This window comes from Pongo pygmaeus, chromosome 2, assembly GCF_028885625.2.
Source record: "Pongo pygmaeus isolate AG05252 chromosome 2, NHGRI_mPonPyg2-v2.0_pri, whole genome shotgun sequence".
NCBI lineage: Eukaryota > Metazoa > Chordata > Mammalia > Primates > Hominidae > Pongo > Pongo pygmaeus.
The window spans coordinates 138590818-138809127 of NC_085930.1; the positions used below are offsets into that span (position 1 = coordinate 138590818).

At 43.1% G+C, this 218310-nt stretch overlaps 2 protein-coding genes and 2 non-coding genes across 6 annotated transcripts; 1 reads left to right on the forward strand and 3 right to left on the reverse strand.

The window, feature by feature from the left end:
* Positions 1 to 35121: 35121 nt before the first annotated feature.
* Positions 35122 to 35228, reverse strand: LOC129034319 (U6 spliceosomal RNA). The gene has a single exon (XR_008501822.1). It is a non-coding gene; the product is annotated as a U6 spliceosomal RNA (small nuclear RNA).
* A 6870-nt stretch (positions 35229 to 42098) lies between these two features.
* Positions 42099 to 120353, forward strand: SH3BP5 (SH3 domain binding protein 5). 2 transcript variants are annotated; one of them, XM_054483236.2, is made up of 9 exons: positions 42099 to 42681; positions 44389 to 44451; positions 71050 to 71178; positions 105328 to 105492; positions 112895 to 113025; positions 115371 to 115413; positions 116123 to 116342; positions 118103 to 118363; positions 118913 to 120353. In XM_054483236.2, the coding sequence occupies exons 1-9, from the start codon at positions 42544 to 42546 to the stop codon at positions 119128 to 119130; spliced, it is 1368 nt and encodes a 455-aa protein (XP_054339211.1). In that variant the 5' UTR covers positions 42099 to 42543; the 3' UTR covers positions 119131 to 120353. The 2 variants fall into 2 exon arrangements, with proteins under 2 accessions (XP_054339211.1, XP_063517366.1); XM_063661296.1 differs by lacking the exon at positions 71050 to 71178 and having other exon boundaries at positions 42281 to 42681.
* On the reverse strand, positions 58242 to 58350 carry LOC129034459 (small nucleolar RNA U13). The gene has a single exon (XR_008501933.1). It is a non-coding gene; the product is annotated as a small nucleolar RNA U13 (small nucleolar RNA).
* Positions 120354 to 122886: 2533 nt separating the features above from the next.
* CAPN7 (calpain 7) lies at positions 122887 to 168656 on the reverse strand. Of its 2 annotated transcripts, XM_054483232.2 has the most exons (21): positions 168209 to 168654; positions 162603 to 162711; positions 157202 to 157359; positions 156247 to 156314; positions 153812 to 154012; positions 151304 to 151390; positions 146892 to 147018; positions 145801 to 145886; positions 144337 to 144430; positions 142204 to 142350; positions 140893 to 140999; positions 139725 to 139845; positions 134270 to 134414; positions 134029 to 134128; positions 133290 to 133425; positions 132622 to 132697; positions 129170 to 129315; positions 128048 to 128110; positions 127356 to 127486; positions 124167 to 124259; positions 122887 to 124074 (listed from the first exon to the last, which is right to left on the reverse strand). In XM_054483232.2, the coding sequence occupies exons 1-21, from the start codon at positions 168308 to 168310 to the stop codon at positions 123930 to 123932; spliced, it is 2442 nt and encodes an 813-aa protein (XP_054339207.1). In that variant the 5' UTR covers positions 168311 to 168654; the 3' UTR covers positions 122887 to 123929. The 2 variants fall into 2 exon arrangements, with proteins under 2 accessions (XP_054339207.1, XP_054339208.1); XM_054483233.2 differs by lacking the exons at positions 129170 to 129315; positions 133290 to 133425 and having other exon boundaries at positions 168209 to 168656.
* Between the last annotated feature and the right edge of the window lie 49654 nt (positions 168657 to 218310).

Below are 218310 nucleotides of genomic sequence, written 5' to 3' on the forward strand. Positions count from 1 at the left end.
TTTGACACACATGGCCACCTTGGCACAAAAGCCTTGTGGTATAGAAAAACAAATTTGTTTTTATTTCTTCTTCTCCCTTTCCATCTTTCAGCATAGACTTAACTCCCTTAAGCCCAGACATCTGTTGGGACCTGACCCCTAGTCATTGGTTACCAGTGTGTGTCAGGCAATCCGGACTTTCCAGTGATGCCACTGAGATGACACCTGTCAAAAGAGCAGTGGTTCCATTTCTAGATTGCGGATCTTCAGATAAATTCTGCCATTTTCATTTCACTTCCTGAAAGTCAGGGTCGGCTTGTGAAAAGTTGTTAAACAACATGCTAAATGTGAAATGTCAACCCTCACTCTAAACTTTCCCTGTTCAGAGCACCAGATGAAGACTTCATTGGGTTTATAGTGGCTTTCTGATTTTTGATAGTCCATTGAAGAAGGGAGTTTGAAAGTTGTTGTATACTGTTAACGATTGTCTGCCCACGTCCTGCCTGAAATACCATGATTGTTTATGGAAAGTATCTTTAATAAAGCTGGATACAGTTTGGCTTGGGAAAAAAAAAAAAAGTCAGATCTCTGGACCAGGCGCAGTGGCTCACGCCTGTAGTCCCAATACTTTGGGGGGCCGAGGCAGGCAGATCATTTGAGGTCAGGAGTTCAAAATCAGACTGGCCAATAGAGATGGTGAAACCCCGTCTCTATTGAAAATATAAAAATTAGCCGGGTGTAGTGGCACATGCCTGTAGTCCCAGCTACTCAGGAGGCTGAGGCACAAGAATCGCTTGAACCCAGGAGGTGGAGGTTGCAGTAAGCCGAGATCACACCACCTCACTCCAGCCTGGGCAACAGAGCAAGACTCTCAAAAAAAAAAAAAAAAAAAAAAAAAAAAAAAAGGCCTCTGTCTACTCTTAGAGTTGGAGATATCAACTGGGCTCCTGTTATGGACTGAATTGTATCCCTTGTTCATAAATTGAAGCCCTAACCTCCCATCCCCCATGTCTCTGTTTGCAGATGAGGCCTTTAAAGAGGTAATTAAAATTAAATGAGTGCATAAGGGTGGAGTCCTAATCCTCCAGGACTGGCATTCTTATAAAAGAGGAAGATGCACTGGGATGCACATGCACAGGGAAAAGGCCAAACGAGGACAAAGCCAGAAGGAGACTGTGGGCAGGTCATCGAGAGGGACCTCAGGAGAAGCCAAACCTGCCTTCCTCTTGGATTTCCAGCCCCAGAAGTGTGAGAAAACAAATTTCTGTTGTTAAAGCCACCTAGACAATGGCATTTTGTTATGGCAGCTCCAGCTGACTAATACAGCTCCTGACCTGAGAGTGGAATGGGAGCCTCTGGTTTCTAGGCTTCTCTGCCTGAACAGAAGAATTTCTTACCTCCCAGAGGGGGTGCTCAGCTTCGTTCAGCTGTTCCTCTGAGGCAGGAGACGAGATTCTCCTCTGGGCTAGTTTTGTTGGGAAGACCAGAGAAAAAGGGCTCTTCCAGATGGAATTTGTGACACCCCCCAGCATTGCTGATTATTCTTGGTGGGACATGTCTGAATTCTAAAACTTGACCTTAAGGTACCACATTCTTGCCTGTTCACTTCCTCCTAGTAACTATACCCAGATATTGTCTATGGCTATTCCTGCCTTTCCACATTCTCTCTTTCCACATTTTTTTTGGAGATGGGGTCTCACTATGTTGGCCCAGCTGGTCTCAAACTCCTAGGCTCAAGGTGATCCTGCCACCTTGGCCTCCCAAAGTGCTAGGATTACAGACGTGAGTCATCACACCTGGCCCACATTCTCCCCTATATCTCAGGGGCTAGAAGCCTGGAAACTGCATTTCCCAAACTTCCTTGTCAGCTGGGTTCCTTGCCAGGTAGGTTCTGCTAGTGGAAGGCACTTACGTGAAGTTGGTTGGAAGGTGGGAGGGAGAGGCCATTTTTTTCTGTTTATGACATTTATCACTAGGTATAGTAGGCAATTGTGGGCCTTGCAATGGTAGGGTACTGGGGCGAGGGCAGCAGGGGTGGCTCTGGGTAAGTAAGGGCCCCAATGGCTGTGGTGGCTATTTCAATATCATGAACAGGTGGGCTCTTGGCTGCCTGCCCAATGGGAAAGGCAGTGATTGTCGTGGTAGTGGCAGCATCAGCAACACTACAGATGTATTTGTTGTGAGTAAGCTCCTGCTCGTGGGCTCTGGGTAAAAACTATTCTCTCCTTTTTGTCCCTCCAGCCCAGTGGGGGTTCCAGAAGCTTCCTACAATCATTGGTTTTTTAATAGCATCACTTTCCCCCAGGGTCACGGAGAAAAGCTGTGAACATCACAAAAATGGTCTGAATATAGAAGACCTTGAGTGCCAGGTAAGCACCACATCTGCACATCGTTCACATCCAGTGACTATGCTTGCATTATTGAAGTGCAGGAGGTGTGGTACTAACAAAGGAATGACATACCTTCTATTCCTGATTGGATGCCCGGACACCCTGGTTCTAATCTTAACCTCTCCACTCTGCATAGGTGAATGATGTGCCTCTCTGGGCCTCAGTTTCTCCATGTGTAAAATACTGTGATTGAATCACATAGTTGTTAAGCATAGTCCAGCTCTGAAACTATTCTGGGATTAGCTCTTCAGTGACATAGTTTAACAGAATCTTCTGGAGTCAGCAACAACTTGAAATAGGTGAAATAATTGGAGTAATTGAAACTCATTGACTGAATGTTTGTCACCCCTCTGCACCTCCCCTCCCCGCCAAATTCACATGGTGAAGCCCTAACCGTGTGGCTGTATCTGGAAATAAGGCTTTGAAAGAGGTGATTAAGGTTAAATGAAGTGAGGTCACAAGGATGGGCCCTGATCTGATAGTAGTAGTGTCCCTATAAAAAGTGGAAGAGGCCAGGCACGGTGGCTCATGCCTGTAACCCCAGCACTTTGGGAGGCCAAGGCGAGCAGATCACTTGAAGTCAGAAGTTTGAAACCAGCCTGGCTGATATGGCAAAACGCTGTCTCTACTAAAAATATAAAAATTAGGCGGTTGTGGTGGTGGGCATGGTGGCGGGCACCTGTAGTCCCAGCTATTTGGGAGGCTGAGGCAGGAGAATCGCTTGACCTGGGAGGCAGAGGTTGCAGTGAGCCGAGATTGCACCACTGCACTCCAGCCTGGGCAACAGAGTGAGACTCCATCCCAAACAAAAACAAAAAGTGGAAGAGACACGAGATCTCTCTCTCCTTGCATGTGCATTCAGAAGAAATACCATGTGAGGAAATAGGGAGAAGGTGGCCATCTGCAAGCCAGGAAGGGAGCCTTCACTAGAAACTGAACACTGCTGGAACCTTGAGCCAGTAGAAAATAAATGTCTATTGTTTAAGCCTACTCAGTCTGTGGTATTTTTTTATGGCAGTCCTAGCAATTAGGGGTCTTTGGCAAGACCGCAAAGTGGAAGCTTGGACAGTCAGCCACAGATGTTTGGTTTGGTTGACTTAATTTCTTTTTCTTTTTTTTTGAAATGGAGTTTTGCTCTTGTTGTCCAGGCTGGCGTCCTGATCTCAGCTCACTGCAACCTCCATCTCCCAGGTTCAAGTGACTCTCCTGCCTCAGCCTCCCGAGAAGCTGGGATGACAGGCATGCACCACCACACCTGGCTAATTTTGTATTTTTAGTAGAGACGGGGTTTCTCCATGTTGGTCAGGCTGGTCTCGAACTCCCGACCTCAGGCGATCCGCCTGCCTTGGCCTCCCAAAGTGCTGGGATTACAGGCATGAGCCACCGTGCCCAGCCGATTTCTTTCTTTTTTTTTTTTAAGACACAGAGTCTCACTGTCACTCAGGGTGGAGTGCAGTGGTGTGATCTTGGCTCACTGCAACTTGACCTTCTGGGCTCAGGCAATCCTCCCATCTCAGCCTCCCAAGTGACTGGGACTACTGGCAAGCAGGTGCCACTGCACCTGGCTAATTTTTTGTATTGTTTTTGTAGAGATGAGGTTTTGCCATGTTGTCCAGGCTGGTCTCCAACTCCTGGGCTCAAGCAATCTGCCTGCCTCAGCCTCCCAAAGTATTGGCATTACAGATATGAGCCACTGCACTTGACAAATATTTTTTAAACTTTGAATTTGAATGCTTAATCATTGCAGATGTGAGATAATTTTAAAAAATAGTAAGAGGTTATTCAGTGTCACTCTGACAGCACATTTGAAAACCAAGAGAAACAGATTTCTCACAAAACATATACTACCAAAATTGACAGAGGAAAAAGTGGAAAATTTAAATGGACTAAGTTCTACAGAAGAGATGGAAAGGTAATAAGATTGGATGTTGAAGAAAGTACCAGGATGAAATGGCTGAATAGCTGAATTTTATGTAACCTTTAAAGCATGGATAATTACAATGTTAATTCAAATCCTTGCTACTTAAATTGTGGTCCACAGACCAGCAGCAGTGGCATCACTGGGAGCTTGTTGGAAATGCAGAATCTCAGGCTTACTCCAGACCTGCTAAATTAGACTTTGCGTATTAACAGGATCCCTAGATGATCTGTATGCACATTAATGTTTGAAAAGCACTGGACAAGGCCACTAGTTCTCAACCTTGGCTGTACATTGGAATCATCTATGGAGTTTTTAAAAAGTGCTAGTATTTGGGTTTCACCCTCAGATTCTGATTATCGATCAGGTGCATGGACTAGCATCCGCATTTTACGATACTCCCTAGGTAATTAAGAATCAGAGATTTAAACTGGACCATACAAAAATATGAAAGGCTTTAAGAAATAAAGCTGACAAAGAATGCAACATACTAATTACAGTAACACATTACTGTAAAATACAGTAATGACAAAAATAATACTACAAGATCAAGCACAGTTTATTCCAGGAATACAAGCAGTAGCATGCTGGATTCACAACTAGCTATCTGAGAAAGAAGAAAACAGCCCCAATTTATGGCATTTGCCAATTCCCATGGTGTAAATACTCCCATCATGGCCAATTTTAAGCTACCAGCATGACCTCAACAACTTTAAACAAATTCCTGAAAATTTAATAATTGGCTGTCACCTGGTAAGAGCCAGCTACAGCACACCGCTAAAGGTTGATTCAAAATTAGGAAATCCACCAATGAATCCACTCTGTCAATACATTAAAGAAGTAAAACCAGGCCGGGCATGGTGGGTCACACCTGTAATCCCAACACTTTGGGAGGCTAAGTGGGAAGATCACTTGAGCCCAGGAATTTGACACCAGCCTAGGCAAGGGAAACCTCGCCTCTACAAAAAATAAAATAAAATAAATTAGCCAGGTGTAATAGTGCATGCCTGTAGTCCCAGCTTCTCAGGAGGCTGTGGCAGAGGGATGCTTGAGCCTGGGAGTTTGAGGCTGCAGTGAGCTGTGATTGTGCCATTGTACTCCAGGCTGGGTGACAGAGCAAGACCTTGTCTCCAAAAAAAAAAAAAAAAAAAAAAAACGAGAAGTAAAACCACATTATCATATCAAAAATGTTTAGGATTTGAGGCCTTCTGTAGATTTGATCTCCACTTTGGCACAGACATCATCATGCTGTATCGTCTCTCACCCAGCTGGCTGCACCTATTCCCTGACTCGCTGGTCCCTATGGCATGTGAGCTTGTGATACCTGCTTTACTGCTGAGTCAAGTCTAACCTAGTCTTATCCCCCAGTATTCCAAGCAAGGCCTAGACTTGATCATGTCCTTTGTAGGTAGATGATGAAGATGTTATTGTCACCTCTTCATCTTTCAGCAGGCAGAGCTGGCAAAGGAAACAGTACTTCCTTAATCCATGGATACACTGCTTCAGACAAGTTTGCCCTTTCTCAACTCTAAAAGGAACGGAAGAGAGAAGGCAGGGGCCCACCTAGTGTGCCTGGGAAACACAGGGATGGGTTTCCTGTTCCTGCAAATGTTCTTGGCGTGCCTTTAGATCCCCCGTGGTTCACCCACTCTGCCCTGCATTTCCTTACTTCCTTGGCTTAATCATGCCAGTTTCTCCTTCTAGAATGCTGAGCCTCTAATATCTTTCCTGTAAGTTCCCTTTTTGTTTAGATATCCAATGTCTATTTGCATTGCTACTGAACTGGACTGTGATGGGGCAACTGTGGAAGCAGGGCTCTGGCTGGGAGGCTGCTGCTGAGGCCAGAGGCAGTGGACCACAGCAAACCATCTGGTGATGCCAGGCTGTGCTTAATCATTGAAGTCATTCCTCAAAGATATCTCCACAGTCAGAACCTATCGCTGCAACCCAGATACATAGCAATTACTTGCCAGAAAAAAACATTTATGCTGAAACAATAGTAATTACAGGGCAACCCCTCTCATGCCTTCCTTGCTAACTTCTGATTGCCGTAACAATTAACTCCTACAAGCAGGTGATCTGCTCAGCCCACCTGCTCTTGCATTACGGGATGCTTGAATTTCTCAAGGCCAATGCTGCTCTTGTGCATGACCCCCTCCACCAGTATTGTAGACTTTCATTACCAACTTGTTATTATACAGTATCAGAGGCGTGGAGATCAGATAGATTCTTGGAGGTAAGTTTCACCTACTACAACCTATTTGATTTCCTTCACATAACTTATCTCAAATCCTTTACTAGTCTAGAGAAATGTTTTCACTCACTCATGGATCCATTTATTTATCCAATAGACAGTTGTTGAATTCCCACTTTGTGCCACATCCCATGATGGGTAGGAGCTGGAGATACTGAGGCAAAAGTCAAGACCATACCCTCCAGTGGGGAGTGGCTATCTGCAGATTTCCTCATGAATGGCTCTTTAGTGAGCACCAATGCCACCCTTAGTTTATAGACCACAGAACTCTACTTCCTTTCTCTTAGAAGGAAGGAAGCAAAAATTTATATTGATTGAGTATTTACTCTGTGTCAGATACTAATTAAGATGCTTCTACATACCTTACCTCCTTCAGTTTTCATGGCAGCCTGGGAAGTGGTGATGATGGTTCTGATTTTCATCGATGAGTATATTAAGACTGGGAGAGATTACACTGTTTGCCTAGTATTATCTGGTCAGTAACAGAGCTAGGACTGAAAGCAGCCTGCTTGACTCAAAAATCCATGCTCTTTGCCCAGCACCGTAGTTTAAATTTACAGAGGCAGATCAAACTCAGTAACAGAAGGCGGGGTGCAGTGGCTCATGCCTGTAATCCCAACACGTAGGGAGGCAGAGGCAGGAGGTTTGCTTGAGCCCAGGAGTTTGAGACCAGCCTGGGCAACATGGCGAAACCCTGCCTCTACAAAAAATAGAAAAATTGGCCGGGAATGTAGGTGCGTGCCTGTAGTCCCAGCTACTTGGGAGGCTAAGGTGGGAGGATCAGTTAAGCCCAGGAGGGTTAACTGAAGGTTGCAGTGAGACCCTGTTCTCCACAAAAAGGAAAAAGACAAAAACAAACAGAAGGGAAGAGCTTGGACACTTGCTCAGTCCCTCTTTGGGCAAAGAAGAGAGAGGTCTGTCCTGTAAGGACAAGAAGAAAAGCACATGTCAGGGAAGATAAAGTCTCAACAACAATGAACAAATTATGAAAATAATAAACACAAAGGGACATGGTGGAAAACCCCCAACAAACTCACTTCACAGAATGAGTCATCCCCAAAAGAATTTGGAGAAAGATTAGAAAATGGATAGGCTTTACGTGATGAGAAAGTGTGTTTGAGGGGGAAAAAAAAATGGATAGGTATTGGAATCCTTGCTCATCTGAACTCTTTACTGGGAGGCAGAGCCCTGCCAGAGGCTTTGTATTTAGCATCCAGCTTCCTAGGGGAGGTAGGAAGGTTCTTTTTTTTTTCTTCAAATTTTACATTTGTTGATTTTTTTTTAAATTTGTTGTTTGTTTGAAACAGGGTCTCACTCTGATGTCCAGGCTGGAGTGCAGTGTTGGGATCACAGCATACTGCAGCCTCAACCTCCTGAACTCAAGCCATCCTCCCCCCTCAGCCTTCTGAGTAGCTGGGACTATAGGCACATGCCATTATGCCTGGCTAATTTTTTAAAAAAATTATTTTATAGGCTGGACATGGTGGCTCATGCCTATAATCCCAGCACATTGAGAGGCCGAGATGGGTGGAACGCTTGAGGCCAGGAGTTTGAGACCAGCCTGGTCAATATAGTGAGATGGCGTCTCTATTTTTTTAAAAAAATTTTATAAAAAATAATTTTTCTTTTGGTAGAGATAAGAGTCTCACTATGTTGCTCAGGCTGATCTCGAACTCCTGGGCTCAAGCAATCAGGAGGGTTCTCCTGGGACCAAATGATGCCCTTAGCGCCAGGGTCAGGAAGAGGAACCCTCTAGTTCCCTGCATCTCAGCCTGGGTACCTGTACCACGGGATTATTGGCAGGCCAGAGGGCATAAGAAGCCACAAAAAAAGAAGATAGGTTTTTAAGGCATATCCATTTTACTTAAAAATTTGGGCAAAGCCAATAACGTTATTTCATTAACATTAATGCATTATGAAAGAGACAGCAGCTATACATGACATTTTAAAATAAACACAAGTCTTCCATTTTGGTGAAGACTGTTACCAGACTCCCAAAGACCTGGGGTAACTATTGAGACACTCCATGCAGCTAATTTCATACTTGTGTCAAATGAACTACTCGCTTCCACACCCCAATCAAGGGCTAGTTTTGTTTTTGTTTTTGTTTTTTTTTTTTAGAGTCTTGCTCTGTTGTCTAGACTGGAGTACAGTGGTGCGATCTCAGCTCACTGCAACCTCTGCCTCCCAGACTCAAGTGATCCTCCCACCTCAGCCTCCTGAGTAGGTGGGACCACAGACATGTGCCACCACACCCGGATAATTTTTGTATTTTTGGTAGAGATGGGGTTTCACCATGTTGCCCAGGCTAGTCTCAAACTCCTGAGCTCAAGTGATTCACCCGCCTTGGCCTCCCAGTATTGGGATTACAGGCGTGAGCCACAGTGCCCCGCCAAGTCCTGGGCTAGGTATTCTGCCCTATCCTATTTAAGATGAATAAAATATTGCTCATGTTGTAGGCCCTAATATATGTTCACAATAACTATACTAGAATGTGTACACTAGAGTAGAGGCATGTGGGAAGAGTTATGGGAGCTCAGAGGAGGAGCGATTAATTCTGTCTGGGATAGGGGCTCTCGGGGAACTTTGAAAATCATTTCAGCTGAAGGAAGGACTTTGCCATGGAGGCCTCACTCACTGCAGGCAGAGGGAGCAGAGAGCCGCTGAAATGCAAAGTGCATGGTACATGCAGGGAAGCAGGACTTTTGCTGTGACTGGAATGTAGGGAACATGGGAGGCACTGCTCAGAGGTTAGTAAGTGCATGGTAAACTCACCTGATGGTAATAACGTCAGCAAACTCTGAGAATGACCCTGTATAGCAGATGCACCTGAATGCAGTTTGGAATTCCGAGCCAAGGAATCCAGTGGTGGCCAACCTGGAGATTCATTCCTTATCTCTAAGGAACATCTGAGCCCTGGCCCATCCCATGGATCTGGAATGTACAGGGGTCAAAGCCCTTTGTTTTGGGAATACGTGAAGGTTGCCAGGTGGAGGTTGTTGAGGGAGGGTGCCAAGTGAAAATGATACATAAGCCATGTGCTTTCCGTAAGTGATTGATGGTTCTCCTGTCCAGCCCACCACCACTGGGCTCTCTTCCCTGTATGTAAGGCCCCAGTAAAGCCCCATGTCTCATTTGCTGGCTCCAGGTCTCCTCTTTGGTCTCTTGAGCCTGGGGCTATCCCCATTGGAGTGGATAGGAGTTCGGCACAACAGTAAAGTAAATTATTGGGTTCAAGTCACATGGGCCTTGAATGTCATCTTGGACACCCTACACTTCCTATCAGGGACAATGGCTGGCAGGCATAGACAGACTTAGAATTGGTGAGAAACACAAAGTTGTTTTAGAAAGTTAATGAAGGTGAGGCTAGGCGCAGTGGCTCACGCCTGTAATCCCAGCACTTTGGGAGGCCGAGGTGGGCAAATCACTTGAGGTCAGGAGTTCGAGATCAGCCTGGCCAACTTGGCAAAACCCCGTCTCTACTAAAAATGCAAAAATTAGCCATGTGTTTTGGCAGGTGCCTGTTATCCCAGCTACTTGGGAGGCTGAGGCAAGAGAATCACTTGAATCCGGGAGGCGGAGGTTGCAGTGAGCCCAGATGGCACCACTGCACTCCAGCCTGGGCAACAGAGCAAGTGTTGGGGTGATCAGACCCAACACCAGTTCGTGGGGGGTGACAAAGTCCGGCGGAGTCAAAGGATTGAGAAAAGACAGTTTGAGAGAGATAAGTGGGACCAGGGGACCATCGCGATTGTGGAGGCTGCAAAGGCCCTGCACTCTGGGAGCCCACGCTATTTATCAGTAGTCCAACAAAGAAACAGGTGGTGAGAATGTGGAAGTCAAAAGGGTGCATTGCATTAAGCACATGATTTACAGCTGTGATGGTTTAGCATTTGCTCTGCTACTTGAGATAATGGAGAGCAGGTTCTTTTAACTCAAGATACAATCGATCCTGGGAGAGCAAGGAGCAAGGAGCCAGCAAGTCTAGACACATTCCAAAGCCACGAGCCCTGGAGTCTATCCAAGCCACGAGGGATTTTATGCCCTGGGCTTAGATTATGTTGTGCCAGGGTAGCCCTCCACCCTTTAGCACAGAACTTGGTGTTCCAAAGGCCACAAGGGGTTTTAGACCATGGACCCTGGCCATGTTCCAAGACTCTTTTACATTATGTCAGACATGCAAGCCCTGCCTCAGCTTCTCCCAACACTCAGCTTTTCCCAACAGCAAGACTCCACCTCAAAAGAAAAAAAAAGGAACAGAAAGTTAATGAAGGTGGAGGTTGCCTCTGACGTCTATCTTGAAAGCATCCAGCCATTTGGTCAACTCAGCCTATTCCTGTCAGTGTCTAATGACAGAGAATTGACACTTTTATGGAGCCCATTCTCACGTGTAATCGCTCCCATAGAATGGATGCATATACAGTTGGGTATTTGGATAACAGCTCTGAATTGCACAGGTCTACTTACCTGTGGAGTTTTTACAACCCATTGTGGATGGAAAATACAGTGTTCATGAGATGCAATCCCCTGTAAATGGAGGCCTGTTTGTATACGCAGGTTCTGCAGATCTGACTGCAGAGCTTGAGTATGCCCAGATTTAGGTATTTTGGTATACTCAGGGGTCCTGGAACCAGTTCCCTGTGTATACCAAAGGAGCACTGTATTGCTGTGTCACAATTTGGGGGAACATTTTGATAAGCGCATTTCAATATAATTGGTTTCCTTTGTAATCCTATGTATTTTCTTTTATGCACTTAAAAATACTATTCTGGCTGGGCATGGTGGTTCATGCCTGTAATCCCAACACTTTAAGGGGCCAAGGCAGGAGGACTGCCTGAGCCCAGGAGTTTGAGACTAGCCTGGGCAACACAGTAAGACCTTGTCTCTACTAAAAATAATAATAATGAAAAAATTAGCTGGTTGTGGTGGTGCATGCCTGTGATCCCAGCTACTCAGGAGTCTGCGGTGGGAGGACTGTTTGAGCCTGGGAGGTCGGGGCTGCACTGAGCTGTGTTCGTACCACTGCACTCCAGCCTGGGTGACAGAGTCAAGAAGTTGTCTCAAAAAAAAAAAAAGTACTATTCTGGGAAAGAATCCACTCATTATAGAATTCTTCACCCAACCACCAAGGAGGTTCATTGCTCAAAGCCTTCAAGCATTTGAAGATATTACACAGACCATCTTCTTTCCTTTCTCTACACATGGTAACCCCCAAATCAAGCAGGCAGCTCTCAGATACCCTCACATGCTCAGGGCTGTGTCCTTGAATCTGGAACCAGGCTGCCTGGGCTGGAATCCCGATTCCAGCGTTCTAGCCCTTGGATTAGAAAGGGCTAGAAAGCATTGGGATGTTCTTAAACACCACCTTTCTAGCCCTGTGCCCTTGGTCAAATTAGTTTAACTGCTCGGTTTCTCCTCTGTAAAATAAGGACAGTAACAGCACTCATCTCACGGGGTTGTTGTGAGAATGAAATCAGTTACCGCATGTAAACCTTCAGCAGTGCCCTGCTCCCTGCCATGGTGTGTTTACGGAATGTTAACAGCATGAGGTGGGAGGCGGACAACCTCGGGCGAACCTACTAGAGGGCACCCCCTTGTGTATGACTCTCATCATTGTGGTTTCTTTTCTCTGGGTCTGAGTCTGACGCAGAGATTTCTGTTAAAAAGTAGCAATAGGAGGCTGGGCACAGTGGCTCACACCTGTAATCCCAGCACTTCAGGAGGCCAAGGCAGGCGGATCACCTGAGGTGAGGAGTTCGAGACCAACCTGGCCAACATGGGGAACCCCTGTCTCTACTAAAAATACAAAAATTAGTCGGGTGTGGTGGTGGGCGCGTGGAATCTCAGCTACTCGGGTGTCTGAGGCAGGAGAATTGCTTGAACCTGGGAGGCGGAGGTTACAGTGAGCTAAGATCATGCCACTGCGCTCCAGCCTGGGTGACAGAGTGAGATGCTGTTTCAAAAAAAAAAAAAAGTCAAAGGATCCCTTTAAAGTCTATTCCTATCTAAAATTTTGTAGATGTCTTAGTTCGGTTAGCCCAAAAGTGGACCCTGAGGCAAAGGATTTTGGGCAAATCATCTATTTAAGAAGTGATTCCAGGAGGCAGAGTAAGGAAGTGAGATAGGGAAGAGAGAAAAGCCACATAGGGCACGTTGCTGAGCAGGATACCTCAGAGGACAATTGGGCCGCAGTCCTGCAAAGGCCCCTCTGAGAGACTGTGCAGTGGTGAGGAGGCTGGCGGGTGGACTCACCAGCTCCTAGCCCTCATCTGTTGAGGCTGTCCTGGGGTGTTACCTCCCAGCAATTCTGGCCAGTCCTGTGTGTGGGCTCAGCACACTGTGGCAGAGGAACCCTCAGGCACTGAGACACAGGCACGTGAGGGAAGAAGCCAGCAGGGACAGCAATTGTCTTCCAAAGCTGCATCTGACAGTGCACTGACACAGTTCGCTTCAGTGGGGGATGGCTGAGCTAAACACAGCTGTCAATAATAAGCAAAAGAGACATGAAACGTTAGTTTTGACTTAATTTGATTAAAAATGTAACTGAAAGAGGTTTGACCCCAGCCTGGGTCTTTCAACTTCTCCTTCCTCCCCATACCTACTAATCACAGTCTGACTTTCACCGGGTGATTCCTTTAGCAATTTATGTGTGGTTTAATCTTTAAGGGTGTGCTTATGAGAAACTCCAGCCACCCACTCTTCAAAGTTCACATATTATTAATGGGTAAACTTTTCAGTGGTTTGAGGAAGGTAGTCAGAAAATACTCATTATTTTAGTATCTGCTTATTAGCAAGGAAAATTGGCTTCCTAAAGTTTCTGTCTTTTTTTTTCCTGTTATTTAAACAAATAGCATGACTTGTAATGCAAAATCTTAGCACCATGGGATGTTAGATTCATCTGGTTAGAGTTCAATATAAAGTAGAGCCATAAGAGCTTGCACTTTGTTAAATAAATGAATGACTGTCTTGTTGTTAAATTCCATAAAAAGCAGTTACCTCTGTTCAGTTTTCCAGGTGAGAGTGTGCATGCTGGTCAGCAAGTTTATGATCGTTATTTTTAAAAACATTTTATGGTAAAGAAAATGAAATACAGAATGCCACATTTGTATCTACACTATGAGTATATAATGTATAAATTATGTAAGTTTATAGACAAGAACAGGAAGGTAAAATGAGGAAATGAGTACTTTTGCCAACACAGTCAATTTTCTTTTAAAAACAAGAAGGAAAGAGAGATGAGCAGTATCCTTAAAATCAATTCCAGTGTGACATGGAATAAAAACAATTCCAGTGTTTTTTATTAACCTTGGCTACTTTTCTAGGCTCAGATCAAGTTACTGAGGAATTTCCCAAAATTTTCTACCACTCATTTTTGCTTTCTCTAAAAGTAGGCTGAAAAATTGAGACTGCCAAGAAAAGCACAGTACCTAAGAATGAACCTCAAAAACAATATGCTAAAGTGAAAGAAGCCACAAAAGACCACATATTGTATGATCTAATTTATATGAAATTTCTAGAAAAGACAAAACTATGGACATAGAAAGCAGATCAGGAGTTACCTAGTGGTTGCTGAGAACAGGGATAGAATACAAATGGCACAAGGAAAGTTTTTAGGGTAATGAAATTGTCTTAAACTGAAATGTGGTGATGGTTGCACGACAGTAAATTTAGTAAAACTCACCAAACTGGATTTTATGATATATACATTATACAATAAATCTGTTTAAAAGAGAAACTGAGGCTGCGTTTGGTGGCTGACACCTGTAATCCCAGCACTTTGGGAGGCTGAGGCAGCGGATCACTTGAGATTAGGAGTTTGAGACCAGCCTGGCCAACATGGTGAAACCCTGTCTCTACAAAAAATACAAAAATTAGCTGGGCATGGTGTTGCGTACCTGTAACCCCAGCTACTCGGGAGGCTGAGGCATGAGAATTGCTTGAATCAAGGAGGCGGAGGTTGCAGTGAGCTGAGATCACGCCATTGCACTCCAACCTGGTGACAGAGTGAGACTCCATCTAAAAAAAAAAAAAAAAAGAAGGGCCGGGCATGGTGGCTCATGCCTGTAATCCCAGCACTTTGGGAGGCTGCGGCAGGCCGATCACCTGAGGTCAAGTGTTCGAGACCAGCCTGGCCAACATGGTGAAACCCCGTCTCTACTAAAAATACAAAAATCACCTGGGCATGGTGGTGGGCACCTGTAATGCCAGCTACTCAGGAGGCTGAGGCAGGAGAATCACTTGAACCAGGGAGATGGAAGTTACAGTGAGCCGAGATCACGCCACTGCACCCCAACTTGGGTGACAGAGTGAGACTCCGTCTCAAAAAAAAAAAATGGCCTCCTGATGTTTCTTCCAACAAATTGTCTCCCTGAGTACTTACTATATAGACAAATATCAGCAGCATTGTCCAACAGAAATACAATGGGAGCCACAGATACACTTTTTTCTTTCCGGAGATGAGGTCTTGCTCTATTGCCCAGGCTGGAGTGCAGTGGTATGATCATAGCTTACCATAACCTCAAACTCCTGGGCTTAAGGGGTCTTCCCACTTTAGCCTCCTAAGTAACTGGGACTCAGGTGCATGCCATCATGCCCCTAAATTTTTTATTTATTTTTATTTTTTAGAGACAGGGTCTTGCTCTGTTGCCCAGGCTGAAGTGCAGTTTGCACCATCACGGCTCATTGCAGTGTTGACCCCCCAGGATCAAGTGATCCTTCTGGCTCAGCCTCCCGAAATGCTCATATTACAGGTGGCCACTGTGCCCAGCCAAAACAAATTTTTTTTAATTAAAAAAATTGTAGACTGGGTGTGTGGCTCAGGCCTGTAATCTCAGCACTTTGGGAGGCTGAGGCAGGTGGATCACTTGAGGTCAGGAGTTTGAGACCAGCCTGGCCATTGTGGTGAAACCCCATCTCTACTAAAAATACAGAAATTAGGCAGGTGTGGTGGCATGTGCCTGTAATCCCAGCACTTTGGGAGGCCGAGGCTTGAGGATCACTTGAGGCCAGGAATTCTGAGACCCACCTGGCCAATGTGGTGAAACCCTGTCTCTACCAAAAAATACAAAAATTAGCTGAGCATGGTGGCATGCGCCTGTAGTCCCAGCTACTCGAGAGGCTGAGGCAGGAGAATCACTTGAACTTGGAGGTTGCAGTGAGCTGAGGTTGTGCCACTGCACTCTAGCCTGGGTGAGAGAGTGAGACTCTCTCAAAAAACAGAAAGAAAGAAAAAGAAAAAAAGAAACAAAGGTATCTGTTGAATTCTGTTCTGTAAATGCACACTCAACGCTGATCCTCACCTTTTTTAAGAATTAATTTTTCACGGCTGGGCGTGGTGGCTCATGCTTGTAATTGCAGCACTTTGGGAGGCAGACGGATCACTTGAGCCCAGGAGTTCAAGACCAGCCTGGGTAACATGGCGAAACTTCGTCTCTGTAAAATTTTTTTTTTAAATTAGCTTGGTGTGGTGGGACATTCCTGTAGTCTCAGCTACTTGGGAGGCTGAGGCGGGAGGATACCTGAGCCTGGGAGGCCGAGGCTGCAGTGAGCCATGATTGTGTCACTGCACTCCAGTCTGGATGATAGAGTGATAGCATGAGACTGTGTCTCAAAAAATAAATAAATAAATAAATAAATTAGTTTTTCACGTGATCCTGAGAATTTTTTTAATGTACTCAGTGAGTTTCATTTTCAGGTCTTGGGAGTTAAATTGCTATGGTCTGCTCATAAAGCAGGTGTTGGAAATTAACATTGCAGAAAAGCATTTTGAGACTCAGAATTATGAAGAAAGGATTTTAACTAAGATGAAAGGTTATGTCCTTTATCAGGAAACTGCATCCCATCCTTGCAGAAAGACAGCTGTGATAGTCTACAGTAATTGACCTGATTATTATTTTTTGAGACGGAGTCTTACTCTGTTGGTCAGGCTGGAGTGCAGTGGCGTGATCTCAGCTCACTACAACCTCTGCCTCCCGGGTTCAAGCAATCCTCCCACCTCAGCCTCCCCATTAGCTGGGATTACAGTCACCCACCATCATGCCCAACTAATTTTTGTATTTTTGTAGATATGGGGTTTCACCATGTTGGCCAGGCTTGAATTCCTGACCTCAGTTGATTTGCCCTCCTTGGCCTCCCAAAGTGTTGGGATTACAGGTGTAAGCCAGCATGCCTAGCCTGATCTGATTATTATAATTATTGAACTAAAGCTACTAGTATTAGATGGTAGAAATTACAATGTCACAGATAAAGACCTACAGTTTGGGAGAATCTTGGGGTCTTTGAAGGGCTTTTTTGATTTGGGGTGCTTGGGAGTGGGATAGAGGTTGTCCACTTTTGGATAATGCGACCATTTGAAGTACAGTCAGGATTCTTTTTTAAAAATTATTTTTATGTTGAGACAGGGTCTTACTCTGTCACCCAGGCTGAAGTATAGGTGTGTGTGATCATAGCTTCCTGAAACCTCCAACACCTGGGCTCACATGATCCTCTTGCCTCGGCCTCCCAAGTAGCTGGGACTGCAGATACGCACCACCACATGTGGCTAATTTTTGTATTTTTTGTAAAGATGGGGTCTCTGTATGTTGCCCAAGCTAGTCTTGGGCTCAAGTGATCCTCCCACCTCAGCCTCCCAAAATGTTGGAATTGCAGACGTGAGCCACCACACCCAGTCCCAGTCAGAATTCTTATTCTGCAGCTATATTGGTGGGTTCCAATCTGCTATCAATTCCAAGAGAGTCTGATATATGCTACAAATTATTTACCATCCAATTTTGACAATTGTACTTGTAGCTGACCACCCAGCTTTCTTGTGGAATTAAAATTACTCTGCAGGAGAGCAGAGGATTTTTAAAGTGGCGAAACTATTCTGTATGACACTATAATGGTGGATATGTAACAGTCATTTGTCAAAACCCATAGAACATACAGCACCGGGAGTGGCCTCTAAGGTACTATGGACTTCAGGTGAGAGTGATGTGTCAGTGTAGGTGCATGGATTGTAACAAAGGCACCAGTGTGCTGCCAGGATGTTGATGGGGTGGAGGCTGTCCATGTTTGGGGACAGGGGTACGTCTCTATACCCTAAGCCTCTATACTTGGAATGCTCTATGCTTTCCACTCGATTTTACCGTGAACCTAAAACTGCTCCATAAAATAAAGTTTATTATAAAAATTGGTCTGTGGCTGTAGCATCTGGAAAAATATTACTTCCCCAGAATCACTATAACTACACCTCCTCTGTAGACCCACAAATCTAAGTAAAACAGTAAAAAACAGCCTTATAAAATCAGCAGGAGGCCGGGTGCGGTGGCTCACGCCTGAGGTTGGGAGTTTGAGACCAGCCTGACTGACATGGAGAAACCTTGTCTCTACTAAAAATACAAAATTAGCTGGGCATGGTGGTGCATGCCTGTAATCCCAGCTACTTGGGAGGCTGAGGCAGGAGAATCACTTGAACCTGGGAGGCAGAGTTTGCAGTGAGCTGAGATCGCACCATTGCACTCCAGCCTGGGCAACAAGAGCAAAACTCTGTCTAAAAAAAAAAAATCAGCAGGAATGAAGGCAAGTGATTGATTTCTCAGTTATTGTTGGTTGTTTTTGTTCTTGGAAATCCCCTTTGGTAACGGTGAGCCATTGTTTTATTCTTCCTTTCCCTGGGTTAAAATTATGCCCTTGGAAAGCAGGTGTTCTTACTGGGCGCAAATGCTTGTTTTCCCTATCTCCCTATCTCCTCCTCTTCATCCCCTTGTTTTCCCCCTCTCATACAATTAGATCCACAGTTGGGGGAAGTGTTGTTATTAGGTCTACTGGGATTATTAGGGGCATTGTTCCACGGCAGGACCCTCGCACAAATGTCAGGCAGGGGGAGAAGGCCTTCCCTTGGCCTTCACCCTTGGTCCCTGAAATGAATCCAGACCACCTCCCACTTCATAAGCCTGTCTTGCCTGCTTTCTTCTCTTACTCTGTAACCTCGTTTCAGGTTTCCCAGGTCTCTATGATCTGTTTTGAACATTTGTCTCAGTCTCAACCCACAGCCTTTTCCCATCACACATTCCACCTCCAGCCTCCAGCGCTGGGACTGGGAAGAAGAAATACCTCCACATCACAATCAGCCAGGCTGCTCCTCTCCAGCCCAGGCCCTGGCCTAGATTAACAGTCAGCCTGAAGGCTTAACTTTGTTACCAATAGTCAGAACTGTATTCCCACTTCTTCTGCATGAAGGACAGCTCTTCTTAATAGTGACAGTTTCCCTTTTCCAGGAGCAACTTTATTTCTGAATGTTAAAAAAAACCCCAAACACTTCCTTTTTAATTCAGAAACAAAGACTCCGGTGAGTCTCCCATGGTTGAAAAAGAAAAAAAAAAAGAGGAAAAAAAGTAAAAAAAGAAAAAAAAATTTTTTTAAACTCACCTCCTAACATGTGCACTGATGCATATCTTAGCTTAGGTTATCACAAAGACAAAATCTCAGAGAAAGACCTGGGTCTTGGGTATAGATAGCTTTTCGAAAGGGGACCCTAGGAAGTAGGAGTGAAGGAGTAGGGAGAGTAAGAGGAGAAATAGGCCAGGCAAGGATGTAGGATTCCACTGGTTCCTGTTGCGGGCAGCCAGGGCTCACTGTTGCTGGAGACCTGCGGAGAATACACCTCAGAATTGTGCCTCTGAAGGGCCAGAGGCTGGGGCCTTCCCCCACTGGTTTCTTATTCCTCCAATGATTGGGAGTGTTGACATGCCCAGGCACTAAGGGCTGCTCTGTGTATGGACTAAGTGAACTACTGAAGCTTCCAATAAAACCTGAGGTGGAAAAGTTGAGGGACTCCACAGCTGCCTGAGGTGGGTGCTGCCAGCGTGCATGGAGAATGTCCACTCTGGCTGCAGCTGAAACCCTAGTCAGGCTGAGGGGAAGTGGTCTACACTCCAAACAGCATCTGCTGCTATTCACGAATAGGAATTTAAAGCTGTCTTCTTTACCCAACTCAAAAAAACCTCAAACATTTCAAAATGGAAACAACCCCTTGACCTGATAGAACTTCTGCTGCTGTTTCTTCACATCAAGAAGATGGGATGCTCAAAGCCAGCTTGTGCATCATCAGGGCCAATGGAAAGACCCTTTCCACTGGAGTTCCTCCTCTTCCAGCTCTTGCATTTCTATGTACAATGAATTTCACCAGCTAAAGTTAGACCAAAATGATGGTCATTCCTAGCCCTGTTGTCACTCTTCGTCAGAGTCTTTAAGGAAGTTGAGGTGGGCAAGGCTTGGAGACAGAATTTTTTCCTCTTGTCTAAGCTGAGGTTTTGAAAACATTCAAAGCCAAGCTGCAAACTGGTCCAAATTGGGACTGCAGTTATTTCCACAGTAGAGCAGTTCCCAATGTCTTCAAAGATAGAGAAGATGAGAGTAGTTCTTCCTAATCAGAAATAGCTCATTGGGAAGGACTTATAGGGCAACCAAAGCAAGTCTGGATGACTGCTGCGAGGTTTGGGACTGGGTAGAGGAGAGGTTGGGGTTGCTTAGCAGGAAGGCCTTGTGATGCCATTTATGGGAGACACTTTACTATGCCAACAGATGACCTTCTGAAGCCTGTGACTCTCAGCTGGGCGTGGTGATTCACACCTGGTCATCCTAGTACTTTGAAAGGCCAAGGCAGAAGGATTGCTTGAAGCCAGGGGTTTGAGATCAGCCTGGGTAACACAGTGAAACCTTGTCTCTACAAAAATTTTTTTAAATGGCTGGACATGGTGGTGTGTGCCTGTAATCCCAACTACTTAAGAGGCTGAGGTGGAAGGATTGCTTGATCCATAAGTTCAAAGCTGCAGTGAGCTATGATCACACCACTGCAGTCCAGCCTGGGCGACAGAGCAAGATCCTTTCTTAACAATAAATAAATAACAAAATAACTAAAGTCTGTGACCCTCAAGGGTACTTGCTTAAAATTATACTGCCTACTATAGGATTCCCCAGACAACAAGATCATTTTTTCTTTTTTTTGAAATAGGATTTTGTTCTGTCACCCAGGCTAGAGTGCAGTGGCGTGATCATAGCTCACGTCAGCCTCGATCTCCTAGGCTCCAGTGATCCTCCCACCTCAGCCTTCCAAGTAGCTGGGACTGCAGGTATGTGCCACCATGCCTGGCTTTTTTTTTTTTTTTTTTTTTGAGACGGAGTCTTGCTCTGTCGCCCAGGCTGGAGTGCAGTGGCATGATCTCGGCTCACTGCAAGCTCTACCTCCTGGGTTCATGCCATTCTCCTGCCTCAGCCTCCTGAGTAGCTAGGAATACAGGCGCCCACCACCATGCCTGGCTAATTTTTTGTATTTTTAGTAGAGATGGGGTTTCACCGTGTTAGTCAGGATGGTCTCGATCTCCTGACCTCGTGATCCACCCACCTCAGCCTCCCAAAGTGCTGGGATTACAGGCGTAAGCCACCACGCCCGGTGCTTTTTTTTTTTTTTTTTGTAATTTTTAGCAAGAAATGAGGTCTTGCTATATTGCCCAGGCTGGTCTTGAACTCCTGAACTCAAGTGATCCTCCCATCTTAGCCTCCTAAACTGCTGGGATTACAGACATAAACGGCTACACCCAGCCAAGATTATTCTTTTGTTTTGTTTTGTTGAGAGGGAGTCTCACTCTGTCACCCAGGCTGGAGTGCAGTGGTGCAGTCTTGGCTCACTGCAACCTCCTTCTCCCGGGTTCAAGAAATTCTCCTGCCTCAGCCTCCCGAGTAGCTGGGACTACAGGCACCCGCCACCACACTTGGCTAATTTTTGTATTTTTAGTAGAGATGGGGTTTCACTATATTGGCCAGGCTGATCTCAAACTCCTGACCTTGTTATCTGCCCGCCTCAGCCTCCCAAAGTGCTGGGATTACAGGTGTGAGCCACTGCACCCAGCCAAGATTATTCTTAAAATGGATAGACAGGCAATCCTGACTATGAGGTAGGATAACTCAGGAGATCTGAGACCGTGCTTGTTTTTCTTTCTTTTTTTTTTGAGACCCTTCTTAATAGTTGATAACATAACTTTATCTTTTTGAGAAAGGCTGGGTGTACTCATAGATATTATTCTTTATGATAACTATCATGTATTGTACTCAGAGCATGAACACAGACCTTTATCTACATTTGCTAATTTAATACACAAATGTAAAGTAGATCTATTATCACTGGTTGACAAATGAGGCAACTGTGGCTCACTCAGATTAAGTGATTTAGAGTCATGTAGCTTCATAAAGAGCAGAGCTGGTGTACTAGGCCATTCTTGCATTCCTATAAGGAAATACCTGGCAGGGTGATGTGGCTCACACCTGTAATCTCAGCACTTTGGAAGGCCAAGGTGGGTGGATCATGAGGTCAGGAGTTCGAGACCAGCCTGGCCAACATGATGAAACTCCGTCCCTACTAAAAATACAAAAATTAGCTGGGCATGGTGGTGCACACCTGTAATCCCAGCTACTTAGAAGGCTGAGGCAGGACAATCGCTTGAACCCAGGAGACAGGGGTTGCAGTGACCTGAGATCACGCCATTGCACTCTAGCTTGGGTGACAGAGCGAGACTCCATCTTAAAAAAAAAAAAAAAAAAAAAAAATACCAGAGACTGGGTAATTTATATTTTTTTAAAAAAGAGGTTTAATTGGCTCATGGTTCTGTAGGCTGTACAGTGAGCATAGAAGCATCTGCTTTGGGGGTGGCCTCAGGAAGCTTTCGATCATGGTGGAAGGCAAAGGGGTAGCAGGTGTCACATGGTGAAAGCAGGAGCAAGAGAGAGAGAGTGTTGGGGAGGCGGGGGTGCCATACACTTTTAAATGACCAGATTTCACAAGCACTCACTATCACAAAGATAGCACCAAGCCATTAGGGATCTGTCCCCATGATCCAAACACTTCCCACCAGCTCTTACCTCCAGCATTGGAGATTACAATTCAACATGAGATTTGGGTGGGGACAAATATCCAAACTATGTCATTCTTCCCTTGGTTCCTCCCAAATCTCATATCCTTCTCACATTGCAAAATATAATCATGCCGTCCCAGCAGTCCCCCAAAGTCTTAACTCATTCTAGCATTAACTCAAAAGTCCAAAGTCTCATCTGAGACAAGGCAAATCCCTTCCACCTATGAGCCTGTAAAATAAAAAACAAGTTAGTTACTTGCAAGATATAGTGGGGGTATTGGGTAAGCCTTCCTGTTCCAAAAGGGAGAAATTGGCCAAAAGAAAGGGGCCACAGGTTTCACACAAGTTGGAAACCCAGCAGGGCAGTCATTAAATCTTAAAGCTCCAAAATAATCTCCTTTGACTCCATGTTCACTATCTAGGGCATACTGGTGTGAGGAGTGGGCTGCCAAGGCTTTGGGCAGCTCTGCCCCCGTGGCTTTGCAGGGTGCAACCTCTGAGACTGCTCTCATGGGCTGGAGTTGAGTACCTGTGGCTTTTCCAGGTACAGGGTGCAAGCTGCCAGTGTATCTACCATTCTGGGGTCTGGAGGATGGTGACCTCTTCTCACAGCTCCACTAGGCAGTGTCCTGGTTGGAACTCTGTTTGGGGCCTCCAACCCCACATTTTCTCTCCAAATTGCCCTAGCAGAGGTTCTCTGTGAGGGCTCTGCCCCTGCAGCAGGCTTTAGCCTGGACATCCAACCTTTTCCCATACATTCTCTGAAATCTAGGCAGAGGCTGCCTAGAAACCACCAATCTTGCACTCTGTGCACCTGCAGGCTTAACACCACATGAAAGCCACCAAGGCTTACAGTTTGCATTCTCTGGAGCAGTGGCCTGAACTGTATGTGGGCCACTTTGAGCCACAGCTGGAGCTGGAGCCCCTGGAGGTGGGAGCAGTGTCCCAAGGCTGTGCAGGGCAGTGGGGCCCAGACCCGTGACACTATTCTTCTCAGGCCTCTGGACTCTGGGCCTGTGATAGGAGGGGCTGCCAAGAAGTTCTCTGAAATACCTTTGAGGCCTTTTCCTCTCTGTCTTGGATATTAGCACTTGGCTCCCTTTTAGTTATGCAGATTTCTCTAGCAAGCAGTTGCTCCAAAGGCTGCTTGAATTCCTTTTCCGAAAAAGCTTTTTCTTTCTCTGCCACCTGGCCAGGATGCAAATTTTCCAAACTTTTACATTCCATTTCCTGTTTAAATATAAATTCCAACTTTAGGTCATTTATTTGCTCCCTCATCTGAGCATAGGTTGTTAGAAGCAGCCAAGCCACTTCTTGAATACTTTGCTGCTTAGAAATTTCTTCTACCAGATGCCCTAGGTCATTATTCTTTTTTTTTTTTTGAGACGGAGTCTTGCTCTGTTGCCCAGGCTGGAGTGCAGTGGAGGGATCTTGGCTCACTGCAACCTCTGCATCCCAGGTTCAAGCTATTATCCTGCCTCAGCCGCCCCAGTAGCTGAGATTACAGGCACCCGCTACTACACCCAGCTAATTTTTTGTATTTTTAGCAGATACAGGGTTTCGCCATGTTGGCCAGGCTGATCTCGAACTCCTGACCTTGTGATTCACCTGCCTCAGCCTCCCAAAGTGCTGGGATTACAGGCGTGAGCCACTGCACCCAGCTTCGGTCATCACTCTTTAGTTCAAACTTGCACAGATCCCTAGGACATGAACAGACTGGAGCCATGCTCATTGCTAAGGCATAACACATGTGACCTTTGCTCCAGTTCCCAATAAGTTCCTCATTTCCATCTGAGACCTTGTCAGCCTAGTCTCCACGGTGCCTATCCCTATCGGCATTTTGGTTACAACTATTTAACCAGTGTCTAAGAAATTGCAAAATTTCTCTCATTTTTCTGTTTTCTTCTGAGCACTCCAAACTCTTCCAACCTCTGCCTGTTAGCCAGTTCCAAAGTCTCTTCCACATTTTCAGGTACCTATATAGCAATCACCCACTCTTCAGTACCAATTTTCTGTATTAGGCCATTCTTTCATTGCTATGAAGAAATACCTGAGACTGGGTAATTTATTTTAAAAAAAGAAGAGGTTGAATTGGCTCGTGGTTCTGCAGGTTCTACAGGAAGCATAGTGGCATCTGCTTCTGGGGAGGCCTCGCGGAGCTTCGAATCATGGTGGAAAGCAAAGAGGGAGCAGGCATGTCACATGGTGAAAGCAGGAGCAAGAGAGAGAAAGCATGTGTCGGGGAGGTGCCATGCACTTTTAAATGACTAGATCTTGTGAGAAGTCACTATCATGAAGACAACACCAGGCCATGAAGCATCTGCCCCTATGATCCAAACACCTCCCATCAGGCCCCATCACCAGCACTGGGTGTTATCATTCAACATAAGATTTGTGCAGGGACAAATATCTAAACTATATCAGCTGGGATTCTAAACAAGTTCATGGGCAAAGACAGAAATATGGCTCCTGTTATGATTCCGTATATGCCTTTTTTTAAAAAAAAGTTGGCTGCTCTATGGAGTAGTCATTCTTCTGTTTCTTTACTTCTCTGAAAAACTTGAAAAAAAAACTTTTATTTTACATTCAGGGGTACGTGTGCAGGTTTGTTACATATGTAAATTTCCTGTCGCAGGGGTTTGGTATACAGATTGTTTAATCAGGTAGTAAACACAGTACCTGATAGGTACTTTTTCGATTCTCACCTTCCTCCCAACTTCCACCCTCAAGTAGGCCCCAGTGTCTGTTGTTGTGTTTTTTGTGTTCATGTGAACTCAATGTTTAGCTCCTACATATACGTGAGAACATGTGATATTTGGTTTTCTGTCCCTGTGTTAGTTCACTTAGGATAACGGCCTCCAGCTCCATCCATGTTGCTGCAAAGGACATGATCTCATTCTTTTTCATGGCTGCATAGAATTCCATGGTGTATATGTACCACATTTTCTTTTCTTTCTTTCTTTTTTTTTTTTGGAGACAGAGTCTGACTCTGTCACCCAGGCTGGAGTGCAATGGTGCGATCTTGGCTCACTGCAACCTCTGCCTCCTGGGTTCAAGTGATTCTTTTGCCTCAGCCTCCTGAGTAGCTGGGATTACAGGCATCCACCACCATGCCTGGCTAATTTTTGTATTTTTAGTAGACACAGGGTTTCACTACACTGGCCCGGCTGCTCTCGAACTCCTCACCTCAGGTGATCCACCCGCCTCATCCTCCCAAACTGTTGGGATTACAGGCGTGAGCCACTGAACCTGGACATTTTCTTTATCCACTCTACTGTTGATGGGCATTTAGGCTGATTCCATGTCTTTGCTGATTACATATTTTATAGACCCAGGAAGACAGGCAACCTAATGAGTCAGCTTGCACCTCTATAAAATAGTATAGCAAATGGTTCAGAGCTCAGACTTTGGGGTCAGGTGATCTCTTTTTTTTTTTTTAATTTTAATTTTTTGAGACAGGGTCTCACTCTGTTGCCCAGGCTGGAGTGCAGTGGCGTGATCTCAGCTCCCTGCAGCCTTGACCTCTCGGGATTAGGTGATCCTCCCACCACAGCCTCCCAAGTAGCTGGGACCACAGGCAGGCACCACCATACCCACCTAATTTTTTCATTTTTTATAGAGACAGAGTTTCGCCATGTTGCCCAGGCTGGTCTCAAACTCCTGGGCTCAATCGATCTGCCTGCCTAGGCCTCCCAAGGTGTGACAATCTCCACCTGAAGATTATCAGGTAGAGATTCAGATTCAGATCACCTGAATCTTCCTGAAGATTACCAGGAAGTGAAATTAGATACAAAATTGTCTCCATGTCTTTCTTACAGTCTGTACTTATTCTGTGTGTATGAGTGTGTGCTTTTGTCCTGGAAGTTTGTCAGGAGAAACTAAATGTTTTCCAGAAACAAATAACAAAATGTTAAAGCAAAAATAATACTTTGTATCCTTCTGCAAGATGCACTTTGTTCTGATTATAAAAATCTGCTTATTCATTGGGTTGCACATTTATATTTGGTAGCAAATTTCAGAAGTTTGCTTGAACAAGCTTCCTTGAGAAAGTGTGGAAGGAAGAGCTTGAGTGCATACCCAGCAGAAACGAAAATGCTGGTTTTATAGGTTTGCAGGTCTCCCTACAATGTGGAGAAACCTGTTTGAAAATCTTCACTTGCCTCTCAAGGGCTGAAATTTTCTTCTCCTTTTTTTTTTTTTTTTTTGAAGCTATAGATATGTATTTCTGTTGTGTTTCATCCAATTTCCCAATAAGCCATTAGAAAGAAATTCCTCCTTGGGATCCTGGACAAGCAATGTGCTGGCACATAGTAGGTGCTCCATGGAGTCAATGCTCTTTAGTAGTGAAAGAGACTTTAAAGCTCATGAGCCTGCAGTGAACATCTGTGATTCTGACCTGTTCATTTTATAGCAAAACTTCTCAAAATAGGTCTCTATATTTGCTGTCTCCATTTGTCCACATTTCATGGTTTTCTTAAACTCTGTCAATCAGGGTGTGGTCCTGTCCTCTGAAATCGCTCTGGTCAAGGTTTCAGAAAGGCCTGTGTCACAGAGTTTTGTGGTCACTTCTCTGTCCACCCATTCTTCCACTACCCAGTAGCATTAGACACAGTGGACCACTCCCTCCAGCTTGAAATGTTTTTTCCAGGACTGTCATGAAACCACAGTCTCCTGGTTCTCTCCTCTCCACTCCTACTGCTTCTCTTTTGCTGACTTTCTGCTGCTGTTGGCTTCTAATTTTCCCAGGCCCTAGGCTATCTCTATTTTTTTCTCTGGAAATATTCCTTCCAGGCATCTGGCTTTAAATACTGTTTACTGATGATTCTCAAACTTATGCCTTGATCTCCAGTCTCAAGTGTTCAGCTGCTTTTGAACATATTAACTTTGAGGTTTTTGTCAGGTCTCTTGGATATCTGACAAAAACCTCAAAGTTAGTATGTTCGAAAAAGAACTCTTGGCTGGGTGTGGTAGCTCACACCTGAAATCACAGCACTTTGGCAGGCAGAGGTGGGCAGATCACTTGAGGCCAGGAGTTTGAGACCAGTCTGGCCAACATGGTGAAACCTGGTCTCTACTAAAAATACAAAAATTAACTGATTGTGGTGGCACATACCTGTAATCCCAGCTACTCGGGAGGCTGTGGCATGAGAATTGCTTGAACCCGGGAGACAGAGGCTGCAATGAGCCGAGATTGCACCACTACATGCCAGCCTGGATGACAAAGTGAGACTCCGTCTTCAAAAAAAAAAAAAAGAACTCTTGGTGCTTTTTCTCCCAATAAGCTCCTCCCCTGATCGTCATCTTCTTAGTTAATAATACCACCCTTTACCCAGTTGCTCAAGCCAAAAATGTAGGTCATCCTTGCTTCCTCTCTTTTTCTCATCCCCATATCCAATGGCTCAGTAAGTCTGCAGGCTGCTTCTCCTGAATACATGTGCAAAATTCACACACTTGTGTTTTTGACTCTATCATCTCTCATCTGGATTATTGTCATAGTCTGCTAACTGGTTTCCTGGCTTTCATGTTTATCCTCCAGTAATCCATTCCCAGAGAGGATCTTTTAAATATGTAGGTGGGATATTGTGCCTCACTGGTTTAAAACCCTCCCATCACACTTAGAATACAATTCAAATTCCTCAACAATTCTTATAAGGCACTCCATGACTTAGCCCAGGCATCAGTAGATTTTTCTGTAAAGGACCAGATAGAACATATTTCAGGCTTTGTGAGCCATATGGTCTCTGTTGCAGCTGCTCAATTCTGCTATTAGACTCTACCATAGACAATATGGTAAACAAATGAATGTGGCTATGTGCCAATAAAACTTTATTTACAAAAACAGGCAGTGGGCTGGGTTTGGCCTGTGGATTATAGTTTCCATACCCCTGATCCAGCCCCTTCCTACCTTTCCAATTCCATTGCATACCACTCTGCCCTTCACTATGGCCTGGCCTCCTACTTCCCAAGGTTGGAGCCAAGACGGTGGCCACCAGTTTCTTCCCTTCCTATACGCTAATGTAACGGCCTTTGAATATGCTGGCTCCATGATTGTGTGTGATTAAATTAATGTTCCAGGACTTCTGAGCTGAAGCTTTAAGATTAGCAGCTTCTGCCGGGTGCGGTAGCTCATGCCTGTAATCCCAGCACTTTGGGAGGCTGAGGTGGGCAGATCACGAGGTCAGGAGATCAAGACCATCCTAGCTAACACGGTGAAACCCTGTCTCTACTAAAAATACAAAAAATTAGCTGGGCTTGGTGGTGGGCGCCCATAGTCCCAGCTACTCAGGAGGCTGAGGCAGGAGAATGGCGTGAACCCAGGAGGCAGAGCTTGCAGTGAGCCGAGATCATGCCACTGCACTCCAGCCTGGGCGACAGAGCAAGACTCTGTCTAAAAAAAGAAAAAAAAAAAAAACAAGATTAGCAGCTTCTGCTGTCTTTCTTGGAATCCAGCTACCATGCTGTAAGAAACCAAAAGCTTCACAGAGAAGACATGGAGGAGAACTGAGGAGCCCTGGGCCATACATAACCCCAGATGAGCCCCCAGCCAGCAGCATTGACTGCTGGCCATGTGACTAAGCCATCTTGGATGTTCCAGCCTAGTCAACCTTCCACGTCACGGCAGCCAGCTAGCATCACACAGAGCAGAACTTTCTAGCTGAGTCTAGTCATTTTACAGAATTGAAGGATAAAACAGTTATTACTTTTAGCCATTAAGTTTTGATGTTTTGTTTTGCAGCAACAGATAATGGAACACTGACCTGGTTTCTGTTCCTCAAACCTACCTAGCTCATTCCCCCATGAGCACCAGCTGCTCTCTCTGCTTAGAACACATTTTCCCCCGGTGATTCACTTGGTTGGTTCACTTCATCTTTCTATTACTTATTTATTTTTCAAATAGACTCAGAACCAACACACCATTTCATTTTCAGGTCAACCTGTAGCACCTCAGTTTTCCATTGGAAAGCCATCCCTTCTTTACTTTCAGCCCATGTGGCTGAACATCCTCTTTTCTCACCCCACTCTCCTCTGGACTCCAGGGCAACTTGTAATTGAGGCCAAGCCAATTAGTAATTTTACTCCCTGCCCCTGAGTCAATAACTGAGGGCTTAGTTATTGATTCAGGGAGGAGTGTATGAGCCAACTCAGTTCAATAAAAGTTAGTCCCAGGAATTATTGGTGAGGAGAGACTCTTAGCTGGGGTTGTTAAGCTGCTTTAACGTAAGCCTGGAGCTGCTAGTGCCCAGCTGCTTAGCACAAGGGGCAGGTGTGTCTGGGAAGGGAGCCAACACAGAGGAGGACAGGGCAGAGACAGAGAGAGACTGCTGGATGTAACCATACTCGAAGCTAAATTTACTTGAGCTTTTCAGTTACACGAGCCAATACACTTTCCACTCCACTAATACCTCTCCTTTCATTTGGTGAAGTCAGTTTGAGATGTGCTTCTGTCACTTGCTCTTAAAATATCAATTGCTTGACTCATCCTCTACCTTTTCTACCAAATATTAGGTTGAACCATATGAAATTGCCATTCTTGTAGATTAAAATGACTGAATAACAGTAATTTTATATGCAAATGTATTCAAACACTTCCAGAGATGGGGCATTCACTGCTTATTGAGGCAGTCCAATTAACAATTGAACAGATTTACCCAATAGAATGTTTTAAAAAATTTGTCCAGGTGCAGTGGCTCACGTCTGTAACCCCAATGCTTTGGCAGGCTGAAACAGGAGGATCATTTGAAGCCAAGAGTTCAAGACCAGTCTAGGCAACATAGTAAGACCCTTGTCACTACAAAAAAAATTGGTGGTGCATTCCCATAGTCCTACCTACTCAGGAGGCTGAGGCAGGAGGATCGCTTGAGTCCAAGAATTAGAGTTTACAGTGAACTGTGATCACACCACTGGACTCCAGCCTGAGCAACAGAGTAAGACCCTGTCTCTATTAAAACACACACACACACACACACACACACACACACACACACACACACACACCAAATCCATCTTCCTGAGGCTTATCAGTTCTGAGCACTCTCCTTTGAGCACATTTCAGGTATTGTGTAGCATTTGACAACAAAATGCCAAGAGGGAGGTCCCCCGCCACAGGCAGAAAAACACGAGATGATCACCTTTTTATTATAGGCACAATGCTTGTAGAAATGCATTATAAAATGCCTAACTTTTAAAAAATGAGCTGCTTTAAGCCATGTCTTCTCTATCTTGTTCTAGTTTATTTCAAACTAAGCTCAGGACCTTACAGTTTACTCCAGTGATTTTTACCATCTTCAATTTAGTGCACCACCTTTCCCTTTTTTTTTTTTTTTTTTTTTTGAGATGGAGTCTTGCTCTGTCACCCAGGCTGCAGTGCAGTGGTGCGATCACCTTTCCCTTTTAAAGCCAAGCTTCTGCCCCCTGCCCATTGGGTCAAAGTTTTTATTCATTATTTTTTCCATAGTCGTTAGGATACAACAACACAATGCAAATAAAACGCCAAGATATTTGTGAATCATGATTGTCCAATCCAGGGTGGATTTTGCAAGCTTGGGAAGTGAGCATTCTTTATATTCATCCAAGTCACTACTACAAATGTTGAAAAGGACAGAACTGATAATAAAGCCCAAAGGAATGTATATGGTTGGACAGTGATTCATTAACCTTTAGGTTTGGTTTTTCAGTCAGTACTACTTCTCTGACCTGGGTCAGCAATCATCCTTGTTTCTCAGCCTTGTCTACACAAAGTAATAGTGTAGTCTACATGAAGCAATAAATATCTTGCTGAAATATATAAGGGGCTCCTCATTATTGAGTATTCATTATCCTGTTCCTGAAGTTAAGTAGAGCAGTGTGTCATTTAGGATAGACCGAACTACCATAACAAATAGACTCAAATGTTTAATGACTCTACATGATGGAATGTTATTTCTAGCACAGGTAACAAGAAATCAGGGTACTCAAGTTGGTGGGGGTGCTATCCTCCATGCAGTCACTCAGGGATCTAGGTTGTCTCCATCTTGTAAATCTGTCATTCTCCAGGGCCCTCACTGTCATATCTGCATCCAGTCAAAGAAGAGGAAAACACACAAAGGAGCACGTGTGCGATTTTTGTCAGACAGGCATGAAAGTGGCATGTCACTGCTGTTCACTTTGTCACAAAGCCACACCTAGCCAAATGGTAGGTAGGGAAATGCTGTTGATTTTATTGCTTAAGGAAGGGGAGAATGGATTTGGTGGACAGCTAGTTATCTCCACTATAGACAGCTAACATAATTATGACACAAAATTAATCACTCATGAACTGACTACATATCCATTCCTTTCAAAACCAAGCTTCCACTGCTGCCCATCGTGTCACAGTCTTTGTCCATTATTTTCTCTATAGTTGTCAGGTTACAACAGCACAATGCAACATAAATTACATAAAAATTGATGGCAAAGTGAAACTGTCAGTCTTGCAAAATAAGGAAGATTTTAAAAAGATTAGGAAAGCAATTTTGGGGAACTGCCCTAATCATTTGCTAAGCCATTGACATATGAGGAAACAGCAGCATTAGATGAGAGAAAAATCTATGAGGATAAGGACCAAAAAGATACTTTAAATGAGAATGATTTGAATATCAAAGAGGTAAGAGAGACACCTGGGAAAATTAACAAGGACCTCAGCTATTTTTGCCAAAATTACACTGTTTATGATTTGCTGTGAAAGTCAAATCTGAATCGACCAATTTTTTATTATATGATCATATAATTTTATCAGAAAAACATATGCAAAAAATTCCTCAACAGTCAATTGATTCATTTTTGTGATTATTGTTATTTTAAGAATCAGCTGGCTGGTGTCCTCTTGCCTGGCTTCCCCTCCAAGACTCAATCTCTAAATGTTGGGATGCCCCAGAGCTGTGTCCTGGTCCTCTTTTCCTCCACATCTCCCCTCTTCTAAGTGATTTCAGTCCCCTGATCTCATTCAGTCCCTTGGCTTTGAGTATCATCTACATGCAGTTGACTCTTAAATTTATATCTGCAGTCTTGGCCTGTCCCCTGAGCTTCAGATGTCTATCCTACTGTGTACTTGACATCTCCACTTGAGTGTTTAATAGCCTGTCAGACTTGGGTGCCTGAAAACAGGCTTCTTGATTGCAAAACTGTTTCTTAAGTCTCCTCTACCTCACTCTGTAAATCGCAGCTTCAGTCAGCTGCTTGCTCAAGCCAAAATTTTGTTATTCTTGATGTCTCTGCCTCTGCCTCTCCTGCCCCCACATCGGATGGAATTGCAAGTTTTGTTGGAGCTAATTTCCAAATATAACCTAAATCAACTCCAGTGCATCTCCCCACTACCATCGGACCCCAAGCCCAAGCAGCCACGTCTCTCACTAGGGCCCCCGGGACAGCCTCCTGACCTGTATCCCTGCTCCTGCTCTTGCCTTCATGGCCATTTCATGTCCACACAGCAGCCCCAGTGATCACTGAAGCAAATATATCGACTGTGTCATTCTTTGAATTCAGTCCCTTCAGTGCTTCCCATCACTTTTATAATAACTGTAAAAACTTATTATAAAACCTGTTATAAAGGCTGGACATGGTGGCTCATGCCTATAATCCCAGCACGTTGGGAGGCCAAGGTGGGTGAATCACTTGAGCCTAGGCGTTCAAGACCAGTCTGGGCAACGTAGTAAGACCCCATCTCTATTTTTTAAAAATAAAAAATAAAAATTAAAAAGCAAAATAGACTAGCTAGCGATAAAGATGATTGCTATGAAGAAAACAAAACAGGGTAATGAGCTAGAGAGGAATAGTAATCCATTCTCACACTGTTATGAAGAAATACCTGAACCTGGGTAATTAAAGGAAAGAAGTTGAATTGACTGACAGTTCTGCATTGCTGGGGAGGCCTCAGGAGACTTACAATCCTGCTGGAAGGCAAAGGAGAAGCAGGCATCTTCTTCACAGGGTGGCAGTACAGAGTGAGTGCAAGCAGGGTAAATGCCAGACACTTATAAACTATCAGATCTTGTGAGAACTCATTCATTATCATGAGAACAGGATGGAGGAAACTGCCCCCATGTTCCAATCACTTCCCACCAGGTCCCTCCCATGACACAATTCAAGATGAGATTTGGGTGGGGATACAGCCGAACTATATAGAGAGGGCTGGAGGACAAACTGTTCCAGATGGGAGTTGGAGAAGGCCTTGCTATGGATGTGACATTTGGGCTGAGATGTGGATGATGAGAAGGAGTCAGGCAGCCGTGCCCTGGAGGAGATAGCGATGCAGAGAGCAGAAGCCCTGAGGACAGAGCCAGCTGACAGCCCATGTGGTGCCAGAGGGTGAGCGAGGAGGAGGGGTGGTGAGACGAGGTGTGAGATGTGGGCACAAGTCAGATGAGGTGGGGCCTGGGAGGCCGCAGGGAAGAGTTTAGGTTTATAAAAGTGCTTTTATAGTAGCTTTTTATAATAGGTTTTATTTTATTGTTTGTTTATTTATTTATTTATTATTATTTTTTGAGGTGGAGTTTCACTCTTGTTGCCCAGACTGGAGCACAGTGGCGTGATCTTGGCTCATCGCAACCTCCACCTCCCGGATTCCAGTGATTCTCCTGCCTCAGCCTCCCGAATAGCTGGGATTACAGACATGTGCCACCATGCCCAGCTGATTTTGTATTTTTAGTAAAGACGAGGTTTCTCCATGTTGGCCAGGCTGGTTTTGAACTCCCAACCTCAGGTGATCTGCCCGCCTCAGCCTCCCAAAGTGCTAGGATTACAGGGGTGAGCCACCGCACCAGGCCTATTTTTTTTATTTTTCGAGACAGGGTTTCTCTCCTGTCACCCAGGCTGCAGTACAGTGGCGTGATCTTGGCTTACTGCAACCTCCGCCTACCGGGTTCAAGTGATTCTCCCACTTCGGCCTCCTGAGTAGCTGGGATTACAGGTGCCTGCCACCACGCCTGGCTAATTTTTGTATTTTTAGTAGAGACGGGGTTTCGCCATGTTGGCCAGGTTGGTCTCAAACTCCTGATCTCAGGTGATCCAAAAGTGTTGGGATTACAGGTGTGAGCCACCATGCCGGCCTGTGTTGCTTTTTTATGTATTTAACCATTTGTCTGTCTTCCCTTGGACTATAAGCTCCACTAGAGCAGATGCTTTGTCTCCTTTGTTCACTGTCATATTTTCACTTGCCGGAGGCTGTCACATAGTAGATGGTCAATAAATACTTGCCAAATAAATAAATATTTCTTGTATTTTTAAAATACAAGAAAAATTTCTTAACATTATTTTAAGTTTTATCTTCCAGAGTAAAGTCCTAATAAATACCTTTCTTCACCATTTAATACGGAATTTTGGCTTCCTTTATAAGTGGATTTATTTAAGTGGCCTTTTCCTGTACCATTTATCTTTGTCTATCTTGCCTATTTCCTTCCTTAGATTTCCTAAGACTAATAAGCCATGGATAAGGAAGTGAGGGCTGTGCTGACATGATCTGTTCTTGGTTAACCCGAGCTGGGTCATGGTGATGACTCATTTTTCTTCTCGGGACACAGAAGTACTCTCTCCTCCTTAAAATCCCATTCTAGAATAGTGTCTGCAAAATGTTATGCTCATTGGTTTGCAGGGTATAGAACTTTCTTTCTTCTTTTCCCCCCCTTTTTTTTAGCAAAGGCCATCACTTCAATAGGATCTTTCTTCTTTTTTTTTTTTTAGTTTTTAATGGAACACTTCACAAATTTGCGTGTCATGGTTGTGCAGGGGCCATGCTAGTCTTCTCTGTATCATTCCAATTTTAGTATATGTGCTGCTGAAGCAAGCACTCTTTCTTCTTTTTATTATTTATTTATTTATTTTTGAGATAGAGTCTTGCTCTGTCACCCAGGCTGGAGTGCAGTGGCACCATCTTGGCTCACTGCAACCTCCACCTCCTGGGTTCAAGCAATTCTCCTGTCTCAGCCTCCCTGGTAGCTGGGACTACAGTCGCACGCCACAATGCCAGGCTAATTTTTGTATTTTTAGTAGAGATGGTTTTACCATATTGGTCAGGCTGGTCTCCAACTCCTGACCTCAGGTGATCCACCTTCCCCAGCCTCCCAAAGTGCTGGGATTACAGGTGTGAGCCACCACACCCGGGCTCTTCTTTTTAGTGGAATACTTTTTCCATCTCCAGGATTCCAGCACCATCCTAAATATCTGTAGGTCCTCTAAGACTACAGATATACACTGAAAATCTCTTTCCTGGATTCTCTAGGTGCTGTGGCCTGTAATTCATCTGGGTCAAGAGACAAGTTTAATTCAATTTAGACACAAATAAAGGTTCTCATTAGAGGGGAGTGGCCACATTGGAAGACAATTTGGCAACACACTGATGTCACTGAATCTCTGAATTAAACAGATGCCTCTTTAATGTGGAGGCTCTGATCCCTTTCAAAGAACTGGCTTCTATAGACCCTTGAATTCTTAGAACCAGTCATTTGGGGTTAAAAAATATTGTTGAAGGGTTTATGGTCTACCTTAAAATTCTCTTCCACTTTACTATGTGCCATGATCCTTAGCGGTCGCTGGGAAGAGAAAAGAGATTCGGCAGGAAGACCTACGGAGCCAGCTTTCGTGCAACACCTTACCATGAGGGCTCTGGGGAGAAGTCAGACATTTACCTGTGTGTGGCCTGCCAGGTGTAAGTGGTCTGCCAATAGGGTTCTGAGGTTAATTTGAGATTACATGCCATCGTAAAGGGGCCAGCCAGCCACTCCTCACATCTTCTCCACGCTCTTGCCAATCAGAGATGTCTGCATTTTCATATTAGGTCACGGTTTTCATGTTTAGGTTTTTGTCTTTTTTTTTCCAGGGGACCTTGCTAGTGCAGGGGATGGGGGTGGGGTGTGGTGGCTGCGCACCCATGCACGAGTCCCTCCTCACCCCACGCTGCTGCAAGGCTCCATGTTAGTTTTAACTGCTGGCTCAAATTTATAAAGGCTGTGTCAGCCAGGCAGCACATACCCCAGGCCTGATCCCACCAGTCGCTTCCAGTTTGCAGCCTCTGACCTAAAGTGCCACGTAAATATCACTGGTGGAGAAAGAGGGGATGCTGGTTGTCAGTTTCTTCTGACATCGGCACCAGAGTGTGATGTGAATGCAGATTCATTCTTAGTCCAGACAGTAGTTTCTGTTCTAGGAGTTAACAGGTAGTTACAAAGCATTTAATTTAATTTATTTTATTTATTTAGAAACAGGGTCCCTATGTGTTGTCCAGGCTGGAATGCAGTAGTGCAGTCTTGGTTCACTTCAGCCTCAACCTCTTGGGTGCAAACAATCCTCCCATCTCAGCCTCTGGAGTAGTTAGGACTATAGGTGCACACCACCACACCTAGCTAGTTTTTGTATTTTTTGGTAGAGATGGGGTCTTGCTATGTTGCCCAGGCTGGTGTTGAACCCCTGGCTTCAAGCAATCCTCCCACTTTGGCCTCCCAAAGTGCTGGGATTACAGATGTGAGCCAGCATGCCTAGCTCACAAAGCATTAAAAAAAAAAAATTGGCGTTGCAAGGAATCTTAATTTAAATGGCATTGAAATTTGACAGAAAGAGTCTTAACTTCACAATGAGGGATTGATGTGGCTGCTGCTTTGGGGCACTTTTTTTTGAGTCAGGGTCTCACTCTGTCACCCAGGCTATTGTGCCATGGCAGTTCCTTAGTTCATTGCAGCCTCGAGCTCCTGGGCTCAGGGGATCCTCCTGCCTCACCCTCCTGGGTAGTTAGGACTATAGGCACGCACCACCACACTCTGCTAATTTAAAAAAATTTTTTGGTAGAGATGTGGGGAGGCTCTTACTATGTTGCCCAGGCTGGTCTTGAACTCCTGGCCTCAAGCAATCCTCCTCCCTTGGCCTCTCAAAGTGCTGGGATTACAGGTGTGAGACCTGGCCTGGGGCCCAGGTTTCATGAGGGCCTGTCTCCCCAAGTAAAGGACTAGGAATTTGTCATCTACATGTTTGGGACTCTCAAATTGGCCCCAGAAATAGTGCATGCATAGTAGGGGCTGAAAAGTATACTGAATTAATGTTGCTTTCTGCAGATCTAGATCAAAAAACAAAAAACAAAACAAAAATACAAATGAATTAATGTTGCTGACCACTTTCACTTGCAAACTTCACTTTAAAAACATTAAATAAAAACTCTTGGCCGGACACGGTGGCTCTTGCCTGTGATCCCAGCACTTTGGGAGGCCGAGGTGGGTGGATTAGAGTTCAAGACCAGCCTGGCCAACATGGTGAAACTTCATCTCGACTAAAAATATAAATATTAGCTGGGTGTGGTGGCAGGCACCTATAATCCCAGCTACACAGGAGGCTGAGGCAGGAGAATAGCTTGAACCCAGGAGGCGGAGGTTGCAGTGAGCTAACACCACTGCACTCCAACCTGGGCGACATAGCGAGACTCTGTCCCCCGCCAAAAAAACTAAAAAAAAAACCCCAACTCTTTGGCTGAGCGTGGTGGCTCACACCTATAATCCCAGCACTTTAGTTTAGCTACTAAGTACAGGTAAAAAGTAGTAAGACTGTGGGATTGAACCAGGGTTGGGATTATGCCAAGTGCTTACGGTGGTCGTGGAGAAGTGTGAGGGAGTTGTGGTTGACTGTAGCATGGTGATTTTAATGATGGACAATGGAATCTAAGCTAGATCAAATGGGAAGTGCGGACATAAGAGGGTGAGAGACTGTAAAAGAGTCTAGGGAGCCATGATGAAGCCCTGAATCAAGGGTTAGAAAGATGGGAATGATTTGGAGACTGTACTATAGGAAAATCCACTTGTCCTTGCTGACTGGGTTCACTGGGACTCTCAAACCATAGGTGGGTCCTCAGCGCAGCCTGGCGATTATAATATATTCTCGTGGTCAACTCAGTCACCAACTCTCCCGGCAAGCTCTTTCACAAAGCCTCTCTCCTCCAACCTCCAATGCCCTCTGCCCCACATCCCCTCATTCTCAGCTGATGACGTGGCTCATTACTTTGCTGAAAAAACAGAAGCAATCAGAAGAGGCTGATCATCAGGCTAATGGATCTCCTTTGTCTCCTCTGACCCTAGCTCCTCAGTGTCCACCGAGTCAATTTCTCATACACTAGCCAGAGTTATTACAGGAGCACTTACTCAGAACAAAATTCAAATTCCTTACCATGACCTAAAGCATCTCCGTGGTCTACCCACATGCTTGCCTCTGATTTCATCTCCCTCCCTCTCTCCCTGGCTGTCTCTGTCCTACTCACATGGATCTCCTTGCTTTTTTGCCAACACCCAAGGCATATTCCCACCTCAGGACCTTTGCACATGCTGCTGCAGTCTCTGGAGTGCTCTTCCCCCAAAAGTATATGTGGTATGCTTTCTCATTTCTTTCTTTCTTTTTTTTGAGATGGAGTTTCACTCTTATCGCCCACGCTGGAGTGCAATGGTGCCATCTCGGCTCACTACAACCTTTGCCTCCTGGGTTCAGGTGATTCTCCTGCCTCAGCCTCCAGAGTAGCTGGGATTACAGGCATAAGCCACCATACCTGACCAGTATGCGTTATTTTAAATTTATCTTTAAATTCCACAAAACAATCAAAAACATATCCTCCTTGTGAAAAAAAAACATTACTGAGAAACTAACTTTCCTTTGATCCCCTGCCCCCATCCCAGACAATCCTAGGCCACTCCCTGCTCCCTTTTTCCCAGAGGTAGTCACTCTTTACTGGGTATAAATCCTTCCAGGCCTTTTGCTATGCATTTATGTGCACTACATATGTGCCAGTAGGGAATATATACAGTTGTCCCTTGATATCCCTGGGGGATTGGTTTCTGAACCTCTGCAATGCTAAAATCTGAGATGCTTACGTCCCCTGTAGAAAATGGCAGTGTTTACATATAACCTACATACAACCTCCTGTATACTTTATTTATTTTTTCATTAAAAGCTTTTTTTTTTTTTTTTTGAGATAGGGTCTCCCTCTGTCACCCGGGCTGGAGTGCAGTGGCATGATCAGGGGTCACTGCAGCTTTAACTTCCTGGGCTCAAGTGATCTACCTCAGCCTCCAGAGTAGCTGGAACTACAGGCATGTGCTACCATGCCTTGCTAATTTAAAACAATTTTTATTAGAGATGAGGTGTTTTTTTTTCTTTCTTTTTTTTTTTTTTTTTGAGAGAAAGTCTCACTCTGTCATCCAGGCTGGAGTGCAGTGGCATCATCTTGGTTCACTGCAACCTCTGCCTCCTGGGTTCCAGCGATTCTTCTGCCTCAGCCTCCTGAGTAGCTGGGATTACAGGCATGTGCCACCACGCCCGGCTAATTTTTGTATTTTTACCATGTTGTCCTGGCTGGTCTCAAACTCCTGACCTCAGGTGATCCACCTGCCTGAGCCTCCCAAAGTGCTAGGATTACAGATGTGAGCCACCATGCCTGGCCTAGAGACCAGGTCTTGCTTTGTTGTCCAGGCTGGTCTCAAACGCCTGGCCTCGAGCGATCGTCCCTCCTGCCTCGGCCTCCCAGAGGACTGAGATTACAGGCATAAGCCACCACGTCTGGCCCCTCCTGTATACTTTATTATTTATATATTTATTTATTTCGAGACAGGGTCTTGCTGTCACCTAAGCTGGGGGGCAGTGGTGCAATCTCGGCTCACTGCAATCTCTGCCTCCTGGGCTTAAGCAATCTTCCCATCTCAGCCTCCCAAATAGCTGTGACTACAGGCATGAGCCACCACACTTGGCAAATTTTTTGTATTTTTTGTAGAGATGGTGTTTCACCATGTTGTCCAGGCTGGTCTTGAACTCCTGAGCTCAAGCAACCCACCCACCTTGGCTTTCCAAAGTGTTGAGATTACAGGCATGCACCACCATGAGCAGCCCCTCCTGTATACTTTAAGTCAGCTCTAGATTTCTTACCTGCAATACCTAATACAATGCAAATATGTACATAGTTGTCATATGCTGTATTTTTTTTTTTTCTAGAGAGCAAGGCAGTCTCGCTTTGTTGCCCAGGCTGGTCTGGAACTCCCAGCCTCCAGTGATCCTCCTTGCCTCAGCCTCCCAAAATGCTAGGATTACAGGTGTTAGCCACCACTCCTGGCCATGTATTTTTAAATATGTATTTTTTTAATTGTTGTGTTTTTTTCCCCCAAATGTTTTCTATCTGTGGTTAGTTGAATTTACACACGTGGAACCTGAGAGGCTATGGAGGGTTGACTGTGTATAGTACTGCCTGTGGTTTATTTTTCTTATTTTAACTTTAGAAAGACTATTAGGATTAATACTATAGCTGGCCCAGATCTCCAAAAAATAAGACAACAAAAGTCTGAACTGATGTTCTTGAGCAGTTGGCCTATGTCTCATAGATATATTTTGCTCTTGACCTAAGCTTAAGCAGGAATGTAACTTGGAGTTTGCCATTTAGAATGGAGAGGATGGGGTTCTGCTAGCTGAGAAGCATTTATCGTAGTCAGGGCTGACCCCAGAGTTCTCTGTTTATTTCAAACTCTGTCTCTCAGTTTATTCAGAGCTAGGATGTACCTGCAAAGTTGGAGGCTCAATTCCAAGCCACCAGAGAAGATTGGTGGCTCCTGTGTTCCAAAGTGACCCCTATGGCTATCTTGTTCCTGGCTTCATCTATCATTGGAAAACCAAAAGCAACTATGTCTTTAGCAAGGAGCTTTGAAACACCTCTCACAGAATTGCTGACTCATCCTTGATTTAAAGAGCAATGAACAGGTCTGACCTTTTTGGAAACAAACCATGGCACTACCTCCAGGAGACAGGACAAATTTCCTTTGACAGTGGACTATAGTGCCAGCGTGTATGGGGTGGTGCCTTGCCCAAGGAGTAACCCTCTAGCCTAGTTTCTGATAAAACCACCAGAAGCAGGACTATTTATTCATTTGAGAAGGGGTCTGGCTGTATTGTCCAGGCTGGTGTTGAATTCCTGGCCTCAAGTGATCCTTGTGTCCTGGCATCTCAAAGAGCTGGGATTACAGATACGAGCCACCACGTCATGCCAGAGCCAGGTTTTATAAGGTGGCTTTGATGATAGGTTCTCAGAAAGAAGCTCCTTTCTCAAGCAAATTTGTCCTCCAAACTCAGAGCCGATGGGCTACAGGCCTCCGTGTAGAACATGTGCACGTTCTGCATTTCTCGAAGGAAGGAGACGTGAGCAGCCATGTGCTCACCTGCTTTGCCAAGGTCATCCTTTGCGTTCCCCTGACATCACAGTGGCCCTGACATTTCATAAAAGCACACACATGCCTCTTCAGTTTGGCCTTTGCGGATGCTGTGTCTGGCAGGCCAACTCTGTCTCCGTACTTGTTGATGTACGGAGTGAAGTCTCACTAATTCATAAATTCTTGGCCGCAGTGTGCCCATCAACAGGGGTTACACTTGCCACCTCCTTAAATCCCAGCTCAATGCATTCTCTATGCTTCCTGGCTATTCAGGTAGGACCGCCGCACCTCTGTGTTTCCGTATGGGGCTCGCCCAGAGAGGCCGCAGCCTTCGGCAATGCATCGGTGCACGGAACCTCCGCCATTCCCAAGGTTCGCTCAAGGGGAGGAATGTGCTTTGGGTACAGGGTTTCGGCAAGTCTTGGTCCTGAGGTCCAGGGTCACTGAGCGTAGGCTTCGGAAGGCGACTTCAGCGTGAAAACACCCACGCCTCCCTACCACACACACAACGCGCCTCGGAGGAGGGCTGGAGAAGGGGACTCCCGAAAGCGGGAGGCTTGCGTTACGTAGTTGAGATATATCCGAGCTGCTAAGTTACAAGGGGGTGGGGGCTGTCCTATTTTGCCACCTTGGAGATGTGGAGGGAGCTGGGGTTTTGTGACGGAGACCTGGATAGCTGGGACTGGCCGCGGAACGCGAGGCCGGGGCGGGACGGGGGCGGAGCGGGCGCTGCGCTGACTGCCGCGGCAGAAAGGGGGCGGCCGCGCCCATTTCCTCTGCTCCGCCGCGGCCGGAGGGATCCGCATCGGCGAGCTGCGACTCCCGGGTGTCGGCCCCGGCGGCTCCCCGACCGTGCCCGGCTGTGGCAAGGCGGCTCCGGCCCAACCTGTGGCAGCCGCGACCCCCGAGGCGCTCCGGAGCTCACTGCGCGGCGCGCGTGCCGGCTGCCTGCATGGACGCGGCACTGAAGCGGAGCCGCTCGGAGGAGCCAGCCGAGCTCCTGCCGCCTGCCCGGGACGAGGAGGAGGAGGAGGAAGAGGGGATGGAGCAGGGGCTGGAGGAGGAAGAAGAGGTGGATCCCCGGATCCAGGTAGGGCGCGCGGGGTCGCCCCGCATCCGGGCTTAGCGAGGGCTGCTACGGAGGTCGGTGTCTACGCGTACAGCCACTTCGCAGCCCCCAGTGACTGTGGTCCGGGGACTGGCGGCCACATAGGGTGGCAGGAGACGGTCTGTATTCTCCGTTTCATCGTCTCCACAATGAGGAGGTTACAGTGCCCGAGGGGATGCGGCCTGACTCTTGCGGGGAGCCCCCCGCCGACCCCTAGCAGGATCGGGGTCGCTGTCAGCGTGCCTGATGGTTCGGGCGGATGTGCAACAAAGGGAAAAAGGGGGCGGGGGCGCCATGGTATCCTCGGGGGTACCGCTGCCCGGCCGCGGCACCGCGGGCATGGCACGGCGTCCAGGCTCTGCGAGGAGGGGTCGCCCGCGTGGGCGCCGGGCACCGTGGGCGGGTGGGCGTTGCCCGTCCCTGCAGCACGGGCTGGCACCGGTGGCCCGGGTGCAGAGTCCTCACTTGCCAAGGTGCCCGGCCTGAGCCGTTTTCCTTCTCTGATTCATTGTTAGCGAACTGAGCGGCTTATTGTCATCACTGGCTCAACATTCTGCCTGGCTTGAAATTGCTTAAAACCCTGCTTTTCCTTGTTGTGAGGCTGGGCGTGAAAAGAAATCGGGGACAACTGATGCGCAAAGCTGACGCGTGGAGGCGGCGAGGGGATTGGGCTGGCTGGCTGTGCCTCCATTTCCAAGAGAGATGATTAAAAAACAATTTCCAAGCCGAGATCTAGGAGTGACAGTTTAACCTCTTCACCCCTAAGCAAAAAGCAGAGCAAATCCCTTTCTAAGGCCCGTTTTTTTCTACCTTTTCAATAAATCATTTTTTTAAAAAAAATTGCTTTTAAGCATGCTCTGTAATTTCTGGATACCTAATTGGTTTTTTAGTGCACAGATCAATTTAAAAGCTCACTTAACTCGGTGGTTGGGGTTTAAATGAATTGTTTTGTCAGGTTAGCAAGATAAAGATCAGGTGGAAAAAAAATCCTTGCATTAGGAATGCTATTAATTAAAATAATTGGTTTGGAATATATCGTGTGTTATTGGTATGGGATTATGTTAGCAAGATCCTTTGTTTGCATAGTAATGATGAGTTAAGTTCATGTTGGATACTTTTTTACAAAATGTCAGTTTGTAAATGTTTATTGAAAGGAATAGGATTAAAGCTAGTTTAAAACGTCCAGCTAAGTAGGTTGAATAATTGGCAGTGTGAAAAGATTTTCACCCTTTACAGAAAAATAATTCTGGTGAGTTAATACCAGAATTCTGCCCTTGATGATTTCACTGGGTTTATATTTTTGGCTTGGCCTTGCTTATTGTCTTTTATTGTTTTCTAAGCAAAGTTCTTGCTCAAGGCAGATGGTACTGTTTTGATTAGGCCATTAAACCATTTGTAACAGGTGGGGTTTACGTGAAGGCACATACCTGGATTAGTTGACCTCTGACAAATTCCAAATGTCTCTGAAGACATTGTCAAAAGGGACACCCTCAAGAAAATGGTTTCAGAAATGCCGACATTCATTTGCTTTTCTAGTCAAGCCTCAACTGTTTGCCTTAAGAATTAATTCTGATTCTTCCCTTTTCCTGCAAATTGGGCTGGGGTAATTTTTCAGGTTATGGACTGAGTTATATTGGAAACAAAAGACGGATCCCTTAAGTGTTTTTTTCTCCCTCTTTTCTTCACCAGGGAGAACTGGAGAAGTTAAATCAGTCCACGGATGATATCAACAGACGGGAGACTGAACTTGAGGTACAGAGAGCTGAGTTCCTGTTCTTGGTGAAGTGATGTCACTCACACTGGCACAAGGCTGGTTAATTTTGTCTTCATAGCTGGAGGGTTATTGCTGGACCCCCTCCTTGGGAGTTGAGCAACAGCTCCCTGACAGAATAAAATACACCACTGAGCTCAACCTGTGGGCGGAACGCATGTGGATCCAATTTCACATGTTGTTTTTCATTATGGAAGCTCCACGGGGCCTAAACCAAGTCTGTGCAGAGCGTTACACAACGCTTAAGCCCCAAGTTTTAATGTGACTGAAAGGACAGAGGGGAAAATTAGCCAGACTCTTTAATGGAGAATAATGAATGAGCTCACAAAATCTCTTACATATTCAGGGAAGTTCCTACCATTTGTCCTGGAAAGTGTTGTGTTGTTTCCTCTGACTTCGACCATTTCTTGACTTTCCTGTCCTAATAACTCACCCCTCCTCCTTCTGCTTCCCTGCTCGTTTCTTTATTGTCTGCTTGTGCATAGAATGTAATTATAATGGTAGCAAAAAGCTGTTTAGACTGGGAAGGCCTTTCCTGCTGGGAAAAATCTTGGGAGACTAAAACTTGATTTGGGTTTCATGTGCATTTTCCAACGGGTGTGTAAACAAGTTAGCATTCATCACAGCCTCCGATTAGTTCCCACCCCTTTCCAGTAGTGGTTGCTTTTACCACCCATCAGCAAATTTGAACAACCACTGTATGTATTCAGGAGACTGTGAATTGACTGTCAGAGCCCCAAAGGGACTCTCAGCGCAGTTTCCCAATGCAGGGAGCTGTTGGCAAAGTCTGTTTCTGTAGCAGGAGAAATAGCAAAAGTCAGTGGAAGGGACAAGAAGCACATGGTCCCTAAGAGTGAGGGTGTGGGAGATAGGAATATAATCTACCAGGATTCCCTGGCAGCCTTGATTTCTGCTGCATGTGTAGGCCCTGGAGTTACCAAATGTGGATGTAGCAATGTGGATTAAAAAGCCTGTTGCTCTGAGCTGTGTGAAGGGTTATCGCTAACCACCTCCATTTCCATCATAGGTATACAAGAGCGTGGGCTGTCCTTCTCCCTAAGTAAAGTAAAATCTGCGTTTGTTTACATTTCTTTCACTTATGAATTGAGTCTGTCTGTGATGTGGGGTAAATGAAACCTCTCAGGATCTCAGATTTCTAATGCATTAAACAACAAAACCCCTACCATTCCTATAGGGCTTTAGCATTTACAGAATGTTTTTTACACATTTTATCTCATTCCATCCTGTCACACCAGCCTAGAGCTATGCTGTCCCATATGGTAGCCATGTGCAACGTATGGCTATTTGAATTTAATTAAAATTTTTTTTTTTTTGAGACAGAGTCTTACTCTGTCGCCCAGGCTGGGGTGCAGTGGTGTGATGTCTACAACCTCCACCTCCTGGGCTCAAGTGATTCCCATTCCTCAGCTTCCTGAGTAGCTGGGACTACAGGCGTGCACCACCATGCCTGACTAATGAGTTTAATTAAAATTAGGTAAGACTAAAAACTCCGTTCCTCAGTCACAATAGCCACGTTTCAAGAGCCCAGTTGCCACTATATTAAACAGTCCAGTTGCCACTGTATTAAACTGCTGTCATCATAGAATGTTCTGGCCTGGAGAGCTAGGAGGGTAGGGACTATTTGCTTTCCAGATCAGGACTCAGAGGCTCAGCATCTTCTGGTACTATGACACCTCAGAGGCTGGGCTCCCATCCTGTAGTCCCAGGCATTTTCCAGATCTCCTCCAGGTCCTGCATTCTATTATCCCGGTGCAGTGGTGCAATCACAGCTTACTGCAACCTCAAACTCCTGGGTTCAGGCAGCCCTCCTGCACCATCCTCCCCAGTAGCTGAGGCTACAGGTGCATGCCACCATACCCGGCTAATTTTTCATATCTTTAGGCTTTTTTGTAAAGATGGGATCTTGCTCTGTTGACCAGGCTGGTCTTGAACTCCAGGCCTCAAAGTGACCCTCCCACCTTGGCCAAAGTGCTGGGATCACAGGCGTGAGTTGCCATACCCATCCTGGAAATAGTCTTTTTTTTTTTTTTTTTTAAAAGCATTGATTGATTCTAATTGCTCGCCTACTATGTGCCGGCCACTGTTCTGGGTAATGAACAAGATGGCCCACATCTCAGCCCCAAGCATGCTTACTTTCTTGGGGTGAAATTGGTTAATCTGTTAAACTCTTTTTAGCCCTGACTTCTGAATCCCATTTCTGAATACACTTAGGTATTTGTGTGTCACAGGAAGCCACCGGACAGGTGTTTCCTGCCTGGCTCTGGAGAGCATTTGGAGCCGTGTGAGGCGAACTGGAGGGTGTGAGGGGGGTGGCCAGGGCTGGGCTGGGTTGCTGGCTGGCCTTTTCACGGTATTATAACCAAGACTGACTCATAGAAATATAATATGGGCTACATAAGCAATTAAAAACTCCCTAGTAGACACATTAAAAATGAAAAAGAAACAGCTGAAATGAATTTAAATATTTTGTTTAACCCGGAATATCCAAGACAGTACAATTTCAACGTGGACTTGCTATTAAAAAATTACTGATATTTTACATATATTTTTGTACTAAGTCTTTAAGATCTTTGGCATATTTTACACTTAGGGCACGTTTCAGTTGAGACTAGACACGTTTCAAGTGTTAGCTACATGTGGCACTGGGAGGCACAGGTTTAATAGGTGTTTTCTGTCACAAAGGAGCCAGGTGGGATTTCACCCTTCATGCTGGGCACCAACTGCTTGTCAGACACTGTTGGCCACTGCATTTATGTGGGTGAACAAGACAAAGACCTTGCCCTCCAGGAGTTGACGTTTTTGGTTGGGGTGAGTAGCTGAGAGGGTAATAATTACTGGTGGTAATAGCTACAGTAAGAAATGTGACAGAGCCACTGGAGGGGCGCTGCTGGAGGACGCCTGAGCAGATGCCTGCAGGGGAGCCTCTGTTTGCAGAAGAACAGGTGGAGTGAGCCATTGGGTGGTCAAGGGGGGTATGCCCAAGGATGGGGGGCAGGAAAATGAGCCATTTTAATATACAGTCAAGTCTTTTGTTTTTTTTCCTGAGATGGAGTCTCACTCTGTTGCCCAGGCTGGAGTGCAATGGCGTGATCTCGGCTCCCTGCAACCTCTGCCTCCCGGGTTCAAGCGATTCTCCTGCCTCAGCCTCCCGAGTAGCTGGGATTACAGGCGTGTACCACCACGCCCAGCTAATTTTTGTATTTTTAGTAGAGATGGGGTTTCACCATGTTGGCCAGGCTGGTCTCGAACTGGCTGGTCTTGAACTCCTGACCTCGTGTCGTTGTTCCCCCCCCGCCCCACCGCTGTCTCAGCCTCCCAAAGTGCTGGGATTACAGGTGTGAGCCACCGTGCCCAGTCTTGTTTTTGTGGTACTCGTATTCCATAAAGTTGTGAACACTGAATTAGTGAATACAGAACCATTGTTGTAGGGAAAATGCAGGGCTTGGAGCAAGCCTGTGGTCACATTTTCATCAACTGATCAATATTAATCTTTTCAATTTCCATTAAAAGACACTTTATTTACTATATAGTATTGATTCATTAGCATTGAACTCAGGGCCACTTACCTAACATGTATTTTCTCTGTAAGCCACATCACAGCCTGCTTGTGCTCAGGAAAGCTCACTAGACAGCACTTCTGCACTTCCCTTATGGGCCAGTTTTAACAGCAAAATCACCAAAGAAAGCACAAAAGTGTGAAAGACATGGCACTAAGTAGACCATGAAAAGGACACTTGTTTACAGGATGGGCACTGAAAGGAGGAGGCAGAACGTCGCTCCTGCGTATGTCGGCGAATGAACCTGAAAGGGCTGCGTGTATTGATTTTGGGGTTACATTTAAATTTTAGCGAGTAGACGAATTCACAAGTATGGAATTGGCAAATAATGAGATAGCCTACTTTCAGGGCCCCCAGGGGAAGGTATTTTGCTGTCCCCATTTCCTTTCCCATTGCCTTTTGATTGCGATCTGGGGCGTTCAGCACCTCTTGTGATTTTTGTCTGATGAAGCTGAATTGGTGACCAGGCTTGTGGTAGCTGCTAATGTGCTCACACGCTGTGGTGCAGTTGTCCGTGGGTAGCTGTAGACTGAGGTGTTGCTCCTGAGGCCCACATTTAACATCCCATTTCTTGTCTTGGCCATTTAAATTCCAGATTGCAAAAGGGCCTCTGGAGGCCAGCCGTCTGCCGTGTCACTTGGATGTCTGTCTCTTCCTGCAGCCTGGGTTTGCCTCTGACCTTATTTGAACAGTGCTGGGTCCCCTTTGCACACTGATTTGTATCAGCGAAAGCCAACCTTTTCAAGCTGTTAAAGGAGGAACCTTTTAACCAGAGAGGCCTTGGATATAAGCCTGATGTTTTAAGTTAGGAAAATAAACATTTTCCCACAGATCCGTTGATCAGTCAGCTTTATTTATTTATTGAGACAGGGTCTTGCTCTGTCACTCAGGCTGGAGTGCAGTGGCACAATCTCGGCTCACTGCAGCCTCCGCCTTCCGGGTTCAAGCGATTCTGCAGTTTCAGCCTCCCAAGTAGCCGGGACCAAAGGCTTACACCACCACGCCTGGCTAATTTTTGTATTTTTAGTAAAGACAGGTTTTGCAATGTTGGCCAGGCTAGTTTCAAACTCCTGAGCTGAAAGCGATCTGCCTCCCTTGGCCTCCCAAAATGCTGGGATTACAGGTGTGAGCCACCGCGCCTGACCAGCTTTTTAATTGACTAAGTATTTATTGAGCACCTACTACGTGATGGGGGCAGTTTTCGGTGATGGGGACAGAGCAGTGAAGAGAATGGACAGAAGTCCCTGCTCTTCTGAGGCTTACATTGCAGAGGGGGTGGAAAACACAGATAATGTAGCACAGATAAGCAGATAACGTAGGTTATCTGATGTATACAAAGGAGGCAAAGAGCTGAAAGGGGACTCAGCTGGTGGGTGTTTGGAGGCAAGGGGAGGGAGAGGAATGCAGTATTGTCTGGAGAGAGTGAGCAAGCCTCAGGCCATGTGGGGGAAGAACATTCCAGCTGGAGGGCGCATCAGTGCTAAGGTGGGAGTGGGCCTGGCTTAGCTGAGGACCAGCAAGGGGGCCTTGTGCCAGGCATGGGTGAGTAATGGATGGAAGAGGAGGCAGTGAGTCAGAGATAAATGGGTCATTCAGGTGTGCGACAGCCCTGCCAGGTGAGGTGATAAAACTCAGTATGCTGATAAAATTTTTAAATGCCTATTATATAGGCCTGTCTCTTTGCAAATGTTTGTTAAAACAGATGCCACACTGAGAATTTCTAAGTCTGATCAGAATAAAGATTTGTAATATTTTATGCCCATATATATGTGGTTTTAAGCACAATATGTAACATTTTCATCATTTCCCGTGCTTGTTCTGGAAGTGGGCTGTTCCAGGGCTGTGAAAGGGTCCTTTCTTTTCCTCATTGCTCACGTCAGGTGGGAATAGTTTCTGCTTATACTTGCAGGGTGGTTTGAAAAATCTTTGTTTCTGAGTATCTGTGTTCCTCAAACACGCTTAAGCCAGCACTCATTATCTCTCCCTTTCCTCCCTCCAAAAACCAGCAAATGTTTTCTCTTAAAACTTTTTTTTTTTTTTTTTTTTTTGGACCCAAGGAGCAATGGTACAACCAAAAACTCTGTTTTGAGCTTAGAAACTTGGAGATGAGAGTGAACTGGAAGCTGCCTGGCCCCTCCCTCATGAATTATTAGCACAAATCAGGAGAAAAATTCCTCTATCAAAGGACAGTGATACGTCCCAGCACTTTCTCCATTAAAACCTGTGTGGGTGGAATGCACTAGGGACTAGGTCCTGTAAGACTCAGTTGTGCTTTGAAGAAACTGCTAGGGAATGTTTGAAGCGATAGACAGACCGGGGGAGGGAGGAGTAACTGTTTCTTGAAGCTGCACCAGATTCCAGGCCTGGTGGCAGGCTGCCCGGTCTGGGCTGGCAGAGCCCCTACACCCCCCGACCTTCTTGTACACAGGTGAGATCTGGTTGAAGTAAACATTGGCCTGGAGGCCTTCCTGCAGCAAATACTGTGTGGGGCAGTGGGGACCAGGGTGGTCAACAAATAATCAGGCACATCCCTGCCTCATGGAGCTTGCCATCTCCTGGATCCAAGCAAGCAATTGTAGCGGGGTGAGGGGGATTCTGGGAGAGTCACTCAGGGCCCTTTGAGAGGCCAAAGCTTTGTTGAAATAGGGGGCATCAGAGTTGAGGCCTGCAGACCCCAAATAGTCTGAAGATAACATCCAGAGCAGCCTTGAAGTGGAGGAGGAAGAGAGCTGACGGTACAGACATCGTCTGCAGGTTGAGGAAGTTTGGGGTGGGGAGAGGTGGAGTGTTAACAGGACCTTTGATGATTGGCTGATTATAAAGAAAAAACACACGTGTGGTCTTTGCGTCTGTTCAGGGTAGCCTGAGTCAGGGCTGCTGCGCTGCCCCCATAGCTCTGACTTGAAGTTTGGCCATCAGAATGGTGGTACTTAAGGCCTTGGGCTTCAGTGGTCCCCCCATACTGCTTATTTCCCTTTGGGGAAGTAGGTGAGTGGAGAAACATTTGAAACTTGTAGAGTGACTTAGCTATAGGACAGCTGGCAAAGCTTGGCCTCTGGAGCCAGACCGCCTGGCACTGAATCCCAGCTCCCTCTTCATAGCTGTGGGACCTCTGGGAGATTATGTAATTTCTGTGCCTCAATTTCTTTTTCTTTAAAATGGGATTGTGTCTCAGTTTTTGCTGTGGAAATAACCAAAACCCAAAGCTGTGGGGAAGGGGGAGGTGGAGGGAAGACAGCTGTCTTGACATCAGGTGATACAGGTTGAAATCAGAGGTCTGCTGACTTCTAGGGATACTTGGCACATGGAAGCCTCAGTCTCCTCATCTTTGAATCTGGGGGCTGCAATTCTTGCCTACATCCCTGGGTAGCCTGGAGGATGGTAAGGGATGCTGTGTGAGAGAGTGCTTTGAGAGCTGCCCAGCCTGAGTGGACAAGAGGGCCCCCTGTGTGCTTGGCTGGCAGGGAGGGCTGAGACCCGCTGGGCGCTGCAAGCAGAGAAGGTTCCAATGAGATGTCCACTGGGGCCAAACTGGCCATGGGGCCTGGCAGTGGCTCTGTTGTTCTCTTCCCCCAGGTCCTGCCATGACCTTTCTTTGTCAGATTGGCACTGGGAAAGGGGTCAGAGGGAGGGCTCGTACAGGCCAGGATTACAGCGGGATGGACTTTGTAGTCACTGGATCAGCAGGGCGTTGCGCTGTGGCCTGTCTCCTGTGATGTGAAAATTAGTTTCCCTGAGTGAGCCCTGCTTTATTTATTTATTTATTTATTTATTTGAGACAGAGTCTCAAAAACTGGAGTGCAATGATGTGATCTCTGTTCACTGCAACCACTGCCTCCCAGGTTCAAGTGATTTTCGTGCCTTAGCCTCCTGAGTAGCTGGGATTACAGGCATGTGCCACCACACCCGGCTAATTTTTGTGTTCTTGGTAGAGACGGGGTTTTGCCATGTTGGCCAGGCTGGTCAACTCCTGACCTCAAATGATTCGCCTACTGCAGCCTCCCAAAGTGCTGGTATTACAGGCGTGAGCTACGGCGCCTGGCCTCCCGCTTTGTTTTTGTTTTTTCCTGAGATAGTGTTGGTCTCTGTTGCCCAGGGTAGGGTGCAGTGGCACAATCATAGCTCACTGGAGCCTTGAACTCCTGGGCTCAAGTGATCCTCCCACCTCAGTCTCCCAAGTGGCTGGGACTACAGGAGTGTGCCACCACGCCTGGCTAATTTTTGTATTTTTAGTAGAGACGGGGTTTCGCCATGTTGGCCAGGTTGGTCTCAAACTCCTGATCTCAGGTGATCCCAAAGTGTTGGGATTACAGGCATGAGCCACCACACCCGGCCTCCCAGTCTGTTCTTGGACAGACTGACTGTGAGGACAGTTGTGACACTGGTAAAACACAACCTTGTATTCTCCTTTCCCTCCCCAGAACCTGTCCACTTAGGCACATGTTGGCTCATGAACATGTAAGATTCTGCCTTGCTTGGGGGCGTTAGCATTTTAAGAGTGGCCTTTCACTTTAAAAAAAAGATGATGTGTGGATATGGACAAATGGCCATGGTCTACTTAGTGGGGGGGAAAAAAACTATACATAAAATATATATAAAACTACATAGAGCATATATAAAACCATATATATAGTAAAAGAATATATGCATATGAGAAGACAGGCCTAACATAGTTATTATTATTATTATTTTTTTTGAGATGGAGTCTCACTGTGTTGCCCAGGCTGGACTGCAGTGGCATGATCTTGGCTCATTGAAACCTCCGCCTCCCAGGTTTAAGTGATTTTTCTGCCTCACCCTCCCAAGTAGCTGGATTACAGGAGTCCACCACCATGCCTGGCTAATTTTTGTATTTTAGTAGAGACGGGGTTTTACTATGTAGGTCAAGCTGATCTCGAACTCCCGACCTCAAATGATCTGCCTGCCTTGGCCTCCCAAAGTGCTGGGATTATAGGCGTGAGCCACCGCGCCCGGCCCTAACATAGTTATTCTTGTGTGGGCCAAAGAATGTGAACTGCTTGTTACCAATTATGGTGTAGTAAATACAGAAATTGAGAGTAAGACTTTAGAATTTTTTTTTTTTTTTTGGCAATTTGATGTTGTGACATCCAGGTGGCATTTTACTTTCCTAGTTTGTTTTTATTCTGCAGAAATATTGATTTACGGTGGATTGGATGGGGGAAGATCCATCACCACATTGTTTGAGAAGCCTGGCTCTAGAAAAATGTACCCTCAGATGTTACCAGTTGTTGTTGCTAGCTGCTGAGGATGCTGGTGATTTTTAGTTTTCATTTCTTGGTGTTTTCTGAAATATTTACAATGACCATATGTTATAATTTCATGGGATGGGGGTGGGGAATGAAGTCTGTTGTTAAAAAAAAAAAAAAAAAGTCTTTGTAAGCCAAATAAATGAATTTCTCTGGAAGGAATTTTAGGAACTGTGAAGGCTGATGGGAAAAACTTTGGATTGGTTGTTCCTGCCTTAATTGTAGATAAAACCTGATTTTGTGGGTTTGCTTGATGAATTAGTGTATTGTTAAGCTACTGTAGTTGTAATTCATGGAAGCATGAAAAGTGCTATAAAGGCACTTGAGGATCTTCTACAGCCAAGAAACTGTCATATATATGCTTATTTAGAAAATACAATAAATCAAGATATAATGGAAAACATTCCAAATATTAAGAATATTTAGATATTCAAACTTAGTTACTCTATGTATTTGACTGTTAGCATCATTTCTAAACGGATAAATGTGGGCACGTATAGGTTCTTGCACAACTTCATTCATGGTAACCACATTAGCAAAATGCTATTAGTGGCCAAAACATGTTCTGGCCATTGGCTAGAACATAGAAATAGCTATCTAATATTGACATGGACTGTATTGCCTCAAAAAGAACTAGGCATGTCTTCCTTTTAAGCTACAAATATCAACAAGATAATACACAAACTTTCCTGGCCCCTCAGCTGAAACCCATGGCAGGATCATAAGCGCTTGCTATTACAGTACACGCTGACTTTCCTACAAATCATGTGACTGTATCCCCAGCTGTATTCAAGGTGCCTACCCTCTGACTCTGAGGTGTCATCTCAAAAGAAGACAGGCTATAGGGGTTGATGGATTCATTGCTATCCCTGTGGTTAATGAGAATCTTCAAATTCCTAAATTGACAGAGATGTGGTCCCTGTGGACTGTAGCCTTTTAATTTTGAGCTGTTATTTTTCTTTGTCAGCATTTGTTGTAGGGACTTTAATGTAGTGGTGTGTGTGTGTGTGTGTGTGTGTGTGTGTGTGTGTGTGTTTTGGCTGGATGAATTAAACATCTATTGAACCTCATCCTTTGGCAGGCAGCCCAGGTAACTTCGCCCAGCCCTTCTCTTTGAGAGTTACTTAGTCTGCCGATTGCCACGTAGATGTTTCCAACATTAAAGACTATACTGCTTTTTTGTAGTGCATTTTAACCAAGAGTATCACAGAATTTGCAAAGCAGCTCTTGGAGAGCTCAGCAAGTCAGCCCCTTTCATTTCCTTAAAGGAAGATGGAAAAAATTTTGTTCTATTCTTGCCTGATTTTTTTTTTCCTTTGCTGTGTTTTGCTGGATTATCTAAGAGATGTTAACGTTTGCTCTGACAGAAAGAAACTGCTTTCAGGGAGACAATGAGAGGAATATCCGCTGTTTATTATAACTGCAGCCCAGCCCTCTTAATATAAATCTTTTATTGTTTGGCATTAAACCCAACCAAAGCATGATGAATGGGATTTGGTTGTCTTCATTCACCACACCCTTTTGTTTCCAGCATGCAAAAGGATTTAGCTTCGTTTTGCTAGATTTGAAGCCCACAGATTTAATGTTCTCTTACTTGATTTTTGGCTTTATTGGAAGAAGAAAGGGGGTGTTTTTCTTCTTCATTGTTCTGGTTACTGTTTCTCCCTAACAAATTATCCCAAGCCTTGATAGCTTAAAACAACTGTTCTGTTTTGCCTATGATTTGTGGGTCAGGAATTTGGAGAGGGTTTTGAGAGGGCTCAGCAGGACGGTCCTTGCTTGAGGAGTTTTATGCAGTCAGATGTCAGCCTGGTTGTAGTCGTTGAGGGCTTGGTTGGACATCAGAGATGGCCTACTCTTGTGTCTGACAGAGGATGCTGGCTCTGAAAGCTTATGCTGGGAGCTCAGCTGGAGTTGCAACCAGAGTGCCTACGTGTGACCTTTCTAGTGTGGTACTTTTGCTTCCTTTTGGTTTCTGGCTCCTTCCAGAGTGAGTGTCCTAAGATGACCAGGTGGAAGCTTCCTGGCTTTTTCTGACTGAGCCTTGAAACCTTCAGAGCAGCTCTTCTATTATAATCTGTTGGTCCAAGCAGTCATGAGCCCACCTGGATTCTAATTCTTCTTGATCCTGGGGCAGTGCCAAAGAATTGTAGGCCATATTTGAAAATTGCCACCCTCATGGTGATGTAGAGACAGTGGCTTATTTTGAGGCCCGTAGGACATATACTTTCTTCCTTTCCTCTCTTCCTTTCTGTGGAGAGACTTCACAAACAACCGTGTTTCAGTGTCTTCTTGAGGTGCTTTAATGGTTAACCAGCCAGCAAAGCAAGGACTTTGGTTAGTATTCCCAGTGACCTTAAATAAACCAGCAACGATAAAGGCAAGATGGACAGTTTTTAGCAATGCTGTGGGCCTTGTCATAGGGAATTCTTTGCCACTTTGCCCATTTCTTCAAAATTTTGTCTGAGAAAAAATTATGGCATGGCTTCAATGCCTATTAGAAAAAATTAGTGGAGCCTAGAGCCAGAGGTACTACAATAATTAGACTGTTGCTTTATAATTCAGGGTGGTAGGGTTCTAAAGCCCCTTGGGCTATTCCAGATAGATGTGCTATTTTCTTTCCCTGCCACTGGTTTTTCTGGGTCTTCTCTGGGGAAAGAGAGTCCCGGTATTGCATTTATTTGATAGAAATTAAATCTGCTTCCCCACTTGGAACTTGTTAAAACCATACTTCAATGTTATGAAACTTAGGGTCAAAAAAAGCATAGGAGGCTGGGCGCAGTGGCTCACACCCGTAATCCCAGTAGTTTGGGAGGCCGAGGCAGCAGATCGCTTGAGGCCAGGAATTTGGGACCAGCTTAGCTAACATGGCGAAACCCTATCTCTACTAAAATACAAAAAAGAAAAAGTAGTAGCCAGGTATTGTAGTGCATGCCTGTAATCCCAGCTACTTGGGAGGCTGAGGCACAAGAATCGTTTGAACCTGGGAGGTGGAGGTTGTAGTGAGCCAAGGTCATGCCGCTGTGCTCCAGCCTGGATGACAAAGCGAGACTCTTGTCTTAAAAAAAAACAAAAACAAAAAAAAAAAAAAAAAGGAAAGCTTTTTTTTTGGAGCTGACAGAAACTAAACTACATAGCTACATAGCATGTGATGGTGGAAAGTGTGGGCTTTGGAGCTCAGAGCTGGATTTGAAATCTCTCTCTGCCTCTTAATGTGCTGTACAGTCTTGGTAAGTTATATCAGCTTATCTGGGTTTAATTTCCTTCTAAATTGTGAAGGGCAATACCTATCTTACCAGGGCTGTTAAGGGTTAAATATGGTGATGTTTGTAAAGTGTCTGGCATGGTACCTGACATATATGTCCAACAAATGTTGATCCTTTCCTCCTCCAGCCCCTTAGCCATTTATTAAATAATGGCACCTAAGTAAAAATAACCACTATTTTGTGAAAGGTTATTATATGCCAAGTTTTGTGCTAAGTGGCTTCTATAGTTTATCCTATTCATTCTCACAACAGTCCTTCAGAATGTTGATGAGAAAGGGAGGCACTGAGTGAATAAGTCAATTCTCTCAGGTCACACAGCGAAGGAGTGGTGGAGCCAGGATGTATAATGAATCCAGGAATCTGAGGCTGGAGCCCATACCCTTAAATAGTTTGTGTTTGGAGGCATAGCAGATGCATATTCTGAGACCCCCACTGAGGCTGCTTAGATGAAAGAATGCTGTCTAGGACTTAGGGGACCAGGTTTTCAATCTTTGCCCTGATGTTAATCAGGTATATAGATCCTTGGGAGAGGATCTTTTATCTCCTGAGATTTCAGTCACTTCATCAGTGAAATGGGAGCATCTAAACTAAAAGATGGGCAAACTTTTTTCCAGCCCTGATATTGTTTGACTGGGGTCTGCATTCTGATCTAGCCACATGTTGAATAAATTTTGAACCACCTTTGGTCTTGACAGTTGGGGAAATACAAAAGCTCTGTAGTCAATCTATGCTGTAATAGACTTAAAATTTTATTTTTGTTGAAACAATACTTGGATATAGTTTTTTTTAAAAGAGCCCCTGATAAGTTATAATGAAAAATGAAAGTCCTCTACCTCACTCCCCCGCACCCCTAGTTCTATTCCGATGAAATGATGTTTTTAGTTGTTCCTTCTGGTCATTTCTCCTGTGTGTCTGAAGTTACAGCCATCGACTATGACTTTGGCTCTTTTGCATCCTGTGCTCTCCTTTCTTAACATTTTGATTAGCTGAAGGCAGGAGGGAGGTTATCCAAAAGCCAGCAGAAGTCAGCCAGCCAGCCTGCCTGGAATGCTGTGGTGGGTGGATGTGTGATTCCTGTGCATGCTACACTAACTGATCTCTAGAGCTTTCTGAGGCTGGGCCATGAACTCACCATATTGCCCTGATTCTAAGACTTGTGCTAATTATAAAGTAGACCTTATATTTCATAACAGCTTGGGTGGTGGTTGAAACATCAGCCCCAATAAACATGCACATCAGTGGTGTAATCTGTCTGAAATCTAATGAGTGTGAATTTTTGAAAAAAATCGTAGGTCTTGCAGTTGAGGAAATATGTGAAGCCTCCTGGTGTAAACATGGAAATAGTGCTTTTGTGGTTGAATTCAGTAAAACACGGCTGTTTCAGCATTTCTATATCCTCTTACACAAAGAATCCTGTGGATTTAAGAACATGTGTTTAGCCATAAATGAAAAAGCACTGGGTCCCACCAGTCTTTCTAGCTGTGTGCATGAGCACGTTCTCGCTTATGTGCATGCAGCGTTGTTAAGTAACTTCAGTCCATCCTCTCGGGCCTTGTAGGACTGACCCCGGTGCTTGCTCGCAGGTTTAAAGGGCTCATGAGGTTTTTCTTTTGTTCGTGGTGCTTTGTATCTTGGGCTTTTTTTTTTTTTTTCCATTTCATAGCAGATGAGTAATGTGCCCACATCATATCATAAAAAAATTCGAGGATGGCATATCTCACACATGCACGTGAATACCCAGTCATCACACTTACGAACTACAAAAGAATCTACCTTGGGATATTTTAAACGTTTTTTTGTAATTGGTTCAGTTCCATTCTGGTGCCTATGTAACAACAAAAAAGATGAACTGAAAGCGAGTCTTGGCCGGGCATGTGGTTCACACCTGTAATCCCAGCACTTTGGGAGGCCGAGGCCAGCGGATCACGAGGTCAGGAGTTCGAGACCAGCCTGACCAACATGGTGAAACCCTGTCTCTACTAAAAATACAAAAATTAGCTGGGTGTGGTGGTGGGTGCCTGTAATCCCAGCTACTCAGGAGGCTGAGGCAGAAGAATCACTTGAACCCGGGAGGCGGAGGTTGCAGTGAGCCAAGATTGTGCCACTGTACTCCAGCCTGGGTGACAAAGCGAGACTCCGTCTCAAAAAAAAAAAAAAAAAGCGAGTCTTTTCCAAATGACATTCTACAAAATAACTGGCTCATATTGTTTAAAAATTGAGGCTATGAAAGACAAAGACAAAGTTCCAGATGAAAGAATGTTAGATAACAAAATGCCAAGTGTGACTCTTAGATTGGATCTTGGACCAGGAAAACAATTTTTGCCCTTTATTATAAAAGAAATGAGTGGGACAATTGATGCAATTTGGAGAAAGTTGTAGGCCAGATTAATAGCATTGTACCAATGTTAATTTTCTGAATTTGATTATTGTACTCTGGTTATATAAGTGGATGGCCTCATCTTTAGGAAATATGCACCCAAAATATTTCAGGGTAAAGGGGCATGGTGTCTGCATCTTACCCTCATTTTTCCCAAGTTTGAAATTATTTTAAACTAAAAAGTTAAAGAGCCTTTTGCCTTAACTCAGCCTCCAAATAGCAGCACTTCCCTTTGCTTATGGAATCTTGACACAGGCCAAGGATTGAAAGGAGGGCTGCGATGTTCTAGGAGGTGGAACTGGGTGCTCACCTGCTTGTTTGGAAACACTTCATAGATCAGAGTTCTAAACCAGAACCTTTCTGTCTAGGAGGGAATTAGTTCTACTTAGGCCTTAAAAGGGTCCAAGACCCTTGTTAACCTCAGAGGAGGGAAACTTGAAGGAGAAAACCATGATGACCCCTATATTTTCTTACTTCGTCTCTGTCCTCTTAGTGAAAGGAACCTCTTGGTGGTTCAGATAAGGACAGGCAGTGTGATGCCTTGCAAAGGGTTGGAGTGAAGAAATAGGATCTGGCCTAAAAGCTGTTGAGTGCACAGGGCTTGCCCAGAGGGTCTGGAGCTGCGCGATGCCCAAGCTGGGATTAGACTATCCTGCATTTTGTCCCACAACCCACTCAAATAGCTTACATTAAAGGGAGGATTTTCTGAAAGGCTGTAGGAGTCTCATGGAACTCAAGGGAGGGGAAGTGTCACTGGCTCTGATGCGTAGGGAAACCACATGTCTCAGTTGGCCCTGGCAGTCTTGGTGGATGCCTGTGGTCCCAGCACAGTTATTAATAGTGCCTCTCCTTATTCTCGAAAGTGTCTTGTTTGATTGATACATCATATGACTGTGTTGTCACAGGATTAGAATCAGGAGCCCAGGCCATCCCTCACTGCCCCTCCCATGCCACCTCATGGTTCTCTCCACATTTGCTTTTTTTCTGTCTCTCACCTCTGTTTTTGTCTGTCTCTCCCTCCTCTGGTTTCCTCTGTCCTGACTCCTGAGAGAGGGAGTCTTGTTTTGGAAACACGGTGGCAAGTCCTCACAGAAGAAAGTAGCAGGTCTGGCCGACACTCTGAGGGGCCCCTACTCCTGAAGTCGGTCAGGGCCTGAGATGAGAAAAGAAAAGGACTCAGGGGAAGGGGAATTAGGTCCCTGGTTTCCAGCAGTGATCTTGAAGTTCTCCCCAACTTGAAGATCCTAGTATGTTCTTCCTATTCCATTCCTTTCCATTTGTATTTGTCACCTTGGGGCTGTTTCACCTGGGTCTTCTAGTTGGATGACACCAACTGCTGTGGAATTGGGCCTATGCCATGAGCAGGAGTGTTGTGGCTGGCTCCAGCTCCCTGGTGGTCTTCATCCATACCCCTGCTCTCTACCTCTGCTTCTTCCTGGCTCCTACACCCTCCTGCCTCGGCCTTTCTGGTTTGGCTCCCTTGGTCCCCCACTCTGCCCTGGTGCAGTCTTTGTGATTCTATCTTTGCTGCAGAATTCTTAAGGTAGAATCAGCTTGCTCTGGCCCTCAGGGCTATGAAAGCCCCTCCCAGCGGGAGCTGGGACTAAGAAGAAAAACCAGACAGAGGCAGGAGGGAAGGTATCCTGAGGCCCCCAAAAAGCATGGCAGGATCTCTCAAAGCAGAGAAGGGTCTAGGGCTAGGCCTGTGCTGTGCAGTAGAGCAGCCACTAGCCACACGCAGCTATTTAAATTATCATTAAGTCTGTTGAACCTGGGAGGCAGAGGTTGCAGTGAGCCGAGATCGCGCCACTACACTCCAGCCCTGGCGACAGAGTGAGACTCCATCCCAAAAAACAATTAAAAAAAAAAAAATCACTAAGTTAATTAAGTTTTAATTTTTTGAGACAGTGTCTCACTCTGTCACCCAGGCTGGAGTGCAGTGGCACGATCCTGGCTCACTGCAGCCTTGACCACCTGGGCTCAAGCAATCCCCCTGCCTCAGCCTCCCGTGTAGTTGGGACTATAGGCATACACTGCCACACCAGGTTAATTCTTGTATTTTTGGTAGAGATGGGGTTTCGTTATGTTGCCCAGCCTGGTCTCAAACTCTTGGACTCAGGATATCCTCCCTCCGTGGCCTCCCAAAGTGCTGGGATTACAGGTGTAAGCCACCGTGCCTGGCCCCTTGAAGTTAAGTAAAATACAAAACTCAGTTGTACCAACCACATTTCAAGTGTTTGCTTGGCCACAGGTGGCTGTGGCTTCTGTGTTGGATGGCACAGATGTAGCACATGTCATCATCACAGAAGTTCCATCAGCCAGCACTGGAGAGCACTTGCTCCTTGTTCACCCAAGCGCTATTTAAAGTGGTTTCTTTGTATGTTCTAGTAGCTGCCACAAGTGCTCTTAGAGAATAGATTGGATGGGTGAAAAGAAAGCATGATTTGTATTAGGTTGGTGCAAAAGTAATTGTGGTTTTTGCCATTAAAAGTGATAGTGAATGGAACATTTCAGGTACCTTTACCACTGGCCAGTAAGTCAGGATGTTTTCATAGTGCCTTTTATCATAGAATTCTAGTATGTTCCTGCTAATGGAGACTTTCCCATCATTCTAGGGCTGGATTTCCCTAACTCCAGTTATTCTGCTGCTGCTGCCATCATTTTTGCCATATCCTAGGGCTGCATGTGCTGTTTATTCCATGTTGTCTTTTAAATTGGTTCATATTTTTACTTCAGTTTTTTTTTTTTTTTTTTTTGAGATGGAGTTTCGCTCTTGTTGCCCAGGCTGGAGTGCAATGACATGATTTCGGCTCACTGCAACCTCTGCCTCCCAGGTTCAAATGATTCTCCTACTTCAGCCTCAAGAGTAGCTGGGATTACAGGTGCCCACCACCATGCCTGGCTATTTTTTTTTGGTTTGTATTTTTTAGTAGAGACTGGGTTTCACCATGTTGACCAGCCTGGTCTTAAACTCCTGACCTCAGGTGATCCACCCACCTTGGCCTCCCAAAGTGCTGGGATTACAGGCGTGAGCCACCGCGCCCAGCCTTACTTCAGTTTGTAAAGGAAATATCCTTACTATAAATGGAAAACCATCAAAGGAAAATACATTTTTTAAGCAGGCGGTTTTTTAAAGAATAATATATACATAGGAGGTGCCCACCTTGTCAGGGTACAGCTTATGACTTTCAGAGTAATGTTATGTTGTTTCTGGTGGATTGTTTTCCTTATCAAATTCTAGCAGATTCCCCTCTTTATGGAAGGCTCTGAGCCTGGATTAGCTTCCCTTTTCTTTAAGAAAGAGATTAGCAAATGTATACAGGTGCTGAAGACATTGTGGTACCAAATGGAGTCTTTCTCCCTGACAAAATCAGAAGCATTTAAAAAAGATCTGAGAAGGAACAACTGCTTCATTCTTATTGAAAGTACACTCTTGTCTTTGGTTCAAGAGGGGTCTATGTAGAGCAGGCCTGAGGGCAGGTGCCATGCAGCACACTGGAAACTTTTTGGCTGCAGGTCCCCCTTCACGTTCTTGGTAATCATTGAGTACCCCAGAGAGCTTCGTTTTTGTGCATGATATTAATATTTGCCATATAAAAATCAAAAGACATTTATTTCAAAGGTCTATATTCATTAAAATGACAGTCTATTACATGTTAACAAAAATAATATATTTTATAAAAAAGGACTATTTTCCAAACAAAAAATTCAACGAAAGAGTAATTGTTTTACATGTTTTCGCAAGTCTCTTTAATGTCTGGCTTAATAGAAGAGCTGGATTCTCTCACCTACTTCTGCATTTCATGTCATTTCTTGCCTTGTCACCTGTCAGGTAGCTTCTGGAAAACTCTACTGAACACTCAGAATGACAGTGAAAATGGCAGGTCTTTATTAATGAAAATGACTTCCATCTTGCAGACTCCTTGAAAAGGTTTCCAGGTGCCCCACCCCCACCCCCACCAGTGGTTTCGCCAGACCACACTCTGAGAACCACTGGTGAAGTGACTGGCACACTGGACTAGAAGACTGAAGATGGCTGGTTGCAGTGGCTCACGCCTGTAATCACAACAGTTTGGGAGGCCGAGGCAGTAGAATCACTTGAGCCCAGGAGTTTGAGACCAGCCTGGACAACACAGACCTCATCTCTACAAAAAAATTTAAAAATTAGCCGGGTGTGGTCGTACATGCCTGTAGTCCCAGCTACTTGGGAGGCTGAGGTAGGGGCATTGCTTGAGCCCAGGAGGTGGAGGCTGCAGTGAGCCATGATTGCGACACTGCATCCAGCTTGGGTAACAGAGAGAGATCCTGTCTCAAAAAACAAAAAACAAAAAATACTGAAGATGTCTGCTTTCATCTAACACTTGACACTTGATAGTCCTGTGACCTTATGCAAAGAGATTAGGTCACCTGGAACTCCAAGGCTCCAGTTTTCTTTTGTTTTTGTTTTTTTGAGACAGAGTGTCTGTCACCCAGGCTAGAGTACAGTAGCGTGATCTCAGCTCACTGCAACCTCCCCCTCCTGGGTTCAAGCTGTTCTCCTGCCTCAGCCTCCTGAGTAGCCGGGATTACAGGCACCTACCATGCCCGACTAATTTTTGTGTTTTTAGTAGAGATGGGGTTTTGCCATGTTGGCCAGGCTGGTCTCGAACTCCTGACCTTAGGTGATCTGCCTGCAGCCTCCCAAAGTGCTAGGATTACAGGAGTGAGCCACCGCACCTGGCCTCCAGTTTTCTTATCTGTAAACTCGGGTTGGAAATTCTGGCTGAGCCTGTTTTACAGGGTTGTTGTGTGTCTCAGATAATGCCTGCGAAACCTTTCTGCCAACTGAAAGTGGTATACTTGTAAATGGCATTAGTAAGGATCTTTTGAAGTATGGTGTCATCTTTAACATGTAGGACAGTTATTTTTAGAACATCACCATCGCATCTTTATCTCACTTAATTCTGCGGACACCTGTGAAGAGGAAAAGCCACGATTCTCAGTTTCCAGGCAAGGTAATTGAGGTGAGCAGGTGAGCGACTGGCCAGAAAACAGGGACTCATCCTCTGTGCTGCATGTTCAACCTGCATGCTGCTTCCATTGTATACTGGTGCTGGCTGGTGTGGTTTAGCTTGAGCTCTTATCTGACACAGGCTGTTTGTCTGACACACTGACACAGTCAAACAGGGAGACTCTACCACCCCCAGCAATTCTTTGCTTGAATAAATTACCTTCAGTCTGAGTCACCTAATGGATGAAACACAATTTTCAGATTTGAAGAGCTGAGGCCTCCTCCAAGCAGAGGGAACTGTTTGAGAACTCTTTCAAGTGCTGATCTAAAAACTACCCTGGTAAACAGCCCTGGGATGGTAAACGGATTCTTTTTCTTGACTGGGGGAAGATCTGCTCACTCTCTCAGATAAGTTTGTACTTTTGAGCCACTCCCCTCCATGGCTCATTTCCTGCAGGGAAAGCCGTCAGCTTACTCTCCTCCCTGGACATTCCCGAAGCCACCCCCACTCTGATCTTGGAAAACACATTTGCTTGTAATTGTAGGAGACAAAGAATCACGGTCAAGTCTTTTCTTTATGAAACAAGACAGAAAGTCCAAGTTCAATTGTGGCAAGGTGGTTTTAAGATGTATTTAAAGAAATGCTTTATAAAAGCTAGGTTGAACTAAATTCCACAAACTCTGCTCCTTATACACATGGCTTTATTGTCAGGGGCAGAAGCCCTCCAGCAGTTACCTGTATTTAATTACAGTGCTTTGCCATGCTACAGAATATGGGTTGGCCCTTGCCGTCCTATGCTGATATGACTTCCATAAAGTGTATCTTTCAGTCGCACGTTAAAGGCTTAATTCAACTACAAGTGACAGCAATACAATTCTAGCTAGCTTGAACAAAATAGAAAGCAATGATGATGATGGAAGGGGGCCTGTCTTGGCTCAGGGAAGAGGGGTATAGGGGTAGACTGTAAGGCGTTGCTGGGTCCAGAGGCTCAAAGTGCCACTGGGACCTCCTGGGGTCTCCTTCCCTTCTTTCTTCTCTGTCAGGCTCTCTCCTCATGATGCCAAGATGGCTGCTGTCTGCTGCAGGCTTTCATTCCATCCTCTTAAACATCTCAAGTGGAAGAAAGTTCCTCTAACTGTTGCAGAAAGGTCCTGAAATGAAGTCTCATTGGTTATGATGGGTCATGTCTATCGCCCCTGCTCATAGAACAATCACTGTGGCTAGGAGTATGACTGTGGCCAGGCCCTGTCACATCACTAGGGACTGAGAGGTGGGGGTGAGGACCAAGGAATATTAGGGCTGTAACACTGGGGAGACAGGAAAGATTTTGGTTTGTGGCCTCTCATACCTCAGTACTTTTGGGAACTGTTACCCAAGTAGCTGTGATCCTCAGTGGAATGGTAACAGCTGGGTGGGCTTTTTCTTATGGGCGGGGTAGGGGGTGCGGGGAAGACTGGCTTTGTGTTTGGTTTCAGTGCATCTTTGATGAATAGGCTTGTTGGTGGTTGGAAGTCAGCCAGTCATGCGTCATTCCTGGCAGCACAGCCTCAATGATAGAAGGAAACGCTGATGTCAGATCAAGTCTTCTGGGTTTAATACCCTTTGATGGTCACACACTTAATACAGATAGTCACAAAAAGGGCATCAAGTCAGACTGGCGGGCCCTGAACCTGCCCATCAGAATCACCTGAGGAGTCTTTTAACATACTCTGCACCCAGGTAACAATTTTGTAAAACCTAAATTTGATCAGGTCATGCCCCTGCTTAGAAAAATCTATGGTATTTTACAGTTGAAAACAAAAAACCAGGCATGGTGTTGTACACCTGTAGTCCCAGCTACTTGGAAGGGGCAGGAGGATCCCTTGAGCCCAGGAGTTTGAGGCCACAGTGTGATATGATCATGTCTGTGAATAGCCACCATACTCCAGCCTGGGCATCATAGCAAGACTCTGTCTCTTAAGAAAACAAAAACCCCATCGATTCTCGGCCTTTTGGCTAAGATCAAGTGAAAACAAAAAGCCAAAAAACCCCCAAAAAACAAAAACACAAAATCAAACAAAAAGCCCTATACTATCCCATTCTCCCACCCTAGCCCTGTTTTTTTCTCCCCTAGACAGTTAACTATATTAGTGTAATATATTTTAGCTGTTGGAGGTATTTACTTCTATGACCAAGTAGTATGTATTGTGTGACTTCTTGATCTTTTTCATTTGAGTGACTATCTGTTGACATCCTGCTATGGAAGATGAGGTTTTGTCTCTTTTCACCCTCTGTCCTGTACTTTGCCCATCTCCCGTCTTCTCAGCAGAATCCATTGTGGTCAGTATTTGATTACTTTTATTGCAGCTAGGTAAGTGCTAGTCACAGTTGAGCCACCTGGTAAACTATGATTATGTTTCCTTTTTGTGGTAGAATGCATTCTTTAATTATTTCTGACAAAGGGTGCATTGGAAATAAATTACTTGAGACTTAAGTAACCCTATGGGAAGAAAACCCACCACATAGAACTAGGTTAAAAGGTTTGATTTTGAGATGTGATTTATGGCCAAAGGAAGAGAAATGGCAAATAGAGAATAGCAGAGGGAGACAGAATTTCAGTGATGAACTAGCACCAGAAAATCTTCTGCAAAGAAAGAAACAAGAAATAATCTCCCCTTCTCCCCACCGTGCCATGGCCTCCCATTGTTCATGGGATTGAGTTCAGATGCCTTTATAATGGCCCAGGAGGCATCCTCACTCCAGCCCCTACCAGGCCAGCCCATCAGTGCTGGAGGGTCGAATGTCCCCCTTCTCTGTCTGGTGGAATCCTCTTTCTTCATGTCTGACTTGGGTTGGGTGGCCTTCTCAGCCGTGTGTCTGTTGCTCAGTGTGTGTAAGTAGTCTTAGCACTGCTTGAGTTTAATTGTTGGCTCTGCCATTTCCCAGCTCTGTGACCATGGGCAAGTTACCTTTCTTTTCCTTGCCTCTATTTCCTCCTTTATAAAATGTGAATAACAACAATAGCACCTACCTGTTAGGATTGTTAGCGGTTGCACAAATTGGTGGGGTTAAAGCACTGACAGTAGTGCCTGCCACATAGCAGTCAGTCAGTCTGTGCCCTGTATCCATCCTTCTTTCTCCACAAAGGCAGCGTTGGTGGGTTGTATTCACCAGTGCCCCAGAGAGCTCTTGGCAAATCAGATATCTTTAGCGGCTGGGCAGGGAACCTGAATGAGTGATTCAGGCACCAGAGTGATAGGGACTGGAGAGGAGGGTAACCCCTGCCTAAGGGAGCACCTTCTGCTCTACTTCTAGCTATTTTTTTTCTTTAAATGAAAAATTTGAGAATTCATTTTTTTTTTTAAATGTGAATTTTCCCTGACATTTACTACACAGCATACCAGCCAAATGCACTAAGCTTATTGGCCCATAGGCCACTGCTTTGGGGCTCAATTCTCATTTAACAGAGTAGGCCTGGGGGATGATGTGACCAGCTGCAGGCCACACGCTAACCGATCTGGCCCTCCGTTTTCTCACTGGTATGAATGTGGACAGCACTGGCACTGCCCACCACCAGGGAGGTGACCATGCGGATGCGGTCATACATGCGAGTGCATCTTGCAGAGTGGCTGCCTGCACAGTGTAACAGGTTATTATGTCCACCGTGTCAGCTGCCCTCGCCTCTGGGAAACTCCCTGGATGGTTTTTAAGAGGGTCTCAGGGTCTCTTTTTATACCAGGAGGAAAAATTGTATGCATTTATTGAGCACTGACTGTGTGCCCAGAAATTGTTAAATGTTTTACATTTGTATTCTCCTTGATTCCTTCTAAGAGCCCTCCCTATGGGATGAAAAGTAATAATTTTATAGGTAATACAAATGGTTCATAGAGAGGGCCCTGATTAGGGCCTTGCAGAAAGAGCTTTAGTCAGCAGTGAATCTGTGTTTCTGATTAAAATCCTGGGCTTTGACAGCATGCTGCTTCCCTCTTACTGGAAGCCAAGTCCTGTAGAAGCTCTGTGGGTCTTCTCTATTCACTGGGCACTTCCCCTGGAGAACAAGTCTAGTCTTGTTTTCTGCCTGTAGAAGCTGCAGCGGATGACCCTAAGCCTGGTCTGATAAGGGAGAAGGCAGAGGAAATCAGGATGATGTTGATGGCACAGAACCAGGGGAAAGGGGGCAAAGCCTGTGTTGGATGTGGGATCCAGGCTTGGGAGCTGAGGTGCTCCCATGGGAGGTAAAGCTTTTATCCTCATATTTTGGAATGCCGGCGGCGTTTTCAAACCCATCTGGCAAGCCCACAGCTTGGGATGACAGAATGAATTAGAACTGATCAGAGCCTCCTTTACCCCCGTGAGACCCCTGCAATTGCATGTTTAGAAATAAAATTTTGGCTGGGTGCCGTGGCTCACACCTGTAATCCCAGCGCTTTGGGAGGCCTAGGCGGGTAGATTACTTGAGGGCAGGAGTTTGAGACCAGGCTGGACAACATGTGAAACGCCATCTCTACTAAAAATACGAAAAAAAAAAATTAGCTTGGCGTGGTGGTGCACACCTGTAGTTCCTGCTACTTGGGAGGCTGAGGCATGAGAATTGCTTGAACCCAGGAGGCAGAGGTTACAGTGAGCCGAGATCATGCCACTGCACTCCAGCCTGGGTGACAGAGTGAGACTCTGTCTCAAAATAACATAAAATTTTTCTGATAGTTACTTGTGAGGCAGGCCCCTCTAGCCAATGAAACATGTGTTTTACCAGCAGGTGGGTGTTGAGTCTCCAGGCCCATAGCTCATGATCATGTGTTGTTCTTTCGGAGTATCCACTTCCCCTTTCTTTTCTTTTGTTTTTGTTTTGAGACAGGGCTGTCTGTCGTCCAGGCTGGAGTGCAGTGGTGTGATCTCGGCTCACTGCGGCCTCAACCTTCTGGGCTTAAGCGATCTTTCCGCCCTGGCCATAGGCACACGCCACCATGCCCAGCTAGTTTTTTTTGTTTGTTTGTTTGAGACGGAGCCTCGCTCTGTCTCCCAGGCTGGAGTGCAGTGGCGCGATCTCAGCTCACTGCAAGCTCCGCCTCCCGGGCTCACGCCATTCTCCTGCCTCAGTCTCCCAAGTAGCTGGGACTACAGGTGCCCACCACCACACCTGGCTAATTTTTTTTGTATTTTTAGTAGAGACGGGGTTTCACCTTGTTAGCCGGGATGGTCTTGATCTCCTGACCTCGTGATCCGCCTGTCTCGGCCTCCCAAAGTGCTGGGATTACAGGCGTGAGCCACCGTGCCTGGCTGCCATTTCCCTTTTTTTTGTTTTTTTAAAAAACTCATGCATGTGTCCCTCCTTCCCCTAGGTGTGGCTTTGTCAGGCAGATGCCTGAGGGAGAGGTAGAGGGGATGTGGGGTTTGAATCACTCACCTGATCCCTTCCAATAGGTCCTCCTAGACCTGGGACTAACTTATTTAAATTTTTTTTTTCTCTCCTTATACCTCTTGGATCTGGTTTCTTGACTTTTACAACATGATTAAGCCTTGCACAGTCCTTCTTTGCCTTCCTAACTCCTATCAAGGTCCAAGTTGCTAGTTGCTGTCGCCAGGATGGATGGCCACCCTTATCTCTTGCCATTCTCCACATTCCAGACCTCCGGCCTCCTTCAGTTTCTTGCAAACACCATGCTGTTCCCATTCCCCTCTTATCGGGACACAGGCTCTGCCGCCTGCTTGGGACTCAGTATTTTCCTCCCCTCCCCCGAATTCCTATTCATGCTTTGGACTTCTGTTTAGATAGTACTCCTCTGGAAGTTTGCTGTGACTCTCCCTCTAATACATGGTCTGGCGCCATTCTTCCCTGCTGAGTTCCATGGCGCCTGGACCATTCCCACCCTGGCACTGACTTTTCTGGAATGGGCTGTAATAACTACCTCACCCGCCAGGCTGTAAGTGCCCTGGAGACAGGGCCACGCCCAAGGCCCAGCACCAGGTCTGGCATGTGGTAAATAAATAAATAAATTTGCACTCAGTGTTTAACATTGACAGCATCATTTGGACTGAAGCTGCCAGAGATGGCTGGACATTCTTCCCCAGAGAGAGATTTAGTCAGCGTTGAATCCATGTCTCTGATTAAAATCCTGAGCTTTGACAACTTGCTGTCCAGAGGTCCTGGACAAAGTTTTTTAACCTACACCATGCTATGCAATGTAGTAGTTGCTAGCCATGTTAATTAAAAAATTTTAAATATAATGAATTTTTTTTTTTGAGACAGTGTCTCACTCTGTCACCCAGGCTGGAGTGCAGTGGCACGATCTCGGCTCACTGCAACCTCTGCCTCCTGATTCAAATGATTGTCCTGCCTCAGCCTCCTGAGTAGCTGGGATTACAGGTGCCCCCCACTATGCCAAGCTAATTTTTGTATTTTTAGTAGAGACGGGCTTAATTTCCAAAGGGTCCATCCTACCGATATCTCCCCCACAGTGCACAACATGCTGTGCACATACACAGTAGGTGCTCAGAAACTTTGCATTGTTGTTGCTCACTAAGCATTTTTTTTTTTTTTTTTTTTGAGACAGAGTCGTGCTCTGTCACCCAGGCTGGAGTGCAGTGGCATGATCTTGGCTCACCACAAGCTCTGTCTCCTGGGTTCAAGAGATTCTTGTGCCCCAGCCTCCTGAGTGGCTGGGACTGCAGGTGCCTGCCACCACGCCTGGCTAATTTTTGTATTTTTAGTAGAGATGGGGTTTCGCCATGTTGGCCAGGCTGGTCTCCAACTCCTGACCTCAAGTGATTGGCCTGCCTCGGCCTCCCAAAGTGCTGGGATTACAGGCGTGAGCTACTACGCCCGGCCTGATTAAAATTAAATAAACTAAAAACTCCTTTCCTCAGTCACACCGGCCAAGTGCTCAGTAGCTACACGTGGCTGGTGGCCGCCGCACTGCACTGTGCAGAGCACAGGACGTTTCCGCCGTGGCAGGAAGCTGTTTTCAGCGGTGCTGCTCTAGACACCGTCTTGTAAAGGTGCTACTTTAGGGGTCTGTATGTTGGGTAAAGTCCTTTGTTGGTGTTTCTGTCTATGTCCAGTAGGTGTTTGCAGATCCCTTCTTAAGCCAGAACTGTGTTTCCTCGGTTTCCCCTGGCTGCAGGATGCTCGTCAGAAGTTCCGCTCTGTTCTGGTTGAAGCAACGGTGAAACTGGACGAACTGGTGAAGAAAATTGGCAAAGCTGTGGAAGACTCCAAGCCCTACTGGGAGGCACGGAGGGTGGCAAGGCAGGTAAGATAGCCCCATAGATGTCTCCCCTACCTCGAGCCTCACTACCCCTCCATTTTGAGGGTGCCTTTGACTCTGTATCGCCTGCTGAAGGTTAGAAGCTCGAGTCCTATATGTCTTATCTGCAGTGACCCACCCCCCCGCAATCGGCCTCATTCCAGTGCTCGACACTATTAATAGGGTGTGAATGCTGGCATTTGGATGACCCTGCAAGTGGGTGCTCCCTGAGTTGGTGCTGAGTGCACTTACGGGGTGCACTCAGAGTGTGTTCCTCCTCCGCTCCTGATGACAACCTGTCAGGCAGCAGTAGGAAGATTCACTTACTCCCTCGCGTTCGCCTGACTCTTGGGAGTGTTTAGCCTTCTGCTTCTCTTGAAACATCGGTTCTTCTTCTTTTTCTTTTTTCTTTTTTTTTTTCCTTTTTAAGATTTGGTAGGTGAGTTGTTGTACATTCCTTAGCGGATTCTGACTTCCGTGGCCATCGTCCTGCTGAAACTTTGTTTCTTTGTCCTGAGAGCCCAAATAAGAAGCAGTGAAACGGAGACCAGAAGGAGAGTGGCGGAGGGGACTGTGATCAGGCGATTGCTGGGGGCTGCGTGGAAATGGGTTCTGGTTTAGGAGTTGGTCTTCCTTTGGCTGCTGTGTGACGCGATGTGCCACTTGTGTCACCTGCAGCCTCTGATAGCCAGGCCCTGTGAATGGGGAAGGTAAAGAGCCCCCAACAGTTACTGGTACCTGCTGTGTGGCAGGCCCTGGGCTGGGGGCTTTATTCACCTTCCTCAGCCTGCTTGGGCTTCCCGATTAGAGAGCTAATGTGAATCACCAACCCTGTGATGCCTCTTGAGATGAGGGTTCAGATTTCCCAAGAAGATCTAAGCAGTTTGTCCAAATTGTAGTTCACTAGCAAATGACCCAGTGCTGTCCCTGTGGTGTGTTTATGACACGATGGAAGATGCAGCCTTCAAAAGTGTCCACTTGTAAGAAGATGTTTAGTGAGGCTGGGCATGGTGGCTCACACCTGTAATCCCAGAACTCTGGGAGACCGATCACTTGGTGGGCAGATCACTTGAGGTCAGGAGTTTGAGACCAGCCTGGCCAACATGTTGAAACCCCTCTCTTCTAAACATACAAAAATTAGCCGGGTGTGGTGGTGGGCGCCTGTAATCCCAGCCACTAGGGAGGCAGAGGCATGAGAATCGTTTGAACCTGGGAGGTGGAGGTTGCAGTGAGCCGAGATCGTGCCACTGCACTCCAGCCTGGGCGACAGAGCACAACTGTGTCTCAGGAAAAAAAAAAAAAAAAGAAAAAAATGAGTGAGCAACAACAACGCAAAGTTTCTGAGCACCTACTCTGTGTGTGCACAGCATGTTGTGTACTGTGGGGGAGATATCAGTAGGATGGCCCCTTTGGAAATTAAGTCCCAGAAATCTAGGAATATATTAAGATAGACCCATAGAGAATGTGGGCCAGGACTTAACCATTCCTCTTCTTTTTCCTATCTCCATGCACCTCTCATTTCTCTTCAAGGGAGCCCCTTGCTGCTTTGGGAGTTCTACCAAGATCCTATCTGTGTGTTTGGGTTTTATGCTCTGAACCCTGAGCTGAAGTTCCTGGTTGGACCTTGCCAGATATGTTGCCTTTATTCCTAGACAGAGTGGCTGCCTGAAACCCTTCTTCCTTCCCTGGCCTGGTGCACTGGGTTGTATACTTCAAAGTTCTGATTGCTCGTTGGTCTGCACACGCCTTGAGCAGCAGCCACTCCCTTTCTCCACCTCCAGATGGGCCCTGCCCAGGCCTCTAGAATTCCCGGGAGACGAAACCCTTCTCCAAAAAGTACTTTTCAATTCCCACAGATTCCAGCACCCTGAGGCATTCCCCCTCCAAAGTGTCCAAGTTGCATCAATCTTTGAGCTGCCCCCCAAGTTGAGGATGTGTCCTACCCACTGTAGGCTGAGGTTGTATCATTCTTGACCTGAACTGGAAGTATGGAGGGTTCAGGTTAGGTTTGAGGAGAAGCTTCTGAGGATTAATTTAAACATTGGATAAATATCGAGGAATTCAGAAAACCTCCTTTCCTGAAAGTCTGTAACACTGGGATTTATGGTTCTGTGATGCCATTTAGCCCACGCGTATCTATTAAAAGCAGCCTGTGTGCCCATGCTGTAGAATGATTGAAGGATGGTCTGTTGAAGCATCCCGTTGGAGTCGCAGCAGTGGCTTCTCTAGCTGAAGTTTTCCTTGCGTGGTCCCTGAGCTCAGTTTGGGGGCAGAGATGGCTCTAGGGGGCTTTGTGCTGGGGTTTCTCAAGGCTCTTCCTCTGATTCAGGTCACTCCCTTGGCTGTGCTGATGTGAAATGTGCTCCTGCCTCAGGTCTTTGGACTTGCCTTTCCCTCTGTTTGGTGGTGTCCTAACCCTGGTATTTTCATAGCCCGATTCCTCATCTTCAGGTTTCTGCTCAAATGTCCCTTTATCCACGAGGCCTTCTCAGGCTAACATTTAAAATGGTAACTCCCAGCCCACCATCCCTGCCAGCCCTAGCCCGCATGCCTTGCTTTCCTTTTTCCCTGTGGGACTTCTCCCCATCTGACCTGTTATAATTTACTTGTTTACAGTAAGTGAAGCTCCACAAGGGCAGAGAGTTTCATTCGTTTGGCTCCTTGCCAGGTCTGCAATGCCAGCATACAGAAGGTGCTCAAATATTGTATAAATCAATAAATGAACAAACTAGCGAATGATGTTGGGGAGCTGCCAGCAGACCAGAGATTCCTCCCTTGCCCTCCCTTGAAGTCATGAGCTTTTCCTTTACTCACAGCCTCTTTCCCACCTGGTAGCTAGGTAAGCAGGTGGAGAATGGCATGACTGGCAAATCCAACCTCGTCTGGGTTGAGTTCATTCAAATCCCATTTAGCAGGTGGGTCCCCAGCTGGCTGTGACACATCCTGGAGTGATTTCACACCACTCGCTGCTCTTCTGCACCCCAAATCTTCTTTGTTGGGAAAAGAGGTAGGAGGGAGCTGGCTGGGAGGCTCCTAGTCTGTTGGGAAGCAGTGGATGGTGGCTCCTCTCCATCTCTTCATCCCTTCTCTTGGCCAGTGAGGACAATAGGGCAATTACTGAGTCCCTTGGGCAAGGCACTGAGTCATCGGGTCGAATCAGATGAGGCCCAGGTCCTGGGGATAAGTGAGTCACTCTTAATGGGCAGATCCCAAGATGAATGTTGAGAGCATCCTGCCTGGCTTTATGCCTGCAAGCTCTCCCCATAATCTCCTTCCTTCTTGCAGGTGGGCAGGAAGAAGCAGGGTAGAAAAGGTTAGATTCCTAATCTAACTCCTACCCGTCAACCCCAGGGGACCTTGTTGGTCAATAGCGAAGGAACTGGAAGGATGTTCAAAGGCTGAGGCAGGGCACAGATGTCACATTTCATCTCTGTGGAGGGCGGGCTGCTCAGGCCAGATGGATGAGCTTGTTTGTGTGTGAATGTTCCTCTCACCTTCCTGATGGTGAAGGGGGCGATGTCCATCTCCAGATGCTGCCAAGTAGAGCTTCCTGTTTTCTTCCTCTTGTCCCCACCACCTTCCTTTTTATATTTACAAACCTCTCTGGTTATGTACAGCAGGGAATGGTGCCTGAGAGACTCCTTCAGATAGCAGTTCCTTCTAGTTTGAGTCAGGAGGCACTGCGTCCTCAGAGTCCCTGCATCCTCATTCATGAAATGCTGGCAGTCAAGGGAACAGCCCTGGCTATCTCATGAGGTTGGCCTTAGGATTTAAGTGAGATAATGTGTTTGACAACGGAATCCCAGCATGAGCTTGGGTTTTGGCTTCATTAAAAAATTAGAATATATTGTAGAAAATTTAGAAAATAGACGAAAAGAAGAAAATAAGTCCTAGTACCTTCTCTTACTATTTGATGTATATCCCAATTTTTTCAAAAAAAGAAATCATAATTACATGATAGTCATGTATCAACGCATTTTCTACTTTTGATGGTTACATTATTATTATGTGAGAGAAAGTCCTTATTTGTAGGAAATAACAACTACAAAAAGTATTTGCGGGGGTGATGGAGCATCAGGTCCTCACTCAAATGGTTGAGAGCAAAAAGTTATTTGTACTGTACTTTTTCTTAACTTTGTGAATATTTTGAAGTAAAAGTACGTATGCCATTTGGAGAAAACGGAGATAGCGTAGTGGTGGTTTTATATGTCTGGAATATCCATGTCTATCTATCCAGTGTCTCAGTTGAGGGTACTACACTTGATTTTCTGTGAAGAGTTTACAAAGATTTGTAATTTCAGCCTGGGCAACATGGTGAGATCTTGTCTCTATATGAAATAAAAAAAATTTAAAATTAGCTGGATGTAGTGACATGTGCCTGTGGTCCCAGCCCTCAGGAGGCTGAAGCAGGAGGATTGCTTGAGCACAGAAGTTCAAGGCTGCAGTGAGCCATGATGTCTCTGTTGTACTCCAGCCTGGGTGACAGAGCAAGACCCTGACTCAAAAAAAAAAAAAAAAAAAAAAAATCTAATTGTTGGGCTGGTGGAAATTATATCGGTTCATTAAAAATTTGCATCGATTTTATTTTTCCTGATATGAGCTCATTTTTCAGCCAATGAGTCAGATCCAGTTCTGTGATCTTGAAAACCAAGTCCAAATTCTGCCAAGCAGAGGTACAACATGATGTGTGTTTTCTGTGCCAGGTTGGGGGCAGGGCACTGGCTTTGATTTGAGAGTTTTTGTCCTTGAGTCCAAGCTTGTTTTTAAGGCTGCTTTGACATATCTGCCAGTCCATCTGGCCTTCAGCATATGATGGGGGAGCAGTCTGATGAGGGCGGAGCCCGTGTGACTCAGTGATGCTGAAAAGCAGGGTGTATTTTGCTTACCTGGCTCCCTGGGTGCTGACTGGTCTAACAGTGGCTTTGGACCTGTCATTTTATCACTGTCAGTCCCAACCCTTATTTTTCTCCTCTTTAAGAAAATTGTGGTAAGGTACATACAACACAAAATGTACCGTTTTTACTATTCTTTTTTTTTCTTTTTTGCCTCTCCCCCATTGTAACCATTCTTAAGGGTGGCATTAAGGCATTCACATTGTTAATGCAAATTCACTTGCTGTGCAACTCTTACCACCATCCACGTCTAGAACCCTTGCATCTTCCCAGACTGAAACTCTACCCATTCAACACTAACTCCCCATTCCTCCCCTCTCCCAAGCTCAGGCAACCACCACTTCTGTTTTCTGTTTCTATGAATTTGACTACCCTAGGTACCTCATATAAGTATTGAGGAATCATACAATATTTGTCATTTCGTTACTGGCTTATTTCACTTAGCATAATGTCCTCAACATTCATCCATGTTATAGCATGTGTCAGAAGTTCCTTTCACTGAATGTATATACCACGTTTTATTTATCCATTCATCCATGGGCATTGGGCAACACTTGTTATTTTTGAATGGTTGGAATGTGTCAGAAGAAAGCAGAGCACCTTGCAAACTTGATGGGCAGTATAAATGCAAAATAATGCGGATTATTTAGTGCTGAAATTTGCCTGTTTTGTGTCTGTGGAGCCATATAAGGCCATGTCTTACATATAACCTCCTTTAGGAAAGGAGATAAGTGGGAAAACATTTGAAACTTGTAGAGTGACTTGTAGGCTCACCTTTTAAAAGCTGTGGGACCTTTGGCAGGTTACCTAATCTCTGTGCCTCAATTTTTTTTCATCCATAAAATGGAGTTGTCTAGTTGAGGGATCTCAGGCCTGTAATCCCAGTACTTTGGGAGGCCAAGGCGGGAGGACTGCTTGAAGCCAAGAGTTCGAGGCCAGCCTAGGCAATGTAGTGAGACCCAGTCTCTACAAAAAGTAGCCAGGCATGATGGTGCATGCCTGTGGTCCCGGCTACTCAGGAGGCAGAGGCAGGAGGATTGCTTGAGCCCAGGAGTTCCAGAGTGCAGTGAGTTATGATTGTGCTACTGCATTCCATCCTGGAGGACAGGGTGAGACCTTAGCTCTTTAAAAAAAAAAAAAAGAAAAGTTGTATATCAGTTAGGTTTTGCTATGAAACAAACCACCCTAAAACTTAATGGCTTAAAACATTTATTTAGCTCATGGTTTTTTGGCCAGTTTTTCTGATCTCAGGCTTAGAGCTGATCTCTCACATATACAATCAGTTGGTGGATTAGCTGGGGGCTGGCTGATCTTGGCCTTATCTGTCAAGCAGTTGGTTGGTGGTCAGCTAGGGTAGCAGGGGTGACTAGGCCACATGTATCTTTCATTCACCAGGCTAGCCTGGTCATTTTCATACAGTGTTGAGATTCCAGCAACAAAAAGGGTGAGCCCTTTTCAAGCCTCTGCTTGTTTCATGTTTATTAACATCTTATGGGCTAAAGTCAGTCATGGGGCCAGTCCAAATTTAAGAATTGGGAAAGATAAAGTCTACCTGCAAAGTATTTTAGCTACTTTTGCAATTTACTACAGCGATTGAATTAGTACATGTAAAGCATTTGGGTCCAATAAATGTAAGATTATCCTAGATGTATTTTTCTATCAAATGTTGAGTATCTGGTGAATCTGCTGCCTTGTAATAAAAAAAAGATCACCACCACAAAGAACCTATGGGTAGAAGAGGAAACAGGCCTCTCCTGGCTGGGAGGGGGCTATGGAAGATAGAGAGATTGTGCCAGGTGAAAGAGTGAGCCCAGGTAGGTTGAGTACATAGTGAGTTATTTGTGAGGGCAGAATGTGCCAGAGGATCGAAAATGATGAGGGAGGGAGTAGCTGACCTACCTTTTGACTGATCAAAAGCACTCTGTGCCCAAAGTGATAGTGTGGCATGGGCCTTGAATGGATAGAGAATCGTGTTTTGAATGAAATGAAATGGGTCAAGCATATCAATTAATCTCCTGAACTATTACGTTAATCCTAGAGGAACAGAGTATTATAGTGGTCCTTTGTTGGGAAATTCTAGGCATTGATTTTGTTTGTAGAAAGCCTTCCATGGCCGGGAGTGGTGGCTCATGCCTGTAATCCTGGCATTTTGGGAGATCGAGGTGGAAGGATTGCTTGAGCCCAGGAGTTCAATACCACCCTGGGCAACGTGGTGAGACACCATTTCTTTTTTTAAAAAAGCCAGACATGGTGGTGCTTGCTTGTGGTCCTAGCTACTTAGGAGGCTGAGGTAGAAGGATTGCATGAGCCTGAGAAGTCAAGGCTGCATGGAGCTGTGATCGCACCACTGCATTCTAGTCTGGGTGAAAGAGTGAGACCCTGTCTCAAAAAAAAAAAAAAAAAGGAAAAACATTTTGTAAGTGGAGAATGAGAAGATGAGAGGCTGATGTTCTGCAAAGGTAGGATATAAACTCAAGGATATGTCAAATGTAGGTTATTACTTTACATGTCTGTGTGGGGATTTAAAAAGATTTATTATTTTCTTTTCTTCAGTAGCTATTGGCTGAGCACCTACTATATGCCAGGTATTGTTCTAGCCACTTGTTGACCCATCAAGCATAGAACAGAGATCCTGTCCTTATGGAGCAGACATTCCCCTCATGGCAGTCTTACACAAGGTTGTGGGATGGGCTGTTTTGAGCAAAAGTAGAATTTTTGTTACTGACCTGGATATAGGGGTGTGTGTGTGTGTGTGTGTGTGTGTGTGTGTGTGTGTGTGTGACTTCTCCATTTGAGGTATGGAGTGAGACTACGGGAGGATTATAGCGGGTCAGGGGATTGGCAAAGAAAAGCATCCTCCCCTTTGTCTGCACTGGCCACTGTGGAGTGCACAGTTGGTCTGTATGCTCCACGAGCCCCATCTTCACGAAAGTGGTGCTATGGCAGAGGTAAATACGATCAGTTCTCATTATCTGTGGTAGTCAAATTCTATAAAGTTGCCACAGACACTGAATTAGCAAGTACCAAGGCTTTGCTCTTAGGGGAAATAGAGGTTAGGTTCCTGAGAGCCTCTGGTCACAACATTTTTGTCAGCTGATCAATACATAACCTTGTTATATGTGTGTTTCTGTTTAAAGATCCCTTATTTAGTATGTTTCTTACAATCAATTATATGCAATATTTCTTGATAATAAAACACTAGCTGCAAAGGGTTGAATGTTCTCCTGACTCTGGGTGATGTGACTGTAAACTTCTTTGGCTCTTAGCCTCATGATGATGCTGTCCACTCTGCTTTTTTAATCTGTCATGACCTCTCAGGCTTAGTGCCAGATGGAATCCACAAATCCAGCCACGTTTTCATCTTTTCCATAGCTTCATCATGCACAACGGATGTTACTTTAGCACTTATTTGAGTGAACTCATGTTCAGTTTGGCAAATTTCCTCTTCCTTTTTCTGCATGTGTCGTTTTGTTGACTCATTAACACTGAACTCACAGCCAACAGTGGTATAACTTCTGCCTGAACGAAGCTCATCTAACGCAAGTATTTTCTCCATAAGGCACCACAGCCTTCTTGTACTTAGGAGCACTAGAAAGCACTTAATTGCTATACTTGGAGGCCAATTTATAGAGAAAAATCATCAACAAAAAGCACAAAAATGTCAAAAACACAGCACTAAAAGGACCGAGGAAAGGACACTTGTGTACAGTATGAGAGCCAAAACAAGAAGGCAGGGTGGCTTCTTGTTGGACATCAGCTAGAAATGTATGTATCAGGTAGCTCATTTTTTCACCACTCTGTGTGTGTCGATGGATGGCCCCGAGAACACTGCGAGTGTTGATTTTGGGGTTACAAATAAAGCTTAGTAAGTAGGTAAATTCACAAATATGGAAGCTGTGAATAATGAGGACTGACTGTATTTGCCAAGAGCCACATGGAGAGGCTTATTTGTTAGTGCGCTGAACCATGTGGCTCTGATGTAGATGGCAAAGGGAAGAAGCCAGGGAGTGTGTCACTGTATGTGTGTTGACGGGAGATGCTGCCCATCAGGAAGGCTTGAGGGGAAAGGCTTGAGGGGAAAGACACACTGTGCACACTCCGAAGCACAAGAGGGAGGCTGGCTAGTAAAGATAGAAGAGCAGAGATCTGAGGGGAGGGGTCAGTGCGGATATGAACTTGGGTAAGGAAGCCAGAGCCTTGGAAAGAGAGGCTTAGGGGAGCTAAAGGACCAGGCAGGAAAGGAAGAGCATGGACAGCTGAGGGTGCCTTACGCCTCAGCCTACCCTTCAGACTTGGTTGAAAGCTGCAAAGTAGCCATGGTAGGCTCTTGAGTTAGGGGGCTTACGTTGTTTGAGAAATTGGTGTCCTTACATTAATAGCTCCATTTTTTGAGCGCTAATGATGTATTAGGTGCCACACACACTGCTCTGTGCGGGGGCTGTCATTGTCTCCCTTTTGGCCTTATAGTACGAATGAAGAAACTAGTCTTGGAGCCCAAAGACTGTTTGTTACCTGGGCGTTTACATAATAACCTTTCCGGTGTTGTGGCCTAATGTAAGAGAATGTGAAGGAAGACTGTAACAGACTTGGTGGTTAATTATCTATCCAGATTATGTTGTACGGAACGCCAAGGTTTTGACCTGAATAGCCAGTAGGAGTTGATAGAGAGTAGGGATCTGGCTTTGGGAGAAGGAAGCGAGTTCACACTTCATAATGTTAAAATCGAAGTGATCGGGTACCTGGGGAGAAATGCCATTGGCTAGAATGCAGGGAAAATGGGAGTCAGTGGTATGGCGGTGACAGTTTACTAGATGGAAGGGAGGAAGAAGAGTAATTTCAACACTCTTTGTATACCAGGCACTTTCTAAGTGTTTTACATGCATGAGGGGGAGTTATGTAAACACACACACACACACACACACACACACACACTTTTGCAGAAGAAGAAACTGGGGCTTAGAGGCTGTGTTCTCTTAAGGGCCTATCTACAGCCCTGATTTATTGAGGCTCTGCTAGGGGCCTGGGTTTGTGGTCATAGGTCTTTTATGTACATTATCTCATTTAATCCTTACAGCAAGTGCTTTTTGCAAGGTGGTACTTTTGGTACTCTTTTCTTTTTCTTTTTCTTTTTTTTTTTTTTTTTTTTGTTGAGATGGAGACTTGCTCTATCGCCCAGGCTGGAGTGCAGTGGCACGATCTCGGCTCACTGCAACCTCTGCCTCCCAGGTTGAAGCGATTCTTCTGTCTCAACCTCCTGAGTAGCTGAGACTACAGGTGCACACCACCACACCAGGCTAATTTTTGTATTTTTAGTAGAGACAGGAATTCGTCATGTTGGCCAGGCTGGTCTCAAACTCCTGACCTCAGATGATCCGCCTGCCTCAGCCTCCCAAAGTGCTGGGATTACAGGTGTGAGCCACTGCGTCTGGCCTGCAAGGCGATATTATTTTCATCATACTGAGGGGGAGTAATCACTGAGGCTTAGGGACTTTAAGATCACAGACCTTGCGAGGACAGGAGTGAAGGTTTAAACCAAGTCTACCTGGTTCTGGCTGGTGCCTGGTACATAGGAGGCATTTATGACTATTTGCAAATCTGAAAGACACTCTGGCACATCTGAGGAGAATGGGCTTTTAGGACTAAAGGCAGTTTTTGAGCTCACTGGTGCAGTTATTTCCCTGCGCGCCCCTGCCTCTTCTTGGCTAGGGTAACTGAGAAGCTCTTGTTCCAAGAATCTGGAGTCCTTGGGAACTTTCCCCTCATGGTGCCCTGTTCCTGCTAGGACTTCAGCGCGGCTTTGTCATGGCTTCCTTCTTCCCCATCACTTTCATTTCTGCAGAGCCACTTGCCTGCTTGGGGGCAGTTCTTGCCACGAGACTTTGGGTGAGGAGGTCTGGCTCAGTGACGTTCTTCCCTGTGGCCCTGGTCACATTCCCCCTGGGTGGCCACAGGCCAGTTCCTGGGAACTGCGTCATTCCTGCTGTCCAAAGTAAGGGCATGTAGTGGAATGACAGGGCATCTGTCTCAAAGCAGAGTTCCTGGAGATTTATGGCAAGAACTGAGCATGGACTCTTAACTCTCCTTCGCCTGAAAGATCGCATCCTGCCTGACAGTCTTGGCTGAAGATTCTGGGAAAGAAGCAGCTGAACTTTGGAAGCTTGGAATCTTGAATTAGGATGGGGTCAGGAAGGAGATGAGTGGCAGCTTTTGACCCAGGTCAAAGGCTCGTGACACAGAGAAGTAGATTTTTGGGCTTCTGCCAGAAGGGTTGCACCTCCTGCTTGGCTGGCTCTGCCTCAGGCGTCTGGGGCTGGAGCAGGGAGAGTGTTGCTGATCTTGAGGTTTTCTTTTCTTTTTTCTTTTTTTTTTTTTTTTTAGACGGAGTTTCACTTTTGTTGCCCAGGCTGGAGTGCAATGGTGCGATCTCGGCTCACCACAACCTCCGCCTCCCGGGTTCAAGCGATTCTCCTGTTTCAGCCTCCCGAGTAGCTGGGGTTATAGGCATGTGCCACCATGCCCAGCTAATTTTGTATTTTTAGTAGAGACGGGGTTTCTCCATGTTGGTCAGGCTGGTCTCAAACTCTTGACCTCAGGTGATCCGCCCGCCTCGGCCTCCCAAAGTGCTGGGATTACAGGCATGAGCCACCGCGCCTGGCCTAGGTTTTCTTTTCTGGTGGTGCCATGAGCCATTTGCATTCAACCCCGTTCTGTCTGGCAGGTGGCAGGAAGTCCGCCTGGCGGACTAGTTGCAGGCAGGTCTTAGCCAGGAAGCACTGGGCTGGAGGAGCTGCCCTCCATCACCTTGTCAGTTGGGAGGTTTGTCGTGGGCAACTCCCTTTTTCTTGTCTCCTTTGCTATTCACAGAGGCATGGCTGAGCCCCAGTTGGTGCTGCTGGGAAGGCAGTGTTCTTTGTGAAGCTAACAGGTGTGGTTTGTCACCGCAGCATAGTGGTTAGAGGGGAAACAGGGTGTGGAGTTTGGTTCCCTGAAACCATGATGCTCTTCAGATGTTTCCTTCCTTCTTCTCAACTGTACTCTGCTTTCAGTAAAATGATTGCATGGACATGGATAGCCCGTTCCCCTCTGTAAACCACAGGCATTCCCTGGCAAGAGTGGCAGAGTGATTAATTTTTCAGTGAAAGGAAATCAGACCACAGGTTGTATTTCTGCTACGAGTTTCATCGACACAGACTGGCCTTTTTATGTTGCCCGGTGACGAGGTTTGGGCCCCGGCTGTGCACTCTTGGTGCACTTTCTGTTCCTTTCCTGACTCAGAGGATGCCCCTGCTTTCCTTCCTTTCTTTTCTACTTCTTCCCCAGCCCTCCCAGTTGTGAATTCTATGAAAATCTATCCTGAAGAATCTGATGAAATTATTCATGCTGAGAAATAAATGACTGATAAGACTTGGAGATTTATGGTCTCTGGGCCTTCAAGTGGTTCTGACTTACAAACATTCCCATGGCTTGGAATACCCTGCTTCCAACCTGGTGGGACTGCATATTCCCAACTCAGGGTTCATCACGCTGCAGGAAACTCTGCACATGTGAGAGACAGAACTACACCCTTTACACTAAGTGGGAAATGCTTGGAAGTGCAGGCTGTAGGTGGAGTTTTCATTTCTACACAGTGGGATGTCCTTGTGGAGTTTAAGCCAGAAGTAAGATTGGCAGATAGAACATGGGAATACAGAACACCCAGTTAAATTTCAGATTTGTTTTTTTTAGGTATAAATTTGTTCTATGCCATATATGGTACATAAGCTAAAAAAATTGTTTACCTGAAATTCAGATTTAACTGGAAGGCCTATATTTTTATTTGCTAAATCTGGCAGCCCTACCAAAAGGGAATCTGTAGTGTTGATCAGCTAGAGGGAGAAAGTAGTTTTGGGGTCAGCTGCCCTATCTTGGGGTTCCTGAATCCACAGCATGTGGAGCTGTGGAGGAACCCTGGCTCCCACTTCATCACTCCTTAGCCTGTAGCCTTGAGTGGGCACAAGTGAACAAAGACAGGAGAGTTGAGTGATACTAAAAAGCATGCTCATGCTCATGCTCATGCTGCTGTTCTAGCTACTCCCAAGCCTGGTGTTTCTGGGACAAAATTGAGTTTCTAAGATAAGGAGCTGGGTCTAGTATTTTTTTCTGTCCGCCCCAACCCTCACTAGCTTGGTTTTGCTGAGAGCTGGTCAGCTCCTGGTAGAATTCCGAAGTGCTTCATGGGAGGCTACATCAACTGGGTCTCTTCTGAAGAATCTTCTGGAATGTGGGTTCCTCAGCTGTGTCTTCCCCTGTCTTCTCCAGCCACTTCCTGTTTTGGCCTCCTACCAGTTCTTTCCCCTTCTCCATTCGTGATGGCCTTTATTAGTTTGATAGTTATTAGTTTCTTCCATTTAAAACTTTCATGGGCATGGGGGAGTTTACCTTCTCATAGAGGATGGAGCACCTGTTTGCTTCAGTTAAAGCAATGATGGGCTCTGGTTAGGAAGCCTCACTTTGTAGGTTTCATTTTGGGTAAGTGGTTTATTTTTATTTTTGAGACAGAGTCTTGCTCTGTCACCCAGGCTGGAGCGCAGTGGCACGATCTCGGTTCACTGCAAGCTCCACCTCCCAGGTTCAAGTGATTCTCCTGCCTCAGCCTCCCAAGTAGCTGGGATTATGGGTATGTGCCACCATACCCGGCTAATTTTTTTTTTTTTTTTTGGGACGGAGTCTCACTCTGTTGCCCAGGCTGGAGTGCGGTGGCGCAATCTCGGCTCACTGCAACCTCCACCTCCCAGGTTTAAGCAATTCTGCCTCAGCCTCCCGAGTAGCTGGGATTACAGACGTGAGCCACCATGCCCAGCTAATTTTTTGTATTTTTAGTAGAGATGGGATTTCACCGTGTTAGCCAGGGTGATCTCCATCTCCTGACCTCATGATCTGCCCGCCTTGGCCTCTCAAAGTGCTGGGATTACAGACGTGAGCCACCACGCCCAGCCTAATTGTTGTATTTTTAGAAGAGACGGGGTTTTGTCATGTTGGCCAGGCTGGCCTCAAACTCCTGACCTCAACTGCCTTGGCCTCCCAAAGTGCCGGGATTACAGGTGTGAGCCACCGTGCCTGGCCTGAGGAAGTGGTTTAAATGGAAGTAAAAAAAGATGCCCTGTGCTCATCAATTCACTGTCAGCCCCAAGTGTATGCCCCAGCCCCTTGTCAAAGCACCACACCCCAGAGAAAGTGCTTGGTGTTATTTCTAAAAGCAGTGGCATATCAAAATCTTCTGAGGTTTTTGCATTCTTTGAGTTTAAGTCTCTTGATCTCAGGGTAAGGCCAGCTTAGTGAAGGTTCTCTTTATGTAGAGAAGGGGGGGTGTCTGTTTTCACACTGAACTGGGCACTCATCCAAGGTGGTAGAAGGTATCTTCAGTGGGCCCTTTATTGAGAGCAGCTGTTGGAAGGAAATCATGAGGTGTAAGATGCCGTATTAGTTTATGTAGGCTCCTCTTCTGCCTAGCCCCATATCAACACCCAAGGCTATAGGAAAATATATGGACGAAGGTATGTGGGCTGAAATTTTGAAATCTACATTGTTTGTGCACAAAATAATAGCTGTATCATCTATCAGTTAGGAATTATGTTTGATTGTAAGCAACAGAACTCAAAAATATGGCCTAAACAAGGATTCCGTCTCTCAACTAACAGAAGACCTAAATTAGGCAGTCCGGAATTAGTGCTGTGATTTCATGGTCATCTGAAACCTAGCGTTCTCTTTGCTGCTCACATCCTAGTATTTGAGTCCAATCTTCCACATCACCTTGTGGTTGAAGATGGCTCCAGGAACTCCAGCCATCACATCTGCATTTCAGGACAGAAGGAGGAAATGAGGAAGGGATATATGTCCCTTCTATTTTAAAGAGTCTGCTTGGGAGTCCCAGACAACACATTTTTCCATTCATTGCTAGAACTTAGTCAGGTAGTCACAGGTAGCTGCAAGGGAGGCTTGACTTGGAGTCTTTTAGCTAGCCAGGCAAGGTTGTTTTAAGGATGAAGGGGGGAATGGATATTGGGAGCAGCTAACAGACTGCCACATGGGTACTATAGTTTATCTTCTAGAAAGGCTGTGAGTTAGAAGGAGTTAAAGGTGGGCATATGTTACCCACAGAGCAGGCATAAGACTCTTTTGAGCATGGAAATATAGTAACTACCTATATCTCTGTATCTACCTGTATCTATGGTAACTATCTGTATCTCTCTGCTACGTCACTTCCCTCCCTTTATGTTGTATGGAAAACCTCCTTTCCCATTCTACATTGTGTCGGAGATTTGCGAGGAAATGCTAGCTTCTCATAAAGTGTGTGTTTTGTAAAGTCACAGAATCCATTCATTCATACTTTAACAAATACTAAATGAGTCATTTCTCATTGTCACTTTTTTTGGTGCAATCCCTCATGTCTTACCCAGAGCATTGAAATAGCCTTTTTTTTTTTGAGACAGGGTCTCTCATTCTGTCACCCAGGCTGGAGTGCAATGGTGCAATCCCGGCTCACTGCAACCTCTGCCTCCCAGACTCAAACAGACCTCCCAACTCACCTTACAGGTGCACACCACCATGTCTGGCTAATTTTGTATTTTTAGTAGAGATGGGTTTTCACCATGTTCCACAGGCTGGTCTTGAACTCCTGAGCTGAAGCAATCCACTCACTTCAGCCTCCCAAAGTGTTGGGATTACAGGCGTTAGCCACCGCCCCCAGCCTGAAATAGCCTTTCAACTGGTCTTCCTGCCTCCTGGAACCTCCATTCCTCCTTACTGCCTCCCAGCTGAATTATCTTACCAAAGTGAGTTCTACTGATAGTCCTGCTCAAAAACTTTAGTACATGTGATGGTTAATTTTATGTGTCAACTTTACTGGGCTATACAGTGTCCAGATATGTGGTCAGATATAATTCTGGTTGTTACTGCGAGGGTGTTTTTGGATGACGTTAACATTTAAATCAGTGGACTTAGAGTAAAGCCGATTGCCCTCCCCAATGTGGGTGGTCCTCATCCAATCAGTTAAAGGTCTGAATAGAGCAAAAGAGGGACCTCCCATGAGCAAGAGGGAATTCTGCAGCAGACGGCCTTTGGTCTTGAACTGCAATATAAGTTCTTTCCTGGGTCTCCAGCCTACTTGGAGATTTTGAGCTCTGCAGATTTTGAACTTGCCAGCCTCCATAATTGCACGAGCCAATTCCTTATAATAAGTGTTTATATAAACATCCTATCAGTTCTGTTTCTTTGGAGAACCCTGGCTAGTACAGAACACTTCTTCTGTCTCCAGTGTCAAGCCCAAATCTGACCACAGCGCACAAAGCTTTTCACGGCCTGGCCTGGCCCCTCTTGTCTTTCGGCATCTGGACTTCTCTGTGCTGTGGTTCAGTGTATGCGCACGTCACTACTCACAATTGCAGGGTACATCGTGGTGTTCTACCCGTGATTTCTGATTACATCAGGGAATGTTTTGCATCATTGCATAATCTAGTCTTTGCCTGTGACTTCTTTCTTCCCAGACTGACTAGCTCTGTGATGTTCAAAATAGTAGCCATTAGCCACACATAGCTGCTTAAATGTAAATTAATTAAAATTAAACCAAAAATTCATTGATTCACCCTGGCTGGCCACATTTCAAGTGCTCAATAGCCACACGTGGAGGCTGGCTACTATTTTGGGACAGTGCAGATAGAGAACATTTCCATTATTGCAGAAAGTTCTGTTGGACAGCACCGCTTAGCTTTTACCCTTTGCTGGATTAAAATGAAGGCACAAGTCAATGTAACTTTTATGAATCCTTCCCGTAGCCCCGCTCCCTCAGCTTTTTGTCAGCTCTGCTTCTTTGAGAACTTGAGCGTTATGGTTGTCATCCTCTGAAAACAGACATGTGCATGGGTGCATAAATTATAACTTCATGGTATATGTTGCGTCCCTTTAAATATCATGCATGTCATGTGGGTTAATACCCACAAGCTAATGCTACATAATGTGTGCTTATATGACAGCTGACACTCTGTACTGCTTACTGCGTGCCTTTTCTCAGCACTTTATATGTATTAACTCACTTATCCTCGCAACAACCCCATGAGCTAGGTTCTGTTATTATCTGTGTTTTCCAGGTGAGGAAACTGAGGCACAGAGAAGAAAGAAAGTACTCAGGGTCACACAGCTAATGAGTCTAGAAGCCTGAGTCTTGATCTGTGTTCCTAACCTCTAAACCATGGGTTAAGAAGCCTGCCCTGGAACCGTGAGCTCCTTGAGAGCAGAAATGGCATCTTATCCTTTCCACGTCTTCATGTTGCGTGGTGCAAAGTAAAGGTGAAAAATGAGTACTTGCTTTAAAGAGGAAAGCTTGCGGCCCGGCACGGTGGCTCATGCCTGTAATCTCAGCACTTTGGGAAACTGAGGTGGGTGGATCGCTTGAGCCTAGGAGTTCAAGACCAGCCTGGGCAACGTGGCAAAACCCCATCTATACAAAAAATTAACTGGGCATGGTGGTGTGCTCCTGTAGTCCCAACTACCTAGGAGGCTAAGGTGGTAGGATCTCTGGAGCCCAGGAGGTTGAGGCTGCACTGAGCCGTGATTGTGCCACTGCCACTGCACTCTAGCCTGGGCGAGAGAGTGAGACCTTGTCTGAAAAACAAAAGAAATAAAAAAGGAGTGTTTGGAATTGACAGAATTACAAAGGCTTAAGGTGTAGTCATTTTAGCCCTGAGACATTTGGATTCCTTTGTGTGGATATCTTATCCTTTTTCATTCTCAGTTCCATTGGCTGCAGTTTGTTCCCAGCCATTTAGAGCTGGGAGAAGGCCCCTGAGTTCCTCAGACCTGCTTTGCTTGGCAATACCAGGTGGAAAGGAGATCTGCCAGGAACCTGAGCTCACATGGAGAGCCCCTGCCACACCAGTTTGTGCCGATTCTGCCTCCTCAGGCAGGGGCGGAGCTGCTGCCTTGGCCCTGTCACTAGGCCATTCCCATCCTTCCACAGATCCCTGGGTGGCCTGAAGTGGTGTGGCCTCCGGCAGCCAGAGGGGCCCCTGGCTGTGTATGCCCATGTGCTCTGATGCTGTTTCTGATAGCCTGCTCTGGCCAGGGCCCGCCGGCTTGCAGCCATGCTGAGCGTCTTTGCACTTACATGATAATAGATCCCTCAGATTTTTCATATGCTGTGCTTACCAGAAAGGTATGTTTTGCTGACTTATGTTTATATTAGGCCCTCATTTTCATCTGTGTCCCTCTGACCTTGAATTCCTTTGCAGATCTTCTTGCAGGTGAGAGTTAAAATTAAGCCAAGTTATGCTGATCCAGAAGCAAAGTTAGATTGGAGGTAGGGGTTTGACGTTTCAGTGAACCAGTTGCTCCTTTGGCTGTGTTTAAGTGTACCAGGCAACAAACAGTGCTGAATGACCCAGGGAAGTCTGAAACATGGAGGAGGTGGAAAGAGAAGAGCCAATGTTCCTGGCTACTGGAGGGCTTGGCGGAGCACCTGTTTCTAAGTGCAGCTTCTCCGCCATACTAGTGGTGAGGACTCACGGTGCCTTCAAAGAGTTTGCAGTCTTGTTGAGAAGACCAAGTGAATGGTAAAATAATTCAGGAGATGTATTCCTGATATGTTCATAGCGTTGGGCAGTTTTCAAAGTATTTTTTTCACATATACTATTTTATAACGTGGCAAACTGACAAAAGAAGTACAGAAACTTGGTCCTATGAAGTCAGAGAGGGTAAATTCTTTTCCCAGGCTTAATTTCCTGAAGCCCCATTGGAATCTGGGTTATGTATTGCCCAGCTTGGAAGGGGTGAGGTTGAGTGGAGGGGGGAATGAGTTAGATCTTAAGAGAATGGCGTTCATATGACATGACTTTCTGTATACAGTTTGATTATTCCGGTGAGCTTTTACATCACCCTAAGTGGCCATTTTCCAGGATAAACATGTCCAGATAGACATTTATCTAATTACAGGAGTCACAGGAGAAAAAAATTGCAAATGCATTAATAACGATTGATCATAAGGGAGTTGTTTGTGGATTATCATTTCTACCATAGCTAGATACCTTAATTATACAAATATTTCTTAAATATTTGCAGTGTACCAGCCACTATGCTAGAATATGGGAATTAAATTCAGTAACACAGTTTTGGCTCTCATAAGACTTTCCAGGACACAAGGGGCGATGCTGCTGTGACGAGATCCTAGAAATTCTATGTACTATGCATAAAGGAGAGGGCTGTGGGTTGCCAGACTTTTTTGCTGTAGCATCTTAACTCCAAAGGTCCTGGGTCTGGGGCACTCACCAGGCATTCGGTCGTCCAGTGTGTGCTGGTGTCCCTGGGTTTGAGTTGTCCTTCTCTCCTCTCCCTTTCACATACCTTTTATGGGTCTCTCCCAGGCTTATAGGCCAAGAGTAGAAAGGTTTGGGCTTCCGAGTTGCAGAGTTAGTTGGTGTTAACTGAAGTCACTTTGTCTAGAGTGGGTGTGTCCTCTGCCTCTTAAATGGCATCCCTTGGGACTGAGGCCAAGCTGTTGTGTGAGGTACTGGCTGGCAAAAGACCAATCCTGGCCAATATGGAGAAGCTCTCCAATTGAGAGGCTCCTTTTGTAGATCCCAGCTGGCAGAGAAGGGGCAATTGACAGATAACTCCCCTCCATCATTTATTTTGAGTATTTTCATCTGAGGCACGAGGAATGTTAATGACTTTGAACCCATTTATTTCAAGTGTGTTGGAAAGCATTCTCCAAATAGAGACTAGTAGCACCCAGGATTAGCTTATGAAAGTTTGACATTGGCGCTTCCAGCCAAGTGGGCAGGTGGTGAGAAAGCTTTACAAATAATCCAGGAAAGAACCCATGCTGGATACATGTGCAGAGGCTTCCAGAACTAGGCGGTAAGGAGGGGTTGAACAGGGATTGTGAGGCCTTTGGATGCCCTGTAGAGAGAAGGCTTGGCAAAATGGGTGTGCAGATGGTGGCATGGAGAGAGTTTATCAAACTGTGGGTTCCCATCAGGATCTACAGTCTAGAGAGTCAGTCTTGTAAGCTTCAGTGAAGTTTACTTAAGCACAGCCAAAGGAGCAGCTGGTTCACCGAAACGTCAAACTTAATAGATAATACACCACTGGAGAGGGGGGATAATATGGGGCCCTGCATTGGTGCTTCTTCTCTCCAGGTGGTCAGAGTCGGAGACCTGGGTATGAGTCCTAGTCTCCTTCCTTTCTAGCCCTGTGACCCTGGACCAGTGCTTTCACCAGTTTCTTTGGGTGTAAAATGGGTCTGACAATACTTCTAGCAGGGCTATGGGCTGGACTCTGTGGCTTCACACCTGGCATATAGTAGAGATTTCATAAACACCCCTGTCCTGGCTCCTTTATCCTCCCTCCACCAGGGCAGTAGAGGTGGAGTGTGGGGAGGGACAGGGCTTATCCAGGTGCCTGCAGTTTGGTTTTGGCTCTCCTTGAAAGTGCTCTATCCTGATTTAGTGCTTTGTAATTATAAGTGGGCATGTTTTGTTGTTTTTCTGTCTCTGCTAGGGACAGAGAAAGAGCTGAGAGCTTTAAATCATCGCAGAAGAGACTGAAATTAGAGATGAGAACTTTTGGACAACTGGAGTGGTGTGGCCACTAACAGGCTATTGGGGCCATTGCTGGGCCCCTTTATTTCCCATACATCTTAAAAGATTGCATGTGGGTAATACGGGCTTTGAGGGACCATGAGCAGCTCAGCCTTGTAAACCTGTCTCTTGTTTGGGTAACATTTTGACTCTTTACCTCCCCTCATTGCCAATCTTAGATATTTCTTTTTCTTTTTTTGAGACAGGGTCTCGCTCTGTTGTTCAGGCTGGAGTGCAGTGGTGCAACCTCGGCTTACTGCAGCCTCCCTTTCCTGGGTTCAAGGGATTGTCGTGCCTCAGTCACCTGAGTAGCTCGGACTACAGGTGCCTGCCACCACACTCAGCTAATTTTTGTACTTTTAGTAGAGACGGGGTTTTGCCATGTTGGCCGGGCTGGTCTTGAACTTCTGGCCTCATGTGATCCACCTGCCTCGGCCTCCCAAAGTGCTGAGATTACAGGCGTGAGCCACCGCACCTGGTCTTGTTTTACTTTTGTTTGCTCATTTATTTGAAATGTTGCCTTTAATGAGGACAACCATTGACAAATATTTTTGGTTTTCCCTATTCTTTTAGTAAGCATTTTCTTGAGTTTTGTGATTATGTGGAAGGTAAAGGGCAAAAGTGATAACTGATGAACCAACGCCTTCAAAAAATATTTCTTTACAACTTTTTATTATGGAATTTCTGCAAAAGTAGAATAATCAGTGGATCACATGTGCCCATCACCAGCGTCAACAGTTGTTAACCTCTTGTCAGTCAGGTTTCATCCACCCTCCCCCTCTAGCTTTTTCCTTGATTATTTTAAAGCTGTTCATAGATTTATCACTGTACACCTAAATATTTAGATATTTATCTCTAACAGATAAGAACCTTTAAAAGGTCACATTTTTACACCTAACAAAATTAGTTTTTAAATATCTTCTAGTATCCAGGCCTTTTTCAAATTTCCCCAGCTGTTTAAAAAAAGTTTTATTGTGATTGGTTTAAAACATTTGACTAGAAACTGTGGTTATTTTTTGTCTTGATAAATAGTATGGACCTCCCTTTTCCCCTCAAATTATGCTATTCCTTAACCCAGTGACATAATTTCGAGTTTAAAGGAAGAGCTGTGTGGTAGATAAATAGCAGAGCAACAGCTGATTAAGAAATGTATTGAGAAGCAATTTTGTAAACTTTTTTATTATGGAAAATTTGCAGACTTGCACAGCAATAAAGAAGATAGCAAAAGCAAAATAGCTCGTAGTTAACTAGTCTGCTGGCTCACAATTTGCATATGTTGTTTAAGCCAGATACTGCATTACAGAACTTTCCTCATGGGTCCCTGCTGTAATTATGTATTTTCAGTACTGTAACTGAGGCTTCCTTGGAGTTAGCAGAGGCCTTGGCATTCCAATCTGAAAAGTTTAGTGACTTGTTCAAGGTTGTAGACCCAAGACAATGGTTATTGTTGGTGCTAAGGATATACTCTGTTCTTCCTGGTTCTCTTGACACAGGATACAGCCTCATAGTGGCCCAATTGTCCTGGTCAAATCAATGCCAGTTTTGTGCAAGGCGTCAAAATGTGTTTTTTTGGGGGAGGGGACAGTGTTTCGCTCTTGTCACCTCAGGCTGGAGTGCAGTGGCGCAATCTCGGCTCATCACCGCCACCTCCGCCTCCCAGGTTCAAGCAATTCTCCTGCCTCAACCTCCCGAGTAGCTGGGATTACAGGCATGTGCCACCACGTCCGGCTAATTTTTTGTATTTTTAGTAGAAAAAGGGTTTCACCGTGTTGGCCAGGCTGATCTCGAACTCCTGATCTCAGGTAATCCACCTGCCTCAGCCTCCCAAGGTGCTGGGATTACAGGAGTGAGCCACTGCACCCGGCCCAAAATGTTTCTTTTGTTGATATTATGGTGTGTTAAGATTGGAGAGCTACAGGGGGCTTGTTTGTCCACATGGCGCAGGTGGAACCATGTACCTGGGGAGCAGTCACTGGAAGAGTGGGTGTTCTGCTTGCAACACCCAGGCAGAGTAGGGTGTACCTGTAGAGAGGCAGGACTGGGGAAGGGAGCAACTGGCCACCTGGTTCTTCTGCTGGAGAGGAAGGAGAGAGAGAGGTAGGAGTCGGGGGATCAGAGCTCTGCCAAGGGAATCTGATGCCTTCAGGTTCTCGTTCAAGGTTGTAGACCCAAGACAATGGTTATTGTTGGTGCCAGGGATATACTCTGCTCTTCCTGGTTCTCTTGACACAGACCATGGCCTCATAGTGGCCCAATTGTCACTGGTCCAATTGTCCTGGTCAAATCAATGCCAGTTTTGTGCACGGCATCAAAATGTGTTTTTTGTTTTGGGGGACCGTGTTTCACTCTTGACCAGCCTGGCCAACATGCTGAAACCCCGTTTCTACTAAAAATACAAAAATTAGCTATGGCTATAGCTTAGGGGAGGGAGATGCTCTTTCCTCTTCTGGCATCCCAGTTCTTTATACATCCACCTCTCCACTCCTATGCTCCACCCTTGTGACTGGAAACCAGCAGCTACTCATTAACTGCAAAGGAATGTCATGAGGCATAATTACAGAGCACATGGACTTTCCCAGCATGCAATATTCCAGTTCTCCGCCGCCGTGTGGCATAAAGCAGGGCTCTCCACTCCCTCACAATGTCAGGCAATGACCAGGTTCGTGGCCTAGGTCTGCATCGTGCGTCCCAGTGGAAGATGAAATAGCTTCCCTGATTGGTGTGTGTGTGTCTTAAGAGATGCTGGTGTTTCGTGGGTGCTGGGAATGACAGTATAGGTGGGGGACAAAGGCAGAGATGGAAGAGAATTGTGAGTGGACGTGTAGGGAGGAAGATATAGCCCTGCTGAGCTCAGGGAAACCCACCGCAGCGGAGGAACTCTCTGAGTTTGCACACATTTGAAGAATTAAGAGGTGGGGCATGTTGCGTGTGTGTTTTGGGGACAGAGAGAGTGCGAGAGTGTGATGTCGGAGACAGCTGTGTGGCTGGCTGGCTGGCAGGGAAGGCAGCTTGGATTGGGGTCGGTAGAATACCCAGGCTTGATGCTTTGAGCAGGCCAATTTATTTGTTAGGCTCTTAAATTTTCTCCTAGAAAATAAAACAATTGGTCTACGTTGTCTCCGTCTGCCTGAGCACAAAGACCCTGTTAATTGGTTCTGTGGGTGAGGAGTCTAGGTTTGGTGGTGGTACCCTGGGGTGCTGTTGTGGAGTTTTTTTCCTTTTGGGTACTGCTGTCTACTCCCGGCTCGGGCCCCTGCCTTGCACCTGGCCAGTCGGTTCTCTAGCCGGTGGCACACCGCTAGAGCATGAAAGTGAGAGCGAGAGTGGGGGATGAGGAGGAATGTGGGCGCACCCTTCTGGCTAGGGTGGGCAGGAAGAGCCTGGCATCTGTGGTGTTGCTGCAGCAACAGGAAGGATTTGATTTGGGGTGCGTGGTTCCCGGAGGCCTGCTGCATGTAGCTGGGCAGGCCCTGTAAGCTGCTTCTAATTTGAAAGGATGGAAGTGTGGGGACGGGTCATAGACATCAGTCGGCTGACTAGCCTAGGCACACTGACTCAGGCTAAGTAGTGCCCTGTGAAAACATAAGGCCTGAGACCATCCTCCTGCCAGCTTTTACATGAATTAGGGAGATTCTGTAGGGTGACAACAAATAGTGCCAGCTTAAGGCAGAGGAACCGGTGCTTCATGAGTGCAATGGGAAGCCCTCTGGGTGGTGTGTGTGAACATGCTGTGTCCGGAGGTGAACTGCAGGCTGGTGTCTAGTACTGAAGATAAGCAGAGGTGGGCTCAGTGCTTGATGAACCTTCCCTGATGCCCCCAACCGAAACCCTTGAGTCACACTCACCCATGGTTAGTCTGGATGACTGTTGGCAATAGGGATTGTCCTCCCAGAAACTGGGGTCAAAACTTTCAAATATATGCAAAGTAGAGAACAGTGTAATGGAACCTTGGATGTTCATCATCCAGCTTCTACAGTTACCAACCTTGGGGCAATCCTGTTTCATCTTTACCCCCAACCCCAGCTCTCCCTTATTCTTACTCCTAGCTTTATTTTGAAGCAAGTAGTAGCTTTTGCATTTTTATTTTTAAAAAGTTCACCTTTAAGCTCAGGCTGGAACAAAACCGTTTGACCTTGATGTTTCTAACCCCGCAAAGCTCCCTTGCTGCTCCGACATATTAAAGGGCTCTGTAGTCTGTCTATGGTACAGCTGCAGGCACTGTCTCTCTTAAGACTGCCCATGGTTTTCTCATTTCTCTAAGGATAGATACATACCATAGATTTCTTGTTTACTTTGTAATATACATTGTTGGGAGAAATAACACTATTAAACTGATAATGGCCCAGACTGTACATGGTAACCTTTGGGACTGAGAAAAAATGATGTCCCCTATGTTTGACAAATTTTTAGATCTTTTTTTTTTTCTTTTCCTGAGACAGAGTTTCGCTCTTGTTGCCTAGGCTGGAGTGCAGTGGTGTGATCTCTGCTCACTGCAGCCTCCACCTCCCAGGTTCAAATGATTCTCCTGCCTCAGCCCCCTGAGTAGCTGGGATTATAGGCGCCTGCCACCAGGCCCAGGTAATTTTTGTATTTTTAATAGAGATGGGGTTTTGCCATGTTGGCCAAGCTGGTCTTGAACTCCTGACCTCAGGTGATCTGCCCGCCTCAGCCTCCCAAAGTGCTAGGATTACAGGTGTGAGCCACCACGCCTGGCCAAATTTTTAGATCTTTAAGAAACTGATTCAGGAAAATTTTGATAGAAATAATGAAAAACTCCATGCCACAAGCTACATTTAGTAAAATTTGATATGGATGAAACTGTTCATTCAGTCAAGTCTATTTGAAATAGAAAGGAACCAATCCTCAGGAGAATAATTTTGACTAAATAAAGGTGAAAAATTAGAAGCACCTGGGTGTGAAAAATAATCAAGGAACTAAATGGGCTTAATGGAATTCTCTCCAGAAGATGTTTTCAAATGAAACTTTGTTCTGGGATAATTTGGATTAAAATATATGCCAGACATCCTCAGGGGTAAAATGGTGCTATCAGAATGGCCAGTTTCTATCTCTGGTCCTCTTCAATGAAGTATCATTCAGGAGTTGAAGGGGTAGTGCAGGATGGGCAGCTTGCAGGCTGGAAGGACTCAGGCAGTCCATGAACTGCCGGTCCCTGGGATTCCTCAGAATATAGGCAGAAAACCACGGCTTTAATAAAGCTGAGAACAGACATCCTTGTCTCTTGTCCATTTTGATGTTTGTCCTGCCCATTCCTCCCTCACTGAGACCCCCCAGGGGTTATTGACCATGTTTTCAAAGGTTTTTGATCTTCCTTGGTTGGGTTGGAAAGGCTTCTGATGCTTTTCTTCATGAGCTTCTAGCCGGGGGAGGGGTTCTTTCCAGCAGTGCCTCTGACATTCACTGTAAAGAGGCAAGGACAAAACAGTATTAAGTTAAAAAGGACAGAGGCTTCCTATCAAGTGGTTGCCCCCATCCAGCAGGGGCCTTGCCCTGGGCCCTGTGGGGGTGAGATTCCTCCAGCGAAGCACGAGAGGTAGAAGCTGGCCCACCTGTCATTTGGCTGGCTCTTCCCTCTCCTCCGGGTTCTGCCACCCCGTCCCTGCAGGGTCACTGCTCACCTCACGCAGAGCCTGTTTCGCCCCGGGCTGGTATCTTTCCAACTTTCTCTAGAAGAAAGTGGGGCATTCCTTCCTCCCAATCCATGCCCAGGCATCCAGGGGGTTCCGGAAGCTTCTTTTGCTCCATCATTGCTTTGGCCAAGTGCTGGGGGGTGTATGCATACTGAGCCCAACCATTCCCAAGTAAATCCCAGAGTCCTTTTGGATTTTAAGTACTAAAGACATTTAGAAAGGGGAGTGGGGAAGGCAGTCGAAGGCCTGTGCCTCTAGGTGGGGAAATTTTGCCTGCCCCATGCCTCTCTGCATCTCATTCATCCTCCTGGCTCCCCTGTGAATGGGGTCCAAGTTGTTCCTCAGAGCAGGTGAGACTGTGTGGTGGGGGATAGGAGGCTAAGCTCAGGCAGGCATGAGGGCTTTCAGGATCAGCCTCTCTAGACCTCATTTTCGGGACTCTGGTTGTGGATGAGCTCAGCTCACAGCAGCAGGCCTTCTCCTTACTTCTCCTCTGCTCCTTGTTGGCGGTCTCTGCAAATCTTATACCCTCCAAACCTCCCTGCCCATCCCGACCTGTGTGACGGTGGCCACTGTGTCCTTGATTCGTGTGGAGAGCTGAGGCTGCGCTGCCTTGACTAGTACTTCTTTGTCAGGAGTTTGCAGCACCAGCAAGTGGTGTTTAATAGAAGTTTAGAATGAGGCCAGGTGTGGTGGCTCACCCCTGTAATCCCAACACTTTGGGAGGCCAAGGTGGGCGGATCACCTAAGGTCAGGAGTTCAGCCTGGCCAACATGGTGAAACCCCGTTATATCTACTAAAAAACCCCGTTTTGTATCTACTAAAAATACAAAAATTAGCTGGGCATGGTGGTGGGCACCTGTAATCCCAGCTACTCGGGGGGCTGAGGCAGGAGAATCATTTGAACCCAGGAGGTGGAGATTGCAGTGAGCCGAGATCGCACCATTGCATTCCAGCCTGGGTGGCAAGAGCAAAACTCCATCTCAAGAAAAAAAAAATTTAGAATGAAAGCTCTGGGTTAGGCCTGTAGGGTTATTTTGAGACTTAAATAATGTGCTATATCTATATACTATATAGTATATGTGTACTATATATGCTATATATTTTGAGACTTAAATGATGTACTATATTCAGAACATCTTATACACGTTATCTGATACAGAATAAACGCTAAAACAGTAACTGCTATGATTATTTTCTCCTTTGTAATCATCTGTATCCAGACCTATAGGTTTGTTAGTAGTCAGATACTAGGTTGGTCTGGTCTTGAGAGCTCTCTTCCTGACTTGGAGCTACCACCTGCTAGAGTATGACTTTGGGCAGCCACCTCCTTTGCAGTTGCTGGAGCTAACCACGGGCCTGTCAGCTGGACCCGCGTAAGGCTTCAGGACGGGGGCCACAGGCAGGAGGTAGCAATCCTGTGCACAGTTGGGTTTCTATCTTATCTTTGGTGCCCTAGCAGCTGTTCTTGCCATGTATTGCTGGCAGGGAGACTGTCCAGTTGTCCAGTGACTGTGTTAATGAGTTACTCCGGGGGTGGGTACACACTGCATGGTTAAGCTGAAATAGCTCCAGACTAGGGGTCAGGGGCTGTGGCTTCCTGGCTCTGGGGGCCACTAAACAGCTGTGTGACATCACTTATTCTGGGCTCTCCTTTGAAAAATGAGGGACTTGAACTGGGAGGTCTGTAAACTGCCCCCTGTCTTGGGCCTTTGTTGTAGCCAATGCAAATGTGCAGATGCTCTTGTTCCTCCCTGAGAGCCATTGTGGGCAACAGTGGAAGTTGAGTCAGAGGGGCATGACTGCAGCCTCAAGAATGCCAGCCTTCTCTACCCGCCACCTCCTTTGCCGATGACCCTTTGTGGAATGCTCAATACATTTCCACATTTCCAAGGGCTTCACAGTCACAGTTGGCCTGGGCCAGTGTCTAACGAAGGTCACTTATCACATTCATTCATGAGCAGCCTTTTTTTTTTCTGAGACAGAGTCTCACTTTGTTGCCCAGGCGGGAGTGCAGTGGCATGATCTCGGCTCACCGCAACCTCCACCTCCTGGGTTCAAGTGATTCTCCTGCCTCAGCCTCCCGAGTAGCTGGGAGTACAGGTGCCCACAACCATGCCCAGCTAATTTTTGTATTTAGGTAGAGGCGGGGTTTCACCATGTTGGCCAGGCTGGTCTGGAACTCCTGGCCTCAAGTGATCCACCTGCTTTGGCCTTCCAAAGTGCTGGGATTACAGGTGTGAGTTACCGCGCCCAGCCCATGAGGGGCCTTTTAAAATTCTCTCCATGGAGCTCTTCCCATGAAAGCTGTTAGTGTCTGTAAGTCATGAAGGTATTTAACATTTTTTCTGTGTTGCATCTTATACCTCAAACCAAGCTCTGCTAACATTTTCCTCTTTAGTGATATTATAAGCAGGGCCTCACTTCTTCCGCTGGCTCATTGGGTTTCTCTGCTGTGAGTGAATCACTGCATGAATCACTACACACACCACAGGACCTGAGAGCATAGAGCCCTATTCAAATAATATATTAAATACCAGGGCCTGGGGCCTTTATTACGATGTGAAGGTAAAATGTTATCGGTTGTACCAAAGATTTCTAGGTGTCATCTTTTGTGTGATGGTGAGAACCAGATAGCCAGCTCTCTCCAGGATTGTGAAATTGATTGGTTTCTGACTTTGGAAGTTCTGTGTTTTGTGATGACACTGAGAAGCAATGTCGCAGTTAAACTTTCCTCAGTTAGATAAGTGTGTAAACTCTTTGGTGCTTCCTGTCTTGGCCTGGCCTGCTGCCTGATACCCTCCTCCTTTGCAGAATCTTCCCTAGGAGACCTTTTGACAGCATGGTGCTTCCTCAGTGCACCAGAGGGAGAGATCTCTCTCTCTCTTCCCCTTCTTACAAGGGTCCCACCCTCAGGACCTCATCTAACCCTAATTACCTCCTGATAAGGTTTGGGTCTGTGCTCCCTCTCAAATCTCATGTCGAATTGTAATCAACGATGTTGGGAGGTGGGTCTTGGTGGGAGATGATTTAATCATGGAGGCTGTTTCTCATGAATGGTTTCGCACCACCTCCCCAGTACTGTTGTTTCGACAATGAGTTCTCATGAGATCTGGTTTAAAAGTGTGTAGTGACTGGGTGCGGTGGCTCACACCTGCAGTCCTGTAATCCCAGCACTTTGGGAGGCCGAGGCAAGTAGATCATCTGAGGTCAGGAGTTTGAGACCAGCTTGGCCAACATGGCGAAACCCTGTCTCTACTAAAAATACAAAAATTATTATTGGTGTCTTAGCAGCTACTCTTGCCATGTATTGCTGGCAGGGAGACTGTCCAATGGTGGTGGCATGGACCTATAGTCCCAGCTACTCAGGAGGCTGAGGCAGGAGAATTACTTGAACCTGGGAGGCAGAGGTAGCATTGAGCTGAGATTGCACCACTATACTCCAGCTTGGGCAATAGAGTGAGATTCAGTCTCAGACAAACAAACAACCAACAAACCAACAAACAAACAAAAAAAGTGTGTAGCACTTTCCCCCCACCCTGGACCCAAGTCCAGGCACTGTATGAGATGCCTTGCTCCCCCTTTGCCTTCTGCCATGATTGTAAGTATCCTGAGGCCTCCCCAGAAGCTGAGCAGATACCAGAATCAGGCTTCCTGTACAGCCTGCTGAACTGTGAGCCAATTAAACCTCTTTTCTTTATAAATTACGCAGTCTCAGGTATTTTTCTTTTTTTCTTTTTTTTTTTTTTTTGAGATGGAGTCTTGCTCTGTGTCACCCAGGCTAGAGTGCAATGGTGCGATCTTAGCTCACTGCAACCTCCGCCTCCTGGGTTCAGGTGATTCTCCTGCCTCAGCCTCCTGAGTAGCTGGGGACTATAGACTTCTGCCACCACACCCAGCTAATTTTTTTGTATTTTTAGTAGAGATGGTGTTTCACCATGTTGGGCAGGCTAGTCTTGAATTCCTGGCCTCAAGTGATCCACCTGCCTTGGCCTCCCAAAGTGCTGGGATTACAGGTGTGAGCCACCATGCCCGGCCCACAGGTATTTATAGCAGTACAAGAATGGACTAATATGGCTCCCAAAGGCCCCACTTCCTAATATAATCACATTAGGGGTTAGTGCTTCAATATGTAAATTTGGGTGGACACAAACATTCAGTCCATAACAGGAGCCTTCCTGGAAATCTCACTCAGTGTTCATTTACCTCTCATTAGCTGTCACTTACCAGGGGAACTAGTTGTAGCGAGGGCTGGGAAGTGAGGGTCTTTAGCTGAGATATTGCCTCCCCTTGAGACCACAATGAATAGAGAGAATAAACAGTGGGGCATGACAGGTGCCCAATGCTTACTTGAGTGAATGAACCTGTAAGTGCATGAATTATGGAGAGATGGCATCTGGTTTCTATGAGTTAAATATGGAATGAGGCCTCACATTAGTTGTACCTGTGATATGGCAAGGCAAACATGTATCTGATGTCACTGTACAGGAGAAGGAATCTTGCAGAAACTTCAGACACTTGTCTGGAATTTGACAGTGCATGTTCTTCTCAAAGGAAGCTTCAAATGGGCTTCCTCTTTTCCTTTGTAGAGATCTGGTTCTCTTATTTGGAACTCATCAGATGCATGGCAGAGGGTGTGAAGAGGTGCTGGGCCCGTGGTACAGCAGCCACCTTTCAGAAGGCCGTCAAGAGAGCATCTTTTCTTGCTTGAAGAAATAAGGGATTCATAACTGAAGCAGAGAGAACTGGGAGAAGAGAATTTACCCTTAAATGTTGCTGAATTGAAATATTAAAAAATTCCTAAAAAAGCAAATACAAATCCCATTTTAGGATCCTGTGGGATTCATCCTGTCTCCTGGAGTTGGTATGAAGCATATAGGTAGGAGAGGCCACCTATAGGTAGGGGGTGGAGTGGCTTTTAAGGTAACAGGTTCCCTCTGCTTCCTCTTGTTCCCAGCAGCTTGGCCAGCGGAGGCCCCGCAGGGCTGTCCTCACATGAAAGAACTAAGAACCACTAATGGGCCTGGAGACACGAGGTGGGGCCGGGGTTGGGGGGTGAGTTGGTCAGCTCTAGGGAGGGTGGGCATCCTTGTTCTCCTTGTGTAGCTGAGGCACACCTGAGTGGAAGTGGGCGACTGGTCCCAGGGCCACATGGTGAGTCCACAGCAGGGGCAGGTCCCTGGGCCACTTTGGTTGAAGGTTTAGCCTGGCATTCAGTCAAGGTCTTCACTGGAGTCCTTTTTAAAAATTTGATCTGAGGTATCATCAAATCTCCTACAGGCACTCTGTTTTGTAATATGTCTTTAGGGCCTCAAATCCTTCCTTCTGCCCCCCCACCTCATCAGCCCGTGTTTTCAAATCATTTGTGTCCTTAGTCCTTAGTTCAGGATCATCCTCCTTTAAGAGGCCTCCTTGGTTCTCTGTACTGGAAATAATTTCTCTTCACATTCCCTACTATACTTCCCTCCCTGATGTGGCACTCGCACATACAGCGTTGTATTACGGACTTCTAGTGTCCACTCCATGCTTGGTTCAGCTCTCCATCTGATTGGCATCGCCTGGAGGGCTGGGTCTGGGTCTGGTATGCAGTACACAATCACAGAGTGCTCGGGAAAGCTGTTCTTTGCCTTGGGGGCTGGCGTGCTCTGAGTCTCTGATTTTTTTGTTCCCCCTCCTTTAACCTTCATCACAAAGCGTCCTCAGCCTGTGGTTACTGAAGACTTCCTCGAAGTCATATAAGAATTGCTTGGGGAAGGGTGGGGTCCTTGTAGTTCCCCTCTTCCTGAGTCCCAGGGGCTGCCCTAGGGACATCCCACCAGGGTTTATGTAACTGACTTGGGGATGTGGTTAACCGAGGGAGGGTGGTGGGACGAGGGAGGGTGGTGGGACGCTGCAGAGGCGGGCTTGTGGCTTGTGCTCTGCTGGGGAATTCAAGGTGAGCCTGTAGAGTGGTGACTGTGATGTTTCAGTGCTGATTTCTCATGCAGTCACACAACTGCCATCACACGGCCCATCTTGGGGTAAAGGTATCTACTGTCCACAAGAAATAGAATTGGAATCACCTGTATAATTGTAAGTTTCCCTGTGGTCACAGTAAAAAAGGAAAGATGAGGAGAGATGAAATGGTGAAATTAATTTTTTTCTTTTTTGAGACAGAGTTTTGCTCTTGTCACCCAGGCTGGAGTACAATGGCGTGATCTTGGCTCACTGCAACCTCTACCTCCCAGGTTCAAACGATTCTTCTGCCTCAGCCTTCTGAGTAGCTGGGACTACAGGCTGTAGTAGTCCCAGCCTTCCGAGTAGCTGGGACTACAGGCCGGGTGTGTGCCACCACACCCGGCTAATTTTTGTATTTTTAGTAGAGATAGGGTTTTGCCATCTTGGCCAGGCTGGTCTCAAACTCCTGACCTTCTGATCCACCTGCCTCAGCCTCCCAAAGTGCTGGTATTACAGGTTTGAGCTACCGTGCCCAGCCTCTGTGAATTTAATTTTTAAATTGTATTTATTTAAGAAGCAGGGTCTCATTGTGTTACCCAGGTTGGAGTGCAGCGGCATAATCATATTTCACTGTAACCTCAAGCGGTCTCCTGCCTCAGGCTCCCGAGGAGCGGGGAATACAGCCATGTGCCACTATGCTCGGATAATTTTTTAATTTTTTCCAGAAGTGGGGTCTTGCTATGTTTCCCAAGCTGGTCTTGAATACCTGGCCTCAAGTGGTCCTCCTGCCTTGGCCCCCCAAAGTGCTGGAATAGAGGTGGGATCCATTGCACCCAACTGAAATTAATTTTAATAATATATTTTATTTAGTATATCCAAAATATTATTTCATCATGTAATAAAAATTATTGAGATATTTAACATTTTTTTTTTGTACTAAGTCTTTAAGATTAGGGATGTCTTACATTCAATTGGGATTAATCACTTTTTTTTTTTTTTAAGATGGAATCTCACTCTGTCGCCCAGGCTGGAGTGCAGTGATGCAATCTCGGCTCACTGCAGCCTCTGCCTCCTGAGTTCAAGTGATTCTTCTGCCTCAGCCTCCCAAGTAGCTGGGATTATAGGTGCCCACCACCACGCCCGGCTAATTTTTGTATTTTTAGTTGAGACGGGGTTTCACCATGTTGACCAGGCTGGTCTTTAATTCCTGACCTCAGGTGATCCGCCTGCCTCCCATAGTGCTGGGATTACAGGTGTGAGCCACTGCACCTGGCTGGGATTAATCACATTTTGAACAATCAGTAGATGCGTGTCGTGCGGGCAGCTCTAGACATGTGGTCAGCTACAGTTGGTATTGGTTCTCCCATACCAACTTTCAAGGAGCATCCTACCTGATGCTCCTTGAAAGCAGGGACTGTGTTGTGTTAATTAATTAGGTCCTTCTCTTTGCCTGCCTGGTGCCATACTTGGCCTGTTGCTGGTGTCAGTGGGTGTGAGTTGAGTGGGGGACTGTCTGGCGGAGTGACAGTGCTGGGCTGGAACTCATACTGGCCGGAGTCTGGCACAGCTCTGCTTCTAGTCAGCTGTGTGATCTCAGGAAAGGCTGTGTCCTCTCAGCTAAGGTCCCCCTTCTATAGAGTGAAGTCTTTGGACCATGATCTCCGGGGGCCTTCCTGGTTCTGACTTGCCATGAATTGAGCCACAGATCTGGGCAGGGAAGGTGACAGGCCTCGAGTGAGGCAGAGCTTCTGAGAAAGGCTGTGGGTTTGGCTGTACCTGTCCCACGATGGGCTGGTTTGCCATGTCAGATTCTGGCTGAGGGCTGACGTGTTTATCTCATCCATTGGGTCCAGAACTGTGGAAACTGTTTGCTCACTGATTTGGCACTCACTCCCCCATCAGGGGTCCATTGCCCTGTCTGGCATCTATGAGGACCTGTGGGTGCCGGGAGTGAAGAGGCAGAGATGAGCTTGTTCTGGTCCTTGGGATGCTTATTTTTTGAAAGGTAAAATGGACCGTGGGGAGCCCCTGCCATTTTCTGAGGCCTCATGAGGATTCTTTCTCACACAGGCTCAGCTGGAAGCTCAGAAAGCCACGCAGGACTTCCAGAGGGCCACGGAGGTGCTCCGCGCCGCCAAGGAGACCATCTCCCTGGCCGAGCAGCGGCTGCTGGAGGATGACAAGCGGCAGTTCGACTCCGCCTGGCAGGAGATGCTGAATCACGCCACTCAGAGGGTATGAGTCATGGCCGGGTGTGCTGTGGGGGTGTGCACGTGCATGTGCGCTGGCTTCCCCCGAGCGGAGGTAACAGACTCGACTCCCAGGCATGTTGCCTGAAAACACTCTGAAAATCACAGGTTGTCATCTCCATGTGGTCTCTTGGCTGTGCTTGGTACGAAGCCAGTGCTCCAGAATGAGTCACAGTGACTCTCTGTGACAGCGAGAGCTGCTCCTTCCCTTATGTCGCTTGAGGTTTGTCTGGTTTGGGTCATCCCCGGGGGATCTTGACTGGACTCAGGCTTCCAGAGGGACCAGATTTTCCAGGGTTTGTTCCCATGGAACCCCAGCATACTGGCTGGGTGTCTAATCTGTGATGGGGAGACCTTGATGAACAGCCCTACATGGGGGCTGCACTTCGGGTATGTGCTGTCAGAGGAAGGCAGGGGTCGTGGCAGATTAGACCAGAATCAGGTGTGTCCTTACGACAGGCCTTCTGGGCTGGGATTCAGGGAGTTGACAGGCACAGAGGAAGCGGACTGTGTGTGATCCTTACTCACAGCTTGGCTTGCTGGGTTTTATGTCATTATATTGGGTTCTTTACCGGCTCTCATGACCACCTCTCAGGCTGCGTTACTCAAGAGCCAGAAATGGTGTGCCTTAGTCTGTTCAGGCCAAGACAAAATACTAAACAAAATACCATAAACAGGGTAGTTTGTAAACAATAGAAATTTATTTTTCACAGCTCTGGAGGATGAAAAGTGCATTGGTAGGTAGGACATTGGTAGATTCAGTGTCTCATGAGGGCCTGTTTCTTGGTTCACAGATGACCATCTTTTCCATGTCCTAACACGGTGGAAGGGGTACATGAGCTTATGAGGTCACTAATCTCATTCATGAGGGTTCCACCCTCATTACCTCATCACTTCCCAAAGGCCCTACCTCCAGATATGCTCACACTGGGGATCAGTTTCAACATAAGAATTTTGGGAGGACACAAACGTTCAGACCATAGCAGCTAGGGACAGTTCTTGGCTCAGCAGTACTTGGTTACCCCTGCCTAACTCTATCGGGTTTCTTAGAAGTCACACAGAATATTCCTGGATACCTCTTTCCCCTTCCAGGCTTGGCTCCTGGGCTGCCCAGGCTCATGTTCCTGGTATCCCCCCGTACCAGCCTGGGTCCATTGTGCCCCTCTGCATTCTCTGTCTAGATCCCCAGTGCCTGGAAAACCAGTGTAGGGCTGGTTTGCTGCAGGGTGGGTGGGTGAGCTGACCTGTGGCTTCAGCAGCTCCAATAAGACCCTGGACAGAGCAGGTAGGGGGTTGCAAGAGGTCTTGGTGACTCCTTGAGAAAGCTGTCTGGGGGACTGGATTAGAAAAGTCAGCAGGTTAAGGCCAATAGGATTTCCCTTTTAAATGTCACCTGCCACAGTGGCTCAAGTCCTGGGGGATCTGATAATTAAAGATGGCCTTGCGCTTCCTTAAATAGAAAGCTTGGCACACAAATGACTTCAAGAGTCAAATCCGCGTTGACTTTATGCACCTCTCCCTGCAGTCAAAGCTGAGCTTGGCTTTGTGAGGCCTTGCGCCTCCTGCCCCCTAGTGGGTGTGATGAGCTTGGCTTTGTGAGGCCTTGCGCCTCCTGCCCCCTAGTGGGTGTGATGCTCACAGAGCTAGACATGGGCTAGAAAAAACTTTTCTGGGTCATCTCGAGAAAAATGGAAGGGGTGGCTGGAAATCTTGGAAGCTCACAAGCCAAAGCCCGATAGATATGAAAAGGACAAAATGTAAGGTAGCTTCTTCCAAGAAATTAGCTGAAGGGCCACTTTTCCTTTTTGCCCTTCTTCCACCCCAGCTGGAGACCCATGTCAGCCTATAAGCAAGCATTTCAGAAGTCATTTAATCTGTTCTTTAAAGGTAAACAAACCATGCTTCTGCTTTGTATATCTCTCATTTTTAAGTCCTAGGGCCCCAGTGGATAGTGGGTGGCCTCCCAAGGAGTGGCATCCCCAGACCTCCGCACTGTATAACTCAGGGCACCGTTCACACCACAGACTTTGGAAATAGTGCTTTTTGGAGTTGTGCAGTGCAAGACCTGTGGGGCTGTACAAGATGGCCCTGTACTCCTGAGGTCATGAGGGCTTCATAGGGCCCTGGGAGGGCCAGCTGGTATGTGCCTTCTCTGTGGCCACTGAAGGGAAGGGCCCATTTGGTTTTCTTGGGCTTGGGGGCAACCTCTGCAGATTGGCAGGTGTTCCGGGTCATACGCCAGGATTTCCACCTTTGAGCTGATGTTCCTCTTCCCAGATCCCTTCACAGTTGCATAGGCTGGAAATGCCTCTCATTGAACAGATGAGTTAAAAACAGACACCAGCAAGAGACAAAAGCCTGTGGCAAAGCTTTCCCCCATCACGTCCCTGTGCCACTCAGAAATTCAGCGTGCAGAGCAGGCTCTCCGAATGTAATGGATGATGCGAACATAATTCTTTCTCCAGGACACAAACTTGCATGGTTGGCTTTGAAACAGTGTCAAGTAACTGGGAACTCTCTGGACTTAGCATTTCCCCCAGTGGTGCTCATGTTGACCCCTCCTAGAGCCTCACGGGCCTGGCATGCTCAGCCAGCTGAAAGCTGCGTGATCAAAGGGCTAGAGAATGTCTCCTCCCATGTCTGCCTTCTGGGTACTCTAGGATGCTTGTTTCTTTAGAACAAGGGAGCTTCATCTCACCCTCTTCTTCCAAAGTATTACTTAAGGGTCTACTAAAAGAAAATTCCATGCTCAGAAAGGCCCAGGGCTGTCTTGAAGAAATGGCAGTGGCTTGGACTACACGATCCCTCCAGGCACAGCGGGACACTGGGGTTCCCACGTAACGTGCCCAAGATTATCTATGCAGCCCCTCACGCTTCCTGTGGTGACATCAGGCAGCCACACTTGGAGCCATGGCTGAAGCCAATATACTAGGAGGTGGCAGGAGCCTTGCTGTGCTCTGTTAGGCCGCATGCAGTGGCACAGACAGGGACAAAGGATCAGTTTTCTGCTCAGTGCTGGGGTTGACGAGGACTCTGGAAAATACAAGTAGCTTGTGGCAGAGCTGCCAACCTTGTAGTTGAACAGCCTTCCTTGGGGCACAGGGCCTGGGGTCCCTGCTGCTCCCCAGCTGGGGAGCTTGGGCAGCATAGGCCCCTTCAGCCTCAGCTGTTTTGGCACCGAAGTAGCCTTTAGGGGAAGGTGATAGCTTTTCATCCTCTGAGAGAGGGGGGCTGGCATCCTGGGAGGGAGAAATTGGCTTTTCTGATGTCTGCTGAAAGAGCTCAGACAGAGGAAGAAGGAAATGTGACTTGGAAATGCGAGGCACGAACTGTTTCTGAACTAGCCCCAGGTGGCTGCTGGAGAGGACACGACGCAGGCCAGCCCTTCTCCTGGTCCACAGTGTATATGAGCCAGGGATGGCAGGTGAGGAGCTGCTCATGACAGCCTCCCTGACGTTGGTGGGTGTGAACCGCCTCCCTTCCACACAGTGGGAAGAAGCGCCTTCTTAGGTCTCATTGCCCAAGGACGCAGTAAGAATCAGAAAAGAGTCTGAAACAGTCACAATGGAGATGCTGAGCAGACAGTGAGATTGCCTCCCTGGGCAAAGAGGCCCCTGACCGCAGCTCTGTGATGTTGGAAGAGATGTTGGGAGTGTAACTGAGGGTGCAAAGGCCTTGGAGACTGGGGAGTCGAGAAAGCTGTAACAGGAGGCTGAGGAGCTGTGCCTGGTGGATGTCTACTAAGCCGGTTGGGCCATTCTGCTGGTGTGGGACCCCGCGAAGAGGCTGGGCCAAACCAGACTGAAACACTCATTCAGTGCCCAGTGGTGCCCATGCAGGAAGGTGCCGGCTGTTTGCTGTCTTCTGTGGGCTGACATGAGCAGGGTCTGGGGCTGAGCAGTATCTCTGTGGTCCCTGGATCTTCAGCATCTGGCTGCTCCAGAGTATGGGGTGCAGTTCGCCACACCTACCCCTGAGCCACCCTCCTCCTTACTTATCCCACCACACCTGACCCACATCACTGCACACAGCTCATGCCTGATGCTAGGCTGTAGATAGAGGCGCTCCTTGATTACCTAGGAGACATAACCAAGGCGACATGCTTAGTGACCTTCTTCCTCAAGGCAGGAAGCTGAGGTATGTGGAGGTCTCTTCCAAGAGTTGGAGGGTTGTGTGTGTGTGTGTTTGTGTGTGTGTGTGTGTGACAGAGTCTCGCCCTGTTGCTCAGGCTGGAGTGCAGTGGCAGGATCTTGGCTCATTGCAACCTCCACCTCCCAGGTTCAAGCTTTTCTCCTGCCTCAGCCTCCTGAGGAACTGGGACTACAGGCACCCACCACCACACCCAGCTAATTTTTGTATTTTTAGTAGAGACATGGTTTCACCATGTTGGCCAGGTTGGTCTTGAACTCCTGACCTCAAGTGATCTGCCCGCCTTGGCCTCCCAAAGTGCTGGGATTACAGGCATGAGCCCCATTGCACCTGGCTGCGCTGGAGGTTTTGTATATAGATGAGAAGTGGGGAGATAGGGACAGGATGTGGTAGACGTGGCCTGGTGGGGCGAAGCAGGGGACAGTGATGTGCCGGCCACTTCTTCAGTTTTCACTGCCAGTATTGCCATGAGCTCGGAGCTTTCCGAGTGTTTTCCTGTAGAAAGCCTGTGCTTGTGCTTGCAGCCTAGAGGCCAAGACAGAATGAGGGCCTGTGTGCAGATGGTGAGAATCCTGCTTCTTACAGGGGACTCTGTACAGGAGCCTCAAATTACAGGTTCTACAAGTCTATTGAAAATGCATTCTGACAGCTCCTTAAAGGTAAACCTTTAATTGGATCCTTTTGTAATAAAACAGTCACCCCCAACATGTTGTCTTTGATGAACCTGAAGGCTTGAGTTTTCATAAAGGTTATACCAGTAAATCCTTAAAGCTTAAGATTTACTGCTGTTTCCCCAAGTATTAAGCATGAGATATTTTCAATGCATTTTGTTTCCTTGTGAAACATCTGGTTTTGGAAGCAAAGGGAAAGGATTCTCTTAGCCCTTTGGTCTTGGTTGAGAAGTCATGTGAGCAAGCATGTCACCTCATGCCAGCTTAGCTCAGTTCTCTCCTATTTTTCTTCTCTGATTTTGTTGTTTTTAAAAATTATCTGAAGCACTGAAGCCTTTGTTAAAAGATATTTTTAAGAAGGTAAAAGCATAATTGGGATACAAATATAAAATGTTCTCGTGTCAAATATTTTATTTCTCATTAAATAAGGAGGGATCTAACAGCGATGTTAGAATTCTTGAATTCAAAAAATACAAACTCATAGAAAACCAAGAATGCCTCAATGAATTACCAACAGATACAAAATAGACTATTACAGGGCAGTCAGTCATCCACTGCATCTGGGACACAGTTCATCTTCATTTCTCTGGAAAAAAAAAAACATTTGTATTAGTGTCAGTTTTCTACAACTTACAGGGTTGTAAAACAGCTTCAAGACAAAGTCAGAGATAGCCTGGAAGGGTGCCCTAGACAGGACACCCTGTAATTTTTAATACCCGTATAAAAGTCTTTCATAATTTTTCATGGTACCTTTAAAAATCCTTATCGTAAGTAATAAGTAAACTATCCTAGGGCTGATTGTGGCTGTTGACTGGAGGAGATGGTAGAACATTGGCAACCTTCCTCTGTGGCCTTCTCTTTTAACTGTGAACTAAAGACATGGTGGTACCTCCCTAAAATTGTTCTATGGGGTCTGAGAGAGCTGACTAGTGACCATGAGCCCTCTGGGCTCCTCTCGGATGCTCCCCAGGGAATACAGAATTAGAGAATAACCCTTTAGCCTAACCTCTACTGTCTCTCCCGTTTATTTTATAACACTGTGAGTGGTAGGCAGAAGACAGGGAAAGAAATCGCAAGCTGCTTATGTGGCCTGAACTGCAGTTTGTTTCCCTCCTCTTTCTTCAAGGCAGGCCTTGTTCTGATGCTTTTCTGTAGGTAAAGCAAGGAGAGAATTAACATTGCCCATGTCTCTGGGACTGGGCCTGTGAGCTGCTTTTGTTTTTTGGCCGTTGAGGGCCCTTGAGTATTGGTTTTGTAACTTATTTTTTTCAACAGACTTAACAAAGTGTTCCCACCAGAACTCTGACTCGTCTTCTGCTCACAAATGTTTGTGTACCTCAAAATCTTGGGTTTTAATTTAATTGCTTAAATGTAAAGTTTGCCCCTTCTGGATCCTGAGTTCTTCTGTGCACAGCCAACTAGTTCAGAATATTTGCGAAAGGACCAAACAACGGAAGTCATGGCTGCTTTTCTGGCTTGACTGCCATCGTGCCTGGCACGATGCCTAGTTCTTGATTTTGGTGGTCTCCCCATTAGGTTCCCCGTCTCTTAGGTTCCCACTGCTGCTGTTTGGCCATTTGCCTGCCCATCAGGCCTCTGCCCCAAGGTGTGAACAGGAGGAGCTCTAGGTGGCTACTTAGATCGAGGAACCTGAGAAGTGGACAGCTGTTGAATCAGAAAATAGTTCAAAATTTTCCGATTTTTGTTTTTCCATTTTCTTTCTCAGTCATTGCCACAGCCAATTAGCTATTTAATCTTTCCTCACAAGACTTTTTCAAAATAGATCAATAGGAAAAGAAAACCACTGTTGGGGAGTTGGTTTATTCTTAGTCTGACCACTAATTTGCTTAAATATATATCTAGATATAGATATCGATATCTATATATACATATATATTTTGAGATGGAGTCTTGCTGTGCCATCCAGGATGGAGTGCAGTGGCGTGATCTCGGCTTACTGCAACCTTCATCTCCTGGGTTCAGGTGATTCTCCTGCCTCAGCCTTTCAAGTAGCTGGGACTACAGGCATGCGCCACCATGCCCGGCAAATTTTTGTATTTTTAGTAGAGACGGGGTTTTGCCATGTTGGCCAGGCTGGTCTCAAACTCCTGACCTTAGGCGATCCACTCACCTCAGCCTCCCAAAGGGCTGTGATTATAGGTGTGAGCCACCACGCCCGGCCCAAAGAGTATTTTTATTTTTGAGAGAGTCTCACTCTGTTGCCCAGGCTGGAGTGCAGTGGCGCGATCTTGGCTCACTGCAACCTCCGCCTCCGGGTTCAAGTGATTCTCCTGCCTTAGCCTCCTGAGTAGCTGGGACTACAGGAGCACACCACCAGGCCCGGCTGATTTTTGTATTTTTTTAGTAGTGACAGGTTTCACCATGTTGGCTAGGATGGTCCCGATCTCCTGACCTCGTGATCCACCCACTTTGGCCTCCCAAAGTGCTGGGATTACACACGTGTCACCACGCCTGGGCAAAGAATATTTTTTGAAAAATAATATAAGTAATACTCCAAGCAGGGGCTGTTCTGGGCTGGACTGGGCTGAACTCTGCTGTCATTTCAAGGTCATGGAGGCGGAACAGACCAAGACCAGGAGCGAGCTGGTGCATAAGGAGACGGCAGCCAGGTACAATGCCGCCATGGGCCGCATGCGACAGCTGGAGAAGAAACTCAAGAGAGCCATCAACAAGTCCAAGTAAGTCTGGGCACGGCCTTCCCTGGGGCCGTGCGGCTGTCCTAGTCTGCATCTTCTCAGCCTTTTGTATGACACGCACTCAAGGACCACCCTGAGTAGTCCTTTGATGTAGACCCTGGGGCCTCACCAGAGCCCCCCTGCTCAGGCTCTCTTGCCCCTTAATATTCTATGACCCCCAGAGGCAGAGGATGCTAAGGGGTGGGCTGCTCTAGATATGACTGAGTTAGGAAACACAGAAAAAGGAATTTCAAAGGCACATTATTAAATGGCCCATTGGCTGGGATTTGGTAAATTCACGCTGTACTCTGGGATCTGTGGCTGACAGTGTGGACAAGGCCCTATCCCTCAATTTATCTGTCAGTGTAATAGGGATGAGTTGTGTTCACAATACATGTTTCCTGTGATCAAGAGCTGATAAAATGCTGTAAGACTGGCTTTAGTAGTTTTTTTTTTTTCTCCAATCTCTTCTTACTACAGCCCTGTATATTTTTATACAATATTGATAATGGTGGGCAGGCACAACTGTGTACCCTCTCTTGGGGACAAGCTCCCTGCTTCATTCCCAATTGCTGGGCCTCCTAGCAAAAGGAGGACTTATGATGACCTAGACTTAACAGCCAAAGATATACCCAGAGCAGGCTGTGCAGGGCTACTGAAGGCCTGTTCTCCAGGTGTGGTCACAGCCCCAGCCAGGAGGGGCTGGGCAGTTGGAAGCTTGGCAGATGCCCAGTCCTCATGGAAGTGAGGGAAAGGTGACAATTCAGTGAGGAAGAGGATCTGCAAGAAGAGTTTGGTCCTCCTAGGCTCTGTACTACCCCCCAGTACCTTCACCCAGGCTTGACTTTTCTTTAGTTTCTGCTCACACTCTTCCAACATACATAGGTACACATACGTGCAGAGGAACAGCATTTAACCATTTACTACTGCACTTAATTGACTAGTGTATTTTTGTTTTGGTTTGGTTTTTGGTGTGTCAGGGGTGATCTCCTGAGAGCTAAGTAATAGACGTGTATATGGCATTTTTCTGCAGGGGAGGCAGGAGGTGGTGAGGGTTGTTGTAGGACCTGTGCCTGCTCTGGGCAAGCCCAGGCATCATCCACATGGCAACACCCAAGGAGGCCGAGCAGCAGCCTTTGATGCTGCTTCCTTTGGTGTGAATATGGTGGGTCTTTTCTCAAAAGACCCAGAACTCCCACTGCACACACATCACATACTCATCCATTAACCTGTTTAAGAAAATAAGTCTTGTGATTGTACTTTGCCAACCTTTTCAGACTCCGAGAAGAGTACAGGGATAGATCGTAGTCTTGGGTGGCTCCTGTCTGCCCAAAGGTTAAAATGTACATCTGTGCATCCCACAGAGTGGCTTCCAGGCCACCTCCATGCCCACCCTGCCTCTCCAGCCACACTCCCTTGCATGGATGCTTATGTTCCTTTTGCTGGGACATCTTCCCTGTGCCCTCTGATGCCCATTCATACACATACGCTTCACCTTGTGCTCCTTTTGGTCACACGAGAGCTTATACACCTCACTCTTTCCCCAAGTTTCAGGATTTTCATATCCACCAATGGCAGTCCTGTGTCCTTGTCATCCATCTGGATCCTCAGGATGCAGGACTTGAGAGCTTCATGGAGGGTGAACAGCTCAAGAATAAAGCAGTGATCTACTCTTAATGTTCAGGCACCAAAGTTCCTAAAAAAGAGCCAAGCTCTTTCGGCTGACCCAGAACCAAGGGAACTGCTAGGATGCCGGCATTTCTTGTGCCCATTATGTGGCTGAGTCGGCCAACTAATAACTCCAGTCTTTGGACAAGGTTTGGGAGGACCAACCTGAGACCCCCTCCTAGTGGTGGCCTTGCTGTGCTGTGAGGGAGGAGTGGTGCTTCTCTCTCTTCCCCAGTTGACTTCAGTAGAGGAAGAGGTTTAAGCAGCCCCTTCTCCAGCCTCATCTGCTCTTCATCCCTGGGGAGCCAACTTCATTAGAAGAGCAGATCCAGACCACCCTTACTGCTGGGTATAACCTGTGAGGCTCTGAACAGCCTTCCCACAAAGGAGGAACATGAGCTAGATTGCAGAGTCCCCAAGATATGTGTGTGTGGGTTCCCTATGTCTTGAGATGGGCCTCCTGTTAATATAGCCCTGGGTGAGCCCAGTCATTCCATCTGGTGTCTGTCAGTCTCCAGAGCTAGGAGCATCACTCACATGTCATGGCCTCGTTAAGAGTTTACTAAATATTGGAAGGACGACCTGGCCAGTGGTAGCTGATGCCTCTTGTTCATCTTGTGGAGTTGATTGTGGTCACTATATTATATTACTCTGATGGCTTTCCTTCCTGTCTTCTGCAGGCCTTATTTTGAACTCAAGGCAAAGTACTACGTGCAGCTCGAGGTATGTGTAGCTTTGGGCTTCGTCACTGATGAGATTTTTCTGCACTCAAAGCTTCACTTTTCTGGGTTAGCAGAATATCACATGGGCCACTTGCTATAGGGGAAAGTGGAGAGAGAGGCTTTACTGAGTTTTCAGACCTCAAAATTGTCTCGGTTGGGTCTTCAGTGGTCTCTGAACCTCTGTAACTGCCGTTCAGTCACTTTCTCTGTTGTACTAGGCCAGTGGTTCTCACAGCGTGCTCTTAGGACCAGCAGCATCAGCATCACCTGGAGACCTGATAGACCAGGTCCCACTCTAGACCGACTGAATTAGAAACTCTGAGGTTGGAGTCTAGTGAGCTGAGTCTTAACACCCAAGGGGATTTTGATGCAAGCTCAAGTTTGAGAACCACTGTACTGGGAACCAGATGTCTAGACTGTGGGACTTTGGTGTGTCTGATGCCCATTTTTGCTTCCCTGATGGGGTTTATTCCACCAGTGAGAGTTTTTGGATATTAGAGGTTGTCACCTGGATGGGATCTGGGGATGGTGGTGGCTGATTTTGTCTGGTGAATGAATAGCAGTTATAATGGTAATCAGGTCTTCGGTCATGTCTTGGAAAATTCCTTGAAGTAGAATGATGGGCAGAAAATGTACTTGAACCTGTCATTCAGAAAGCATCTTAAGGCTAGCAGGGTAGTCTTCACTTAGTCTCCTGTTCTCTTGACCAGCAACTGAAAAAGACTGTGGACGACCTGCAGGCCAAACTGACCCTGGCAAAAGGCGAATATAAGATGGCCCTGAAGAACCTGGAGATGATCTCAGATGAGATCCACGAGCGGCGGCGCTCCAGTGCCATGGGGCCTCGGGGATGCGGTGTTGGTGCTGAGGGCAGCAGCACATCTGTGGAGGATCTGCCAGGGAGCAAACCTGAGCCTGATGCCATTTCTGGTAAGTCAGGGGCTCCACTGGGTACGTGGGGAGATATCAGACTGTGTGATTTGTTTCCCAAGGTCCTCACTTTCTCTGGCCATCAGTGAAAGGTCTCAGAGTTGGGCAGGCCTGAGGGCTGTTTCTGGTGGGTTCCCATGTTTTATGGAACACTGTGTTCATTAAGATGGTACTAAGTGTTCCTCAAAGTCAGGATTCTGTGGTCAAATAAATTGGGAAAATGTTACACCTTCACTCCTCTTTGAGAGTCAAAGTATACATTAGAACATTCAAGGCTGAGAAGTCCTGCAGGAAAGAAGAGCTGTAATCAGATTTGTTTCAAATCTACCTTTACATCATTACTAGTGCATGTTGTGGGCAAGGGCCTAACTTTGTACTTCAGTTTCTTCACCTGTTAAACGGGGAGTATGATGCTATCTACTGTATATTATCCGTTGTGTAGGGTGGTGGTTCAGATTACATGAATCAACCCCTGACACCCAAGAAGCACTCAGCAAATGGTGGCTCTTACTGACATCTGACCATAGAGACCTCTTTTCTCAGGGCCACCCCCTGGAAAACTGATAGAAGTTTGAATTGGTTTCTGTCATGCTCATCAAGAAAACCCACCCAACACTGTCTTTGCATACTTCCTTTCTTTTCCATCAAGAAAACCCACCCAACACTGTCTTTGCATACTTCCTTTCTTTTCCTTACCTGTGCAATAATCCCTGTCAGCTCTTTCCCAAGCTCCTTCCTCAGGAGTTAATTCCTTCAACAAATATTTAAGTACTAGGTTCAAGGTAAAAGAAAACTATCATTTGAACAACTACTATGTATGAGGTACTTTAATATATACATCATCTCAAACCCTGCATGGAGAGGATCATGAAGCTTACAGAGGTAAAGTAACTTGACCAAGGTCACACAGCAAGTAGTGGAGTTAGGGATTCAATTCAGGTCTGAGCCCATTTTCTGTCCCCAACATTACAGTATTTATCATTTATAAGAAACCTTTATGGAATGCTACAAGGCTGTTTTTAAAGAGAAGAGGGGGAAGAGTGGAGTAGGAAAGTTCTAATAAGGAGTGGGATTGTGGGCAGGCTGAGGGAAAACCGCTAAAGGCCAAAGAGGCTTTGAAGCCATGGGAATAACATGTGTCTGGGCCTTGTTATTTTGGTCTACCAAATAATGTGGCTACAGAGCATTGTAAAGGATTTCTGTTCTTTTGCAGCAAATGGTGATGTGGGTAGCCTTTGAGTGTGTTCTTTATGAGATCAGAAGTTACCTGGAAGATAACAAAGGTCCCAACAGATACTCCATGCTGGCCTGTTTCTTCTAGCAGCTCTTGCTTCTATTGCCCTAAGAAAGAAGCCTGAGTCCAGCTGGCTTTGTTTGGGATGTGTTACAGAGGACTAGAACCTCTTCCTGTGCACATGAGGATCTATTTGGGGGACTGAGGTGGAGTAAAGGTCCTAATTTGTGGCTGAATTAATCTTCCATTTTAAGGTGGTGTCTGGTGACACTGATTTCTTGGTAGGGTTATAAGGTTATTGGAAGGGCGCTTAATATCCATGGGATCCAGCTGCCAGCTGCTTCCCTTCCAGCTGCTTTAGAGGCTGGTCATCCAGGCTTGGGAAGTCACATTCCTTCATTAGGCACTCACAGAGGTAGAGATTCTGCAGTCCCCATGCTGTGTCTAGCTGCCTTCCAGCAGCAAGCACTTGTGGTGTTTGAGGAGGTGACAGAACCCATGTGACTGGTGTTCTCTCTCAACTTAGTGGCCTCGGAGGCCTTTGAAGATGACAGCTGTAGCAACTTTGTGTCTGAAGATGACTCGGAAACCCAGTCTGTGTCCAGCTTTAGTTCAGGACCAACAAGCCCGTCTGAGATGCCTGACCAGTTCCCTGCGGTTGTGAGGCCTGGCAGCCTGGATCTGCCCAGCCCTGTGTCCCTGTCAGAGTTTGGGATGATGTTCCCAGTGTTGGGCCCTCGAAGTGAATGCAGCGGGGCCTCCTCCCCTGAATGTGAAGTAGAACGAGGTGAGTAGCGGCCTTCTCACCCCGTCCCAGATGCCACAATGCCTCTGTAGCCTGACTGTTGTGCCGTTCCGTACCTCTGCCAGGTCTCAGGGCCCCCATGCTGCATTACCAGGTCTCTGTGGTTGTGCTGTCAGTATTGATCACTGAGGTTGTTTCCAAGTGCTGTTCTGGGGGTGCTCCTGGCTCCACTCAGCTTCTATAAAGTAGAGCTTAGGTCCTATGTCTCACATCAGAACAGTCTCCTTGGCAAGCACACAGTAGAGAGGTTTGTTTCTCAGCTATAAAGTGAATATGGCAAATTTCATTTCTATAGCTAAGGAATATATAAAACATCACAAGGAATAAAAGCAGTAAATGATTATGTACTAAGAACCTCTCTGATAGGCACGGTAGGCAACAGTGGGAATTCTACAGGGCTGAGTTAGCTGATTGGTTTGAGCTCAAGTGACTTAGAATTGTCAGTACTCACTTTTGATAATCTTTGTATTTCTATAGGAGACAGGGCAGAATTGTCAATACTCACTTTTGATAATCCTTGTATTTCTATAGGAGACAGGGCAGAAGGGGCAGAGAATAAAACAAGTGACAAAGCCAACAACAACCGGGGCCTCAGCAATAGCAGTGGCAGTGGTGGCAGCAGTAAGAGCCAAAGCAGCATCTCCCCTGAGGGCCAGGCCTTGGAGAACCGGATGAAGCAGCTCTCCCTACAGTGCTCAAAGGGAAGAGATGGAATTATTGCTGACATAAAAATGGTGCAGATTGGCTGATTCATCTTGGGCCCTGGCCCATGTGCATATCAACATTTATACATGGAACTGGAGAACATTGTGCCAATAATCATTTAATATATGCCAAATCTTACACGTCTACTCTGAACTGCTCTAATGAAGTTTCAGTGACCTTGAGGGCTAAAGATTGTTCTTCTGGGTAAGAGCTCTTGGGCTGGTTTTTCAGAGCAGAGTTGTTGTTGCGGGTAGACTGTGACCAGGTTCACAGCCTTTGTGGAACATTCCGTATAACGGCATTGTGGAAGCAATAACTAGTTCCTATGAAAGAACAGAGCTGGGAAGATGGCTGGGAAGCCAGGCCAAAGTGGGGGCAACAACTTGCTTCTCTTTCTCTTCTCACCCTCAATGTGTATGGGAAAATGGAGATGTCCTCTCCACTTTATCCCACGATATCTAAATGAAAAAGAAAACCCACACACAAAGCAAAAACTCAAGTATTAAGAGCACATATTTTTGACCCAGTGGAGGCTTAAAAAAAAAAATCCAAGAACACAATTCATTTTCACCACCTCTGGTGTTCAGAGGGGGCTTTTAAAAAAGCGTGTATGCTGGGATACCCATTAAAACCATTTTCTAGAAGGCTACCATGAGCTGCACTTTTTGGGGTGGGAAAGGTGAATGCCAGTGGGGATGCGGGGGGATGAGGGTAGGAGGGACTTACAGAAGGGGATTTGTGGCTGTCGGGGAGAAGGTTCTACAGCATTAGCCTTATCCTGCCAGCCAAGGGGATTTATTCTAAGAGAAGTGCATGTGAAGAATGGTTGCCACTGTTATTAGATTGACAAGATGTTAATTTCTCTGTAGGTTGTAACTTTAAAAATAAATGAAATTATTTAAGGGTTATGCTGCACTAGTATTCCTTAGAGGAAACTGTTCTTTAAAGTTAGGAAAGGGAGTAGGCAGGCATGTGTTGGCAAAGGCTGTTAATAGTAAAGTGTTAAGACTGCTTTTCTTTAATGTTTTCATGGTAATGCATATTTAGAGCACTGTATTTTTGTCTTGTTAAGAAAATTTAGCATTTCTAAAAGAAAAAAGCAGCCCTCTTTCAAACTGTTAATTCTGTCACAGCCTGTATATTTTAGTCATTTGTAAATCTCTTCATACAATAGTGACTTCTTTTTTGACTGATACAGTATCTTAATTACAAGGTTATTTTGTACTTGTCTTAATACACTGAGTGTAATAAAAACGGCTTGAGAAAAGTTTCTCCTTTCTGTGACTTCAAATAAGAACTCCCAGTATTGCCTAAATCTTCTAGGCAACCCTTTTTCCATAAGGAAGAGCATGGAGTGCTGTGGTCACCAGTAATCATTTTCAATTGAGGTCATGAACAGTAATAATTTAATCCTTGATTACCAAGGTTTGAATTCTACTTTTGCTGTTGCTAAGGCTGTGGGCAATGAGGAGACACAGTGGCAGATATAGATAAATAAAATAAAGACGAGGTGGTGACGCTGGAGGAGTGGGCCTCGGCTGCATACTGCAGTCTCCCAGGAAGCTTAAGTGTTGCTGTCAGTTCTCATCCCCAGAGAATTATTTAATTAACTGGGGGGTACACTGGGGCATCAGATTTTTAAAAGCTCCCCGAGGGAATTCAAATGTGCATTCAGAGTTGAGAATCAGATGGATTCTTTCTTTTGTGGAAATGTTATAATGTTGGACTCTTAATCTGCATTTCATTATTAAAGCATGCTGTGAAGAAAAAGTTCTTGGTTGGCCAATCATGAGGTTTAAGTTTCAGAAATAACCCTTTGCAGTATCAAACAGGTGTTTTACCTAGTAGTTAATATTTCATCTAGGAAAGTTCATAGAAGTCCCTTGTGCTATTTAAGAACATTAAACAGCCGGCTGGGCCCAAGGGCTCATGCCTGTAATCCCAGCACTTTGGGAGGCCAAGGCTGGTGGATCACTTGAGCCCAGGAGTTCGAGACCAGCCTGGGCAACATAGTGAAACCCAGTCTCTACCAAAAATACAAAAATTGGCCAGTCTTGTAATTTGGGTCTCAAACAAGAACACTTAACAGCATACCTGAATTTGACTAGTGACCTTCAGGGTTCATTCAGTTCTCATAAAATCTCCTTACACCCTTTTACCTGTAGTAAAGACACTGAGACTTGCTTGACTTACCATTAGCAAAAACTTCCCTGCAATTGAGGCAATTCTTTTTCCTCCTAGAAAAAACACCATCTGGAAAATAGCCCAAGCTAGGATAAAGTTTTTATAGCAGAGTCAAGTTATACAGTCTAATAACTAGAAATTTCTAAGTACTTCTTGTAGAGAATGAAAGTGGGATGGAATTTTCTAACATTGGGGCTTTCTTTCCCTTGTCTTTACAAAAGACAAAGCCTGGGCAGTCAGTAGCACTAGAGTATTCCTTATGGGCATTAGGACTTTCTCTTGTTTCCTGCCTCAATCCCCCTTTCCCATCAGCCTACCACTTGCTTGTCTCCTACACCAGAAAGGGATGCAGACCACCTTTTGACCAGGGCTCCCTTCTCATACTATCACCTAGTCAAATTTCTAGTTTTACGTAGTCTGCCCCCACTGCTGTCACTGTGGCCTCTTTATCTCCACCACATATGACATTTAATTATACTCTTCTGGGAATTCTGTTCACTGGGCTTCTTAATCCTCCCCCAAACCTCGTTTTCTTGTATCTCCTGTTAGTCTATGTATTTTTTTCTAAATTAGAAATACTTTCTAAAAAACTTCCCCCAAATCAGTTCTTAACCATCTTAGTTCATGTGACTCTTGACTTTTTGGGTGATCTCGCTTACTATACCATGTTGATTCCAGACTGGATTTTCTGGGCAATTTAATGTGTCAAAACTTACCTTCACTGAAGCTATGAGCATCTGTCCATGTGAATTAGTAACTTGAGTCATCCTCTCTAACAACTCCTGAGTAGTCTGTTATTTAGAACCTCCAAAAGGCCTGGATTGTTTTTCCTCCCTCTACAACAGGTCTAGATCTTGTCCCTCCCTCGACTAGACGGCCGTGTCTGTGGGTGTCATGAGACACACACAGCAGCTCAATCAGGGCTCAGGGAAGAAGGCTTGTGAACCCTGGGCAAAATCTTTTAATCTCTTAGGCTTATTTCCTCAATTGTAAGAAGTACAAATAATAGTATCTATACTTTATTCAGCTATTGGAAAGATTAAAAAAATATACACATTGGGTACACAGTAAACACTCGAAAATGGTCAATAATCTGTCTTTTGAAGCTTTACCTTCAAGGTCCAAGTTACAGTATCAATTCTTCAAATACAATTTTTTATATTGGTCCAGCCAAAATTAATCTTTCCCTTATTCATACACTGGTGGCATGTTTTTAGAGCTCTATTATAGAAATCAGTGCCTTAAGTTGTTCATATATAGGTCTCTTCTAATAAATTTGATGGCAGGGATTAGGTTTTTAGTTTGTATCCTGTACAAGATCTTTACCACAACAGGTTCAAATCATGTGTTTATAATACAGTTCTTATGTTCTGGATTTTTTCTTTTTAAAGAGTAACAGAAAACTTGTTAAGTTTGTCCACCTAAAATTAATAGGCTAAAACTGAAAGCCTGAAGTATTTACCAAAGTGAAATCTCATTAGTGTAATAATCTACCACTACTCTGTAAAAGAACAGATTTTGTTGAAGTATATATTTTCATGCAAATAATCTGTTCTCATTTACATGAAACACGACAGATGAAATCTTTGAATAACTCTAAGTTAAACTATGCAATATACGTAAGTATAAACATTTTATTTCAATTTAAGGTAGTAGCAATACAAAATAAGATTTGATAATTATAAAGTAGAGACAATGAAAAATCCCACCCTATTTTTAGAATTTTAAAATATTGAGCATCATTCTGTCCTGATGGGTTTTTATGTAAAGTGGGAATTTACATGACACCAGTATCTTGGCAATTCACTTTTTCTGAATGCTACATATCCCAATCACCATATATTAAATTCTCTATCTTCTTCAAAGTGCTATTGCCACAAGAGACTGAACGATACAGCAATTTAAAAAAAGACCATACAAACTAAATTGTAATGTCTTCAATATCTCAATTACTGTTTTTAAAAATAAAAAACTGCAGTAGTGAATTTCTTTAAGTTCTTGCTACATGATTGAATGGGAGATAACCTCAACAATTTTCATTCTTAGGCATGAGCATCTTCATGCTAAGGTAGTCTATACTTAAAAGCTTTATTCTTTCATAACACCTGGGCAACAAACATTTTAAAATCATAAATAATGCAAAATTAAAATCAGTTATGGTGGCACAATTCATTTGGTAACTAGTTGCCCAAGATGTATAGTAGAATCAAGCAGGTTTAACTTCCACATGCTCTGCAAAAAAGGGAAACGATGGAAATATTTCAGTATATTAATCTAGCCCACTATTCCACTCAAGGAATCTATATCCTTTCTTTTTCTCATCTGGTCTCAGTTCCTTTATCCTCTTAGCAAAGGCATCTCACAGTGATGACTGAGTCTAATCTTAATCACATGCACTTTTTATACAAAATGGCCCCTAAAATGCAAGCCAACTCTATATACACAAAACCATGTAAACGGTACCTCTAGGTGATTTAGGTAATTCTGACCATATACAGTTCTTACCAAACACCCTGACAAGCACCAGATTCCCCTGTAACGCGTTTTCAGAGATTTAATTCCATTCTGATTGTTCTGCTTACTATCCTGAAGATTTGTGTCCTTATTTGAAGAACTGATGTTTGGTAAGTATAAAAGCCAGTAACTTGAGATTTCTCCATCACTGAAGTTGTGTGATCTTGATGGGGATAATACTATTAAAGTCCAAGAAAAAAGGTCCTTCTTGTTTAGGCAAAAAGGTACTAGGAATGATATTGAAGATCCCAGAAGGTATATTTTCTAATTCCAGGTAGCAAAACCCACACCTATATTTAGAGAAAATGAGAATACGGTTTATAGAAGATGATGCCACAAAAAGTAAAGTATAAAACAGATACAATAAAAATGCCAACATTACCTATAGTCACCACTAGATTTCCTCAGAAAGCCATGGGGACCAGGATCTCCTAGAGTAGAAACTGTTACAACCTCAAATCCAACGCTATATTGCCTAGCATTTAAAATGAACAGAATTACTGTATTAATATATATTCTCAAACATGTGATTTAAAATAACTATATCTGAAGTGCAGATGTCATACTAAGTTTATGTTTCTGAAGTTTCAGTAGAGAGAAACATACTCTATTTTTGATCATAACACACCATTTATATATTTCAGTTGAAGCCTTAAAGATTAACACCGGATTAAGCTTACTTTAAGAGACACTGTATTTTTACCAAGAGCTCCCCGGGAAATATTTTATTTTTTTTTGAGACAGACTCTCACTCTGCTGCCCAGGTTGGAGTGCAGAGGCACGATCTTGGCTCACTGCAACCTCCGCCTCCTGGGTTCAAGTGATTCTCCTGCCTCAGCCTTCTGAATAACTGGGACTACAGGGGTATGCCACTGTGCCTGGCTAGATTTTTTTGTATTTTTAGTAGTGACAGGGTTTCATCATGTTGGCCAGGCTGGTCTCGAACTCTTGACCTCAGATGATCCTCCAGTCTCAGCCTTCCAAAGTGCTGGGATTACAGGTGTGAGCCACTGCGCCCGACCTCTTTTTTATTTTTGAGACAGGGTCTCACTGTCACCCAGGCTGGAGTACAGTGAGCAATCATGGCTCACTGCAGCCTTGCCCTCCTGGACTCGGGATTCTCCCACTTAGCCTCCTCAGGACCTGGCACTATGGGTATGTACCACCATATCTGGCTAATTTCTTAAATTTTTTTTTGTAGACAAGGGGTCTCACTATGCTGCCCTGGCTGGTCTGGAACTTCTGGACTCAAGCTATCCTCCTGCCTTGGCCTCCCAAAGTGCCAGGATTACAGCCTTGAGCCACCGCACCTGGCCACAGGGAATAATTAAAAATATTGTCATTGGCCAGGCGCGGTGGCTCACGCCTGTAATCCCAGCACTTTGGGAGGCGGAGGTGGGTGGATCACAAGGTCGAGAGATCAAGAGCATCCTGGCCAACATGGTGAAATCCCGTCTCTACCAAAAATACAAAAATTAGCTGGGCATGGTGGTGTGCACCTGTAGCCTCAGCTACTTGGGAGGCTGAGGCAGGAGAATCGCTTGAACCCAGGAGGCAGAGGTTGCAGTGAGCCGAGATCGCACACTGCACTCCAGCCTGGTGACAGAGCAAGACTCTGTCTCAAAAAAAAAAAAGAAAAAAAAATTGTTATTGTAACAAATGGAAAGGCCTATGGGACAGGAAAGAAAGCCCTGCAACAAAATCTGAATTTACAGAAGTACTTAGCATATTATAAACATGGCATTCCAAATCAGTAAGGAAAGATTCATTTAGATGGTGATGAGGTAACAAAAAATTTAGAAAAAAACTGTTAAATTGTATTTCATACCAAATATAAAAATATATTCATATGAATTTTTTAAATGCAAAAAACTGAACCATAATCAGAATATGGTGAAAATTAATTTGATAATGTGGTGAGAGTTCCTGTCCACAGCAAAATGAAACCAGAAGACAGATTTCATTATTTTAAAATGAAATGTTTTTCTATGTGGGAGAAAAATGACAATCTGAGAAAAATATCCACAAATATGTGAAGGAGTTAATACCCTTATCTTATTCATGCTTATAATTAAAAAAAAATGACAACTCTATGGGCAAGAAACATGAATAGGGAATAGACAATATTGTAATGAACATTATTACATGTTCAATCTATCTAGAAATTAAGTACAAAAGAGCAAATAGGTTTATTCACCTATTTCACCTATCAAACTGGTAGAGGTTTTAAAAATGACTTTCTTGTGGAAAAATAGTTTAATCAAATCTTCGTATCTAATGGTTATTAACTGCTGCTGCTGGATTAGTTTGTAAGAAAAGGAAAATTAAGCCCAATCTTATTTAGAAGGTAGTTCTGTTTTCATTTGTATTGTTTTTTTTTTTTTTTTGGTGGTGGTTGTATGAGACAGGGTCTTGCTCTGTCGACCAGGCTGGAGTGCAGTGGCATCATCTGGGATCACTGCAACCTCTGCCTCCCGGGCTCAAGTCATCCTCCCACCTCAGCCTCCCAAGTGGCTGGGACTACACAAAGCACATGCCACCATGCCTGGCTACATTTTTAAAAAAATGTTTGCAGAGATGAGGTTTTGCCATGTTGCTCAGGCTCGTCTTGAACTCCTGAACTTGATCCTCCTGTCTTGGCCTTCCAAAGTGCTGGGATTAGCCACCATGCCCAGGCTGTATTCTCTATATTTTTTAAACCTTTTAAAACTATGAAACATAACACTTTAGTAAAACATATATACAACTTAATCATTTGCAAAGTGAATAAACACCTGGGTAACCACCACCCAGATCAACAAATCCTCTCAGCACCACAGAATTCCCTGTATATTCCTAATTGCAACTCCCATCCCCCAATGGAGCTTTTATAGTAATAACTCTCTTGCTCTGCTTTATAGTGTTACTAGCTTAGTGTGCATCCTTACATGAGTATTCCAGTTTTGTCTGTTCTTGACTTCACAGAAGGAGAATCACATGGTATGTATTCTGTACATGTGGCTTTTTAAGACTTATCCGTTATGTTGTGTGTAGCTGTAATTTATTTCCATTGTTATATCAGGACTCTATTATATGACTATGTTATAATCTTAAATGTTGTCGATGAACATGTTTCCAATTTCTGGTTATTACAATGGTTTACTGGCCATCTGGATTGCCCCCTTTATAAAGTGTTTTTATTTTTTAAAAACTGCAGATTTTTTTCTTATCAATGTAGCATATTTACAAATATTTTAATATGCTCTTTGTCTTAAGAAATCTTTCCTCTCTTGAGGTTAAAACATTTCCTGCATTATTGTCTACAAGCTGTATTGTTTTGCCTTTCACATTTAGGTTTGCAATCCACCTGGAATTTGATGTGAAACAGGGTTCTAATTACCCTTTTTACACATGGATACTCAATTATTCCATACCATTTACTGAAAAGATTGTCCTTTCCTCACTCCACTATAATGCTATTGTTACAAATACAATGTCCATATATGCTTAGGTGTGTTTCTAAACTTTTTTGTTATACTATCTTCACTTGTAATAGAACATCATTAATTTAAGAAAGTTACTCATCACAAACCTTGGTCCTCGTAGCTCAATCAGTAATGGCCCAGTCTTTTCTATATGGAATTGGTAGATGGGGTTATTTTTGTGAGTCTCTTGGAAATTTCCACATCCTCCAGCACTCTGACCACTCCACTTTCCATTAATCTAATAAAAACAAAAGTTTTAGTATTAACAAAATTTCATTCTCCAATTCCACTTAAAGACAAAACTTCTTTCCATCTCAAAAAAAAAAAAAAAAGGCAATTTTCCACTCTGTGGCTCCAACCCCTCTCTCCCATCTTTATTTGCTGCTGACAGCCAGGCTGCTTTGCTACACTAACCCCTATTTCCATCTCTTAGCCTCTAATCAAGTTGTTCTTTCTACCAGGAATTTTCCATAGAATCTTCCTCTATACATGTAGCCCACCCTGCAGTTAGTCTCAAATTCTACTTTTAAGGTTCATCCACATTGCCTTCTCTAACAACCAAAGTTTGCATTCATCTTCTTTCTCTGAATTTTCTTTTCACAGATGTTGCTCACTGAAGATCTTGTATTCCAACCCAAATTGAAGGCCACTTACGTTTCCCTTATATTCCTGTGAAGCCTTAGAATGTCTTTATTTCATAATAAATTGCTAAATATAAACAATAAAATGAGAGAAATGGGAAAGGGAATTTAAAAATTCTAAAAGAATGCTGAGATTACAATCAAATGAATTTTCTCACCCGTTTTGATAAGGTGTATGGTGAAGGAATCTTTGAAAAAGTAAAGCTGCATGCTGAATATACCTAGATTTAAAAAAAGACTGTATTGATAAATTTTACACTTACAAGAACATCAAAGTGATACATTAATATATTGGAAGACTAAAAAAATCAGTTGGCATACACAAGTCATTATTCTATAGGCAGCCTAGTATCAGGTCAGGTTTAATGAGCTGGGAACTGAGAAGCTAGGGGTCTGGTCTTGGCTTTCTCTGCTACTGTGTATGCCTCAGGACAAATCACAATTTTTCCAGGCTGTGGCTTCTGCATCTGAAAAAGGAAGGGGTGGTAGCAGCTCCCAATGTCCCTTTCATCACTAAAAATCTATTCAAATTGAGCTGCTTATCTAGAGCAAACAAATCTATATAGAAGAAAATTACAATGACCTTCCCAGCTAGATGACAGCAGTATATTTCTAGGTGACTGATTCTCTTTCACTAAGTTCAAAGTCTTTTTAAAGTCAATAAAAATATTAAATGGCTAAATAAGTTTTTATTGCTTGCTTTAAAATGAAATGTATTGGCTGGGTGCAGAGGCGTCTGACACCAGTAATCCCAGCACTTTGGGAGGCTGAGGTGGGTGAATCACTTGAGGTTAGGAGTTTGAGACCAGCCTGGCCAACATGGTGATACCCCATCTCCACAAAAAATACAAAAATTAGCTGGGCATGGTGGCAGCACCTGTAGTCCCAGCTACCCAGGAGGCTGAGGCAGGAGAATTACTTGAGCCTGGGAGGTGGAGGCTGCAGTGAGCCAAGATTGCACTAATGCACTCACTCCAGCCTGGGTGACAGAGCAAGACTCTGTCTCAAAAAAAAAAAAAAATGTATTAGTCCAACATACTATATTACCGCGTGGCTAAACTATTACTATGAAAATAAAAATGTTATTTCAAAATAAAAACTTTTCAAATGTATTATTTTCTACAGAAAGTATAATTTACTATTAAAATGATAAGCACAAAAACAGAGAGCAATATATTTTCAGAAATAAACTTTTTCTCCAGATAATACCACTTACAAAGCAGAGCATATTACGTACTTTATATTACTGTGTTTTGTCATTGTGTGTTGGTTTTACTTACCCGAACCGTGTAATGGATTGTGTTCTGTTTTTCATATTGAGAAACCACTAATGTAAAGGTATGGGTGCCAGGTGTGGTCAGCTTTATCTTAGTCAAATAATGAGGGCTGTTAATTCGAATTCCATCAATGTATGGAGGTGGGTCAGCTGCAAACAAACAAGTAGGCTTAGAGAAAAGGAGACTTTTCTTTCTTTAGTTTTAATTTTATGGTTGATGTAGGAAAAATAATTACTTGGATGGACATCTCCTTAACTGATTCTCTCCTTAAAACATAATGATATTAGTGAATTATAATTTCAGTTGAAAACTTTAAAATTAAACAGTTCCTAATAAAAATAATCTTTTTGAATACTTTCAATGAGGTATAATAGTACATGCTATTTGCTCTGTGTTGCATTTCAGTAATTCCTCCTATTTGTTCTGTGTTGCATTTTTCTCCCATAGAGGATTTTAAAGTCAGGGTTAGTTTTTTTTTTTCTTTTGAGATGAAATTAAAAAAAATACAAAAAAGTATATAAAAATATATATTCCTCACCACTCAGGTTTAAATTAACTTTTTTTTTTTTTTGGTCATTCTAGCTTTTTCATAAAACAACGTCTCTTTTAACCACTACCCTTATCTTATTCCCTTCTATTGACGGATTTAGTGAGCATCTTTTTAGACTTGAATACAAATGTACCCACTCCTAAAAATGAATGAACAAATAACTGTTTCTGGTATAAGTGTATATACAAAAAAAAAAAATAGTGTATGTCTTATATCTTTCATTTTTCACTCAACATTTTAAAAAGAGCTATGTTGTTCTATACAGATAGTTTATTTCTTATAACTGCCTGTATAATATTCCATCATACAAATATGACATTTTATCTACATCCCCAATTGGTTATTTAGAAAATCTGGATATTCAGATTATTTCCAATATTTTGTTATTACAAAGAATGCTGCCTAATATATTATTATTTGATACTCCCACCAGTCAAGCCTGATACAATAAAATTTTATGCATGCCAATTACTATATGTTAAGATCGATGGTCTCACTTAGCTTATTTAGGAACGCTGAATATTTATAATGGGACCTGTCAGAAAAACTCAATATTTTGGTATCTCAAACAAGTCATAAGTCTCTAATGATCAGGGGTGGTGTGATCTAGTGAGAAGAGTCAAGAATTGGCATATCTGCGGGTCTTGAACAAGGTTTTTAACCTTTCCATGTTTTAGTTTACTCTTCTGTCAAACAGGGAACAAGGCCTGTCCTATTTACTGCAGAGTGTTGTAATTAAAATAAAATTATAAACATGAAAGTATTCTGAAAAGGCAAAATCACTATAAATAAGATGGAGCATTGTTTTAAAAAAAGGAAAGCTTGGCTAGTTTAACTTGATATTTGTCACTGGACCTACTATGTGCCATGCCCACTCCAGAACCTAGGGATATTGACTGGCAAGACTCAGTGCCTGCCATCAACACACTGTAATAGGGAAGAATGCCATACTTCCCTATGATTAAACAAAGTAAGACTTAAACCACTTCTGATCACATCTTCCCATCACTGCCCATTTCTTTGCACAGCTTTCTTGCAAGAACTGTCAACAATTGCTTCCTTACATCATAGTCTCTTTTAAAACCAACCCAACTGGGCTTCTAGCCCCACCTCTCCACTATGCCTGTTCTTATCAAGGTCAACAATGACTGACTGCCACGATGCTAAGTCCAATAGTTTCTTCTCTTTAATTTTTATTTTAGGTTTGGGGGTACATGTGAATGTTTGTTACAAAGGTAAATACGTGTCATGGGGGTTTGTTGTGCATATTATTTCATCACCTAGGTATTAAGCCAGGACCCAACAGTTATCTTTTCTATTCCTCTCCCTCCTCCCACCCTCCCCCCACTTCAAGTAGACCTCAGTGTCTGTTGTTTCCTTCTTTGTGTTCATAAGTTCTTATCATTTAGTTCCCACAATAGTTTCTTCTCTCACCTCATCTCATTTGACTTCTCAAACATCAATAGATGCAATTGTCCTTTCTCTCTCTCTTGAAAAATGTTCTTTGCTTGGGTTATGTGAAACCTCACTGTTTCATCAGGCCCTCTGTTCAAATTCTTTTGTGGTACCTTTTTCCTCTGCTCAACCTCAAGGTGTCTGAGAGTCCAAGGGTCAGATCCTGGGTGTTAATCTCTGTACCCACAACTCTCTTCACAGGTGATTTATACAGTCCTATCTTCAAACTCCATCTATATGCTCCTGACTCCCCTATCTGTATCTCTACCCTTACCCCAGAACTCTATTCAAAAATCCAACAGCCTAGCTGGCATCTTCATTTGGAGCCAGGACATGTCATTTTCCTGATTATGACAAGCCAAAGACTCTCTGAATCCTTCCTGTGGTGTACAGAACCTCATATGATCTGACCTCTGCAAATCTTTCTGACCTCTTTTGATACCACACCTACCCAGGCAATTGGCCTGTTCTCTGTTCCAAAAATACACCATCTTTTTTCACTGTAAGGTCCTTGTACTTGCTGTTCCCTCTGCCTGTAATGCTTTTCCCTTGATTTCTTTGCATGACCGGTTCCTTTTTGTTATTCATAGCTCTTCTCATCCCTGCTCAAAGAGGTCTTCTATGACCACCCACCAAAAGCAACCAACCAGTCACTCACACATAATCCTTTTTTTTTTTTTTTACACATGTGTATCAGTACTTGATATTTTGCTTATTAACTGTCTCCCCAACTAGAACATAAACTCTATGAAAGCAGAATCCTGTTTTGTTCATCACTATTCTCCACAGCCTTAAGACAGTTTCTCTCACTAAGTGATACACATTTTTTAAACATGTGAAAGCAAAGTGGTTTCAATACAATGTGTTAAATATCTCAGGTGCCCAGTGGAAGGAATGGTATTTAGGCTGGACCTTAACTATGTGCATTAAGCAGAATAGGGAGAAAGGAATGTGGGTAAAAGGCAGGAGGAGAGATTCTTGAGAGAAGAAACCATGTGAAAAAAGGCAACAAGGGCATGGTGTATTCTGGAGTGGCAACTATCTCAACTGTGCGAAGCTGGGGGGTGAAATAAAGGGGGGCAGGTAGATTAAGGTGGGAATAAAAAGCCATATATATCATGCTAAAGAGCTTAGGTTTTATCCAGGAGTTCAAGGAAAATCACAGAATACATTTGATTAGAGTAAAAGACATCATTTAAGTTTCAGAAATAAAATTCTGACAGCCATGTGCGAGAATATGGAAATCCCCCCTTGGAGTCTCTAAATTAAAACAAATCAAAACAAAACACAGAACAGCATGAATACCCATCTGCTTGAGTGGTTTCTATTAGTCTATCAACATAATTATTTCTCTATATTATCTACATAAAATGTGTCATTTTTCAACTTAATCATATAAATAAAATCTCATGTATGTTTATTTTAATGTTTGCTGGGCTACTAAACATACCTGGGTAATAAACTTTTTTCCCATCAGTCTTGTATACAACCATTGTGATAAATTCTCGATTATTCGCAAAATCATCCTAAAATCACAAAGAATCCAATGTGGTTAGAAAATGGGTTCAAAATGCTATTTATTTTCTTTTTAAATCTCTCCACAAAAAATGCTCTTTAAAGTTAAAATACCTCTAATTTTAAGAGCATTGTTTTCAGCTATTTAGTGCTATAAGAAACACTGTTTTTCTGAATTAAATTGTCATTTTAATAGATGACCACAATGTATGAAGTAATATATTAAATAAGATTCAGAGGCTATTAAGATTATGGTTAACCTTTACAGAATCAAGATTAATTATTCAACATTTCCAAACTCCCTTCAGCATATTTCAATGTTAATATTAATATCTAAACTATATACGATCAACCCCCAAACCCTCACTAAAAAGCATAAACTCCCTCATACTTTTCTTCAGAGATGACTTTTGAACAAGATTTTAAGTGTATACTTATAAAATACAAATTTCCTTAGAGGAAAATATTCATTTATCTGAGAAAACACTATTCTCAGGGCACCTATGTAAATTAAACAGGCTGGGGTTTACGTATGTCTTTCACAATGTTCTAACTACATTAAAAAAATTTCTGTATGGGATATCATTAGAAGGGTATCAGTACCTTGTCTGTTATGTGTCTACTAAGCAAAACCCAAACTGCAGCGCCCCCCTGTGGACACTGCACCTCCAGTTTGTACTGGGGGTTGTTGGCCAGGCTATAGGCATCTTTCACAGGTCCTTGCTTAGCATCCCAAGTACTAAAAGATAAAGTCAACAAAGAAGGTTGTAATTAAATTTCTCATAGAGCTAAAATATAACACTATTTCAAAAAGTGAATTAAGCTATCCGAGTTTTTGGTTTTGTTTTACTGTTTTTAAATTTTTTTGGCACAACTAGGAAGCATGGAGAGAAAACAACTATTAACAAGATAGTCACTGTGGGCGTGACAAAAAGAGGGAATGCTAGTCTTCCTAAATTAACCATTCCATTTTTTATTTATTTTTTTGAGACAGAGTCTTGCTCTGTTGTCCGGGCTGGAGAGCAGTGGCGTGATCTTGGCTCACTGCAACCTCCATCTCCCAGGCTTGAGTAACCTGCTGACCTCAGCCTCCTGAGTAGCTGGGACTGACTACAGGTGTGCGCCACAATGCCTGGCTAATTTTTGTATTTTTTGTAGAGACGAGGTTTTGCCATGTTGCCCAACCTGGTCTAGAACTCCTGAGCTCAACTGATCCACCCACATTGGCCTCCCGAAGTGCTGGGATTACAGGCATCAGCCACCGTGCCTGGCACCATTATGTTTTTAAGTGAAGAAAGTGGATGCTATTATAAAGCATACTCTGCAATGTGCAAAAAGTTACCTGTGAATACATGTTGATTCTTTAAAAAGACCTGGATTCCAACTCAAATAAATCACATCATAATACTGGCAGAGATCATCCCAGGAAATCCAAAATATTCCTGAAAATTAATATCTTTGTTAATCTAAAAAAATCTTAATGCTAAATGATTTAAGTCAGTTACACGTTTTGTCTTGTTAAAACATGTTTTTTTTTTTTTTTTGAAGAATAAATGGTATTACAATTAAAAAGATATATTTACCGTTGTCTATTTTCTGAGCTGTTCGGGGATCAAAGTTTAAATACTTTTGCAACTCTGGAGTCCAGTTTTTTACATCATTTTCACTGTATCTTCCTTTCCAACGTAAATGACTCCAAGGATTTTTCAACTGGATAAATCGCAGCCCCTATATAAAAAAGAAGCAGGAGATAACATTAAGTTGCAAAACAGTTTTTACCATATTAGTTCTCTTATTACAGGATGAACCGAATACTTACCAATTCTTTTCCCTTCAAATCAACTTGAAATTAATATTTTTAACACTTTCACCAGGTCATACATCGATCAAAAACTGTAAATGGCTACCTACTCCCTAGAGCTGTCTAATAGTGTAGTCTTTCACCGCATGTAGTTAAGTTAAAATTATATAAAATTCAAAAATCAGTTCCTTAGTCACAGCAGCCACATTTCAAATGTTAAATGACCACAGGTAGCTAGTAGCTAATGCATTGGGCAGCCCAGATAAAGAACATTTCCATCATTGCAGGAGTTCTATTAGACAGTACTGCCTTAGAGCATGAAGTATGTTCTGCCTTTTCAAAGCTCACTCTACTCTGGCCCCACTTTATTTTCCAGTATTTATACTCCATGTACCTTTGGCTCTAATCTAGTTTTTCCTTTCAGAATGCAATAAAATCCTTATTCAATTTTGCCTCTAAAGGCATTTGATTATGCTGTTCCCTTTTTCTGAAAGGCCTTCTTTGATCCCTTTAGCTACCCTTTCTTCTCAGTGCAGACAGACATAGTGAAGAAAAGAGAAAAGAACATGGACTTTGGGGTCAGAATAAAATGGGACCAAATTCCAGTTCTTTGGGTGGGTCATTTACCCTCTCTGAACATTCATTTACTCAGATATAAAATGAAGATTATGATGTGTCCCTAGAAGATGGCTGTGAAGATCAAATGGAATTAACATAAAGTATCTAGCATTTAGTAATTTCTTTCTTTTAATTACTTTGAATTCTCCAAACTTCATAGTGCTAGCAATCTGTATTACATTAGTTTAAAACAAATAGTATCCTATCTTATATTGTTTCCTACAAATGTAGTCATCTTGACTCCCCAGTGTAATCATTAACTCCTTGACACTATCATCCCTTTTCAGATCTTCCACTCATTTATGGAACAGAATGTAAAGGTAAATGCTCAGTAAATACCAGGCATGTCTACAGAATTGATTACATTGATTCGGGAAAATAAAAGAGGTGGTAAATCCAAAATAATATTTATCTTACTGCAAGCAGTCACCTTAGGAAATGGTGTACTTTTTCTAACGATATCATAAATCAAACTGTTTGGGAGACATCTAAACAACCACAACAACACATTCCTTTGCTATTTTAAATGGTGACAAATTGTGGCTGGGGGTAGATGTATGTGATTTCTGGACATAAGACTCATTCCTCTTAGGCTATATTCCCTAGAAGCTTCATTAATACAATTTCTTTCATCAATATCTTCTACACCATATGTGTCTCACCACACATAAGTCAACCGACATTTAACTCTAATTCCTTTCTTTTCAAAAAATTTAATTCTCCATAAGCAGGTAATCTGCCTCATTTCAGGACTCTTAACACTTCCTAAAAGAGCAGCACAAAGGAGAGCAAATTGCTGCTAAGCTTTTCAGAGACAGACCCCCAGCATCAGTGATATTCAAGGACACCAAGATATGGATGTAGATTTTGTTTGGATGGGTAGAGAACCAGCCCTAAAAAGGAGGAATGCTAGAGAATAAAAAAAAAAAAAAAAAAAAAATTTGATTTTGCTGAAACATCCAATTTCTAAAGTTATTTCCAAGTAGCAGCAAAGGAAAAGCCTTGGACAGCTTCAGAAATTCTATGATAACACTTGTGTGAACTGAAGTCAGCACCCTGATCTGGAGATGTAACTCCATAGTAGACTATTTATGAAACATCACCTCAAAGACACAAAAATGACCCAAAGAGAGAATCACTGAGACTAAAATGAAGACCTTGGAATATGCGAGCAGATTACAGGTAGTCAAACAAAAATGATAGCACTTTTATGCAAAATTAATAAATATTGAAAATCTCTTTAAGTGAAGAAAGCCACCAATGATGTAATACTGAGCAGAGCTGTCAGAGTCTAAGATTAGGTCTTTCTGCAAAAAAGAGGTCCTAGAGATAAATGCTTGAATCAAATATGGAAATATTTTAAAACAGAAGTCAGAATTGGCCGGGCGTGGGGGCTCACGCCTGTAATCCCAGCACTTTGGGAGGCCAAGGTGGGTGGATCATGAGGTCAGGAGATTGAGACCATCCTGGCTAACATGGAGAAACCCCGTCTCTACTGAAAATATAAAAAATTGGCTGGGCGTAGTGGCAGGCACCTGTAATCTCAGCTACTCGGGAGGCTGAGGCAGGAGAATGGCATGAACCTGGGAGGCGGAGCTTGCAATGAGCTGAGACCGCGCCACTGCACTCCAGCCTGGGCGACACAGCAAGACTGTCTCAAAAAAAAAGAAGTCAGAATTGAATAAACACTTCAAAATATAAGTAGCAAAAAATAAAAAATAAAAATAATGCACCTAGGAAACTCCTTGAATATACCCAATAAAAGAGTACTGGAGAAAACCTTTATATATAAATATACATTTTTTGAGGCAGGGTGTCACTGTGTCAACCAGGCTGGAGTGCAGTGGTGTGATCTCAGCTCACTGCAACCTTGGGCTCAAGTGATCCTCCTACCTCAGCCTCCCAAGTAGCTGGGACTACAGGCACGTGCCACCATGCCCAGCTAATTTTTTAAAAAATTATTTATTGTAGAGATGGGGTCTTGCTATGTTGCTCAGGCTGGTCTTGAACTCGTGGCCTCAAGCATTTCTCCTGCCTCAGCCTCCCAAAGTGCTAGGATTTATAGGTGTGAGCCACGGTGCCCAGCCACTTAAAATGTTTTGACTGGTATCTGTGGCAAATTACAATTCTAAAAAACCCCAAACTTATTGGCGTACTTAATTTAACATAATTTTTATATTTTTTGCTTTAAGTGGGCAATTTTTATGCCACTTTTAAAGAAACAATTCTATAGAGCATGGCTGGGGGGTTCAACACTGACCAGCTAATTTAGAAAGTTCCAAGACTATAAATTTTAAAATGGTGCAATAGGTCCCTACTGTCCTCATTAATTCATATACAGTCATGCACCATATAATGAAATGTTAGACAGTGATGAACTACATATATCATAGTGGTTCCATAAGATTATAATGGAGCTGAAAAAGTTCTATTGCCAAGTGACATCCTGATGATCCTGCCCCCATGTGGGCCTAGGCTAATGTGTGTGTTTATGTTTCGGATTTTAACAAAACAGCCTAAAAAAAAATTAACAGAAAAAAGCTCATGTAAAGTACTTGTGTACAGCTCTACAATGTGTTTGTGTTTTCAGCTAGTTGTTATTACAGAGCCAGAAAGTTAAAAAAAATTTAAAGTTTATAAAGTAAAAAATTATAGTAAGCCAAGGTTAATTTATTATTGGGCTGCTCCGATGGTAGTGGGTTAATCAGAACTTATTAATAACATTCGTATCACTAAAGTTGGTATACAACCACCACTGATGAATCTGACTGGCTTAGAACAATTCATTATTGAAGAAAAAAATATTTTTATAAAGTCTACATGTCTAGCGTTCATAAAGTCTACAGTAGTGTACAGCAATGTCCTAGGCTTTCCCATGCACTCACCACTCACTCACTCACCCAAAGTAACTTCCAGTCCTGCAAGCTCCAATCATGTAAGTGCCCTATACAGGTGTACCATTTAACAAAATCTTTTATACCGTATTTTTACTGTGTTTTTCTATGTTTAGATATACAAATACCAAGTTGTTATAATTGCCTACAGTATTCAATACAATAACATGCTGTACAGGTTTGTAGTCTAGGAGCACTAGGCTATACCACAGAGCTTGGGTGTATAGTAGGCTGTACAATCTAGGTTTGTGTAAGTACATTTTATGATGTCTGTGCCACAACAAAATCACCTAACAATGCATTTCTTAGAATGTATACTCATCACTAAGCAACACGTGACTGTAATTCCATGTGCCACACATAAGAAAACCAGTCTAATTAACACATAGTAGTGCTCTGTTATTGCTGACTGATCACTACTTCTATTTGTTCTGTTATCAAGGGTCTTTCATTAAGAAATAGTACTTCTTTAATAATCTTTGTATTTTCGAATCCATAAAACCAATCCATTTTTCAGTTAAAAATAACAACAACCTCAGAAGTAATGAAGTCAAATATTCTAACCAGATATTGCAGAAATAGGGTCTGTCTGAAAGGCCTCACAGCACGCAAGGGCTTCTAGGAAGAAAAATACTTGCTCACACAAAACACACTGGCATGTATCTTATGCCCAGCTATCTTCCTATTTTCTTCCTCTTTCACAATTTTTTATTTTTTAAGACAGGGTCTCTATCACTCAGGCTGAAGTACAGTGGTGTGATCATGGCTCAATGCAGCCTTGATCTTCTGTGCTCAAGCAATCTCCCACCTCAGCCTCTTGAGTAGCTGGAATTATAGACATATGGCACTATGCCCAGCTAATATTTTTTTATTTTTTGTAGAGGTGGGGTCTTACTATGTTGCCCAGGCTGGTCTTGAACTCCTGGCCTCAAGAGAGCCTTCTGCATCAGCTTCCCAAAGTTACTGGGATTACAAATGTGAGCCACCATGCCTGGCCCACTTTCATAAGTATTTATTCAGTGTCTACTATGCTTTAGAGCAGGGGTCCCCAACCCCCGGGCCACAGACAGGTACTGGTCCATGGCCTGTTAGGAACTGGGCCGCATAGCAGGAGGTGAGCAGTGGGCAAGTGAGCATTACAGCCTGAGCTCTGCCTCCTGTCAGATCAGTGGTGGCATTAGATTCTCATAGGAGTGTGAACCCTATTGTGAACTGTGCATGCGAGGGATCTAAGCTGTGTTCCCCTCATGAGAATCTAATGCCTGATGATCTGAAGTAAAACAGTTATATCCTGAAACCATGCTCCCACCCACCCCCCAGTCTGTGGAAAAACTGTCTTCCACAAAACAGATCCCTGATGCCAAAAAGGTTGGCGACCACTGCTCTAGAGCTTAACACTGTGACTGATCCAAACACCAAGAAGCAGCTTGCAATCTTGGGAGCTATGTATTCCACCTCAAAACTGCTGGTTTTATGGAAAAGACAAAGAGGTGTAACAACAGCATTTCTGTTCTGTCGTCAGTATCTGTGCCATCCCTATGATTTCCTTCCCCACCTTTTAACTTCATAACTTCCAATGGCAGAGATCAAGTTAATGTAGTAGGTGAAATGGTTTATAAACTCCACTTAAACCTTGATTTCTCAGTATTCAAAAGTCTGATAAATTATCTGGGATCCCTGCAATGTCTTATCCAACAAGAAAAATAAAAAGATTTAAGGCAAAACCTTGAACTCTCTAATATCCAAAACAGCATATGCGTGTGTGGGAACCAGACCCCACTTCTCTCCTTCAGCTTCTGTCATCATTCCAGTTGACGCAGTGATGAGGACATCTCCTTTGTGAAATCTGGAATGAACCCCAAAGACAATAAATTAAAATAAAACACATTTGTAATCTAAGATCACACCATCTTTTAGTCTAATGGCTTACACGAAAATGGGCTGTTCCTACCCCTGAAGAATTTTCAAAAAGAAGTACATTTCTAATGCACAATATATAAAATAAATTATCACATTTCTCTTTTTTTTAAGTTTCTGGCAACTTAATTCTAAACCACAAACCTACCAAAGAAGGAAAACAAATGCTAAATTTCAAGTGGTTTAGAAATAAAAATAAAGACGTGAAATACCACAGGCATTTCCCAAACAGGCATATCATTTTATTTATTAAATCACTGAGCTTTCTAGTTTTGCAACCGAATGTATATTACTGTTTAGACAAACTTCCAGTCCCTTAAATGGATATGGATTATCCATTTAAGGCTTAACTTCTCAGACTTCTCTTTTCCCACTTTCCCTCAACTTGGTAACTAATTAGTAAATCTAAAATAATTTTTCCGTATTACATATTCTAATATTTTGGATTATCTACAATTTGGATTAACTGTAACTATTAAGAGAAGATAACTGAGGACTGACTATAGGAAGTACAAAATGTGAAGTCTATTTTAAAAACAATTTCCTTAATAACTAAAAACAACAGCTTCTGCAATCTCTATTCTAAATAAGGCATGATGTTTTTATTTTTTAAATTTTTATTTATTTATTTTTGAGATGGAGTTTTGCTCTTGTTGCCCAGGCTGGAGTGCAATGGCGCAATCTCGGCTCACCACAACCTCTGCCTCCTGGGTTCAAGCGATTCTCCTGCCTCAGCCTCCTGAGTAGCTGGGATTACAGGTGCCTGCCACCACACCCGGCTAATTTTGTATTTTTAGTAGAGATGGGGTTTCTCCATGGTGGTCAGGCTGGTCCTGCAACTCCCAACCTCAGGTCATCTGCCTGCCTCGGCCTCCCAAAGTGCTGGGATTACAGGCATGACCCACCACGGCCAGCTAGCATGATGTTTTTAAACGGCCACATTTACCACACACATAAAACAAAGAAAAATATTTACCTTTGATAAAGCATTCTGAAAGAATTATCCTTACTGAAAGTTTGGCTATCTGAATGCATGGCAATTCTTTCTGGTATCCAGCCAGTCAGTGCATGAAGATCAATATTCTGCAACAGAAACACATTTCAGGACTGCCAGGGTCATTTGCAAGTTCTTAAATCCCCAGAGCAGCTATTACATCTCACTGATTTGGCATAATGATTTTGGTAGAAGTAAATCAGAAGGTAGTTGTTTTCAACCAGTAATATACTTCTTATTTAACTCAAATTCCTACCTGAATTTGAACATGCATATTTTTCCCTACAATCTTTGTTGCTTTTCCTAAATAAACTATTTTACAGGTGAATATGATAAAAAGACATGTAACAGAAAAAACTGCTTCAATGATGCAGTCGCAAGTCCTTTAGTGAGTTCTTGCAATGATGTTCCTCATGTTTTACATACATTCCCATTCTTTCTCTCTCTAAACGTCACTGAGTAAATTAACAAGCAACAATTAGAAAGCTAAACTAAAAGTATGTGAAGGATAGAGCAACTGAAAGCATAGGCTGGGAAAAGAAAAACCGTAACATCCTATTGCATTTAATTATGACCTATATATTCTTTGCCTAGCATTAGAACTGGGCATAAAAAAAAAGAACCGGAGAAGTCAAGGATACCTGGTTTGGCAGGGAAACTAATCACTTACGAATGATGGGTGATTTGCATACGTCACTTCATTTTATTGTTGGAATAAAGATGCAATTTTCATCTTTACGACTTTAAGACAAGAGGTGGATATTATCCTTATATTATGGATACATGAAGAGGCTAAGAAAGGTTAAACACTTTTTCTAAGGCCACAGGCTGGTTATTGTAAGAATTTAAAGTCATGCCAATCTGACTAATTTCTTTCTGGCTCAAGTCTAGTTTACCTCATGCAACAAAAGGTCACTGGCAGACACCCCAATCTTACAGGTTAAGTTCTGTTAAGATTGGATAAAACAAGTAACTCCTTGAACCTGAATTACAAATAAAAATATACATGACAATATGACACATCCATATGATCTAAACAGACTGCTCTGGAAAGGTACACTGTATTTATAATTAGCCTTGTATCCCAACAAAAGCAGACATGGTTTAGGCTTTCCCAGATACACAAGAAAATACATATATCCCCATAATACGGGGACTAGTCATCCTTTTTCAGGGGTTGATAATCTGCTCTCTTTCCCTATAAACAAAAAGACTATCTAGAATTTTTCAAATTTAAAACAGTTATATTAGATAGCTTAAATCTGTGTCTGGATCGTCTTATCTATTACTTACGGAGTTGGATCCTGGAAAATCATATCCTCCCATGACTTTCATGTATGCTTTTTCTATGAGAGAAACCCATAATTCACTTTTGTTGTTGGAATAAGAACAGAGCAATTCTCCCTTGTGATCAACAGGTAACTGATCATCAATTATCACCTGGAGAAAGAGAACATTAACCTTCTTAGGTGCACAAAATATCTTAAAATCCTTTCTATCAAGAAATAAAAACATATCTTTCATACTGATAAAATATAAGGCACAATATGCTGACGGCTATTAAGGTAATGTTTCTAGAATCATACCAATTATAAAATGTTCTTTTTAATATGATGTCTTTATTCAATTTTACAAGCTAATCTGTCAGATGATAACCTTGATCAACTGATTAAATGTCATGTAACTATCACTGAAATTAAAAGGCTGAGCGTCTGAAATAAAAAATCTAAAATTTGAAATACCCCAAAATCCAAAACTTCTTTATCGCTGACATGATGCTCAAAGGAAATACTTACTGGAGTGTTTTGGATTTTCAGATTAGAGATGTTCAACTTGTAGGTATTCTGCAAATATTAAAAATTTTTTAAAATCCAAAATCCAAAACACTTCTGGTACCAAGTATTTCAGATAAGGGATACTCAACCTATATTATTCTAGAAACGTACATTTAAAATAATTACAAAAGGGCCTCACTTTTAAATACAGTATTATTATCATTTTATTCTAAACCTATAAAAAGGCTCACGTATAGTTGTAGAAGTAGAACATTATGGCTAGAAAATACATACAAATAACAGAGGAAGTAATCAGATACAGTATCTAATTTATATTAAAAAGTGATCTGAGGCTGGGTGCGGTGGCTCACACCTGTAATCCCAGCACTTTAGGAGGCCGAGGCGGGAGGATCATGAGGTCAGGAGATCGAGACCATCCTGGCTAACACGGTGAAAACCTGTCTCTACTAAAAAATACCAAAAATTAGCCGGGCGTGGTGGCGGGTGCCTGTAATCCCAGCTACTCTGGAGGCTGAGGCAGGAGACCCACTTGAACCCACGAGGCGGAGGTTGCAGTGAGCCGAGATCATGCCATTGCACTCCAGCCTGGGTGACAGAGTGAGACCCCATCTCAAAAAAAAAACAAAACAAAAAACGTGTTCTGAGAGATATGAGGATAAGAAGAATTTTGATTTAACACCAACAGGAAGATTATGCAATACATCTTTACAGATTCTTTAAACAAGAGGTCAAGAATTATAGTTCAGTAAAATTATTCTCAATAATTTTCTTTACTTTTTAAGTAATCAGGTAAAATGGCTCTGAGAGAGTATTCTAGGCAACAACATCAGCAACACCTGGAATCTTGTTAGAAATGCAAATTTTGATCTCATCTCAGACCTCCAGATCAGAAACTCTGGGCGTGAGGTCCAGAAACCTGTTTTAATAACAGATAATCACCTGCTAGGTGATTCTGTGCATACTAAAATTTGAGTATTACTGAACTACAGAGCAACGATTTTCAGGCTGGATCACCAGGGGATCTACGTGAAATGCAAATTCTGATTCAGCAGGTCTAGGGCGAAGCCTGAAATTATGCAAAACTAACAAGCTTCCAGGTGATGCTGATGTTGCTGCACGGATCTCAACATGGACAGGTGGTGGAGAACCCTAACAATGCAAGGCCCTTATAACAGAATTCAGAGTCTTTCCTTAAAGAAATTAGTGTGAATTAAAATTATGCATATATATTTAAAAGGAAATAATTTCAAAGGCTTCTTACACTTAAGTTATGACTACATATACACTCTTCTGACCTAACAGATTTAGTTTGTCTGATTTCCTTTTAATCAAAACAATCAGATGAACTATCAGATGAAAATTTATTTTAAGCATTAGCAATCCTTAGTTGAATGTTACTTTTTGAAACTGTATAAATTTTCTCAAAACCATTTAAAAAACAAGTTTATACTTGTCATGGTTTTAATTTTTAATTATTAACACATGATGCTACTGGTAGTAATATATAATATCACAGACTCTAACTTTTAAAATGTTTAAACAGATGACATTTCTTAATGATTTCACTCAAGATTCAAAGGTAGGGAGGGGAGACAGACAAGGGATGGGAGTGGGGAGAGACATTATTCACCTTTCTTGGGACACCATTGAGGTGAAGTTTTACCATATACTTCCCACATGGATTGTACTCTGGTTCACCATCCTTGTTTTGAGGGTAAATTATGCTTTTGTAAGAAAAATAAATATTAAAATACCAACATTAGCATTCAATATCTACTACTATACAGGACATTTCATTCAGGAATATACTACCGTCTTGGCAATTTCATAAAAACAAACAGAAGAATATTTTCCTACAATAGGCCTAGAAAATGAACTACACCCTAATCAAAGTGCTTATTTACTATTAATTAGGTAATTTTCTGAGATCACAAAGTGGACATAAATTTCAAAATATTCTGAAAAGTGCTCAATGTTAACTTATATACCCTAATAAATCATCTATTAAGTGTATATATTTTAAGCCAGTTAAAATAATCTTTTACCACTGGCCCTAAGAAGTAAAGACCACTTCAATTAACCACAACTAAGGCAAGTAGATACAACTTTGACATAAAGTTGCATAAAATTATACAATAACATACTTCAACAACTATCAGTATCAATTTTCTTTTAAAATACATTTGGACCACTTATATGGCAAATAGTTGAAACTAAGGACTGCGTCTAATTCATCTTTATACTCTTAGGATTTAACACACAAAAACCGCTCAGGAAAAGTTGAAAAAATTACAATGCTTAGTTCTTGCAATGAATGATTTTAAGCTAATGTATCTTTTAAAAACTGAAAAAGTATTTCAGAAACATTTCAATACATTCTAAAGCAGTTCAAGCCAACAGAAATACGTTATATTTCCTAGTAACCACAATAAAAGTTAAAAAGGTAAAACTGCCTGTAATCCCAGCTACTTGGGAGGCTGAGGCAGGAGAATAGCTTGAACCCAGGAGGCAGAGGTTGTGGTGAGCCGAGATCATGCCATTGCACTCCAGCCTGGGAAACAAGAGCGAAACTCTGTCTCAAAAAAAAAAAAAAAAGCAAAACCTATTTTGATGTTTTATTTAATCACAAATCAAAATATGATTTTAACATATAATCAACATAAAAATTAGAGATATTTTGCAATTTTGCATTTTTTATGTTCTAAGTTTTCAAAATCTCATGCATTTTACACTTGCAGTGCATCTCCTCTTAATTCAGACTAACCCATTTCAAGTGTCTATAGCCACATGTGGCTAGTGACTACCTCACTTAACAGTCCAATTACAAAGTATTATCAATATGACATGATTTTACTTTGATCAATTTCATTTATTTCAAAACACATTAATTTCATATATATTAACTACGTGTATAGGTTCTTAAGACTGTTTTAGCGTATCTTTCCACATTCATAAATCATCTGCTTAATTTCTACAGAAGGGCCACATTCTGAATGATATGCCCTCTCCCCTTTCTATACAGATAAGGCTTAAGTTTTAAATTTCTAGTTAAGGGACAATTACACAAAAAAGGTAAAGAGAGACACATTTTTACCTGGTAATTAACTTCTTATTAAAACGTCTTTCATAAGCTGCACTGATGGCCAGTGATGCCACAAAGGAGCAATCCGATACTATTGTCTGTTAATAAGAATAACATATTCATATTCATTCATGTAATTTCAACATTACCGCAATATAGGTACATTGCCCCAAGTACCTACTTTTTATACTAAATATATTTTTTTAAAACTTTTGTTTTAGGTTCGGGGGTACACGTGGAAGGTAACATAGGTGAACTCGTGTCACAGGTGTTTGTTGTACATATTATTTCAACACCCAGCTATTAGCCCAGTATCCAATAGTTATTTTTTCCGCTCCTCTCCCTCCTCCTGCTCTCCATGCTCAAGTAGAACCCAGTGTCTGCTGTTTCTTTCTTTTAAGCTGTTCTCATCATTTAGTTCCCACTTATAAGTGAGAACATGCAGTATTTGGTTTTCTGTTCTACGTCAGTTTGCTAAGGATAATGGCCTCCAGCTCCATCCATGTTCCTACAAAAGACATCTCATTCTCTTATGGCTGCATAGTATTCCAAGGTGTTTATGTACCACATTTTCTTCATCCAATCTGTCACTGATGGGCATTTAGGTTGATTCCATGTCTTTGTTATTTTGAATAGTGCTACAATGTATACTAAATATTTTCTTGGTTATTATTTGAATAGGAAAGTAACAAATAGAAACGCTATACTGCCAACTCACACATTTTATTCTAATAAATCCTAGAAAAATTAAATAATGTATTTCAAAAAAATTGATTTTGAATAATTACTCAAATAATCAAATATCCTTCTATTGCTGATACCTATTCCTTTATCAAAGGTGAAACTCAGATTCTCAACTTTTGCATTTACAGGTACATAATGATAAACAGGGCCCACATAAAAATCTGTAACCACTCAAAACTGTGATTTATACTTATACTATCTCAGCATGTTTCAGTCAAAATGTGTAGAATGAACAATTTTTCCAATTACACTTCTGTACCTGAATATATAATAAAAAATCTAAGAAAAAACTCAAATCTATACACAAATTACTTTAAAATGATGACTTTTCTATAAAATCATACAAAATAAATGCTCACCTGCTTTATGCTAAAACTGGACACAGTATATATCATTGTAGGATTGTTGGTGAGATCTTCTGGTCGTACCCACTTGGAAAATGTAGTTTTTTGTTTAGGTGATAACGGTAGCTTGCCCCATCTATCACTGAGGTAATAATAAAAATTAAAATAAAAAAATTAATCTTAAAAGATGACTCAAAGCCAAAATTAAATTTCCTAGAGATTTTTTTTTTTTTTTTGGTCTAGTGATTATAGCAGTACTGTATTATCCTAAAATAACCTTCTGGTCAAATCTGGCTCTTTATAGAGTCCAGTCAACCTGATCATCCCCACCAATTAAAAAATATACCTAAATAATTGAAAACAGAAGAACAACTTAAATTCATTTATATTTAAGAATATAATTTTTAAAATTTAGCATAACTGTATTCAAGAAATTCAGCAATAAAATGAAACCATTAACAATAGTACAAGCTGATTCATTCAAAAGGACCTAGGAAGCTAAAGATTCAAAGCTGGTTCTTTACAAACTCCACTCGGCAAGGCTAATAATGAGTGTAGCTAATGTAGTGAATACTAACCACGTGCCAGGCATCATGCTAAAGTGCTTTACATACATAATCCACTTAATTCTTAAAACAACTCTATTAAAGGAATTATTTTTGGAAATAGCTTAAAGTGATTAATGACTTACCAAGGTCAGACACCTAAGAAATAGCAGAACTGGCATCTGAATCCAGGTCTCTGGTGCCAAGTCCACCATTCTTATCCATTACCCTCTACTCACTGTGTGTAACAATATTTCTCTAAAATTGATGTGTACACCAAGGGGAAACATCTACCTTTCCCCCTTTCCCTAAACCTTTTTTTTTTTTTTTTTTTTTTTTTTTTTAACAGTTGAGGTCTCCATATGTTGCCCAGGCTGGTCTAGAACTTCTGTGCTTAAACGATCCACCAGCCTTCCTCAAGTAAATACCAGAGTGCTGGTATTACAGACACAAGCCACCAGGCCCAACCATCCCCAAACCCTTTCTAGAGCAGGAGCAACAAATCCTTGGTTTTCAAAAGATTTCTTAGTAATAGAAAGTATATAATATACAAACTGGCACAAACATAACTTTTTTTTTTTCAAAGAATGCTGACAGATACTGGGAGAAGAGAGGATTTTGTGGCCAAGTATGATCTACAAACTCCTGGTTAAAGTATTAGTTTTTTCATTGAAGGATACCTCTAGACTTTAAATAAGCCAATGTTTATTGTAATCTCTTAGAATAGAATATGGCATATAACATATCTCAAACATTTTTTATTATCATCTCACAGAACCACTAGTATTCCAGGTAGCATTTTGTTACCTGTATAATATCAGGAGCTAACTGTAAACAGAAAGTGAGCTAATTGAATTCAGAAGAGTTTAAAGACAGCTCTCAAAAATTTTGAGGAGAAAAAATTAATGCAAATTCGAATTCATAATCTATTATTAACCTGTCATATGAACCATATTTCAGCATAAATCCAAGATTCCATAATATTTGTTCTCTCAAGTCACTAGAGGATTATTAAATTCAAGGTTTTTTCCCTCAGAACTTAAATATATTAAAAATATTTTACAGCCAGGCGCGGTGGCTCATGCCTGTAATCCCAGCACTTTGGGAGGCTGAGGCGGGCGGATCACTTGAGGTCAGGAGTTTGAGAACAGCCTAGATAACATGGTGAAACCCAGTCTCTACCAAAAATACAAAATTAGTCAGGAGTGTGGTGGGCACCTGTAATCCCAGTTCCTTGGGAGGCTGAGGCAGAAGAATCTCTTGAACCTGGGAGACGGAGGTTGCAGTGAGCTGAGATCGCACCACTGCACTCTACCCTGAGTGACAGAGTGAGACTCCAACTCAAAAAATAAAAAATAAAAAAACTTACAATTATAGTATTTATTCAATAATGCTTATTTTATTATTTTAAAAGTAATACATGACCAGAATAGAAACAATTTTAAAAAATAATTCAATCTCTCTAGCGAAAGATAAATTCTGGAGCCTTTTCCTGATGATCTGTTACCCCAACTTAAAAACATTTACTGTTGCTTTTTCTTCTGATTGTTCCTACAGTAAAATAATCTAAAAAATAAGAAAATATCTTGCCACTTAGAATAGTAATTTTAGTATTTATTCTTGTTTTTCTCCCAATTTAACTACTTCAAGAAATATTTATTGAATACCTACTATACACCAGATACTGTGGTAGGCACTGGGGTGCAACTTAATTAAAACAGACATGGTCTCTGTCCTTATGAAGTTTATACGCTAGAGTAGCAGACAAGCATTAAGCAAGTAATCACCTTAAAGAAAAAAAAAAAGAAAAATTCCAACTGTGACAAGTGCTATGCCTAAATTAAGGGAGTCTGCATGGCTACATATTTTACTTTTCCAATTATATTATGAGCATTTTCCCATGTTATTACATTCCTTGAAAACTTGATTGTTTATGGCTATATAACATTTTTCTTATGGACACTGTGTCGTATAAGCACTACAAATATGATTTACATTAATTTGCTGCAAAAAGATAGAAATGATAAGTTTACATCTCTATTTGAATATTGTCAAGATACTAGAATAACCGATTCATTTTCACAATTATAACAACAATGATAAATCGCTTTCGTACGAATTTTTGAGTATATCTCTAAATAGTTCCTTACAACTGGATTCCTGAAGTAAAATCATTGGTCAAAGAGGTATAAAAACTGTTAAAATATTTGAAACATACAGCCAAATTGTTACATAACTTAGTAACTAACAAAATGATGATTTTTCTAGCAGTTAACCTTTATTATATAGTGCTTGCTATATAACAGCACCATTCTCAGGGTTTTACATTTTATTAACTCACAGTAACATTATGAGGTAGTTTCTATTATTATCCCCATTTTACGGACAAGAAACTGAGACAGATTTAACAACTTGCCCAGTGTTACACAAGATTTGAGACCAGAAAGTCTGGCTCTAGAATCTTGCCCTGAACATTAATGCTATAAAGTTTCTCAGATATAAAAATTCCTTTGATCCCAATCAGTTACTAGCATCACACAGCTACCTGAGTGAAAAAAATATGTTAACTGGCTTTGTGATACCTAAACCCTTGGCAAAAGAACAGCAAAACACTAGAAAATAAAAAGCAGCCCTTTTGTTCTTTACAGAGCCTTCATTCTATACAGTAAGCACCCAGCTTTTTTTTTTCTAATAATAAACATAACATGCTCATTGGAGAAATTTTGAAAAATAAAAAAGTACTAAAAGAAGTTAAATCACACAATTTTGTTACCTAGACATAACCACTATAAATATTCAGGTATATCTCTCCACATCATTTTTTTTCCTATGCATCTATAAATACATGAAAAGAAAAATAAGGGTCAGGCACAGTGGCTCACACCTGCAATCCCAGCACTTCGGGAGGCTGAGGCAGATGGATCACTTGAAGTCAGGAGTTCAAGACCAGCCTGGCCAAAATGGTAAAATCTTGTCTCTACCAAAAATACAAAAATTAGCTGGGCATGGTGGTGCATCCCTGCAGTCCCAGCTATAGAGACGCTGAGGTGGGAGAATCACCTGAGCCTGAGAAGTCAAGGCTGCAGTGAGTCATGATCATATCATTGCACTCCAGCCTAGGCAATGGGAGTGAGACCCTATCTCAAAAAAAAAAGAAAAAAATTTGGGACATCATATATATAATTTTCTTTTTAATTTCTGTAATGGGAACATTTTTTTCCCTACAGTTTCAAATACTTATTTTGAGTAGCATAACATTTGACTGTATAGATGTACCATTATTTAATCATTCCCATATTGCTAGTTTGTTTCAACAATTTTTTGCTGTAACAGATGCTTTGATGAGTGTCCTTATTACGTACATCTTTGACTGTTGATTTCCTTACGATGACTACAAGCTCGGAGTCCCAAACCAAACAATATTTTTAAGGCTCTTGACATAAGCTGCCATTGTCCTGGAAGGCTGTGCTAACTAATTCTCTCATAAATAGCCCTTGCTTGAATTGGTCTTCTTAGTAAACAATGACATCATTCCATTCCCCTTTTCCATTCAGTTTCTTTACTGTTAGAATTTCTGTTGTGATTCAATCACTGCTTGGACAAATATTTACTGAGTACTTACTTTACACCAGGTACTGTGCTAGACACTACAGAAATAATATTAGGCAAAAGGAGATCCTCATGTCCTCATGACTGGGCAAATAACAAAAGTGCTCTTGCTATGTTGCCCTACCCCTTTCCCACAGCCACCCCTCTATTCCAACAAATTTGTTTTTTATTACAAATTTTAATTTCAAGGCTATTAAATTGAACTTCAGAGTACTGAAAAAGTACTGAAAAGTTAAAATATTGGAATTAAAAATTGCAACAGCGCTTACTTACCAGAAAGGCATTGGATAGGCAAAACGTTCTCTCAGGTCAACATTCATGAAAGGAACATATTCTATACCATTTATTTTTGATGTTGTCCTATCAAACACGAGAAAAAAACCTAACTGTTCAAGTTTACCTTAATTGCCAATCTTATTCCAACTCTTTAAAATTTAAATGACAAGGTATGATACTGTATTAAAATTAAACTGACAACCTCATGTTGTTGATATATCTTTGGACAATATTTTCATAACACAATTGAAAATCAGAAAATAACTGAATCAATTCAAATCAATAAGAATATTCTTTTAAGGCTAACACACACAAGAAGACAAGACTATTCAAGAGGTAATGAAAGTGTCCTTGACACCAAGACACAAAACCAATGCTAAGCCTAAAGGGAGAAATCAATTGCTTAAGTTATTTTGGAATTAAAAAAACACGACATTTACAATTCTGAAATATATGCTCTTCACATTTTCTGGTTATGAGGATATGAAATGGGTAGTGGAGGAAGGAAGTGTCATAGATATCAGCTATGGTCTACCGACAAATTAAAGAAATAAGGTTTGTAGTAGCTTTGCATTCTCCTTGTTTTGTGTATATGCTTATTTATCTATATTAACTATTTCCTTCTTGTATCTGTTTCTCTCCCTTATTCTATTTACAAGACGTTACAGAGTAACTTCAGAATTTAGTCTTTAGGTAACAATAGCCAGGAAATCTGAGGACTACTTAATATAGTCAGGAATAGATGAAATGATTGTTGGGACTATGTACAGCCTTATTTTGGAAAGATGATGAAAACTTTTCACTCGCATGAAGGATAGCTGCATTTTGTTAGGTGGAATATAGAGTTGTTTTGGTGTAGTACGGAATTTCAAACATGTGAAGGTAGCATATGGAAAAGTGTTGGACTGTTATTAATTCAGTCTTTTAGCTTCAAAACTACCCTTCTTTGTCCTGCATTGTGTTGTGTTGGTGCATATGCAATTTTTCCTAGACAAAGGGAGCCGGATTAGCAGGACTACAATTAAAATCTTCAGCAGGAAAGGAAAGAAAAATGCTCTCAGATGGCTGCTACCCAGGCAGAAGCCCTTTCAGCTCAATTTTAGAAAATAAAAAGATGAACACCTACACGACTTACACAGCTCTAAGCAGACTGAACTTTCTGCAGTGCTCAACTTTAAAAAAGCCACCCTGTCTGGCTCAGGGACTTATCCTAGCTACACTGGTTCAGAGGGCAATCAACAATTTCCACATTATTGTGCTTCACATTTCGTTTTTTTTGGTACTGCTCCTTGTGGAACAGGGTTACTCCACAGGCAGTGTGTCCAGAGTAGCGGTGTTTTACATTTTTAATATCCTCTGAGACTGCTTTCAGACACACTATGACCCCCCGCAGACGGGGGGTCGGCAAATGTTTTCTGTAAAGAGCCATATGGTTATATAGCTTAGGCTTTGCAAGGAGGTTTCTGTCATATATTCTTTTTTTTTTTTTTAATGCATGTAAAACCTTTCAAAGAAAAAACTTATATATATATAATTTATTTATTTTTTTGAGATAAGATCTCCCTCTGTTGCCCAGGCTGGAGAGTAGTGGCGCGATCTCGGCTTTGCAACCTCCACCTCCTGGGCTCAAGTTATCCTCCCAAGTAGCTGGGATTACAGTGCACATCATCATACCCAGCTATTTTTTGTATTTTTAGTAGAGATGAGGTTTCGGCATGTTGCCCAGGCTGATCTCAAACTCCTGAGCTCAAGTGATCTGCCCCCCTCTGCCTCCCAAAATGCTGGGATTGCAGGACTGAGCTGCCAGCGCACCACCTACACTCCTATTTCAAAGTAACATTTTTTCCCCCATTAGAGCTCTGGTTACAAAGTTGCATAGATTAAGAGTGGTCTGCTACAGCTCATTTTGCTCCTTAACCTTTAGTGGCTCAGTTTCACAGAATGCTAGGATTTTCAGCAAAGTGTATTATGTCTAGCAAAAATGCTAATATTAAAATATACTGGAACTAAAGCCAGGCACAGTGGCTCATGTCTGTAATCCCAGTACTTTGGGAGGCTGAGGTGGGTGAATCACCTGAGGTCAGGAGTTCGAGACCAGCCTGGCCAACATGATGAAACCCTGTCTCTATTAAAAAAAAAAAAAAAAAAAAAAAATTAGTCAGATGTGGTGGCGCACACCTGTAGTCCCAGCTACTTGGGAGGCTGAGGCAGGAGAATCGCTTGAGCCCAGGAGGCAGAGGTTGCAGCGAGCCGAGATCACACCACTGCACTCCAGCCTGAACAACAGAGACTCCGTCTCAAAAAATACAAATGAAAATAATAAAATAAATCAGAACTAAAATTTTAACTATTTCAAGTTGTGACTACATGATGATATAATTACATAATAAAAGCACAATACACTATAGGAGAAATCTGAATACAATTCAGCAAACCTAATGAAAATAAAATTCTGCATTCATGTTAACAAAATTCTTAATTACAATTAATTGTAAACTTATTTACCTGAGTACTTCTATTTCTTCTGCTGTGTATCTCTGTCCTTGTGCATCACATGACTGTGGACTTATAAATGACTGAGGTCTTTCAAGGAAGGGATTAGCACCCAGTGGAAAATGTGCTCTCACTGGAGGTGGCTTTGGCTTAACATTTGTTGACCTGATTTTGCAAACTGGCTTGGTCAAAGGCTCACTCAGCGCTTCTGCTCTATAACAGAAAGGAACAAACAACTGTTCTAGTTTTCCTACTCACATTTAAGCTTTTCAGGAAACAAAATTTACTTGAAGAACCAGTCAAGCATCCCTAATGTAAAATTAGTATATAAAATTCTTACATACTAACCAACATTTCACTACTTCAGCTACTTCCAAAGATAAGCATTTTTAACAAACGATATTCTATTGACAACATTAATTGAGCACTTACATAATCAGACACCATACAAGGTAAGGTAAGTGGTATAAAAGAATGGATAAAACAATCCCTACCCTTAAGGTACTCATAGTTTTGTAGGGAAAGACAGACAATTGCATCAAAAATAACAGATACTAGAATGAAAGTATTACATGCAAATGAATGTACAACAGAAGTTTTTCACTTAATGAATTGTCAAGTGGGGATGAGTTGGAGAAGGGTGCTCTGAACTGATGCTTGAGCTGCAGAGTTGTTCACCTGGGCAGTGAGTAAGCATTCTAAGTAGACAGAAGAACATGTACAAACGTGCAGAAGTATGAAACAGCACAATGAGTTAAGGTAATTTCTTTTTTGAATTTTTTATTTTTTTTTGAGACGGAGTTTCACTCTATTGCCCAGGCTAGAGTGTAGTGGCGCAATCTCGGCTCACTGCAACCTCTGCCTTCCCAGTCAAGCGATTCTCCTGACTCAGCCTTCTGAGTAGCTGGGATTATAGGTGCCTACCACCACGCCTGGCTAATTTTTGTATTTTTAGTAGAGACAGGGTTTCGCCATGTTGGCCAGGCTGGTCTCGAACTCCTGACCTCAGGTGATTCGCCCACCTCGGTCTCCCAAAGTGCTGGGATTACAGGCGTGAGCCACCGTGCCTGGCCAGGTAATTGCAAAAGAATGAATGTTGCCCCTGTGAGAAGTGCAAACGAGGCAGCAGGAGATGAGACTAGAGAGGAAAGCAGGGGATGGATCACAGACAGCCTCACATGATATGCAACAGAATTTTGACTTTGTTCTGTCAAAGAACTAACGAGCTAAAAAATAGAAGTTCTTAACCTGAGGTGCATATATGAGCTTCAGGATTCTTGTGAAAACTCTGAAATTATATGCAAAAAAATTTCATGTACATTTTCCTAGAGAGTGGATCCATAAGTTTCAAAAGATCCTCACAGGAGCCCATGGCTATCTCACCCACCCTTTGCTTAGGGTGCACTTGAGAATATTGGATGGGTTAGCCACAGAGGTAATAAAGTCACTTATAATTCTGACAGGTGAAAGAAGTCAACATAGAGAAGACAACTGTGTGTCAAGTGCTTGTATCTTCATGAATCTGAGGAAACAAACTAAAGTTAGTAGATGACAATGAAAAGGAGGGATGACTATTTTACTTCAGTTAAAAAAAGAAGGGCTTGGGGTGGTACAGTTACCTATCAGGTCAGAGCCTCAAAAGGAGATAATTCATGATATAGATATAAAAGCAATTTCCACCCTTTCATTTTTTGTGTGTCTACAACACTCTTTCAAGATATATAATTCGCTTATGCAAACTCATTCATTCTTTTAGCAAATATCTACTGAGCACATATTACATGTCAGGCACTCCGCTGGGTACTTGGTTACAGCACTAAACAAAATAGACAAAAATCTCTGCCCTCAGAGCTTACATTTGGGGGATGAAGGTTGGAGGGGACACAGACATTAACAGCGAATATAATAAGCTAGTAAATCTCACAGACCTCAGAAAATAAGAGCTATGGGAAAAATACCAGAATAATCAGGCTGCAACTGCTGGGGGAGATTCAATTTTAAACAATGGTTAGGGCAGGCTTCATTGAAAAGTTGACATTTCAGCTAAGAGGTGAAAGAGCTACACACTGTATAATCTGAGGTATGTACATGGCTGAAAGCAAGTTCATGTTCATGTTTTCTATTTTTAGCAGATCTGGAAGGCTCTGGAAGTTCTCTTTGAAAGTCTGATATTACACAACAGAAAGGAGGTCCTCCATTTCAAATATCACAGTCCTTTCTGTTCTAAACTAAAATTAAAAACATTTATTGATTTGCTATTTCTTGAGTTTAAAGCAGGGAACTAGAGAGAGGAGGTAAATTCACTAAGAAGTAGAAAGTAGATTTGTTTCAGATGACAGTTAAAAGATGGAGGTTTGTTACTGCAGCCTTTACAACACATTTAGATAAATTTGTTTAAATAACACTAAGTGCCATCCATGGATTAGAACTTGAGAGATCAAACTCACCTGTCTAGTGCCTGTCGAGCCAACTGTTTCAGTTTATTTTGCAGGACTTTATCAGCAGTTTCATAAGACTTAAGAGACAGAAAGAGACATTTTAAAGCATAATTATTTTTCCATTTGCTTGATCCATATTTCTAAGCAAAAAATTTACAATGCATATTACACTTGTTGAAATTGAGAATAAACAAAGATGACATTAATTTTCATCCTTAAAGGTATCATTTAAAATAGTGTTGAAAATTTGTCACTGAGGTGCACTTTAAAACCACTTAATGTGGACAAGTGATAACTGGACCAGAACTGTTTGACCACAGTGCTGTGGAAGGCTGAGTGGCAGGAACCTCAGAACACTAGCACTCATTTAGTCTCAAGGCAGTCACAGAAATCAGGCCAGATGGTTTCTCTGAGCAAAAGACTGCCAAAAAGCCAGTCAGAAAGACACTGGGGACACCAGTCTCAACTACTTTCCCTCATCCTCCTGTCAAATACACTGCTCTCTTATGCACTAGATGTCCCTTGAAGCTAACAGTCCCAACCAAGGCTCAGCAGGGAGCAGTAAAAGCCATTCAGCATACAGATTTTACACTGCAAATAAGTAAGGCTCGTCCAAACCACTAGCTTATTTTTTAGTGTGTGAAACTGAAAAAAGGGGATGTTTATTCTAAATTAATAGATTTGTGATAATGAATTCTGTAAGTTTATTTTAGTTATAAGAATAGAAAGGTTAAAAATAATTCTTGTAATTTAAGACTCAATACTTTCAAAATTTTAATAAGATGTAAAAACCCATTATTGGCTTTCTACTCATCATCTTTTACTCAGGAGTAGTTACATTTAAAATAAAATAATTTCTTTATTCTGTTAAAATTCTTTTATTCAAGGTGTTATGTAAAATTCACTAGCAAGAGAAGAAATGTTTTGGCATAACTCATCAAATGTAATTTGTAGCTATACACACTGTTTTCAGACAGAGATCCACAGCTTCTGTGTACAATTCTATAGCATCTTCAACATTCTCTTTTTCATCTTCATCAAAAGCTTGTGTAACAAGGAAATGAGCACGCTCTAAGTCCAACTGATGTTTTGACTTCAAAGGATCAGCACTCTTTGACTGAACTAGAATAGAAAAAAAAAATACATAGAAGGAATATTATCTAAATACAGTCAGAAAACCCACTATTTTCACTATTTAAGACATTCTTTACCAAAACTCTGTAATTCTTCATTTAAAAAACTTAGCAAGGTTAAAAAAAAAAAACCTTAAAAAAGGACAAAGTTCCTCCCTTCTTTTTTTTTTAGACAGGCTCTTGCTCTGTTGCCCAGGCTAGAGTGCAGTGGCACAATCACAGCTCACTGCAGCCTCTACCTCCTCGGGCTCAACAGATTCTCTCACCTCAGCCTCCTGAGTAGCTGGGACTACAGGTGTGTACCACCATGCCTGACTAATTTTTCTCTCTCTCTCTTTTTTTTTTTGTAGAGATGGGTTTTTGCCATGTTGCCCAGGCTGGTCTTGAACTCCTAGGCTCAAGCAATCTGCCAGTTTTGGCCTCCCAAAGTGATGGGATTACAGGTGTGAGCCACCGTGCCCAGCCTTCCTCCCTTCTCTTTTTAATCTTAAGGTCTAAGAAAAAAAATCTGCAATTATTTACCACACAATAGACATCAGAGATAAAGAATAGTAAAAAATACACTACTTATTTTTAAAATTCTTTCCCTGAATTTCTCTCCCTGAATTTCTCTCTCCCACTGGCACTTTCTTCACTTAAAAATTAAAACATAGGCGTTCTCCTCATATGCTCCTCTAACTCAAAAGACAAAACAAAAACTTAGAAATTGCTAAATATTAAGAAATCTATTTTAAGGCAATTAAAACTTTTTTTCTGTATAGACAAAATTGTGTAATATACTAGGCTCTGATGATAAAGTTCCTGCTTTTTCTATTTACCCTGAGCCTAGAATATGTTATGTATTTTCACTGCTCTTTGAAATAATATTTTCATTTGATTTTAATAAAATAATACGTATCTATAAGAAACATGTATCCAGAATATATAAAGATCTCCTACAATTCAACAATGAAGACAACCCAGTTAAAAAATGGGCAAAGGATCTGAACAGACATTTCTCCAAAGATGGCATTCAAAAGGTCAAATGGCACATAAGAAATTGCTGAATGTTAGCCATCAAAAAATGCAAAACACAACAATGAGATGACACCTTATGCCCACTAGGATGGCTAAAATAAAAAAGACAATAACAAGTGTTAGTGAGGATGTGAAGGACTTGGAACCCAGATACATTGCTGGTGCAACTGTGAAATGGTGTAGCCACTCTGGAAAACAATTTGGCAGTTCCTCAAGAAGTTAAACATGGAGCTACATCTTATGATACAGCAGTTCCACTTTTGGGTGGAATTCCAAGAGAATTGAGAAAACATGTCTATGCAAAAATCTGTACATGAATTTTTTTTTTTTTTGAGACAGAATCTCACTCTGTCACCCAGGCTGGAGTGCAGTGGTGCGATCTCAGCTCACCGCAACCTCCACTTCCTGGGTTTTCAAGCAATTCTTGTGTCTCAGCCTCCCAAGTAGCTGGGACTACATGTGTGCACCACCACGCCTGGCTAATTTTTGTATTTTTAGTAGAGACAGGGTTTCACCCTGTTGGCCAGGCTAGTCTCAAACTGCTGGCCTGAAGTGATCTGTCTGCCTTGGCCTCCCAAAGTGCTGGGATTAGAGGCATGAGCCACTGCATGTACATGAATGTTCTTAACTGCATTATTTATAACAGTGAAAAGGTGTAAACAACCCAAATGTCTCCAAAAACTAATGAATGGATAAACAAAATGCAGCACATCAATATAATGAAATATTACTCCGCCATAAAAAGCAATGAAGTATTGATACAACCTACAACATGGAAAAATCTTGCAAACATTAAACTCAGTGAAAGAAGCCAGATGGCAAAAGGGCCATGTTTTGGATGATTCCATTTGCATGAAATATCCAGAATAGGCAAATCCACAGAAACAACAAGATTAGTGGGGGCTAGGGGGAGGGAGGAATGGGGATTGACTGCTAACAGGTAACAGGTTTCTCTTGGGGTGATGAGAACACTCTAAAATTAGGTAGTGGGGATGACGGCACAACTCTGGGAATAGGCTAAAAACACCTGAATTACATACTTTAAGAGGGTGAATTTTATGGTATGGAAATTATATCTCGCTAAACTTGCTATTTAAGGAAAGTTTGAGACTTTGTTAGTTCTTTAAAGGTACGTGTTTTTTTTTTTTTTTTTTTAAAATACAGGGTCTCACTAAGTTGCCCAGGCTGGCCTTAAACTCTTATTAAACTACTGGGCTCAAGTGACCCTTCTGCCTTAGCCTCCCAACTAGCCTGTAGCTGGAACTACAGGCGCTCACCACTGTGCCCAGTTTGTGCTGATGTTTTCAAAACTTTAGCCTTCTTAAATGCCCCTCTGAAGTATATACTAATTCCATTCATGAAAAAGATACCAAAGCTCAAAAATGTTGAAATATCTAGCCGAGTGTTTCTCAGCCTGGCATTACTGACATTTTGGGCTGAATAATTCTTTGTTGTGGGAGACTTTTTAGCAACAGCCCTGGCCTCTACCCAACTAAATCACAGAAGCATATTCCTTGCCACCCAGCAGTGTGAAAACCAAAAACTTCTCCAGAAATTGCCAAATGTCCCCTGGGGGGGCAAATTGCTTTCTACTGAGAACCACTGATCTAGTCTAAGATTTCACAGCTACAAGTGAAAGGGTAGAGACTCAACAGAGATCTTTTAATTCCAAGTCTTGAACTCTGTACTACGACGGTTAATTTTACTTTTTATTTTTTGAGACAGGGTCTTACTCTGACATCCAGGCTGAGGGCAGTGGTGCAATCACGGGTCAGTGCAGCCTCGACCTCCTGGGCTCAAGCAGTCTTCCGGCCTTAGCCTCTGAGGAGCGGGGACTACAGGCACATACCACCATGCCCAGCAAATTTTTGATTTTTTGTAGGGATGAGGTGTATGTTGCCTAGGCTGATCTTGAACTCCTAGATTCAAGTGATTCTCCTGCCTCAGCTTCCCAAAGTGCTGGGATTACAGGCATGAGCCACTGTGCTGGCCTACACTGGTTAATTTTAAATCATGTTACCTTTCCCCACCCCAAAATCAACTCTCTCTCAGGATTCTCTTAACTGTCAGCAGACCATCTTGTTTTAAAACTTAAGGTTCCTAACAGGATTTTTATTTGAAAAAGGACTTTTCTGCTTAAAATAATAAATAAGAAAATCCTTTAAATTGTCTAGAGATTATACTCCATTTCTTCAACAAAAGCAGAAAGAAGTTGGTAAAACAAGCTATGTTATGCTTTAAAAATCCTTTTTAAGGCCAGGCATGGTGGCTCACGCCTGTAATCCCAGCACTTTGGGAGGCCGAGGCGGGTGGATCACGAGGTCAGGAGATCGAGGCCATCCTGGCTAACAGGGTGAAATCCTGTCTCTACTAAAAATACAAAAAATCAGTTGGGTGTGGTGGCGGGTGCCTGTAGTCCCAGCTACTGGGGAGGCTGAGGCAGGAGAATGGCGTGAACCCCGGAGGCAGAACTTGGCAGTGAGCTGAGATCACACCACTGCACTCCAGCCTGGAAGACAGAGTGAGACTCCATCTCAAAAAAAAAAAAAAAAAAAATCCTTTTTGAACTTTATTTCACTGGCAAGTCTTTATTTGTCAAGAGATTGGGGTGTCTCATTTGATGCTTGAATATCACATATATATCAATGTTTATTTTCCCAAAAATCACATGTAAGTTTTTAGGCTTAGCTGTATTTAATATAAAGTAAGAATAATTTTTAAAATTCCTTAGAAAAAAATGATTCATATTTATTTTTTCCAATTGTCACAAGGATTTCAAGGGTTTAAAGAGCAATCTTACTGGAATCAAGACCCTATGGCATAAATGTGCTTGACTGTGTGTACATATGGAAAAGAAAGATGGAAATATACCTTAGGCTACCAGAGATTCTATTCCTGGAATAATATCACCATATAATCTCTCCTTTCTAGAGCATTCTGCTTTAACATTTAGTCTAGCATGCTTCAGAAAGGGGTTTCCATGATAGTGCAATGTTGACACTGTTCTCTCCCCACACCTGATGAAGGTCCTCCTGAGGACATGGACTGTCACTCATCTATTACCCTGTACTTACCATATAGCCCAAACATGTATTCAATACAGTTGTTGAAATGAAGAAAAATATCTATGAGAAAACAGGGAGATCATGGAAGTAAACATGAAAGACTACCTTCCCTACTTCAAAGATAATTTTATTTGAAAACACTGGTTATGAAACAAAGTTCCTAATTATTGGCCAGTTAAATTTAAGAACTTCATTTACTTGGCTGGGAAAAGAAAGTTCCTTTGAATTTTATATGATATTTTGAATACATGAATCAATACTTTGTATCAAGTGAGGTTCCAATAACACAGGCAGTACACTTTTCAATACATGCAATTTCTGGGCACTGTATTAAAAGTAAACCACCTTGTTTTTAAGGGAACTGTCATAACAAGGAATCCAATGATTAAATCTACTTTATCCCAATATGTTCTTGTAATTGCTCCTATCTACTCAGAATGAGTGGTAGAAAGTTACACAAAGTCCATGCAAATAAATATTCTTCTGCTTGGGGCTTTAACATGCAGCAACAGAAAAAGAGGGTTAAAAAGAATCCCTAGAGAAACCAATGTATTTGTAAATACAATATCAACATCAGTTACCTCTAACAAAACTGTGACCATTAAGACTATATATTTCTATTATTGTACCTGTTGTGCTGTTTACAAAAATAAATACAAGTAGTTCCAAGCCTCTGCTTACATGTCACTTTCCCAAGATATGGTTTAAAAAGAGTTTAGCAAAGGTCTGAAAGTAGAAGACACAGACAAAGACACTGGGAACCTACTGCTGAAGTCTATAAACACTGAAGAGGAACAGTCACTTAATTTTATAAGGAAGAGACGTGACAGATATTTTAAAAGCAGACTTTAACTGAATCCTAATCCTAACTTTGCCAATGATAAATTGTTTGAACATAGGTAATTCACCATCTCTGCACTCTGGGAAATTAGGAAACCGGACTATATTATCTATAAGGTTCCTCTTCAAAGATCTATGACTTATTTCTAAATGATTTTTAAAGACGTGATTACCAAAAGTGGAATGAGCAGCAACAGAGTGAGCATCAAGATTCAAAGATAAAAATGAAGAAGAGAAACAAACATAGGGGGAAAGATGTGATGGGAGAAAAGAAAAAATAGAGTGACAAGTTTAGTAGTCCTTTACTAACCTGCTGAATGTAGAGCTTGAACTCTTTCCAGATACTCAGTTATTTTTTCTTGAATATTTTCTAGGCTTGATCCTGCCATCTCAGCATAAATTAAGGCTTGTGCAGCTTCCTAAAAATGAAAGAATTCAAAGGAATCCAATAGATGTATTACAACTTGAATTTTCTTTACCACATTCTCATTCAATATTGGTTTCCATGAATGACAAAACAAGAATGTCTTTAAATTATTATTAATAGTAATTTTTTTCATAAAGTAGTTATACAATCTTCCAATGTTTTTCTTCAGTATTCAATGTTCTCAATTTTCTTTTTCTTTTCTTTTTTGAGACAGAGTTTTGCTCTGTCGCCCAGGCTGGAGTGCAGTGGTGCGATCTCAGCTCAGTGCAATCTCCCCAGGTTCAAGTGATTCTTGTGCCTCAGCCTCCCGAGTGGCTGGGACTATAGGTGTACACCACCATACCTGACTAATTTTTGTATTTTTAGTAGAGATTGGGTTCTGCCATGTTGGCCAGGCTGGTCTTGAACTCCTGGCCTCAAGTGATCTGCCCACCTCGGCCTCCCAAAGTGCTGGGATTACAGGCATGAGCCACCACACCTGGCCCAAATGATACTTTTTTTTTTGCTTTTTCAAAGATAGAGTCAGAATTAGGTGCTAAAAGCCACCGGACATGCCCAAACAGGAACTTGAACCCTGGACCCTCACATTAAAAGTCTGATGATGCTCTACTGAAGGAGCTATCCAGGCTCTCTCTCTCAATTTTAACATATCATTGAAAATTTATGAATTCCCGCATGAGGAACTGATTATAAACACTTCTTTAGAATAGCTGTAGTTTACATGTTTTGTTTTCCTTTTTCCTTATGCAATAGATCAGATTTAAAATTAAATACGTTGAAAATGTGAACCGATTGCAAGTAATTCACACTCAAAAAAATATGAACTGAGCCTTCAAAGCACTAAAACGAGTAATAACTCCTAAAATAAAATTACCAAGAAAAGATCACAGGAGATTATACAGGTTAAATATCTCATAGTAAAAGGAAAACAGTTTTCTCCACAGAAAATACTGAAAAAGGATGACACATTTTAAAGCAGATTTTAGTTGTATAAATTAAACTTATTTTAATTAAGAAAATCTGGATTCTTCTTCCAGTTATTCCATAACTTCCATAGCCAGTTATGCGATGGCTAGAAGGTGGTGTTTCCATTCTCCTCATCACCATTACAGGAAGGTTACCAATGCTACCACCTAGAAAAGCAAAGACAAATTTCTACAAGTAACAGCACCTTCTCTGCAGTAACCCAAGCATGTACACTTCATGGGTCATCATGCCTGTTTCCAAAGATGCCATCTATTGAACATCACTTTTTGAATCCAGTTATTTGAGCAGGAGTTGTTTCACTGAACCTAACAAAATTAAGAAAAAGTGCAGTTTTCAGCCTGGGCAACGTGGTGAAACCCTGTCTCTACAAAGTAGTCCCAGCTACTCAGGAGGCTGAGGCAGGAGGATCACCTGAGCCCTGGGAGGTGGAGGCTGCAGCGAGCTGTGATCGGGCCACTGCACTCCAGCCTGGGCGACAGAATAAGACACTGTCAAAAAAAAAAAAAAAAAAAAAAAGGAAGGAAGCAAGGGCAAGGAAGGAAGGAAGAAGTACAGTTTTGACCACAATGAAAATTCAGCCTAAAGGCAGTGGGATAGAAAAGATATGACTTCCTTAGATTCTATAACTCAGATATTTCAGAGGAGGAAAGTATAACTTTACATGTAAACATTAAATATATCTTACATACCATCATTATCTAAATACATCATAGCTACACTTAAATCCAATAAATGGAATGTTTTTGATACATGTAAATTATATAAATATATAATACACATATATTGCCCCTTCAGTTATCTTGTACGTGATTATTAATTTCCAAATAATTATTTTGCTTTTTAAAAAAAGCTATTTTTTTACTTAGGAGTCTGAGGCAGGAGGACTGCTTGAGGCCAGGAGTTCAAGACTAACTGGGCAACATAGTGAAATCCCCATCTCTGGAAAAAAAAAAATTAGCCAGGTATTGTGGTGCACACCTGTAGTTCCAGCTACTCAGGAGGCTGAGGCTGGAGGATTGCTTTAGCCCAGGAGTTTGAGGCTGCAGTGAGCTATGATCTCACCACTGCCTGCCAGCCTGGGTGACAGAATGAGACCCTGTCTGTAAAAAATAAAATAAAGCCAATTTAAAAAATTGCTGGTGTCAATTTTATTTTACTCATTTCATTTATATTCAAAACTGACAAGAAAGAAATAGCTTATAGAAAGGACTGGGCAGAAAACACTAAATACTAAACTGATGAAGCTTATATAAATAATTTCTAGAAGTACAACCACTTTTTTTGGCTTTCTCAAAGATGAAAAATTCTTCCTGACATGTATGTAGGTCTATAGGAAAACAAGGGGCAGTGCACAGCAGTTTCTTTTGCTTTAATAAAATCTATTTTTATATAGCACTATTTTAACCTGTTATTTGTCAAAGCTATTTCACAAAACACACACAATTTTTCTCTTAAACAATGCCTTGTGAAATTGTCAAAAAAAGTCTAAAAGAAAGGATTCTGAAATGCACCAAAACTCTCTAAATATAAAGCAGATTATAATAGAATGAGACCTACTGTTAGATAGATCAGAGGGTGACTAGAGTTTATAATATTTGATTGTACATTTCAAAATAGCTAGATTAATTCAAATGTTCCTAGCATAAATATTAAGGGAATAATATTCAGTAATAATAGCTGCACAGTTCAGCTGTGAAGTAGTTAAGGTGATGGCTATCCCAAGTATGCTGATTTATCTTTACAAATATTAATGTATTAAATTATCACATGTACCCTGAAACTATGTACATTACCTATCAATAAAAAAAGAAAAAAATAGGCCAGGGGTGGTGGCTCATGCCTATAATCCCAGCACTTTGGGAAGCCGAGGAGGGTGGATCACCTGAGGTCGGGAGTTTGAGACCAGCCTGACCAACACGGAGAAACCCGGTCTCTACTAAAAACACAAAATTAGCCGGGGGTGGTGGTGCATGCCTGTAATCCCAGCTACTCAGGAGGCTGAGGCAGGAGAATCACTTGAACTCAGGAGGTGGAGGTTGCAGTGAGTCGAGATTGTGCTATCGCTCCAGCCTGAGCAACAAGAGCAAAACTTCGTCTCAAAAAAAAAAAGGAAAAAAGATTATAAAATGAAAGCAACAAAATATTAATCTGAAACAAACCACACTTTATTGATAGCACATACACTTGTGAAAAAAATTACTATCGTACAGTATTATCAAAGTCTGATACTCTTTCTAACAGGAAAGGTGACACTATCATGAGGACACAGCTCCCTCCAAATCTAGCTAGAGCTAGAGGGGTATATTTGCAAATCCTCAGAATTGGAGAGAAGAGAGTGGACTGTGGAAGCTCATACCCTTTGATTTAGCAATTCTGTCCCCGGTAATTTATCCCGAAGAAAATTCAGGCAAAAATTTGCACTAGTCATAAGAATTAGTTATAAGGATATGAACTACATCGTTACTTATGATGTTGAAAAAACAAAATGAACTGAATGCCCAAGAGTCTGTAAATTAATTATAGTACACTGGACAGGCACAGAGGCTCATGGCTGTAATTCCAGCATTTTGGGAGACTGAGGCGGGAAGATCGCTTGACCCAGGAGTTCGAAACCAGCCTGGGCAACATAGTGAGACTCCATTTCTACAAAAAAAAAAAAAAAAAAAAAAAAAATATTAGCCGGGTGTGGTTGTGTCTACCTGTAGTCCCACTAATTGGGAGACTGAGGCAGGAGGATTGCTTGAGCTTTGCAGTTTGAGGCTGCAATGAGCTATTACTGGGCCACGGCACTCCAGCCTGGGTGACAGTGAAAGACCCTGTCTCTTAAAAAAAAAAATATGGTACACCCATATAATGTACTACTGTGCAGCTATTACTAAAAACAGTATAAACCAGTTTGTTAAAAAAAAAAAAGGCATATACACATACACATAAAAAAACACAAAAATATACAGTCACACACCACATAACATTTCAGTCAACAACAGACTGAATATATGATAGTGGTCCCCTAAGATTATAATGGAGTTGAAAAATTCCTATTGCCTGGTCATGTCATAGCCATCATAATGTCATAGCACAACACTTTACTCGCATGTCTGTGGTGATGCTGATGTAAACAAACCTACTGAGGTGCCAGTGGTGTAAAAGTCTACTACACACAATTATGTAGAGTACATAATATTTGATAATCAACAACTATGTTACTGGTTTATGTATTTACTACGCTATACTATGTACTGTTAGTATACTCTTATTATAAAAAAAGTTAACTGTAAAACAGTCTCTGACATGTCCTTCAGGAGATATTTCAGGAGACATTGTTATCATAGATGACAGTTTCATTCCTGTTATTGCCCCTGAAGACCTCCCAGTGGGAGAAGATTGGAGAGGGAAGACAGTAATATTGATGATCCCGACCAGGTGTAGGCCTAGGCTAATGTGTGCCTTAGTTTTTAACTAAAGAATTAAAAAAAAAAATGAAACAAAAAAACTTACCAAATAAAGATATAAAGAAAATATGTTTGTGTAACTGTACAATAAGTTCGTTTTAAGCTATTACAAAAGAGTTAAAAAGTTGAGAAAATTTAAAAGTTTATAAAGTAAAAGGGTTACCGTAAGCTAAGGTTAATTATTGAAGCAAGAAGATTAAAAAAATTTAGTGTAGCCTAAGGGTACACTGCTTATAAAGTCTACAATAGAGTAGAGCAGTGAATGTCCCAGGCCTTCACATTCACTCACCACTACTCACCAACTCAGAGCAACTTCCAGTCCTGCACACTGGTGTAGTATTTTTTTTTTATCTTTTATGCTGCATGTTTACTGTACCTTTTCTATGTTTAGATACACAAACACTTACCATTGCGTGTAACTGCACATACCACTGAGTACAGCAACATGCTGCGCAGGCCTGTAACCCAGGAGCAACAGGCCATGCCATACAGCCTAGGTGTGGAGTAGGCTATACCATTCAGGCTTGTGTAAGCGCATTCTACGGTGTTCGCACAACAACAAAATGGCCTAAGAACACATTTCTCAGAAAATATCACATCGCTAAGGATGCATGACTGTATGTCAAATGCTATGACAGGAGATGGTTTTTATTCTTTTTAAGTTTATTTAACGAGCATGCATTATTTTGATATGTATCACAGGCCATTTCCCGCTAGCTGTAAATCAGAGTCAAGTGACAGCAAGAAATGGCTACTAACTACCCATATCTAACACCTGCCCCCCAAAGCGGCTCAACGGTGAGCATTTGCCAGTCAGGACTACAGCTGGAGGAGCGGCGGCTACAAGCTGCGACCCAGCCTCCCCGCAGCCTCAGCGTCGGCCTCTGCACTCTGGCTTGCCGCTCCCAACAAGAGGAGGGCCGGGAGGCGGACGAGGGAAAAGCAAAGCTGGGGCCGCTAGCCTCCGCACCTGGATCCCGCCCCTCGGCCGCAGGCCCGGGTCGCACTCCGACTGAGCAACGCCGACCGAAGCGCCGGGCCCAGCCCTACCTTGTAGTAAAACACCGCCTCGGAGTAGCGGCCTTCGTGGTCGCGCTGAACCGCCAGACGGGCGAATTGCACGGCGTCCCGCTCCAGCGCCGTGGCGTCCATGGCGCAGTGGCCCCGCGCCGGGGCAGGGAACGAGGCCCTGACGCAGGACGGCTCTTCGCGGACTGCGGCGTCCCGGCGGCGGCGAGGACTCGGGAGCGCCGCGGAAGGAGCGGCAAAGTTTACTTTGGACGGTGGAGGGAGGAGAGCTCGCCTTCCCGTTGCCGGGCTGGGGCCCACCGCGACGCCTGCCCCCGAGCCCAAACCCGGCTCGCAGCCCACCCGGCCGCCCCACTTCGCTGCCCCAGCGGCCCTCGCCCCGCCCACCAGCCGCCCCACGCAGGCGCAGCCTGGCCTTCGCGAGCTCCTTAGAAGCTGGGGCGGCCGAGGCCAGGCTCGCGGGACTGCGCGGGCTGTGGGCGGGGCCGGGCCCACGCAGGAGCGGGGCCGCGGGGGCGGGGCAAAAAGGGGGACTGCCGCTGTGCACGTGACCGTCGCGGCGCCCGTGATTGGGCGGCTGAGGGCAGGTGCCACGTCCGAGCTGCCCAGACACCGCCTTATGCGTGGCGGTGGCGGTGCAGGGCGAGGCTGTTGCCGTCGACAGTGGGCAGGAGAGGGGTACGCGCCTTACAGATCTTTTCCTCTGTTAAGTGTAAGGGATGGGAGTAAAGAGCTAAGGAAGAATGCCTCCCACCAGCATCTGACACATTTAAAAAATTACCGTCAGGACAGAGGTTCTTTAGAGTCACTCTTCGCTAACATTTATTTTCATTTATTTTCCACAAGCTGAATCATGACCCTATAGCGCCCCCCCCACTGTACACCAAGGTAGTATTGATTGAATTGTTAACAAACAAGGTAATGTATTTTCACTTGTACTTACCCTTAGGTTAATTGGATGCTGTTGTAATTAAATACTTAATTAGGTGATTATTTGATTTATGTCTTCTGTCCCCTAAAGGTCTGAATTCAGCAGTAATAAAAGTGAATTAGTGATGGGCACCACCAAATTCATGCTGAGTCAAAGAAGTAAGAATTGAGTACATAATGTATAATTCCATCTATAAGAAACACTAGAAAACACTACGATGTTAGAAAGCAGATCAGTGGTTGGGAAGGGGGAATACAAAGGAATCTTTTCGGACGATGAGAATGTTTTATATCTCAATGGTGGTGTCAAAATATATATGTTTGTCAAAACTCATCAAACTACATTTTAAGTGTGTACTTTTAATTTTTTGTTAATTATACTCTAAAATTTTTTTCAGTCATTTGGCCTGCATTTAAAATGGGACTCTGATTTCTTAGTTTAAGTTTGTTTCTTCACATTTAGTGAAGTTGTTAATAACAACGGTCTCATGAGGTTGTTATAAAGACACACAGAATTTGATTTTGTGCCTGGCCCAAAGATGGGTCTCAAAGGTAGCAACTACAGTTTTATAGCTGAAGCAGGGATGGTTCCTGTCTTTATCACTTTGATCCCAGCGTTGAGCACAAGCCTTGTTCCAGAGTAGGTGTTCAACAAATATTTTAAAATGTTGAATGAGTCAACTCTACTACTTAGATATATCTAATGTGAGAAAGTCCTTCTGTACATGAGTTCAGGCCATATGTGTTTCAGTCACTGTTTTGCACAAACTGACCCCAAGCTACAGCAGATAAATATAGTTTTACTCCTCACAGGACGTCTGTTCCTGCTCCCATCACAGCTTATAGAATTCCTAGTGCATCTTGAAGGAAGCCTTTTATTGCACTCCCAGGTAGTTGAGCTCTCTTCCTATATTTATTCATATATTCTGTATAAGCAATTGAATCCTTATTCCTTGTTCATGTATTCGGTGAACACCAAACTACTTTGTGCCTGGCACAGAGCTAGACATCGACGATACAAAGACAAATAGGAGACAGTGAGACAAAGCAGGGGTAAAGCAAATTGAAGCTTCAAAGTATTAATATTTGCAGTCTCAACAAAATTGAGTCTTCCAATCCATGAGCACCGTCAATTTCTCCATTTCTTCAGGACTTCTTTAATTTCTCTCAGCAGTTTTGTAGTTTTCACATGCATGGGCCTTGCATATCTTTTGACAGATTTATTTCTAAGCAGTTGATATTTTTGATGCTATTGTAAATGGTATTGCTTAACTTTAATTTCCAACTGTTGCTAGTATATGCAAATAGCATTGACATTTATATATTGACCTTGTATTCTGTGATCATCAGTTATCCAAAAAACTCTGAGAACTTGGTGGTGGAGACTCACGACATGTGCCTTTGTGGAATGCCTGCCAGAATGTCCAGTACCACCTCCACCTTAGGCCAGCTCTGTGACTGTGGAATTTGTCCAGTGTTAAGCACTCAGAGCTGCATAGTCAACATGTCGTCATCCTGCAGCTTGGGAGCCCTCCCCCACCGAGAGCTGAGACAGACATAGAGAGGGATGAGAACTGGAGACAGACATTGAGAGGGCACTGGTCTGCACACACCCCTGCTCAGGAAGCTCCTTGTTGGGTTTTTTTTTTCCCTTTGGTTAAATGGCCCTTGCTATTGATTGTTGAATTCCTTGGCCTGTCCTACAAATGTCAGAAACAGCAGAGCATAGTTTTGAAATTTAGACTTGCAGGGAGCTTATGATCTGCATATAATTACATATAGAATCTATTAATATTATATTTAATTCTATATATTTTAAATATGTATATAAAATTAAGTTAGGATATGTGTGTATATAAAATTCTACTGTAGGTGAAAAAGATGTTATTACCCTTTTTAAAGCTGTCAACCAAATGATGGTAGTTTATTATTTCATTAAATAAATATGCAAAATTCTGTTGGCCAGGCGCTGGAGGTAAAGACAGCTCACACTGTGGTGAGCAAGACATTCAGCAGCCAACAGTTAAAAGCATCATTTAATAATTGCTAAAAGAGAGAAGGCAGAGGCTGGGAGGAGCACTATCTACATCAGCTTGGGGAGTCTAACACAGTGTTCCAGAAGAAAGGTGGCTTGAGTTGAGTTCCAAAGGCAGAATAAGAGCAAAGCAGGAGAGGAAGAGATGGATGTTTCAGTCTCAACTAGAGGCAGGAGTGTTGAGGTCCATGTATTGGGAGGATTGGGATTCACTGGGTGTGGCTGTGGGAAGAGATGGAAAATGAGACTTTAGAGCTGTGCTTCTCACATTTAGCTGCTTTAGAACCACCCAGGGATCTGATTATATATAGGTTTCTGGGCTCCATCCTAGAATGCCTGGGTCAGTAGGGTTGGGCAGGGCCTGGGAATCTGCATTTCTGCAGATTCTGACAGGTGATGCTGATGCTTCTGGTGCAGAGACCACACTTTGAGAACCACTGCTCTAGATTTAGAAGGGAGTCACTGAAAGCTTAAGGCCTCTTCCCAGTCAAGTCTCTTGACCATGGCTTCATGGCCTTGAAATTCAGCACTCAGGGGAAGAGTGGATCATGCTAAGGACAGCAAAGACAGGGGTGAGTTTAATTCCCTCCCTGCAGTCCCATCTCTGCTGTGCTGGGTCCCTGGCCTTGAAGCTTCCTTCCTTCTTAGTTTTTTCCCCTGTGACCCTCTAGGACACATGCTATGTTGCTGTTGGTCTTTGGTAGTTGCCCTCTCTCACAGTTGGGTGGGACAAGTCATCCTATTTACTACAGATCCTCACCAGCTGTGCTGGGTTTATGCAGATTCCTGAGAGCACACTGTCACCTTGTGTTCATATGTGGCACTGCAGCTAGGTGTTACCTCATAGGGGCTTGTGGTCACAACTTTATCCTTTCAACAAACATTTCTTTAATATATCTACCATGGCCGGGCGTGGTGGCTCACGCCTGTAATCGCAGTACTTTGGGAGGCCGAGGCGGGTGGATCACCCGAGGTCAGGAGTTCGAGACCAGCCTGGCCAACATGGCGAAACCTCATCTCTAAGAAAAATACAAAAAATTAGCCAGGTATGGTGGCGGTTGCATGTAATCCCAGCTACTTGGGATGCTGAGGTGGGAGAATTGCTTGAACCAGGGAGGCAGAGGTTATAATCCAGTACTTTGGGAGGCCGAGGCCGGTGGATCACCTGAAGTCAGGAGTTTGAGACCAGCCTGGCCAACATAGTGAAACTTTGTCTCTACTAGAAACACAAAAAATTAGCCAAGCATGGTGGTGGGCACCTGTAATCCCAGCTACTCAGGAACCTGACACAGGAGAATCGCTTGAACCCAGGAGGCCGAGGTTGCAGTGAGCCGAGATCACGCCATTGCACTCCAGCCTGGGCAACAAGAGCGAAACTCCATCTAAAATAAATAAATAAATATCTACCATAATCCCTGAAAAGCACAATAATTTTCAGGTCCAGGGCTCTCTGGGGCTCTTTAGAGATAACAGCATCATCCCTGAGGCAAGGTATGCAGCAAATTTGAGAAGCAAATTTTAGGAAGAAGTGAGTTGGGGCAGTTACTACTAGCTCTAGACAGTTCAAGGGAACGTGGGCCCAATATATTTTTTTTAAATCAAGAGAAGCCAGAAATTTAAATCTTGGTGTAAAAATTACTGACTTTTAAGTAAAAATAAAGTGAAATGTTTTCCTTTTTTTTTTTTTTTTGACAGAGTTTTCACTCTTGTTGCCCAGGCTGGAGTGCAATGGTGCAATCTCGGCTCACTGAAACCTCTGCCTCCTGGGTTCAAGCAATTCTCCTGCCTCAGCCTCCCAAGTAGCTTGAATTACAGGCATGCGGCACCACGCCCGGCTAATTTTTTGTATTTAGTAGAGACGGGGTTTCACCATGTTGGTCAGGCTCATCTCAAACTCCTGACCTCAGGTGATCCACCCACCTCGGCCTTCCAAAGTGCTGAGATTACAATTGTGAGCCACCACTCCTGGCCAGTGAAATGTTTTTCTAAGTACTAAGAGACAACATTGCACATCTACAGACTACACTGGGCTCACATCCGGTTATTTTGATCCTTTCTTGGTACTTTAATTCCTTTACATAATTTTAGAGCAGTCTCAAGAAGGAGAGAAGGTAAATGCTGACATTTGTGGATACAGTGGTGTGAAAACAGGCCCTCCTCTCGTGGGGCTTTTGGCCTACTGGGAGGACACAGGCATTAATCAATCAATAAAGGCCGTTAGTGAATGAATCATTACGAATGCAGATGAGTACTCCAAAGGTAATCAACAGTTTTGTAAGAGCTTATGAAAAGGAAACTGACCTGAACTAGGGGGTCAGCAAAGACTTCCCCTCAGATAGAAGGAACTGCTTGTGCAGTGGCCAGTGGCAAAACTGAACGTGGAACAGAGGCCAGTGTGGCTGGAGCAGACACAGTGAAATGCAGGCAGAGGCTCAGAAGGTGGGGGTGTCAGGCATGAGACCATGTAGGGCCTTGTAGGCCTTGTTAAGAGTTTGGATTTCTATCTTAATTCTCAGTACACCATTGTGGACTGCTACACTCAATTTTAATTTGAGTTTCTTTATAGAGGGGTTCTAAATATTTGTAAGGATTGATATTTCAATAACTTTTGTTCTTTATTAGAGATCTTCCAAAGAACCAAGATAAAATTTTAATTTATAAATTATATATATTTATAAATGTATTTATGTATTAAATGTATAAATAAATTTATAAATATTTATACTTTATAAATATATATTATATATTTATAAATTTTCATATATATATAATAAAGCTCATTCTATCTTACGATTACCATATGAGCCCATTGGGTCCCTTTATAATCTAAGCTACCTTTTGGAATCTAAGCTACCTTTTGGGATCTTTCTGTACATGTTAAAATATTTTGCTATTTTATCATTCTATGAATTATTTCATCATTACTTGATAATTCCAAGCTATCATTTAAAAATACTAAAATAATAGGAGAACAGAAGAAAGATGAAATGCCTATATGGATAAAGTAATTGTGAAATAATAATTATTAAATTAGCCTTCAGTTTTCCTGTTGCATTGTCCAAAGTATTGCATTGTCCCTCAAAAAGGTATAAAAGAAGTCTGGCGATACTATCTTTGGAGCACAGTTTTAGTTTTCTTTCTAATTAAACTTTCTATTTTGAGATAATTGTAACTTAACATGCTATTGTAAGAAATAACACAGAAATCTCATATACCCTTTGTCTAGTTTATCTCAGTAGTAATATCCTGCATAACTCTAGTACAACATCATGACCAGGAAATTGACATTGATACAGTTCACCAATTTTACACTTTCAGTTTTCATTGGACAAAGTAGATCAGGGGTCACCAACCCCTGAGCTGTAGACTGACATCATCTCTGTCCTGTTAGGAACAAGGTTGCACAGCAGGAGGTGAGCGGTGGGCAAGTGAGCGAAGCTCCATTTCTATTTACAGCTGCTCCCCATCATTCATATTACTGCCTGAGCTCTGCCTCCGGTCAGATCAGCCACAGCATTAGATTCTCATAGTAGTTCAAAACCTGCTGTGAACTCTGCATGCAAAGGATCTAGGTTGCATGCTCCTTATGAGAATCTAATGCCTGATGATCTGAGCTGGAGCTGAGGCAGTGATGCTAACGCTGGGGAGTGGCTGCAAATACAGATAAACCCTAGCAGAGGTTTGACTGCACAGAGACCATAATAAATTGCTTGTGGTCTCATATCAAAACCCTGTCAGTGAGCAGCAAGTGACAATTAAGCTGCATCGGGTGGCAGGCTTTATAGTGGTAACTAAGTTGATGTACTTCAGTTGTACAGCTGCATCTGGTGGCAGGCTTGAAGTTAGAATCCAACACTTATTTTAGTCCTCACACGGAGTGCATGGCCTGCAGTCCTTTTTCCCACACTACACACTTGTCTCAGTCACAGTTCTGGTAAGCCCACAAGCTAACCCAAACCAAAATGAGTAAAAATCAGTTGTCACTGGAAAACTTATTTGAAAAGGGGAAAGACCCAATGATGACACAGCAGAAGACTCTAAGACTGCCAACAGAAAGAAAGCTGCATTAAAAAAATACCAAGAGTCCTACTTAAATTGTGGGTTCATTGCAACAGTTGATTCACGTTCTCCAAGCCCACGTTGTATAATGTGTGGCAACCGGCTATCCAATGAAGACATAAAACCTTCAAAACTGCTTTGCCATGTGGAGACCAAGCACCTTGCATTAAAACACAAGCCTTTGGAGTTTTTCCAAAGAAAAAAGTGAACATGAAGAACAGAAGCAACTATTGAAGGTCACCACTTCATCAAATGTGTCTGCACTGAGAGCATCATTCTTAGTGGCTAACCACATTGCTAAGGCTAAGAAGCCCTTTACTGTTGAAAAAGAGCTGATCCTGCCTATTGCTAAGGACATTTGTCATGAACTTTTAGGAGGGGCTGCAGTTCAAAAGCTGGCACGTGTTCCTCTTTTGGTTGGTACCGTAAAGAGAGGCATTGATGAAATAGCAGAGGATATTGAGGCACAATTGTTAGAGAGGATTAATGAGTCACCAGAGTACACAATCCAGGTTGACAAGTCTACTGATGTTGACAATAAGGCAACAATATTTGTTTTTGTGTGATATATTTTTCAAGAGGATGTGCATAAGGATATGTTTTGGGTACTTTTGTTGCCAACCAATACCACAGCTGCAGAACTATTTAAGTCTTTGAATGATTACATGTCTGGAAACTGAATTGGTCATTTTGTGTCAGTTTATGCAAGGACATAGTGGCTGCCATGACTAGATGGCTTTCTGGTTTCACTGCTTGGGTCAAAGAGGTTGCTTGTGAATGTGAGTCTATGCAGTGTGTCATCCATAGAAAAATGCTGGTTAGCTGAAAAATGTCACCTGAACTTAACGTTTTGCAGGATGTGATTAAAATTACCAACCACATTAAAGTACATACCCTTAACTACCATCTGTTCATGCAGCTCTGTGAGAAGATGGACGCAGAGCACACGTGTCTTTTCTTATACACAGAAGTGAGATGGCTTTCTAAAGGTAGATCACTGGCCAGAGTTTCTGACTTATAAGCCTCCAGAGATTTCTTTTAGAAAAACAATCACCATTGGCAGCACATTTCAGTGACACACAATGGGTCTCAAAACTTGCTTCCTTGTGTGACATATTCAACCTGCTCAACGAACTCAATCTGTCACTTCAGAGGAGAACAACAACTGTGTTCAAGTCAGCAGATAAAGTGGCTGCATTCAAAGCCAAGCTGGAGTTATGGGGGTGACAAGTGAACACTGGGATTTTTGACATGTTTCAAACATTAGCAGAGATTTTGAAAGAGACTGAGCCAGGGCCTTCTATTCTCCCAGCCAGTGCATGATCACCCATCTCAGTCTTCAAAACAGTTTGAGCATTACTTCCCAACCACAAAAGACCCCCAAACTAGGAAGGAATGGATCTGCAACCCATTTGTGAATAAGCCAGGTAAATCAACTTTGTGCTAGAAGAGGATCAACTGCTTGAGATTGCAAATGATGGTGGCCTTAAAAGTATGTTTGAGACAACTTCAAATTTTCATATGTTCTGGATTAAAGTCAAAGTGGTATCCTGAGATTGCCACAAAAGCACTGAAAAGCCTGCTTCCATTTCTAACGTCCTATTTTTATGAAGCAGGGTTTTTTGTAGTGACAGAAACCATAATGAGATATGGAGTAGACTGGACATAAGCAACACATTTCAGGTGTCACTGTCTTCCATCACCCCCAGATGAGACCTTCTAGTTGCAGGAAAACAAGCTCAGGGCTCCCACATATTCTGCATTATGTGAATTGTATAATTATTTCATCATATATTACAATGTAATAATAGTAGTAACAAAGTGCACAATAAATGTAGTGTGCTCGAATCATCCCCTCCCCATCCCCGCAGTCTGTGGAAAAATGGTCTTTCATGGAACTTTTTTTGGCCCCTGATGCCAAAAAGGTTGGGGACTGCTGACGTAGAGATTAAAATTTTTTCATGTCCACTCTAATGATGAAAACAAGCAAATTGATGGAGAAAGTCATTTCACCATTTTGTTACCATTTTCTAACTTTGCAAACCTTCAGGACACTGCTTAATATCTCTAAGCCTCAATTTTCTCATCTGTAAAACAGGTAGATTACTAACTACCTCATAAAGTTTTAGAAGGATTGAATGAGATAATGCCAGTAAAGCCTTTAGCACAACACCTGGCACATATGAAGCAGTTGACAAAGTTATGTCCTGCAACACTTGACTGTGCTCTTTACTCTTCATGACTGTGTTCTTTTGCGATAATCTGTCAGTGCAGGGGCAGAAGAAATGGTTACAGAACCATTTAGCCCTTATCTCATTTACCTCTGAGCTGCTTGAAATTCCACTTCCTGAACTCTGATCATCTTGGGAAGCAGAAGCAACAACAGCATCCTCTGAAGAGCTCAGTCATTGATAGGCAATGGGAGTGTTTATCACATCTTTTTCTTATAGTCTCTGAGTGCAGCTTCACAATCCTTTACTGCACCCTTAAGCCAGATGTGTTTTGGAATTTGAAATTCACAGAGAACAACTCCCAGACAGTAGGACTGAATCTTGATAAGGAAGTGGAAGCATATACCAAACTGCATTTCAGAATTTTTCTAGATTATTGCAGTGTGCTTGCCTCTTCCTCCCTTTTGAGTAGGATTTTCCTATAGGGATCATCTTATGCCTCTTATCACTGTGTGTTGGGTGTGTGTGTGTGTGGCGGGGGTGCAGATTGTCTCTTCAACAGAGCTCTAATCAGAAGGAGTGATATTTAAGGAGCTGCACCCAAATGAACCACACCAAGGCATCTCATCTTCACCTGAACCTGATTTAGATGACAAGCTCCTGGACTTCAAGCTGATGCTTTGAGACTTGAGAATTCTAGGGGTGTGATTTGAATGTATTTTGCATGTGGGAGGCATAAGAAATATGGCCAGAAAGCAAACTGTGGCAGACTGTATTTTACAAATAGGCCAAAAGCTTCATCTTACATTCCACGTGATCTCCTTACAAGGATATCTTCTTGTCCCTTCTTTTAAGCGGTAGGCTCTTTGTCCCCTACCATGCATCCTGGACATAACTTTGTGACTGCCTTGACTAATAGTGTATAGTGGAAGTGCTACCATATAACTTATGAGGCTAAATCATAAAATGCCACTCACTTGTACCTTGCTCTTATCATCTAGACACCTTGGACTGGATGACATAATTTGCATTGTTTTAGTACTTACAGCTTCTACGTGGCTGATGGCTAAAATAGTATTCACAGTCCTCTTCCAGAGCAGGAACTTGAAAGTGCTTCCACTTCACAAATTCCCAAAGGTTAAATGTATAATGACATCAAATTAAGGAAGTTTATTCTTTTCAGATGATTGCAAGCTGGTTTATTCAGTAGAAATAGAAAATAAGATTGTTTTCTCCCTTTTCAAAAGAAATTTTGCTGTAGCAGATATTCCTATTACACAACAAGTGGAAATTGTGTTGGTTTATACACAAATTTTCCCAGGCACAGGGAACCATATTAGTATGAGTAGAATTTAAAACATCAACAGGATGGCTACTACTCAAGCAGGAACCTTTTCAGCTCAAAATAAAACTACGCCTGTCTTGAGAGCAGTTCCACCAGCTCAGACTTCCATTCCATCTACATAGTCTCTGAATGCAATCCAGAATTTCCACGTTATGGTTTTTTTTTTTTCATTGTTGTTGTTGTTAAGCTTTTTAAAATTTTTGTATATGTACTTTAAAAAAAATTTTCAGCTTTTATTTCAGATACAAGGGATGCATGTATAGGATTGTTACATGGGTATATTGGACCCAGGTAGTGAGCATAGTAACCATCCATTAGGATTTTTGGTGTTTTTATTATTTATTTATTTATTTATTTATTTATTTATACTTTAAGTTCTGGGATACATGTGCAGAATGTGCAGGTTTGTTACATAGGTATACATGTGCCATGGTGGTTGGGTGAACCCATCAACCCGTCGTCTACATTAGGTATTTCTCCTAATGCTCTCCCTCCCCTAGCCCCCCACCCTGCAACAGGCCCCGGTGTATGATGTTCCCCTCCCTGTGTCCATGTATTCACATTATTCAACTCCCCCTTATGAATGAGAACATGCAGTGTTTAGTTTTCTGTTCTTGTGTTAGTTTGCTGAGAATGATGTTTCCAGCTTCGTCCATGTCCTTGCAAAGGACATGAACTCATTCTTTTTATGGCTGCATAATATTCCATAGGGTATATGTGCCACAGTTTCTTTATCCATTCTATCATTGATGGTCATTTGGGTTGGTTCCAAGTCTTTGCTATTATGAATAGTGCTGCAATAAACATACATGTGCATGTATCTTTATAGTAGAATGATTTATAATCCTTTGGGTATATACCCAGTAATGGGATTGCTGGGTCAAATGGTATTTCTGGTTCTAGATACTTGAGGAATTGCCACACTGTCTTCCACAGTGGTTGAAGTAATTTACACTCCCACCAACAGTGTAAAAGCATCCTTATTTCTCCACATCCTCTCCAGCATCTGTTGTTTCCTGACTTTTTAATGATCACCATTCTAACTGGCATGAGATGGTATCTCACTGTGGTTTTCATTTGCATTCTCTAATGACCAGTGATGATGAGCTTTTTTTCATATGTTTGTTGGCCACATAAATGTCTTCTTTTGAGAAGTATCTTTTCATATCCTTTGCCTACTTTTTAATGGGGTTTTTTTTTCATGTAAATGTGTTTAAGTTCCTTGTAGATTCTGGATAGTAGCCCTTTGTCAGATGGATAGATTGCAAAAATTTTCTTCCATTCTGTAGGTTGCCTATTCATTTTGATGATAGTTTCTTTTGCTGTGCAGAAGCTCTTTAGTTTAATTAGGTCCTACTTGTCAATTTTGAGTTTTGTTGCCCTTGCTTTTGGTGTTTTAGTCATGAAGTCTTTGCCCATGCCTATGTCCTGAATGGCATTGCCTAGGTTTTCTTCTAGGGTTTTCATGGTTTTAGGTCTTATGTTTAAGTCTTTAATCCATCTTGAGTTAATTTTTGTATAAGGTGAAAGGAAAGGATCCAGTTTCAGCTTTCTGCATATGGCTAGCCATTTTTCCCAGCACCATTTATTAAATAGGGAATCCTTTCCCCATTGGCTGTTTTTGTTAGGTTTGTCAAAGATCAGGTGGTTGTGGATGTGTGGCATTATTTCTGAGGAGTCTGTTCTGTTCCATTGGTCTGTATATCTGTTTTGGTATCAGTACCATGCTATTTTGGTTACTGTAGCCTTGTAGTATAGTTTGAAGTCAGGTAGCATGATGCCTCCAACTTTCTTCTTTTTGCTTAGGATTGTCTTGGCTATATGGGCTCTTTTTTGGTTCCATATGAAATTTAAAGTAGTTTTTTCTACTTCTGTGAAGAAAGTCAATGGTAGCTTGATGGTAATAGCATTGAATCTATATATTACTTTGGGCAGTATGGCCATTTTCACGATATTGATGCTTCCTATCCATGAGCATGGACTGTTTTTCCGTTTGTTTGTGTCCTCTCTTATTTCCTTGAGCAGTGATTTGTAGTTCTCCTTGAAGAGATCCTTCATATCCCCTGTAAGTTGTATTCCTAGGTATATTATTCTCTTTGTAGTAATTGTGAATGAGAGTTCACTCATGATTTGCCTCTGTTTGTCTATTATTGGTGTATAGGAATGCTTGTGAGTTTTGCACATTTATTTTGTATCCTGAGAATTTGCTGAAGTTGCTTATCTGCTTAAGGAGTTTTTGGGCTGAGATGATGGAGTTTTCTAAATATACAATCATGTCATCTGCAAACAGAGACAATTTGACTTTCTCTCTTCCTATTTGAATACCCTTTAGTTCTTTCTTTTGCCTGATTGCCCTGGCCAGAACTTCCAATACTATGTTGAATAGGAGTGGTGAGAGAGGGCATCCTTGTCTTGTGCTGGTTTTCAAGGGGAATGCTTCCAGCTTTTGCTATTCAGTATGATATTGGTTGTGGGTTTGTCAAAAATAGCTCTTATTATTTTGAGATATGTTCCATTGATATGTAGTTTGAGTGTTTTTAGCATGAAGGGGTGTTGAATTTTATTGAAGGCCTTTCCTGCATCTATTGAGATAATTATGTGGTTTTTGTCATTGATTCTGTTTATGTGATGGATTATGTTTATTGATTTGCATATGTTGAGCCAGCCTTGTATCCTAGGGATAAAGCTGACTCAATCATGGTGGGTAGGCTTTTTGATGTGCTGCTGGATTCGGTTTGCCACTAGTTTATTGAGGATTTTCGCATCGACATTCATTGGGGATATTGGCCTGAAATTTCTTTTTTTGTTGTGTCTCTGCCAGGTTTTGTATCACGATGATGCTGGCCTCATAAAATGAGTTAGGGAGGAGTCCCTCTTTTTCTGCTGTTTGGAATAGTTTCAGAAGGAATGGTACCAGCTCCTCTTTTTATCTCTGGTAGAATTCAGCTGTGAATCCATCTGGACCTGGGCTTTTTTTGGTTGGTAGGCTGTTAATTACTGCCTCAATTTCAGAACTTGTGATTGGTCTATCCACTGCCTCAATTTCAGAACTTGTGATTGGTCTATCGACTTCTTCCTGATTTAGTCTTGGGAGGGTGTAAGTGTCCAGGAATTTATCCATTTCTTCTAGATTTTCTAGTTTATTTGTGTAGAGATGTTTATAGAATTCTTGATGGTAGTTTGTATTTCTGTGGGATCAGTGGTGATATCCCCTTTATTATTTTTTATTGTGTCTATTTGATTCTTCTCTCTTTTCTTCTTTATTAGTCTGGCTAATGGTCTTTTTTTTTTTTTAATCTTTTCGAAAAACCAACTCCTGGATTCATTGATTTTTTGAAGGATTTTTCGTTCCTCTATCTCCTTCAGTTCTGCTCTGATCTTAGTTATTTTTTCTCTTCTGCTAGCTTTTGAATTTGTTTGCTCTTACTTCTCTAGTTGTTTTAATTGTGATGTTAGGGTGTTGATTTTAGATCTTTCCTGCTTTCTCCTGTGAGCATTTAGTGCTATAAATTTCCCCCTAAACACTGCTTTAGCTGTGTCTCAGAGATTCTGGTACTTTGTGTCTTTGTTCTCAGTAGTTTCAAAGAACTTATTTATTTCTACCTGAATTTCATTGTTTCCCAGTAGTCATCCAGGAGCAGGTTGTTCAGTTTCCATGTAGCTGTGCGGTTTTGAGTGAGTTTCTTAATCCTGAGTTCTAATTTGATTGCGCTGTGGTCTGAGAGACTGTTTGTTATGATTTCCATTCTTTTACATTTGCTGAAGAGTGTTTTATTTCCAATTATGTATGTGGTGCTGAGAAGAATATATGTTCTGTTGATTTGGGGTGGAGAGTGCTGTAGAACTGTGGTATATTAGGTCCACTTGGCAGAGCTGAGTTCAAGTCCTGAATATCCTTTTCAATTTTTTGTCTCGTCGATCTGTCTAATATTGATAGTGGGGTGTTAAAGTCTCCCACTATTATTGTATGGGAGTCTAAGTCTCTTTGTAGGTCTGTAAGAACTTGCTTTATGAATCTGGGTGCTCCTGTATTGGGTGCATATATATTTAGGATAGTTAGCTGTTCTTGTTGCATTGATCCCTTTACCATTATGTAATGCCCTTCTTTGCCTTTTTTGATCTTTGTTAGTTTAAAGTCTGTTTTATCAGAGACTAGGATTGCAACCCTGCTTGTCTTTTTTTTTTTTGCTTTCCATTTGCTTGGTAAATATTCCTCCATCCCTTTATTTTGAGCCTATGTGTGTCTTTGCACGTGTGGTGGGTCTCTTGAATACAGCACATCAATGGGTCTTGACTCTTTATCCAGTGTGCCAGTCTGTGTCTTTTAATTGGGGCATTTAGCCCATTTACATTTAAGGGTAATATTGTTATGTGTGAATTTGATCCTGTCAAATTCGTGGAATGTATTACTAGCTGTTATTTTGGAAATTAGTTGATGCAGTTTTTTTCATAATGTCGTTGGTTTTTATATTTTGGTATGTTTTTGCAGAGGCTGGTACCGGTTTTTCCTTTCCATATTTAGTGCTTCCTTCAGAAGCTCTTGTAAGGCAAGCCTGGTGGTGACAAAATCCCTCAGCATTTGCTTGTCTGTAAAGGATTTTATTTCTCCTTTGCTTATGAAGCTTAGTTTGGCTGGATATGAAATTCTGGTTTGAAAATTCTTTTCTTTAAGAAAGTTGAATATTGGCCCCCACTCTTTTCTGGCTTGTGGGGTTTCTGCACAGAGATCCTCTGTTAGTCTAATGGGCTTCCCTTTTTGGGCAACCTGATCTTTCTCTCTGGCTGCCCTTAACATTTTTTCCTTCATTTCAACCTTGGTGAATCTGACAATTATGTATGTGTCTTGGGATTACTCTTCTCAAGGAGTATCTTAGTGGGGTTCTTTGTATTTGCTGAATTTGAATGTTGGCCTGTCTTGTTAGGTTGGGGAAGTTCTCCTGGATAATCTCCTGAAGTGTGTTTTCCAATTTGTTCCATTCTCCCCATCACTTTCAGGTACACCAATCAATCATAGGTTTGGTCTTTTCACACAGTCCCATCTTTCTTGAAGGCTTTCTTCATTACTTTTCATTCTTTTTTCTCTAATCTTGTCTTCACACTTTATTTCATTAAGTTGATCTTCTATCTCTGATATCCTTTCTTCTGCTTGATCGATTCAGCTACTGATACTTGTGTATGCTTCATGAAGTTCTCGTGCTGTGTTTTAAAGTTCCATCAGGTCATTTCTGTTCTTCTCTAAACTGGTTATTCTAGTTAGCAGTACCTGTAACCTTTTATCAAGGTTCTTAGCTTCCTTGCATTGGGTTAGAATGTGCTCCTTTAGCTCAGAGGAGTTTGTTATTACACACCTTCTGAAGCGTACTTTGGTCAGTTTGTCAAACTCATTCTCCATCCAGTTTTGTTCCCTTGTTGGTGAGGAATTATGATCCTTTGGAGGAGAAGAGGCATTCTGGTGTTTGGAATTTTCAGCATTTTTGTGCTGGTTTTTCCTCGTCTTCGTTGATTTGTCCACCTTTGTTCTTTGACGCCGAGGACCTTTGGATGGAGTTTTTGTGTGGACGTCCTTTTTGTTGATGTTGATGTTATAGCTTTCTGTTTGTTAGTTTTCCTTCTAACAGTCAGGAACCTCTTCTGCAGGTCTGCTGGAGTTTGCTGGAGGTCCACTCCAGACCCTGTTTGCCTGGGTATCACCAGCAGAGGCTGAAGTATAGCAAAGATTGCTGCCTGTTCCTTCCTCTAGAAGCTTCATCCCAGAGGGGCACCCACCAGATACCAGCTGGAGCTCTCCTGTATGAGGTGTCTGTTGACCCCTGCTGGGAGGTGTGTCCCAGTAAGGAGGCATGGGGGTCAGGAACCCACTTGAGGAGGCAGTCTGTCTCTTAGCAGAGCTCGAGTGCTGTGCTGGGAGATCCGCTGCTCTCTTCAGAGCTGGCAGGATCCACCAGGTGCCCCTTCCGCCAGGTGCTCTGTCCCAGGGAGATGGGAGTTTTATCTATAAGCCCCTGACAGAGGCTGCTGCCTTTCTTTCAGAGATGCCCTGCTCAGAGAGGAGGAATCTAGAGAGGCAGTCTAGCTACAGCGGCTTTGCAGCCCTGTGGTGGGCTATGCCTGGTTCAAACTTCCTGGCAGCTTTATTTACACTGTGAGGGGAAAACTGCCTACTCAAGCCTCAGTAATGGCGGAAACACCCCTCCTCCACCAAGCTTGAGCATCCCAGGTCGACTTCAGACTGCTGTGCTTGCAGCAAGAATTTCAAGCCAGTGGATCTTAGCTTGTTGGGCTGTATGGGGGTGGGACCCATTGAGCAAGACCACTTGGCTCCTTGGCTTCAGCCCCCTTTCCAGGGGAGTGAACGGTTCTGTCTTGCTGGGGTTTCAGGCACCACTGGGGTATGAAAAAAACTCCTGCAGCTAGCTTGGTGTCTGCTCAGATGGCCATCCAGTTTTGTGCTTGAAACCCAGGGCTCTGGTGACTTAGGCACCTGAGGGAATTTCCTGGTCTGCGGGTTGCAAAAACCATGGGAAAAGCATAGTAACTGTGCTGGATAGCCCTGTCCCTCATGGCACAGTCCCTCATGGCTTCCCCTGGTTAGGGGAGGGAGTTCCCCAATCCCTTGTGCTTCCTGGGTGAGGCAATGCCCCACCCTGCTTCTGCATGCCCTCTGTGGGCTACACCCACTGTCTAACCAGTCCCAGTGAGATGAACCGCATACCTCAGTTGGAAATGTAGAAATCACCCACCTTCTGTGTTGGTCTCACTGGGAGCTGCAGACCGGAACTGTTCCTATTCGGCCATCTTGCCCAGCAGTCCCAATTTTCAAGTTTTGACTTAAAATATTCCCTGAGGAAGACATCCTGGGAGGCCTGGCTGGATTATTATATCAATGCAACAATTGCAGTAGTTTCCCACTTACTCACAATTTCATTTTCTACTGTTTCACTTACCCATAGCCAATTGTGGTCTGAAATATGAAATAGAAAATTCTAGAAATAAACAATTTAGAAGTTTTAAATTGCACGCTGTTCTGAGTAGCATGATGAAATCTTATATCGTTCCTCTCCATCCCACCAGGATGTGAATCCTCCCTTTGTCCAGTGTATCCATGCTGTGCACGCTACTCTTAGCAGCTGTCTTGATCAGATCCACTGTTGCGGTTTGGCAGTGCTTGTGTTCAGGTCACCCTTATTTTACTTAATAATGGCACCAAAGTGCAAGAATAGTGGTGCTGGTGATTTGGATAAGCCAAAGAGGAAGACATAAAGTGCTTCCTTTCAGTGAAAAGGTGAGAGTTGTTGACTTACTAAGGAAAGAAAAAATCATATGCTGAGATTGCTGAGATCTGTGGTAAGATGAATCTTCTGTCTGTGAAATTATGAAGAAGGAAAAGGAAATTCATGCTAGTTTTGCTGTCACACCTCAAACTGCAAAAGTTATCGCTACAGTGCATGATAAATGCTTAGTTAAGATGGAAAAGGCATTAAATTTGTAGGTGGAAAACGTGAACAGAAAAACCAATTCCAAATGATGGCAACCTGTTGTACCAGAAAGCATTGAGCTTATGTGAAGACTTCAGGGAGAGATCCCCTGAAACGAATGACAGACACAAAGCCATTTACTACCAGTTAGGAGTGGTTACACTGAGTCAGGAATACAGAAGGTTAGTAGTAGCCTAACACTAAATCACAATGCCCACATTGTTCACCTCACTGCATCTCATCACATGGGCATTGTATCATCTCACACAAGAAGGGTGAGAACAATACAATAAACATTTTTTCTGAGAGACTGAGAGAGAGCACATTCATACATTTTTAAAAAGTATATTGCTATAGTTGTTCCAGTTTTTATTAGTTATTGTTAATCACTTACTCTGCCTAATTTATACATTAAACCTTGTCATAGGTATGTGCATATAGGAAAAAGCATAATATTTGAAGGATCCCATCCACAGCTTCAGGCATTCACTAGGCGTCGTGGAACGTATTCCCTGAGGATAAAGGGAGACTACCTTATTGCTTTTGTGAGACTTCTGGTTACAAAGTTGCAAAAGTTATGAGTGTTCTTCTCATAGTCTTATTTTTCTCCATAAGTATTTAGTGCTCAATTTTGCAGAATACCAGGTTTGTCAGAAACACTTATCATGTCCATAAGGAATGCATACTACAGAGTATTAGAAGTTATACATTTTAACAGTTTATTTCAAGTTTTGCCTATAGAATAATATAATTTCTAATTCTATAATAATATTGTATAATATGACAAAGATCTAATACAACACAACTACCTACTTCGAATAAAATTACCTGCCTTTCGTCTGTTAAAAATGCCCCATTTCCGTAATTCATAAGTTATCAATATTTCTGACTTACCTGAGCACCTCTTTTCTTTTTCTCCTCTCCTCTCCTCTCCTCTCCTCTCCTCTCCTCTCCTCTCCTCTCCTCTCCTCTCCTCTCCATTCCATTTCTCCTCTTTTCTTTTTTCAGGGTCTCACTCTGTTGCCCAGGCTGGAGTGCAGTGGCATGATGGTGGTTCTCTGTGTCTTCGACCTCCCTGGGGCTACCTGAGCACTTCTATTTCTTCTATTGTATATGGTATCTCTATCCTTATGCATATCATGACTGTGGACTTACAAATGCTTTTTCAGGAGGGGATTATATTCTAGAGGAAACTCATTTAAGATTTTCAGAAAACAAAATTTACTTCAAGAACCAGTAAGCATCCTTAATGTAAATATTAATACATAAGAAATCCTTGCATACATGCCAGCTCTCACTGTTTAAGCTATATCCAAAGGCAAGGTAAGTGTTTTTAAGACTATTCTATCAACATTAATTGAGTACCAATTATATTCCGTATACAACACAAGGTGAGAGGGATACAATGTATAAAACACCATCTCTACTCTTAAGGTGCTCACAGTTTAGTGGAGGAAGACAGACATTTAAACAAATAATTATATCAAAAAGTAATAGCTGCTAGGTTGGAAGTGAGAGTGACTTCTAATTATTGACTTAACGAACTGGGAGGAGAGGGTGACTCAGAGAAGGTTGCTCTTTTTTGAGACGGAGTCTGGGATCTGTTGCCCAGGTTGGAGTGCAGTGGTGTGATCTCAGCTCATTGCAGCCTCTGCTTCCTGGCTTCAAGCAATTCTTGCATGAGAGAATCAAGCAATTCTAGTGCCTCAGCCTCCCAAGTAGCTGGGACTATAGGTGCACACCACCATGCCTGGCTAATTTTTGTATTTTCAGTAGAGACGGTGTCCCGCTGTGTTGCCCAGGCTGGTCTTGAACTCCTAGCTTCAAGCAATCTGCCTGCCTCAGCCTCCCAAAGTGCTGGGATTACATGTGTGAGCCACTACGCCCTGCTGAAAGGTTGCTCTTAATTGATGCTTGAACTGCAGAGGAGTTCAGTAGGGCAGGGCGGAAGCATTGTGAGTAGAGAGAACATGTGCGAATGTGCAGAAGTATGCAACAGCATAGCAAGTTAAGGTAATTTCAAAAGAACAGATGTAGCCCCTGTGAAAAGTGCCGATGAGAGAGGCAACAGGAGATTGCACCACTGCACTCCATCCTAGGTGACAGAGAGAGAGCCTCTCAAAAAAAAAAAAAAAAAAAAAAAGAGGCAGTAGGAGATGTGAGAGGAAGATAGGGGTTGAATCATGGACAGCCTTGTGATATGCAAGAGAATTTTTACTTTGTTTCATGGAAGAAATAAAAAAACTAAGAAACTAAAATTCTTAATCTGGAGGACATATACGGCTCCAGGAGTATTGTGAACACCATGAAATTAGATGCAACATTTTATTTATGTACATTTTCACTTGCAGAAAGTTCCCTAGTCTTCAAGATCCCCAAAGAGGTTCATGACTCTCTCCCCACTGCCAGGCAAAATTAAGATGCACTCAGAGAATACTGGATGGGTGATCCACATAGCTAATAAAGTGATCTGTGATTCTGTTTGGTGACTAAAGTAGAAATGGAGGGGACAGCTGTGTGTCACGTGTTCAGATCTTTGTGAATTTGGGGAAACAAACTAAAGTTTGGTATATGATGGTGATGAAAAGGAGGGGTGTTACATTTCAATACAAAATGAAAAAGAGGGGTAGGGTGACACAGCTACCTAGTCAGAGACTCCAAAAGAGATAATTGTATTCATTCATGCTATAAATACAAATACCTTTTTATTTGCCCTACAATACTCCTGGATTTCTCTATTTTCAGCATACCTCTCCTCTTTGGAAGCACTTGAAATGTGGCTATTCAAATTGTGGAATGCTGCTAGTACTGTATAAAATTTATACCGGATCCCAAAATATTAGTACAAGAGAAAACATATCTCATTAATTATTTTTTATATTGGTTATATGTTGAAATGATAATTAATATATTAGATATATTGAGTTAAAATATATTTTAAAAATAAGTTTCACTTTTATTTTTAAATATGTGCCTACTAGAAAATTTAAGATTAAATAGCTCTCTCAGATTATATTTCTGTTGGCAGCATTATTCTAAGACATTCCAGCAGTGCATTTCAGGCTGTAACATTTGCTTTTCAAGCAACATCTTGATGATATTCTCTAGTCATATGTCACATATTGGGAATCACAGATGAAATGGAGTCAGGAGTTAGGATTCCAAAAAGGAGTCTTGTTTGAAATAAGACTTGTAAAAGAGAGTGGGAGGAAGAAAGACAGGGAAGAGAGCCACCGGCCTGCAGTGTGGAACTGACGAAGTCTCTTCCAATCTAATAGGGAACCCTGGAGCTTTAGAAGTGTCCCACCATGGGGCAGAAATGGCTAGGCCCTTGTATCACTGCCCTAATAAATTACCGGTTGGGGGCTGTCTTAGTCTGTTTGTGCTGCTGTCACAAAATACCACAGACTGGATAATTCATAAACAATGTAAGTTGATTTCTCACAGTTCTCAGGCTGAAAGTCCATGATCAAAGCACTGGCGTTGGTGTCTGGTGAGGGCTTTTCTCTGCTTCCAAAATGGTGCCTTGTTGCTGTGTTCTCATATGCCAGAAAAGTGGAAGAGTAAAAAGGGCCAGACACTGTAAGAAGCCTCCTTTATTAAAAAAAGGCCTTAATGCCATTCACAAGGATTCCACCCCCATCACTTAATCACCTCCTAAAGGCCCCACCTCTTAAAACTATCCCATTGGTGATTAATTTTCAACCTGAATTTTTGAGGGCACACATTCAGACTATAGCAGGGGCTGTCCCAAGAAGAGCATGGCTTCTACCTGAAAGCTGAAGCCAATGTGAAGAGATAATATCTGGAGGCTATCAGCTTCCCATATTCTCAGCTGAGCAGTGAGTTCTTTCTTGAGGGGGGATCTGAGCAGAACATCTCTGTATCTGCCACGTTACCTTAAAAAAACACAAAACAAAAAACCCTCACCTGTAAATAATCTCAACTTTCCATGAAGGTGTCTGTGGTAGACAGATGAATATCCCCTATCACCTGCCCCATGCAAGATGCCTACGTCCTTATCCCCGAAACCTGTGAATATGCTACTTTATATAGCAAAGGAGACTTTGCAGATGTGATTAAGGATCCTGAGATGGGAAAATTATCCTGGATTGTCCAAGGCAGGCTTGATGTAATCACAAGGGTCAGACAGGAGGGAGCCAGGAGGATCAGACGCAGAGTAGGAGATGTGGGGACTGCAGCAGAGTTTGGAGTGACTTGAAGAACCATGAGCCGAGGAATGCAGGCCTCTAGAAGCTGGAAAAAAGAAAACAGATTCTTCTCTAGAGTTTCCAGAGAAATGAAGTCCTGTCAATGTCTTGGTTCTTAGGATTTCTGGGCTCCAGATGTGTAAGATAATAAATGTGTGTTGTTGTAAGTCACCAAGTTTGTGGTAATTTGTTACAGTAACAATGGAAAACTAATGCCGTTTCCTTCAGTGATGATGAGAGAAATGATCTCCCCAGCGTGAGCCAAAAGTTTTTCACTCTGAGTTCTGATTCCCTATTAGTTTAGTAGATCAGCTATGATGGGACATTTTCTCTCTAAAGGGTTACAGTGATGGTACAAAGGGTTACAGTGGTGGTACAAGTTTGTAGATCACTTTCTAAGGTCCTGGGGCATTCTCTTAAGGTTAACAGCCTGAACAATTTTATATAACATTTACTAAGAGACACTATTTTGTTAAGACATCCTGTTCCAAATTGCCTATGCCCCTAAGGATTCTAATTTGCTTAATCTTTTAAAAATTAGTTATAGTAATCATTCAGTAAAGTACACAAGTCTTACTTCTATATCTCAATACATTTTTACAGTTGTGTACTTGTATTCTACCATACCTAAATTAGAAAGCATTTCCAACATTCCAGAAGGCTCCTTTGGGTCACCTCCTATGCAATACCACCCTCTAACCAGAAATAACCGCAATTCTAACTTCTGTCACTATAGATTAATTTTACCTGGTCTTAAATTTCATACAGTTGGAATCACACAATTATAATATGTACTATTTTAGTCTGACTTTTAAAATGTATCTTTGAAATTTATCCATGTCTTTGAATGTATTAACTATCAATGTTTCACTCCTTTTAAAAATTGCTGTATGATATTCCATTGTATATAAGTATGGCATAATTTTTTTTTTTTTTTTTTTGGAGACAGTCTCACTCTGTTGCCCAGGCTGGAGTTCAGTGGTGTGATCTCAGCTCACCGGAACCTCTGCCTCCTGGGTTCAAGTGATTCTCCTGCCTCAGCCTCCCAAGTAGCTGGGATTACAACGTGTGCCACCACACCCAGCTAATTTTTGTATTTTTTAGTGGAGACGGAGTTTCATCATATTGGCCAGGCTGGTCTTGAACTCCCAACTTCAGGTGATCTGCCTGCCTCGGCCTCCCAAAGTGCTGGGATTACAGGTATGAGCCACCATGTCCAGCTATTTATTCTATTCTTGATGAACATTTGATTGTTTCCAGTTTTGTGCCACTGTGAATAAAGTTGCTAAGAACATTTGTATACATGTCTTTTAGTGGAAATATGTCCTCATTTCTCTTGGGATGGAATTGCTGAATTGGAAGCTTTGGGAATGTTCAGCTTTATAAGATACTACCAAAGGATTTTTCCAAAGTGGTTTTACTAGTTTACACACCCATCAGCAATGTATGCTCCACATCCTCACCAACACTTCCGACACTTCATACTGTCAATCTTACTAATTTTAGTCATCTAGTGGGTTCTAATTCAGTTTTGTTAGTTCTAAATTATCCCGTCACAGTGAATAGGTAAACCAGCCATCAACACTGTGTGGGATGTAGTTGATCTCTATGTTAGAGCACTTTTTCCCTCTACCAATCAAACATCCACCTAGAATGCTGACATGTGATTAAGGAGATGCTGAACTCTTTGGTAAAGGGATTATTATGACTGCCTGGCTCCTTTCAGTTCCTCTTTATCACCCAGTCTCTATTCTTGCAATGAATTGCAAAAATAGAGATGGTTTGCAAGAATCTGTCAGTCAAGACTGGCAGACTCTCAGAAGTGTCCCAGAGCACGGTTAGTGGGTATGCTAGAGTGGCATGCTTATTACATGTCTAGAACATTCTCTTTCTAGATATTGGGTTGAATCTCTTTCCACATATTAGGCATTAAGAAATTGCCATTTTTGTAGGTCAAATCGGCCTTATGAGAAGACTGTATCTGTTTTTGAGTTCTTGTTGGTCAACAAGACCAACAAGACCATTGGATCTCCAGGTGCCAGCATATACCTCTTCTCATTTGTGAAGCCACACTAAAATGATGGAAAGGAAATCCATGGGTTTTAATTATATGTGTATATGTCTGTATATGTACAAACTATAAAAAGTTTGTACAGTACAAGCTATAGTACAGACTACAAAAAGTACAACCCATGGGTTCAAATTGGGCAGGATATGAACTAAATGTAGCCCACAGATGCATGACATTGGCTCATGGTATTTAGAAATAATTAGAATAAGTTGTTATTTAAAAATCAGGGATTTTTACACTAACATTTGAATTTTTGGCTTCTCTTGGAAAAAAGTACTGGGCCCATACTCCCTTCTTGGAGCAACTATCTAGAACTGAGCAGTGGTTGGCCCAGATATGTGGGACATTTACTCTTCAACTCACTTCCTATCCCCAGCCTACTTCTTACATTTACATTCTTTGCCTGGAGGATGGAGATAATTTGCCATGAAAAGTTCGCAGACTGGAAATCATAGTGCCCTGCATCTATCCCAGTGCAAGGATCATAGTAGATCTTAACTAAATATTTATTAAATGAGTGACTGCAGACTGGGTTCAGTGGCTTGCGCCTGTAATCCCAGCACTTTCAGAGGTCGAGGTAGGAGAATTTTGAGGCCAGGAGTTTGAGACTAACCTGGGCAACATAGCAAGATCCCATCTCTCAAAAAAAAAAATTAAAAAATTTAGCCGGGCATGGTGGCATGCACTTGTAGTCCTGGCTACTCAGAGACTAAGGCAGGAGGATCACTTGAGCCCAGGACTTGGAAGCTGCAGCGAGCTCTGATTGTGTCACTGCACTCCAGCCTGGGTAACAGAGCAAGACCCTGTCTCTGAAAAAAATTTAAATACATACATATACATAAATAAATACCTAAATGACTGCAAATCCCTTCTAAGGAAAGATGCTATAATGCTCACATGTATTTTCACAAAAACACAGAAGGTGGTGGTATGCTCTTAGAAATTCACATACTTCTGCATTGCAACCACAAAAGACCAACAGTAGTAATCCTGATTTTATTGCAGGCCAGTGTTTGAATTCAGTGGGTGCAAATTTGTGCACATATCTTCTAATATAAATATGCTATAATTTTACATATATCCTAATGTGTATCTATCTATACATATACAGACATATACACATATAATTAAAATAGGTTTCAAATTAGAATATATATCATTGGGTTTATACAAATAATTAGCTTATTTAATTAGGAGATACATGATTTGGAGATTATATATATATAAAATCCCCAATATAGCTAATGTATCCTAATATATATGATATGTGTATCCTATATGATTGTATAGGATATAAAATAAAATATATAGTCAAAATATATTTAAAATCAGAAGATAATATAATTAAGATATATAATCGGCCAGGTGCGGTGGCTCACGCCTATAATCCCATAACTTGGGGAGGCCGAGACAGGCGGATCACCGGAGGTCAGGAGTTCAAGACCAGCCTGACCAACATGGAGAAACCCCGTCTCTACTAAAAATACAAAAATTAGCTGGGCGTGGTGGCACATGCTTGTAATTCCAGCTACTCAGGAGGCTGAGGGAGGAGAATCACCTGAACCCGGGAGGCAGAGGTTGCGGTGAGCTGAGATCACGCCATTGCACTCCAGCCTGGGCAGCAAGAGCGAAACTCCATCTCAAAAAAAAAAAAAAAGATATATAATCAATATCTATAAAAATATATAATTTGTATATAAAATTAAGATATGTAATTCAAAATATAGTTAAGATATTCTAAATAATTGAGATATATGTAAAGTTGTACATATTTAATAGAATATATAGTTAGGTTGAATCATATGAATTTGCAAGTATTCCACTGTTTGTGATCTACAAAAATGGCAGTTTTATGTGGTTGAATTTAAATTTCAAATGGGCCAAGGTTATTTTATCTGTTAGAAAATAAAGCTTATCTTGTGTTCTCTTTTACTAGGATCTTCTCTCTCATTTCTCTTTATTTTTTCTCTTTCATAAAACCTATGACTCCATTCTCTCTCATTTCTAATTCTAATGTCCCAAATCTGTCAATGACATAAAAAATTGGTCCCTTATCAGAGTAAGTGAGCCAATATAACCAAGAAACCAAGGACCAACAATTATTTTTTGCTGTTCACATGTAGGGGGTTATAGGGCGGTGTTTGTGATGGGGAGATTGTTTAATGTTTTTGTTATATGGGAAGGAAAAAAGGCCACTGAGAGTTGACAGTTTTTATGAGAAGTCAGGGATGGATCCTGGAAGGGAGTGTGGGAGAACTTGAGGATTATCCACCTGGGATGAGACAACTCGTAAAAGCCTTGTCTCCTTCCAAACTGTGAGCTATGGCAAAGCCTGGAGAGGCAGCACTCACACACATTGCTGGATCAAAGAATGGCCTGAAGGGTCACAGAAGAGAGATTAAGAAGGAAGGAAGCTTCAATGCCAGGGGCCCAGTGCAGCAGAGATGGGAACCACAGGGAGGCAACTAAACCCACCCCTGTCTTGCTGTCATTAGCATGATCCACTCTTCCCCTGAGTGCTGAATTTCAAGGCCATGAAGAGGCTTGGCTGGGAACGGGCCTTGAGCTTCCTGTGACTCCCTTCTAAATCTAGTGCAGTGGTTCTCAAAGTGTGATCTCTGCACCAGCAGCATCAACATCACCTGTCAGAACCTCAGAAATGCAGATTTCCAGGCCCCGCCCAACCCTACTGACCCAGACACTCTGGGATGGAGCCCAGAAACCTATGTATGACCAGATTCCTGGGTAGTTCTGAAGCAGCTAAATGTGAGGACCACTGCTCTAAAGTCTTATTTCCCATCTCTTCCCACAGCCACACCCCATGAATCCCGGTCCTCCCAATACAGGGACCTTAACACTCCTGCCTCTAGTTGAGTCTGAAACATCCATCTCTACCTCTCCTGCTTTGCTCTTATTCTGCCTTTGGGACTCAACTCAAGCCTCCCTTCTTCTGGAACACTGTGTTAGACTCCCCAAGCTGATTTAGATAGTGCTCCTCCCAGCCTCTGCCTTCTCTCTTTTAGCAATTATTAAGTGATGCTTTTAACTGTTGGCTGCTGAATGTCTTGCTCACCACAGTGTGGGCTGTCTTGGCCGTTTTGTTTTAATCCCCAGTGCCTGGCCCATGAAATTTTGAATATTTGTTGAATGAAATAATAAATTACCATGGCTTGGGCAGCAATTTACAAGAGAATAAGAATAGCGACATGAATAATAAGTAACATTTATGCAGTCTTTCCTGTGACTTTTTAACATTATAAAATCAATTTTATTAAAGTAAAATATACAAACAATGAAATGTACATGTTTTAAGCATACAGTTCAATGAGTTTTGACAAATTTATGCACCCATGTGAGCACCATTACTCTGAAAACTTCTCTGTGCCCCTTCAAAATCAATGTCTCTGCCTTCTCAACTCTAGGTAAGCATGGACCTGCTTTTTGTCATCATATGTTAGTTTTGTATTTCCTAAAGATTTAGAAATGCAGAGTCACAGTATTCACTCTCTAGTGTCTGACTTCTTTTGCTCAGAATATTTTTGGGATTTAGCCATGTTGTTGTGTGTATCAGTAATGAATTCTCTTTTTGCTGAGTAGTCTTTCGTTGTATGGCTATACCACAATTTATTTATCCATTCACTTGTCTTTGGACATTTGGATTGTTTCCAGTTTTTGGCTATTGAGAATAAAGCTGCATATATTGATTGCCTTGACTTAGCCATTCTACAATTTATACATGTATTGAAATATCATGTTGTACATTACACATATAATTTTTTGTCAATTAACAAATAAAAAGGAATAAAGCTGCTATGAACATTTGTGACCAAGTCTTTTTGTGGAAGTACTTTCTGCTTTTTAGGTAGTTTCATACACATCTTCTCTGAGCTTTACAAAACCTGGGATATCTATCAGTTAAGGGCCTGGCATATGTGGGTCTCAATAAATATTTGTTGAATGGGTGGACAAATATACATATGTATGCTATTCATTGAAATACGAGAACACCTCTCCAATAAGTTTAGCGACTTGTCCAAGTTACGTGGTTAGTTTGTGATGGACTGTTTACGACTAGGACTCAGCCTAGAGCTTCCCTGGGGTTTGATGCAATGGAATGAAAACTCTGGGCCTAATGTTTTGGATAGCTGGAGTGAAGGTCTTATTGCTGCGGCTTGTAGGGAGGGGAGGGAAAGGATGGCAAGGCAGTCATAGCTGGTGCAGACAGATTGGAGGCGCAGATATACATGCCTTCCAGGGCCGCTGACCACAGCCTCTGAGGCTGTGCACTGCCCAGTTCCAGGGGCACCATGCATGCACATTATGACCTTGCTACTTGTGTGTGGCCCCTTAGCATCACCTGGGAGCTTGTGGGAACTGCAGACTTGCTGACTCCACCCCAGACCTACTGAATCACAATCAGCCTTTAATTACAATCAGTATCTCCAGGTGATTTGTGGACATGTTAGAGTTTGAGAAGCCCTGTACTCTGATAGGGACTGTGCTTCCTGGGGTTGTGCAGGGTGTGGCCCTGATACCTAAATGCTGGGAAGCTGGGCATGGGGCTAGGCTTGTTTTCTTTCCTGGTTCTTCCACATCATTCTTCAGAATGAGTGTTGCCTCTTTCTGTGTGTGTATATGTGTGTGAGTATACAAACATATATATGTGTATATGTCATCTGTGTGCCCAATCAATTTGAACGTCACTGTTTTTTCGCAAACTTGTAGGAAAGGTTATGGCTTGGGGACCCCACACTCTGATGGAGATTGAGTAGCTGAAATTCTAAGGAAATTGAGGAGGGGAGAAGCCTGCAGATCTCCCTCTCACTTACCAGGGAGGATACCAAGACAGTGCTGTTCCCATTAAGTCTTCTTCAAGCCTGAATTTCAAAACTATGCTTTCCTGCTTCCAACTATAAATCCATCTGTAGGAAAGGCCAAGGATTTTAACAATCAACAGCAAGGGGATTCCTGAGCAAGGGTGTGTGCAGACCAGTGCCTTCTCAAGCTCGTCCCTCTCCTGCTGTGTCTCAGCTCTTGGCAGGGGAGGGTTCCCATGCTGCAGAAAGAGGACATGTTGACTAAACAGCTCTCAGTGCTTAACAATGGACAAATTCTGTTGTGGTAAATGTCACAGAGCTGGCGTAGGGTTGGAGGGGCTACTGGATATTCTGGCAGACCTTCCACAGAGACACCTGTCTTGAGCATCCGCAATCAGACTTTCAAGATTTTATGAATAATCCATGAACTACTTGCTGTGGACTGAATTGTGTCCCACCAAAATTCATATTTTGAAGCCCTAACCCCCAGTGTGATGCTATCTGGAGATGAGCCTATAGGAGGTCATTAGATTTAGATGAGGCCATGGGTATGGGGCGCTTATTGATGGGATTAGTGCCCTTCTAAGAAGAGATACCAGAGAGCTTTCTTCCTCTCTCTGGTCTCTGCCATGGGAGGGCATGGTAAGAAGACAGTCATCCACAAACCAGGAAGACAGCCTTCGCCAGAACCTGGCAATGCTGGCACTCTTATTTTAGATTTCCAGCCTCCAGAACTATGAGGAAATGAATTATGTTGTTTAGGCCCCTTGGTCTTTGGTATTTTGTTATGGCAGCCGGAGCTGATTAAGACACTACTAAATTGTGTTCCTCCATAGGCTTGGTCAGCCTATGCAAGGACAGAATTCCCACACTGGCTTCTTAGCCAGCTGCCAGTTAAAAACTTTCTACTCTAAAATGTGCAAGTACAAGCCACTGTAAGTTTTGTAGCCTTCCCATCTCTTATAAATCCTGTTTTTGCTTTTGTTCCTTCACAATTTTACCAGGTGATTTTACCAGGTGACTCTGTACATGTGCGTAAAGAATTTACACACAAAACAATTAAATAGCATGTAGAATCCCTAACTACATGTTATTAGTAACATAATTCATGCATGAGTTTTTCTTTGACACATTTCAAGGTCCTGGAAAGATCTTTATGATATATTGATAAGTAAAAACAAAACAAAAATTCAGAATAATGCTAATAGTATGAGTTAGTACAATATTTGTAAAAGAGTTTTAAAAATAAATGATTATGTATATATAAATATATTTGTACATGTAATATATGCACATATGTATGCATACATAAATGCACAAAAAGGGGACTGGAAAGGTGCATACAAAACTCTTGGTAGTGGTTACTTGTGGCGAGGGAGTGGGGTGCAGTAAGAGGGAGGAAGTGTTGGAAGCATTTATGAAGGGGGACTTTCACACGTTGTTCAGTACACCTGAATACTGTTTGAACACTAAATGTCTTAATTGGGGTTCCCCAGAAGGCAGGCTCATATGCTATTAAGAAGTTTGAGCCCAGGGGCCAGGCGCAGTGGCTCACACCTGTAATCCCAGCACTTTGGGAGGCCGAGGCGGGCAGATCACAAGGTCAGGAGATCGAGACCATCCTGGCTAACACAGTGAAACCCCGTCTCTACTAAAAATACAAAAAAATTAGCCAGGCGTGGTGGCAGTCGCCACCACAATAGCTGTAGTCCCAGCTCTTCGGCAGGCTGAGGCAGGAGAATGGTGTGAACCCGGGAGGCGCAGCTTGCAGTGAGCCCAGACCGAGCCACTGCACTTCAGCCTGGGCGACAGAGCGAGACTCCGTCTCAACAAAAAAAAAGGAGTTTGAGCCCAGGGAGCAGGAATGGGGGAATGACAGTTGTGAGGCAGTGAGGAGGGAAAACCTATACAAAGATGTTATTGAATTGGCTGTTTATAAGTGTGACTAATTTGTTTAATCCCATAGGACCCATACATAAGAAGGTATTAAAAACTGCTCAGTGTCAGGACAGTTTCTAGGGTGGTGGAGAAAAAAGGGGAAGAACTTATTCACCAAGTCTCTCTCTTCCGTTGGCCAATGTTCATGTTGATTCTTCTGGCAATTGGGTTGCATGAGTGAGGGTGCTGAGTAGGGTTCTGCAGTGGAATCAAGGGGAAAGCCAGAGCAGTAGGTAAGAGTGTGTAGCGTAGGCTGGAGGAGAGGCCCTGCAGGTTACATCAGCGGAAGTGGGCCAGAGCATACAGAGAACTGGTGGCAGCAGCAGCAGCTGTAATAAGAGGCAGGTGAGGTTAAGAGGGTCTGAAATGGTGTCTAGGAGTTGTCCGGTGCATGATATAGTGAGGATATGTTTGTGTATTGCATGTATAAATACAACTATGGAAATGTGTTCCTTTTTTAAGGAGAAAAATGTGAAAGTCTTCTGAGGTTGATATTTAAATTTCCACTTCTCAGACAAACAACAAATGTGCCATTTGCCACTGCTCTCCTTCACCTTGGTCATGTACTACAGGACTGAATGCCTTTATTGCAAAATGGAGATCATGGGTCCCTACCTTATAAGATTATTGTGCAGATTAAATAAGTTAATACATGTAAAGCACCTAAAACAGTGCTCGCACACAGTAGACCTTCAGTATGTGCAAACTGCTGTTCCATTGACTGTTGCTATACAATAAATCACTCCTGGCCCGGTGCAGTGGCTCACGCCTGTAATCCCAGCACTTTGGGAGACTAAGGCAGGAGGATTGCTTGAGCCCAGGAGTTTGAGACCAGCCTGGGCAATGTGGTGAAACTCTGCCTCTAAAAAAAGTACAAAAAATTAGCCAGGCACAATGGCGTCTGCTTGTAGTCCTGGTTACTCGGAAGGCTGAAGTAGGAGGATTGCTTGAGCCTGGGAGGTCTAGTTGAAGTGAGCTGAGATTGTGCCACTGCACTCCAGCCTTGACACAACCAGACCCTGTCTCTAAACAAACAAACAAACAAACCACCCCAAAGTTAGTGGCATAAAACAACCACCATTTCATTATGCTCATGGATTCTGTGGGCCAGCACTTTGGAAAGGGCACAGCAGAGATGGCGTGTCCATGCTCCACACAGTCTGAAGCCTCAACTTAGAAGACTAAATAAAGGCTGGGAGTGGCACAACAGCTGGCAGCTAGACTCATCTGAAGCTTATTTTCTTCCATGTGTGGTACCTGGGCTGGGAAGACTCAAAGACCAAGACCACTGACCAGAGTGCCACACGGTCGCTCCATGTGGTTTGGCTTTGTTACACAGCCTGGCAGCCTGGCTTGGGCTTGTTTTTTGACAGTGTGGGGCTCCATGTGCAAGTGTCCCAGAGAACAGGGTAGAAGACACATGGCCTTTTATGATCTAGCTTGGAAAGTCACATAATGTTGGTTCCACCACACTCTATTGGTTACAAGTAAGTTCAAAGGCAAGGGGACATAGACACCCCATCTAGGTGGGGGTGCGGCAAGGTAAAAGAGCAAGTGGAATGAGAGATTTTTTTGCTGCAGCCATCTTTGGAAAACACAATCTACCAAAGTTGTTATGATCATTCATTCTTACAGGGGGGCAAAGTTCAGAATGTTCAGGTAGACACCAACATTTTAGTTTTTTTCTCTCTTTAATCTTTGTGGTGACTAACATCTTCCTGTAAATTAGTTTCTAATAAAACAGTTCAGAGCCTTCATTCCAGGAAAGGATGACAAATTTAGTCTATGAAGCATTGATTTTGTGTTAGTTTTGTACTAAGGAGTCTTTTTATAAAAAGGAAAAAGTATATATTGGCATCCAGGGCTCCTAGGAAGGCTCAGTCCTCCCAGGCTCTTTGTATTTCCTAGTTTCTCTTTTTCTGTTTACTGAGAAGAACATTTCTACTCTATCATAGCCTGTTTATCTAAAGAAGATAAAAGGTGAAGGAGAAGATTTAGGAGAGCATTTAAAAAATTTATTCTTTTGAGCCACTAATTCCTGATGAGTGGAAAAGGCTAATATCATGGAGGCTTTCTTTTAGCTTACAAATACTGATGCATTTATGTATCAAATACACTCATGCTGACTTTGACACTATTTTAGTGTTAAATTTGGTCGTTGAACATACATTTATTGACTGTTTACTACAAGCTGTACACTGGGTTGAACATGGTGGATCCAAAAAAGAGTTGCTATCTTGTGTGTAAGGAGTTTTCACATTAGTGGCCTGGAAATACTAGTTCGGTTTAGTCTTAGTAGTACTGTTTTCCTTAGGAGATGATTTCAAAGTCAGAGCTGATGAGACTTCATATTTATCCAGGAGGCAGCAAGGGCCAAAGGTCTGGCTGCCTCTGCTTCGGGGGGTGTGGAGGAAGGAGGTTGTTAGGAAGCCCTGGACACAGCGGTCATACATTTATAGGAACTCACCCACATGCCTGCCCACATAGGAGGGTGACTTCAGCAGGTTTCAGCCCCAGATATGTGGGAAGTAGCTCTACAGTAGATATTAATACTCTTCAAACCCCACGCTCTCTTGTGGATAAAAATCTTCCAGAAAACATTTCCTCCCTTTGTGAAACATTTATTTGATTTGAGTTAGCTTTGTTCCAAGGCTGTCTTCTCAAGGCAAAAAAAAAAAAAAAAAAAAAAAAAAAAAAATGTTTTTAGGGAGCCTATTTATGTAGAAAAACTGAGTCTAAACGCCTTAATGTTTCATACACTCCCTTCAGGATCTGTTCCCAGCTTGTTTTTCTTCTGCCATCTCTCCTGACTTGCCCCCTTGTGTGCCATAGTACAGCTGAAGTCAGTTACTTGTGGTTCTAGAAAGCCATGCATTCTCTCACACTGGGGACTTTGCCCATGCTGTTTCTGCTGCTTGGGGTATTTGTTAATGCCTCTTCCCAATTCCACTTGGCTAACTTCTCTTTCTTTAGTCAGCTCCTTCAGGAAGCTTCCTAGAGCACTCCTCATCTCCAACTGCATGAGGGTCTCCTTGCATTCCCCGATGATGGAAATGGCCACACTTCATTGTAATTCTCTATTTGCCAGAAAGTTCTCTGAAAGGCCTGCAAAGAGAAAGGCCTTGTAATTATTTTTTAGTGCCTAGTAGATGCTTGCCACACAGTAGTATTAAAGTATTTATTAAATGAAAAAAGAAACTTATTTGTAAGGTTTCTACAGCTTATTTATACTTTTTATAACAGTATTAACATATACTTGTACTTTGACTCCTAGAAAGGTACAAGAATGTATTGTAGACATATTATAGAATACAATAACTCCATTGCAAGATTTTAATTAGTCAAAGCATTCTGATCAATGTTAAGATTAGCTGGAAACATTTGACATTAGTTAGTGTTTAGATTTTGCTGAGGCAGATTGATACGGTTTGGATCTGTGTCACTGCCAAATCTCATGTTGGAATGTAATCCCTAGTGTTGGAGGTGGGCCTGGTGAAAGGTGGATCATGGAAGTGGGTCACTCGTGAATGGCTTAGCACAATCCCCTTGGTGATGAGTGAGTTCACATGATATCTGATTGTTTAAAAGTGTATGGCACCTCCTACTCTTTCTCTCTCTTGCTCTTGCTCTGGCCATGTGATGTGCCTGCTCCCTCTTCACTTTCTGCTGTGAGTAAAAGCTCCCTGAGGCTTCCCAGAAGCTGAGAAGATGCTGGCATCATGCTTGTGCAGCCTGCATAACTGTGAGCCAATTAGACCTCTTTTCTTTATAAATTACTCAGCTTCAGGTACTTTATAGCAAGGCAAGAATGGCCTAACATACAGTTGTAACAGAGTGAGATATGTCTAGTATTTTCTCAGCTAAAGAGAATTGACTCAACCTGGGGTAGACCAGTCCTGTCCAATGACTAGTTAGTTAGATGATGATAGTGATGGTGAAGGTAATTGTGGTGTGGTGGAGGTCATGGTGATGGAGGTGGTGATGGTGTTGGAAGTGGTGGCCGGTGATAGTGGTAATGGAGGTAATGGTGGAATGAGAAGTGGTGTGGATAAGGATGGTGTTGGTAGCAGTGGTGAATATGGGAGTGGTGGTAGTGGAGGTGATAGTGGTAGTGATGGTAGTGATTGTGATGACAGTAATAGTTACGATGTTGTGGGGTAGTGGTGATGGTTATGGTGGTGGTGGTGAAGAAGGGGTTAGTGGTAGTCTTGGAGGTAGTGGTGATGGTGACATGGCATGGGGGGAGGAGGTGATGGCCGTGATGGTAGTAATGATGATGGTGGAGAAGGTGATGCTGGTGAGGATGGCCAAGCTTTAAAAAGAGATTGCCCCTACCAGGTAGAAGAAAGACTCCCATAAAAGGGGATTCTGTCATGGATCAGGCACTAGGAAAAGTGATTTTTGTACAGGATTTAACTTAATTTTAACAATATCCCTGTGAGAAACATATTGCAACTAAGAAAACAGACTTGCGAGGATAAATGAATTGCCTAAGGTTATACTTTGTCTCAGCCTGAGTTCCCTGAGAAAGCAGAGGCTGAGATAAGGGCTACGTGCAGGTGGTTTACTTTGGCACGTGATCTCAGGGAAAGCAAATGGACAGAGGAAAAGCTAACACGGTGGTGGGAGGACTGTCTTGAATTGGCCATTGCTGTGGGGAGTAAGAGCTTCCTCTGCGTTCTCCTGGAAACGTCTGAGAAGCTGGGTAGAATGTTCCTCAGAATTGTCTACCTGGGAAAGGAGGGTGAAGAGGAGGGGCTGGGTCCCCATGGCTAACCTTACCACGGGGATGCGTGCTTGTGTATGAATGACTGATAGGCTCCCACAGTTGTCCCAAGACTCCCCGCCTTAGAGAAGCCTTGTGGTGGAAACAGTGCAGCTGAGATGAGCCCTGCCTGAAGCCGGTGAGCCAACAAGATGTGAGGTCAGGCACAAAATGAGCCTAATACATGTAGCTTTTAGGTGATAGAGCAGAGCTTTAGACCAAGTCGGCCAAATCCCAAAGTCCACGATCTGTCTGTTCTCGCAAGCAGTCAGGGAAGGGACCACAGGAAGTTCTGATAGTTAGTCATGACTAAAAAAATGAAATTCAAACCACTGTCTGTTCCCAGTTTAGTTTCTTACTTGTGACTGTCTCGCTTTTGTCACGTTCTGGCATCCACAGGTGTGGACTTGGGACGCCCGGCTCTGTAGCCAGCCTGTGCTCCTGAGGCCTCTAGGTGGCGCTAGCACATTTTTGGCGGCTTCGAGGCGGCACAGGTGTGTGAGCTGACGGAGTGAAGGATGCAATTTGGCTACCATCAAGATTTTTATTAACAGAGCAACATTTATGAACCCTTAATAAACAGAATTCGAAAATAACCTTTAGAACATCATGATGAAATAAATAGCTGATTTTAATTTCCCACTGCTGTCTTCCTATAAAGATGTTCTCTGATGTTCCCTGAACTGAATTAAATAGCCTACAGTTGCCAGCTTTTGCAGACAGGGTTGATTTGGAAATATATGCAGGCCTCTAGAGAAGTCTTTCTTGAAGAGTGAACCCAAGGCCCATCTGCATGAGAATATCTTTGGTTATTAGTTGAAATGCAAAATTTTGGGATTTTCTCCAGACCCTCCATGCTAGGATCGCTGGGGAATCTACATTTTTTTCACACACACCAGGGGGTGTTTAAGCAGTCTTATTTCCAACTCTAAATTTCGACTCTAGGTTGTATTCCTCAATTTGCTCGGAAGCACTAGTCATCAGGAGTCTATTCTTAGCCATCTCACTTTTCTAATTGGCACTAAAACCCTCTGAATTGAGTTATAGTTGCCAAAATATATAAGGCTGCCATTTGAACTCTGCTCCTCTTCTCCTCAGCAGAGAAAAATGAACTGAGAGTCAGAGTTGATTGCCAGCTTGTCCACCTGATTCTCAAGCATAGAACCTCCCTGAGCTAGAGCAAGGCAGCTCGCCCAGTGCAGGAGAATCTGACTTCTGGCCATACAGCTAGAGGTGTTTTAGCTCCCTGGTGTTGTGGTAGATTCATATCGTGTCAACTCATCTAAGTCGGAACTATGTTTTCCAGAATTCCCTTCCCTGCACGCTCTTCCTCCGGTGTGGGCCTCACGAGACATTTTGCGTGAGAATTGGCAGGCAGGAGTGAGCCTGTGGCTGAGGTCTTTAACACTTGGAAGGTTGCTGTGGGACACTGGCAGCTCATGTTTGCTGTTGATCATTCACTGGGCAGCAACAGGGCCCACAGCTCCTTCGTTCTACTGAATCTCTTTCTTTGGCTTCTTCAACTCCTGGGTTAGGTGTGTGTTTGCCTCTGTGGTGGAGGGCACCAGCTTCACCTGCAGGTCACTTGCATCATTGAAGACTAGGAGATGGTGAGAGACAGACATGGCTCCATCCATCCTCCTGGTTTCTGGCCCAGCCTCACATGTTCCAGCTGGTCCTGCTCTCTCCTACCTCACATCCATCTTTCCTTTACCACATCCAGCCCTGCTGACTTGGTCTGCAGTACCAGATACAGATACAACAGCCTTACATAAATGTGTAACCAGCTCTCATGATTGTGTAAATTCAAATCCCTTTAATAAAGCATTTATTATTATTAAAGCCTTTATTACTTATATTTTTCCTAGTAGTTCTGCTTCTCTGATCATCACACCTAACTGATACAGGTATGAAGAAAAGCAACAGAGCCAGGCAAATTTGATGCCTATATGCACACTGTTTTTTTTTTATTATTTTCACTCTTTATATTTTTATGTTTTGTTTATATTCAGGGTAAAAAGTATGCATTTTAAAATTTCACATTTTTGCCTTTTTGATTCAGATACTATTTGAAGAATGAAATATTCTGTTCTTTCCTTGAGATGAGCCCCTTTCATTCACAGATTCTTAGACAAATGCATTCATGGACCATAAATTAACATTATACAATTAAAATCAAATATCTCAGATATATTTTGAAATTATAATATGCATTACACAACAAAGAAGCAATCATTGAATACACAACTGTATTAGAATGTTCATTCTGCAGTATTGACACCCTGATTTCTTACGACAAAAAGTGTTGCCTGAATTTACCATGACCATCATATCAGATAGAAAAAGCTTTCGACGATTACTTGTTTAATGCCTTGATTAACCACATCAGCACTTCTTGAGCACCTATCATGCCCCAGGTTCCATGTATGAGATACTAAGTCTACAAAGAAGTGTGAGACTCAGATCTGGATTGGCAGAGGAGGCAGTGAAGAGAGGGCTTTGGAGGACATAATAGACTTTCTGGTTTTGCTCCTCTTGGCTCCTGGGTCCCCAGGGGGTCCCAGGAAAAGTTCAGGCTCAGGATGGCAGCTGCCAAAGCTAGGGTATTGACCAAGCACTGGCTCCGTGGAACCAGAGGACAGCCCTCAATTCTGTGCATGCTGGAGGCGAGTAAGGCAGAGTCTGACCAAGCTGGATGCCAACTCTTCTGCCCTCCTTGCTTGCTTTCCTCTGATTGGACTAGGTGCACAGAAGCTGCATCCCCTCATAGGTCAGAATTTTATAAACGCTGGCATTCTTTTCACATATTCTTGCCAACAAAGGTAGTCTGAACTGATTTTGCAATTATAAATTATTCTTTAAGGTTTTATTAAGATTCTCTTTTTTGTTTTTGCTTTTTTTTCTTATGAAGAGCCAAAAACTATAGGGAAAAACTACAGGATATTTTGGTTTTGCGATAGTTATTAGAATTTACAGTAAAGTAAAAATAGTATTTCTACAGAATAACCAGGTGGAGAATTTAGCTATTGAGCTGAAAGTTGAATCAATCACAGCTGTTTAGGGTTGGGAGGGGCCTTATAAGCATAAGAAATGTTATTCTCATTCGCCCCTCCCAGATTAAGACTTAAATATGTGAATAAAGATTTGTGTCGCTTTCCTCCCGGCCCTCCCTGGTAAAGGATGTGGCAGTCCTGCCAATAAACCCAGCCCAGAGCTTTGTGAGGCCATAGTCTGGGTGTTACTTTTGTTATATATGTAACCTCCAGGAAGTTTTGTTTTTTCTCTGCTAGAAAAAAATAGCTGCCATATATTGGTTTTCTACTATGCACTCAGAACTGTACTAAGCTTTGAAATACATTTTTTCAGTTTCTTACAACAGTCCTTTGAAGCAATATTATTGCAGATGAAGAAGCCGAGGCACAGAGAAGTTAAGGAACTTGCCCAGGTTCAAAGAGCTAGCAAGCAGTGTGCTTGTTCCTCTGCACCAGTCCTTCTCACACTCTAGACCCCAGATTGCAGCATCAGCGGCATCTGGGAACTTGTAAGAAATGCAAATTCTTGGGCCCCATCTCAGATCTACTGAATCAGAAACACTGGCATGGATCTAAACAATCTGTTTAAAGGCCTCCAAGTGATTCTGATGCATACTAATATTTTAGAACTGCTGGTCCTAGGCAATCAAATATGAAGTTGGATCATAAAGCTCCTAAGTGCCACAGGCCACTGGGGAAGGGTGAGGTATAATAGGGTAGAGTGCTACAGGCAGGCTCTTGGAAGAGATGCATTTAGATTTAGACCCAGAGGGATAGGTAGACCTAGGAAAGGTGGAGGAGAGTAAAGAGAACAGAATCTGGGGGGAGTAGCCCACAAAAAGCACAGTAGGAGGAGTGGATCTGGTTTACAAAAAAGTATCAGAGACTGGACTGAGGCAGAGGGAAAGAAAGTTGGGGAGAGTGAGTGATGATTCCTAATAAGAATTTCCAAATAAGGAAGTTATTTATTTGTTTTATTCATGGAATGAGTTTGAATTTGTTCCAGTGAATACTGTGGAGTAATTATAAAGGTCTGAGCAGGTGAGCAATCCATTTAGCTTTAGAAAAAAGGAGAGTTTGCTAAGATGGAGGATTTTCTGAGCACTTATATTTCAGTTAAAAAAGCAGAGATAAATTTCAGATGCAAAGAGTATGTATATGCATATGATATGCATATGTGTGCATGTGTGTGTGTATACGTGTGTGTAAAGTACTGGGATGGAGCAGCCTCTTCCATGGACAACTCCCTCCAATGGCATGTGTGAAGAATCAGGGAGTGGCTAGGATGTTGGCTAACTTGATAAGACAAAATATTTTTGCTCATCATCTATGTCCACTCCCCCATCCCCTTTTTAGGAAGGGAAAGGACAATTCCTGATAAATATTAACCTCTATTCTTCTCAAATCTTCCAGGTGTCCTTGAACAATGTTGTCAAGAGTAGTGACGAGGAAAAACTGTGCTGAGATTCAACTTCTGGGAATTTATTAACAAGATACGTAAACTGATGCTTGTTCTATTTACACACCGCAAGGATAATTTCCATTTCTAAAGAAATGTTCAGTACAAATATAAATCTCATAGTCTTTCTCCTCCAAAGAGTTGTGTAGAATCATCTTTACATCTTTACCTGTTACTTCTGACAGGAAAAAACTTGTAATGAAGTAGTCTCTTATATCGTGTAGTGGTTTGGAAATGCAGAGAGATTGGAGATTTTCAAGTAAAAGCAGATAACATTAAAGACTGATGATGCTACTATGAGCTAGAGCGGGACTAAGAATCAAGAAGAACTGAATTTGAATTTTGGGCCTTCTGTGCATCAGCTGTATGGCCTAGGGCAAGTCGCCAAACCTCCAGAGAAACAGAAACAATTACTCCTAGAGAACTGTAGAAGGATTAGATATAATCAATGTAAAGCAGATAGCATGCTGGGTGCATTATAATAATTCTGGATGAGTAATAATAATTAGCATTACATAATATACTTAATAATTTTCTGGTCTCCCTAAATTGTGAAAATGGCCCTATCATTTCTAGTGAAAATGTTAGCCCTACATCTGAAACCTTCTATAGTGTTGAATATAACCTGTAGTGATTTGGGTTGACTATATTTGTAGGATAAATTACCAGAAGTGGACTTGCTCAGTCTAAGAATATATGCATTTGTAAGTTTGATAAGTATTTCCAATTGGCCCCTATGGGCATTGTACCAATTTACCCTCTTGCTAGCAAGGGGAATGAGTTAGGCAGATGCTCGATGAATAAGGCCAGGTGACAGCTTCTTGGTGGAAGTTTTATGACATATCTGCACATTCTTTGACACACCCTCTAGTAGAAGATGGGGTCTATGTCCCCTGTGACTCTAAGAATGTTGACTCATGTTTGACAGATAATTGTGGCAGAAGTGATGCTCTATGATTTCTGAGGCTACATCATAAAAGGCCATTAGATGGTTCTCTCAGGATGCTCACTCTGCGGAAAGCTGCTACTATGAAAATTCCACCATCCTGAGATCATCAAGCTGGAGAGACCACGTATAGGCACTCCAGTAAACACCAAGCTGAGCTCCCAGCAACGAGGAAGATTCACTGCTGGCCATGGAAGGAGTGAGGCATTTTGGATGCCCAGCCTGGCGGAGCCCTTCATTGACCACCCCCAACATCTGACTGTAACTGCATCAGAGATTCTGAGAGATAAAACTGACAGCCAAGCCCTTCCTGAATTTTGGATCCACAGAATCATGAGCAAAACAAAATGATTATTTTAAGCATTTACATTTTGGAGTCCTTTATTATTCAGCAGTAGTAATTTGGACACTTCTCTACAGTGTTTCTTAAACTTCATTTTCAGTCTCCCCAGAAAACCTCTCAAATGAAGTTTCCCTCGGTTTACCAAGGGTAGATTAAATTTCTAGCTCATTGGCTCAACTCCAGTCCTGTCTAGCCCCCCAAAACATAGGAGAAAGTGAGTAAGAATGGCATTATTTTAGGGACAACCTTGAATTGGATCCAATTTATATTAAAAAAATTATTCATTAGTTAATTGCAATACTTCAGCTATTACCTAAGAGGCAGTAAAAGGACTTGTAAGCCCATCTTTGGGGACCAAGAGACCTTGATGTGAGAATTTGAGAAATGTACTTCATCTCTCTGGGCCTCAGTTTCTTCCTCTGTATTGATGATACTTAGCTTATAGGGTTCTTGAGACTTTAAATAATATAATGGAAAAATGCAATGTATAGCGATTGACTCAATGCATAGTAGTTATCTGAGAGAGGAGAAAGAAGAATTTCTTACAACTTCTGCCCTACTAAGCTAGGCACTACCAGGCTTATTATGAGAAGCCACTCCTTGCAGTAATACTTCTACCAAACTAGTATTTACAGCCTCCTCAGTGGTTGGTCGGCTCCCACCTTTGCCTTCCAATAGTCTGTTTTCCACCTAGCAGGCCGAATGACTTGAAGTTTGGTCATGTCCCTTCTCTGCTCATAGCCCTCTCATGGCTCCCATTTCATCCACCCTGACAGACCCTACAGATTCACCTCATGTCCTATTACTCTTCACCTGACTCAGCTCCAGCCACTTAGACCTCCTTGCTGTTCCCTGAACCCTCCCAGAGCAACTATACTCTGTTGTATAGATGTGCCCTGCAGGAAGTGCTCAGACAAGGAGCAGGGAGAGCTGAAATTCTTCCCGGGCTGTACTTACCACACTGTGCTGCTAACATGGTTGACATCAAGTTGTCTTCTTGGCTGGCAGTGGCCCTGACTTCCCAATGGAGGCTCCTGCCCCACGGCCTTTGCACTTGCTTTTCCTTTGCCTTGGATTCCCTCCCTTTGGAATGCCTGACTTGTTCATTAACTTCTTTCCGGCCTCCCCTCAAATGCTACCTTGTCAGAGAAATCTTCCCTTACCTCTACAGAAGCAGTAACCCACACCCTCCTTTTTCTGCTGTGTTTTCCTCCACATCACTAATTGTTGCTATCTCACAAGTGCTGTATTTGCTTATTTTTGCTTTCCCCACTCTGGCAACTAGATCTATACAATGATTCTTGAGGTGTGGTAGCTGGGCCAGCAGCATCAGCATTGCCTGGAAACTTGCAAGAAATGCAAATTCTCAGTCTCACATACCTATGGAATCAGAAGCTCAGCCCTGGATGCAAGACTTATTAACCTGTGTTTTAATAAACCCTTGAAGTAATTCTGATGAACACTCAAATTGGAGAAACACTGGTCTGAGAAAGGAATGAGAAAGGGCTTTGTCTGTTCATTTGCTGCTGCATCTCCAGAACTTAGAATAGTGCCTGTTATAAAGTAGGTGCTCAATAAATATGTGTTGAATGGGCACTGAATGAATTTGTTGAGTGCTTTATAAATACAGGACAGCCTTTTAAGTGCTTAACAAGCATTGACTCATTTAATCCTCAATCAGTGTTATGAATTAGGTACTATGATTACCTCATTTTATAGTTGAGGAACCTGAGACAGAAAGACTAGCCCAAGGTCCCATGTCTAGGCAGTGAAGGAGCCAGGAACTAGCACTCAGGTGATTAACCCAGACTGCACACACTGCCTCTCAGCAGCACCAGGGATCCACAGTGGAAGTGTCAGGCTGCTCCAGGCTGTCAAGAAAGTAGAACTTTTTATAAGAAAAAGAGGGGACGATCTCGGTATACTCCTGTCATGAGTGGGGCTTGGGGCTAAAGGTACGCTATACTGTGCTAGGCAGCAGAAGATACAGGTTTAGTCTTTTATCTCACTTCCTGGTGGTACAAAATTGGCAAGCCTTCCAAACTCCCTGGACCTGATTGCCTTATCTGTGAAATGGGCCTGAAGATGGGGTTGGAAAATTTGGAACAGGACAGGGCTGCAGTCAGCTCATACCAATCCGAAGCAGGCATGGTTGGTGCCCCACATCACATCCCCTCAGCATCTCCCCACCTTCAGCTGCAGCTGCCATGGAGAGCCCTGAGAGAGCCCAGAACCCTTCACCCTGACACCTTGTCACTTTAAGAGTGTAAACCAAAAAGTATCTGAGACAAGTCTCAATCAATTTAGAAGTTTATTTTACCAAAGTTAAGGACATGCCTATGACAGCCTCAGGAGGTTCTGGGAACATATGCCCAAGGTGGTCAGGCTACAGCTTGATTTTATACATTATAGGGAGACAAAAGACATCAATCAGTATGTGTAAGTTATACATTGGTTCAGTCCGGAAAGGTGGGACAATGTGAAGCAGGGGCAGGTTGGGTGGGGGAGCTTCCAGGTCATTCATAGATTCAAAGATTTTCTGATTGGTAGTTGGTTCAAAGAGTTTATCTCAAGACCTGGAATCCATAAAATGGAGTGTCTGGATTAAGAGAAGGGGCTGTGGAGACCAAGGCTCTTATTATGCGGTTGAAGCTTCCATGTTGCAGGCTTCAGAGAGAATAGATTGTAAATGTTTCTTATCAGAATTAAGGAGTGTGTTCTATCAGTCTTAAGGTCTCTGTTTTAATGTTAATTCTAGTCAGCTGTGCCTGAATTCCAAAGGAGGAGGGTATAATAAGCATATCTGGTCCCTATTTCCCATCATAGCCTGAACTAGTGTTTCAGGCTAACTTATCATAGCCTGAACTAGTGTTTCAGGCTAACTTTGCAATGCCCTTGGCCAAGAGGAGGGGTCCATTCAGGTGGATGAGGGGCTTACATTTTTTTTTTTTTGAATCTCACTCTGTCACCCAGGCTGGAGTGCAGTGGTGTGATCTGGGCTCACTGCAACCTCTGCCTCCTAGTTTCAAGCGATTATCCTGCCTCAGCCTCTAGAATAGCTGGGACTACGGGCGTGAGCCACCACACCCGACTACTTTTTGTATTTTTAGTAGAGACAGGGTTTTTTCACGTTGGCCAGGCTGGTCTCGAACTCCTGACCTCAAGTGATCTGCCTGCCTTGGCCTCCCAAAGTGCTGGGATTACAGACATGAGCTATTGTGCCCGGCTGGAGGCTTACAATCTTACTTTTGGTTTACAAATGTGTCTCCTGTGTCTTCACTCTTTATAATCCAGGGCTTTCTCTATTGCTAAGGGAGTCCATTGGGCTTTCTTGTAAGCTTAGCCTGAAGTTGATAGCCTTAGGAACCACCTTCAATTAACAGGAACAGGAAGCTGCAGTAAAGATCCTGGCCTCCAGTCTTTTAGATGGGCAGTCCTAGGAGGCATTTGTATACTTCTCCAGAGGTCATCATAGGATCAAGCCCCGCTTGTTTACAGCAGCAATAATCTCCATAACATAGCCTCGAGTTTGCCTTTTTTCCCTCTTTTCTCACACTCCACACTCCCTCACTCCTGCTTCCTGGGATCATCTTCTAAATAAATCACCTGCTTCCAAGTCCCTGTGTCTAAGATATTGCTTTAATTAAGACACTTGTCTTTTTCCCAGTTAGAAAAAAAGTTATTTCTCAGAAAGGATGCAGCCCCGGGGGTGCGCATCTGGGCCAATGGAGTGTGGGCTGGATCCATGTTCTTGGGCTGTTAACAGTGCCCAGAAGTCTGAATTCTGATCCAAATCCTAATTGGATAGGGAAACTCAAGAGTGTTTTTCCCTTTCTTCTGGTGATCAGCTCATCCATTCCAGGTTTTGAATGGGCTTTGCAGAGGGCCTGATATCTCTATCTCCAGTTTTTATGTTCAGAAGCCTGGGCCAGAGGCTAAAATTTGTTGGAAATTCAATCTTTATCCTTCAGACTCAGCATAGACATGTCAAGAAAATGCTGTCTGTGGCCCACATCATGTAGATCAGAGAGATTAGCTCAGCTACTGACAGGTCATGTGTGCAACTCATCTCTTCATCTCTGCCCACTGGGCAGGAGTACTTTCTCTTTCTCTCAGCAGCACCCAGCCTATCTCACACCACTCCTGAACACAATAAGAAGGAAAACAGCCTTCAAAGAGCAAAGGAAGGAATACTTCCCTTTTAAAAATGGACTTTGGGCTGGGCACGGTGGCTCAAACCTGTAATCCCAGCACTTTGGGAGGCCGAGGAGGGCGGATCATGAGGTCAGGAGATCGAGACCATCCTAGCTAACATGGTGAAACCCCATCTCTACTAAAAATACAAAAAAATTAGCCGGGCGTGATGGCGGGCACCTGTAGTCCCAGCTACTCTGGAGGCTGAGGCAGGAGAATGGAGGCTGAGGCAGCTTGCAGTGAGCCGAGATCATGCCACTGCACTCCAGCCTGGGCGACAGAGCAAGACTCTTTTCAAAAAAAAAAAAAAGGACTTTGGAGGTTATTTCTAGGTGGTGGGGTTGTGGTGGTGGTTGGTATTTCTTTCTTCTTCAGGCTTCTCTCTCTCTTTTTTTTTTCTTTTGAGACAGAGTCTCACTCTGTCCCCCAGAGTACAGTGGCCTCATCTTGGCTCACTGCAGCCTCTGCCTCCCGAGTTCAAGCAATTCCCCTGCCTCAGCCTCCTGAGTAGCTGGGATTACAGGCATGCGCCATCGTGCTTGGCTGTTTTTCTTTGTATTTTGGTAGAGAAGGGGTTTCACCATATTGGTCAGGCTGGTCTTGAACTCCTGACCTCAGGTGATCCACCTGCCTCGACCTCCCAAAGTGCTGGGATTACAGGTGTCAGCCACTGTGCCCCACCTCCTTCAGGCTTCTCTGAATTTTTTACATTTTCTATTAATACCCTGGAACGTGTCTTTTATTGTGCAATATAAAACGTTAAAAAATGAATTCAACTGCACAGGTACTTTGCAGGTACTTTGAAATAAATAAATGAATCATCAATACAATGATGACAGAGACAGTGGAACATATATTTATTATATATGATTGCATATCATCATATTCTTATTTCATTTCTTAGTCCTTAAATTCCTAGAACACTGCATACTTGGTCTAAATCCCTCTGCCAACCCCAACCTCTACCACTGACCCCACGGCAACTTTACAGAAACAGGCTTTAATCTTAGGATCTCAACTTTCTTTCAAAGAACAAATTCAGAAACAGGAAGTAAAATGCCTTTGCTGATGGGTAAAATTGTTCTTCAGGAAGTCGTTCATCGGTGAACACTGTAAATGTAGCAGCTGTGACTTTTGCTACTGAGTATTTGTATTAGGTCATTCTTGCATGGCTGTAAAGAAATACCTGAGGCTGGGTAATTTATAAAGAAAAGAAGTTTAATTGGCTCACGATTCTGCAGGCTTTCTAGGGAAGCATGTGCTGATGTCTGCTCGGCTTCTGGGGAGGCTTCAGGAAGTTTACAACCATGGTGGAAGGCCAAAGGGGAGCAAGCACATCACATGGCGAAAGCAGGAGCAAGGTGGAGGGAGGCGCCACACACTTTTAAACAACTGGATCTTGAGAGAACTCACTCACTGTCTGGAGGGCAGCATTAAGGGGATGGTGCTAAACCATTCAGGAGAAACCCGCTCCCATGATCCAATCTCCTCTCACCAGACCCTACCTCCAACACTGGGGATTACAATTTGACATATTTGGGTGGGACAAATATCCAAACTATGCCAGCATTAATTTTCTTTTCTTTTCTTCTTCTTTTTTTTTTTTTTAATTTTAGGGACAGGGTCTTGCCATGTTGCCCAGGCTGGTCTCGAACTCCTGAGTTCAAGCAATCCTCCTGCCTTGGCCTCCCAAAGTGCTAGGATTACAGGATGTGAGTCACCACATCCAGCCTATATCAGCATTTGAGTTTTAGAATGATAACATTAGAAAAAACCTATGTAGCAGCTGATATGTGCCAGGGCTGATTTTAATGCTTTGCTGAGGTTAACTCATTCAAACTTTACAGCAGCCTTCTGAGATCAGGACTATTACTATTCTCATTTTAGAGATGAGAAAACTGAGGTATAGTTAGATCAAGTAACTGGCCCAAGGTCACACAGCTAATACTCCAGGATTTCATCCCAGAGCTATCTAGCCCCAGAGTCCCTGCTCTCAATGATATATATTTGAAATTTCCTCTCTGTAATTTTTTTCTCTCCATGTGATGACTTCTTTTAAGATTTCCTCTACCTGGCAGTAGAGTATTCAACCCCAGGCATTTTTGAGGTTCTTTCCTCATCTCCACAGGGTCAAATAAGAATTTTCAGTTTGGGGCAAGGAGGTGGTTCTGAGTCCAAGATGCTCCCACCTGGGCTGTGGCTTCCTGGTTCCATAATGGTGGCCATGCTCAGAGCTGTTTCTCCCCACTGGCTCCCAGCACTCCAGAGAAGCATGCCCACTTTGGAGCTGCATTGTGCGGCAGACTCACCCTCCTCAGGCCCCCCAATCCATTGGGGCTCAGTAGGCATGTAGGACCTTGGCTGTGTGCCGTGTAGAGACCCCAAACCCCACTTCGGGGGTATAGTCTCAGGACATTTCTGTCTCCCTTCCCAACCCCAGGTATCAGGCTTTGTCACCTCTTCCTGTGAACCCCAAACTGTGTCCTCCTTTGTTGTGCCAAAACGAAGGATTTGTACTTAGCTCCTGGGGTTGACTGGAAGGGAGGTAAATGCATCTTAGTGTTGATCCCTCCTAGCAGGGTGGGGTTGGGGAAGAACATACTCATGTCGTGTATATGTTTATAAATCCATTATCCTATTGCCAATTCCCATGAGCCAACACGTGAAATGAATCAGTAGTGAAGGGAAGCAGAAGTTATGGACCAGAAACTGAAAAAGACAAGACCTAGAATCACTTGAGGGTGATTTTTTTTCTTTAAAAATGACATTTTTATTAAAAGTCTTAAAATGAAGAGACAATGATTAAATGCAGGAAATGGAAAATTACGATTAGTTAGAATCAGTACATCACAACAGTAAAATTTTGTTGTTTGCTTCTGGAGGAACACCCTAAAACGGGTAATAAAAAATTTAAAAATAATATAAAAGGGGAGCTAAATACCTGAAAATTTAAACAAAATGAAGCAAAAAGTAAAAGGGAAACAAATTCATTGCAAGAGATGGAATATATATATATATGTGTGTGTGTGTGTATATATATATATATATATATATATTTTTTTTTTTTTTTTTTTTGAGACGGAGTCTCGCTGTGTCGCCCAGGCTGGAGTGCAGTGGCGCGATCTCGACTCACTGCAAGCTCCGCCTGCCGGGTTCACGCCATTGTCCTGCCTCAGCCTCCTGAGTAGCCGGGACTACAGGCGCCCGCCACCAAGCCTGGCTAATTTTTTGTATTTTGTTTAGTAGAGACGGGGTTTCACTGTGTTAGCCAGGATCGTCTCGATCTCCTGACCTCGTGATCTGCCCGCCTCGGCCTCCCAAAGTGCTGGGATTACAGGTGTGAGCCACTGCGCCGGGCAGTAAAATATATTTTAAAGGCTGAAAATAATAAAGAAATTAACTAAACAGCAGGCCCTATTGTCCTGGCTCCTTCAGAAAGATTACTGAAAGAAAACTGGGAAGTGGTTTGGGGAATAGCAGATTCCGGCATAAGGTGGAAAGTTCACAGGTTGGCACCAGCTGAAACAGCTGAGTTTTGAAGGCACTCTGCAGACAGAACCCCACTCTGAGTTTAAGGAGTCAGAATTCCCCAGAGGATTTTATGCACACTAAGGTTTGCGATCCTTTGGTCTGCAGAATCCAAACATTTCCGCTTCATCCATGAACTGGTATCCTACTATTCATCAAAGAAAGCTAGGTCATCAAAGAGTTCATCAGGATGGCCAGAGAAAACCTCATGGATATGCCCCAGCTGCAATGAGGGTTTGTGGGAGGATGTTTCTGGGGTTTTACCCATGGTGGTGTTGTTGGAGGGAAAGCGCGCCATGTGACTGAAGTTAAAAAATAGAAACTGTTCAGGAAAATTATCTAAAAGTTGGGAATGAAGCAAAAAGGTCAGTACCTGACATTTTAATACCATGCTAGAGCACTTTCTAATAAGCCTGCCTCAGGTTATTCTGACTCTTAGAGAATGTAATTTTCTTTGACTAAGTACTCAGAATTAATTAGCGCCCATTTGTTTTACAGCTCTGAAAAGTTAAAGATTAAGTTGCATTACATTGAAAAGGGACTTTTTTTTTTTTTAGTCCAGTAGAGAAGATAATCCCAAAGACTATCGTTTTGTTGCCTTGTAGGAAATTAATTAGTATTGTATCTGACTTGTAACTCTTATGTCAGCACGCTTTTTCCACTGACCATATAAACCAGGTTTCTTTCATCCTCATGGAACTGGCTTTGTCTTTCTGCTAGTTCCTTCATTAATGAGTGGAGTAAAACTTTCACATGTGCTTATCTGTTTGTATTAATAACCTGGACATTATGCTTTCAGAAAGC

Bases quoted from the DNA above. Each gene is read 5' to 3' on its own strand.
- SH3BP5 (XM_054483236.2), top strand. From the start codon at position 42,544: ATGGACGCGGCACTGAAGCGGAGCCGCTCGGAGGAGCCAGCCGAGCTC. The intron at 71,179-105,327 runs GTAAGATAGCCC...TTTCTCACACAG, and splicing joins CACGGAGGGTGGCAAGGCAG to GCTCAGCTGGAAGCTCAGAA. The intron at 113,026-115,370 runs GTAAGTCTGGGC...TGTCTTCTGCAG, and splicing joins AGAGCCATCAACAAGTCCAA to GCCTTATTTTGAACTCAAGG.
- CAPN7 (XM_054483232.2), bottom strand. From the start codon at position 168,310: ATGGACGCCACGGCGCTGGAGCGGGACGCCGTGCAATTCGCCCGTCTG. The intron at 156,315-157,201 runs GTGTGTATAGCT...CTGTCTCTTAAG, and splicing joins TGGATCTCTGTCTGAAAACA to TCTTATGAAACTGCTGATAA. The intron at 147,019-151,303 runs GTAAGTAAGCGC...TTATTACCTCAG, and splicing joins GCCTATCCAATGCCTTTCTG to TGATAGATGGGGCAAGCTAC.